The 270,970-nt window shown below is 45.6% G+C and overlaps 5 protein-coding genes and 4 non-coding genes across 23 annotated transcripts; 7 read left to right on the top strand and 2 right to left on the bottom strand.

Moving 5' to 3' along the window:
* The first annotated feature begins 121,951 nt into the window (after positions 1-121,951).
* LCTL (lactase like) lies at positions 121,952-138,006 on the top strand. Of its 2 annotated transcripts, XM_019968171.2 has the most exons (13): positions 121,952-122,189; positions 122,815-122,978; positions 123,560-123,647; positions 124,145-124,254; positions 125,860-125,988; positions 126,091-126,186; positions 127,549-127,603; positions 127,689-127,850; positions 133,427-133,701; positions 134,510-134,636; positions 134,812-135,011; positions 135,743-135,806; positions 137,891-138,006. In XM_019968171.2, exons 1-13 carry the CDS (start codon positions 122,036-122,038, stop codon positions 138,004-138,006), a joined length of 1,740 nt encoding a protein of 579 aa, XP_019823730.2. In that variant the 5' UTR covers positions 121,952-122,035. The 2 variants fall into 2 exon arrangements, with proteins under 2 accessions (XP_019823730.2, XP_070653046.1); XM_070796945.1 differs by lacking the exons at positions 121,952-122,189; positions 122,815-122,978; positions 123,560-123,647; ... (1 more) ...; positions 134,812-135,011; positions 135,743-135,806 and having other exon boundaries at positions 125,899-125,988.
* ZWILCH (zwilch kinetochore protein) lies at positions 137,634-180,098 on the bottom strand. Of its 5 annotated transcripts, none has more exons than XM_070796940.1 (19): positions 179,808-180,098; positions 175,324-175,375; positions 171,265-171,360; positions 167,312-167,430; positions 164,031-164,257; positions 163,446-163,516; positions 162,985-163,140; positions 161,613-161,684; positions 157,503-157,596; positions 156,926-156,975; positions 154,839-154,944; positions 154,232-154,311; positions 152,493-152,649; positions 151,961-151,989; positions 148,898-149,034; positions 147,903-147,998; positions 143,771-143,883; positions 139,402-139,516; positions 137,634-138,187 (listed from the first exon to the last, which is right to left on the bottom strand). In XM_070796940.1, exons 1-18 carry the CDS (start codon positions 179,963-179,965, stop codon positions 139,428-139,430), a joined length of 1,902 nt encoding a protein of 633 aa, XP_070653041.1. In that variant the 5' UTR covers positions 179,966-180,098; the 3' UTR covers positions 137,634-138,187; positions 139,402-139,427. The 5 variants fall into 5 exon arrangements, with proteins under 5 accessions (XP_070653041.1, XP_019823723.2, XP_070653044.1 ...); XM_019968164.2 differs by having other exon boundaries at positions 164,058-164,257; positions 179,808-180,097; XM_070796943.1 differs by lacking the exon at positions 179,808-180,098 and adding an exon at positions 179,598-179,794.
* A 207-nt stretch (positions 180,099-180,305) lies between these two features.
* Positions 180,306-185,017, top strand: RPL4 (ribosomal protein L4). The gene is made up of 10 exons (XM_019968172.2): positions 180,306-180,401; positions 181,771-181,942; positions 182,136-182,242; positions 182,570-182,708; positions 183,049-183,173; positions 183,442-183,571; positions 183,827-183,983; positions 184,296-184,379; positions 184,490-184,610; positions 184,693-185,017. The coding sequence occupies exons 1-10, from the start codon at positions 180,399-180,401 to the stop codon at positions 184,921-184,923; spliced, it is 1,269 nt and encodes a 422-aa protein (XP_019823731.1). The 5' UTR covers positions 180,306-180,398; the 3' UTR covers positions 184,924-185,017.
* On the top strand, positions 181,992-182,062 carry LOC139185492 (small nucleolar RNA SNORD18). Its single transcript, XR_011569075.1, has one exon. It is a non-coding gene; the product is annotated as a small nucleolar RNA SNORD18 (small nucleolar RNA).
* LOC139185493 (small nucleolar RNA SNORD16) lies at positions 182,411-182,508 on the top strand. Its single transcript, XR_011569076.1, has one exon. It is a non-coding gene; the product is annotated as a small nucleolar RNA SNORD16 (small nucleolar RNA).
* Positions 182,893-182,963, top strand: LOC139185491 (small nucleolar RNA SNORD18). Its single transcript, XR_011569074.1, has one exon. It is a non-coding gene; the product is annotated as a small nucleolar RNA SNORD18 (small nucleolar RNA).
* On the top strand, positions 183,631-183,700 carry LOC139185490 (small nucleolar RNA SNORD18). Its single transcript, XR_011569073.1, has one exon. It is a non-coding gene; the product is annotated as a small nucleolar RNA SNORD18 (small nucleolar RNA).
* A 1,260-nt stretch (positions 185,018-186,277) lies between the features above and the next one.
* SNAPC5 (small nuclear RNA activating complex polypeptide 5) lies at positions 186,278-229,737 on the top strand. Of its 9 annotated transcripts, none has more exons than XR_011568730.1 (5): positions 186,278-186,433; positions 187,631-187,720; positions 188,491-188,627; positions 211,233-211,950; positions 213,458-214,453. XR_011568730.1 is itself a non-coding variant. In XM_070796937.1 (4 exons), the coding sequence occupies exons 1-3, from the start codon at positions 186,344-186,346 to the stop codon at positions 188,608-188,610; spliced, it is 300 nt and encodes a 99-aa protein (XP_070653038.1). In that variant the 5' UTR covers positions 186,278-186,343; the 3' UTR covers positions 188,611-188,627; positions 229,316-229,737. The 9 variants fall into 9 exon arrangements, 7 of the variants coding, with proteins under 7 accessions (XP_070653038.1, XP_070653040.1, XP_070653039.1 ...); XR_002181523.2 differs by lacking the exon at positions 211,233-211,950 and adding an exon at positions 209,843-209,992; XM_070796937.1 differs by lacking the exons at positions 211,233-211,950; positions 213,458-214,453 and adding an exon at positions 229,316-229,737.
* Positions 191,261-266,288, bottom strand: MAP2K1 (mitogen-activated protein kinase kinase 1). 2 transcript variants are annotated; one of them, XM_019968156.2, is made up of 11 exons: positions 265,783-266,288; positions 229,325-229,535; positions 227,770-227,916; positions 220,475-220,552; positions 219,868-219,919; positions 199,265-199,389; positions 196,252-196,453; positions 195,188-195,252; positions 193,380-193,441; positions 192,935-192,980; positions 191,261-192,295 (listed from the first exon to the last, which is right to left on the bottom strand). In XM_019968156.2, exons 1-11 carry the CDS (start codon positions 265,860-265,862, stop codon positions 192,182-192,184), a joined length of 1,182 nt encoding a protein of 393 aa, XP_019823715.1. In that variant the 5' UTR covers positions 265,863-266,288; the 3' UTR covers positions 191,261-192,181. The 2 variants fall into 2 exon arrangements, with proteins under 2 accessions (XP_019823715.1, XP_019823716.1); XM_019968157.2 differs by lacking the exon at positions 265,783-266,288 and adding an exon at positions 255,492-255,547.
* Positions 266,289-270,970: the final 4,682 nt, after the last annotated feature.

The raw sequence follows: 270,970 nt of genomic DNA, 5'->3' as shown, positions 1-270,970 counted from the left end.
GCGCGGCGCCGATTGGCCCGGCCACGGGGCGGGCGCCGCCCTCTCCCGGGCGCGCGGCGGCACCGCCCCCGGCGTGGCGTCCCGCCCCTTTCCGGGCAAGAGCCCGGCCCCGCACTGAATGAAATAAATTCCGCTACTCTCATTGGCCCGGGGCTGGGCGCCATTCCCCCGCGGGGGCGAAGGGGGCGCCGGCGCGCGGGTCTCGCTCAGGGGTTCCCACGTGTGGGGCTGGCCTTGTGAGGCAGCCGCTGTGCAAGTCCCCGGGGCCGCCCCGACTTAAGTGTGCGCTGGGGGAAGGGCAGTGTTTGCTGGACGGGCTCAGCCTTTGCTGAGCTTTACCTGGACCAGGTACTGTTCAGTCTGCGCCCTCTGGGAGAGGCGGTTACTCTGGCGAATGGAGGGCTGGGCTTAGAAGCTTCCTCACCCGCATCCCCTTCTGCGTTAGCCAAGGCAGAATAGCTGTCTTGGCCTCATTTTCTGGTTTGAAAAACGGAGATGATGATGCCTGTCCTGCGTTCTGCACGGGACCATGAAGCCCCAATGAGATAAGTGCATGTAAAGTGTACAAATCGCAAGCAAACAGTGAATTTTCACAAGTGAACAAAACACCAGTGTAAGCAACACAGAGGACAACGGACCTTGAGGCCTCTTTTCAGTCACTTCTGGCCCCTGGGGAAACTAGTGCGTCTTAAAATAGGAGAAATTTAATGTAAAGTGTTTTATCAGGGTATCCTGGTTTGACTGTGGATTACAACAATAGCTTGCGCTTACTGTGGGCAAGGCCATGTTTCAGGCATTACAGAGATTTTAGTCATTCTCACAACAGCCCTGGTAGATACTATTACCTCCATTTCACAGGTAAGTAAACTGAAGAGCAGGAATTAATCATTGACATGAAGATAGTCTTCAAAGTGCTAAAATGCTACCACAGAAGCATCAGCCGGTATGTGTGCTCACCCTAACAGCAAGGAAGTGATGTGGGTCTGTATTGCCAGAGCATATCCTTGAGGACAGTGCTTTTCACACTGTGGCCTATTGGACCTGCTGAATCAAAGCATTGTGGGGTAAGGCCCCAGACTGCATTTAACAACACTTTGGGGGTAGGCATAGTTATTAACCATTAACTTATAGTTAAGGACACTGAGGCACAAAGACCTAAAGTAACTTGCACAAGCTCGTATTTAGTGGCACAGGCTGGATTTCAACCCAGCCAGTTTGGGGGAAGGGGTGTATGTGACTGGAAGCTGAAGGGAAAGGACAGCAAGCAGACAGATTACCCCTCAGGGCTTCCACAAATGCTCAACATCTACCCCTGGAGTCAAACCATGTCTCCTTCCCCCTCCATTCCCCAATTCCTCCCTGAGGTACCAGGACATTCCTTTCTGAAGGGTTCCTGGGGGAGCACCCTGAGGGATGTCAGGTCTGTGTTTGGGGCCTCAGACCAAGGAAAGACTGAAGCAGTAACCTCCCTGGGGAGGGCTGCCTTCTTCCCTGGGCAGTAATTTGGACAGAGTTTGCCTTCTGCTCACCCAGAGATGAGGCATTGGGGGTGGGGTGCCTTCAGGTGCCAGCTAGATGACACCTAAAGAGCACGGAAACTGTAGTGTGCCAGGCCTGAGTTCAGTACTGATCCTGCTTAACCTCCCTCGGCTCTATAAGCCTTGGGCTTCTCAACTGTAAGATGGGAATAGAAATCGTGCAACAGATGGTAACCAAAGTTCAGTGACATGAGGTCCCAGAGTCATGCCTCATTCCAGGAAGACCACATCTCCATAGCGATAATATCAGGAAGGGAAGGATGGTGACAGTCAGTGCCCTTGTCCTTAGATTTCCAGGGCCCGTCCAGCCTGGCCTGCGCCTGCCTCGTTGTGACCACTAGAGGCTGCATGTGGCAGTGCCCAGAGGTCAGGGCCTCCGAGCTTCAGCCTTAGGTGGTGGTGGTTTGGTTGCTAAGTCGTGTCCAACTCTGTGACCCCGTGGACTGTTGCAGCACACCAGGCTCCTCTGTCCTCCACTTGTCTCCAGAATTTGCTCAAATTCATGTCCATTGAGTTGGTGAAGCTATCTAACTATCTTGTCCTCTGTCACCCCCTTCTCCTTTTGCCTTCGAGCTTTCCCAGCATCAAGGTCTTCTTCAGTGAGCCAGCTCCTCCCGTCAGGTGGCCAAAGTATTGGAGCTTCAGCATCAGTCCTCCCAATGAATCTTCAGGGTTGATTTCCTTTAGGATTGACTGGTTTGATCTTGCTTTCTCAAGAGTCTTCTCCAGCAGCCTAAGGACACATTTCTAAACCGCCCCTCTGGAGAACAAGCTCAAATTTCCTGGGGGTGCGGGAGGGGAGAAATGTAGGGTCCTAGCTGCCGCTCCTCAGGTTTCCACAGTCAGGTTACTCACAAAGTTACTCACAAAGAAGTAACTCTGACCCCTCAGATTCAAATCTGCTCCTTCCCTGTTGTTCTAATATTCCCCCAAAGTACCCTGTGTTTTCTCACAGTTAATAAACTCATACAACCTGATGACAATTCTCCTCTGTCTCTGGAATGTAAGTGCCACATGGTTAGAGATGGGGAAACTGTCAGGCACAGGCCACCCACAGCCCCACTGGGCGAGTCAGAAACAGGCCATTTGATGCCCCTCTGTCTGTACCATCGGGCTTCCCTGGTGGCTCAGACGGTAAAGCATCTGCCTGCAATGTGGAAGACCCAGGTTCGATTGCTGGGTCGGGAAGATCCCCTGGAGAAGGAAATGGCAACCCACTCCAGTACTTTTGCTTGGAAAATTCCATGGATGGAGGAGCCTGGTAGGCCAGGGGGGTCACAAAGAGTCGGACACAACTGAACGGCTTCACTCTTACTCTCACTCTGTCTGTACCATCAGAGAAGCTAATTCACACAGGACAGCACTTACCCCATTTCTTCTCCCCAGTCCTTAGCATAACACCTGTCACATAGTGGGCATTTTATATCTGTGACATGCTTGGTTTAAAACCCCTTGCTTTACCAAGCTCCATGCTCATGATCATCTGGACCAAACACTTATTTACACTATCTCATCAAATCCCCCCAGATTTTGTTCCTGTTCTTACAAAATCATTTTTAAAGCAGACAGAGAGGTTAAGTAATTTGTCTTTGGTCACACAACCAACAAGTGACAGAAATGGGACTTGAACCCAGGGCTGCTTGAGTTGAGTGTGCTTCTTCTTAGTATCTGGCCCTAAAAAAGGAAACACGGTCTTTTGCCTTTGGGATGTTTCCATGCCTCTGCATGCTAAGTCACTTCTGTTGTGTCTGACTCTTTGCGACCCTATAGACCATAGCCCACCAGGCTCCTCTGTCCAAGGGATGCTCCAGGCAAGAATACTGGAGTGGGTTGTCATGCCTCCTCCAGGGGATCTTCCCAACCCAGGGATCGAACCTGCAACTTTTATGTCTTGTGCATTGGCAAGCGAGTTCTTTACCACTAGTGCCACCTGGGAAGCCCGGATGTTTCCAAATTAGCTAGGAATTCACAAGGCATGAAACAGCAAAAAGAATACAAGGCAGAACTTGGTGGTGGGAAGAGCCAGGCTCTAGAGGCTACTGCTTATGAACAGAGGTGTCAGAGACAGAGTCTGGCTGCCTCTTGCTATGGTGAGATGGACTGGCAGGGAGACTGAGTCATCCTAGCCCACTTCACAGAAAACTAATGGATAAATCAAGGCTTCCCTTATTAATTCTCAGGAAAACAACCATAGGCCCAACAACAACTGGCTAAGTGGTATCATCTGCCCCTTTAGAAGGTTAAATCTCGTTGGTCAACGTGGTCCCAAGTGGGAGAGCATGGGTACCCTTTGGGGATGGATAACCCTTCTGAGACTTTGACGAATGCTGCAGACCCTTTCTGTCTTGAAGAATGCACACAGGCATGTATTCACCCACATGACACATACTCATCTAGTTCCTACTGGGTGCCAGGCCATGTTCCTGGTGCTGGGGATACTGCAGTAAGCAAAACACAAAAATTCCTGAGCTCAAGGAGTCCAGTGGGAGGACAGATAGGCCATAAACAAAATAATCGTATCCAGCATCTTGGAAGATAAATGTGCCAGTGTTAAAAATAAGAAGAGACAAATGCCAGGAGAAAGTGGATGTGGTTCAGAGAAAGTGGTCAGGGGATACTTCTCTGGGAAGGTAACACTTGAGCAAGGTCTTGATGGTGACACTGTCTGACACTATCTGGGAGATGAATGTTGCTCAGAAAACAGCAAATGTGAAGGTCCTGAGGTGGGAGCGTGCCTTGCATATCCCAGGACCACCAAAGAGGTCATGAGATGAGACAAATACTGTAGGGGGTGGGGGGATGCAGATTATAGGGTACCTGGGCCATTGGTGGGTCTTTGGCTTGTCCTGTGAGCGGGGACCCCCTGGAGGTTCTGAGAGGAGGGCCATGATCTGCCTTCTGTTTGACTGGCTCCCCCTAGTTACATGGAGAACAGATGGCAGGGCAGAGATTGCAGCCTGGTTGGGAGACCATGGCCCAGGAGAGGCCATGCTGGCATGGGGAGAAGAGGTCAGATCCTGGACATATCTGAAGATAGAACCAGTGTGACTTGCTGTTACACAGACTTGAGAGTGTGAGAGAACATCTGAACAGTGTAGACCCCTTACTGACGTTTATTTACTTAATTTTAAAAATCAGTTCACCACTTTTATTCAGCCTTGTCACAAGCAGTAATAGCCATGGAGTCACAAATGTGCTAGTTAAATTTATGATTTTAAAATAAATACATAAAGGGACTTCCCTGGTGGTTCAGTGGCTAAGACGCCACGCTCCCAATGCAGAGGGCCTAGGTTTGATCCCTGGTCAGGGAACTAGGTCCCACATCCCACAACTGAGATTTCATATGCCACAACTAAAAACTGGGTCAGCCAAATTTAAATATAAATATATATAATGATAGGGGCTTCCCTGGTGTCTCAGTAGTAAAGAATCTACCTGCCAATGCAAGAGACAGGTTCGATTCCTCGTCTGGGAAGATTCCACATGCCACAGAGCAACTAAGTCCATGTACCACAACTACCCAGCCTGTGCTCCAGAGCCTGGGAGGCACAACTGCTGAGCCCATGTATCCTAGAGCCCATGTATTGGGAGCCTGTGGCTCCCAATAAGAGAAGCTACTGCAAGTCCATGCACCACAACTAGAGAAAAGCATGCACAGCCAAAAATAAATACAAATTTTAAATAATAATAATGAAACAAATATATAAAATCAGGAATCCCCGGGAGTCCAGTGGTAAGGGCTCCATGCTCTCATTGCCGAGGGCCCAGGTTCATTCCCTGGTTGGGGAACTAAGATCCCACAAGCTGCGCAGTGTGACCAAAAAAATTTTAAACATAAAGCGTTTCTTACAAAATAAATACGTATGTACATAATGCATTAAAAAATAGGTAGTTTATCTGTGTATCACCTGAATCATCCTAATAACCATCTGAATACATGCAATGTTGGGAATGCCGGTTTAACGAATGCCTAATATCACCTACTTCTAGGCTTTTTTGTTTGTTCACATCTTACTTTCTCTCAGAAGGACTTTTTCCGGTCCTGTCTACAATTATGGAACCTATTATTACCACAGCCTCTATGAATCAAAAGCCGACTTTACGGGGTAATGCCGTGCCGGCAGCACGGGGTAATGGTTCTTAACCATCATTTTGTTGAACCGAACAGACCTGGGTTCAAATCCTGTTCAGTTACCTCTCAGCTGTGTGACCATGGGCAACCTCCTTAACTTCCTAAAACAAACCCCAATTGGGTGCTATTATTATTCCCAGATTAGAGACCACAGACGGGGGGCCTGACACTTAACTGGTACTAATAATATTGGGAGGTTGTTTTGAAGATTCAAAGGCTTAGTCCAGTGTCTGGCACCTAATGGGTGCTCAGCTTGTGGGAGATGTTGTCTTCCCAGGTGGCGCGGTGGTAAAGAATTGCCTGCCAATGCAGAGATGCAAGAGATGCAGGTTTGATTCCTGGGCTGGAAGTATTCCGTGAAGAAGAAAACAGCAACCCACTCCAGTAAGCTTGCCTGGGAAATCCCATGGACAGAGCCTGGCAGGCTGCAGTCCACGGGGTCGCAAAGAGTCAGACATACTCTGGCGACTGAGCATGCACATTAGCTAAATAAGCAAGGAGTTAGTTGTTTTATTTAACCTCTGGGAGACTCAATTTCCTCATCGATAAAATGGGCCTGCTTAACTGCGGCAGGAATAAAGTCTTGGCACCCTGTGGGACTCAGCAGCTCCTGGGAACCTAGAGAAACTGCCCTTCCCAATGCTGCTGGTCACACCCCTTGTGCTGCCCTTAACCCTCCACTATCTAAATAGTCTAAACAGCTCAGAACAGGACAGGGAGGGGAGCCAGAGGAGATTCTAGAACCAGAAAAAGAGAGTGATTTGTCCAAGATCACAGGGCTGCTTGGAGGGAGTCAGAGGTTGACCTGAGGTTTTCTAGCTCCCAGGGCTCTTTGCCCCTTATCCCGGTGCCTAAGGCTTCTCACCCTAACTGTGCAGTGTATACAGAACAGGAGATAAAAGGGCAGCCTTGGGGTCAGACTGCCTGGTTTTAATCTTGGCTCTGGTGCTTACAGGGTGGCCTCGGTCACTTTACCTATCCTCTCCAAGTTTCAGTTTCTTCATCTGTAATATGGATTTAATAATAATAGTACCTGCCCTGTAGGGTCATTGTATTGACTGATATACATGCAAAGCATTTAGAGCTGCTACTGTTATTTTGCTCCTTCTGAGTGTCATAGGAGAGGGCTATGCCCTGAACATTATCAGGCTTCAGAAATACCAGGTGAATGAATGAACAGAGGCGTGAATAAGTGAAGTCTTATTCAGCAACAAGTCTGTTTGTTAAGAGGGCCAGAGGTAGTGACACAGAGACCTGGGTGAGGACTGTAGCTTCGCTGCAGTGAAACTGGATTGCCTTCATCCATCCTTCTCAAACTAGCTGAATCCCTCGAAGTCAAAGGATTTTTCTGAAGGGCTAATTTGACTCAAAGAGGTTGGAGAAATTTACTTTTACATTATATTTGCAATGTATCCCATTTTACTATTAAAGCTAACCTAGATGTATCAGGGAAGAGTATGCAAAATGAAGGGGCTTTTTTTTTTTCTTTGAACAGAGATGAGAGATTCCTAAAGAATGTCACAATCGCTGTGAGCAGCACCGGACTGTGACCCCAGACCTGACCCCCAGCCTGAGCCCAGGCCTCGTGGTGGAGGATGCTCACTCTCCTTAGCCTTCAGCCAAATACAGGAGCCCTCGTCTCAGAGACAACGCCTGGGAGCAGGGCTCATTTGAGTTCTTGACTATAATTCAGCTGCTTTTTTCTATAGGGCCCTTGCTATGGGTCAAAGGCCTTTAGTGCAAGGAGCCTGCCCCTCAGGGACTGGGAGATTACTGGATAGTCCTTGTTATTCAATCATTCCTCCACACCACAGCCAGAAAAAGGTTTCAAGCATTTCTCTCTCATCTTGAGGCTCCCAGACTGAGAACCCTTCAAGCCCCATGACCCAGGAGGGCAAAGAGTCACTTCCGAGCCCGATTAGGTGAACGTCCCCTCTCATCTCCCCTCCCATCACGTGGACCCTGAACAAGAGAAGGCCTGCGCCCCAGAACACCCCTAAAGTTCCCCTGTTTCCTGCCAACTGACACCCAGCCTTTGTACAGGCTGGTTCACCTGCCTGCAATGCTCTTCCTTCTTTTCTGCCAGTTTTTTCCTCTCTCTCCTGAGAGACAGGCCTGTGGCTGCCTCCCTTTCGCTATCCTGGCATCTGTACAGCCCTCCTTCCCAGGAACGCAAGCGATCGTCCCAATCTGAGAGCCCCCAAGAGCAGTGTGAATGCTCCTCCCCTTTGTACCCCTAGCCCAGCACCCAGGAGGTGCTCCCAAAATTGGGGAGAAGGAATTTAATGTAGATAAATATGGCCACTTTCAACTCCCCATGGAAGTTGTCCCAACTTCCCCTCCCTCACAGGCTTCCCTGGTGGCTCAGTGGTAAAGCATCTGCCTGCCAGTGCAGGAGACACAGGTTTGATCCCTGGGTTGGGTCAATCCCCTGGAGAAGGAAATGGCAACCCACTCCAGTATTCTTGCCTGGAAAATCCCACGGACAGAGGAGCCTGGCGGGCTACAGTCCATGGGGATGCAATGAGTTGAGTACGACTTAGCAACTAAACAACAACCCCTCCCTCACAGTGCCCGCACCTCTTGATGCTGTGATTCCATTTTATATGCAGACATACACATGTGCTTCCACATAGGGAAATAATGTATATATACAGTTATTTAATGCACAATTGGAAGAGTGGGAGTTATGCTCCATAAGGTGACTTTATAACAAAGAGATTGGAAACAAGGTTATCAATAAAGGATCTAGTTAAATCAATTACTGTATATCATCTAGCTATTGAAAAAGAATGAGGCAGCCCTCAGTAAGAAAAGATCGAGATATTAAGTAACTAAAAACAAACAACCCAATGAAAAAATAGTCAGAAGACCTAAATATACATTTCACTGAAGAAATCATCCAGATGGCCAACCGGCACAGGAAAAAATGCTCAACATTGTAAATTATTAGAGAAATGCAAATCACAACCACAAAGTCTGTATCAAAAAACCAATATCAATCAAATGGCTTTCATCAAAAAATCTATGAATAATAAATGTTCGGGAGAGTGTGGAGAAAAGGAATCCTGCACTGTGGGTGGAAACGTAAATGGGTACAGACACTATGAGAACAGTATGGAGGTTCCTTAAAAAACTAAAAGTAGAACTACTGTATAATCCAGCAATCCCATTCCTGGGCATATATTTGGAAAAGATGAAAACTCTAATTGGAAAAAACACATGCACCCCAGTGTTCATAGCAGTACTATTTACAATAGCCAAGACATGGAGGCAATCCAACTAGGGAGTAGCCTCTGCTTGCCGTAACGAAACGAGAGAAGAGCCCCCGCAGCAACAAAGACCCAAACAAATGACAATAAAAAAAAAGAAGAAGAGATAGAAGTAAGAACTGACCACGGTGGGAGACGGCATCCTGTCCTGTCCTGCTCTTGGCTTCCTGTCTGCACATCATCTCTTCCCAGCCAGACCGGGGCACGCTTGTTGCTTTTGTTTACTTCCCAGAGCAGTGTACAGAGGGTGTGTAATAAACATTTCTTGCCTCAGTCCCCACTAGCATCGCTGTGCTCTGGGAAGGGCTGGGGGACACAATGGTCAGCAACTTCCAAGACCCAGGACTCTGCACAGGGCTGCATTGTGACCTCCACAGTCCCTAGACACTTTTGTCTTCATGGGTACCTTCTTCCATAAAAAAAAATTATTTTACAAGTGCTTTGGCATATGTAATTGACACTACATTTGACAAATGTAATTCAGGCTGGATTCATCACTGTGTTTGTGGTTATTATTTCTTTTCTTCTGATTTCAAACAAAATGAAAACTAAAACATTTTCTAGGCCCCTTAAAATTACCATGGGCCCTAGGCACTATGTCTGCCATGCCTAATGGGTAAGTGGGCCCCAGGCCTGTGCCCTGGGCATGGCTGGTGTTCAGTAAACAGGCACTGCTTCCAGGAGCAGCCTGGCCAGGGAAATGCACGTGGCCTTTGGAACCCTAAAGGCTTGGGTGTGATCCCAGCTCCAGTCCCTACCCACTGAGGCTCTGAAGGCAATCACTAAGGTTTCCCAAGTTCAGTTTCCTTCCTGCTGAAATGCAATGTTGCCATGAGGATTAGAAATATAACAGAAGATGCTTCACAAATGCCCAATATTATTAGTTGATTTGTCTCCAGGAGGAAGTGGGTGCTCTGAAGGTAGCCCAGGGACAAGGTTGGCTTGGATGACACCAACCACAGTCAGAAGTCCTGGCCCCTTCAGGAGAGGCAGAAGGGAGGTGGTGGGAGGACATGCATTTACCTGGTTTTAATTATACTCCTAGTGTATAAACTCTTATATATGGATATAATCTTTTATATAAGTATATACATAGACTTTTAGACATAAAAGATTATATATAAGTATATATACTGAGTATAAATATATAAGACTATAAATATATATATCAAGTATATATACATTATATACTTATATACAGTATCTATGAAGCTATGTACTCAGTATATAACTGAAGCAGATAAAGATTAAAATTCAGAGCCAGGCCTCTGCTCAGGGGTTCTCAGCCTTGACTGTGCATTGGCATCACCGGGGAGCTTAAAAAATACTAAAGCTCAATCCCTACCCCAGACCAATCAAATCAGAATATCTAATGGGGGGCTGGGTATGTGGTTTTTTTTTAAGCTCTCCCAGGTGATTCTAATTTGAAGCAAGGCTGAGCATCCCAGCGGCCATTCCTGTGGATGGAAGGAGAAAGCTGTCTTATCCAGCAGACAACTTCTCACCCCTACAACATCTAAGACCATGAACTCTTAAGTGGCTGCCAGAGGTAGACTGAAAGTGGGGTAAAAGTAACTTGTAGGAGGCCCTTCCGAGGCCCTGCACCCATCAGAGTATTCTTTTTCTCTGGGCCAGCCTCCCAAATTGCATAGATTCAGGCAGCACCCAGCCTAGATCCACCCCTGTGGATGCCTCTTTCAGCTCAGAACCTTGCTGGGTCCTGAGACAAGGGACCAGAACATGCCCCCATCTGACAGGGCGGGTAACAAAGAAGACGGGGGACCTACCCCCACAAGCACTAGTAGGTTTCTCCAGGGTGGACTGCAGACCTGCTCCACTTGAGGCTCCTGCTGCTTAGTCAGTTCAGTCGTGTCCAACTCTGTGCAACCCCATGGACTGCAGCCCACAAGGCTCCTCTGTCCATGGAATTCTCCAGGCAAGATAGTGGATGGGTTAGCCATGCCTTCCTCCAGGGGATCTTCTCAACCCAGGGATTGAACCCGGGTCTCCTGCATTGCAGGCAGATTCTTTGCCACTGAGCCACCAGGGAAGTCCCCTCTACTTGAAGACCTGAGTGCTATTCATCTGCACTCCTGAGCCACTGGAGATCTACTGAATTGGCATCTCTGGATTAGGCCAGAGGCTGCATCTGTCACTCTCCAGAGGGAATTCTCACGCACAGGTACATTTCTGAGTCAAGAGAGGACCCATAGTCCATGTCTTGATTCAGGAGGAGGCTACACAGTGTACACATAGGTAAAAAATCTTCAAGGTTTACATTTAGTATGTGTACTTTATGTGCTCAACCTAAAAGCAAAAACAAAAAGAACCAACCAACCATGTGCCTGGAGCTTTAGGAAGGAGAATCAGGGGAGGCTGTCTGGAGAGGGGCTCTTTGAGCTAGGTCTAGAACAGGGAAAGAACGGGCAGCAGAGCAGAGGGAGTTGGGAGGTTCACTGGGGAAGAGACTCTTGCAGCCATAGCAGTGGGGGAGGCAGGTAAGAACAGGAAAATGGTTGTTTTTGAGGCTTTTTCAGGTAGCTGCCTCATCCCCACCCAGCAACAGGGTGTCCTCAGAGGCCCACAGGCTGCTGTGGTCAGCATAGGTAGCCCATGTAAACTCCCAACTTGCTTCCAAGAGCATCCAGGTCATTCTCCAACAAGACGGCATTGTTTGGGGTTCCAATGCAGGGCAAAAAAAAACAGAGAGCTCAATTGTCCCTGTCATAATGGGTATATAATTTATAATAATGTCAGCTATTAAAGGATTTTTAGTAATTAACTGACAGTGGTGTGCTATTTCACTGCATTTTTGCCTGCCATAATGATCTTGAACTTTACAAGACAGTTTTGAACTTGCTCAAAATAAGTCCCGAATACAAAGAAGGGCAGGGTCATCCCAAATAAGGGGTAAAAGATGTTGGACAAAATGGGGCTGTTCTCCTCCCAAAAAGAAGGTGAGCTGTGCAAAACCAGGAGGATCGCAGGCCCACTGTCTTCCCAGAGAGCTATACAACCAGTTAAACGCCTGGCCGGAGCAGTGAACAAAGCAAGTCAGCTGTTTCAGAACAGTGTATTAAGTTGCATTCTTTTTGATACACTTTGTTTGCATGATACACAGCTAAGAATATTTTTCGCAGGACTCCCATGGTCGTCCAGTGGTTAAGACTCCACAGTCCCAATGCAAGGGGCACAGATTCAATCCCTGGTCAGGAAACAAAAATACTGCATACTGCAGCCAATAAAAAATGTTTTTAATATTTTTTTTTTAGTTTTTTTAAAAAGAATATTTTTCTCTTCACCAGAGAAAAATACTTCTACTCTCATAATTCTCTTGGTATATTTTTTGCTCTTTCTGATTTTTAACAAAATAAAAGAAATATTTCTTTCTCCTCTTAATAACACAAGCCCAATGATAAATAGTAACAGAGAGCTGGAGAGGCATCAGGGAGTGGTGGGGTCTGTGGGAAACTGATGCACTCAGGCCCAGTGTGAATGAGGATCTGCTATTCTACTCCAGACAATCAAGACTGCAGGCTCCTGGCAGAGACTGTTAAGTGCCAATGGCAACCCCAATTCTTCCTCTTTGTTTTTAACAGCAGAAAGATGATTTATTTTCATCTGGGAAAATTTCATCCTGGGAGAGAAGGACTACTTTGGCTTGAGCACAGTCACATGACCATCTGTATCCTCACTTGCCCTTGGTATAGCCATGCAACTATCTGGACAATAAGTTGTAATTAGATGCATTGTGCAGGAATTCTGGGAAGGCTGCATAAACAGTTGGCTCATCTGGAGGCCCCCTATGTGACTGCAACTTGTTCTTCTCTGGCCTAGAATGTGAATGTGATGGCTGGAACCCTGGAAGCCATCATGGACTATGAAGCAGCCTTTGCAAATGGGAGCTGTGCGCTGAAGACAACAGAACAGGGAAGCCTAAGCCCCGATGGTTTTTTGAATCTACCTACCCAGGCCTGAGCTGCCAGTTTATCTCCTGGCTCCTTTTATATGAGAAAGAAACATGTATCTTATTTAAACTACTGTTTTTTTGACATTTTCTGTTATAATCTGCCCAACCTGATTCTAATTAATACAGCTGGGCTCACTATCACAATAGTTCAACTTTTCAAATTTAGCCAGATTATATGAACTTGTATGTGACATAGTTTGATGTCATACATGTTGGAAACTTTATATAATTATTTAAAATAATGAACATGCCAAACAAATTATGTCTGAACTGCATTCAACCCAAGCCCCACTCTGGACTATACCATTGATGATAGGTATTAAGACTTGATAAATAGTCATTTCTCTCTTTTCTGGGAAGATAGTTGGATTATGTGTCTCCACCCAATTGAACGCAAATGTGTCCATGTGACTTGCTTTGGCCAATAAAACATGACCAGAAGTGATGTGCGATACTTCTGGGCAGGTGATTTAAGAGCCAGTGTGTGATTTGCCATATTCACTTTTCCCTGCTGTCATTATGGAAACATATCAACGCGGAACTTGCTACAGCTGGACGGTTGAGTGACTTTGAAGAACAGAGCATCTGATAACTCATCGGGTAGTACCTAAACACGGTTATAGTAAAGCCACTGGGATTGGGGGGATATTTGTTACCACAGCATTGTCTAACTTATCCTGACTCATCTGCCCTGCGATGACCCTGGGCCCATACTGCTAACCCAGGGTAATTCCCCATCTCAAGGTCATCTGATTAGCAACCTTAATTCTACCAGCAACCTGAATTCCCCTCTGCCACGTGACCTAACACAGTCACAGGTTCCAGCGATTAGGATACACAGTTGAGGGTTCCAGAGGTTAGGACACAGACATCGTTGGTGGGGGGAGCGTTGCTCTGTCTCCCACCCCCTCTCCCACGCCAGGAGCAGTAATGTCAGCAGTATTTATCAAGCACTTACCACGCTCCTGCCAGCGTGCCCAGTGCTTCTTTTCCTGAACAATCTCATCCGTTCTTCACCACCCTAGGAGGATAGTTCTCCTGGTGTTCTCATTTCACAAAGAAGTTAAGCAATTCCCCACGTCTACCCAGAGAGTAAGGGCTGGATGTGGGAATTTGAACTCAAGGCTGTCCAACTGAAGCCAGGGCCCCCCCCGCATGCTGCATCCTGTGAAGCCACCAGGTCTGTTCAACTAGAAGTCAGCCCTCCTCTGTGCTTCCATGGCTGAGTGGCGGGTCTCTCTTGTTTAAATGATACTCTGCTGAAGTCTCAGTTTTGGGCAGGCCACCTCCCTACATCAGCTGTCAAAGTAATAAGAGCAGTTATTTAATGAAAATCTACCCTGTCCCAGACCCTTCGCATACAATGACTCTGACACCCTGGTCAGAGTTAAGGCTGCTAAGGCTGGTCTTGTTTCCACTTTCCAGAGAAGGAAACTGAGACAGGCGAGGGTCAGCCTCCGCGGTCATTCGTGTCAGCGCTGGAAGTTGAACACAGGCCCAACTCCAAGGCCAGTTCCTGCTTCTGTGGTTGTAAACACTTGCTGCCTTTGTAAGCATGGGAGAGATATAACATCTTATGGAAAAACCTGAATGAACTTGTCGACCAACCCAATAACTATCATGAGCTGAGTTGAAGCTGGCAGTGTAGTCCAGTGGTTAAATTTGGGGTGCTGGAGTCATGCTGCTGGGGTTCAAATCCCAGCCCGCTCACTTTCTTCCTGTGTGACTCATGCCTTGATTTCCTCAACCGTAAAGTGTATAATGATAGCACCTATCTCACGAGGGCTGTTGTGAAGATTAAATGACTTAATGCATCTCAAGTGCTTTGGACAGTCATTGTCCCATAGCAAGCAGTACGTAAGTGTAGCTTTAATTGTGGGGTGGCCTGGTCAGCTGAGTGTCATGCAGGACCCCTGCCCCAGTGTCTGGTCATGTCACCGGTCCTCTGCTCCAGTCTGGTTAGAAAGAAAGGCATCTTTTTCTGTGACACGTTATGACCCCAAACTAACTAAACAGAAGGTTCTCTGGAAGACCAAAAAAAGATAAATTTTGAGAAAATATTTTATAAACTGTAGAGAGAAGTGCCCGTGTTGGGTATCACTGACCGTAATGAAGTGCTTAACAATCAGGCTGGGAAACCATAGACCCACCAGAAGACCCAGTGTCGGCCTTCTCAACGTGGGGCCCCAGGGAACAGAGAGAGAGCAGGCAGCTGTCATATTTCCTCCTCCCCTCCCATCTCCGCACCCCAGCCCGCCCCCATCCATCCTGGGGCTGCAGGAATGCGATGGTATCTCAGCAAACAGACAGTCTGTTCCCACAGGAGATGGGGCCGCCCCCAGGAGGCCCCACTCTCCCAGCCACTGTAAACATAAGGGTCTGTCCTCTTTATCAGCTTGGCTCAGCAGCAGTGGAGACAGTCTGCCCGCTGGAGAGTCCCCGCGCAGTGATAAGCTGCTGGGCCCCTTGTTGGCGGCCCTCCTGGGGCTGTAGCTGGGCTGCCCCAGAATAGGAATCTTGGGGCTGGCCTGGCTTGGGGCCTAAACACCTCATCCTGGGGCTGGGAGGCTGGATGCCTGAGCTCTGAGGACGTTAGCCACTCAGATGAAGGAAGCAAAGGCCCAGAGTTGTCAAGGGGCCAGGCCACAGAGTCTGCAAAGCCCCCAGGAGCTGGCCAAGACTTCTGAACCTGTTAATTACATGGCTTTAAAAGATATCTTTATCCTCCTTCTCCCTCATCATCATCATATTTACAGACCATTCATATTGATGATCGTTTTACCCACAATATTTTCCCATCCACACTCCATTCAGTGAATTAATACACAGCAAGTGCTCAGCACTGGGCTTGGTAAGGACTCAGAGAAACTCACCCTGCAGAGGCATAATGTAGCAGTGTTCCTGTCGTCATTCTCGTGGTGCAGACAACCCCCAGTGCCTTAAGATAATAACAGCTAGCTTTTATCTGGTCACACCTGTTATGTCCTCGGTTTCTCCACTGACTGGATGTGGGGAATACTAGAGTGAACAGCATTCTCATTTGACGGAGGCAGGAACTGAAGGGCCCAGAGAGGTGAGGTGATTTGCCTAAGCTGCACAGCCAGCGTGTGGCGCAGCTGGGACCAAGCCCTCAGACTCAAAGTCGGACAAATCCCTTTCCATCCTAGCCATCGCCTGTGCTGTGCTGCTGCTCTCAGTTGCTCAGTCATGCCCGACTCTGTGGGATCCCATGGACTGTAGCCCGTCAGGCTCCTCTGTCCATGGGGGATTCTCCAGGCAGGAATACTGGAGTGGGTTGCCATGCCCTCCTCCAGGGGATCTTCCTGACCGAGGAATCTAACCTGAACCTGAGTGCTGCATTGCAGGCGGATTCTTTACCTTCTGAGCCACCAGGGCCCACAGCCAACTGCAGAGGAGCCTGCACTGGGTCTTGGGTCCCTGTCCTGGATCCTTTCTGGGGTCAGGCAGAGGCAGATCAAGATCCTGGGGGTGGGGATGGACTGACAGCTTCTCTACAGCACTCACAGCACTAGTGAGCAGCCGTGAATCCAACTCCAAAACAACCAGTGCGGCTGTGAACCCACAGGATGGGCACCCAGGTGGGAGCCCAAAACCCTGGGTTCCAGTCTCAACTCTGCAGTTTTCAGGGTGCTGACTTGGGTGGGGCTGGGCACTTCCCCTCTCTGGGCTTGGTCCCTAGATCTTTACTTCCTTATCCATAATATGGCATCTCCTCTGCCCCGGCTACCTCTTCCAAGAGTTGCTGGGTGAACTAAATGAAACAGTACGCATTAAAACCTCTGGTTTGGAGCTCCTGATTAAAATGCTTTCTCTTCCTGATCAGATGAATTTCAAGCCCCTGACCATCCTTTAGTGCCCAGTTCAGATGCCTCCTGTTCCTAGAATCCCTCTCTCTGGTCTTCCAGTTGGGCACAACCATAGCCTCCTTGGAGCTGTCCCTTCTCTCCTGGGGTATTCTCTCCCTTGCATGGGGTCAAAGTTTGGGACTGATTTCTCATGGGATCCCCAAATCCTAGTATGGAGTCCAGCACACATTAAGTGCTTGATAAAGTGAGTGAGTCAATGAGTGGACTACCAGAGAGTGGAATTGTCTCCCTTCTCTGTCTATGAGGCTCAGAGAGCATGTCTCCTCTTCCTCTTTGGGCAGCTCACAGTGGTAGAGACCCCTGAGAGGCAAATCTTCTTGAAAATTGTTTCCTTCTTTTGCCATCTCCTAGTCTCAGCTCCAGATCCTCGTGTGTTCCCTGGGGCTCCCAGGATTCTATCCTGACTCCTTCCCCTGGCTTTGAGGCCCTTCCCAACCTGTCCTCAGTCCACGCTCAAGCTCTTGTCTGGCTCATGGTCCCAGGAGTGCCCTCTGCCTGGACCTTGCTCTCTGTTACCAACACTCACAAAAACATCTCCACTTTCACTGAGTCTACAATGCAACCACCACTATCACCATCTCAGGGACTTCTGTTGCCTTCTCTCTTCTAAATGCACCTCCCCCCATGTCCCCACAGGTGCCTTCTCGTAGCCAAGGGACCTCCAGGTTTGCCTTTGATTCTCATGAATGGGTCCACCATCACCTCCCCCACATACCAGCTGGGCCCTGGAATCTCCCCTCCCCCATAACATAGACTGTGATTCTCAGGGTGGCAGAGGGAAAAGATGGACACTGAGCTGGAATTTGGGACATACAGAATGGCTCCCAAAATGTCTTAAGTTTTCTCCAGGCCACGTCTTCTCCCTCGTGCCCACTGGAGTATCCTACCCCCAGCATCCACAGGGCCCCCAGATCCCACATCACGAGGCACCCCTTTAGTCCACAGAGGCTATGGCCTCTCTGCCACCCACCCCTGAACACCTGCCTGTTACCACCCTTACTCATGAATGCTCACTGAGCGTCTTTGCACCAAGCATACCATTCCAGGTCCTGGGGAGGGACACACCAGGAGCTTTCATTCTGATGAAGGAAAGGATGGAAACAGACGATTAAACAAAAATGAGTAAAGCATAAGACTACTTTAAGTAAGTTTTGTTATAGATAAATTTACTGTCATTGAAAATAAGGGCTTAGGTTTAAAAGAAAAAAAAAAATGCCAGGATGGATTTGGGGAGTGTAGGGTGGAATTGCTGTTTAGTGGGATTATCAGGTAGACCTCCTTGAGAAGGTGACATTTGCTCAAAGAGTCAAAGGAGGCACGGCGGTGGACCTTAAGGATTCTGAGGAAGAACAGTCCAAGCAGAAGAAACAGCCAGGACAAAGGCCCCTGTTTGAGTCCATGTTGCCTCTTCTGTGCACCCACATTTTCATCTCTTTATTTGGCCCTGAGCAGAATTCAGGAGGGGCTTCCCTGGTGGCTCAGTGGTATAGATTCCACCTGCCAATACAGGAGATGCAGGTTCGATCCCTGGGTCAGGAAGATCCCCTGGAGTAGGAAATGGCAAGCCACTCTAGTATTCTTGCCTAAAAAATCCCATGGGCAGAGGAGCCTGTCAGACTACAGTCCTTGGGGTCGCAAAGAGCTGGACACAACTTAGAGACTAAACAACGACAGAGTTCAGGTGTGTTAGAGGAAGCTGCTCACCTGGTCACCTGTCCTGCTGCACCAGGAGCTCCCTGGGGCAGAAACCCTGTAACGGTCAAGTTCATAGTCACCTCAGACCCCACCCTGACATGTCCAGACACACACACACCCAGACCCACACCCTCATGCCCAGACATACACACCCAAACTTGTATATAGAGATCCACACACTATGGTCAATAGAGAGGCCTCAGTGATTGTCTATTGAGATGAACTGAGTGCAGAGTAAATAATAATTAAGTGCACCCAGCCCCATCTAGTTTACAAATGTCTCCCTTATGTCTGCTCTTTGAGCTTGAGAACTGGGTGGTTATTAAAGTGAGGCTCAGAGAGACCAAGGTGAACAGGCTGGTCACTGGTATTTGCAGTACTGGAACCCAGCTCTTCTGATTACCATGCAATACGTTTTCATTAAAAAAAAAAAAATTGATCAGACATGAACGTAGAACAAAATGTCTACAGAAGCAAGTGTCCCTCTTCTCCCCACGCTCCCCACCCTCCTGCGAGGCACTCAGCTTCCTCCCTAGAGGCAGAGTGCATGTCTCCGTTTACTTTCAATGGATACTCAGGCTCTCCTCTCTCTGTGAAGAGAATGTGCATTGCAGATACACCTGATGTTATGAAAACAGGCCAGGAGCCCCCACTCTGGAAGCAGCCTCTTTGCTCCTAGGTTGTCTGGAGCCAGACTTGGCATCCACTTGGTTTCCCAAAACCTACAAGTATCTTGGATCCATGACATGGTCACTAAATGTCTCACATCTTCACTCTTAGGGATGATCCACTCATCATGAGGAGCTCAAAGAGAGGAAATGGGGAACCAAGAAGAAGATGGAAGGAGTAGGGGAAACCAGGCACTGCAGGAAATCACACTGTGCTGGAGTTTCTTTAAAATGAGGCCCCCATTTAATGACCTCTGGATTCTTCCCCAGGGCTTTCAAAGTTGATGGACTGTGAATTCCCAGTGAAAAGCATGGGCTGGAGTCACTGGATGACCATCCATGCTGCACCTTAGCAAGTTGCCCCAAACACACTCAACTACAACTGTGGAGTCCAGTGTATGGGTCTCCTTTACCAGGAGCAGATGAAAATGAGTCAGTCATGGACCTGCTGCAAGGACCCTACAGACGAGGGGAGACACACACATGCATCCCAGTTGGACAGTGCTCCGGGACTCTTGAGAGATCAAAGGATGCTGCTCCTCCTGGAGGCGGAGAAGGAAAGAGAAGAAGGATTACACAGAACCCCCCAGCAGAGGAGCTGACATATGCAAAGAGCAAGGACACTTAAGAAATGCTAACAGGGTGCTTTCCTAGTGGTCCAGTGATTAAGAATCTGCCTTGCAATGCAAGGGACACCAGCTGTATCCCTGGTCTGGGAAGATCCCACATGCCTCGGAGCAACTAAGCCTGTAAGCTACAACTGCTGAGCCCATGCCCCTCAGGCACAGAAGCTCATACTCCTGAGCCCGTGCCCCTCAGCCACAGAAGCTCATACTCCTGAGCCCATGCCCCCCCCCCCCCCCCCAGCCACTGAAGCTCATACTCCTGAGCCCGTGCCCCTCAGCCACTGAAGCTCATGGGCCTGGTGTCTATGCTCTGCAACAAGAGAAGCCACCCCAATGAGAAGCCTGCACACTGCATCGAAGAGGAACCCCTGTTTGCCGCAACTAGAGAAAGCCCATGTACGAATGAAGTCCTAGCACAGCCAAAAAATAAAAGAAATAAATCTTTTTTTAAAAAAGAAAAGAAATGCCAAGGGGAATTTTGACTTTGGGTGGCAGAGATCAAACAGGAAGGGTCAGTGGGGGGTCAGAAGCGAAGGGCCTGGATGTTAAGGGGATGTGTTTGATTTTATCTAACTAAGTGGAGGTTTTCAAGAGGGTTATGGAAGGATCTGATTGTGTATTATCTGGATCTCTCACAGACCATGAGCAGCATAGAGGAGGGAGTGGAGGCCTCCAGGGCATGGGATATGAAGTTCTGACTTTAGTTGAGCAGAGAGAATGTATTTATGATGCTTTATTTCTTAAATAGGGTGATGGGGACACTGTTTCTACTTTTTTTTTTTAATATGTCTCAAATAATTCCTAATGAAAAAGGAAATTTTAAATAAAAAAGATAAAGTCGTGGACTTCACTTGTGGTCCAGTGGTTAATAACCCGCCTACCAATGCAAGGGACACAGGCTTAATAACTGGTCTGGGAAGATTCCACATGACATGGAGCACTAAGCTCCTATGCTACAACTACTGAGCCCACATGCCCCAAGTACTGAAAGCCTGCATGCTCCTGAGCCTGTGCTTTGGAACAAAAGAAGCCACTGGAATAAGAGGCCTGAGCATCAAAACCAAGAGTAGCCTCTGCTCACCACAACTAGAGAAGGCCCCGGCACAGCAATCAAGACCTGCCACAGCCAAAAATAAAATATTAGTTTTTTTAAATGTCCTGAATTATAAAAAAAATAAGACAAAGTCAGTGAATATAAGCTCCAAGAAGGTGCAGATAACAATAGCTAGTAATGAAGCTTGTTATGCACTTAATCAGAAAGCTTAATAGGCACTATTCCTAGAACTTTATAAGTATGCAGTCATATAATCGTCACAACCCCATGAAATGGGTGTTTTACTCCCAAATTACACATCGGGATAAGAAGTATAGAGAAGCTGAGTCTCTTGTGCAAAGTCACCTGGTCAGTAGGATAGAAAGCAGGGCTTCAGGGATCACATTTCACCAAGGCTTGTACTGCCACATGGCTCCTGCTCACTACCACGTCCCCAGCACCTGGCACAGACCAGGTCTATAGTAAACTTTCACTGAATGAATGCACCCCAGAGAGGCTCAGCAAGTTCCCATAGGCAACACGGCCCAGCCCTTTAATAGTATGCCCCCGTGGGGAGCCCTGTGGACCGGCTGCGACCTGGCCACACGCCTTCCTCCCTCTCCTGCTCATTCTGCCTCCAGGCCCAGCCGTCCTGGGTTAGTATGCCTACCGTAGCCTAAGCCTAACTCAGGCCAGCGGAGACAGGCGGCCACACTCGCCAGATCGGGGTGCAGAGAGGGATGCAAGGCCGGCAAGGGGCGAGGTTAGATGGAGCAGGACCTGGGTGCGGCGGGGCTAGGGCGGGGCCGACGCCAGGTGGAACATCTCCGGGAAAGCGCCGCCCTCCTGCTTTCTGCAGGGCCTCGCGGTCACTCCCTCGCTCCCTCGGAGAGATCCCCCTTTTTGGGGGGCCAGTTTTCAAACCCAAAATGGCTGTGCAAAGTTCTAGGCCGGGTGGACCAACAGGAGGTATCCAATAAACCTGTGCAGAGCGCCGGGTGCCCTGGCGACTGAGGCCCGAGTCGGGAGCCATGGTAGGCTTCTGAGCAGTAAAGGGGTCAGCAAACCTGAACCTGGATGATGAAAGGCCATGCATGTGCAGCAGGAAGCTGCCTCCACCGACCCATACCCCCGCCTTCCTAACCGTCCCTTGCCACACTTCCCTTGTTTACTCCTGACCTACTTGCTCATCTTGGAACACTTCATGCTCTTTCCCACCTCACAGCTTTTACCCTCGATGTTTCCTTTTCTGGAAAAGTAGGAGGAGAAGCAGCAAATGTTTGCAGCCCTTACTAAGGTGCCAGGCACTGTCTAAGCACTTCACATGTATTAACTCATTCAATCTTCTCCACAACCCTATAGATATTAATAGATACTTTTTTTTTTTTTTTTTTTTTGCTGCTCTGGGTCTTCCTCGCAGGGTTCCAGCTTCTCTAGCTGTGGCACACTGGCTCAGTAGTTGTGGTTTAGTTGCCCCAGAGCTTGTGGGATCTCAGTTCCCCATCCAGGGATTGAATCAGGGCCCCCTGCATTGGAAGGCAGATTCTTAACCACTGGACCACCAGGGAAGCCCCAATAAATACTATTATTATCCCAAGTGTGTCTTCCCACTGGATTGTTCACTACCTAAAGACATCAACTATGTCATGGTCATTGTAACAAAAATAATGCTAATAATAACTCACGTTTTTTGGAGCATTTATTAGGTGTCAGGCACTGTTCTGGAGAAGACAATGGCAACCCACTCCAGTACTCTTGCCTGGAAAATCCCATGGACAGAGGAGCCTGCAGTCCATGGGGTCGAGAAGAGTCGGACATGACTGAGCAACTTCACTTTCACTTTTCACTTTCATGCATTGGAGAAGGAAATGGCAACCCACTCCGGTATTCTTGCCTGGAGAATCCCAGGGACGGCGGAGCCTGGTGGGCTGCCGTCTAGGGGTCACACAGAGTCAGACACAACTGAAGCGACTTAGCAGCAGCAGCAGCAGCAGCAGGCACTGTTCTAAGCACTTTAGCTGTGTGAACTTATTTAATCCAACAGTCTTCTAAGGCATGTGCCACCCTCCCCATTTTACAAAGAAGGAAACTAAGGCAGCAAAAGGTTAAGTGTCTTGTCCACAGTTATGCACTTTGTATAAATTCAGAATTTCGATTCAGGTCCTTCAGACTCCAAAGCAAGTGCTCTTTTCCACATGCAGCAGCTGGCAGGCCTGTTCCCCACTGGGGTCCGGGGTAGAACTCTGGCCTCCCCATGAGCTGACTGGAATCTCTTCCCAATTACCCCCAGGCCTGCAGGGCCTCAGAGTTGGCACAGAGAGCACTGGTGGTCGTGAAGCCTGGCATATGGAGCCTGTACCTCTGAATCTGCTGGGGTTTCCAGTACAGGGGAGAGAGCTGGCAGGGCAGCAGTTTCCTGTTGCTCCCATCACAAATTGCTGCAAACTTAGTGGCTTTAAATGATGCAAGTTATTATGCTACAGTTCTGCAGGTTGGAAGTCTGACATGGGTCTCTAAAATCAAGGTATCATCAAGGCTGTGTTCCTCCTTAGCATGCTGGGGAAGAATTCACTTCCTCACCTTTCCTAGTTCCTAGAGGCCTCCTGTTTTCCTTGGCTGGTGGCCTCTTCATCTTCAAAGACAGCCACAGCAGATCCTGACATTCTGGTGTCGCTCCACTCTGACTCTGCTTCCTTCATTGTTTCTCTTCCTCTGACTCTCTTCTGCCTCCCTCCTCCCCTTATAAGGACTCCTGTGGCTACACTGCTGCTGCTGCTGCTGCTAAGTCACCTCAGTCATGTCCGACTCTGTGTAACCCCATAGACGGCAGCCCACCAGGCTCCCCCATCCCTGGGATTCTCCAGGCAAGAACACTGGAGTGGGTTGCCATTTCCTTTTCCAATGCATGAAAGTGAAAAGTGAAAGTGAAGTCGCTGTCGTGTCTGACTCATAGCGACCTCATGGACTGTAGCCTACCAGGCTCCTCTGTCCATGGGATTTTCCAGGCAGGAGTACTGGAGTGGGTTGCCATTTCCTTCTCCAATGCATGAAAGTGCAAGTGAAAGTGAAGTTGCTCAGTCGTGTCCGACCCTCAGCGACCCCATGGACTGCAGCCTTCCAGGCTCCTCTGTCCATGGGATTTTCCAGGCAGGAGTACTGGAGTGGGGTGCCATTGCCTTCCCATAAAATTATTGGAGCAGCCCTCAAAGCCTGCACAGTGGAACAGCCTGCCCCCCACCCCAGAGAAGTCCCTCACAGCTCACAAAGAGGAGAACACATGCGGGTCGGCTGAGGACTTGCAGTCGACTGGTTGACAAGAAGAGAGCAGCCCCTCAGAGCATTTCCACCTGTTATCCACAGCTCGCTAATCCCCAGTGGGAGGCCATGAGGCAATTCGCATCCCCACTGTAAAGTGTGGGAGAGTTCGGTCGCCAGCCCAGAGTCTCACATGCACCTCCCAGCTCGGGCTCTGAATCTGCGCTCATTCTCCAGGAACCTTGCTGCTCACAGTTGGGTGTTGGCCTCATCCTGGTGGCCAGGGTGCGGGCAATCACATAAATAAGACCTTTCTCCTCCACTGTGATGCTTTGTTGAGCGTAAATTACCTAGCACATGCCTTCTTTATTAAAATAACACAAATATTATTAGGTAAAATCATAAATAAAATTAAGGGAAAAAACCATTTGAATTTTTTAAAAAAAAGACGGACCTAAGAGAAACTGTGGGGTTTGCATGGGTCATGTCTGTGAAATCTTTTCTGCTCCCCTATCTCAAGGGGTATTTCAGAGAAGCAAGGTGCTAGATGTGCCAACACAACACTGTTTGCACATATATGTGCGTGCGTGTGCACACACACGCATACATTGCCACCTCCCAGAGACCAGGAAACACCTGTCGTCCTGCAGTCAGCTGGATTCTTCCTTTCTAATATGGATGCTTTTTATTTCTGTTTCTTGCCTGACGATACTAGCTAGAACCTCTAGGATGATAGTGAATAGAAATGGTGAGAGCAGACAAACTCATCCTGTTTTAGGGACCTTAGTGAGGAAGCATCCCATCTTTCACTATTAAGATGTTAGCTATATTTTTCATAGATGCCCTTTATCAGGACAAGAAGTTCCCATCTATTCCTAATTTATTTAGAGTTTTTATCGGGAATGGATGGCAGATTTAGCTAAATTATTTTTCTGCACTTCCTAAAATGAGCATGTGATTCTTCACTTGTAGTCTGTTAATGTGACGAATTACATTGATTTCTTAACAGTACACTAACCTTGCATTCCTGGGATAACCCCCACCCCCCTGCCACGACATAATGTATTATCCTTTTCATATGCTGCTACATTCAATTGCTAAAATTTTGCTATTAATTTTTACATCTATGTTCATGAGGAATATTTGTCTGTAATTTTCTTGTAATGTCTTTGGTTTTTGTAAGAGAGTAATAATAGTAGCCTAATAGAATGGGATAGGAAGTAAGCTCTCCTCTTCAGTTTTCTAGAATTTGTGTATAATTAAATGCTTTCTTCCTGAAATGTCTGGTAGAATTCTTTAGTGAAACCATCTGGGCCTAGAATTTTCTTTGTAAGAAGCTTTTTCACTACAAATTGTGTCTTTAATAGATCCTGGGTTATTAAGGTTGTCTATTTCTTCTTGAGTGAGTTTTGGAAGTTTGTGTCTTCCAAAAAAATTGTCCACTTCATCTAAGTTGTCAAGTGTATTGTCACATGTTGTACACATTAATAACATTCCCTATTATCCCTGTAATATCTGTAGAATTTGCGATACTTGTTTTTAGTATTGGTCATTTTTAATCTATTGCTTTTCCGTTTTTATTTCATTGGTTTTTGTTCTAATCATTATTTTCCTTCTTCTACTTACTTTGAGTTTCATTTGCTCTTCTCTTCTGATTCTTTAAGGTAAACACTGAAATAATAGATTTGGGATATTTTCTTCCTACTAGAGGCATTCTAGTGCTATAAAATGTCCTCTACATACTGCCTTAGATCCACCCCACAAACCTGGATACACTGTGCTTTCGTTTACATTCTGTTCAAAATAGTTTTTAATTTACCTTTGCTTTCTTCTTGGACCCACGGTTCATTTAGAAGTATATTACTTTGCTTCCAACACTTGGGGATTTTCCAGAGATCTTTCTTTGTTGATTTCTAATTGCAGTTAACCCTTGAACAATGCAAGGGTTAGGGAGTGACAATCCTCTACATAGTCAAAAATCTACATATTACTTTATAGCCAGCCCTCTGTATCCACAATTCTGCATCCGCAGATTCAACCAACCACAGACTGTGTAGCACCTTAGCACTGACCATTGAAAAAAATCCACTTATAAGTGGACCCGCACAATTCAAACCCCTGTCTTTCAAGGGTCAACTGTACTTCCACTGTAATCAGAGAACATACTTGGTATGATGAGTCATTTTAAATTCATTGAGACTTGTTTAAATGAGTAGTGTGTCTGGATAAATGTCCTGTATGTACTTCAAAAGAATTTATATTCTGCAGCTGCTGGATATATTGTTTTAGAAATTTTAATTAGGGCAAGTTAGTTTGTGTGTGTGTGTGCTGAGTGGCTAAGTCATGTCGGAATCTTTTTGCCCACATGGGCCATGGCCGCCAAGCTCCTCTATTCTTGGGATTTCCAGGCAGAAACACTGGAGTGGGTTGCCATTTCCTTCTCCAGGGGATCTTCCCAACCCAGGGATGAACCTGTGTCTCCTGCGTCTCCTGCATTGGCAGGCGGGTTCTTTACCACGGAGCCACCTAGGAAGCCCATTCAAGGTAGTTGGCAGTGCTGTTAAAAACTTCTATATCATTCTATATCACTGATTTTCTGTCAACTTGTTCTATGAATTATTGAAAGAGGAGTGTTGACATCTGCCTATAATTGTGGATTGTCTATATCTTCTTGCAGTTCTGCTCTTTGCTTCGTGTATTTTGAAATGTGGTTATTAGATGGATAAACATTTAAGACTGTTACATTACTGTGATGAATTGTCCTCTTTATCATTATGAAGTGAACTTCTTTATCCCTGGTATTTGTTTTGCTCTGATTTCTACTTTATTTGATATTAACATAGCCACTTCAATATTCTTTTGATTAATATTAGTATGGGGTGTATATATATATATGTTATTTCTTATTTTGCGGGAGGCCACATGACATGTAGGATCTTAGTTCCCTGACCAGGGATCAAATCCATGTCGCCTGCAGCGGAAGCTCAGAGTCTTAACCACTGGACCACCAGGGAAGTCCCAGTATATATTTTTCTATCCTTTTACTTTTAAGCTATTTTTTTCTTCATATTTAAAATGGGTTTCTTATAGGCAGCAGATGGTTGGGTCTTTCTTCTGTTATTTTTAAACAGTGATATTTTATGTTAAAGTTAAATAAAAAGTAATTTAGATAACAAACACAGGTTGGGGGGTTCTTTCTCTCTTATCCAATCTGACATTCTGGGTTCATTTGGGGTGTTCACATTTAATCACATTTAATGTGACTCTTAATAGGGTTGGTTTCAATCTATCATTTGGTACTTGCTCTCTAATTGTTCCGACTCTTATTTGTTCCCCCTTTCCCCCCTTTTCTGTTTTTTTTGTTATTAAATAGCTTTTTATGATTCCATCTTATTGCCTTTGCTAGCTTATTACCTATAACTCTTTGTGTGATGTTTTAGTGGTTTCTTTGGTGTGTAACTCTTTAATTTATCACAGTCTACCATCAAATAATACTGTACCACTTTAGAGTATACAAATCTTGTAACAGTATAATTACATGTCTCCTCTAAGCCTTTGTGTTATTGTTGCTAGATATTTTTTATTTAAATTTGCTATAAATTCAATAATACGTTATAATTATTTTTCCTCTTAATATTCAATTATGTTTTAAATATATTAAATAGTAATAATGATAGTTACCATTTCCAGTGTTATGTATCCTTTATGTAGATCTAGGTTTCCATCAGGCATCATTCTCCTTCTCTTGAAAGACTTTCTTTAAAAATTCTTGTAGGACAGATATACTGGTGATGAATTCTTTTTATTTTTATATATCTTTAAAAGTACTCATAAAGACTTTTGTGAAAAGTCTTTCTACCACTGTTTTTGAAAGATGTTTTTGCTAGGTAGTGGTTTTATTCTGTTGATACTTTGAAGATGTTCTACTGTTTTCTATCTTGTATTGTTTATAATTAAATAGCTGCTGTTATCCTTAGTTTTGTTTCTCTGTATGTAATATGTCTTTTTCTCCTCTGGCTGCTTATAAATTTTTCCCTTAATCACTAGTTTTAAGCAGTTTGGTTCTCATGTGCTTTGGTTTAGTTTTTTTTATGTTTCAATTGCTGGACTTTCTGGAACTTCTTGCATCTGTGCGTTTATGATTTTCATCATATTTGGAAATTCTTCAGGCATTATTTTTAAAAATCTTTTATCAGTTCATTCTCTCTTTTCCTTCAGAAATTTCAGTTGGGTATATACTTGGCTTCTTTAAATTGCCCCCACAGTTCACTGAAGTTCCATTTCTCGTTCTTAATTCTTCTTCTTGCTGTGTTTCAGTTTGGATAGTTTCCTTAACTATGTCTTCAAACTCACTATTCTTTTCCTCTATAACTTCCAGTCTCTCCTTAATCTTACCCAGTACTTTTCTCATTTCACACTTTGTGATTTTCATCTTTAGAAAGTTGATTTTTATGTCTCATATATCTCTAATTTACACGTTCAGTCCTTAGCTTCTTGAACTTACGGTCAGATCAGTCGCTCAGTCGTGTCCGACTCTTTGCGACCCCATGAATCGCAGCACGCCAGGCCTCCCTGTCCATCACCAACCCCCGGAGTTCACTCAGACTCACGTCCATCCAGTCAGTGATGCCATCCAGCCATCTCATCCTCTGTCGTCCCCTTCTCCTCTTGCCCCCAATCCCTCCCAGCATCAGAGTCTTTTCCAATGAGTCAACTCTTCGCATGAGGTGGCCAAAGTACTGGAGTTTCAGCTTTAGCATCATTCCTTCCAAAGAAATCCCAGGGCTGATCTCCTTCAGAATGGACTGGTTGGATCTCCTTGCAGTCCAAGGGACTCTCAAGAGTCTTCTCCAACACCACAGTTCAAAAGCATCAATTCTTCGGCGCTCAGCCTTCTTCACAGTCCAACTCTCACATCCATTCATGACCACAGGAAAAACCATAGCCTTGACTAGACGGACCTTTGTTGGCAAAGTGATGTCTCTGCTTTTGAATATGCTATCTAGATTGGTCATAACTTTCCTTCCAAGGAGTAAGCGTCTTTTAATTTCATGGCTGCAGTCACCATCTGTAGTGATTTTGGAGCCCAGAAAAATAAAGTCTGACACTGTTTCCACTGTTTCCCCATCTATTTCCCATGAAGTGGTGGGACCGGATGCCATGATCTTTGTTTTCTGAATGTTGAGCTTTAAGCCAACTTTTTCACTCTCCTCTTTCACTTTCATCAAGAGGCTTTTGAGTTCCTCTTCACTTTCTGCCATAAGGGTGGTGTCATCTGCATATCTGAGGTTATTGATATTTCTCCCGGCAATCTTGATTCCAGCTTGTGTTTCTTCCAGTCCAGCGTTTCTCATGATGTACTCTGCATATAAGTTAAATAAACAGGGTGACAATATACAGCCTTAATGAACTCCTTTTCCTATTTGGAACCAGTCTGTTGTTCCATGTCCAGTTCTAACTGTTGCTTCCTGACCTGCATACAAATTTCTCAAGAGGCAGGACAGGTGGTCTGGTATTCCCATCTCTTTCAGAACTTATGGTATATGGGTATAATACCTGTCTTTATACCTTTTCTCAATTATGCATTAATGACCCTCTCTTCATTGAGTTTTTAATTTTCCTTCTTTGTATGCCTGGTAATTTTGATGAAATATTAAGGATTGTGACTTTTATCTTTTGGGGTAAAATTCTTTTGTATTCCTAAAATTATTCTTGAAATTAGTTCTGGAACATGGTTAAGTTACTTGGAAAGAGTTTGATCCTTCTAGGTCTTGATTATAAGCTTCATTGCTGCTAAGTCTGCTAAGTCGCTTCAGTCGTGTCCGACTCTGTGCAACCCCGTAGATGGCAGCCCACCAGGCTCCCCCATCCCTGGGATTCTCTAGGCAAGAATAATGGAGTGGGTTGCCATTTCCTTCTCCAATGCATGAAAGTGAAATGTCAAAGTGAAGTTGCTCAGTCGTGTCCGACTCTTAGTGACCCCGTGGACTACAGCCTACCAGGCTCCTCCGTCCATGGGATTTTCCAGGCAAGAGTACTGGGGTGGGGTGCCATTGCCTTATCCAATAAGCTTCATTAGGCAGGACAAAAGGAGCATTTAGTCCAGGGTTAAGTGTCCCCACTACTGAGATAAGAACTTTCATAGCACTCTAGCAGATGCCAAGTTATGGACACCTTATGATCTTTTGGCTTCCCTGGTGGCTCAGACGGTAAAGCGTCTGCCTGCAATTTGGGAGACCTGGGTTCAATCACTGGGTCGGGAAGATCCCCTGGAGAAGGAAATGGCAACCCACTCCAGTACTCTTGCCTGGAAAATCCCATGGACAGACAAGCCTGGTAGGTTATGGTCCATGGAGTCGCAAAGAGTCGGACACGACTGAGCAACTTCACTTTCCTTTCCTTATGATCTTTTACACTCTGGCTTTTGGAAGCAAGCACTATCCTGAGCCCTGTGGAGCTCCAGGTACTGCTCTCTAACCCTTGGGGGTTCTTTGATGGCCTTGGGTAGCTTTCTCACATTGAATACTAGAGGAAACAGTGACTGTCTCTCCCTATGAAGCTCTCTCCTCTCTAATATTCTTCCCTGTGAATTCTAGCTACCTTGGCTTCTCTGGACTCTTAGTTGCATCTTCTCAAGATGACTGCTGGGCTCTGCATGAATCACTCTCCCTTTGCCGTGGATGGAACTGCTCTCCGGGAGTAAGCTGAGGCCATCATAGCTCATCTCGTTTGGTCTCCATCACTGTCCTCTACTGCCTTATAGCGAACATCTTGAGAATCACTGTTTTTGATACTTTGTCTGGTTCTTTGGTTGTTTTAGATGGCAGGGTAAATTAAGCTCCTGGATTTTTTTTTCAAGTGGAAGTGTCAATAATTGGAATTAGAAGTTGAGGACAAAAATATTACTATTTAAAATAGCATTTAAGGGAATTCCCTGGCGATCCAGTGGTTTGGACTCAGCACTCTCAGTGCTGAGGGCCCAGGTTCAATTCTTGGTTGGGGAACTAAAATCCCACAGGCCACATAGAGCAGCCAATAAATTAATAAAATGGGGTTTAAACATTCTCTGACATAAATCATACCAATGTTTTCTTAGGTTTGTGTCCCACAGCAATAGAAATAAAAACAAAAATAAATGAGACCTAATCAAACTTACCAGCTTTTGCACAGCAAAGAAAACCATAAACAAAATGAAAATACAACCACCAGAATGGGAGAAAATATTTGCAAATGATGCAACAGAAAAGCACTTAATCTCCAAAATATACAAATAGGTCATACAACTTAACAACAGAAAACCAAACAGCTCAACTGAAAAACGGGCACAAGACCTTAATAGACATTTCTCCAAAGGAGACATACAGATGGCAATAGGCACATGAAAAGATGCTCAACATCGCTAATTATTAGAGAAATGCAAATCAAAACTATGAGGTATCACCTCATACTAGGCAGAATGGCCATCATTAAAAAGTCTACTAATAACAAATGCTGGAGAAGATGTGGAGAAAAGGGAATTCTCCTACACCGTTTGTGGGAATGTAAGCTATGACAAACCTAGACAGTGCATTAAGAAGCAGAGATATTACTATGTTGACAAACATCTGTATAGTCAAAACTGCTGGTTTTTCCAGTAACCATGTACAGATGTGAGAGTTGGACCATAAAGAAGGCTGAGCACTGAAGAATTGATGCTTTTGAACTGTGGTGCTGGAGAAGGCTCTTGAGAGTCCCTTGGACTGCAAGGAGATCCAACCAGTCAACCCTAAAGGAAATCAACCCTGAATATACACTGGAAGGACTGATGCTAAAGCTGACGCTCCAATCCTTTGGCCACCTGATGCAAAGAGCCTACTCATTGGAAAAGACCCTGATGCTGGGAAAGACTGGGGGCAAGAGGAGAAGGGGATGACAGAGGATGAGATGGTTGGATGGCATCACTGACTCAATGGACATGAGTCTGAGCAAGCCCTGGGAGATAGTGAAGGACAGGGAAGCATGGCGTGCTGCAGTTCACAGGGTTGCAAAGAGTCAGACACAACTTAGCAACTGAACAACAAGTTAGTGCAGGCACTTTGGAAAACAGTATGGAGGTTCCTCAGAAAATTAAAAATAGAATTACCATATAATCCAGCAATTCTACTCCTTGGCATATATCCAGACAAAACTATAATTCAAAAAGATACAGGCACCCCTATGTTCATGCTAAGTCACTTCAGTCACGTCCAACCCTTTGCAACCCCATGGACTTTAGCCCACCAGATTCCTCTGTCCATAGGATTCTCCAGGCAAGAATACTGGAGTGTGTTGCCATTTCCTTCTCCAGGAGATCTCCCCAACCCAGGGATTGAACCCAGGTCTCTTAAGTCTCCTGCACTGGCAGGTGAGTTCTGCCCACTAGCACCACATGGGTACCCATAACCCAGTTCATAGCAACACTATTCACAATAGCCAAAACATGGAAGCAACCTAAATGCCCATCAGCAGAGGAATGGGCACAGCAGATGTGGTGCCTATATACAGTGGAATACTACTCAGCCATAAAAAAGAACAAAACAATGCCATTTGCTGCAACATGGATACATCTAGAGATTATCATACTAAGTGAAACTAGAGAGACAAAGACAAACAGCACATGACATCACTTAAATGTGGAATCCACAATATGGCACAGATGAAACTATCTACAAAGCAGAGACTGACACAGAGGACAGACTGGCAGCTGCCAAGGGGCAGGGGTGTTCGGGGAGGGGAGGACTGGGAGTTTGGCATTCCTGACGTAAACTATTATAAATAGGATGGATAAACAAGGTCCTACTGTGTAGCATAGGGAACTATATTTAATATCCTGTGATAAACCATAATGGAAAATAATACTTTAAAAATTATGTCTATATGTGTATAACTGAGTCAATATGCTATAGAGCAGAGATTGGCACAATATTATAAATCAATTGTTTCAATAAAAATTTTAATTAAATATGAAATACCATTTTAAAATATGAAAAATAGATAACTGACAAAAGCTGTGCAAGATCTGTACAGTGAAAAGTACAAAACGTTGCTAAGAGGAAATTAAATAGAATCCAGAAATATACCTACACATAAACAATTGGTTTTTGACAATTGTTTCAAGACAATTCAATGGGGAAACAAGAGTCTTTTCAACAAGTGTTACTTGAATAATTAGATGGTGGTGGTTTAGTCACTAAGTTGTGTCCGACTCTTGCCACCTGTAGCTGTACCCCGCCAGGCTCCTCTGTCCATGGGATTTTCCAGGCAAGAATACTGGAGTAGGTTGCCATTTCCTTCTCCAGGGGATCTTCCTGACCCAGGGATTGAACCAGTGTCTCCTGAACTTCAGATATATTCTTTACCACTGAGCCACCAGGTAAACCTGAATAATTGGTTATCTATATGCAAAAACAAAAACAGAACTTTAATCCATACCTTGCCTCATATATAAAAACAAACTCAAGAAGGACCTAAATGATAAACTTAATACTATAAAACTTAAGAAGAAAACACAGGAGAAAATCTTTGTGACCTTAGATTAGGCAAAGATTTCTTAATACTTGTCAAAAACACAATTGATACAAGAATAAATGGTAAGTTGAGCTTCATCAACATAAGAACTCCTGCTCTTTGAACTTCTGGAAAAGGCACTGGTAAGAGAATGAAAAGATAAGCCACAGCCTGGGAGAAAATACCTGCAAATCAGATATTTGATAAAGGATGTATACCCAGAACATATATAGAACTCTCAAAAGTCAACAGTGAGAACATAAACAACCCAATTTAAAAACAGGCAAACGTAGACTTCCCTGGTGGTACAGTAGTTTAGAATCCACCTGCCGATGCAGGGGGCGTGGGTTCAACCCCTGATCTGGGAAGACTCCACATAGTGAGGAGCAACTAAAGAGCTCTCGAGCCACAACTCCTGAAGCCCTCATGCCCTACAGCTTATGCTCCAAACCCAGAGAAGCCACAGCAATGAGAAGCCCACGCACTGCAATGAAGATCCAGTGCAACCAAAACTAAATAATTTTTTAAAAGGAAAAATAAATAAAACTAGGCAAATGATTTGAACTGACACTTCACCAAAGAAGACCTACAGATAGCAAATAAGCAAATGAAAAGATACTCTATATTAGTCAGTGGAGAAATATAAATTATAACCACAGTGAGATATCACTACACAGCTATTAGAAAGTCTAAAACAAAAAAGACCAATCATACCGAGTGTTGGCAAGGATATGGATTCTCCTGCACTGCTGGTTGCAGTGAAAATAGTACAGCCTCAGTGGAAAACAGTTTAGCAGTTACTTTAAAAAGTTAAACATACATCTACTATATGACTTAGCCTTCCATTCCTTGGGTATTTACCCAAGAGTAATGAAAGCTTCAGATCAGATCAGTCGCTCAGTCGTGTCCAACTCTTTGCAACCCCATGAATCGCAGCACGCCAGGCCTCCCTGTCCATCACCAACCCCCGGAGTTCACTCAGACTCACGTCCATCCAGTCAGTGATGCCATCCAGCCATCTCATCCTCTGTCGTCCCCTTCTCCTCTTGCCCCCAATCCCTCCCAGCATCAGAGTCTTTTCCAATGAGTCAGCTCTTCGTATGAGGTGGCCAAAGTACTGGAGTTTCAGCTTTAGCATCATTCCTTCCAAAGAAATCCCAGGGCTGATCTCCTTCAGAATGGACTGGTTGGATCTCCTTGCAGTCCAAGGGACTCTCAAGAGTCTTCTCCAACACCACAGTTCAAAAGCATCAATTCTTCGGCGCTCAGCCTTCTTCACAGTCCAACTCTCACATCCATACGTGACCACAGGAAAAACCATAGCCTGGACTAGACGGACCTTTGTTGGCAAAGTGATGTCTCTGCTTTTGAATATGTTATCTAGGTTGGTCATAACTTTCCTTCCAAGGAGTAAGCATCTTTTAATTTCATGGCTGCAGTCACCATCTGTAGTGATTTTGGAGCCCAGAAAAATAAAGTCTGACACTGTTTCCACTGTTTCCGCATCTATTTCCCATAAAGTGGTGGGACCGGATGCCATGATCTTCGTTTTCTGAATGTTGAGCTTTAAGCCAACTTTTTCACTCTCCTCTTTCACTTTCATCAAGAGGCTTTTGAGTTCCTCTTCACTTTCTGCCATAAGGGTGGTGTCATCTGCATATCTGAGGTTATTGATATTTCTCCCGGCAATCTTGATTCCAGCTTGTGCTTCTTCCAGTCCAGCGTTTCTCATGATGTACTCTGCATATAAGTTAAATAAACAGGGTGACAATATACAGCCTTGATGAACTCCTTTTCCTATTTGGAACCAGTCTGTTGTTCCATGTCCAGTTCTAACTGTTGCTTCCTGACCTGCATACAGATTTCTCAAGAGGCAGATCAGGTGGTCTGGTATTCCCATCTCTTTCAGAAGTTTCCACAGTTTATTGTGATCCACACAAAGGCTTTGGCATAGTCAATAAAGCAGAAATAGATGTTTTTCTGGAACTCTCTTGCTTTTTCCATGATCCAGCGGATGTTGGCAATTTGATCTCTGGTTCCTCTGCCTTTTCTAAAACCAGCTTGAACATCAGGAAGTTCACGGTTCACATATTGCTGAAGCCTGGCTTGGAGAATTTTGAGCATTACTTTACTAGCGTGTGAGATGAGTGCAATTGTGTGGTAATTTGAGCATTCTTTGGCATTGCCTTTCTTTGGGATTGGAATGAAAACTGACCTTTTCATTCAGTCCTGTGGCCACTGTTGAGTTTTCCAAATTTGCTGGCATATTGAGTGCAGCGCTTTCACAGCATCATCTTTCAGGATTTGGAATAGCTCAACTGGAATTCCATCACCTCCACTAGCTTTGTTCATACAAAGACTTGAACACAAATGTTCATAGCAGTTTTATTTATAAGACTGAAAACCTAGAAACAACCCAAATGCTCATCAGCAGATAGATTAACAAATTGTGAGATATCCATTCAATGGACACTCAACGATAAAAGGATTGAATAATTGATACATGCACAATACAGATGTGCTCAGTCACTCAGTTATGTCCGACTCTTTGTGACCCTACAGACTGTAGTTCACCAGACTCCTCGGTCCTTGGGATTCTCCAGGCAAGAATACTGGAGTGGGTTGCCATTTCCTCCTCCACAATATAGATGAGTCTCAAAATAATTGTGCTGAGTGAAAGAAGCCTTACACACAAGAATACATACTGTCTGACTCCATTTATACAAAATTCTTGAAAATGCAAACTGATGTATAGTGACCTGAAGCAGGTCAGTGGTTGCCTGGGGACTGAGGTGGGGGGTAGGGAGAGAGGGAAGGATTACAAAGTGGCAGGAGGAAACTTTTGGCAGTGACAGACATGTTCATTTTCTTGATTATGATGATGGTTTCATGACTGTAAACATATGTCAAAACTTATCACGTTGTACAATGTAAGTAGGTGCAATTTCGTGTACGTCAACCACATCTCAACAGAGCTGTTTTTAAAACATGAAAGAAAGAAACAGAGATAAGTGTGACCTGGCCTCTGCTTCCAGCACCCTGATGGGGAGGGGAAGGAGGGCTGTGCATTGTAACCTAATCAAAGCCTGAGGCTAGAGGGTGAAGCTGGAAGGGTGGAGTTTAAGCAGAGTGAGGACTGGAATCTGAGCTGGAGACGCGGAGCCTTCTGAGTTCCTAAAGTCAGCCTCCCACGTGAGAGGCTGGCTCTGCCTTATCTCTAATGCCTTCTCCCTCCAACATTCTTTCATCCTAAGAAATTTCCAGCCAAAAAAGACTTCCTGAAATTGGGCAGGGAAGCCTAAGGAGGCAAGAACAATAGCAGAGCCCCAACTATGGGGCCAGGCTCTTGCTGCACACTTTATCATGCTTAACCCTCCCATGGCCCCAGTATGAGCTAGTTCTCAGGGCCCATTTTACTAGTGAGAAACTGGGGGATGGAGGCTGAGAAAGGTGAAGACTACTGCTCCAAGAATAAGAGCTGACAGCACCCCCTCCTCCCAGCCACAGCATGCCCCTGATGTCTCTCTCTCTCTCATTCTCTCTCTCTCTCTCACACACACACACACACACACACACACACACACACACACACGGAGGGGTTGGAGGACCAGTAGTTGCAGGACACTTTAAAACCTTTTCTCAACGCCAGGCACTCTTATTCTGGAGAGCCCACCCTACTCCATATAAGGCACATTAAACCAGTGGATTCTGTAGTGATTATGATTTTTACTCTGATTATTCATCTTATTTGTAGTGTTTTTGTTGTGTCTGAAAGCCATGTTCTTTTTCCCAGTTTCTAACATTTTCTTAAGCTCTCAGTTTTAAGGGCAAAGTGGCCCTATTTATTGGTGGTGGGGGTGTGGGGGAATCTTTTCAGGGTGTGTGATAGCTTTGGGGGTGGTATCAGGTTGGGGGGAGCCTTTTCAGGGGGTGGTAGCTTTGGGGAGGTGAAGACCCAGGAAGGGGCCCTGGGCCCTGCTACAGACGCGCCTGGTCCCTGGGGGTAGGGGCGGGCAGTGCTGCCTGGAAGCCTGGTTTCACATGCAAGCTCTGGAGTCAGAGTTCTCTGCTGTACACCCTGACTCCACTGCTACTGCGTGACCTGGGGGGTGTCATCTTACCTCTCTGAGCCTCACCTTCTTCTTCTGTGAAGCTGGGATCTTAATACCTATCCAACAGGGTCAATGACTACAACATATCTTGTTGGATGTTATTCAAGGACCTCTACTGTGTGGAGACACATGAGGGCTTAACAACTAATGTCTGAACAGGAGCAGAAATCCTGTCCTGTGGGCCATTTCAGCACCTCTGGACTCCGGCTATTTTCCTCTGGAGTCATCTTACCTTATCAAGTCACAAGTCCCTGAGTCACCCCCAGCTCTGTGGCCAGCTCCCCGACATACTTCCTGTGGCCCTCCTCCACCCGCCCCATATTGTTCCTTACCCACCACATTCAGGGACGTTTTGTCTCCCTGGGCCTGGCGACTCTGAGCCGCTGGGAACAGGAACTGCTTAGAGGCCCCCGGTCATTCCCAGGAAGTTCACGTGGAATGCAAGTGGACGTGTCCAGCGGCAGGCCTGTCTGCCCAGCCCAGCCTCCAGCATCCAAGCCCCTGCCTCCCCCTCCCCCACCCATGCCTGAGGGTGGTAACAAGATCAAGGGACCCCAGCCAGGCCTTGGGCCTTCCTCTGTGCCTTTAGAGTCACAATGTCACCCACCATTCTTGCAGACTCCTGGATGTGCCCTTAAGGTTTCTGGATCTGGGGAGGTCCAGGGCCTGAGGGAGGGGCCAGGCAGCCTGAGCACAGGAGAGGGAAGGGGACCATATGTATTTGCAACACATATATAAGCACATCAATATTTTAACCACTGGAATAGCCATGCCCACACATACTGGCTGAAGGTCAGCCCTGAGGGTTCAGCCCCCTCTGCCTACTCAGGTGCCACCTCTCCCAGGAAGCCCTCTCTGACCCCTTCAGCCAGGATGAGGTGTTCTTTCCCGTGGCTGTGCTTAACCCTGTTATAGCACTTGTCACATCATTATCCCCAACACCTATTCCCTTATCTGTCCGACCCTTGAGATATTCAGGGGAGAGGGCCTCAGACTGTCTTTCTCAGCTTAATCTCAGTGAGAAGGGCTGCACTTTTATGTTAAATGAATAAAAGGCGTCAATGTGTCCACAACCATCAGAGTTGGGTTCACATCCCTGCCGCCCCCTCATAGTTAGGTGCTCTGTGGTGTTTGTAAACCACCTTGCAGCTCAGTTTCCTCCCCTGGCAAATGTGGTAAACAGTGGCTGCCTAAAGCATCAGTTGGAACCATCTGGGCAAAGTGTCTGTCTTTCTCTTTTCACTAACTCTTAGATGAAGCTTGAGTGACCACCTGTCATTGGCCCAGACAGAGGAGCAGCTTTGACTTTCTGGTTGGCAGTCTCCTGAGAGACCTCAGTTGAATTTGGCTGCTGCTCAATCCCTTTTCCCTCTGATAAATGCAAGACCCATCCCCCTTGTAAACTCCCAGGCCTTGAATTGCGCCACTGATGTATGTGCTGCCCTGTCATCAACAGGGAACAGCTTATATTTATAAAGAGCCTTGGAAGTCACAAATCTGATCTTCATCTCCACAAGCATTGGTAACATCAATCACGGAAGTCTTCCACTGAACAGATGAGAAAACCAAGGTTCCTAGCATCCCACAGTGTGAACTACGTGTAAATGACTACGGGTGCTCCAAGATCCTGCTTGGACTCACTGGCATTTTGACGCCAAAGTGTTAGTCACTCACGTCTGACTCTTTTGTGACCCCATGGGCTGTAGCCTGCCAGACTCCTCTGTCCATGGGATTCCCCAGGCAAGAATACTGGAGTGGGTAGCCATTCCCTTCTCCAGGGGATCTTCCTGACCCAGGGATCGAACCTGGGTCTCCTGCATTGCAGACAGATTCTTTACCATCTGAGCCACCAGGGAAGTCCAAAGTATTCTGACCCAAAGGAAAGCCCAAAGTATTGGGTTGGCCAAAAAGTTCATTCAGGTTTTTCCATAAGACGTTGCAGAAAAACCCAAACAAAACTTTTGGCTAACCCAATAAACAGAATGATTCGTTAATGGTGTGATTTGAGGCCAAGAAGGTGGGAGAGGAAATTGAGGGATAGCAAGGGGGCTTTTCCAGGCTTTTGAAACCCGATCCCACAGGTGGTCACCCCCTCTACCTACAGTTAGAGCTGGAAAAGCAAACACACATCTCGCCCTTGCTGCCTCCCTGGCCCTGGGAGGATGCAGGGAGAAACTTGGCCCTGGCTCTGTACCAAGCTGGCTCTCCATCCTTCGTTTTTATAAGTTCAGGCAGGAGAAGAGGCTGGGAGAAAAATCTGCTACTAATAAGGAAATCAATTAGTTGGTGTGCGCGTCACAAAAAACTTCAATAAAGATCTGCCTTTCAGGGATTTTTTCCTTACTCTTTTTTTTTTCCCCTAAAGAGACCTGGCTGAGGCCAGAATGTGTTTCCAGCACCCTCCCATCAGAGGGCGGCGACGCTGCTGCGTCTGGAGTTGATTACAGGAGGGATACACTTGCTGCCCAGCTGGCATTGTGGGCGCCTATGGGGTCCCCTCCTGTGCCTGGCCGGACCACACCCATGGGCGGTCAGGGAGGAGGGGCTGTCTGCTAATCAACTAGGCTGAGAAGAGGCTTCATGGTCCTCCAACACACACAATGACCCCCACACACACAATCCACATAAACACATAATCTCTCACAGTAACATACACACAGCCCAAATTGCACACAGACCCACATACCACAACCCACATACATGCACACATACAATTACACACATCCACTCACCCCCAAGCACATATCTACATATTCTCCATCACCCTTCTCCATATATGCTAGTGGTAAAGAACCCACCTGCCAATGCAGGAGACATAAGAGATGCGGGTTCGATCCCTGGATTGGAAAGATCCCGCAGAGAAAGAAATGGCAACCCCCTCCAGTATTCTTGTCTGGAAAATTCCATGGACAGAGAAGCCTGGCAGGCTATGGTCCATAGGGTCACAAAGAGTCAGACATGACTGAAGCAACTTAGATGATGATACATACAATCATGCACACACACTCTGATTGTCGACACCCACATATACAATCATCCACACACAATCCATCTACTTTCACATGTGCAGTTATTCCCACCTACTCACCATCCCCCACATCCAATCACACACTAACTACAGTCACTCATGTAGTCACACACACACACCTAATTGCCTACAATCATGCACACAATCACACGCATATACTTGATATGAGAATCCAAGAATATTTGAGCTAGGACTGAACTTGCAAGTTCTCATTTCCAACCTCCCCTCACATTACTAGTGGAGAAACTGAGGCCCAGAGAGAAAGCATGAATTGCACAAACGGTGCTTCTCTATCCTTCCCCACCTGGTGAAAGATGTCTTGGGATGAGAAATGTTGAGTAGGGATCCAAGGCTGAGAGAAGGCAGGAGAGAGAAACTCTTCAGGACCCCGGCCCCCAAAGAAGATGAGCCAAATCTTCTAATAAGGTAAAAAACAATCAGGAAGCACTCTACATCATTCCCCCAATCCCCACCCAGCCATGAGAAGACCATCGTCTAAGTGCAAAGACTGGGCTCACTGGGGAGACGAGTCAGGGTGCCTGAAACTTGGCTCTGCCATTCATTTGCTGGGTGACCTAGAGTAAGGTAATTCACCTCTCTGAACCTCAGTTTTCTCAGGTATAAAATGGGAATAAAACTGACCTCGTTGAGTTGGAGGGAGGGATAATGTTCATGTCTCCAGGGCACCTAGCTCTGTGTCTCGCAGGTAGCAGGCACAATCCATCCTGCCTCCTTTGCCTTCAGTCCCTCACTCAGGCTGCAGTTCTGCCATGTGATCTGGTGAGTCCCTTTCCTTTTTAGGCTCCGGCTTCCCCATCAAATGTTTCCCTGGTAGCTCAGAAGGTAAAGAATCTACCTGCAATGTGGGAGACCTAGGTTTGAACCCTGGGTCGGGAAGATTCCCCTGGAGAAAGGAATGGCTACCCACTCCAGTGTTCCTTTTCTGGGGAATCCCATGGACAGAGGAGCCTGGCAGGCTACAGTCCATGAGGTTGCAAAGAGTCGGACACAACTGAGTGACTTTCACTTTCACACTTTTTCCCCATCTAAAGGGATCTCTAAGGCCAAATAGTAATGAGTTCCTCTGCTAAACAGAGTGGACCTAGGTGGTAACCAAGGCAATGGTCTGGAACTTGCCCCTGAAACCCCAGGCCTTCAGGTTAGAGGGGAGCAGGGTTATTGCCCCTCAGAGCGAAGGCTCTGAGAGGAACTCAGCCTTTGTCAGACCCTGCCTGGTGAGGCTGGTATTTGAAATATTCTTCTGAACAGTTGAGAGACACTGGGAGGTCTCAGGGCAAGCCGGGAGGAGGGACCTGGTTGCCTAGGAAACCATGTGTTTTCACTTTTCTAAGAGAGGGGGTGCCTGAAGAGGAAGGCCTGGGGTGCACCCAGTGGAGGGGAATGGGGGCAAGCTGAGGGGGAAGGGAGGAAGCCAGTGAGAGGCTTGAGGGAAACAGTTACAATAGGCCCCAAATGCCTGTGGGCAAATGGCAGACCCAGAACCACCAAAATGCTTGCCAAAAATACAGAGTCCTAGGCCCTGCCCAGGACTCACTAAGCGGGAAGGCAGGAAGTTGGACAGGGAGATGAAAGTCTGCCTTATTTACCAGCTCCTGGCCTGGGAAATTAGGGAGAGTCAAATCAGGAAGAAGGACATCGAGGCTAAGCCTGGCCCTCTAGGACTTTGGTGTTCTCATGGCTAAGCCTGGCCCTCTAGGACTTCGGTGTTCTCATTCATAAAAATAGGGCAAGAGGTGGGAGGGACAAATAGAAGCCAAGGCCTCCCCACAACTCCTACTCTGGAGGCTCTGGCAGGAAGGCAGCAAGCAGCCTGGGCTTCTATGACAGGACGATCTGGGCTCCAATTCCAGATCTCCCAGTTACTGATGTGGTCGTGGCCGAGTCATTTGCCCGAGCTGCAGTTTGCTTGACTATAAGATGGGTATAAACCTATTATTATTGTCATTATTATTATCTTTTTTTTTTTTTTAGTGTGGTGAACTAACAGTCATGTAATATGAAACCCGCTCTTCTGTTCTTGCCTTGGGGTGTAAGACCTTCTCAGTCTGGCCCCTGTTCATCCTTTCATCACCACCTCCCCCAGTGCCCCTCCATCCTTCCATCGCTGGGCCTCCAGGCTTCGCCTGTGCTGGGCCCTCCACCTTCCTCCTCTTTTCTTCCTATTATCTACCCCAGACCAGTTCAAACCTCCCCTCCTGAGTAATCCCTGGCTTCACTCCTCCCCAGAACACCACAATGCCTGCTCTACCCCTGCCGGAGTTCCTCATCACTGCCTCTCAGCTCTTCATGCCCCACGGCATTAGCAGTGGGCAGAGGAGGGTCTGTTGTTGGCTGCACATAATCTGTACTCAGACTCACCCTCAGCTGTACCCTGCAGGACTGACCTCCCTTACAACTCCAGACAGCAGGTTAGATCACTTGCCCCCATCCCCAGCGTCTTTACCTGTGACCGCCTGGATTGCTAAAAAAAACAGACGCCTGCAGCAGGGAGGGGGCAGAGAGGTGCCTCCTTGTCCTTCTTTCGTGTATAAGATTCCAGTCCCACCACTACCTAGGGACAAAGGTGGTCTTGGGTGGCACCTTAGAGAGAGGAGGATTCCTGTAATCTAAGACAAAGAGGGCATTTTAAGCAGAAGGAGCAACCAGAGCAAGGGGGCAGGCGTGCTGAGAACAGGGACCCGCTAGGCGGGGACTCAGCTGTCTCTCTCCTCACTGCTGGAGGAACCCAGCCATTTTTGCTGCCGGGGCCTGGGCCCCGACAGACCACACTGGACGTTGGCACCCTGAGGGGCTCAGCCGGCCCTGCCTCTCTGCCGCGGGCACCGAGCCACTGAGAAACGAATGCCTCTCTAGACCCCGGATGGGGAAGGTCCTGACAGGCGTCGGGGAGCCGCTCTGGCCAGTTGTGTTCTTCTCTGGGCCCCAAGTATCTCTTCTATAAAATGGGGATGGGGCAATCTCCCAAAAAAAAACGCCCTTGCGGCTGTTCCAAGTTGGCCAGCTCCTCCCACATCAGCAGCCAAGGCGGGTGGGGGGCGGTTTAGGGCTCCCTGCCCTCTCAGAGGCCCCTCCACCCGCCAGCAGCCCCATCTCCCACACCCTCCCCAGACCCCAGGGGGACACGCGGGGAGGGGCGGGGAGAGGCGGGGGGAGAAGTGCAGCTCTGCTCTGCGGGACACCCCCACCCCAGCTTTGCCCTCAGGGAGCCCAGAGGGACCATCCCGCCAGTGTGGAGCCAGGAGCCGGAGCCGGTTAGGGGGGAAGGCTGGCCAGCCCGGGGCTGGCGGCAGGAGACAGCGCGGAGACAGGGCGCGATAAGGCGGCGGCTCAGCGGGTGGCCCCTCCCCAGCCCCACCGGGTCAAGAAAACCGAACTCCAGCATCCGGTGGCGGGCAGGCGCGGGGAGGGCCATCAGGGCGGAGGCTGGGGCGCGAACGATGAGCGTGGGACTCCTTCCCTGGGCTTACCCTGTTAGGACCCTGCCTCTGCCTCCCAGAGGCTGGGGTGCACCCCTGCCCAGTGGGGGTCCATCCCACTGGGACAGGCCTAGGACAGGGGTCTCAATCTTGGGGGCTCCGTGGTCCAGGAACTAGGGCAGGCAGGGGTTGCTAGGAACTTTGAACGAAGGGGCCTGAAGCCAGGACGCCCTAGCACCCCACTGCCAGCTGGCTGTCCTCCACTGGGGGAAAGAGGTGTTGAGCTCGAAAGAACAATTGCATTGGGGTGGTGGTCAGGAATAGAGGCTTCCTGCCCTGAGGGACTCCCCATCTTGAAAGGATACTTTGTGGGACCTCCCTGGAGCCCAATAGGGGTGCACTTTAAGACTCCGGAGGTTGGCAAAGGTCTGCTTACCAACACTGACTGACCACACACTGTACCCAACAATTTTTACTATTATTCTTTGAAACAGACTGAGAGACAGGCTTGAGGAAGGCCTCTGTTCCCTGCAAGGATCACACTCCGTCTTTCTACAACTTCTTGCTCAACAGGCCACCTGGCTCCGTATACTTCTTTTCATCCTGTTGTATGAGTTTTTCTTCACTAATACACATTCATGCAAATTTACTAGGCACTTACTCCATGCCAGGCACCGTGCCTGGCATTGCAGTTTCTGGAGGACACAGCAGAACTGGTCCCCACAGTATTTCACGTTCTAAAGAGAAAGACAGATGACAAATACAATTAAAAACTTATTTGCAGCTCTGAGGAGTGTTTTGCAGCGGGGTACAGTGCATATGAAACAAGAGAACTGCCCTACTTTGGACTGGGGTGCGGGGTTCAGGGACACTTCCTTTAGAAGGTAGTTTAGGTATATTTATTTGTTTATCCTGCTGGGTCAGGTCTTAGTTTCGGCACATGGGATCTTTGTTTTGTCATGAAGGCTCTTTTATTGCAGTACAACTTGTTGTGGGCACACAGACTCTCTAGTTGTGGCTCGTGGGTTTAGTTGCTCCATGGCATGTGGAATCTTAGTTCCCCAACCAGGGATCAAGCCTGTGTTCCCTGCATTGCAAGGCAGATTCTTAACCACTGGACCACCAGGGAAGTCCCCTTTAGAAGGCAGTTTGCCCAGAGATCTGAAGGCTGGGCAGACTAAGGAGAAAAGAATGAGGTACGGGCCATGAGGAGATCCCATGTGAAGATGCTGAAGCTGGGATAGAGCACCCCCAGAGGTCAGAGAAGCTTGAAACAGGCCCCCTTTTCAGAACAGGGGCCCCGAACAAGAATGGGCAGTGGGTAGAGTCCAAAAGGCATCAAAGACTGGTGGTCTATGGTAGGGATGGTGATGAGATGGCAGAGAACATGAGAAATCTGGGAGTGCCGTGACCTGGGTGTATTTAAGAGTCCTTTGGCCACTGTGTGGTGAATGGACTCGAAGGGGTTGGGATAGAGTGGGGGCCAGACAGGAGGCTGTTGCAGGTGCCCATGAAAGAGATGCCAGGGCCTCAGCTGGTCCATTTGGCTTCTGCCTCATCTCTCCATTGAACTGGTTTTGACAGGTTCATAGGTGACCTCTGTGTGGCCAAACCTCACATGATCCTCTCTGCTTGCCTTTCCCTTCCTGAATGCCCACTCTGTGTCCAGCATCATGCTGGCTTCAGGCTCACTTCCCTGCCTGCACGCCCCCCCCAACCCCCCACACACTGTCCAGACAGCTTCACCCATGGTCACAGACTCAACCACCCCTGTTCACAAATGACTCTCAACTCTTTTCACCCTCAGTCCAAATACCTTTGTCTCCTGCACAGTGGACATCCCACCTGGCTTTTCTTGGTTTCCCTGAAGGCATCCTGCCCCCAGAGGACCTATTTAGATCCTGCACACTCCACCCCCAGCCAGAAACTTGAGTCCGCCTTGACCTCTCCTGCTCTCTCTCACAATCACCTGACTCCACCCATCCCCCTCCCATCTCAAACTCATCAGCTCTTCTCCCTTCCCATACCAACTGCTTCTCTAAAACACATCTGTCTTCTGCTCTCCGCTCCGTGCTGGTTCTCTGGTTCCTGATCAGCCTCAGAACAAGCCCAGGTTTCCAGGCACAGCTTCCATGCCTTCTGAGGTCCAGGACTTACAGTCTCATCTCCCACCAGCCCTCCCCAGCCCTCACACTGCTATTCTCTAGACGCGTGTTTGCACAGGCTCTTTCTTCTGCCTAGTGATCGCCAGACTCTGCTCAGAGACCTCCTCCGGGAAGCCTCCCTTGACTCCTGGCTCTGCTTGCTCCCTGTATTTCTCCAGTTGGTGTTGGTGATAGATGGGAAAGACAGAACTTTGCCTTTTCTATATGGTCAGGACTACAGTCCATGGGATCACAAAGAATCAGACACAACTGAAGCAACTCCACACTCACACACGTCACACCATGCGACAGAGGGAGTCATGGCCACAGAAAGATGGGACATCAGGGACAGACAGAGAGTAACAGCACAGCCCTAGGCTAGACCAGCAGGGTGACTGCAGTGGAAGCCTGTTTAAAGATGGAGATATCACCACTGGCCAGACCCCTTCATGCCAGCCGGACTGGCTGACACAGAGGGGCTGCGGGAGGCCTCAGGAAGACATCCTGCAGTGCCTGTCCCTCATTCTGAAAATCCCCTTAGATCTCCTCTACCTTCTGATAAGCGTTGTCCTCTTATCTTTCCTGATCAACTGCAAATCCTCCAAGAAGGGATACATACATGAAACAGCCCTTTGCGCTAGATCCCCCTTAGAGATCAACCCCTGAGACACAGCATCCAAGCCTGATAAGCTGGTGAGCGGTCTAAGGCTGCGCCGCAGGAGGGTATCTATGTTTCATCCTCTGCGTACACAAAGCAGAACCCTGATGAACTGTGCATGCACAGACTCACGTTGGAGGGATTACCCAGTGGGCTATTTCCCAGAATGGGTGGCCTGCTTTACTCTGCAGATAGCTTGGCGGGTAAAGTTATTTGAGACTGGGAAAACTCAAGGTGCCTGACTCTCTGTGGTTGACAGAACACTTCTCAAACAGGACTGTGAGGGCATGTAGGGTCCTCAGAGCTCATCTGGCACAACCTGTCTTTGACTGATGGAGAAACTGAGGCCCAGAGTGGGTTAAGGGCTTGCTTAGGAGCAGGGTGATAGGCCAGACCTCAGGATCCTGGGTCCCCAGGACAGCATTTTCCCTAGAGCCTCAGCATCTGGGTGTGGAAACTTTCAGGATTAAGTGTGTTTTCAAAAGGCACCAGTGACTTTACAGTTGGTTAAGTTGTAGGGAGGGAAGACTAAAGACTTTAATAACTTTTGAAAGGGAGCTGCTGCTTAAAAAATGATACATTGGGCTTGGAGGGGGTGTACACAGATGCCCACAGACACTCAGAACTGCAGAAATTCCCTGATACTAGTTTAGAATCACTGAAATACACACATATATACAACTAATGTTTTCATTTAGCTGATTACTATACAAGGATCTTATAGTCACTGAAGACAAATTAGAAAATAGAAATCAGCAAGAATCAAGTGATGTCGTTCAGCCACAAGTCCACCTTGAACAACAAGAGGCCATATTGCCAAGCGGTCAGGGGTACAAGCACATGCATCCGCCTAGATCTGAATTCAGTCCTGGTTGTACGGCTTAGCCGCTCTGCGCCCTTCAGCAGGTTGCTTGACTTCTCTGAGCCCCAGTGTCCTCACTTACAAAATGGGCTCTATTCTAGAAGTGGGGCACTTAGCCTCATCCCTGACATATAACAACCGCTAAAGGCAGTTATGGCGATACTCAACTGGTGTGTGGTTTTCCAGACCATCCCCGTTTTTTTAAGACAAATGTTGAGAAAAAGAATTCATAGAATTGGACCAAGTAACCTTTGAGATCCTGTGCCACTCAGCTTCTATGATTCCAGCCAGCTGATGGGTTCTGGGGCAGAGGCCTTCTTGACTCTATGCCTCAGTTTCCCTGTCTGTATTCTAAGCTCAGGGCTGAAGCAGTTGCTTCAGAGTCATCTCTGTTGGCCGGCGAGGCTTGATGGCTTCCAGCATCAGCCGGGCAATCTCTGTGCCTGCTGCCCTCCCCCTCCTCTCCCTTCCACCCGAGATGTGCTTGATGGCCAGGAGGTCAGCTGGGCTTGCTGGTTACCCAGGCAGCTGAGTGCAGTCAGAATCTCTAGACCGGGGCAAGCCTTTCCCATCCCACTTCCCCAGGCGCCCATGAGCTTTTCTAGACTAAGGCAGCATTGTGCGCCACGGCAGCCCAGCCAAGCCAAATAAACGGGTGCACCCAGCCCTCCCAGCTGAACCACATCAAATACCAGCTGTAGGCCAATGACACCAAGATGCCGAGACACAGGCAGTGGGCAAGGCTCCAGGCCACAGACCCTTAAGGGGCTGAGGAAGGAGGTACATACATATCCATCAAAGCCTACCCCCAGTGCCCCCTCCTCTCTTCGTGGGACAAGTTTGCCACCACACCTAGCCTGCCCACAGGCTTTGTACTTCCTTCAGTCCAGGCTATGCGTTGCCCTGCCATTTGCCCTGTTTGTTGAGAGCTGGAACCAGCGTCACTGCCACCTTGCACCCTGCTCTAAGGTGTACCTTTGTGACCTCAGGCCAAGGTCAATGGATGGATGCATGGACCAATGAGTGAGTTCTCAGTGTTAAAACTTGAGAGATCCCACTGTATTCTCAGCAGTTTCTGAGAAAATGAGCATAACCTGATCCCTGATGTTACTGTAAAGCCCGTGCTGGCCAGGACCAGAGAGAGAAGAGAGGGAGAGACTGAGCAGAGGCACAGACCAACTCAGCAGCAGTGCTTTCCACCTGTTTCATTGCCAACCCCTGCCCTCTAGGTGACTCTGTAGGCAGTTTTTCCCATTCTCTTCCCACTAAAAAGCTCTAGTACCCCAGATATACTGTATGTCTAAGTACCATATGTATATCCATGATTCAAGATTCTTTTCATACCCTTTTCCTGAACCAGTTTTTGCCCCCTGGAGGGTAATATGGTCCCTATGGAAATGCCTGCTCTAGGGTGGGCAGTCATGTGTATTATTGCCTATAGCCTTCAAAACAGCCTGTGGGGCCCATACCACTGTGCCCATTGTACAGACTTGTAAACTGAGGCAAAGCACAGGTGTTCGTTGTGAGTGGCAGGGCTGGGGTGCACAGCCAGGACTCTCAGGACACAGATCCCTTGACTTTCTTGTTGCCTAGAAGGAGAAGACAGGCAGCTGCGTGCTGGTAGGAGCCCTGAGCTGGGAGCTAGGCCCTCCAGGCACTTCCTGCTCCTGGGCCTCAGTTTCCTCCCTCCTAAAGTAAGGAGGGGGGCCTCAGTATATCCTATGCATCCCTGAGTCTTCCAGTCTGAAAAGGAGGCTTTGGAAGCCAAGGACCCCGAGTGGCTTCCCCCATGCTGGGAGAGGGGCTATCCGCCAGGCCAGGCGGGTGCTGCCGGGGTCAGGTGGAGGGGGGTGATGGCTGAGCTGCTTGCCCCAGAGACGGAGCCGTCTGCTGTGCTCCCGGCTGGCGGCTTCCCAGGGTGCTCGGCTGGGAGTCTGACTGGCCCCGGCTTTCCCCAGGGCCTGATAAACCAGAAAAAAAGAAAGCACGCTGTGAAGGGAAGGAAGCACCAGCAGACAAAGGAGGGAAGGGCACACTGATTTCCATCGGCTCCAAACCCTCAGCCACCCCGGCGGGCTGGGCAGGGCAGGACGTGCAGACAGGAGGCCTGGGGAGCTGGCGGCAGGCTGCTGGGAGCCGGCTGCCCAGCGATCACTATGCCTGCCTGTCCGAGTGTCCAAGCTGGCTGGGGCAGGAACAGGCCCCAGTGCACGGGCCCTTCAGCTTCACTGGAGCTCCTCCACAATTATCCCAAGCTCAAGTGGTATCTTGGAGCCTCTGACAGGGCCAGAGTCCCACCACCAGCCAGAGGAAAGCCAGGCTGGGAGCTGGTTCTCTGCTCTAAGCTCCAGGTTCTCTCCCTCCCCATTCCTCACCCAAGTCTGCCAAAACCTGATGCTGTCATCTGAGGAGGCAGGGATCCTCTTAGAACACCGAAATCCAGTAGACCCAGCTCACCATGTACCAGGCCGATTTTCTATGTTCTCTGACTTGGTCTTCCCAGGCCCTCTGAGGTGGGCTGGGCTATACCGTTCCTCCTTTATTGATGAGGGAACTGAAACCTAGGAGGTTGAGTAACAAGCCCATGCTCCGAACACCTGGGCCTCTGCAAGGCCCTCAGGGAACCAGCTGTCCCCTTGTCCATGGCTCCAGGGCTCTGGAGTAGGGGTGGGAAGCCTCCTAGACTCCTGCCCCTGAGCTTTGCAGCCTTCTCGAAGGGCTCAAAGAGGAAGGGCTGAGAGATGGAGAAGAAGAGCTAGCTGCTGTTTTTTTCTAAAGTCAATAACCAGAAAAGATAGTCTAAAACCTGCCAACAAAAGGAGGAAAGGGGTGCAGCATGGCTCGGTTCTGGTCCTTCCTTGGGGAGCCAATGGGATGCATGACACCTGGGTGGACAGGCAATCTTCCTCTTACATCCAGCCGCTCCATCCACATGGCAGGGCAATGCAGCCCGAGCTTGCCGGGCGGGGGAGAAAAGGCGCAGAGAGAATCTGGCCGGAGGCTCTGGGCAGGACCAGACTCCGTCTTGAGACTCCAGCTCGGACGGCTGGGTTTAGTCTGAGGTTTCAGCCTGGGATAACGCTGACCACCGCTCGCACACTGACTGCGATCCCTGGGGACCTTCCTCGAGGACTCTGGCCTCTCTCAGCTGCACCCCAAAGTCAGAAATGAGGTGCCGAGATGAGTGAAATAAGGGAGAAAGGAGAGTCAACCGAAGGGGCATCAGCAAGCTAGTCAAACTGAGGGCAACTAGGCTCCGCCCTGTTGGGACTCTCAGAGGGCAGCTCAGGTTGGAAAGGGAATATTATCCACTTATTCTCATCACTTGGGGGCGAAGGCAAGTGCTAAGCCAGCTGCCAGGCAAGAGGCCATGACTTTACAGCTGTGCAGAGCTGGTTGCCTTGGCAGGAGTTGGAATACACAGGTAAGCCAAGGGGATGTGAGGTGGGACTCGAGAGGTGCCTGACGCCGTGTCCCCTGAGGCACTCCGTCTCACTCAGTGGTCCCTGGGCCAAGGGGACACAAGCAGGCCTGCCCTCTAGGAATTCACAGCTCCTCACCTACACTCTCCATCAGGAGGTGATGACAACCAGACCCACCATTCGCACAGCCTCTCCCATGCGCTGGGAGCCATCGGCAGCCTACGAGACAGACATCATCTCCATTTGACGAAGATGCACACCACTGAGGCTGGGGAGGTTACAAGCCTTCCCACACAGTCTCACTCCAAGCCTGAAGCCTTCCCGATGCTGCTGGTGGGGGTGGGGGCAGGGGAGTACTGGAGAGCCTTAGAGAAGGAGGTCTGCCTGGAGGAGGTGGTCCTGGGTCTGTTCCTTGGAGACCATGCACACCTCACCCCGACAGCTCTCTGTGCCCTGTGTCTTCCCACAATCATGCCACATGGAGTCCCTAGGAACATGGGATGAACCCCTAAAATATCACAGCTCATCAGGCTGGGAGGCCCACAGGGGCCGGCTGGCTCAAGTCCTCAGCCACCTTTCTGTGACAAAGCTGAGGTCCAGAGAGAACTTGGTGTGCCCAACCTCCCACAGCAGAGGGTGGAAGCCAGTGTGGCAACCCAGGGCTCCCTTCCATACAGGTAGCACAGGCCATGTTCCCCAGGGCCCTGTCTCCACTCTCAGGAGTAGAGTTCCTCAGTGCACCTCACATCCGTACCGTTTTTCCTTGTTCTGTGGCTGAATCTCCTTCCCTGGGAGGTGCTGGGCTCCAAGCAGAATGTTGCAGAGACACTCGGCATGGGCTGGGGTACGGGAGGGGCCACGAGTGAGAAGACGGCACTGGGGCAGGAAAAACTGACCCTGCTTGTTACAGCCGGGGAACAAGTGACAGGCTCCTTCCTCCTCCCTGCCACTCCAGTGCCCCCGCCAGAGCATCGGGCAGAGGACCCCTCACTCACCGGGGCCCTGGGGTCCTGAAAATGGGGTTGGTGACCTAAAGTGCCAGAGACAGGGGCTGAGGGAGAATCCAAAACACAAAACAAACACACAACCGCCCCCAAAGGAAAAGTCCAGAGTCTGAATTTTAAACAGGAAGAGCTAGGCGTCAGACTCAGAGGAAGATAACAGGGCCTGGCTGAGCAAAGGGACAACAGAGCAGAACCGAGGAAAGCTGGGGGAGGACGTTCCGGCCCCACGCTGTGCCTTCCCAGCTCTCCCTTGTCCCCAGGGTGCAGGGGGCTGGGGTCCCCCTCCACCCAGTGACAGGGCCCAGGCCCACCCGGGGCGCCTTGGGGGGCCTTCACGGAGAAGCAGTAGGGTGTGCAGTAAAGAATGTGGGGTGGGGACATGCAGACCAAGGCAGGAATCCTTGGGCAGGTGACTTTCTGAGCTTCCATTTCTCCTTTTGAGAAATGGGACTACGAATACCCACCTTGGAGATCTAGACTGGCGAAGACAGAAATGGCCAGGGCTATTTTTTTAATCACCCCAGAGATCCCAGGGCCCACAGCCCAACAACAAAGGACTCTCTCCTCTTTTGGAAGCATCAGGGCTCCTGGTCCTCACCTTCTACAGGTCCTGGCAACCTGGTATATCAAAGACAGACAGTACTTACGGGGCTAGACAGACAACCTCCAGCCCATTCATTTGCTGGAACTGCCATAATAAATAACCACAGACAGGATGGTTTAAAAAGCAGAAATTTGTTTAAGCCTCTCACACTTCTGGAGGCTAGAAGTCCAAGATCAAGATGTCACTGGGGCTGGTCTCTTCCTCTGAGACATCCCTCCTTGTCCTGCAGATGGCCTCCTTCTTCTTGCATCTTCTTGTGTCCTTCTACGGGGGTCTGTCCTACAGAATCTCTTCTCAGAAGGACACCAGTCACATCACATTAGGGCCCACTCTCATGGCCTTATTTTAGCCTAGTTACTTTTTTGAAAAAATATTTCTTATTTTTTAATTTGGTTGTGGTGGGTCTTAGTGGTAGCACTTGGGATCTTTAGTTATGGCATGCGGGATCTGGTTCCCTGACCAGGGATGGAACCGGCACCTGCATTGGCAGCACAGAGTCAGCTACTGGGCCACCAGGGAGGTCCCCCTAGTTACCTTTTAGGAGGCCCTATCTCCAATGCAGTCATATTCTGAGGCACTAGGGGTTAGGACTTCAATATATGAATGGGGGTGTTGAGCACAGTTAAGCCCATAACACTCACAACTTCCCATCTGCCAAGCCACCCCGTTTCGGGCTGCATCTCAGAACCCTCCACCTGGCCCTGGAAGGAGCTGTCACTGTCCTGAAGTCCAGCTGTTTCTCCAGAGAGGGTAAATGGTTATCCCAGGTGACACGGCGGAGAAAAGCATCCATACCACACAGGCTCCTGCAGGACACACCCAGGGAGAAGGCAATGGGGAGAGGACCATCCCTCAGCCGAGGGCACCCACCGGCGACGTCATCACACTGCTGTGTTCTGCCGGCTCAGAAAATTAGGGGAAGCAAGACTTTGGTGAGGGCAGGGAGGGGACCTACGTTGGCCTACATCTTCCCCGGGGAACCGGAAAGCAAACGGCTTGTGCTGATGTGCTCTTCCTGTGAGCGTGCACTGCTCAAAGTGCTTCACGTGGGTTGACTGGTTTAAGCTTCACAGCGGTCCTATGCAGTATGTGACAACTCTTACAAGCATCTGTAGGAAACAGGCCCAGAGAAGTTAAGTAACTGGCCTGCGGTCACACACTCAACAGTGAGTGTGCTCATGGAATTAGTCCCCGGCAGTCTGCCTGCAGGGACTGTGATGTCGGCGGCAAGGCTCTACCGCAGGGGAGATGGCGTGAAATGACCCTAGCTGGTCATCTGGCCTGGCACTTCCATCACTTGCTGGGGGCCTTGGGCCTCACTGTTGTCAGCTATCATAGGACAGGTGAGATCGGATGCCTTGAGGCCCAGGCAGACTACCCCCTTCCCTCTTCCCTGCCCCTTCGAGGCCATCCTCAGGTTCCGAAGAGTAGTCTTGGACCTCGCTGCCGTGGAACAAAGTCTCCTCTCAGGGACTCGTGGTCTAGATGGCAGAGCAGGGAGTGAGGCCAGCCGTAGCCACAGGCGCTGCCCCGCGCCCTCCATGCTGTGTGGCCCACACCCAGGAGCCCCCAGCAGGAGGGGCAGCACTCTATGGGCTCTGCAAAGTGGTAAGTCTCTGAGGAGAAAGCCATCCCCAGAGCATGGGGCAGAGGCCCCATGAGCTGGCAGAGGAGGGCTTGGGTGCAGCTTCTCCCCCGGGCACCGTCCAAGTGCCCCCCACAGCCAGCATTGTCGCCTCACCTCCAGAAGGCCTCCTAGGCCTCTGGCTCCATTCCCAGCCTCCCAGCCGGGGAAGATGCCTGGAGGTAGGAACCTCAGGGTGTTACCCTATCTGTCACTTAAACTGCTTAGACCTACAGTGGCTGCTTCACCAAACCACAGTTTCCCCTCACCACAGATCCTCCACGGCACTGAAGGAACCGGGCACTGTCCAGAAACCCTTGCTGTTAAGGTGAACTGTTACTGAATATTGGCACATGAAAAATAGAGAAAACTGTGTAAAGCAATATATAAATATTATTCTATAGTCTTCCGCATACGTATACATGTAGATATTTTGAGACATACATAGAAAAAAGGAGCTCTGCCAAAAGGTTAACTATGGGTTTCCTCCATCCCTTCCTTCTTCCTTTTCCTTCTTTTCTCTCTCTCTTTCTTCCTTTTTCTGCTTCTGTTTCCTTCAGTTCAGTTCAGTTGAGTCGCTCAGTCGTGTCTGACTCTTTGCAACCCCATGAATCGCAGCACACTAGGCCTCCCTGTCCATCACCAGCTCCTGAAGTTCACTCATCTCACGTCCATTGAGTCAGTGATGCCATCCAGCCATCTCATCCTCTGTCGTCCCCTTCTCCTCCTGCTCCCAATCCCTCCCAGCATCACAGTCTTTTCCAATGAGTCAACTCTTCGCATGAGGTGGCCAATGTACTGGACTTTCAGCTTTAGCATCAGTCCTTCCAGTGAACACCCAGGACTGATCTCCTTTAGGATGAACTGGTTGGATCTCCTTGCAGTCCAAGGGACTCTCAAGAGTCTTCTCCAACACCACAGTTTAAAAGCATCAATTCTTCGGCGCTCAGCCTTCTTCACAGTCCAACTCTCACACCCATACATGACCACTGGAAAAACCATAGCCTTGACTAGACGGACCTTTGTTGGCAAAGTAACGTCTCTGCTTTTTAATATACTATCTAGGTTGGTCATAACTTTGCTTCCAAGGAGTAAGCGTCTTTTAAATTCATGGCTGAAATCACCATCTGCAGTGATTTTGAAGCCCCCAAAAATAAAGTCTGACACTGTTTCCACTGTTTCCCCATCTATTTCCCATGAAGTTTCCTTACACTGTGGTAAAGTCTGTCTAAGGGGCAATAAAAAGACAACTTAATAACCAAATATGAACAACAATATTAAAAATATAGAGAGAGTTTGGGTACCTCCCATAATAACTTTGTTAGAGAAGGAAATGGCAACCCACTCTAGTATTCTTGCCTAGAGAATCCCATGGACAGAGGAGCCTGGCAGGCTAGAGTCCATGGGATCACAAAGAGCTGGACACGACTGAGCGACTATCACTCACTCGTAACTTTTCTCCTTAGATGATTGTAACTAGCCTCCACCCTCTGGTTTTGTTTTGCTTTGTATATTCTCTTTATGAACCTCACACATGCCCTTCACTTTATAATTTTCAAAAAAAAGTCACATCTGCTATGTCAGTCCTCAGGGGCCAGTGATGACCACTAATGCATTGTGAAGATGAGGAAACTGAGGCCCAGGAAGGGCTGTGATTTGGCCCGAAGTCACCCTGCAAGTAGGAGGCAGAGTGGGCTTCACCACTTGCTTTTAGATCCCTCTGGTCTAGGGGTGCCCTCGGGGACATGGGGTGCCTGCACCAGAGCTTTAGACGTCCCAGGGCTGAAAGCAAAAGGCACTGGTGTGGACTCCTCTGGACCCAGTCAATCACTCGCTTGCTCTGAAGCTCTCTGCCTCAGTCTCCCCACCTGCAGAAGCACAAGCCTGGCCTTCTCCCTCTCCGCCCCTCATCCTAAGGTGGATAGAGGGCCCCCTCCTGGCGTATAAGTCCAGGCCTGAGCCACCTTCTAGTCTCTGTCCTTTGTCTCAGGCCTGGCTTTAGAGCCATTCTCCACCTGCTCCTCTTCTGGTGCCCAATCACTCCCCCAGGGCTCCAGCTCCTTTGTGGATGTGCTCAGACAGTGCACTGACTGGACAGAAAGGTGGGGTGGGGAGTGACCCAGCACTGGCCCGGGCTCCAGGAGCCTTGGGCTGTGGCTCCCCCGTCCTGGTTCATGGGGTGACCCAGAGCTGCTAAGCAGTTCCCTTCTCTGGGCCCAGTTGCCTCCTCTGTAACACAGAGGATGAGAGACGCACCTCCACAGTCCTGCAGAGTGAGCACTAGCTGAGCACAGAGCTGGATGAACAGAGACTCAAGCCAAATCCAGGCAGCAGCAAGGCTGTACCATGGACACAGAGGCAGGTCTGGGCAGACCACCACCCGGGGCCTGGGAAAGAGCTCTTGCTCGGCACCTGGAGGCTTGCTCCACCGAGCAGCAGGTGACGGTACCACGCCACTTCTCTGGGCCTCGGGTTTCCTACTGTGTGAAGTGGGAAGTCACTGAGAGGGCCCGAAATGGCCAGTTTTTATAAAACAACCACCACAAGAACAACAGTTTCTCTGGCTCTGCTGCTGGCCTGGGGGATGGAGAGCCTAGCCAGGAATAACAGTGGGCTTACGTGGGTTTGAATCTCTGCTCCCCCAAACCTTGCTAAAGGCTGGGTGCTTTTGGTGAACAAGATCCACAGAGAGCAAGTTCCAAGCAGGGAGGGGCAGGGCCATGTGGGAGCCTAGAGCACCTGGCCCCAGGCCAGTTTGGCCCCCAGGGACCTGGGGCTGCCTGCTGGCTCCACCGACTGAGCAATGTGGCCATAGAATAATAAGGGTGGCGTTAATAACAACCACCACTTATGAATCACTCACCTTGTGCCAGGAATGTTAAGTGCTTTATTTGAATTAACTCATTTAAACTTCAGGCAGCCCTGTAAGGGAGGTTCTATTATTATCCCCTGGTTTGCCAATGAGGAAACCAAGGCACAGGGAGGTCAAGGCACACACCCAAGGTGAGACAGACAGCAAGGACAGAGCTGGGGTTTCAACCAGGTGACCTGGTGCCAGCATTAACTCTTTAACCACCGTGCTGTGCTGGCTCCCAGGAGAATGGTCCAGCATACATGGGACCCTTGATCCCAGCTGATAAGCCTTCCTGCTGCTCCTCTCCCTGTGTGTATGAAGCGCTCCCAGCCCCTGACTGGGACACAACAGAGCGGGGGATACATTAACAATACAAGGTCAGGGACTTCCCTGGTGGTCCAGTTGTTAGCACTCTGCACTTTCACAGCCATGGCCGGAGTTCAATCCCTGGTTAGGGAACTAAGATCTCAGAAGCTGTGTGGCATGCCCCTCCCACCAGCCCCCCAAAAAACAAATAGAATACAAGTTCAGCATCTCAGTGTGACCCCCACAAGAGGCCCCACAGTGTGGTGGAGCCATCTGTCTCCTCTCTACCCCTCTATGTGAAAGTGAAAAGTAAAAGTGAGAATCGCTCTGTCGTGTCTGACTTTTTGCAACCCCATGGACTATACAGTCTATGGAATTCTCCAGGCCAGAATACTGGAGTGGGTAGACTTTCCCTTCTCCAGGGAATCTTCCCAACCCAGGGATCGAACCCAGGTCTCCCACATTGCAGGCAGATTCTTTACCAGCTGAGCCACAAGGGAAACCCAAGAATACTGGAGTGGGTAGCCTATCCCTTCTCCAGGGGATCTTCCCGACCCAGGAATCGAACCAGGGTCTCCTACGTTGCAGGCAGATTCTTTACCAACTGAGCTATGAGGGGCTGCTGAATCAGGCAGTTGCCATGACACATGATACAAAGAGCATACATCATGTGACCCTGCTTGCTGCTGCTGCTGCTGCTGCTAAGTCGCTTCAGTCGTGTCCGACTCTGTATGACCCCATAGACGGAAGCCTACCAGGCTCCTCCGTCCCTGGGATTCTCCAGGCAAGAACACCGGAGTGGGTTGCATTTCCTTCTCCAATGCATGAAAGTGAAAAGTGAAAGTTAAGTCGCTCAGTCGTGTCTGACTCTCCGAGACCCCATGGACTGCAGCCTACCAGGCTCCTCCGTCCATGGAACTTTCCAGGCAAGAGTACTGGAGTGGGGTGCCATTGCCTTCTCCGAAATCAAATAAACCCACACTTAGAACAGGAAGAATGCTCCCAGAGGATGGCCACCATGGCCTCCTCTGGGTGGTAGAGTTTATAGTTTTCTCCTTAGACTTTTCTAAATGTATTACAATCCTTTGTACCATTTCTTCAAAAGGATTTAAAAAAAATTTTATAAAACATCTTAGAGCCAAAGCCAGGTTGGAATCCAGGTCTGCGGGGCTCCAAACCTTTACTTTTTCGACCTTTTCAGTCATATCTCACTGACATGCTGCCAGGAGGGCCTGGGCAGGGCACACCTTCAGGCTGAGGCTGGTGTGCTCCCAGGGAAGCGGCAGCTTCCGCCATCATCAACGCAAGGGTCAGCTGCCCTGCAGACTACCTTCCTTTGAGGGAAGGCAGTAGCTTACACATTCAACCTAAGCAGAATAATATGAGATACACTGAGATTATTTAGGCCATCAGCCCCCTCTGACGCCTTAAATCTCACCACTAACACTTACTGGTAATAAATAATAACAATAATAATTGAAGAAGGGAGTACTGGTGGCTTCTTTTTATCTCTATATACTAATATTTTGACCATGATCATATATTGCTTTACAGAAAGAAACTAATTTTCAAAATTATAAAATTAACAGAATTCCAAGCTTTCATTCTTACCCTGGGACATAAAGAGTTTCTTTCTTTCCACCTGCCATGTAAAGGCTCTGTGCTAAATGCTATACACACTATGTGTGTGTTAGTCGCTCAGTCATGTCCGACTCTTTGCAATCCCATGGACTGTAGCCTGCCAGGCCCCTCTGTCTGTGGAATTCTCCAGGCCAGAATACTGGAGTGGGTTGCCATTCGCTTCTCCAGGGGATCTTCCTGACACGGGGATGGAACCCAAGTCTCCCACACTGCAGGCAGATTCTTTACCATCTGAGCCACCAGGGAAGCCCACACACTATGGTCTTCATGATATCCTTGCAAGAAAGATGTCTCTATTTTGGAGTTGAGAAGCTAAGACTCTGAAAAGCAATAAGGCTAAGTGACTCACCCAAGGTTATACAGCCGGGAGGTCACCAGCCTAGATTCAAACTCAGGCCTGTCTGCTTCCCAAAGCAGGGGCTCTGTTCCTCTTTGCTTTCATATCACATCACCCATCACTGCTTTTTGAGAAGTCCTTGCCCCTCCTCCCTGACTTCCCTTCCAACCTGTGAATCCATCTCCCCCACCTCCAAGCCCCAGCCGATCACCATGAGAGGAACTGGTTAGCAACCTTTTACTAGGATCCTGCAAAATATTTGGGTCCAGCTGCCCACATTCATGCTGTAATTAGAAACAGAGGTCCATGGCTCAATGATGCCTGCCCCGGACCCAGGGCTAGCATCACATTCTCCAGTGCCTGCCAGGAATGCCCACCATGTAATTTCTGCCCTGTTGATGAAAGTTGTTCTTTGTCCTTCCCAAATCACACAAAAACCCCTTCCAAGGGGGCAAGGGTCCAGAGTTCGAGGCCAGCCTCCTGCAAATGGGAGGGATGGGCATCTGGGAAGGAGGCAGGGCTGGCAGCCCAGGACTGGGCTCGGCCCCTGGAACGGAGTGCATGGGCACAGAGCTGGCGCCCACACCTTTCCTCAGCTGGAAGCAGAGAAGACGGGGTCGGGGGGCCGAGGCCACACACCCTTCAAGACCGGGTGGGGCCTAGCTCTCCTGACCCCGGGACAGGCCCTCCGTCCCACCCCGCCTTGCGGGCAGGACTGGTGGGGATGGAGTCTTGAAGCCAGCTCTGCCACTCCCCTGCCCTGGGACCAAGAACAAACCTTTACCATCTGGGCCTTGGCTTGCTCATCTGATAAATGAGCACAAGGTGCCCACCTCCCCATGGGTCTGTGAGGACTGACTGAGAGTGTGTACCTCACAGATACAGCCCAGACCTGGTACCTAACACATCCATTTCCAGAGAAGGGGAACTTATATTTCATATGCTGAAGAACAGTGTGATTATTTTACAAAGAGAATGCATTCTGGGAGATTGTTGTTGTTCAGTAGCCAAGTCATGCCTGACTGCAATCCCATGGACTGCAACACGCCAGGCTTCCCTGTCCTTCACTACCTTCTGAAGTTTGCTCAAATTCATGTCCATTGAGTCGATGATGCCATCCCACGATCTCACTTTCTGCCCCTTCTCTCACCCTCAATATTTGTATAATTTTAAAACACTGAAAGTTTATCCTTTAATATCCCAGAGTGAGTCTGCAGCAGACCAACTCCTGGACCCCAGGCCTGGCTCTCTACACTCCCCCAGACCTCCCACCACAGGCTGACCCCTGGGAAAATGCCTCCCAGGGTCCCCCACCCTGGGCCAGTGCTGTCCCTGGCAAAGGGCTGGGGGCCACTTTTCCAGCAATGAGCCCAGCTCCACTGAGTGGGACGTAGTGGCAACAGCTGATAAGCTGGCCTGTTTAGTTCCGTCTACAGCTGGCCTGGGGGAAGGCCCAGGCAGCAGACATTTGGCTGCGCCCTCTTCCCCTTCCTGGGCCAGCTTGGTGCCCCTGGGACTGGGACAGCCCTTGTCAGGGGGTCCTGCAGTCACCATCCGCAGGCCCCCGGCTGGAATGAGCTGGGCATGGGGGAGGGGTGAGCACAGGCATGCGTGGTTGTTGGTTTAGATTATTTTATCTTTTGGTATAGGTATTACATTCCCACAGTTCAAAAGCTCCATAGGATTTCTAACCCTTTTCTCCAGCACCCCCTCCCCCAATGCTTTCCCCAAAAGACAACCGTTGTATATAAGCAAATATATGCATGTTCATCTCTGCCACACTGCCCCTTACATCCTCCCCGAGCACCCACCTGGGGGCCACAACCTCACTGCCTTCCAGCTCTGCCCACATGCGTTTGTCTGCTTGTGCACTCCCCTCTCCCGCACCTCTCCTTCACTCAGCTCATCCTCTCTCATCCTCCAGGTCTCAGCTTAAATGCCCTTCTCCTTTCGGAAGCCCTCCCTGATCCCAAGCTTCACTCACCCCCAACTCAGTGCTTCCATGACCCCCAAACTTTTCTGCTGGACAGCCTGGGATGGCCTCTTAATTATCTGTATCCCCACTAGATGGTAGGGTGGCCCACCAATCCAGCTCACCACGGACTTTCCCTGTTTGGGCACTGATAAACCCACATCCTAGGAAAGGGCTCTAGCAAAAAGGACAGCTGATCACCCTAGTAGATGCTGGGTTCCGTGAGGGCCTGGAAAAGCTCTGCCTTATTCACCCCATCTTCCCAGCACCCAGAGGCTCCATAAGTATTTGTGGCATTATAAAAACAATAGCCCACTATGTAGCAACTACTCTGTGCCAGGCACTGTTCTGAGCGCCTTATACATATAAACTCATTTACTCTCATAACCACCCAAGGAAGCCAACAAAGGTTCCAGGAGGTTAAGACACTTGCCCCAGGTCACAGGGCAAGTGAGGGGCAGAGCCAGGGATTCGAGGTCACTCTGGGTACGCTGCTATTCCTGGGTCTCTGAGCCTGACAGGTACAGGCTCCCGCAGAGGGGGAGCTTGCAGGAAGAAACCCCCCCAGCTCCCCAGTCCCGTGGTGGACAGCACTGCCGGGGACACAAGCTCGCGGGACCTGAGGAGAGGCCTCACTTTAGCCTTGCACTGCGGGAGCAGGGTCCTCCTGGGACCAACACGCCTGGCACCCCAGAGCTTTGCTGCAAAGTTGAGAATTCTCTCTGCTGCAGAAGAGGGGAAGGCTTGGAAAGAGAAAATTAGGGGAGCGATAATCATTGTTCCCATTTTGCAGGGGAGCTTACAGAGGGTTCATAACCTGGCTTCTGAAGGTCTAGGAGCTCTGCACAGCTGCCTCTTCAACAAAGGACCCCCTTTTGCTTAAAAAAAAAAAAAGAAAAGAAAATGCCTTTCCCACACACACAGCCTTTTCTCCACATGGAGTCCTGGGGCCTCAGCCTGGCCCGGTGCCCTCCTCAGTCTAGCTATGTATCTTTGGGCAGGTTCCTAGGCCTTGCTGAGTCTCTTTCCTTCTCTGTAAAGTGAGACTAATAGTAGTACCTTCTTCAGAGAATTGTTCGTGGATTAAATGAATTAATACATACGGAGTACTTATGATAGTCATATGATGTGAAAGTCGCTCAGTCGTGTCTGACCCTTTGTGACCCCATGGACTCTACAGTCCATGGGATTCTCCAGGCCAGAATACTGGAGTGGGTAGCCTTTCCCTTCTCCAGGGGATCTTCCCAACCTAGGGATCGAACTCAGGTCCCCCATATTGCAGGCGGATAACTGAGCCATAAGGGAAGCCCAAGAATAGTCATAGGGACAGAGTCTATACGGGCTTCCCAGGTGGCACTAGTGGTAAAGAATTAGCCTGCAAATGCGAGAGACATAATAGACATGGGTTCAATTCCTGGGCCAGGAAGATCCCCTGGAGGAGGAAATGGCAACCCGCTCCAGTAGGTGGGAGAATCCCATGCCGGGAGAATCCCATGGACAGAGTAACCTGGTGGGCTACAGTCCAGAGGGTCGCAAAGAGTCAGACACAACTGAAGCAATTTAGCATGCATGCACAGGGTGTATACAGAGTAAATGCTGGTAGACGTTGATTGATGGCATTATTTCAGGCTTATGGTGTCCTATCTTGCTGGAATGCCCTTCCCCACAACTTGGTGAAACAGTCTTCAAGGCTTTCCTGCACCTGTGGCTTCACACATGCCCCTAATGTGTCTGAGATTATGGGGTGCTCTGCACTTTAGAAGCTGTAGCTCCATCTATCATTCGTGGTGAAAGGACAAGGAGAACACAATCAACCCTTAACCTACTCAATTATAATAAAATGGGCATTGGGAACACAATGACAATGATTGTGGAGATCTGGCTAAGTGGCTTCTGTCAGGAGGTTGGGGTGGGGGGCACCTGAGCAGAGTCCAGAACAGTGTGTGATGATGAGAAGCATGGGATCAAGGGTTTGACTCGGTTTGGATCCCAGCTCCTGTGTAAACTTCCTGGGTGACTCTGGGCTCAAAGTCACCTGTTCCTCATCTGGAACATGGGGGAACAAGCACCATCCTCAGAATGCTGTTAGGAAGACACATTTCATGATTCAAACAAAGGCCCTTGAAACAACAGCTGTGAAACCTCATGCAGGGTACTAGCCAGCTAAGCATCATTGTCCTCATCTAAGATCTGCAGATAAGGAAATGGACTCAATAAACCTAGCTCACATCATGCTTTAGAGCAAAGTACCTCACCTGAAGCCTGGACAGTGGTAGGGGTTACAGACATGATACTTCCCTCTTCCCTGAGGAGAGCAACAAAAGTCAGTAGACCTGGGCCTTGGGTCACTCCTTAGTTGCTTTAGGCAAGTCACTCAATTTAACTGGGCTAGAAAAAGGAAGGAAGGAGAAGGAAAGAAATAAGTGAAGGATAGGAAAGAAGGGAGGGAGGGAAGGGAGAGAGAAAAAAAAGAAGGAAATGAAAGATGAAAAAGAAAGCAACATTACCACCCCTAGCCAACCACTGTGGGCTAGTGCAGGCTGAGCAGACCAAGAAAGAGAGTGCCAGATGGCTGGGTGGGCAAACAGTTAGTGGTCATCCACTCTGTGTATGCTTACCAGAGCTTCCCCAGGTGAAAATCCAATTCCATGTCCTCCCCTGGATCTTCCCAGCCTGCAAACCAGGGATAACAGTTCAAACTTTACTTGATAGAAATTTGCCACATTAAAATACAGGGGGAAAGAAAAACAAAGTTGGAGGCCTCATACATCTTGCTTTCAAAACATATTACAGAGTTACAGCAACCAAAACAGTATGGTAATGGCATACAGACAGATGTTTACACCAATAGAACAGAATAGAGAGCCCAGAAATAAACCCTTGTGTATGGTCAGATGATCTTCAACAAAGATGCCAAGACTACACAATGGGGAAAGGATAGTCTTTCCAACAGCTGGTGTTGGGGAAACTGGGTATCTACATGCAAAAGAATGAATTTAGATTCTTATCTAACACTATATACAAAAATCAACTCAAGATGGGTAAGACCTGAAACTATAAAACTACTCATAGAAAACTGGGAAGGAACTTTAAAACATTGGAGTTGGCAATAATTTCTCAGATATGACACTAAAAGCACAGGTAACCTAAGCAAAAAACACATGTGGGAAGACACCAAACCTTAACATTTTCACACAGCAAAGAAAACAGAGTGAAAAGGCAACACACAGAATGGCAGGAAGTATTTGCAAATCATATATATAATAAGGGGTTAGTATCCATAACAAACCAATAGCAAATAAATACATAAACAACCCAATGAAAAAATGGAAAAAGGACTTGAATAGACTCTTCTCCAAAGAAGATATATAGATGGTCAACGAGCATATGAAAAGATGCTCAATATCACAACCATCAGAGAAATGCAAATCAAAACACAACAAAATATCATCTCAGATCCATTAGGATGGTCACTATCAAAAAAAAAACAGAAAATAACAAGTGCTGACAAAGATGTGGAGAAATTGGAACTGTTGGTGGAATGTAAAATGATATAGCTGCTGTGGGAAATAGTATGATCTTTCCTCAAAAAAGTTAAAAATAGAATTAGCATGTACATGCGTGTGTACTCAGTCAATTTAGTCATGTCCAACTCTTTGCATCCCTATGGACCATAGCCTGCCAGGCTCCCCTCTCCATGGGATTCTCCAGGCAAGAATACTGGAGTGGATGATCCAGCAATTCTACTTCTTGGTATATGCCTTAGTCTACTTGGGTTGCTATAACAAAATGTCATAGACTGGGTGGCTCGTAGTTGTTCCTCATAGAAAATTGTTCCTCATAGTGCTGGAGGCTGGGGATCAAAGATCAAGCTATCAGCATGGTCAGGTTCTGGTGAGAGCCCTCTTCTGGGTTGCAGAGTGCTGATTTCTCACTGTGTCCTCACACAGCAGCAAGCTAGGGACCTCTCTGGCCTCTTCTTATAAGGATAAGGGCACTAATCCTATTCGTGAGGGCTCCACCCTCATGGCCTAATTACCACCCAAAGGCTCCATCTCCAAACACCATCACATTAGGATTAGAATTTCGACACAGGAATTTGGGAGTATAGGAACATTCAGCCCATAGAAGTATATATCAAAAGAATTGAAAACAGGATCTTGAAGAGATATTTGCATATCCATGTTGATTGTAGCATTATTCAGAAAACTGAAGAGGTGAAAGCAGCTTAAATTTCCTTTGAAGAACTAAACAAAATGTAGCCTATATACACAAAGGAATGTTATTTAGCCTTTAAAAAAAGAAAGAAATCTTGTCATAAGTTACAACATGGACAAACCCCAAGGATATTATGCTAAGTAAAGTAAGTCAGCCAGGAAAAGACAAATACTACATGATTCCATTTATATGAGGTTTCTAAAGTAGTCAAATTCACAGAGAAAGAAAGTACTATTAGACTGTGGTTTCCATAGGCTGAAGGAAGGGGGAGATGGGAATACGTTCAGTTGATATAGAGCCTCTGTTATGCAAGATGAAAAAGTTCTGCAGATCTGTTATATGATAGTTAACACTACTGCACTGTACACTTAAAAATGGTTAAGATGATAATTTTATGAAAAAAAAAAGGCACAAATCTTAAAAAAAAAAAAAATTGTAGTGGGGTTGGGTCCCATCATCCAAACCCAAATTCTGGTGTTTGTCCACATTTTCTCCTTGCAATCGCAGTACAAAAATACAACAGTATACTTCAGGAGAAAAGATACTCCGTTGTTTTATCCTTGCAAAAGCAATAATGCACAGTGTAGAAAAATGCAAACGAGACGTGCAAAAATAAAACCCCCTTCAGCACACCCCACTTTAGCAGTCAGCCAGGTCCTCCCAGCCCTTCGACACACTCACAGACACAGGCTGTTCCTTCTCACAAAAACTCAACCGGGGATCATATTGCCTTGCAAACTCTCTTGTTTTGTTGTGTGTGATCAAATCTGTTTGTCATTTTCCCAAACTCCAACAACACATGCTGCTGCAGCGAGCCAGAGGTTAGAGAGAGATGGGGACCTGAGAACACCCCCCCTCTCCTCCCACCACCAAGAAACCCAGAACAGGCTGGCAGGAGCCTCTCCACAGGCTCACCTGCAGGGAAGGAAGGGTTTATAAATCTCACATTCAGAATTTCTACAAATGAAGCCGAAAATGTCAAACTACACAAATGGGCAAACAGATTGGTGGTTCCCAGAAGTAGAGGGTGGGAGAAATGGGTGAAGCTGGTCAAAGGTATAAACTTCTACTTATGCTCTGGGAATATACAGCATGGTGACTACAGTTAACAAAGCTGTTTGGAAATATTCAAGGAGCAGGTCCTAAAAGTTCTCATCATGAGAAAAAAATATGTTAGGTGATGGATGTTAACTAAATGTATTGTGATGATCACATATATATGTATATGTGTGTGTATGTATAAATATATATAAAGTATTATTGTTGTTGTTTCACTAAGTTGTGTCCGACTCTTTGCGATCCCATGGACTGTAGCTTGCCAGGCTCCTCTATCTATGGGGTTTCCCAGGCAAAAATACTGGAGTGGGTGGCCATTTCCTAGTCTAGGGGATCTTTCCGACCCAGGGATTAAAACCATATCTCTTGCATCTCCTGCATTGGCGGGCAGATTCTTTACCATTAGCACCACTTGGGAGCTCAGCTGGTGAAGAATCTGCCTGCAATGCAGAAGACCCCGGTTGGATCCCTGGGTTGGGAAGATCCTCTGGAGAAGGGATAGGCTACCCACTCCAGTATTCTTGGGCTTCCCTGGTGGCTCAGCTGGTAAAGAATCCGCCTGCAATAGGGGAGACCTGGGTTCAATCCCTGGGTTGGGAAGATCCCCTGGAGAAGGGAAAGTCTACCAGTCCAGTATTCTCGCCTGGAGAATTCCATGGACTGCATAGTCCATGGGGTCACAAAGAGTTGGACACAACTGACCGACTTTCACTTTCATTCATTATATTGTACCCCTTAAATGTGTATAATATTATATCTCAATAAAACTGGAAAAAAAGAAAACTGGACAAAACCTCTTGCCCCCTTTCAGTATATATACCCACTTTTCTTTACGTTCAGGCAAACATAACCAACATTTATCCTAGTGAAGTCTTGGAGGCTTTCTCTCTCTCTCTCTCTCTCTCTCATACACACCACACACACACTTTCTTTAAACACAAAATGGGATCATACTTTACACACTACTACACAATTGCCTTTTTATACCTAACAGAACAGACAACCGTGCAAGTTACTGCACAGAGATTCAACAAGCTCCTTCTTAGAAGTCTACAGTATCCATTGGCATGGATGTAACCAAATTCATCCACTCATGCCCTAAGAGGCAGACATGGGGACTGTCACTGTGAAGAGCACTAGAGTAAAAAATAAATTATTTTTTTTTTATGGATATTATTTTTTATGGATAGTTCTGAAAATGGAATTGGTGGGGCAAAGGGCATGCCCATTTCTATTTTAATAGTTAGTGCCTGGTGAAAAATTGTATTTTGTTTATGGTTTTATTTGCATCTCCCCAACAAATGGGGAGGAGGTCTGCCTTTCTCATGATTGCATTTCCTCTTCTGTGAAGTAATTTCATCCATTTTTCTATTGTTTGTCTTTTCCCAATTAGTTTGTAGGAATTCTGCATGAGGGGTCTTGAAGGTATGAGAAAAGTGAAGCTCTTATCTATCTGTATGTAACAAACACTTCTCATCTATGATTGTCTCTAGACTTGTTTACAGGGCCTCTGACCATGGAGACATTTAAATACCTGATATGTTCTAATCTGTCTTTTCCTTTATGGTCCTGGTTTCCTGGCTTTCTTGAGAAGATCCTCCTTACTCTCAATATTGTATAAGACTTTCCCTAAACTTATATTTGTACTTCTAATTTTTCATATTTCAGTCACTTATCCAGATAGAGGCAAGTCTTTTTTTCACTTATCATGTGCATCATTAGTTTATGTTGATTATCTCACTCTTTTTAAATGCTGCATCGTATTCCACAAAGGATATAATGACATTTAACTTGGAGTATTTGGGGGTATTGAATTTAGTTCTAAATACTACTTAATAATAATAATAGCTACCAGTTACTGAGTGCTTATTATATGCCAGGCACAGACCTAAACACATTCCACATACTACCTCATTTAACCCTCACAACAGTTACAGGGTAAATTCTATCATCATTTTTTAATAAATGAGGAAATATATCTTGTCAAGATTACACAGCTAGGAAGTAAGTGGTGCTAGGATTCTAGCCCAATCCAAGTTTGAAGGACTTAAAAATCCCAAGCTCTTAACATACCGTGTGCACTTTCTCTAGTATTTACAAATGTGACCTGAAATACTCCATATTTTCATTTCTGTAAGGATGAAGAAAGGAGGGAAATAAACACTTCTTACGTTCTTCCTCTGCCCTCAAACCCTGTACTAGATGCTTTCACAGGCTGTCTCCTGGAATTCCTATGAAAGTCCTCTGAGTGGTGAGGTTATCCACCTCCCAGAAACAAAAAGGGAACTTCAGTGAGGTTAAGACACTTATTTGAGGTTTGTTGATGGGTTCACGGTGGCACCATGGTGAGTACGAACCCAGTTCCATGCAATTTGTGTATTCCAACTTTTCGCTCAGAAAGATACGTTCACTAGCTTTACAGATGGATGGACCCACCGTTTTCTGCTTTTGTCTTTTTCTTTCACTGCTGTTGAACTATTTCCTTGGGATACATTCCCAGAGTGAGATTACTGAGTCAAAGTGTATGAATACTTTTATGGCTTTCTGTCTATACTGCCAAATTGCTATTACAAAGGGCTGCACCCTTGTTTTCTGCCACCAACTCTACGGGAAGCTTTATGGCCTACAGATTCCAGTACTTAGGTGGGGAAGCTTCCCTTCCAAGGGGTGTCACACTTAACACAGTAAGCCCTGAGCAGAAGCGGTTTAGGGCGACCTGATGAATAAGCACTCTATCCCACCCCGCCCCTGCCCAGCCCTGATGTATAGTGGGTTTAGGGATTGACTGCTTTTGTTTTGTTTTGCATAACTTTGCCTCTCTTATGAAATCCTTTAAAACGTGACTAAAATGGGATTAACCATAGTTAGGCTTGCCTTTTAAGAAAAGGACAAATCTGACAAACACCCTTTTCTGATGCCGTGCCCCTTGGGGAAAGCGCTCCCGCAGCTTGGCCCCAGAAGGGGCCGCTCTGAGAGGGACATCGGGTAGGGGGCCACCCTGGGAGGGGGCATCTGGGTGGGTGGGTGGCTGTCCGGGACGGGAGGGGGCGGTCCGCGGAGCGGCAGGGGCGGGGGTCAGACTTGGGCCCCAGCTCGCTGGCGGGGGCAGCCGATGATAAGGCGGGAGCAGCCAGTCGCCACGGCGGCCCCGGCCTGGCGGGAAGGCGGGAAGGGGCCCGGCCGGGCAAGAGCAGATAACGCCCGGCGCTCGGGCCGCCGAGACTCGGAGACGCCGTGGCCGCGGGAGATAGAGGCGCCCGAGTTCGGGCGCGGCTCCCGGCTCCCAGTTCCCAGCTCCCGGCCGCCCCACACCGCTCCCCCCAACCCCCCAACACACACACCAGCCGGGGCAGGTCCGGGGGCGGTGGCGAGGCCCTGAGGGTCTCGGGACGTGCGAGACCCGGGACCGCCCCGCGACCTCAGCGCGCTCATTGCACCAGGCCGCCACCCGGTCCCATCAGCGCTGGGCCCCTGGCCCCTGTCCAGGTCGGCCCCGGTGACCCCCAGACAAAAAGTCTCCCCATTCCCTCCTCTGTCGACTCCCTCCTCTGTGAAAGGAGGGCACTCAGGAATCGTCATTACTGTCTCAACACAGGGCGTGCGGCAGGCTCTTTACAGTGTCCAAGGACTTCTCTCTGTTACCCAGCTTGGCTCTCCAAGAGCTCCAGAGGAGAGTGCTTGTTTATGGTGACACTGCCTGCTTCTCACAGATGGGGGTCAAGGAACTGGCCCTGAGCATCCCCACAGATGGGGATGCTCTTTGGGGCCCGAGAGAGCCACTCTTCCTTAACCCACAAAGAGGGGCCTTTCCCCTCTGGAGGCTGACAAGGAAATCTCCAACAGTGGCATTTGCATTTTGCCTTTTCAAATTCCTCAGATTCCCCACATAAAACTCAGTTGGCTGCCAGACAGCCAGGGAGGAGGAGGGCTGGGAGAGGCTGCATAGGGGCAGCCAGGAGCCATAAATTGGCCCCGGCTCTCCAGCAGAGAAACAACCCTGGAGGTGGGTGGAAATTCACGCACACAGGGAACCTCCCTTTAATCACCCCACTGCCAAAATTAAACATCTCCTGACAGCAGCCAGCCGGTCCGGACTTCTCCGCCTGGCATTCAAGGCCCTGCCCATTCTGGCGCTGACCCTCCTGTACCTGCTAGGCCTGCGTAGCACCCCGTCCACTGGATACAGTTTGCCTGTCATACGTCTCACCCTTTGGCTCCTTGGCAATCCTAAAGCCTTCTACTTTCTTCCCCACTTACCCCGAATAAGTATTTACCTCTTCTCGGTGACTTCCTAAAGGATTTTCAAGGGTTTGGTCTATTTTTTGTTTTGTTTCTTTCTTTGCATTGTTGTTCAGTGGCTTAGTCGTGTCTGACTCTTGGCGACCAGCACGCCAGGCTTCCCTTGTCCTTCACCATCTTCCAGTCTTTGCATTAAATGACCTCAAGAACCATGCCCTGAAGTAAGATTGGACTCCTCTTTATTATAGCCACCATTGATTGCATGCCGACTATATGCCAGGGCATTTCGTATAGTACCAAATCCTATCATCAACTCCAGTGGGTAAGAGATAGTCTCCCATTTTACAGATGAGGAAAACTGATCTTGGCAAGGTCCAGGATCACAGAGCCAGGAATACTGATTTGGCCTAACTTCATATTCAGGCAGAACGTGAGTAAAAGGCAACTGACCAGGAGACCTTGGTTCTTCTAGGCATTTTGTACTAACTCAGCTCTTGGGCAAGTCCTTCTCTTTCTCTGGGCCTCAGTCTACTGACAGCTGACAGTCCTGCTCCCCCCCGGGGGCAGTTGAGGGGCTCTGCAGAGAGCCAGGCATGAGGCTGGGCCTGCAGGAACCCTTCCTCCGGGGGAAACTGGAGGTTACAGTACCCTGCTTTTCTCCCCTAAGAGAAAACACTGACTCATGGAAATTGAGTATCTGCCCCTCTCCCAACCCAGGTAGGCCTCTCCTGAAAGTCAGTGGTCCATTTCCTTTTGGCGCATGGGCAGTACTGTCAGTCCCTGGAGCCCTCAGCTTTCATTCTTTGTTGCCTACCCCCAGCTCCTGCTGGTGCCTCCTCACCCCACTCCCAGGCTCTCAGGACCCCTCTCTCCTCCCACATTCAAACTTGCTGAAGAAAAAGCCACTCCATCAGTCTGTTACAGTTGTGTGTGAATGAGGTCAAGTTAGTAGCATGTTCTTCCCAAAATATGCTTGTTATCAGCCTGGGATTCTGGCAGTTACTAATTTGGGGTAATACGTCCCTCCCTCTCTCCAGGCAGGAAGGCTGGCCCTGTCCAGTGCATCTGGAGTTCCATATTTTTATATTTTTATTGGTTTTTCCCCCTGCCCTCCACATCCTGAGCTGGGGGAGAGGGTTTATAGGAGCCCACTAATTAACCAAGAACAGAAACCTTGTTTCATAAATAAAAGCTTAGATACACTGTAGGAATAGAAATCCAGCAAGTTCCCTGTAGAATGTTCAAACCTCAAAAAGAAATCCCCCCCTGCCCCAGGGTCTGGGCAGGTGAGCCCCTAGGGGCATGGAAGACCTTGGGGGGGGCAGGGGCACTGGCTGTCCCTCAGGAGAAGGGAGGTTCCTTGGGTTCTAAACTGAGCTCTTTTGCAGCCCGGCCTTCAGCTCATGGTGGCCCACTCTGTGCCCATTCCTGCCCCCGTTGTACCAGCCCTTCCCAACTCTGGGTCTCTCCACTGGGTCTCTGGGCAGAGGGGAGAAAAGAGTTAATGCAAGCTGTCCCCTGACCCAGGGTTAGTGGGCGTGGCTTCCAGTGTGGTCAGATGGGGTGGTAAGACCTTGGGCGAGTCCACTGTTGCTCTCCGGACTTTCCTCTGAGGAATGGAAGGTACAGGTGAAATGAGCCCTGAGGCCTCCCACTCTGAAGTCCTGCGCTACAGTTTATAAAGGAAGCTGTTCTGGAAGCTGAAGGAAGATCCCAGAGCTCACATGTAGGTGGCTGCAGGCTTAACCCTCAAATCTCTTCATATGTGGGCAGCTCTTCATCCTCATGACGACACACAACAACCTCTACTATTATACCAATTTCAGATGTGGGAATGGAGGCTTGGTGTTTGACCTGCCATCCAGACCCCATGAAGAAAGCCAGGCAGAAGGGACTTGCCCCTTTCTGCAAATGTTCGAAACTGAGGTCTAGAGAAATCCAGCAGCTGTTACAGTCCCGGGCCTTGCTCAACCAGGTAGCAACCCCTGTAAAGCAGAGAGTGCGGGCCAAGGGACCATGGAGACCTGCTTCCCTCCTGTTTCTCTGCAACCTGAAGCCAAAGGGAAGACAGCATGGTTGCTCTCACTCCCAAGGAGAGAAATCACATTAAAACCACCCCTGGACGAACACCTACCTCCTCTTCCCTGAGAGAGCAGTGGCCTCTGTGGAGCCATCTGGTGGTCAGGCCTCATCACTGCAGAAGCTACAGAGCCTGGGAGGCTAAGGGCCTTCTGGTCAGATTTCGCAGTTTCCAGAGACAATCTGCAAGAGAGGTTTAAACCTGGATCATAAAGCGACCTGAAGAATTCAGAGAGGCTGGTTTGACTGCTGGAGCAGCTTCCACTCCACAGGAAGTATTTCTTCCAAGAAACTGGAGAGCTGGGCTGCGTGCAGAAGCATCTTGCATTCCCTCCCCACCCAGCACCCCGGAGATAGCAGTGCCCATATCACAAGGGGAAACAGAGGCCTAGGAACCCAGCCCTTGATCACAATCATGCAGCAAATAAGGATGAGGACAGGCCCCAGGATTAGTTCAGTGCTTACTGTGTATATCAAAGCCTAGCCTGCTGTGTGATCTTGGACAAATTATATACCGTCTCTGAGCCTGTTTCATCTGTGCAGGTCAAACGACATAATGTATGCAAGTTGCTTTGCACAAAATAATGAGCTGTGCCTATCTTTACTGTTCTGATAGATATTTCCACTATTACTTCTCCTCACCTTCTCCTTGGTAAGGGGTCCTTGCAGCCCTGCTTCACAGAGGACACAAGACCTGAACATCTTGCCCTGGAATACATTAGTAAGTGGTTGATCAGAATTCCAAACAATGGCTGTTTCAGGAAATGCACAGTGAAGGCATACGGGGCACAGAGGTGTGATGCTAGAAGCCTATTTTTACTATCTTTATATAATTTTTAAAGGTTATGCTCCATTTACAAAATGCTGGCTATATTTGCCATGTTGTACAACATACCCTTGAGCCTGTCTTACACATAATATAGTTTGTACTCCTATTCCCCACCCCTATGTTGTGCCCCCAACCACTGATAACCATTGGTTTGTTCTCCATATCTGTGAGTTTGCTTTTTTGTTATATTCATTCGTCGTATTTTTTAGATTTCACATATCATATCATACAGTATTTGTCTTTCTCTGTCTGACTTATTTCACTTAGCATATTACCTTCTAGGTCTAACCATGTTGCTGCAAATATAAAACTTTCATTCTTTTTATGGCTGAGTAGTATTTCATTGTATATATGTACCACATCTTTTTTATCCATTACTCTGTTGACGGACCCTTAGGTTGCTTCCATACCTTGGCTGTTGTAAATAATGCTGCTATGAACATTGGCCCTGTGGATAAGGGCACAGCAACCCACTCCAGTATTCTTGCCTAGAGAATCCCATGGACAAAGGAGCCTATCAGGATACTGGGCTACAGTCCATAGAGGCGCAAAGAGTTGGACACGACTGAAGAGACTTAGAATGAACAAAAAAATGAATACTGGAGTACATGTATCTTTTCAAATGAGTGCTTTTGTTTTCATCAGATATATGTCCAAGAGTGAAATTGCTAGGTCATATAGTAGTTCTATTCTTAGTTTCTTTGAGAAACCTTATACTGTTTTCCATAATTGGAAGCCTATTTTTAGATGGTTCCAAAAAAGAAAATATAGGAGAAAAAGAATGATGAAGCAAAATGGGACAGAATATAAACAATTGATGAATCTGGCTGCAAGTTATACAGGAGTTCTCTGTTCTATTTTTGCAACTTTTTCATGAATTTGAAATTATATTCCCCAAAAGGTTTTAAAGGCCAGTTATTTCAAAATTCCACCTAGTCTCATCTACCACCCTCCTGGGAAGCAGATGAAAGTTCCAGCCTCTCAGCGATCCTTGCTTCTGACTGGTGGCCCCATGCCTGAGGCCTCGGGGGGGATAGGACTGCTGGTAACACCCTGCAATCCCTCCATAGGGAGTCAGAGGTGCCCCTGCCCAGTGGCTAGCATCACCCCAGGCCCCCAGGCCTTCTCAGGGCTTCTCCTCGGCCTCCCCATTTCCCAGCCCCGCCCTCCCCTACCTCGCTCCCGCCCAGGTCCCAGTCAGGCTGTGGTGCGAGGTCGAGGTGGGGTTTATTTATAAGTTCCCGCTGATTATGAATCACTGGAGGAACTGCCTGCAGACTGGAGACAAAAGTCTGGGGCCGCCTGGCCAGGAGGAAACACTCTTTACATTTGACTTTCCCCTTGGCACAGGCCACTCTGCGCCTGGCCTGGCCAGGATCTGCCAGCCCCTTCTGTTCTCAGAGGCAGAAGCGCATTTGCCGCCAAGTCTTGTCGGCCTGTCCGCCTTGCTGTGTAAACAGGACCCGGGGCTGGCGGCCCAGCCCCGCACTGGAAATGAGCCTGCCTTCCGCAGCCCAGCCACTTCCTCCTCACATCCGGAGACTCCTCAGAGTTCAGATGAGGGCTGGTGGGCAGGAGTGAGGAGAAGTTAGGGTTTTGCTCTGCTGGGGTCTTCATCAGCCTTGATGGAGGATCAGTGGACAAACGGAGGAGCAGAGGACTCTTAGGCTGCCGTCAAAGCCCAATATAAATGACCCCACCTCTGGGAAATCACCTCACTCAGGGTCTACCCCCCCATCATAGTTTGTAGTTTTGTTACCTTCAATTAATACATATTCAGCACCTACTATGGGACTTCCCAGGTGGCTCAGTGGGTAAAGAATCCACTAGCAATGCAGGAGATGCAAGAGATACAGGTTCTCCCCCTGGGTTGGGAAAGCATGGCAACTTATTCCAGTGCTCTTGCCTGGAGAATCCCATGGACAGAGGAGGACTACAGTCCATAGGACTGCAAAGAGTCAGACACAGCTGAAGTGACTGAGCATGCACACACATGTAGCAGGTTCTGTGCAAGGCGCCTGTTAGGGTTACATGGAGATATCCTATTCATGTCATCATTACTTCTTTTGATTCTTGAGGGCAGACGGAGTTCATGTCTGATTCATGATCCCCCTCATCCTACAAAGTGCCTTGCATGGTTCCTGAACACAACAGAGGCTCAAAATTTTTCATTGCATTGACCTAGATTAAACAGGGGCAGGCTTGTTTCTCTTTATGAATATCTGAACCAGGTTTTATATCTGAGTAACTTATAATGTAAGGGATTTGATTTCAGAAAGTACTAGAAACCCTCCTCCAAACCTCACTCAGAAACATCTTCCCCACTCCTCTGAGACGTCACCACCTTTGAGGCATGCTTCTCAGTTAAGCATACGTTCTCCACCTCCAGATGAAAGAAGGGAGTTCCCTCTGGATGGTTGACCTTATATCCCCATTTTACAGAGGAGCAAACTGCAGTTCAGAAAAGCAACGTACTTGATCAGGGCTGGTACAAAGGAGAGACAGGTTTTGATTGATTGTTTTGTTTGGCCAGGCGGCATGTGGGATCTTAGTTCCCCAACCAGGGATCAAACCGGTGCCCCCTCCACAGGAATCATGGACTCTTAGCCACTGGACCACCAGGCAATTCCCTAGAGATGGATTTTAAGCTCAGCTATCAGCAGCTAACGTCTAGGATTCTTCTCAAGTTCTCAAACTGTCTCCCTTTTATCTGATGCCATCTCTCAGCAGAAGAAAAAGAGAAGGGAGAAGTTCCCAGGGAGAGGGAAGCATGGAAGTCAACTTCAGAAGCTTGCTGGGCCAGCCATTCCAGGTTATGCCCACTGCAACCTTCCAGTTACAACATTCATTAATAAGCTTGTTCAACAGATGGCAAAACTGAGGCTTGGAGAGGCGTGATGGGCTCAAGGTCATCAAGCTAATGGTGGCAGCCAAGACCGTCGTCAGGGCCCCAGCACCTGTAGACAGCCCCAGGTTGGTGAGTTCCACAGAAAACCAGGTTATCAGCCCAAGTGAGGCTGTAGAACTGCAGGCAGAGGTTTCTAGGGTTTTAGGGTAGATGGGATGAAGGCCTTTCTGGAGGGTGCAGGAGAGGGACAAACATCTGCAGGGATTTTTATTCTGGTGGCTTCTATCTCACCTGCCTCAAGGCTTTTGCAAGAGTCCTGCACAGCTGTAAAAAGCAAGACTTTCTCCTTTTCTCTGTTGAGGACCTTCCCCCTCCCTTGCCTGGCTCTGGAAGTCTCCACAGAGGAGTCAGGGTTACTAGCAGAGACTAAAATCCCACTTGCCTACTAACTCAGGGGCTTCAAGTAAACCTGACCAAGTGTCAGTTTCCTCATTTGCTCATCTGCAAAATGGGGAGAATATTAGCAATTCAGAGCCTCTGTGAAATGACTGAAGACTTGAGATATCTTCATGAAGTGAAATGGGAGCAGAAAAGGTCTTTATGGTGGCTTGTACTGGTCTCATTATTTCATACAGAATGGTCCTTCCTCACCCCCCAAGATCCTCAGACTCCTGAGGGAGGAGAGGAAGGGGACAGAGCCACAGCATCCTGTTCTTCATCTGTGCCTTCTCTTCTCATTCCTCCCATCTGTCCCTGCCCATACATCGAGCAAACTGGGATGTACTCCGTCAATTCTGGCTGATGACTCAGAGTGATTAGACCTGGAGGCAGAGGAAGGGGTTGGGAGTTTTCCAAGTCCTCTGTGGCCAGAGAAGTCTGAGAGGTGAAACCCCTGAATGATGAGGTCTCCTAAAGCCACTTGCCTCAGCCAGTGAACAAGTTTTTTTTGTTGTTGTTTTTTGTTTTCACATCCACTGTCCCAATTAAATTTCACAGCCATCCTACGAATTAATCGCCCTCAGCCCCACTTGACAAATAAGAAAACCGAGGCTCAGAGAGCCCAAGCAACTTGCCCAAAGCCACTAGGCTAATGGGTGGTTTCCAACTGAGGGTCCAGGTCAGGGGTTCAGGGGTACTAGTTTCAGAATCTGAGGTCTTGGTGCCTAGGAAAGAACCAGATCTGAATCCTGGCTGAAACCATTTTGAACTGTGTGACCTGAAGCAAGGTCACTCACCTGAGGCTATATCTCTATAAATGAGGATGATGGCCTATTCAGTGTTGGGCAAGTAAATGAGATAATAGGTGCAGACCCTGCCTCCTGCCTTCTTACCAAGCACCCACTCTGGGCAGGCATCGTGCCAGACACTGGCATGCAGAGACTTGGGAGCCAGGGCAGTGGGCTTACATTTTCCAGCTGGGCCCCCTGTACCTGGAACAGAGGCAGTACTTGGCTACCACTGGGGCCAAATCAATGTTCACGGGTCATCTTCCTGCTGCCCCCAAGGCTGACACACTCTCCAGGATCTTGCTCATCAATGACCACTTCAGAGTCCCAATCCAAAGAGCATGCAAGGAGACTGGCGCCCGTTCCAGGTACAGGGGGCCCAGCTGGAAAATGTGAGCCCACTGCCCTGGCTCCCAAGTCTCTGCGTGCCGGTGTCTGGCACGGTGCCTGCCCAGAGTGGGTGCTTGGTAAACACGGATGAATGAATGGACGTTGTTTAGATGCCGAGAGGTCGGCGCTGCCGCCCGTTTGCTGTTCCAGGGGACAATGGGACAGCCTCTTTGGACTGGGGGTGCTGTCCCAGAATGTCTGAGGGGTGAGGTCACTAGGCTCGTGCGCACTGCTTACAGGAAGCATGCTAGCTCCAGCACGCCTGATGCCAGCCAGCAGACATTTCCTGCCTGGCAACAGTCCCCTCCCTCCTCCCCTTCCTCCTCCTGCCCACCTCGGGCCTGCGTGCCTGCAACCTGGACTTCTCTCCTTGCCTTGGGTCCCACCCTGGCATGGTCCGCTGGGGTTCTCACTGCCTTCCTCACCTCCTAAGGACCTGGGACCACCTTGTCCAGAGCAGTCAGAGAAGCCAGATGATGCACAAATGCTTTAGAAGAAAAACACCCCCAGCAGTCCCTCTGTGTGATTGGCATGGGGGAAACTGAGGCCCAGAGAGGTTACTGCCGTTTCCCAGGGTTGCACAGCAGTCCAGGCTAGGGACTCCCACCAAGAGCTGGGGTCAATTCCTGCTTCTCCAGTCTTTGGGCAAACCCTTGTCTAAGGCCCATTTTTCCTCCTCTGAAAAATGAGTAACCTTCTGCCCCTTCCAGGCTCTTGACTAGAAGTACATCCCTTCTGTGTGACCTGCCAAAGCCCTTCATCCCTTCTCTCCTGAGCTTTTCTTCAGTGACAGAGACTGGGGTTTTAGCTCAGGAATGTTAATAATCCCTCACTTGCATAAACAGTACAGTTTTAAAAATCACTTTTCACAGAAAGTACTTCAATTTTCCCTACATCCTATGTTACAGATGATGGAACTGAGGCCCAGAGGGGCTTGCCCCTGGAGCTGGCCAGTGGCGGAGCTGGAGTTCAAACCTGTGCCTGAGACAGGCTATGTCTGGTGCATCCTCCTTGCTCCCTTGGCCAGCCTCAGGGCCAGGCATGAATCAGATGCCCAGGAAACCTGTTTGTGGGGCCTGACATACTCATTTAAATGGGGCAGGGGGTGTCTCCTGGAGACCAGGCCACTCTTAAGGAATGGGCTGGACCTTCAGATCCACAGCAAACCAGGAGGCACTTCTGTCCACCCATGCAGCCTGGTGGTCACCAGAGCTAGGGAGTAATCCCCTCAGTTTCCCCATCTATAAAGTAGATACCTATGTCTTAGGGAAGGTATGAGGACCCCCTGGTGCCAAGTTGCTTCCCTCTACTGGCCCCAAGCAGGGTTCTGCCAGGCTCTGGGGAAAAGACTAGGAGCTGGCCCTGAGTCACTGAGGCAGGCTGGGATCCCCACGCCCCCATTTCTCAGCTTCAGTACAGCTTACATCAAAGCCAAGCTACTCACCCTGCCCGCCAACCCAAACCTGGCTGGCCAGAGCAGCAGCAGCCAAGAAAAAGGCCAGGCCTGACAGGAGCTATTTGCTCTCCAGCACTCCGTGATTGTGGTATAGTGACCGCGGTGGCCGGCAGAGTCAAAGGGGACACTGTTCTCTGAAGCCAGGACTCCCCCAGAGTGGGAGGAGGTGGCTACCCACAGCCTGAACTCAGGCTGGCTCCAGGCCTGCAACAGGCCTCCACGCTTTACACGTGTGACCTCATTTAATCCTTACAACAACCCTGCCAAAGTGGCTTGACTGTCTGCACTGACGAACAAGCAAACCGAAGTGCAGGGAGATGAAATGACTCATCTAAGTTCCTACAATAATGAGGGGCAGACCAGGTCCATCTGACACCACTAAGGGTAACGAATGACTCATCACCAAGATCCGGCCATTATCTGTTTCATGGTAAACCCCCACTGAGGGCTGGACTGGATTGACGTGAGCACCTACTGTGTGCCAGGCCAACTGCTTTTGGAGTGTCATTTGACCTAAAACTGAATAACTCAGAGAAGGAGGCATCACTAGCCCCATTGTACAGATGAGGAAACTGAGGCTCACTCAAGATCCACTTTAAACACCATAGGCCCAGGGTACTCTTTAGTAGTTGAGTGATCCCTTCACCTCCTCCTTCTGTGTTAGAAAGAGAGCAAAAGCTGGAAATTCACTAGTGGTCCAGTGGTTAGGACTCTATAGTTTCACTGCCAAGGGCCAGGGTTCGATCCCTGGTCAGGGAACTAAGATCCCACAGGTCAAATGGCATGACAAAAAGGAAAAAAAAAAGCAAAAGAGAAGGGCATGGGGTGATTTGGGGTAAGGAATTAAGAGGTACAAACTATTATGTATAAAATAAGCAACGAGGATGTATTGTAAAGCATAGGGAATATAGCCAACATTTTATAATAACTCAATGGACTATAACCTTTAGAAATTATAAATCACTTTATTACACACCTGTAACTTACATAAGTCACTGCGGATGGTGACTGTAGCCATGAAATTAGAAGATGAATACTTCTCGGCATGAAAACTATGACAAACCTAGACAGTGTGTTAAAAAGCAAAGACACTGTTTTGTCAACAAAGGTCCTTATAATAAAGGCTATGGTCTTTCCAATAGTCATGTACTATTGTGATAGCCGGACCATAAAGAAAGCAGAGTACCTAAGAACTGATGCTTTTGAACTGTGATGCTGGAGGACTCTTGAGAGTCCCTTGGAGACTTGATCAAGGAGACTTGATCTCACAAGGAAACTTGATCTCACAAGGAGATCAAATCAATCAACCTTAAAGGAAATCAACCTTAAATACTCATTGGAAGGACTGATGCTGAAACTAAAGCTCCAATACTTTGGCCACCTGATGTGAAGAGCGGACTCATTGGAAAAGAACCTGATGCTGAGAAAGATTGAAGGCAAAAGAAGAAAGTGGTGACAGAGGTTGAGATGGTTGGGTGGCATCACCAATGCAATGGACATGAACTTGGGTAAACGCCAGGAGATGGTGAGGGACAGGGAAGCCTGGCATGCTGCAGTCCACGGGGTCACAAAGAGTCAGACATGACTTGGTGACTGAACAGCTAATTATATAATATTGTACATCAACAGTACTTCAAAAAGAAAACGAATGAGAAAGAAAAGAAAGAGCAAAGGCACCCAACGGCATTATCCTCTCGACTCCCAAATAATGCCCTATGTGTGCTGCCCTTACTGCAGAGTGTGGCTGCATCAGGGCTCCTGATCCTTTTTGGGGTTGAGGATGACCTACCCCTGTCCTGTCCTGTCCTGTCCTTTCTCCTTGGCAAGATCATAAGTGTATAGTTCGATGAATTATCAAAATGAAAATACAACAATATAACCTCCAAAACCCTGCTTTTGAGAATAAGTATATTCACACAAGCAGTGCAGAAGCACTCGGGAAAGCCAGACAAAGGGCATCAGGATGAGACTCTGCATTGCTAAGCAGCTTCCCGGGGATGCTGGTGCTGCCCGCCTCCTAGTGCGAGTGTGTTTCTGACCCCAGAGCGTCAGCACTGCCTGGAGCTCAGGGGAAATGCAGAATCTCAGGGAAACCCCAGGCATATGGAGCATTGGTCAGTTGGGAACATTAAAATCTATCAAAATCCCACCTCCAGGAGTTCCCGTTTAATTTTCCTGGGGCAGGGTGCGGCTGGGCATCCATGTTTTTGACTGCTCCTCAGGTGCCACTGAGGCACAGTGAAGGCTGGCACTCTACAAGTGAAGGCCATGGAGTCCTCAGTGCCAGAAAGGACCTTACTCATTACCCTGTCCTACTACGGCCTTTTATGGAGGACCAGAAATGGATCCCAAATGGGACAGCAACCTGAGGTCAAATCATGTATGAACAGATCATCAAATATTAAACCAGGAAGTGATTTTTTTTTTGGCCATGCCAGGGATTGAACCTGGGCCCTTGGCAGTCAAAGCACAGAGTCCTAACTGCTGGACCACCAGGAAATTCCCAACAGGAAGTGATCTTGGGGTCCAACTGATTCAACCCTCCTTATTTTGCATCTAGACAAACTGAGGCTGAGGGAGGACAGGACAGCTGGGAGGAGCACTAAGGTCCAGGCTGGCTCTCCAACACAGCAAGCTGTCTCTCGGCTACCTTTATCTCCCTCCAAATGTCAGACCTAGCAAAGGACAAGCTCTCACTTCTCAATTGCAAGTGGGAAAACCCTTTCTCCCCTCAATCTCAAAATGTGGATTCAGGATCTTCTCAGACACTGGGATTATAGTATTAAAAATGCAGCTTGGCAAGACGCCAGTACTCCATGAAAGGGATGCCGATACCTGTTACTACACAGATGTTGGACCCAAACCAATAAAACATAAACAAATTCAGGAAAAAATATTTGCCAGTAATTAGAACGTGTCAAGGGGCAGTGGCTGGGAGGACCAAGTAGGGAAAACCACTATACTATTCAGGTATGACCTAAATCAAATCCCTTATGATTATACAGTGGAAGTGAGAAATAGATTTAAGGGCCTCGATCTGATAGATAGAGTGCCTGATGAACTATGAAATGAGGTTTGTGACATTCTACAGAAGACAGGGATCAAGACCATCCCCATGGAAAAGAAATGCAAAAAAGCAAAATGGCTGTCTGGGGAGGCCTTACAAATAGCTGTGAAAAACAGAGAAGCGAAAAGCAAAGGAGAAAATGAAAGATATAAACATCTGAAGGCAGAGTTCCAAAGAATAGCAAGAAGAGATAAGAAAGCCTTCTTCAGCGATCAATGCAAAGAAATAGAGGAAAACAACAGAATGGGAAAGACTAGAGATCTTTCAAGAAAACCAGAGGTACCAAAGGAACATTTCATGCAAAGATGGGCTCGATACAGGACAGAAATGGTATGGACCTAACAGAAGCAGAAGATATTAAGAAGAGATGGCAAGAATATACAGAAGAACTGTACAAAAAAGATCTTCACAACCCAGATAATCACGATGGTGTGATCACTGACCTAGAGCCAGACATCCTGGAATGTGAAGTCAAGTGGGCCTTAGAAAGCATCAATACGAACAAAGCTAGTGGAGGTGATGGAATTCCAGTTGAGCTATTCCAAATCCTGAAAGATGATGCTGTGAAAGTGCTGCACTCAATATGCCAGCAAATTTGGAAAACTCAGCAGTGGCCACAGGACTGGAAAAGGTCAGTTTTCATTCCAATCCCAAAGAAAGGCAATGCCAAAGAATGCTCAAACTACTGCACGTCTTACATGCTAGTAAAGTAATGCTCAAAATTCTGCAAGCCAGGCTTCAGCAATATGTGAACCGTGAACTTCCTGATGTTCAAGCTGGTTTTAGAAAAGGCAGAGGAACCAGAGATCAAATTGCCAACATCCGCTGGATCATCAAAAAAGCAAGAGAGTTCCAGAAAAACATCTATTTCTGCTTATTGACTATGCCAAAGCCTTTGACTGTGTGGATCACAATAAACTGTGGAAAATTCTGAAAGAGATGGGAATACTAGACCACCTGATCTGCCTCTTGAGAAATTTGTATGCAGGTCAGGAAGCAACAGTTAGAACTGGACATTGGAACAACAGACTGGTTCCAAATAGGAAAAGGAGTCCGTCAAGGCTGTATATTGTCACCCTGTTTATTGAACCTATATGCAGAGTACATCATGAGAAACGCTGGACTGAAAGAAACACAAGCTGGAATCAAGATTGCCGGGAGAACTATCAACAACCTCAGATATGCAGATGACACCACCCTTATGGCAGAAAGTGAAGAGGAACTAAAGAGCCTCTTGATGAAAGTGAAAGAGGAGAGTGAAAAAGTTGGCTTAAAGCTCAACATTCAGAAAACAAACATCATGGCATCCCGTCCCATCACTTCATGGGAAATAGATGGGGAAACAGTGGAAACAGTGTCAGACTTTATTTTTCTGGGCTCCAAAATCACTACAGATGGTGACTGCAGCCATGAAATTAAAAGATGCTTACTCCTTGGAAGGAAAGTTATGACCAACCTAGATAACGTATTCAAAAGCAGAGACATTACTTTGCCAACAAAGGTTCGTCTAGTCAAGGCTATGGTTTTTCCTGTGGTCATGTATGGATGTGAGAGTTGGACTGTGAAGAAGGGCTGAGTGCCGAAGAATTGATGCTTTTGAACTGTGGTGTTGGAGAAGACTCTTGCGAGTCCCTTGGACTGCAAGGAGATCCAACCAGTCCATTCTGAAGGAGATCAGCCCTGGGATTTCTTTGGAAGGAATGATGCTAAAGCTGAAACTCCAGTACTTTGGCCACCTCCTGCGAAGAGTGGACTCACTGGAAAAGACTCTGATGCTGGGAGGGATTGGGGGCAGGAGGAGAAGGGGACGACAGAGGATGAGATGGCTGGATGGCATCACTGACACTATGGACGTGAGTCTCTGAACTCTGGGAGTTGGTGATGGACAGGGAGGCCTGGTGTGCTGCGATTCATGGGGTTGCAAAGAGTCAGACACAACTGAGCGACTGATCTGATCTGATCTGATCTGATAACATGTCAAAGTTTCTTTTGATGATATCCTTCATATGTAAAGCACTTTTACAATCATTAAGAAACAGACAACTTAAAAGTGGGCAATGGATATCAGGGAAAGTATAAAAGGCCCATAAATATTAGAGGAGATGTGCAAATTCACTTACAGTTGAAAAAAGCAAATTTTAAACACTGGGATACAACTCTCAACAATCAGATAAATAAGGATTGGAAAGAGGTCCTGCCCATATTGTGGGGAAACAAGCAATTACACACACATTACATTTGTGAACACGTAAATGTACAAAAATTTCACTTTGTATATTCTTTACTCAGTAAATTCCACTTCTAGAGAGGTACCTTGCAGATAAATTCATACACCTGCACAAAGATTAGGTACAAAGTGTCATATCAGCAGTGTTTGCAAAAATGGAAAACTGGAAAGGGCCCAAATGTCCATTAATGTGGTCGTGCAAACAATGACAAAGTCTCACATGCTCACATGCTTGGAAGGGTCTACGTGTTGCAGAACAGTACATAGATTATTATTTTATTTATACAAAAAAATTCTACAAATGTTCATATGCATAGTTGACATATGCACAGAAATGTCTGGAATGATACTCTCAGCTGCTAGTGTTAGACAGTAAGAGGCAAGAGGACAGATTTCACTTAAAAAAAAAAAAATCTCCTATAATTCTGTGATGTTCACCCAAAAGCACCTACTACTTTGGTTATAAGTAATTTTCAATGCAATTGGGTTGTGCTTTCTATGAATTCAGGGGTTGCTAGAGGCAGTGCAGTTCTGGGGCTAGGGGGCACAACACATTGGAACTTCTCACAGGGACACAAGGAATCTCATTTTAATAGTCCACTGGCCACCAGTACAACAAAATATGTGCTCTGTTGCTGATAAAATTCATTGTTTAAATTAGATAATAAAACACTAATTATATTCCTTAGACATGTCTGTTTTGGGGGGATTTTTTTTTTTTTTTGCCACACTCATATATGTGACACATGGCATCTTAGTTCCCTGGCCAGGGGATCAAACCCAGTCCCCTTGCAGTGGAAGGGCTGAGTCTTATCCATTGAATCACCAGGGAAGTCTGCCTAGATATGTCTTTGTATCAGGCTATAGCTAAAAGTAACCATTAGCTCACTCCCAGAAGAAATTCAGGGGAGAAGACAAAGGGGAAGAAGCAGCAGATTTAGTGTTTAGTGGCTTATGATAACACGGAGCTACGTAAAAGCTCCATGGTGTCCACCCCGTGTCTTCCCGGGGTCCAGGGGCTGTGAAGGGCTCAGGGGTGGAGGAGGGTCCCAGCTAGAGTTTCTAGCAGGCATCAGGGAGTCCTGACTTATAGCCACAAACTGAGAAAGGAGGAGTGTCTGTAGCTCTTCCTCTTGCTGAGCAGGGGAAGCTCCTGCAGCAGGAAGGGCTGGGGACAGGAGCGGGAACACTTGCTCCTGTGGGTGGCCACGGAAAGTTGCCCATGGCCCCCAGCTTCCGAGCCCTAGATCCGATTTCACCATAGGATGAGTACCCCCTGGTCACGACCCCAGGGCAGAGCAGCCCCTTGAGGTCCCTCTGCCCTCTATCAAACCCTGCCTTCAAGACACAGCAGGTTATGCTTTCCACCAATGCACAGGGCTTCAGAGCCAGACGGAGCCTGGAGACCCCCTGGGCCAATCCCTTCATTCTACAGAGAGGAAAATAGGTCCATAGAGGACAAGGGATTTGCCCAGGGTCACCCAGAAAGTGGGTGGCAGAGCTGAAACTGGGCCTTTGAGTGAGAAAATATTACATACAGCCTCTCCCCACACTTTTCTGGATCATGCCTGGCTGCCCCCTCCCCATGGCCCCATCTGTCACTCAACAAATACTTACTGAATACTTGCTATTTGCCAGATAATGTTTGAGACCCTGAGGAGACGCAGTGGACAAAACAAACCAAACTCCTACTCAGGTGGAGCTGACATTCTCGTTTAATCCCAATACCTACCTGTTACATTTGAGAAGCAGACACATGCTGTTCTGCTGCAACCCAGAAGACCTAGTTAGGAAAAACCGTTCTGCCCATATCCATGCTGTGCGGGCCAGAGGGCCCTTTCCCTGGAAGAAAAGAAGCATCAGTTGAGAATGGCCCAAAAGGTTCCCCAGTGCCAGCCCTGCAGGGGTAATAGCCCCCAACCCATGAGACTCCTCTCCTTTGATTCTCAGAACCATCTGACCAAGCAGATACTCATATCCCCATTCTACAGGTGAGGAAACTGAGGCCAAAGAAGGTGAAGATGCTGGGCAAGTAAGCATCTGGACTGGGCTTTCTCCTTCCTCCAGATCAGGGTCTGGACACCCCATGGGCAGGGCAGGCTGGGCAAAGCAACAGGAACAGGGTGCGTCTTATGCAAGCTTCCACTTTTGGGGAAGAGAGTGGGGGGTTCCACTGGCTTTTTCTCAGGGTGCTCAGAAAAATTCACCTTGCCCGCCCTGTCTAGAGGATGCCCCAGGGACCAGCCCTGGTCCAGGAGTTAGCGCCCTGCCCTGGGACTCTGGTGCCCAGAGCAGAGTTTCTAACTGTGAGGGAGTACCAGCCTTTTTTGTGATACTTAATGGAAACCTTGAACCCTCTAAGAATGTATATATATATCCCCTACATATGAACCCTCAAGTTGCAAACTGTCAAAGGTGCAAGCGTGTATGGCATCCCCCGTATGTCAGCTGCTCTACTGTACTACTGTATTTTTCAAGGCACTGTACTGTCATACTAAAACTTTTATTTTTTATGTTTGTTTTTTATGTACATATTATTTGTGCAAAAAGCATTATAAACCTATTACAATTCTATACAATATTATACATCCGATTGTGCTAGTTGGATACCTAGGCTAATTTTGCTGGACTTACAAATTGGACTTATGAACACACTCTCAGAATAGAACTTGTTCTATGCAGGGGACTTACTGTATTCTATTTATCCCCTCATATCATTTTGCACACAAATTCCTTAAGCCCATCCTTCACCATGCCCGGCAGTGGTAGACCCTCCCAAGAAGCCTCCTTTAATGGGGTGAGGAATCACACTTTGGAGCTGAATTCAGTGGCCCCCAAGGATTCTCCCACTCCTTAGGAGAAGCGCTACTTGAGGGGCCTGCAGACCAGCCCAGGCGGTGCTTGAGTGCCCCCTGGGGGCAATTCATCCAAGCGTCCCAGGAAATACTGAGCCATCACTTCCCCTGGCATTTAATTAAGATTTAGTGGAGAAGAGTTGTTGTTTAAAAACCTGTTTTTAAATTCAAATTGTCAAAAATGGGAATTACAATGCTCTAAAATGGCTGTCACTCTGCTCTAAATTTTAGGAGAAAACCTTTCAAGCTATTTCAGTTTCCTGACAATAGGGTCTTATTTGCCCTGATGTCAGGGGAGTGACCATGTCATAGTGTTGACCCCTTTCTGCCAGGTCTTCTCAGCTATAAAATGGTCATCCTTGAGTTTAATCCCTGGGCTGGGAGGATTCCACACGCCACGGAGCAACTAGGCCCGCGCTCCACAAGAAGCCACCGTAATGAGAAGCCCGCACACCAGAACAAAGAGGAGCCCCCGCTCACAGCAACTAGAGAAAGTCTGCACAAGCAACGAAGACCCAGCCCAGCCAAAAAACAGATGCTCGGAACACTGCTTCCTTCCCCACAGGGCCGTTGCTCGGGTTAAACACACCGGAAGCACTCAGAACAGAGCCCGGAAGAGTCAGCACCCACAGATGAAATCCTTCCTTACTATTACTCCTGTCATTGCTACTATTATTGAAAGTCTTAGGTGTTAAAGTCTGAGAACCTCTGCAGTGCCTAGCGACTGCAGTAAACAAAATGTTTAGTTGTTTAGCAACCCCACTAAACAGAATGACTCTGCTTCACACCCCACACCCATCAGGAACCCAGACTCTACACATACTCTCAAGTACCCCAGCCACTCCCCAACTCCCTGACCCTGTGGGGCACCAGGACCCACATAGTGTCCCCAGCAGTTCAGAGGTGAGCCACAGCTGATCGCTACCCCCTCCATGTTTTTGGGGTCCCACCAAGTCTGAGGGGCCAAGTGCTGCTAGTTCAGGAAGCTGAGGGGTGCTGGGTAAGAGGGGCTGGGAGGAGGAGATACTCCACAGGAAGAGTACTTAGTAGTATGAGGGACCCTGAGAAGGGGCAAGACACCCTGGTGAGGAGCCAGGAGACCAGGCATCTAATGCCTGCTGGCTGATCATCACTTGTTGTGTTACCTTAGACAATCTATACTCCGTCTCTGGGCCTCAGTTTGCTTCATGCAGTGAGGCGGGTTGGACTCATGGGTTGAGTCAGAAAGGATGGGCCCTGTTGATCCATAAGCCCTTTAGCAGCTTCCCAGGACATCTTGGATCTCACCATTTGTTTCCATTGTTTTTCTTCCCTGTGGCCCTGGGGCTGGGGCCTGGGTGAGCAGCGAGGGAGGTTGTCTTCTGGACTCCTGGGAATTGACCCAGGACCACCAGTTGATCCATAGGACCACCTTCCATGGAGGCCAGGCTTGGCAGGCTCCAAGCATGGGGGCAGGAGGTACCAAAAACAAACTTTACTCTTACTCGGGGTGGAGAGGACTGAAGCTGGACTCACCCAGCAGTCTTATCCCCCCAAATCAACTTCCAAGGCCTGTCTGCCTGGCACCGTATCCCAAGCATAGAACACAGAAATGAAGGGCCTTTTCACCCTGTCCCCCTTACCCCCAACCTCCTGCCAGTAATATCAGGCTGAGGGAAGGGAAGGGAGGGAGAGGAAAGGAGTGAGAGCGGAGGGAAAAAGGCTGACAGCTCATCTCGCTTTACCCAGGATGCCCCCGTTTTAGAACCAAGAGTCCTTCATCCCAGTGACCACCCCCTGCAGTCTGGGCAAACCAGGACTGCCCTTCCCTTTCAGGGCAGCCAGCTGGCCCTTCTTCCCTGGCTTGATCAGGACTTCCAGAGCAGAGCTGGGCCACCAACCCCCAGGGTCCAGGGGATGCAGTTAACTAGTGACATCAGAGCAGTGTGTGACCTGTTCTATTAGAAAGAGAATAAAGGCCACGCTGACCCTCAAGGACCCTCAGAACATGCTGCCTTACCTTGTCAGCGGAGCAGCGCATGCTGGTGGTCAATTCCCAGGAGTCCAGAGGACAACCTCCCTCGCTGCTCACCCAGGCCCCAGCCCCAGGGCCACAGGGAAGAAAAACAATGGAAACAAATGGTGAGATCCAAGATGTCTTGGGAAGCTGCTAAGCACCCAGGCACTAAGGGGAACCCCTCCAGCAAGGGGATTCCTAGGGGAGCATGTCAGACAGACAGAGCTGTGAGCACCTCACAGAAGTTTCTGGGCCCCAGCAAACTCTCAGAATCAGCAGAATGTTTCTCCAGCCCCAACAGAGGCACTAAAGTCAGGAGATTGCTGCTTGATGGAAGTGAGATCACCCCTTGCGGAAAAAGGGAAGAACTCAAACCACCTGAGAACCAATTTTTACCACTCCCCTCCCCTACATCTGCTCCCCATGGATGGCTTCCAATGGAGAGTAAGTAGAATCAGAGAAAAAACCATTTCTATCTCTTGTTCACTGAATCGCTAGCCTGAGACTTACTCCAGCCACATTGCCCAACTCACACCTTGAAATCCTCCCTTCCAGTCCCCAAACTCCATCAAACAAAGCCTCGAAGGAAGGATAGAAAAACTGAGAAAGTACATTTGCATCACTGTCCAGGGATTGGAATACCCACTCGGGCACTGATCAGCCAAGAGCCTGTGTCAGGCTCAGCAAGCTTCTGAGTTACAAACGTGCTAATTCCCATAGACTGACCCTCCTCCAAACCCATTTCCTCCTTCCACCAGGCCCTCGTACCTGAGCAGGCTGCACCCTGAGCAGCTGGTCACCCAGGTGCCCTCTTGCTCTATGGTCTTTCTGTATCCCCACAGGGCTCATGAAACAGTGACCTCTGATAGAACACAATCCCGGCTTTCAGGGGGGCCCACTCAGCCCTGATTAAATCCTGCTGAAAGCTCTGGCTGGCCCAGGCCAGGCCCCGCACCCCACACACACCTGTCAGGAATGAATGACCCTTTATACCAGACCTGTCCTGGAGAGCCCCGCCATTGACCCTGCACCCCAGACGGCTCCCAGTGCCACCCTCAGTCTCAGAGTCCCCCTTCACACACTCACACACATTTTGAGTGTCTCTGAGTGGAAGGGGCTGGTGTTTGAAGCCGCAGAGAGGTAGGCGGGGCTGCCCACACAGTCAAAAGACATGGACAGGCAGGGATGCCCTCAGGTGAGGTCAGGCCTCCAGGTGGCGGGAATCTAACATCTGCCAGCACTTCTCGAGGGATGTCCTCCAGAGCCAACCAGAGCCTGGGTATTCAAGGAGAAACAGGCTTATTCTTCCCTTTTATTTTTTTAACTTTTAATTTTATATTGGAATATATCCAATTAACAAAGTTTCAGGTGGACAGCAAGGGGACTCAGCCATACATATACATGTATCCACTCTCCCCCAAACTCCTCTCCCATCCAGGATGCCACATAACATTGAGCAGAGTTCCCTGTGCTATACAGTAGGGCTTTGTTGGTTATCCATTTTAAATGGAGCAATGTGTACATGTTGACCACAGAAACAGGCTTTTTCAGTGGGGCACTCACCTGTGAAGAGTGTCCAGAGTGATCCAGAGCCAGGACAGGGAGGGGACATGAGAGAGAAAAGAATGGATAGAGGTGCTGACAAGAGCAGGAAAGAGCTCAGACACTCTTCTAGAACCATTTCCTGCCGCCCATCACAGGGAGTTGCTGCCCTCAGCCGGGACTCCAAAGGGAGGCAGAGCTTGGTTCCAAGCTGGGTTCTGCCAAGAGCCCACAGCCCTGTTCTCCTGGTCATGAATGGCCCACAGAAACTCTGCCCCTAGTGAAGCCACTTGGCTCTCTTCCGGGGACCCACATCATAGCTTCTCCTTTTTGACCCTCTCACACAAAGTGCTGACCATCCCCCACTTGCTGGATGAGTCTCGGTTGTCCCTCCCAGGGCGCAGGACTCAGATGCACATGGAGCTTCCAACAAGCATGATTCCCCTTGGCAAATGTGACACTTCCCTCTTCTCTGAGAAATCAGTGCCAAAAAGAAGCAGCTCCGTAAGTTTAACCTCCAATAGGGCCTTCTATTACCCTTACCTTGTAGTTACTTATGCAGTTTTCAGGGTTAAGTTAGGCCTGAGCTGTCCAACATGGGGGCCACCTGCCATGTGCGGCTACTGAGAATGTAAAATGTGACCAGTCCGAACTGAGAGGTGCTGTTAGTGTAAAATGTATATGAGATCCCAAAGATATGGTAGGGAAAAAAGAATATAAAATATCTCATTAATGGGTTAAAGAAAATACATTTTTAAAGTTAATTCTACCTGCTTCATTTTACTTTTATAATTTGGCCATAAAGCAGTTAAAATGATACCTGTGGCTTAAACTATATATTTTTATTGGACAGGAGTTGGCTCAAGTATTCCCTCTCCTGGTAGGCTGTGAGCGCTCTGAGGGTGTCGAGGGCAGTTTGAGTGGGAGTAAAGTCTGAGACAGATCACGGAAGGTCTTGAACTCCAGGCAGAGGGGCAGCCCTGAGTCTGGGAAGCAGTTCTTGTAAGATCAGGTCCTTACACTTGACACCCAGGACTGTGCGCTCCCAGACCAACCCTGGCCCCAGGAGGGAGAGCAGGAGGTGGGATCTGAAAGGAGAGTGTTGTTCAAGTGGGACGAGGAGAACGGGGCCTCCAGGTGGAGGGAGCTGGCTGAGCAGACTCAGGAGCAGCAGAGTCAGGCCTTGTTTGGGAGGGCACCAGAGAGGAGAGGCAGAAAAAAGGGTTAAGAAAAGGAGACCAGCCCCAAAACAGAGAACAGTGAGAAGAGCAACTCTCTTCAAAAGAAGTTTCTTTAGAGGCAGGAGTCCTGCTCATTTGAGCCCCACTGCCCCACTCTGTGGTGGGTTTTTGGAGAAAACCTCCTGACCTTCTTCCTCCCAGAAGGAAGGCCCCCGGCGACACTGCCGGCCGCCCCCACAGCAGCCCAGTCTCCCCTGCCTCCCCCCAGATCCACAGCCCCTGACCCCACCGAGCTGGCCCCATCTGCACTGCCCTACAGGCAGGCTTGGAACCGGTGAAGGACAGAAGAGGGGCAGCCTTGGCGGTCAAACTTTGCCCCCGCTTCCTACCCCAAGACGGATCCTGGACTTGTCAGGGTCAGACCCTTGAGAAGGTGTGTTTTTCATTTAAAAAGCAGCTGGGTCTTCAAAAGGCTGGACTTGCCAGGCAACAGGACCCAGGTCCTGTCTGTTGCACTTCTATTCTGGAGACAAGCATGCAGGCAGTGAGGGAGAGTTCTTAGCATCATGGCCACTGGCCTCCAGGAGGCAAGGCCTCCAAAGGGACCTTTTTTTGTTATCAGAGGATTTAGAGGAGTGGGGTCCGGGGAGTATTGGCAAACTACAACTTAAGACTCATACTACGTGTTTGTACAGCCAATGAGCTAAGAATGATTTACATTTTAAATGGCTGGGGAAAAGAAATCAAAAGATGAATAATTTTATGACGTGAAAATTCTATCAAATTCAAATGTCAGTGTCCCTAAATAAAGTTTTATCGGGGCATAGCCATGCTCATTCATTTATGAATTGTCTGTGGCTGCTTTTATGACAGAGTTAAGAAGTTAGGACAGATGTGTGGCCCACAAAGTCTAAAATATTATTTATGGAAAATATTTGCCAACCCAAAAGTTACTGATTTTTAAATATTTATCTATTTGTGTCCAATCGCAGTTGCAGCACACAGGCTTAGCTGCCCCAAGACACGTGGGATCTTTTCTCTCCAACCAGGGATAGAACCCACGTCCCCTGCATTAGAAGGCAGATTCTTAACTACTGGACCAATAGGGAAGCCTCAAAAGTTACTGGTTTTGCCGACCTGCTGTAAATCTGGGTCCCAGGTCCTGGGTTGGAATCTAGTCCACCATTTCCTAACTGGGTAGCTTTGGAGATAATATTAGTCAACCTTGAAGGGTTGCTGAAGGTGAGATAATGCCTGTACATGCTTGAAAAATGTTAGTGTTTATCCCTACTACAATTATTATCTCTTGTAAGTGGAAGAGCCTGGAGACCCATAGATCTCCATCACCAGCCCAGAGGTTGAGCTCCATCAGATATGCTAATACTTCGCCTAACCAGAACTAACTTCATGCTCTGCACCCTAAACCTACTCTTCCTCTTGAGCCTCCCATCTTGGCTGGTTATGTCAGGGAGATGTGGGGACAGCTGGCAAGTGCTGCTCACCACGTCTCCCAAACACCAGCAAGTCTTGGGTGGCAGCTCGCAAGTGTAAGCAGGTGAACCAGGCAGGACTGAGCTGCTGGACAGTGATATGTGAGCATCACCCTTGTGCCAGGCAGCCCTGATGATCCTTAGGTGGCCAGTGGTGTTATCGCCATTTCACAGAAGAGGAAAAGAAGGCCCAGAGAAGCCAAGTAACTTGCCTAAAGTCCAATAGCTACAAAATGGCAGGACTGGGAAAGATATAATACATTTCACATAATTTGAAATTCCAAATGTATAAAAGAGTGCAATAAAAAGTCAGCCTCCCAGCCCTGGCTCCCAGCCACCTAGTTCTCTGTCCTGGAAGCCTCTGGCCTTGTATGTGCATATTCAAAGATCTCCTGTGCATATCCAAGCAAATATGAAAAAATACATATACACACATTTAGATATATACAGGTAGCTATCCTTCGCTATCTGTTTTTGTTCTTTACTCAAATGGTAGTCAACTATATACATTGATCTGTGTCTTGTTTTTATCACTTACAATATAGTTTAGAGATCTTACCATATTAATACATAAGAAAGTAAATTCATTCTTTCCCACATAGTATTCCATTGCATAAATATATCATGATTTATTTACCCAAGCCTATATTGATGGACATTTGAGTCCATCGAATTGGGTCCATTCCAATCTTTTACCATTACGAAAATAATACTGCAGGACTTCCCTGTGAAAAAGTGGTTGGGAGTCCGCCTGCCAGTTCAGGGGACATGGGTTTGATCCCTGGTCTGGAAGAATCCCACATGCCTCGTAGCAACTAGGCCTGCGTGCTACAACTACTGAAGCCAGCACTCTAGGGCCCACGCTCCGCAACAAGAAGCCACGGCAATGAGATGCCTGCGCACCGCAACCAAGAGTAGCCCCACTCACCACGATTAGAAAAGCCCGCGTGCAGCAGTGAAGACCCAGCACAGACCTAAATAAATTGCTTTTAAAAAGAATAATGCTGCCATGAATAGCTGCATATATTTGTTGCTTCACACATGTGCAAGTATATCTGTAGGATAAGTTCCTACAAGTAGAATTGCTGTGTTTGTAGTTTTGAAAGATAGGGCCAAACAATCTATGATAGAGATTGATCCAGTTTACAGTCCAACCTGTAACACTTGATCACAGAGTCAGGATTTGAACTCGAGGCCATCTGGCTCCAATGCCGGGCTTGTTCTGCGGCACCATGACCATCACTGCCGCCTTAGTTCTTGCTAATAAGTTAGGCCGCCTCCAAGCCGGGCCCTCCTGCTTAGTCAGCTGGAAGGCCTGCCTCCTCCTCTCGGAGAGCCCAGTCCTGCCTCACCTTCCCCATGCGCGAAGGTGAATTCTGCTTTGCCTAAAATCCTGTCTATTCATTGTTGGTTCTACCTTGTTTCCAAGCACTAGCTTGGAAGCATCAGTCTCCAAGTTAACAGCTCTCTCCTTGTTTCCTGGGGGCTACCCTTTCCCAGTCTGCCTGGTAGCCAGGTGGGACCACAGGACTGAGATCTGGCTTCACAGGTGTAAGCACTTGTGATGGGCCTGGCTTTCATCTGCCCTTAACAGGGAAGGGTACATCTTCTACCCTTCCCACTGCTGAGACATGATGAACAGTCAACTTCAGCTTCGAGATGGAGGCTGGGCCTTGAGAACGATAGAACCACAAACTAAAAGGAGCCTCAGGTGGCCTCTGCAAAGAGCCTGGCAGGGACACTGGAAACAGAAGCCCTAACAGCACTGCCTACCCTGCCCCAGCCAGCCAGTGAGTGGGAATACGGCAGGAAGTGAGACCCAGTGTCTTTGAGTTAAAAGTTTCTTGGGAGTTGACTTGGAGCTCAGCGACTGAAATGTCATTCTCCTGGGTTCCTACAACTACACACACACAATCCAGCCCCTTACCCCCCAATCCCACCCCCACCACACACAGACACACGTGTGCTCACTCCTGGCAGCTCTCTGCTAGGAAAAAATGCAGCCTTTTCCCTTCCATCCATAATCATGCACTTTTCAGACAGGCTGCATTCCTCCTCCCTGAAGTCAGCAGCTTCTCGCTCTGGCCCATCACAGAGAACCTACGCATACTCAATGATCATTCTACTGGGTTAGTTCTCTACTATCTAGGCTGTAGGAAAAGCAGCAGAGAAATGGTCCTCCACAAGATAATCAGCACACACACAAAGTACGCATGTGTTAATACATATTTCCCCTTTATCTATAACCACGAATATTCACTATGGACTGCGCATTTAGCTGGGTCTTACAGGACCCACAAACAGGAAGCAGCAGCAGCCCCTGCTCTCGTGACAGGAGGCCAGTATTGGTGACATCACGTCATTCAGAGCTCAGATCTGTGCATCACCCGTCCATGACTCACAAGCCAAGATCCCCACCTGCCAAGGCCACCTGTCCAATCCCTCGGCAAGTTCTCCTGTGTCTTAGGTTCCCAAAGCTATCTCATATGATCTCACAGGAAAGAAAAGCTAATAAACATCAGTTTTATACCCTCTCTTTTCTTTCCTACTGTAGCTTTATAGTAAGTTTTGAAAACAGGTAGTACAAATCTTCCAGCTTTGTCCTTTTTCAAAATTGCTTTTGCTTTTCTAGTTCTTTTTTTTTTTTCTGTATAAATTTTAGAATCAACATCTTCATTTCTATGGAAAATGTCCTGCTGGATTGTAGTTTTCAGCCTATATGTCTGGCAACTAGTATTTCATGGTTTTTGGTGCTGTTGTAGAGAATGCTTTTTAAAAATTTACTTAAATTTCCAAATGTTATTGCTAGTATACAGTATTAGGATAATTTTTTTTTTTGGTACAGTGATCCTATATCCTGTGATCTTACATGTTAGTACTAGTAGCTTTTCTGTAGATTCGGTGGGAATTTTCTATATAGACAATCTTATCATATGTGAATATTGCTATTTTTCCCTTTCCAATCCATGGGTCAGTAGTCACATATCGATGTGAGAGTTGGACTATTAAGAAAGCTGAGTGCTGAAGAATTGATGCTTTTGAACTGTGGTATTGGAGAAGACTCTTGAGAGTCCCTTGGACTGCAAGGAGATCCAACCAGTCAATCCTAAAGGAAATCAGTCCTGAATATTCATTGGAAGGACTGATGCTGACACTGAAACTTTGGTCACCTGATGTGAAGAACTGACTCATTGGAAAAGACTCTGATGCTGAAGAAAGACTGAAGGCAGGAGGAGAAGGGGACGACAGAGGATGAGCTGGTTGGATGGCATCTCCGACACAATGGATGTGAGTTTGAGCAAGCTCTGGGCGTTGGTGATGGACAGGGAAGCCTGGCATGCTACAGTCCATGGGGTTGCAAAGAGTCAGACACAACTGAGTGACTGAACTGAACTGAATACCTTCATTTGGCCTTACAAGAACCTAAGCAGAGAACTCAACCATCCCCACCTGGATTCTTGACCTACAGAACTGTGAGCTAATCCATGTGGATTCAGCTGCTAAATCTGTGATCATTTACTACACAGCCACGGAAAACTGATTCAGCCCTGGTCCACAACACACAGAGCCCACAAGGACCAGCCCCCAAGTGCCACACCATCCATGGAGCATACGAGGTTTACACTCCATGCAAGCCACAACCACCCAGTCCACTGTGGGTCCGTCCCATCCACAGGCGCCTCAAAGTGCCCTCAACACTCACTGTGGAAAGTGTTCTGAGAAGCCTGTTGGAGACAGAGGGTATTTCCTGCTGCCAGGCCCTCTCCCAGCTGGGTCAAAGGTGGCCACCTTCAGCCAAACACTCAAGCTCCCCCTCTTCAGGGCACCCCTGGGAAGTGGCTGCCTCACCCCAAACTGCATTTCCCAGCTCTCCTTGCATCTAGTATGGCCCTATGGTTGGTTCTTGCTGGTGGAATGTGAACGGAAGTGGTGGGCCCCTTCCTGGCCACAGATGTTAAGAAGGTGTGTCCTCTCTTTCCCTATCCATCCACTGAATACAGGGGACAATAAGGCACTTAGAAGCTCCTGGAGCCACAGGCTAGGAGGAGGCTTGGTCACCATGGAGAAGAACCACGAGCCAACCAGAACACCTGCATTTTACCATTATGAGAATGAAAGTGAAAGTGAAGTCGCTCAGTCGTGTCTGACTCTCTGGGACCCCATGGACTGTAGCCTACCAGGCTCCTCCCTCCATGGGATTCTCCAGGCAAGAGTACTGGAGTGGGTTGCCATTGCCTTCTCCAGGGGTTCTTCCCAACCCAGGGATTGAACCCTGGTCTCCCGCATTCCAGGCAGATGCTTTAACCTCTGAGCCACCATAGTCATTGTTATTGGGTTAATTCACTTAAGGCTTCCCTCTTAGCTCAGCTGGTAAAGAATCCGCCTGCAGTGCAGGAGACCCCAGTTGGATTCTTGGGTCGGGAAGATCCACAGAAGAAGGGATAGGCTACCCACTCCTGTATTCTTTGGCTTCCCTTGTGACTCAGCTGGTAAAGATTCCACCTGCAGTGCCAGAGACCTGGGTTCAATACCTGGGTTGGGAAGATCCCCTGGAGAAGGGAAAAGCTGCCCACTCCAGTATTCTGGCCTGGAGAATTCCATGGACTGTATAGTCCATGGGGTCGCAAAGAGTCAGACACGACTGAGTGACTTTCACTTCACTTAATTCATTTAAATGGGGGTGGGGTGTTGGGGGGTGTTCTGTGCTACATTAGTTAGTGTTGTTACCTTGATATACCAGCCCTTGTTCTCCTGGCCCCTCCCCTCAGGCCAACCACAGAGAGACACTGGGGGGACCTCAGGTCTGATGAATCCCCTGGAAAAGGTAAGCTTCCCTCCTCCCCTGACTGGGGAAAACCAGGGACCCCGTAGCTGTCCACATCTGCCCAGTGGCATCCTGCACATGCTCAGTTCTGGGCTGGAGCTGGGCTTGGCACAGTCTCTGATCCTTCCTTCCTCGCACCCCCACACCCAGCCATCTCCCATGTGCACCTGGGCAGATCTCAGACTATCTCACTCGGAAGCCAGCAACAGCCTCATACTTTCCCTCTCTGCAGCCTTCAGTGGCTCCCCATTGCCTTCCAAATAAAGCCCATGTTCCCACTCAGTCCAGGCCCCTCTTCCATCAGAGCCCCTGGGGGCTTCAGTGGTGCCCTATGCCTCACCGTTTCCCCACAGACCTCCCCACACAGGTGAAAGGTGTAAATAAAACACCTATCACAAAGGCGCATTATTATCATCGATGATGATCGTGATCAGCTGAAGCAATCTTCTCTCCCTCCTCATCTAAGTCCTAGCTATCCTTCTAGACAACCTATTTCCCACCTCCTCTGGGGACCTCTGAGGGTTAACTTTATGTATAAATGTGATACGGCTAAAGGATGCCCAGATTGCTCATGAAATATTATTTCAGGGTGTTTCCAGAAGAGGTTAGCTTTGGAATTGGAGACTGAGTGGAGAATATGCCTCACCAATCCAGTGAGCATCATCTAACCCATTAAGGGGCAAAATAGGAAAACAAACAAACAACAACAGATGTGGGGAAAGGTGACTTTTCCCTCTATTTAAGCTGGGACATCCATCTCCGCCTGCCCTTGGACACAGATGCTCCTGGTTCTCAGGCTTCAGGGTTTGGACTGGAACGTCACTGCTGGATTTCCTGGGCCTCTGACTTGCAGGTGGCAGATTGTGGGACCTCTCAGCCTCCACAATTGCATCAGGCAAGAAGGAAATGGCAACCCACTCCAGTATTCTTGCCTGGAAAATCCCATGGACAGAGGAGCCTGCTAGGCTACAGTCCATGTGGTTACAAACAGTTGGACACAACTGAGCGACTTCACTTAATCCCTTGTAATAAATCTTTCTGTGTATCTATCTGTATATTCTATTGGTTCTACTTCTCTGGAGAACCCTGACTAATATAGACCCTCCCAGATGCTCCCAGCAGACATGAGCCCCCCACCCCTTTCCTCTGACTTGGGTCACACAATTCACCAACACTGCTCATTACCAGGTGTCACAGCTTGGGTTCTTGGAGAAGACTCTAAGATGGAGTTTGAGGTGTTTATTAAGGAGGGCCCTGGGATCAACACCTGTGGAAGGGAGAGGAAGAAACAAGAGTGGGTAGAGGAGAAGTTGAGCTGTGGTGCAGGGCCAACGCCATGGGCCTCTGGAGCATATGTGCCCTTGAGAGGTGTCCTGAGTAGGGCTGAGGTAGGCCCTTCATAGTGCTGCCTCAGTAAGTCAGGCGATGCGGGAAGGAGTATAACCTTAGTGAAGCATCTCTTGGCAGCTGGAGCCATCCCAGAAGACCTGACAGAGTTCCCAACAGCTGGGGCAACGAGTCCTTCAGAAGGAGGATCTGGTGCTGCAGTGCCCTGACCCCACGATTTGACTCATGGCTCTCACCTCCCCCACCTGCTCCAAGCACAGTCCCTGGAGAGAAGGAAACCTAGAGACTGAGCCAACCCTGTATCCTTTGCTTCCCTTCTCCCACCCTCAACAACCTCCAAGTGCCGCCTACAGACCCCAGGGCTAGCTGAGTTCAGAGGCTGTCTATAAACTGGGGAGGCTGGGGGTCAGGGTTCCCTGCATGACCTCCTAATGCCGGCCCTCAGGGAGCAGATACTGCTTCCAGGACGGGTTCTATAGAGTTGTGGGTATGTGTGTGTGTTGTCACACTGAAGGGGTGTGGGGCACTATTAGTGGGGCAGGGGCATGGTCCTGCAACAGCAAATTGTCCCAGGTCCCCAGTCGGTTGAAAACCTGTCTCTAAATCTCCTAGTTGAGAACCTAACTCTGTTTTACATATAAACACACAGTGTTGTACAGCTTTGAAAAGCACACACTGAGTTTTCTAGGAATACACAACTACTACATAAATCAAGGGAACATGCATACTTTGTGTAGTTTGGAGTTTTATCAAGAAATATTCCTCTTTCAGGAAATCATGTCAGGTATTTGACTCACCAGAACAACACCCCTCTATCCACCAGTATTTCCCCTGTCACGTTCTTAATGCTACTGTTTATAGCGAAAGCCAGGGGTAATTAAACATGCCAAGGTCTTCCTAGTGTAGTGATGCTTCAACATTACAGATTGAAATACATTTTATTTTATTCTCAATAGCTTTTAATTTCTCCCTTATTTTACAATTAGAGCAGTATATATATATATATATATTTTTTTTTTTTTTTTTTTAATTATGTGTCTGGATTGGTTGTAATATCTGTGAATGTCTTTTCAGGATGATAAAAAGGGTGTCCACAGTATTTTATTTCAGAAGGAGGGTGATGGGTCTGACAAGTTAAGAACCTCAAACCTGGGTGGGTGCCCTCCTCTTGGGCCTGACCTATCTCCCAAACTCACCGCATCACCAACCACCACCACCAGCATGGAGAGGTGGGCCTCGGGCCCCGTGGCGGGAGGTTGCCCTCTGCAGGCTGTCAGCCTTTCTTTGAGGAAAGCTGGGCCGAAAGAAGCCCTGGATTTGATGATTCGGTCTGGGACAGAGGATTCGTATCTTGCCATGTCTGTTTCCAAAACACCCTCCAGATTCACCACCTTTGATTCTGAGCCCTCTTACCATACTAAGGACCTGGGTGGAGGTGCAGGAGGGGATGGGGGCGGGGTGAGGTGGAGCTGGCCCCATCCCCCTTCATGGGAACTTAATGGACGTTGGAGCCCAGCGGTAGGCCTCTCCCAGCCTGGCCTCCTTGATGGGGGACAATGTCCAGGTTTCATTTTCACTCCTCAAGGCCATTTCAAGGCCATTATCTCTTGCAAGTCCTCCCTGGATACTTTGGCCAGTGATGCTGGGCCCAGGCTAGGCAGGCATCTCCCCAGGCAGAGGCAGAGAGGTCAGCCCCCCACCTAACTGAGCTGACAGCATCAGTGTGTGTGTCTAGGGGGGTTCTGAGTATATCTGAAGAACCAGGAAGGTGCCCCACTGGAGTGGGGCTACCAGGAAAACACAGAGTACCCAGTTCATTTCTATTTCAGATAAACAGCAAATAATATTTTAGAATAAATATGTCCTATGCAATCCTTGGAACTTACTTACACTAAAAAAGTATAAGTTGCTTGTATGAAATTGAAATATACCTGGGTGTTCTGAGTTTTTATCTGCTAATTCTGGTAACCCTCCTTAGAACACAAGTCCATGTGTCTGTGTGTGACAAAACATTGTTAGCACAACTGAGTATGGGGACACTGAGTGTGTGTCCAGGGCCCGTGCTCAAACCCTAAAGTCACCAGGAGAAGGCACATTTGGGAAATGATACTGCAGTGAAGGCCAGGCCTTAGGTGTGTGCCTGTCTGTGAAAGGGGACGGGTCAGTGGATCCAGCCCCAGATCCTGGGCCTGTAACCCAGAGATTTTCAGCCCTAGTGGGGCTCCAGGGTCCTCTAGGGTTCAGATTCCCAGAGCTACCCCTCTGCGCACACACACACACACCCACCCCCAGAGGCTGGCTCCTTCAGCTGAGGCTGGAACCTGGCTCCTGTTTCTCACGCATCCTCCACGATTGAAGGGTGGTGCCAGTTTTGTCATCAGAGCCAGTTAAGGCCTGGATCTGGGCCTGGAGGAGCGGGAAACGGGCAGGGGACTTCCTCAAAGGTGAGTGGTGGGCTCAAACCCCAGTGGTTATACTGGCTGGGGCCCGGCTTACCTGCTGAAGTTGGTAGTCCAGCCTCCTGGACAAAAGTCATGCTCCGCCCTCCCGGGGGTCTCCTGCCTCCCTGTGGAGAGGAAGATGCTAGTATGAATGACTCTGTTCTGATGAAGAAACTGAGGTCACAAGACAGGGCCAGGATGGGAATCCAGCATACCTGAGTCAAGCTGATGGAAGGACCAGGCTCCAGCCTGATGCCCACCAGTTCCAGCCTGGGTCCTCCTCATTCCCTTTCCCCCTGCCCCTCAGGCTGACCGGGTCTGATGTCAAGCAACCTGCTGTGCTGTCCCCTCTCAGCCCTTGAGTTCCAAATCCCTGACCACCCCTCTTGTCCCCCTCCCCTCTGTGCTGGGTAATGTTCTGCATACTGGCCGTCCCTGCTCTGACCTGACGGTACCATGTCAGGATTACTGTCCACGGCTCCTACTTCAGCTGAGGGCTTTAAGGGTCCAGACCCAGCACCCTTCACTGCTGGGTCCCTTGGCACAGTGTTCTGAGAGGGTTTGAGGAATGAATGGGGAGAACCAGTCTCATCAAATGGCCACCAGAACGGACTTCTCCAACAGTCCTCAGGTGCCTGAATATTATGAAGCACAGGAGCTGCGCACACCACCTTCCAAGAACTTAGGACTGCCAGCTGTAGGATGCAAATGCCTTCTGGTTAGAAACAAGCGGAGACAATCACGTATCAGTAAGCGCCTACACAGGCACACAGAACAAGGCATTGTGCTGCGCAAACAACTGTGTAGACAACCTCGAACTCCCATTTATCCAGTGACCTCACTGGTAGTCATTCGAAAGTCCTCAACGTTCAATAGAATGGATATTTGAATATCTTAGGATCACATAGAATTCAGAGGCCTTAGGGTTAAGTCAAAAATTCTATTTATATAGGAAGTACCTACATACAAACTTTCAAATTGTGAACTTTCAAAGATGTGAGCTACCCAGACATCACTGGATCTCTTTTTTCTAGACGGTAGATAGAGTAGGATCCAGCAAGAAATAAGAACCTGTGCCTTCAACATCAGGCATGAGTGAGATCGCAGCTCGCCCTCTGTCTCCTGTTGCTGACGATCCTTCAGCTCTACCGTCTCCCACCTCCTCTCCCGTCTCCAGTCAGTAACTCTTCTTGCCCGTTCATTTGATGCCAGCCCCTGTAGGCCAGCTCTTGTACTGTACTTCTGTACATTTCAAATTACTATACTGTCAGATGAAAAATATTTTCTTTACTCTTTTGTTTGTTTTTTATGTATTATGTGTGTCAAAAGGGCCTTCCCAGGTGGTGCTAATGGTAAAGAATCCATCTCCTGCCAATGCAGGAGATGCAAGAGACTTAGGTTCGATTCCTGGGTAGGGAAAATCCCCCAGGGAAGAAAATGGCAACCCACTCCAGTTTCTTGCCTGAAAAATCCCAGGGACAGAGGAGCCTGGCGGGCTTCAGTCCATGAAGTCACAGAGAGTTGGACGCGACTGAGCACACATATTATAAACCTATAACAGTGTGGTACTGTACAGCTGATTGTGTTGGTTGGGTACCTAGGCTAACTTTGTTGGACTTACGAACAAATTAGACTTATGAATGTGCTCTTGGAATGGAACTTGTTCATATGCGGGGACTTACTGTATAATGTCATTAGTTTCCTACTGCTGCTCTAGCAAATTATCACAAACTTAGTGGCTGAAAATTACACTGATTTATTATCTTGCAGTCCTGGGTAACAGAATTCCCCAGTGGGTCTCACAGGGCTAAAATCAAGGTGTCGCAGAGCTGCGTTTCTGCTGAAGGCTCTAGCAGAGAATCTGCTTCCATACCTCCTCCAGCTTCTAGACACCACTCTCATTTCTTGGCTCATGGCTCCCTGCCAGCCAGCAATCACATCATTCCAACCTCTGCTTCTGTTACCCTCAACTCTATCTCTGACTTTCCTGCCTCCCTCTTTCTCTTATGAGGATCTGTGATTATACTGGAGCCACCTGGATAATGCAGACTAATCTGCCATCTCAAGATCCTTAACTCAATCATGTCTGTGAAGTCCCTTTTGTCACGTAAGTTACATATTCACAGATTCTGGAGATTAGGATATGGACATCTTTGGCAGGGGGTGGTATTATTGTGCCCACCACACCCAGTTTAAGAGTCAAAATGCAATCAGGCTATCAGCCTGAGAGGGGTACTGCACCAGAAGAACTAGGAGGTATGTGAGAAATTTGGCACCAGGGATACGGGCTACATGACCACGACACTGATATTTTTGTCGTAAGAAGTAATCTGGGGACTTCCCTGGTGGTCCAGTGGCTAAGACTCCATGCTCCCAATGCAGGAGGCCAGGTTCACTTCCTGGTCAGGGAAGTAGATCCCACATCCTGCAACTAAGATTTCACATGCTAAAACTGAATATCCCACAAGCCACAACTAAAAATCCTGCCTGCTGCAATAAAGATCTGGCATAGCCAAATAAAAATTTTTTTAAAAAAAGAAGTAATTTTTACACGTTTGGTATTTATAATGCTTGTAATCTATTAGATAATTTGATCTTCTAGAATGACAGCCTTTTAACAAATAATTGAAAGTGTAAAATTGAGTAATTTAAACTGAGGGTTTTAGGTTGAACTCTTATCAAGTTTATATACAAAACTAGAACCCGTAAGAGAACTTCAAATTCACCATAATTTTGAAAGTGAAAGTGTTGGTTGCTCAGTCGTGTCCAACTCTTTGTGACCCCATGGAATGTAGCCCGCCAGGGTCCTCTGTCCATGGGATTCTCCAGGCAAGAATACTGAAGTGGGTTGCCATTCCCTTCTCCAGGGGATCTTCACTACCCAGGGATTGAACCTGGGTCTCCTGCATTGCAGGCAGATTCTTTACCATCTGAGCCACCAGGGAAGCCATTTTTACTGTTATTTAATTTAAATGTTTTATGAGTTTAACTTAATTGGTTCTAAGGATTACCTAGTAGGAAGGAAGCTCTTCTTGGTTAAGTTAGGAACAGAGTACTAAAATAGGAAGTCTCATTTTTAGACAAAGTTTAAAATATTTTAAGATATTTTAGTTTATAGACTGGACCAAACGTTATTCCAAGACCTCTCAAAGGAGGTTGTTAAAATTTGCTGCATATAAAGAGAAAAACAAGGTTTGCAAGCTGGATTTAAAGTCTAGAAGCAAACCCCTAGTTTCACTCACCCCTTGGCCCAGAGAGGAGAGGTGTTGTGCTGGGGCAGCCACCACAGCCTGAGGAAAGACTAGAGTGAGATCCCAGTGAGCTGCAGAGACCAAGTCTCATCAGAAGGTGCTGGATGGATGCCTCTGGCTGCGATTTTTAAAGTCATATTGCTACTGTTGTTTTGAACTTTTTTTTTGTCAGAAAAATCAAATAAGTATATTTTTAGATATAATTTTTTCAGTATAAAAAGGGTACAGTTTTAGGATCAAAAAATTAAGTAGAAAAACTATCATGTCAGAATTGAATTAGAGAGGACAGATTTGGATGACTCAGACCCACCTTGCTGATAAAGACAACTTAAAAAAAACTGGCCATAATATTTTAAATAATCTTAAAAGCATCAAAAAGCTAACCATATATGAAGAAATTGCCCAGCTAGAGAGCCCAGAGTTGGGAGGCCCCCCTGCCATGGTAGAGTTCTCTGATCAGGGAAGAAGCTGAGAAGCTGTACGTGATCTCTGAGATCCTTGAGGTGGGAGTCAGGGAACAGAACTTAGGGCAGAGAACTGGGACTGGGAAATTAAAACACTTCGATTTAAGAGTGAGGGTAGAGGGGCTTCCCTGGTGGCTCAGTGGTAAAGAATCTGCCTGCCAATGCAGGAGACACGGGTCAATCTCTGATCAGAAAGATCCCACATGCCGCAGAACAACTAAGCCCATACGCCACAGCGATTGAGCCTGTGCTCTAGAGCCCGGGAGCCACAACCACTGAGCCCACGCGCCACAACTCCTGAGGCCGTGTGCCCTCGAGCCCGTGCTCCACACCAGAGAAGCCACCACAATGAGAAGCCCAAGCACCGCAACTAAAGAGTAGCCCCTGCTCGCCGAAGCTGGAGAAAAGCCCACACAGAAACAAAGACCCAGCTCAGCCAAAACTAAAAGTAAAAAAAAAATTTTTTTTAAACCAATATCAAAGATTAGTTGATTCAAAATTTGATAAACAGTAACTATTAAAAAAAAAAAAGAGTAATGGTGGAAATACCCTGGCTGTCCGTCCAGTGGGCTAAAGGTCCAGGTTCAATCCCTGGTTGGAGAATTCAGATTCAACAAGCCACACAGCATGGTCAAAAAGAAGAAGAAGAAGAAAAGTGTAAGGGTGAACCAGAAACAAATTGGTCTTCACAGGCTGGCTTTGATATCTGGGTAAGCCATGAGGTCTTCAGCCTTGAAACTGGACTAAGGTGATCATGGGATGCCCTAGACACAGCAGAAGCTAACTAAAATCCTAATTGAAGGACGATGACATCATTTTAGGCCTCAGGTAAATTTTTTTTTTTTTGGCCCTATATAGAGGCTTGTGGGATTTTAGTACCCTGAATAGGGATTGAACCTGGGCCCTTGGCAATGAGAATGCAGAGTCCTAACCAATGGACCACCAGGCAATTCCCTCAAGTAACTTCTAAAGGTTACCTTTCAAACATCAATCCTACTATCGAAGAAAACTAGGCAGGAAAGGTGAGAAGACAACACAACCAATGACCAAATGAAACAGTAGATACTGAGACACGGTGACTGCAGCCATGAAACTAAGAGACGCTTGCTCCTTGGAAGGAAAGTTATGACCACCTAGACAGCATATTAAAAAGCAGAGACATTACTTTGTCAACAAAGGTCCATCTAGTCAAGGCTATGGTTTTTCCAGTGGTCATGTATGGATGTGAGAGTTGGATCATAAAGAAAGCTGAGTGCTGAAGAGCTGATATTTTCAAACTCTGGTGCTGGAGAACACTCTTGAGAGTCCCTTGGACAGCAATGAGATCAACCCAGTCCATCCTAAAGGAAATCAGTCCTGAATATTCATTGGAAGGACTGATGCTGAAGCTCCAATATTTTGGCCACCTGATGCGAAGAACTGACTCATTGGAAAATACCCTGATGCTGGGAAAGATTGAAGGCAGGAGGAGAAGGGGACGACAGAAGATGAGATGGTTGGATGGCATCACTGACTCAATGGACATGAGTTTGAGTCAACTTCGGGAGACAGTGAAGGACAGGGAAGGACTGCATTCCATGGGATTGCAAAGCCTGAACTTAGCACTGGAACAACAACAACAACACAACATGATCAGATCACACTATCAAACAAAAGCGCTTGCTGTTTTTCATCAATGGAATCATGCAGTGCGTACGTGTATGTTCATAGGAGAAGGGCTAGAAGAGGGCTGCACGTTGGCCTCCTGCTTGTCACATCCCCTCCATTCACAACTCACACCCTAGGTGACCCTAGGAAGTCCTGATTACACTTGCCTTCCTCTTTAAAACTTTGTTCCTGCGGTTCCCTCCTTCGGGGATCCCACACCCAAAGATGGATGCTTGCTGTGGCCTTTCCTACAGGAAGGCTTCCCTACTCCCTCCAGCTAGAATACAGCCTTTTCTCCTTTTTCATCTTCCTCTCTTAGAACCCTTCTTATCCCCCTGCCTCGTGTTTTGGGTGGTTGTGTTCCTGCCTTTCTCCTCCTTGGGGGCTGGGCCTGAGGTGGCTGCTGTTTTCACCCTACATATCCTCTGCTCAGTACTGAGCACTTTGGAGGACGACCACTGAGGGACAGGGGACAGGCTTGCTAAGGCTCTTGAGCACGTTTGTCAAGGTCCTGCCTTTGTCACCTTGACCTGGGTTCTGAGGTAAGGAAACCTGTAGGTCCTTCACTTCTGCCCAAGCTCTCGCATGTGGCCCCAGGAAGACACATTCCACTAGTCCTTGCACATTCAGCATGCTTGCACACATCTAGGAGTGTGTATTGCTCAGTGGCTGGGGAAAGCAGGCAGCTTGTGAGACCCCAAAGAGCCTATGGTCCAAGAACCACCCCAGTTCTTGGGAAGAAAGAAGGAGTATTCCCTTAAGATGTAGAATTTTTGTGTTGGTTCTACTTCCAACCAGTTATGGGCCATGAACTTGTCTGATGGTTCTCAAACTTGGTTATATCTTAGAATCACCTGGGCTCTACTCAGAGAGATTCAGACTTAGTTTTTTTAAAAAACTCAGGTTTTAAACCCATTTGACAGGTGGGAGACTGAGGCTTAAGGAGGTGAGTAAGATAGCCCAATGCTTAACAAGCCTGGGTGTGCCTAGAAATCACCTGGGAACTTTTATTTATTTCTTTGTTTTAAAATATTTATTTAGCTGTGCCAGGTCTCAGTTGCAGCTCTTGGGACCTTTAGTTGCAGACTATGCAATCCAGTTCCCTGACCAGGGATTGAATCCAGAGCCCCTGCATTGGGAGTGCAGAATCTTAGCCATTGAACCTTTATGGAAGACCTGAGTTTTTTTTAAAAATTAAGTCTGAATCTCTCTGAGTAGAGCCCAGGTGATTCTAAGATATAACCAAGTTTGAGAACCATCGGACAAGTTCATGGCCCATAACTGGTTGGAAGTAGAACCAACACAAAAATTCTACATCTTAAGGGAATACTCCTTCTTTCTTCCCAAGAACTGGGGTGGTTCTTGGACCATAGGCTCTTTGGGGTCTCACAAGCTGCAAGGAAGTGCAGGGCATGTGGGCTCCACAGACAGGCTTGGCTTCCATAAGGCCAACATGCTCCCTCCATGTCCTCCCCTGACTCCAGAACTCGGGTCCAGACAGCCAAAGCCCAGGGGACAGTGGGTGACTCAGACACTTCCTGTTTTCTTGGCTACAATGACAAGGGGGTGGAAGCAGCCCGGGCTGGGGTTCATGGCCTAAGACTGGGGTCTTGGAGAGAGGAGGAGGTGGGAGTGAGCGTCCCTTTCCCTGAGATGTGGAGGGGCTGAGCTGAGCAGAGCCACATGGGGTGAAGAGGAGGCAGTTCATTAGGTGGCCAGATTAGCAAAGGGAGGGAGGGTTGGGGCCGGCTTTCCTTAAAATGTGAAGATTTTATGAGTCCTCGGAGGTTGAAAGAGAGCCCTGTGGTTCTGTCTGAATGATTGGTTCAGGCAAGCTGGGAGACTGAATAGGTCAGGAGATGTCCACACACGGAGGCCAAGGACCCGGGTTGTCCTGGCCCTGCCCTGCCATGAATTACTGTGTGACCCCCAGCACAGCCCTAGGCATTCCAAGCCCCTGCTTCCTCTTCTATGAAATGCAGAGGGGCTGAACTCTGAGAAATACTGAGATTCTAAGAAAAACCCTAAACTCTGTCAGCCATCAGAACACTGTATATTCTCCAGGGCACTTTTTATTTGCATAATTTTGATTTCAAGTCAGACAATAACCCTGTGAAGTAGGTGGGGAAAGTATTATGATTACCTGGTAGCTATAGATGATCAAGAAGACCAAGGAATATGTGGCCAAGGGTGTATGGCAATGGGGACTTGAATGCTTCTGGTGGCCCAACTGGATCACTCGCTTCCTTAGAGGACAGCAATTTGGGGGTCCCTGGTGGCTCAAACGGTAAATAATCTGCCTCAGTGCAGGATACCTGGGTTCAGTCTCTGCATCAGGAAGATCCCCTGGAGAAGGGAATGGCTACCCACTCCAGTATTCTTGCCTAAAGAATTTCATAGACCGAGGAGCCTGGTGGGCTATAATCCATGGGGTTGCAAAGAATCAGACATGACTGAGCAACTAACACACATGAAAAACTGGACATATTTGAATCATGGCTTCAATCATCTCCCTGCTGGGATCACTCTTAGAAAGTGACCTTAAATTCAGGAAAAGTTGATTGGTTAGGAAGATATTCACTAAACTGGATTTTATATTAATGAGAAGTTAAACATAGCCCAGACATCCAGCAATAGAAAACTGGAGACTGTAAAAAGTGCATTATTAGCTACCTTTGTCTGAGTAGCAAGTTACCCTCAAACTCTGTGGCTTAACTAATGAGAATTTGTAATCTCAGTTTCTGTGGTTCAGGAATCCAGGAACTTGGCTAGATGCCTCTGGGTCAGGGTCTCTCAGAGGGCTGCGATCTAGGAGTGGACTGGGGCTGCAGTCATCCCAAAACTTGACTGTGAGAGCATCCACTTCCAAGTTCACTCACCTGGCTGTTCACAATCTCAGGTCTTTGCTGGCTCATCAGTTTCTCATCTTGTGGGCTCCTCCATGGCATAGCTCACATGGCTGCTGGCTTTCCTGAGGGCAAGTGAGTGACCTGGAAGGCAATCAGTCCTCCTGTGACTTGACCCTGGGAGTGACCTCTCCTCACTTCTGCCGTATTCTGTTCCTTAGAAGTGGGTCACTAGGTCTAGACCAGGTTCAAGGGGAAAAGATTACACAAGCATCCTGAGAATACCCAGGAACTATAGGGAAAGGAAGAATTCTCCTGACCCTCTTAGGGTCCCTGAATGAGTCGGAAAATTAAACTGACAATAACAGGAGAAAAGCATGCCCGTAGAGTTAGACTTTTATGTGACATGAGCCTGTACAAGGAAATGAAGACCTGAAAAAAAAGCCCTGAGTGCTTTTATGTTGGGTTTCATGAAGAGTGGGCAGTTGTATAGGGATGCTGAAACCGTTTACCTCAGATTGGGACTGGAACTGGGACTTGAACTCATGTGCTGGGACCCAAACCCAGCCAAAACTCTGCTTAGGACTTGAACCCATACGGTTAGGACTCAAACCCAGCTGAAACCCTGCTTGGGATGCAAACCCATGTGACTGGGACTTAAACCCAGCCAAAACCCAGACAACAGAGGATGAGATGGTTGGATGGCATCACTAACTCAATGGATATGAGTTTGAGTAAACTCTGGGAGTTGGTGATGGACAGGGAAGCCTGGCATGTTGCAGTCCATGGAGTTGCAAAGAATTGGATGCGACTGAGTGACTGAACTGAACTGAACTCCCCAAAATTGTTTGAATAATCCTCCCACTCGTTAGCATATGAAATTACCCAGCTTACAAAAACTAACTACACCATATTTGTGGCCTCAGTTGCCCTCTACGATGGCCCACAGTCTATCTGGGCAGAGTGCTTCTCGCTGAATCTGAATAAATCCACTTCTTACCTATCACTTTGTCTCTCACTGAATTCTTTCTGCAATCAGACATCTAGAACCTGAGCTTCTGTAGGTCCTGAAACCAGGTACCATTAGTACCTGGTTCAGTTCAGTTCAGTCGCTCAGTCATGTCTGACTCTTTTCGACCCCATGAATCGCAGCATGCCAGGCCTCCCTGTCCATCACCAACTCCTGGAGTTCACCCAAAGTCACGTGCATCGAGTCAGTGATGGCATCCAGCCATCTCATCCTCTGTTGTCCCCTTCTCCTCCTGACCCCAATCCCTCCCAGCATCAGTACCTGGTTAGTTAGTTTAGTCGCTCAGTCATGTCCAACTCTTTGCGACCCCATGAATTGCAGCACACCAGGCCTCCCTGTCCATCACCAACTCTCGGAGTTCGCTCATGTCCATCAAGTCAGTGATGCCATCCAGCCATCTCATCCTCTGTCGTCCCCTTCTCCTCCTGCCCCCAATCCCTCCCAGCATCAGAGTCTTTTCCAGTGAGTCAACTCTTCGCATGAGATGGCCAAAGTACTGGAGTTTCAGCTTTAGTATCATTCCTTCCAAAGAAATCCCAGGGCTGATCTCCTGGTTAGTTAGTGTTAATTCCTCAGTTGCGTCCGACTCTTTGTGACACCATGGAGTAGCTGCTTGCTCCTTGGAAGGAAAGCTATGACCAACCTAGAGAGCATGTTAAAAAGCAGAGACATTACTTTGCCTACAAAGATTTGTCTAGTCAAAGCTATGGTTTTTCCAGTAGTCATGTATGGATGTGAGAGTTGGACTATAAAGAAAGCTGAGCGCCAAAGAATGATGCTTTTGAACTGTAGTGTTGGAGAAGACTCTTGAGAGTCCCTTGGACTGCAAAGAGAGCCAACCAGTCCATCCTAAAGGAAATCAGTCCTGAATATTCGTTGGAAGGACTGATGTTGAAGCTGAAACTCCAATTACTTTGGCCACGTGATGCGAAGAACTGACTCATTTGTAAAGACCCTGATGCTGGAAGGAGGAGAAGGGGATGACAGAGGATAAGATGGTTGGATGGTATCACCAATTCGATGGACATGAGTTTGAATAAGCTCTGGGAGTTGGTGATGGACAGGGAAGCCTGGCGTGCTGCAGTCCATGAGGTAGCAAACAGTCGGACTTAACAGAGCGACTGAACTGAACTGAACTGAGCAGTAAGATGTTATAAATTCTCCCACCGGGGTAGCCTCATGGGTGTGTTTCAGGCCAATCCGAAACACTTCTAATCTTACTGCATATTCCTGGGTTTATCGAAGCCCTAGGCTCTGGGGTTGGGGGTGATTCTGAGAGCAGCAATGTTTTGGGGAGGATTTGGTATATAGGGGGTGGTAAGGATTGGGGAGACAGAAGTAGTGTCCCAGAGAAAAAAGGGAAGGCTGTTGACACAGTGGAAAAACACCTGAAAGTTGGAGTCTTAGACCCTGGTCATGCCGGTCATTTGAGTATGACTCTTTCAAGCCTCAGTTTTCTCATCTATAGAATGGGATGCAAGTGAGTAATGTAGCCCTTCCTCATTTAATAGGAGATAGATTATGCACAGAAATGTATTTTTGTAAACTGTAAAGTTGTGGATCAGTGATGGTTTCTTCAGGAACTAACTAGAGCAAATACACCCACCCCTCTTGCCACTGAGCTCCCAACAGGAGTTAAGTCCTTCCCCAACCATGAGCAAAATGCAGGGTTGGGTCCCCACATACTGAGCCACAGTTTCATCTCATCTCTGACTGGTTGTGTTAGGTAAATGTTGGTGTTGAGTATACTTCAGTTAAAAAGAATGAGGTTATCTCTAAAGAAAGACAACTTGGCAACATCTATTGAAAGCACAATTGACTCAACAATTCCATGTTTAGGAATAGATATACACATACAGTGGAGAAGGCGATGGCACCCCACTCCAGTGCTCTTGCCTGGAAAATCCCATGGACGGAGGAGCCTGGTGGGCCGCAGTCCATGGGGTCGCGAAGAGTCGGACACGACTGAAGCGACTTAGCAGCAGCAGCAGCACACACACGTGGGTATGAAATTACATGAACAGAAATATTCATTGCAGCATTCTTTGTGAGAGCAAAGCATCGGAAAGAAAAAAAGTGTCCCTCCACAGGGGACTGGTAAGATCAATCATGGACCATCCATACAATGGAGTGCTGGGAAGGCATTAAAATGAATGAGGCAGTGCTGGGTGCACTGATCCAGAAAGGTCTCCAACACACATTATAAAATTAAAAAAAAAAAAAATTTGCCAAACACTTACCAGTTTAGCTCCACTAATGTAGAACATCAAACAAAGCAACTTGCATATCCCCAATTTGCATGAAAAGAGGGAGGAAATGCAGGGAGGGACAGTGGCCAGTTGTCAGAAGTGGCCACCTAGGAGAGGGATGGTGGGAGAAAGGGACAAGGAAAAGGACTTTACCCTTTTTTACTCCATATATTTCAGAGATGGTTGCCATTTCTTTGAAATGTGAATATATTCATGTATTTTCTGTATGATTTTGTAAACTTAAAAACACATATATATTTAAATAAATATATATTTATATAATATACAGATTACATATGTTTATATGTTTATAGGACTTCCCTGGTGGCTTAGATAGTAAAGAATCTGCCTGCAATGCAGGAAACCCAGGTTCGATTTCTGGGCTGGGAAGATCCTCTGGAGAAGGGAATGGCAACTCACTCCAGTATTCTTGCCTGAAGAATTCCGTGAGCCTAGGAGCCTGGTGGGCAACAGTCCCTGGGGTCACAAAAAGTCAGACACAACTCAGCTACTAACACACATATATGTTTACATGGGGTTCCCAAGTGGCGCTAGTGGTAAAGAATCTGCCTGTCAATGTAGGAGACAAAAGACAGGGCTTGGATCCCTGGGTCGGGAAGATCCCCTGGAGGAGGCATGGCAACCCACTCCAATATTCTTGTCTGGAAAATCCCATGGACAGAGGAGCCTGGTGGGCTACAATCCGTGGGGTCGAAAAGAGTTGGGGGTCAAAAAGAGTCACTGAAGTGACTTAGCATGCACGGATATATTTTTATGTAAGCCTTAGAATCTTTCACTATCTTTGACAGTTTGGATCCCTGGCTGTTTCAGAAAGCTTCTGCTCCCATCTCTGGTATCCGTGGGTACTTCCTCCTGAGGAGGGAGACACCACCATGGTTCAGCGAGACCGCCTATGGAGAAGGACCCAGGCTCCCCTCTTCCAAGACGGCGCCTTATCCCAGGCGATATGCTCTGTGTAGTGCCAAGGCCTGTCAGACCGGGACCCCAGCCCCTGCCTCAGGTCTGCTCCCTGCCCTTGGAAAACTCTCGAGCTTATTCTCACACCTTCTGTGTGAGGATGAGGGAAAACAAAGCAGCCAAGAAAACCTTCATTCCTTAAATAGTAGTCAATGCTAGATAAAAACAGCAAAGACTCGAGGCTAGTAAAGAGGCAGACTCTAATCATTCTCCTAAACAGAGATGAAATGAGGTCCGCCTGTTTTGTTTTGTTGGGCGGGGAGGGGGAGGTTTTTTTTTTTTTTAATTTCCTTTTTTGGCCACACCGCAAGGCATGCTAGTTTTCCCCACCAGGGATGGAACTGTGCCCCCCGCATTGGAGGCAGGGAGTCTTAACCACTGGACCACTGGGAAGTTCCTGTCTTGCATGGTCTGGAAGACAGACCCAAAGAATGTTCTGAGGAAAGAAAAACTGAAGAGGTTTCTCCCACACTTTCACTGAGACTTCCCCCACCCTCTCCATCCCATATTCTCACCCATGCTGCCTTCCATGATCTGGAATCTGAAGGCTTGTCTGGGGGTCTTCAGCAGCCGGTCAGGGGCTCCCCACATGTGAAGATGAGGGAGAAAATGCAAGGCGGGACCTGGGAAATCAACGGCAGAGGAGCCCAGAGCAAAGAGCTCCGGTGGGAAAGCGCTGGCTGGCTGGGCAGCCTGGTTCCGGATGCATCACCATCATGGGTGCTTGTTCACAGGTGCCAGCTTCCAGCCATCCAAGACCGCTATTCAGACTGCTATCCCCTCCCCAACTTCTGCCCTGCAGGGTTCCTGGGCGGCAAGGCCATTGGTGAGGGGGCTCCTTTGGTTTGGAATGGATGGTTTCACTGCCAATGCCAGTGTCTGGACAAGAAAAGAATTCTTCCTGTGTGTGTGTGTGTGTGTGTGTGTGTGTGTGTGCGCGCGCGCACATGCATACTCTACACACAGTTTCATACTCTGTGGATAGAGTGTCAATTCATTCCAGATTTACTGGAACAGCCTCAATTCCACATATTTGGCCACCACAGACCGTTGAAATATCTTGAAAATTCCACTATGATTATTTATGCAGAAATCCTTCAGTCTCGTTCCAAAAAAAGGATTTGAGAACCAGCTTGTAGAGTTGTATATACCTCAGCAGGATTTAAAAATAACAGACAAGGAAATCGGGAGAAGGGAGAACAAGATGACACAGAAACGCATAACTCATGTCCTGTGTACATGCTGGAGTCAGGCCACAAACGTATCTCAGAATTTCCAAGCAGCCAGAAGTAAGAGGGAAAGAAGATGACATGGATTCCTGCTTCTGAGACCCATGGGAATTTCCCCCAAAGTCCTCAAAAAGATGCAGTGTGACTCAGAGTTAGAAAGAAACAAATTCTCGTTCCGTATCTTAACAGCGGTTTGGTTACACGTGACTGCATTTGTCAAAACTCACAGAATAATGCATTTAAGATTTGTGCATTTCACTGCAAATTTTACCTCAAAAAGAAAAGAACCATAACGTGGTTAATGATATGCCTGCTGCAGGGTTTAAGGATGAAGTGACCTGATGCGCTCAGCTTACTTTTGAAATGCATCCGAAAGGTAAGTTGAATTGCTGGGTGGAGAGAGGGAAAGGGAGATGGACGTGCGATAAAGCAAGGACAATCTCAGCAGCGGGCACAGGGTCTAGGCAATAGAATTCTTTCCACTTTTCTGTGTGTTTGCACATTTTTATTAATAAAAGGTAGGGAGGGGCTCAGAGAAATGAAGTGGGCCTTAGAAGTGACCATCAACACTCATAATATAAAAGACCCTGGATTTTGTTAGCCAGAGTTAGCAGCAGCCTCAGAATCCCCTGACCCCTTAGACAACTTGCCCTCAGGCGGTGACTGGGGTTCTGGGGTGCAAAGTTTTGGCTTCAACAGACAGAAAGGCCTGACTCCTGCAGAGCCCACAACCCGGAGGGATTTTGGCATCTCCCAGACAAAGCTCTCAGATCATGGAAAGCCCTTGTCAGACCATCAGGGAGCATCTCCCCTCTGAGGCTCTGTGCCTCACCAAAGGGCCCTTGTGAGTGGTCAAGGTGGACTTCAGCCTTCATGATATGATGGCATCGATGACAGATGTGGTTTGGTGATTTTGTTTTTATTTCATTTTATTTCATTTTGTTCCACACCACAAGGCTTGTGTGATCTCAGTTCCAGGACAGGGGATTGAACCTGGGCCACGGCAGTGAAAGAGCCAAATCCTAAACACTAGTGTGTGTTAGTTGCTCAGTTGTGTCTGACTCTTCGTGGTGCATGGACTGCAGCCTGCCAGGCCCCTCTGTCCATGGGATTCTCCAGACAAGAATACTGGAGTGGGTTGCCATTCGCTTCTCCAGGGGAATCTTCCCAACCCAGGGATCGAACCCCGGCCTCTTGCACTGCAGGCAGATTCTTTACATCTGAGCCAGCAGGGAGCTCCCATGGAGATGGTTTTTTGAGGCTTTTACCTACACCTATCATTTCATTTAATGCTTAAAGACTTTATGAAGCAGGTACTATTGTCATCCCCATTTGTATATGAAAAATGGCTCTGAGAAATTCAGTAACCTGTATGGAACACTCAGCTGGCAGATGCTGAGCAGGGATTCAAAGATATATTTGACTGTAGTGTCTCTGATCCTAACCAATACCCTCTTCTGCTCTATAGGCCACTCTTCCTCCAGCAGTTTGTCACAGAGGGCTTGTGTGCTCCTTCCTCAGAAGAAAGCTCAGGAGAAAGTCTGACTTGGGCGCAGAAAACCAAGCACCTCATTCCTGTCCCTGTACTTCCCGGATCAACTCCCCACCCCATGATGGACTTCCTTCTCCAACGCTCCCTGCAGACAGATAAACACACATATACACATAGACAGACCACACCAACCAATCCCCTGATGGGCTCAACCAAGCCCATTCTCATCCCTGCAAATTGCCCCTCCACCTCAGCCCAGTTCCTGCAGAGACAAGACAACCTGAAAACAGCCTGTCACCCCTTTAATGAACTCCAGAGCTGAAGAAGACTCGAGACAGCTGGTAGCCAGATAGAGGGTGGATGGGACCTAGAGACCCCTTTCTTCCCCAGAGAGAGAAGGATTGACTCCTAGGGCCAGGAAAGAGAATGACTGGGCCCTGGTTGTCATCAGGGTGCACCCTTAAATAGTAGCTCTTGTTCTAAGTAGGGAGCCTCAGTCATTGTTAGCGGATCCCACAGCCACTTCCTGGTGGCATGGAGGAATCTGGTTTCCTAAATCCCCGGTGTCCTTCCCACACCTGCCCTTTGATTCCCTCTGAAGGATCCTGAGGTATAGAGAGGGTTGAGCTGAGCCTCTTCCATCCCCACACCCACTTTGACCCTGTGCCTGAGACCCATCAGTGCTCCCTAGCATGGAAGACCAGACATTTTGCTTCTACCACATCCCTTCCTGAAAGACATGGAGCTTAGATCCTAGCCTGGGCCCTATGGAGGCTCTTGGCAGAGGGCACCCCACCTCTGCAACCCCTTGCAGGGAGGAAGGAAGGGGAAGCTACAGAGGCCCACCCATCCACCAACACACCTCACCTTCAGCCAGGCCTGGCCTTCAGGGCCTTCAGAATACTCCCCACCCCACCTCTACCCCCCCACACACGCCTGAGGAAGGGGTTCTATCATAGTTGCTCCAAGCCTCTGGCAGGGCCCGAGCAGCCCCAGATGGGATGGGGTTGGGGGCAGAAAGGGCGGTGGTGGTCACCCAGCCCTGAGGCCCAAGTCCTTCCAGCTTGAAGCCTGTGGGGAGAATGGAGGTCAGACAGTGGAGACTGGGTCTGCAGACACACCCCAAGCAGCCACGGCCGTGCCAGGATGGCCAGCCCCTCCCCCAACACAAACATGAGGCCCCTGGCTCTCAGAGAAGGGGGAGCATTTTTCAGAGATGACATCAGGTCTTAAAGTTTTATGTTTCCTGCCAACCTCAGCCTGGAGAGCAGGGTCCCCGGGGCCCACAGGCCTGGAGAGGCAGGCAGTGGCATCAGTGCACACAGCGTACCCCCTATTTCAGACCCTCACAGATCCTCACATGGCCGTGGGGATGAGGTCCAACGACCTGCTTGCCTGAGGACACAGTTCTGCCTGGTCAGTGCAGGACAGATGTGAGGGGAGAGAAGGTACCAGGCTACCAGGTCCCCAAACACCCCTCAGAGCCTTTGCTCATACTGTTACCTCTGTCAGTCCCACACCCTCCCTGCTCCACACCATCCAGCAAGTGCCTCCACATCCTTCAAGTATCTTGTCCAGTGTCCCTTCCGGTGAAGCTAGCCCCACCTCCCTGAGCCTCTACAGTTCTGTCCATCCTTCCACTAGAGCCCTGACCACTAGTACAGCTTTCCTTCTCCATCTTGCCCCCTTTCCCACAAGACCCTGAATCCCCGGGGGGGCTCAGACAAAGTCCCATTTCACTCTGGCAGAAAGAAATTAATCAACCACAAAGGCGTAGGAACTTCCCAGTTATGGAGCCACAGGGGGGATTAGCTGAAGGCACGGAGGCTAGTGGTTCAGTGATATGCAGGGAGTTGGGGCGAGGGAGTGGGTAGTGAGAGCAAAAGATGGGAACACCTAGTGAAGGAAACATGGGGCAGGGCTTGGCAGCCTGGGTTGGGAGCAGGAGGTGCTGGGACCCCAGGGAGGCGGGTAACTTTTTGGTTTTTTTTTTTGTTTGTTTTGTTTAATAGCTATTTATTTGGCTGTGTTCCTTGGAAGGAAAGTTATGACCAACCTAGACAGCATATTAAAAAGCAGAGACATTACTTTGCCAACAAAGGTCCGTCTAGTCAAGGCTATGGTTTTTCCTGTGGTCATGTATGGATTTGAGAGTTGGACTATAAAGAAAGCTGAGGGCAGAAGAATTGATGATTTTAAACTGTGGTGTTGGAGAAGACTCTTGAGAGTCCCTTGGACTGCAAGGAGATCCAACCAGTTCATTCTAAAGGAGATCAATCCTGGGTGTTCATTGGAGGGACTGATGTTGAAGCTGAAACTCCAATACTTTGGCCACCTGATGTGGACAGCTGACTCATTTGAAAAACCCTGATGCTGGGAAAGATTGAGGGCAGGAAGAGAAGGGGATGACAGAGGATGAGATGGTTCTCTGGCATCACCAACACAATGGATATGGGTTTGGGTGGACTCCGGGAGTTGGTGATGGACAGGGAGACCTGGTGTGTTGCGGTTCATGGGGTCGCAAAGAGTCGGACACGACTGAGTGACTGAACTGAACTGAATTTGGCTGTGTTGGGTTGTGGCATGCAACTCTTAGTTGTGATATGTAGGATATAGTTCCCTGACCAAGAACTGAAGCTGGGCCCCCTATATTGGGGTCATAGAGTCTTAGCCAATGGATCACCAGGGAAGTCTCACCTTTTTTTTTGTTTTTTTTGGTATTTTTTATTTTTTTGCCCACCCCAAGAGGCTTACAGGATCTTAGTTCCCCGACCAGGGATCAACCCATGGCAGTGAAAGTCTCTAACCACGGGACCGCCAGAGAATTTCTCGGAAGTCGTGACTGAATGAGTGAGTGAGTAAAGGAATGAATGAGGGATCCAAAGAGAGGAAGAATAAGTGGGATAACCAAACTTACCTTCTACAGTGAACTCTGTCTGGCTGGGGAGGGGTGGAGACAGAGACAGATGCTCTCACATGATGCTCCCTACCCAGCCACCTGGAGTTTCACAGGTTAAGGTGGGCTGGAGGTGATGCATCAGGTCCAGAAGGGACCAGGGGACTGGGTGGCCTCCCCTTTACCCTGGGAGGGGGCTGACTGGATGCCCCGGGCCCAGGGCCAAGCTGCTGGGCTGCTGACTCAGGCCCTGCTGGCCAGCTCAGCATTCCTGCCCTCCCGACTGAATTGGGGCTATTGAAGCTCTTTGTAGGGGGGTTAGGCCACTGGTCACACCCCCAACCCAGAGCCTTCGCTGCACTGAGGGCTCTGCTGTCAGGAAAGGCGGCACACAGGCACTAGGGGGGTCAGTTGGAGAGTGCCCTGGACACCAGCTGCTACTCTGGGGGTGTCTGGGACCGAGGACAATCCAGGTAAGCTGACTAGGCTGGGTCAGAGAGGGGAGTCCAGGGGAAGGGAATTGCCTTGACCCTTAGGACTGAAGACCCTGGGATGGCGACGCTTCTCATGACCCCCGGCTCGGGGAGGGGTCTGTCTCTCTGCATAGGCTGCCTTGTGTACATGGGGTGCTGCAGGGGTTCTGTGGGTTGTTCTGCCTCCTCCATCAGACTAGAGCATCCCTAAGCCAGAGTGGTTTTCCCATTGGGTTGAAGCCATCACAGGGTATAGGTTGGGTCTCCCCCATCAGGCACGGACACAGGGTGGTTTGAAGCCTTGCCCATCAGACCCAGAGCTTCCCAAGCTCAGTCTTTGTCCTCCTGAGTATCTAACTTGAGGATTGTATCTGGAGCCCAGTCTCAGCCTGTGCTGGTGTGTCCCAGCAAAACCACAGAGAACCTGCCCCCCAAAGACCCAATGCTTCATTAGATACAGTGCCCCCTCCCTGTCCCACCTCCTCCTCTCTGGTCTTTGCCCTTAAGCCAGGATCTGCATCCCCTACCCTGAGTCCTGGCTGCAAGGGCTGACAGCTGTCAGATGTGCTTTTTCAGGTATGGGGGAGGGCCAGGTGCCATGAAGCCAGTGCGGGTTGTTACTCTTTGCTGGGTCCTACTGCTGGTGTCCAGGCTGGGGGCCACCAGGAAGGAATCCCCAGAAGAGGCCTCCTTCTACTATGGAAACTTCCCACTTGGTATGTCCACCCTCCAGTTGCTCTGTCCGTCTGTCCATCTGTCTGTCAGCTTGCCCACGCTGGCTGACCTGTCCAGGAGTTTCAGTGTTTCAGCTTCCTTATAGGTAGGATGGTGAAAATAACTCCATGTAGTTGTTCTGAAATAAAAGTTCCTAACAGATTTTTAAAATTTTTATTGGAGTGTAGTTGCTTTTCAGTCTTATGTTAGTTTCTGCTGTATAGCAAAATGAATTAGTTATATGTATACATATATCCCTTCTTTTTTGGATTTCCTTCCCATTTAGGTCACCACAGAGCACTGAGTAGAGCTCCTTGTGCTATACTGAAGTTTCTCATCAGTTATGTGTTTTATATATGGTGTTTACAGTGCCTAACATATGTTTTTTAAGTTACTATATAGACAGTAAATGCCAATCGGAGCTAAAATAGTGCAGATAATGCTTTTAACGCATAATGTCTCTCCCCTCCCCCTGCCACACATGCTCCCACCCCTGCCCCTAGGGACATAGGGCAGGCTGCCAGGGAGAGGGCTTGTCCTGTGGTCCTGGAGGCACAGCCCAGGATCCCAGTCCCGGATGGGGAGTGGGAGAGGGCTCAGGGCCCAGCTTGGGGTCTCCCCCTGCAGGCTTCTCCTGGGGTGTGGGCAGTTCTGCCTTCCAGACTGAGGGCGCCTGGGACCAGCATGGCAAAGGGCCCAGCATCTGGGACACCTTCACGCACAGCGGGAAGGGGAATGTGCTCGGGGATGAGACAGCAGACGTGGCCTGCAACAGCTACTACAAGGTCCAAGTGAGTGATGGGTGTGCGTGCGCATGTGTGACTGAGCATCACCTAGCGAGAGCTGGGAGGTGACATACTGGGGGAGCCCAGGTGACAATGTCAACTAGCTGCTCTGTGAACGCCCTCAACCCTGATGCAGCTGGGCAGGGAGGGGCTGGTAGTGACTGGGGCTTGGGGAGCGGGTGCCAGGATATGGGAAGGTATGTGGATGTAGAAGGAAAAGAAAGCAGGCTCCACCTGAGCCAGGGCCTTAGTCCAAGGGATGGGCAGCTGAAGGGCCGAGGCCTTGACCCCAGGGTCTACCGGCCATCGTGGCCCCTGTATAGGAGTCGGCCCCATGGAGACGGTGGGACCAGCTCATCCTCTCTCCCTCTGCCCAGCACCCACTTCCCTCTCTGGACTGGGGGTCCAGAACCTCGGTGGAATTCTCAGAGCACCCCCATATCCTGTCTTTTACTCTACTCCTGGCATAGGCCCAGGAGGAGGCAGGGGGAGGTGGCATCACCCCCGCTGCGTAGATGGGAGCGTGGCCAGGAGGTGCCCTGGCAGGGCCCGGCTGACCCAGCCCGCACCCACCCGCGTGTGCACAGGAGGACGTCGCTCTGCTGAGGGAGCTGCGTGTCAGCCACTACCGCTTCTCCCTGTCCTGGCCCCGGCTCCTGCCCACGGGCGTCCGAGGTGAGCTACGGCCACCCTATCCCTGCCCCAGAGTGGCCTCTTTTGGTCACGTTGGCTTGGTGGGGACACCACAAGTCCTGGGTGGGGAGAACAGCCCACAGGCACAGCTTCCCCAGCAGCGTCTCTCACGGGTTCCGAAGGTAGCTGGGCTCAGAAGTCCTCAACCTTTTTGTCAGCAGGGACTGGTTTTGTGGAAGAAGAATTTTCCACAGATGGTTTTGTTTTGGGGATGGTTCTGGGATGGTGCACGCACACTACATTTACTGTGCGCTTTCCATTTCTATTACATCAGCTCCATCTCAGATCGTCAGGCATTAGAGCCTCGAGGTTGGGGACCCCTGGCTGGACTCCCAGGAGTAGCTATTCCACCATCTGAGACCCAAGTGCTGGTGGACTGCGTGTGCCTCAGGCCTGCTGAAAGCTCCAGGGTCCCGGCATAGTGCACTGCAGAAGGCCAGCATCCTTTCTCATCACGTCCCCTTTTATTTCCCCTTCAGCTGACGGGGTGAACAGGAAGGGAATCCAATTCTACAGTGACTTCATCGATGCCCTTGTGAAGAGCAACATAACCCCCATCGTGACCTTGCACCACTGGGATCTCCCACAGGTGAGGCTGTGCAGGTTCAGAGGCCCAAGGGGAAGCTCCGCTCAGCAGGAGGGAGCATGCTCTGGGCACTTGGGATGGCCAAGGTGGGGGCAAAGCCTGGAGTCTGGGCTCTGGCTCAGGATAGGAAGATGGCAGGAAGTGAAGAAGAAATCTCTCAACTCACCCATGGCAGGGAGGTCACACTGATTTAACTGATGTTTGTAATAAGTGGTAAGGGCAGATTCTGATGTTTCGCAAAACATTTAACCTAGAAGCAACAACTCAAACTTACAAAGAAAGAAGTCTCTTTGAGTAAGAGTTCATGGAATCAACAAGTTTGTTTAGCCTTTCTTTCCCTAGTTTGTTAGAATTAGCACTGTTTGTGCTCGTACATGAGCACCCTTGGGACTTTCCTGGCGGTCCAGTGGTTAAGACTCAGTGCTCCCAATGCAGGAGGCACAGGTATGATTACTGGTCAGGGAATTAAGATCCCACATGCCAAAAAATATATAAATTAATAAAAAATTTTACAAAAGATGAGCACCCCCACCCTCCCAAGTGATCTCTGTAAGAACCTCACTGTTAGACATCACCATTCAAGAGTTTTTTTGTTTATTCAACAAAGCTCCTCAGAGCCCAGCTGGCAGAGGAGTCGTTTCTGTACCTTCTTGTGACACACGGTGGTGGGAGGTCAGAGGGCAAGACATTGGCTTCAGGGAGGTGTGATGGAGAAGATGGAGTTCCATCGACACTTTGGTGGGTTGGGTGTGAGGTGGGAGGAAGGCCTCTGAGCTGAGGCTGGGATTGTAGAGCAGGCTTTGGGGAGGTGAACTGGAAACCACCTTCCAACTTCTTCCCTGGTTAATTGCTGTCACTGCCCCTTTGGCATTCCCGCAAACCCTCCAAGACGAGTTCAGTAGGCAATCCTGATGGAGCAATAAATCTTGGGGAAATCTTGCATGATGAACAGATGCCCTTGGGTGGGAGAGAGCCCTTCCCTGAAGGAAGCAGAACTGCTCTCATGACAGAGGCTTCTGGGAGGTTTCTGAGACCTGCATGGCCCTCAAAATTCTAACCAGAGTTCCCACTCCCAGCATTGTGTCTTATTTCTTCTTATAATCAAGATTCTTTTCTCATGATCAGACCTCTTTCCTCTGGCAGTTTTTCTTAAATACTCATTCTATACAGTTCTTTTTAAGCATGAGAATCTCAAACTTTCTCTGCTTCCTCCCTCTTGTTTGTATAAGGTATAATATGTCTCCATATTTCTCTACAGTTAAACACTGCCACTATCTCCCCATCTTTTTTCCTCTCTTTATTGGAGTGTAAGTGCTTTACAAAGCTGTGCTGTGTACGTTTCTGCTGTAAATGAAGTGAATCAGCTATATATATACACATATGTTCCCTCTCTCTTGGACCGCCCTCCCACCTGACCCATTCCACCCCCCTAAATCTTCAAGTTTTAATGCCTGAGACCCTGCATCTTTGCTCCCCTTTCCTCTAAACATCCTCTGTAGCTCCAATCAGCCAAGTTTCTTCCACAAACTTGGCCCATTGACCCCAAAAGTCTTTTCTGGAGACGGACCCCTGGGGCACCTGCTTCTCTCTCCGCCCCTCTGTTTGCAGCTGCTCCAGGCCAAGTACGGCGGGTGGCAGAACGTGAGCATGGCCAACTACTTCAGTGATTATGCCAACCTGTGCTTTGAGGCTTTTGGGGACCGTGTGAAACACTGGGTTACTTTCAGTGATCCTCGGGTAAGCAGACCCCCGCTCCAGGTGGGAAAACCCACTTTCCAGCCAAGAGCGCACCCTGTCACTTCTCACAGGTCCTGTGGTTCTCACTTGTCATCCCTGCAGACAATGGCAGAAGAGGGCTACGAGACGGGCCACCATGCACCTGGCCTGAAGCTCCAGGGCACGGGCCTGTACAAGGCGGCACATCACGTCATTAAGGTGAGGTGGGTCCTTCTGGGAGTGAAGGCCAGGGTCAAAGTGGAGTGGTGAGCGCCAGTGACAGCTAAGCCTGCCCCGGGGGCCCGAGTCTGAGCCCAGTCCTCTGCCGCCTCCACCTTCGCACCTGTGCACCATTCCCTTCCCTTCCATCTGTGAGCATCTACAAGGGAGGGTCCCATCCAGCGCTCTGCTGGACACTGCGACCAGATGCCAGGATGGCTCCCTAGAGCTGGCAATCTGGCCAAGGGGCTGGAGCACATGAGTGTGAAAACTTGTCACCTACAGGTCTAAACTGCCTTGTGGGGCATGGTGACAGGAGGAAAAGGGGATGACAGTGAGCTAGGGGAGAAAATCTTCAGTGCATGAGCAGAAATAAGAGGAGGTTGGTGAAGGACAGCAGTAGGAAGGGGTTAGGAGTGCTTGTCTGATAGCACGGACTTCAAAGGATCTGGAGTTTTTGGAGGAGGAAGGAGAAATCATTTGGAAGCAACAACAAAGAGCAAGGCAGACACTCTCCTAAGGTATGTGGGGTGTGAGGGGAAAACAATGGCATCTGCTGGAAAGAGCTGCAGTGGCTGCAGTGGTCTGTAGGGGCAGCCAGGCTCAGTCAGGGCAAAAACTGAGGAGGATACAGAGGACAGGCTGAATTATAAACTACCAGAAAGGTCTGAGAAGCGGGGAAAGAAGTGGGTCCCATTCCAGGACATATATGATGATGACTGGGGAATGGATGCCAGGCATGATGGGGTGGCCCCCAGTGGTCTCTCAACAGAAGGTGGACAATCTGATCAAGCGGGCAGGCAAGGGACCACTGGGGACACACCGGACCCTCAAATCCATGTCAGCAAGAGACCTTTCTCATTCTTTCCCTACTTAGCTTAGGATTTCTTTAACTGTGAATATTTAAAGGGCAGAGCTCTGAAGACATCAGCGGGTCCCTGGGGGAGAATGTGGAGAGAAGGCTGGTTGGCACATTTTGCATTCTATTTCTCAAGACTGTTTCAGATGGTTGGTGTTTCCCTAATTCCCTGAGCACGTGTGCTGAAAGCAATGCCTAGTGACAGCGTAGGACAACCAGGGACAAAACAGACACGTGAGCAAAAATCTTAGAAACAATAAATAACGCGAAGCGGTGCCTTACGTGTCCATGCCAGATTTAGACCAAGTTTCCTCCATAGTACAAAGAAAATGGAAGTCAGAGGAAGGGAGACTATGGATTGGGCTAATCACTGCTGGACTCATGAAAAGGATAAAACTTAAAGTGATCTCCAGAGTTAGAAAGGAGAGAAAGCCCCCCTTGGGTTGTAAGGGAGGAGAGAAATGGAGCAGGTGGGCACCCCGACGGACTCCTCTCTCTTCCAGGCCCACGCCCAGGCCTGGCATGCCTACAACGACACATGGCGCAGCCAGCAGCAAGGTGAGTCCCGCACCGAGGGCCCCGAGGACAGAGTGACCAGGGAGCGGTGTCATTCTGCCTGCCACCCCCTTCTCTTTCTTTTAAGGTCTGGTGGGGATCTCATTAAACTGCGACTGGGGGGAGCCTGTGGACCTTAGTAACCCCAAGGACATAGAGGCTGCCGAGAGATACCTACAGTTCTGCCTGGGCTGGTTTGCCAACCCCATTTACGCTGGAGACTACCCCCAAGTCATGAAGGACCATATCGGTGAGCCATGTCACCTTTTCAGGCTCCAGGTAGCACAGCAACAGTACGGAGCTCGAGCGAGAGGATGGAAAGTCAGGGGGAGAGAAGGATACGCGGGGTGGTTTGGGTGAAGCACTCAAGGGATAACCCAGCCCCCAAAGAACTGAGATCTGGTTATTTGACCTGGGAGGGTGAGGGACATCCAAACAGGTTTCTGACCTGGAAAACGAGACTATCAGAATCCAGGGGGAAAGTAGCTGCAGTTCTCGAAGCAGCTCTCTTCTGTGCTCCGTTGTCCTGTCTCCTCCTCCCCACTCCACTCCACCCAGATGCAGCCAAGTAGGGGTGAGGAGTCAAAGACATGGCATTGGGTGGGCTCAGTCCTATCGCTGGTTCTTTTTATCCTTTGAGGAATACTTTCCAAGTTCTGGTGTCCACAGCGTCAGAGAAGAGAATAAAGACAATGCTATAATTTCAGTGTTTTTAACTGCCATTTCATAGAAAACTGCAAATGAAATGGATTGAAAAGTAGAGGATTTATCATCTTACCTGAGATCCAGAAAAGGGTGATCCACAAGTAGTTAACTCAGCATTCTGGGATGTCTTTGGGAACCCAGATTCATCTCTCCACTCTGGCACTTTTAGCTAATTCATCGTCTACTTTCCAAGGCCACAAGGTGGCTACAGGAGCTCCAGGCACCACATCTTTGTACATCAACACTCTGAAGCAGAAAAAAAGGGAATAGTACTATCATCTGTTTTTAAGAACAAGGAAAATCTTCCTAAGAAAGAGCTTCTACTTCCAGCTGACTTCCCTTTGAGCCTCAGTTCAGTTCAGTTCAGTCGCTCAGTCGTGTCTGACTCTTTGCAACCCCATGGACTGTGGCACGCCAGGCCTCCCTGTCCATCATCACTCCCGGAGTCCATTCAAACTCATGTCCACTGAGTCGGTGATGCCATCCAACCATCTCATCCTCTGTTGTCCCCTTCTCCTCCTGCCTTCAATCTTTCCCAGCATCAGGGTCTTTTCAAATGAGTCAGTTCTTTGCATCAGGTGGCCAAATTATTGGAGTTTCAGCTTCAATATCAGTCCTTCCAATGAATATTCAGGACTGGTTTCCTTTAGGATGGACTGGTTGGATCTCCTTGCAATCCAAGGGACTCTCAAGAGTCTTCTCCAACACCACAGTTCAAAAGCATCAATTCTTTGGTGCTCAGCTTTCTTAATAGTTCAAATCTCATATACATATATGACTACTGGAAAAACCATAGCCTTGACTAGACGGACCTTTGTTGGCAAAGTAATGTCTCTGCTTTTTAATATGCTATCTAGGTTGGTCATAACTTTCCTTCCAAGGAGTAAGCATCTTTTAATTTCATGGCTGCAGTCACCATCTGCAGTGATTTTGGAGCCCCCCAAAATAAAGTCTGCCACTATTCCCACTGTTTCCCCATCTATTTCCCATGAAGTGATGGGACCAGATGCCATGATCTTAGTTTTCCGAATGTTGAGCTTTAACCCAACTTTTTCACTCTCCTCTTTCACTTTCATCAAGAGGCTCTTTAGTTCTTCTTCACTTTCTGCCATAAGAATGGTGTCATCTGCATATCTGAGGTTATTGATATTTCTCCTGGCAATCTTGATTCCAGCTTGTGCCTCATCCAGCCCAGCATTTCTCATGATGTACTCTGCATATACGTTAAATAAGCAGGGTGACAATATACAGCCTTGACATACTCCTTTCCCAATTTGGAACCAGTGTGTCCAGTTCTAACTGTTGCTTCCTGACCTGCATACAGATTTCTCAAGAGGCAGGTCAGGTGGTCTGGTATTCCCATCTCTTTCAGAATTTTCCACAGTTTATTGTGATCCACACAGTCAAAGGCTTTGGCATGGTCAATAAAGTAGAAATAGATGTTTTTCTGGAACTCTCTTGCTTTTTTGATGATCCAGCAGATGTTGGCAATTTGATCTCTGCTTCCTCTGCCTTTTCTAAAACCAGCTTGAACATCTGGAAGTTCACAGTTCATGTATTGTTGAAGCCTGGCTTGGAGAATTTTGAACATTACTTTACAAGTGTGTGAGATGAGTGCAATTGTGCGGTAGTTTGAGCATTCTTTAGCATAGCCTTTCTTTGGGATTGGAATGAAAACTGACATTTTCCAGTCCTGTGGCCACTGCTGAGTTTTCCAAATTTACTGGCATATTGAGTGCAGCACTTTCACAGCATCATCTTTGGGGATTTGAAATAGCTCAACTGGAATTCCATCACCTCCATTAGCTTTGTTCATAGTGATGCTTCCTAAGGCCCACTTGACTTCACATTCCAGAATGTCCGGCTCTAGGTCAGTGATCACACCATCCTGAGTATCTGGGTCGTGAAGATCTGTTTTGTACAGTTCTTTGTCCCCTTTGTGCCTCAGGGAACAGAACTGTCACTAGCCCCAAGGTGCCCTAGACCACCAGGACCAGAGCCTCAGAGGCTGGGGGTGGGAGGAGGGGACTATGACTTACAGAAAGGATATAGCCCTTGGAAAGAGGGTGAGAAGGAGAACACGGAAGCAGACCAGCATGGGACTGGATAGGTAACCAGCAGTGTCCAGCCAATCTAAAACATGTAACTGTGATTTGGTTTCAGCCTCCCTAGGAAAAGGCAAGGATGACAGTGAAATAGATTAAAATCTCATGCATCAACATTATTTTAATGTTTGACTAAGAATGTTTATATCAACGTATCAAAAATTTCCCCTTCTAAAGGGGAAATTTATCAGACCACTTATCAGACTTCTCTAGAAGAGTTGGCAGCAAGTTCTAATTCCAACTCGGTCACTAACCAGTGAGTGATTCTGGGCAAGGTGCTTCACCTCTTCCTGTCTCAGTCTTTATCATCTAAAAATGAAGGGATTAGTGTCTATAAATTGTTAATGTGACCACATTGAGAATGCAGGTTTTGCTTCCATTGTTGTTATTCTATTGAAGTGGTGAGTGAGACTGGTAACATTTTTTGCTAGGCTAATGAGTAAAAAATTGGATATAACAAGACTTTTCAATATTAGAAAAGATTAAGGAATATATAGTAATGTACTTGCTATCTTTAACTTCAAGGGTCCTAAAATAAATTGTTTGAGGAAACTGGATCTCAAAGATTATAGGTGGGGAATTTTGAAGTGTGTACCTATTCCAGTGGAGATCAAAGAGGCCCTGTGTGCTGACTGACATGACGGCGGTGGATTGAGCAAATCTTTTTGAAAGGGCTGTATTCTCTTGGAAATTATGACTGGAGGAACTAAGGTGATTGCCAGTGGAAAGAACCAGAACATGCGGAATTCCTTTCAAATGTATTGACTTAAATAATTTTGCCTATTTTACACATTAAAAAAAAAAAAAAACTTTACAGTTAAAAAAAGTGAAGGGATTAGAGAAAATAATCTCTGAAAATCTTTTGACAACAACCAGTTCTGTGACACATCTGTGCATATACACTCAAAATCTTGAGAAAATCATTCCTGAAGATGTGTAAGAAAAAAGCCCTCATATGGGACAGTGCCCACATGGAACATTCCTACACACACACCCCATCATTCACACGCTGGGTTTGTGCTCTCAGGACCCTCAGAAGCCACTGCAGGCGCCACAGGACTGTACGAAAGAGCCAAACTGATTACGTATCTTAGAGAAGTTCTTGGGCTTAAGGTCAATAAACCTAGACCCCACCAACTCCAACTCTGATAATTCAAGTAAGAACAGGGCTCAATTTTCCCTTTTTACAATGTGGAAAGAAGGATCTTCTAAGTAGTTTTTTCTTTTTTTCTTCCAGCATTATTGACTATAGTTGACAAAACAGTTAATATTTTCTTTAGTAGTGAAAGCACTCTGCCTGAAGTCTCATTCGCAAATTACTTGCAGGCATCTCTGGAGCATTCATTCACAATAAATACATGAAGAACGGTAATTCTAGACCAGTGCTGTGCAACAGAACCTTTGGTGATCATGGAAATGTTCTACACGTCCTATACCTGTGCTGCTCAAAGTGAGCCTGTAGCCAGTTGTGTCTATTTAAATTCCAATCAAACAAAATTAAAAGTTCAATCCTTCAGTGTGACTGAGTTGAAGACGCAGTCACATTAGCCATATTCCAATAGCCACATATGGTGAGCGGTTATTGTAGTAGACACCACAGTGACGATTCCTAAGGTTTTTCTCTTAAGTTCCTAAATATAACTGAAAATAATAATGTTTAATATTTAAATGGATTTAATAATACAATCTTTTCACTCATTTAATCTAAACCAGTAACCTCTTTGGAAACATTTTTATCACTGCATTTTTAGTTACCAACTCATATAAAAATGTTACTTTCCTTTATACATTGACTTAAACTTTTTTTGAGTAGTTTATACAAGGACATGTTTCAAAGTGTATCTTTTAAACGTCTAGTTGTAGTTCCCAAAAAACACATAATGAAACAGAATGATGTAAAAACATAGATGATGGTGAGGGTCATGACCGGGAGGATGACAGCCGTTTACTGAGCTTTCTATGAATAAAGTCTTAACCTGAGCACTCATTTTATATGTTTTGGAGGCAGCAAATTTCTGACCTTAATTTATGTCTTTCTTTAAGCCTCAAACAATGGAACTTGTCTCTAAAACATTTTTTGAAGATAATGGTGAACCTACCCTTAGGATGGCGCGAACATTAATGTTAGTATAGAAAATTAAAAAAAAAATTTTTTTAAGTATAAAAAAGTGAAAAAGGTTAAGCTTCCTCCCCTCCCCTACCTCACTGTTCCTATCCTCCCCAGAAGGAAGTACACTTTCAGAGATGGACTGTGCACGCATAAGCAAAAAACACTGCTGCTAGGTGTGTGTACATGCTCACACATTCACAGTGCTCTGCGTCTTTGTCCCATCTTGGCACTCTTCTATGCTGGCACATGAAACACCGCCTCATTCATTCTAATGGCTGCAGAGTGGCACTGATGTAACACATCCCATCACTTACTTACTAATTAGTCTCTCCTGACAGACCTTCAGGTTGCTTCCAATCTTTTGCTAATGAAGATCCTTGTACATACATCCTTTTACATGAGTAGTGTAGGATAAGTAGATTTAGAATCGGTCAGTGAAAGGACATACGCTTTTACAATTTTGAAAGTGAGGACACTGCCCAACACAGAGGTGGTACCAGCTGACACCACCACAGGTCTGAACATGACTGTCTCTCCCCCACTGGCCTCCACTACCACTGGCCTCCAGTTTCCTTCCAAGAGGCAAACAAAATTACCAATTTTTGATGTAAGGAATAACCTAGTTCTACTTTTTTTCCAGATAGCTGCACAACTTTCCATATACCACTTACTGAGTAATCTGTGAAAATATTACTTTTAAGCAAGCTGAACTGAAAAATTTTTGGCTAGCATTCCAATGAAGAAATTGCAGTTAGAAAGGCTAAGATTATAATTTCCATGCTGATGCATTCCAAAGCCTAGGATCTGGATATTGGCTTTCATGTCAACACACCAGTATCATCATGGTATGACAACAGAATGTGAGAAAATAAAACTTGGTTAAGTTCTACTTTTTTGTCTCATTAGGAAGAAAGAGTGCAGAGCAAGGTCTGGAAATGTCAAGGCTGCCAGTGTTCTCACTCCAGGAGAAGAGCTACATTAAAGGCACATCTGACTTCTTGGGCTTAGGCCATTTTACGACTCGGTTCATCACGGAAAGGAGCTATCCTTCTGGCCAGGGGCCCAGCTACCAGAATGATCGTGACTTAGTAGAACTGGTTGACCCAAACTGGCTTGATCTGGGATCTAAATGGCTATATTCTGTGCCATGGGGATTTCGGAGGCTTCTCAACTTTGCTCAGGTGACTACATTAAGCTGAAGGACATTTTTTACCTGAATTCATGTTTTTACAGCATAAGCTCAGGTGCCTACATTTTAAAGTTAATTAAAAAACCCAGTTACACTTCAGAAGCTACTAGATACAGGCCTTAAAGAAAGACTAATGTGGACTTTCTTGGTGATCCAATGGTTAAGACTCTCAACTTCCATTGCAGGGGGCACATGTTCAATCCTTGGTCAGGGAATTAAGATCCCACATGGTACACAGCATGGCCAAAAAAAAGATGAATGTTTACTAATAATCATATATAGAGATCATATACATGGTTGTTATATCTTATATAAATTCATATAATATGCATATATATCATATATAACAATATATGATTACATGTGATACAGATACTATATACATTTATAAATAAACTTCAAAAATCTCATACTTTTCTGCTCTTCTCACCTATAATGGAATACATAGACAAAAACAAGACCTGAAGCATATTTTCTCTAAAATGATGGCTTGTCAAGAAATGAATTCTTCTGAGACTTCCCTGGTAGTTCAGTGGTTAAGACTCCATGCTTCCAGTCCAGGGATGCAGGGGGCACAGGTGCAATTCCTGGTCAGGGAACTAAGATCCCATTTGCTTCATGGTACAGCCAAAAATAAATATACATACATACATACATATAAAATTTTTTTCTATATGAACTTGCCTTCTGCCTACATTCATCTCTAAATAAACATGCTAACTGGCATCTACTAAATGCCAATTAGAATGCCCAATTAGAATATGGCAGGCTTCAATATGTGTTGCCATGATTCCTTTCAGACTCAATACGGCAATCCACTCATATATGTGACAGAAAATGGAGCGTCTCAAAGATTACACTGTACCCAACTGTGTGATGAGTGGAGAATTCAATATCTTAAAGGATACACAAATGAAATGCTAAAAGGTAAGATACAAACTGTCTTCACATATCTTTTTATTCAACTTGGGCAAAATTTGATAACACGATTGATTAAAACTGTTTCTAAATCTCATAAATGAAAATATTTAAGCTTATCTTCACAATACTGTTTTTCAAAGAAAATAAAACATATTCAAAATGGAATAAAATGTCTTTGCAGCTATCAAAGATGGTGCTAATGTAAAAGGGTATACTTCCTGGTCTCTGTTGGATAAGTTTGAATGGGAGAGAGGATACTCAGATAGATATGGATTCTACTATATTGATTTCAACAAGAAAAATAGGCCGCGCTATCCAAAGGCTTCAGTTGAATATTACAAGAGGATCATCATTGCCAATGGGTTTCCCAATCAGAGAGAGGTAGGAATAATTCTCAATGTTATTCTTTCTGGATTTTAGAACTAGGTAACTGGAGTACAGAGTTTAGCAAGCACCTCACAGGGGTATCTGGGAACAGAGCCCGGTGTTTTTTCCCCTCCTTGCTTATTTGCTTGGAATTGGGGTAAGAACAATGCAATTCTAGCACACAGAGCATTAAGAGCAGACTAGGGCTATTAAAATTTTTCATTTCTTTTCCCACCAAATGGCACAGCAATACAAGTGCACTATTTCCAAAATGAGATTAAAATAGTAAAAAATATTCTGTAAAACCTCCCATTTTCTATAAGCTACACGTTTTTCTATTAGCTCTCTATTCTCTATGCTGTTGCACCCAATGGCAGGGAATGTAAGTTGTAATTTAGAGTGTCTCAATTCTTTTGAAAAAATCTCACTTGTTCATCAACACTCTTTTAGGGTGAGCCTGGTTGGACTATAAATAGAAGCAGTGACTGATGGTTATCAGGTATTCACTATTCTTGCATTAGTAGGAAAGATAGTCATGCATTATTAGAAAAAGATAGCTAGATTATAAGAATCAAAACTGCTCTTTAGCTCCCTCACAATGATGCACAGGCGTTCAATAAATATTAACTGATTTAAACTATAAGCAGATTCTTGGAAAAATCTTTACCCCACACTATTCCAAAAATGATTTCAAAGAGTACAAACATAGCCTAAGACAACTTACTTACCAAGTGGGTTTTTATTAGGTGGAAACTTGGTACTTCAAAGCCTTGGAAATTTGCTCTATCAACAACCAGATGCTTGCTGCAGGTGAGTTTAATTCTTTGATAATTAAACCATGTAATTAACATATGTAGTAGTATTACCAAAATCTCAAAATGTGGACGCACCTTAAGTCAATCTTCCGAAACCACATGATTAGAAATGGACTTTTTTCCCTTTACTTTGAAGCAATGTCAAATTTCTATCAGCATTTAAAATGTTTTCTAAAAATCTACCACGAAAAAGAAATATTTTATCTACTCTAGTTTGATTCTGAATGATAGTGTATATTTATAAATCTACTATTGTTATTGTGGGCTGTTGGAAGGAGGGAGAAATTCAACCATTCTACCAAATGGAATGAAGAAAAATCCACAAACACATTACATTATATTCACTCACTCAGCAAGTAATTATTAAAGTCACTATTGGCTCAATGGTGTTTTAAGCCCTGGGGGCATAGCAATAAACAAAACAAGGTCCTTGCTTTCACAGAAGGCATTTCTAATGCAATGGGATCTAAAAGGGTCAGAGATGTAGCATAAGCAGGATAGTAAACATGCATCAAGAAATGCCAGTGCATATCATCTTTTTCTCTGTAGTTTGTCTTTACATATAAGGGGCTTCCTTTGTAGCTCAGTCAGTCTGCCTGAAATGGAGGAGACCCAGGTTTGATTCCTGGATCCGGAAGATCCCCTGGAGAAGGAAATGGCAACCCACTCCAGTACTATGGCCTGGGAATCCCATGGACAGAGGAGCCTGGCGGGCTACAGTCCATGGGGTCACAAGAGTCAGAGATGACTTAGCAACTAAACCACCATACATAAGGGCAACGAGAGAAATACACTTTCTGTTTTAACAATTTTTTTTTTTTTTTACTGTTATGCACATTTAACAAATTCATCTTTAATGTGGTATCAGAGGTGGAAAATGCTAGCTCAAATCCTACCAACTCAGCTATTTTTACAGGCCAATCTACCACTGTCCCCTCCCCCCTCATCTAAATATTCAAGCAATATTAAAGATGTATATTCCATTAAATTAAAGTAATACAGAAACATGATGTAGAATTTACTACTGAGCCCACAAGCTCAATGAGAATAGGGTCTGTGCCTTATTTATCTCAGTAACCAAGGGTACCCGGCACAAAACCTAAAAGCAGGCATTTCATAAATGTCTACCACAATATTAATGCACATGAAATAATGCTTATCATTTAACTCTTAAAATTACTTAGCTATGGTAAGAATTACCATAAAAATTTTCAATATAGAAATTCCTACACCTCTTAAAATATACAATCACACCTTTCAGTTCAGTTGCTCAGTCGCGTCCGACTCTGCAACCCCATGAATTGCAGCACGCCAGGCCTCCCTGTAGGAGAAGGCAATGGCACCCCACTCCAGTACTCTTGCCTGGAAAATCCCATGGACAGAGGACCCTGGTGGGCTGCAGTCCATGGGGTTTCGAAGAGTCGGACACGACTGAGCGACTTCACTTTCACTTTTCACTTTCATGCACTGGAGGAGGAAATGGCAACCCACTCCAGTGTTCTTGCCTGGAGAATCCCAGGGACAGGGGAGCCTGGTGGGCTGCCGTCTATGGGGTCGCACAGAGTTGGACACGACTGAAGCGACTTAGCAGCAGCAGCAGCAGGCCTCCCTGTACATCACCAACTCCCGCAGTTCACTCAAACTCACATCACACCTTTGAAAGGCTCCAAATATTTTTCAAGAAATTTTTTTTTCCCCTAAATCCCTCCAATGAGTCCACGGCCATACCACCCTGAACATACCCAATACCATCTCAATCACCCAGTGAGAATTATAGAAGCTGAGGAATATGGCTGCTAATATTCTGAGTAAGCACAAGCACTGACATACATATAGACTTTATTATAGTACTGAAGAACCAAAAGTCAGCATTCTTTATCCATATTTTCTAAAGTATCTCACGAAGCCCTTACACAATTTTTTATAACATTTAATATACCAGGTTCTCTTTTTTATAGCAAATGAGAATTAGCAAGTGTGATGGTGCCATGTTGCAACTTTTTCTGGACAGCTGAAACTTTCAGGATGAAGCTGCAGTCGCCTTCTCATCTGCCATTTGGTCTCTCCCCCCCACTGCAGAGCCTTTGCTAAGTTACATGCAGATCGTGACGGAGATCGTGGTACCCACAGTCTGCACCCTCTGTATACTAATCGCTGCAGTTCTCCTGATGCTTCTCCTGCGGAGTCTGAGCTGAGACGCGGTCACCTGTTCTGCAGCTGCATCTTTCAGAGAGAACCATCAGGATCTTCCTCAGCTTCTTTCTCCTTTTTCTCCTTTAAAGGCTCAGGCATATATCTGTTTTCAGGTTTTGTGATAATTACCTTCCAATTACCTCTGTCCATTTTTTTTGGGGGGGGGGGGGGATGCAGTTTGAGCTAGGATTTAAGAATTAGAAAATTAAAAGAAAGTGTAAACAAAATAAAAATCACCTGTAATCTCACGCTTCTCAAAGTCAATGTTAGTATTTTGCTGTATATCATGCACTGATTTTTATTTTGCAGAAAGGGATACTGCACAAACGGTTTTATGATTTATCTCATTTTAAAATCTGTCCTGGGGACTCCCCTGGTGGTCCAGTGGTTAACACTTCCACTTTCCACTGCAGGGGGTGCAAGTTTGATCTCTGGGGGGAAGCTAAGATCCCACATGCCTTGTGGCCAAAAAAACTCAAAAACATAAAAAATAAAAATGAAAAGTAAAATCTGTCTGGAAATATTATTTTAATGCAGAAATGATTACCACATTAGGACTGTGCTACATACGACAAAGTCAGTCCTTTAGATAACAACGCTTTCAGGCAGTCATGCAAAAGCACTAGATGTGGACCAAGTAAATGAGGATGTATACTTTGCTAAGAGAAATTTTCTTCTGCTAAATGAGTATCCTTTACTCACTGAAATACCTCAAAGAAATATTATATACTTAATTCATGTATCTTCTCTGTAACTGGATAGTTTTTTAAAAGTCCATTTTATTCTTAACTATGCTAAAATTAATATCCATTTATTGGGTATAAAACACAGCTTAAGAAAGAATGTTAAGGAAAACTCATTCACTATCTATTTAGTATTGGTGAAACACAAAACAGTAAGATCATAGAAAGGGTTATTCCATTCATTCTTTTGGTTAATACTATCTCAAGTTAAACCTTTTAAAAAGGTACTTACATCTGGGGCTTAGTCCTACATTTGGGATGAGTTACAACTGTTTTTCACAAAACTTTGCTTTCAATGTCAAATCAACATGCCTGTTTAGGGTTTTTCTGTTCCATCAATGGTTTTGAAACCAAACTCTCTACTATATATACAGATTTCAGATGCAGAGACATTATCACTCATAAAATTGTTTTTTCATTTCTCCGGTTTTAGGATTAAACTGTCAGTTGACTATGACAGCTTCTTTCAACTACAGAAGGTAGGAAAGAAATTAGACTTGCACAGCTAACACCCGGTAAGCCTTTTATGTGATTACTAATAATTCATATTTCAAATGTATTAAATCAGCATTTATGTCATAGAAAAAAAGAAAAAGCATAAGGTTCTTAGGACATTATGAAGTATTTTCAGAGAATAAAGAATGAACACACTACCTTACGGAGGGCCCCAGCAGCACACCTCACTTGAAATGCACCTGGCTGCAGGTAACCATGTTAGTAAAGGATATCCTTTCTTCCAAGCTACCGCTTAATGTTAATTCAGAAAAATCTATAACCAGAGAGAGAGAGAGAGAGATCAAAATCAATTACCAGTCAGCTTTTCTACTAAGTTACTGCTGAATTTTACAATAATCAAGAGGTGGTCTGAATGATGTGTCTTCTACCTGAAGAGAACCAGTTAAGACAAAAATCAGCAAAGACAATTTCTTTAAATAGTTAACCTTCTTGATGCACTGAAAACAATGACTAAACAAACTAAGAGGGCTTCCCTGGTGGCTTAGTGGTAAAGAATCCACCTGCCAATGCAGGAGACATGGGTTTAATTCCTGGTCCAGGAAGATGCCACATGCTGTGGAGTAACTTAGTCTCCGAGACACAAGTACTGAGCCTGTGCTCTAGAGCCCGGGAGCCACAAGAGAAGCCATGACAATGAGAAACCCACACACCACAACCAGAGAAAAGCCCCCTCTCACTGCAATTAGAGGAAAAAAGCTTGAGAAGCAGTGAAGACCCAGCATAGCCAAAAATAAAAAATAAAAATTAATTAAAAAAAAAAAACTAAGATAAACTAGATTCTTAAAAATCGTATTGTACACAACATTGTAAACACAAAATGGTAAAGCAATTTTATAAACACATTGTAAAGCAATTATATTCCAATAAAAAATTTTTTTAATTATATATTTTGGGGACTTTCCTGGCAGTCCAGTGGTTAGGACTCCATGCTTCCACTGCAGGCTGCCCAGATATGATCCTTGGAAAGGGACTAAAATCCCACAAAATGTGTGGTGTAGTAAAAAAAAAAAAAAAAAGATATATTTTAAATATGGGAACCTACTGCTTTAATTTTTGTGCCTCTTTCGCTACAGTTAAACAACTGTCTTTTTCTAATCGTAATATATATTTCAGAAAACATTTTCTACTTAGGATTTATAGTCTTAGAGCTAGAAATACATCCATTTTTTTTTCTCCTGAAGACTGTTGTATTTCAAAAATAAATGATACAATTAACATTTAGACGAGACCATGTCCACTTCCTTGTGGGTCAACATTTTGGTTTCCATATTCCCACCATTACCAGCAACCATCTGCCGAGCACCCCCTGGGTGGGTAGCACTCTACTGGACACTTTTTCTCCCCCATTAACTCCAAGTCATTATTCTCTCTTCCCAGGGCAGCTAAAAGTACACTTCTCTCTCTTCAGTCTTCTGCTTTTGATGTAAATTGTTTTATTCAAGAGCATCATACCATTAGGTATCTTGAAAAGCTAGTATTTGACCTAAGTGCTCAGTCCAATGAAACAGAAAGTCTAATTTTGTAAATGTCTATGATCTTTGGCCAAAAGTAAATGATTTACTGGGCTTTAATATTTACAACTGAAGCTTTGTGTGAATAATCTATGACTTTTACAAATGAGGTCCTCCTTTAACAGTGGGTCTTCCTTTGGGCCAAAGGTCATTGAATAATTTCTAGACAAACATATCAATAATACATGATGGGTAGAAGAGGTAATAAGGTTCAAGTCAAATGGAGTTTGAGTGTGTTTCCAAGCACACAAATATATGATTTCATAAAAATTCCTTATTTTCATAAAAGAAGTCACTGGACCAATACATTAGCAAATAGATTTAACTCTACCGTTCAAAATATCTTGCATTCTTTTTTGAAGCATCAAATACTCTAGAAGATAGGTTCTGTATACTTCACTTACTCAGCATCATTGGAAAAAGTGTTTAATCTTATTTAAAAGGTGTTTAATCTTATATTAATCTCCTAACAAAGGTTTAATCTTCAGGTAATAAATTTTAAAATGGCATTTTTGAAAAATATATCACATTTATTCATGTATTTTAAACTTTTAAAATCATAAAATAAAATCATAAATAAAATTATAAATAAAATCATAAATCACCTTTAAGTAAAAAAAAAAACTGAAACAACAAATGTAGATAAAATGTTTAAATTGATGATCTTTAACCTTTGTAGAATGGCACCCCACTCCAGTACTTTTGCCTAGAAAATCCCATGGACGGAGGAGCCTGGTAGGCTGCAGTTCATGGGGTCGCTAAAGTCGGACACGACTGAGCGACTTCACTTTCACTTTTCATTTTCATGCATTGGAGAAGGAAATGGCAACCCACTCCAGTGTTCTTGCCTGGAGAATCCCAGGGACGGGAAGCCTGGTTGGTTGGCTGCCGTCTATGGGGTCGCACAGAGTCGGACACGACTGAAGCGACACAGCAGCAGCAGCAACCTTTGTGGCACAATGAAATCACCTGGAGAACTTTAAAAATTCTGATGTCCAACGATTGATTCACTTGGGTTTTAGGGCTTTAAAGGCCCCCCCTCCAGTATTCTTGCTTATAGCATCCCAGGGATGGGGGAGCCTGGTGGGCTGCCGTCTATGCGGTAGCACAGAGTCAGATACGACTGAAGCAACTTAGCAGCAGCAGCAGATTCTAATGATCAAAGCTGAGACCCACCCCTGCCTCATCATTCCACACCTCAGGGTTAAGTTTAATCGTCTCTTTTCAGAGGTTCTTCTATGCTCCGGTTTTATATTTTTGCTACTGTAAATAATACCACAATTAGTAATCTGGTCAAAATTTTATTTTGGTGGATACCACCCTCCACAGAAACCATACAACTCGACACTCCATCCAGCAGTGTGTAAGATTTCCCCAAATTCTGGCCAGCACGGTGACAACAAACCGGTTGATCTTTGCTAATCTGACATGTGAAAGTATCTACATAACATAAATTTGCATTTCTCTTATTACATGTGAGGTTGAGCATCTTTTATTTTTAAGATTACACTTGAATTTCCTTTTTGGCAGTGGTGGTGGTTTTAGTCACTAAGTCAAGTCTGACTCTTGAGACCCCATGGACTGTTAGCCTGCCAGGCTCCTCCGTCCACGCGACTTTCCAAGCAAGAACACTGGAGTGGGTTGCCACAGTTCATATTACTTGCTCATTTTTCTTTTTAGTGATTTGAAAGTTCTTTATATACTGGGGAATGTCACCCCTTTTCTGAACATGAGCTGCAAATTTGTTTTCCTAGTTTATCATTTGTCTGTTGTTTAACCTCTGGCATTTTTTGCCAGGCAGAAATTTACTTTTATATAGTTCATTTTTAATCTTTTATAGGCTCCAGCTTTTATATCACACTTAGAAAAGATAGCACAATTTTAACTGATGGTTCTTAGGAAATTTCAGTTTCTTTAGGACTTTTACAGTTCAGCCATGTGAATCACAATGTTTCTATTCTACTTTAGAGAAGTTTCCATTACATCTGAATCAAAACATATTGGGTGTGTAGGGGGGAGAGTAAACAATTTCTGGAAATAATTTTGCAACATATCAATCACTACAATACAACTATTTGTGTTCCCAGCCTTTCAAATTCTTCTTGAATTCTGTCATAAAACGATCAGATTTTATTTTGGATATATCTGCAATATTTAAATCAGCCATTTAAGACTTATAAAAATAAGACATGACAGCCTCACAAAATCCATGTGCACAGAGACAACAGTTTTACAGGTACTTATTGAAGGAGGGAGACTCAGCGGGGCAGCTAATCATACCAGGCACAAAAAGACATCTTTCATGGACACACACCATCTTGGATACAATACTAGAAATCTCAACCCTTATTTCAGAAACAGAGATGGTATTAGGGCAGAAATGTCATCACTGTTTTAAATAGTACACACAAGTGTGAAGTATGAGCTAGCATTTTCATTTTTTTTTCCTCAAGGCATTTCCATTTCATAACCTATTTTCACATCTATGTCCCTATTGCTTGGCCTCTTTTAATAAAATTTCCTCCAGGCAGGAAAATGAGAAAAAGCACTCTTTCATAATTTTTTTTTTCCAGAATAAATAGGTTTATATCTAGAGTTCAAGAAAATTATTTAAAACTAGGCTGCTGCTGCTGCTAAGTCGCTTCAGTCGTGTCTGACTCTGTGCGACCCCAAAGACGGCAGCCCACCAGGCTCCCTTGTCCCTGGGATTCTCCAGGCAAGAACACCGTAGTGGGTTGCCATTTCCTTCTCCAGTGCATGAAAGTGAAAAGTGAAAGTGAAGTCGCTCAGTCGTGTCCGACTCTTTGCAACCCCATGGACTGCAGCCCACCAGGCTCCTCCGTCCATGGGATTTTCCAGGCAAGAGTACTGGAGTGGGGTGCCATTGCCTTCTCCGTTAAAACTAGGCACAAGGGCTCTAATAATAATCTCTATTAGTAAATTTAGTTTATTTCCTATTGGAATAATTTACATGAATAGACCGCAAACCACTTTACCAGGTCTATGAAAATTCAGATGGTCTATAGGTGGGCTGTCACTCAGCTGCCACACTGTTTTCACCTTCTTTTGACCACTATTTATTTCCACTCTCCATTTCTGTGGCTTCTCACTAAGGAAAGAAAAAAATATCAAAGAAAAAACAATCCAGTTCCTTCTCGGTACAGTCGAAGTCCTTCTGCGATAAACACTGAGGAAGAAGAGGTGGAGAGGTCACAATTTCCACCCTTAGAAGCACAGTCAAAAGAGGGAGAGAAACAAGAATATAAACGATAACAATATGGTGCAGCCATTATTAAAAACAGTACGGAGGTTCCTTAAAAAATACTAAAAACAGTTACCAGATGATCCAGCAATTCCACTCCTGGGCATATACCCAGAGAAGACAAAAACTCTAACTTGAAAGGATATGTGCACCCCAATGTTCGGAGCAGCACTATTTATGATAGCCAAGCAACCTAAATGTCCATCAGCAGATAATGGATAAAGAAGATGTGGTGCACACGCGCACACACACAGACTGCTCCTCAGCCATAGAGGAGAATCAAACGCCATCTGCAGCGTTATGGATGGACCTAGAGATTATCATACTGAGTGAAGCAAGTCAGACAAAGACAAATACATGATATCACTTAACTGTGGAATCTAAGTAACAATACAAATGAACTGATTTACCAAACAGAAATAAACACACAGACATAGAAAACAAACTTATGGTTACCAAAGGAGGAAGGCGTGTGGGAGGGATAAATTGGGAGTACAGAATTAACAGATACTATATATAAAAGAAATGTAGGCCACTATATCTAAAAGAAATAAATAGCAAGGATTTACTATATAGCACAGGGAACTATATTCAATATCATATAATAACCTATAATTAAAAAAGAATCTGAAAAAAATACATATGTATAACTGAATTACTCTGCTAATATACCTGCAACTAATACAATACAGTTTATCAACTATATTCAATAAAAATAAATAATAATAATTCTGAAAAATGTTGTAATACAGAAATATCAGATACAAGAGGGGGCCATAATCGTGAGGTAATTTGACTTAGACTGGGACTGCAGAGTTGAAAAGGAATCCTCAGAGATGGTGACCTTTGAGCTGAGCTTGTAACGGAATTAGAAGAAGCAGTTAATTAAACAGAAAAGATCCAGGATGAAGAACAGACACAGGTGGAGGCACTGCCAGGTAAGCACGTGTGGTGCCTGAGGAAACGCAAGGACACAGGGCCTCTGACTCGAAGAGACACGACACACACAAGGTGTGGAGGCACCTGGGCCAGAAAGGCAGAGGACGGGCTCAGACCACACCAAGATGAAACACTATCCTAAAGGCAAGGAAGCCACTTAACCAGAGGGAAGTCATGGTGGGATCTGAACTTCAGGAAGATCACTTTGGTGGTGGCAAAGGAAGGAAGAGAAGGAAGTTAATGGAGGCAAACAGAGCAGCTAGGAAAAAGGATTTTACTGTACTTAGTCCAGGGATGAAATGAGCAGATGTGAAATATTCAACACATGCAAAGGTGCAGAGAAAGGAACAGATTTAAGAGCTTCCAAGGAGGTCAGGACTTGGGAATCATTTCAAGGAGGGAGAAAGTGACAGCAATGAGTGGAAGATACGTCCGAGGTTTATGTTGTGGGCATTGGATGAAGATTAATGATGGCTACTTGAGAGGAAATACAGGAGGAGGAAAAGTGTTGGGAAGGGGAGTGAAGAGTTGGGATTTAGAGTCTGAATCACCTACAGGACATTGAAGTTGAGGATTCATGTCTAATAGATACCTAGAAACATGGGGGTAAAACTCAGGAGAAGCTGGAGACAAAGGTTATGAATTATCATTAGCCCAGAGGAACTGAAGATTGGGGTGTGAACACCATCACCTAGTGAAGACAGAAAGTAAGAAAAGAGGGCAGATGGTGGAGTTCTGGTGGATACTCGCATATGAATAAAGCAAAGGAAGAAGAATTTGAAAAGAGGACCATTCTCAGTCTTAGAGGTGGGCCAGAGAGGTAAAGTTAAAATTAAGACGGATGCTGCAGAGCAGCTAAGCCCATGCACCACAGCTACTGAAGCCTGAGAGACCTAGAGCCTGTGTTCCGCAACAAGAGTAGCCACGGCAATGAGAAGCCTGTGTGCCACAGCAGAGTAGCCCCCTGCTCACTGCAACGAGAGAAATCCCAAGCACAGTAACAAGAACCCAGGGCAACCAAAAATAAAGAAATTTAAAAAATTAAGACAGAATGTGAGGTCAAGAAAACAAAGGGGATGGGTTCAAGAAAGCAGTAGTGTCAAATGCCACAGAGCACTACAAATGCTTACAGAAGGAAAAAGAACTGGTGGGCTAGCTAGTTACCTAAGGGGACAAAAACACTCTTCTCCTGGAAAGCATTGTCTGGATTTGCCCATTAGAAGGCCACTGGCAACTTCTGATTAACAATTTCAGGGAAGGGATGAGGTTTGGCTAAGAGGCAAATATACAGAGGAAGGGTATAAAGAGAGCAGTTTTAGTATGAAAGAAATTTCAAGTCTACTGTACACTGAGAGAAGAGTCAGGAAGACCATTTTTTGAGGCAACCTCAGTGTCTGCATGGATGGCCAGTCTTAGCCTCAGTTCCATCCCTCTGAAATCCCCAATACTAAATCCTTCCCTCACTCCCACAGCCACGCCTTTGACTTGTCATCAGTTCAGTTCAGTCGCTCAGTCCGACTCTTTGCAACCCCATGGACTGCAGCATGCCAGGCTTCCCTGTCCATCACCAACTCCTGGAGTTTACTCAAACTCATGTCCATCAAGTCAGAGATGCCATCCAATCACCTCATCCTATGTCATCCCCTTCTCCCACCTTCAATCTTTCTCAGCATCAGGGTCTTTTCCAATGAATCAGTTCTTCACATCAAGTGGCCAAAGTATTGGAGTTTCAGCTTCAGCATCAGTCCTTCCAATAAATATTCAGGACTGATTTCCTTTAGGATGGACTGGTTGGATCTCCTTGCAGTCCAAGGGACTCTCAAGAATCTTCTCCAATACCACAGTTCAAAAGCATCAATTCTTCAGTGCTCAGCTTTCTTTATAGTCCAACTCTCACATCCATACATGACTACTGGAAAAAAACAATAGCTTTGACTAGACGGACCTTTGTTGGCAAAGTAATGTCTCTGCTATTTAATATGCTGTCTAGGTTGGTCATAGCTTTTCTTCCAAGGAGCAAGTGTCTTAATTTCATGGCTGTAGTCACCATCTACAGTGATTTTGGAGCCCCCCGCCAAAAAAGTCTCTATTTCCATTGTTTCCCCATCTATTTGCCATGAAGTGATGGGAGTGGATGCCATGATCTTGGTTTTCTGAATGTTGAGTTTTAAGCCAACTTTTTCACTCTCCTCTTTCATCAAGAGGCTCTCTAGTTCTTCCCTTTCTGCCATAAGGGTGGTGTCATCTGCATGTTACTGGTATTTCTCCCGGCAATCTCAGCCCAGCATTTCTCATGATGTACTCTGCATATAAGTTAAATAAGCAGGGTGACAATATACAGCCTCGATGTACTCCTTTTCCTATTTGGAACCAGTCTGTTGTTCCATGTCCACTTTTAACTGTTGCTTCTTGACCTGCATACAGATTTCTCAGGAGGCAGGTCAGCTGGCCTGGTATTCCCATCCCTTTCAGAATTTTCCACAGTTTGTTGTGATCCACACAAAGGCTTTGACATAGTCAATAAAGCAGACGTAGATGTTTTTCTGGAACTCTCTTGCTTTTTCAATGATCCAATGGATGTTGGCAATTTGATCTCTGGTTCCTCTGCCTTTTCTAAAACTTGTCATCACCTGATCCCTTTCTTCCCAATCTGTCACTTCCCTTCTGGCTAAAGTTTCTGCCCTATTCTGTGAAAAAATTACAAATTCAGAGAAAAATGAACATAGCAGACCAACAGTCTACAGAGAGCAGATCAAAGGCCTGGGAGAAGGGAGAGGGAGGACTCTATCAGACTATGTTCAGAGAATGGGAATCAGATGCTTCTGGTTTCAGAGAAGAAGCAGGCCTGGGTCATGAGGTGCCATGGAACAGATACTGAAATTGGAATCATGGTTGGTGAAGTATAATTTAATGGTTAAATTGCTTACTTTTGATATAAGTCTTTAACAGCAGTTGGTCTGACTGGCAGCTGAAAAATGTGCTGCTCATCAAGAGGATTTTGTTCATAGTATTTTATGCAGGATCTAAAGAGAAAAAAAAATTCACTTTTAAAAAATGAATAGTGGACATACTGCTCATAAATATAAAATACATTTTAGTTGAGCTCAAGTAAAGGTGTAAGTGGGGAGAAAGGTATTGGAAAGACAAAGAAAGGCAAAAGAGAGACAAAGATACAGCTTCCACTGTTTTCCCAGTATGGGGAATTAAAGAGTTAACTCACCCATACTACTGATCTTTAATGGGAAGAAACACCCCCCAAACAAACAAAAAAACCTAGTAACAATTTCAAACTTTTCCCTTTACAACTAAGGCAAATTCTAATTCTGGAAAAGGCAATGGTACATTTTCTTTCACAGGGAAAAAGAATCCCAGTTCTTCCACTCAATGGTATACTTATTTCCAGTTTGAAGACTCAAAAAATACAAATAAGACATCCAGGATCCATGTGTAAAGATTATTCCAAACTATTTTTAGCCAAACTGATAGACCCTCTAAAATTTCAGCAACACTATTGACATAGGTCTGATGAAATCTGATTCCATTCAGTCACCATATAGACGGCGGGCAATGATTAGCTTGACTCAAATTTATAGGGATATGAAGAAAACAGAAGGAACTAGTATTTATTAAGTACCTAAGTGTCAAGTACTTTATATATATTACGCTGTTCTTATAGATGAAAAACAAGATGCAGTGAAAGGAAACTTCCTTAGAAAGGAAGTGCCAGATCCAAGTGTGCAGCTCGATTCCTCCTGAATCCAAAGTCTTTCCTTCTCATGGCAGTGACTTAGAACCTTTCTGTTACTATGAAGAGAAGGTACACAGATTCTACCCTAACTGATAATAAAAAGGGCACTTATTTTGGCTGCAACTATTTCAGAAGAGAGTACATTTTTATGAAGTAAACAACAGAAATACTTACTGTGTTAAAGAAAAGAGGAGTTCATGTTGAGGTTTAATGAAAAGCATGCAACTGACTACTATTTCAAGAATATGGTGGAGTTTTTGAACACGATGAACCTGCTCCTGTGTATCTACTGATGGAGAAATGAAATATTCCTGGAATAAAAGAAAATGGACATGGGAAATAAGGAGTTAAAGAACAAGCGGCATCTCCGGAAAGAATTAACTATGCCTACTACACCTGAGTGGGGATGTTTGATTAACAGGTGGGGACTTGGGGTTAGGGAGAAGAAGCCACTAGGTAGCTTTCCTCCTCTCAATACTATTCTTTAAACTAAACTCTTAAGTAAGTCTTCTCTAAGAATGTTCTAAGCAAACCATTATGCATATTCTTTGGTAAAGGCAAATCACAGAACTGCTTCACCGAGGAGGTCCAAGTAGGTAACTGGTACCACCCACCAAACTCTCCAGATGGAAAGAATGGCAAACCCACAAGATAATTCTTAACTTCAATAAGCTTGCCAGGCTGATGGGCATATTCACTTCTAAAAATAGATAGTAAACCTGTAGTACCAAGAAATAAATCAAGTGCATTGGTAAGCTTCTACTAACATATATTACTGGTAAATTGGTATGACCTTTTGGAAAAGAAAGTTGGCAAGGTTATGTGAAGCATCATAAAATGCTCAGACCTATTTCTGAGAATTAATCCTAAGGAAATAATCCATGGTAAGTGGAATTCTACAATGCTAAGATTCTTACCCCCTGGAATATACATCTTACATAATCCCTTCTCCTCAAGTGAGGCCAGGATGGTAGGCTGTTACTCCCATGATTAGGTTACTGATTGACTTTGAATTAATCAAAAGGGAGATAATCTCCTGGTCATTACTTGTGTCAGTGAGCTCTAAGCATCAGAGATGCTCTCCCGCTGGCTTTGAAGAAACAAACTGTGGCACTGTGGAGACGGCCACATGGAAGAACCCCCAAGTGACCTCGAGGACATGGAGATGGTCCTGGGCCAACAGCTAGTAAGAAAATGGGAACCTTCATCAAAGGGTCATGAATCAATGAATTCTGTCAACAATGCGAGGGAATTTGAAAGCGGATCTTTCCCTAATCAAGTCTCCAGATGATACCTTGATTTCAGCCTTGTGAAACTGAGCAGAGCACCCAGCTAAAATGCTGACCCAGATTATTCCAAAATGTGAAAATAACACGAGTAGGAAAACAGTCAAGTCCCAGGAAGGGAAGACCCAAAACAGTCCCACTCACCACTGGCTACAAATTACGACATTCCTTGCAGCTGCCACCCAACATTCCCAGTGGTCCCCTGACCACTCTGGAAGTGGACCACCTAGATCTTTTTTTTTTTTTAAAACAAAGAACAGATCCAGACTGTTCTTCCCCTTCGCTTCTCTCTGCTCATGCTACAACCCAGGCTGGTCTACCTCTGCCTGTCCCCAAGACCCCGCAGAGGTGACAAAGCCTGAAGTTCCTGACTACTTGGGAGGCAGTACAGCCTCAGGTCTATAATCACAAGGAATTGAATTCTGCTATCAATAATAACTCATATGAGCAGGAAATGATCTTCCCTTACAGGCAGGCTCCAGACAGGAACACAGCCTGCCAACACCCTGATTTTAGCCTAGTGAGACCCAGACTGGACTTCTGAACTATACAACTATAAAGTAATGCATTTGTGTGTGTGGCTTTGAGACACTAAGTGTGTGGGGGTAATTTATTATAGCAACAATAGAAAACTAATATTGCTGCAAACCACCAGCATCTGAATCATCTGGAGATGAGACGGTTTGTTTAGAAAAATATATTCCAAGGAGTTCCCTGGTTGCCTAGTGGTTAGCATTATGGGCTTTCATTGCCACGGCCAGGGTTCAATTCTTGGTCAAGGAAATGAGCCACGCACAAGCCATGTGGTACAGCCAAACAATAACAACAACAACACATATTCCAGAGCCCTTGACCTACTGAGTCAGGGGTCTAGGAATCAGCATTTTAACAAGTCTTCTGGGAGATTCTCAAAGTCTAAGAAATATTGTGTCAAAAATCTGAAATCAAACCATATTTGAAAAAACAGGCATATTAAATGACTTGAGGGGAATTCATAAAAATAAGGGTACTCACATTTGAGTGATGAGATTAAGGGTATAATTGCATTATATTTTTATTTTCAAAAAGTTATTACTTTCCTAAGCTTAAGAAAATGTATTAAAAAGTTTCCACTAAAAATGTACACCTTTAATAAAATGTTTAAACTTGGAATATCAAAAATTAACCTCAATAGAATCCAGTTGAGTGTTACATTGCATAATAGATGAAGCTGGAGTTATCCTATCTTGTATTTTTATGAGACCAGATATCATTTGAAGATCTATTTTCTAAAAGAATCGTCCAACAAATGTCAAAGGTCATTATGGATGTTCTTTAATCTCCTTAAGTTTCTAATTCAAGATATTAGGGAAATACAAAAGCTCATAATCATGACCCTGAAACACAGAAATATTTTTTGAATCAATATGTTAAAGAGCATAGCAAATTCTTTGAAAAGTAATCTTTTACGTGTAAAAGAAATGGGTCAAGATACTTCTCTAGTGGTCTGGTGGCTAAGACTCCACACTTCCAATGCAGGGGGCCTGGGTTCGATCCATGCTCAGTGAACTAGATCCCAGGCCCAACTAAGACCAGGCCCAACCAAATAAATACATAAATAAAAACAAAGAAGAAATAAAGAAATGGGTCAAAAGAATATAAAGCGAATATTCCTCTGTAGGGCTTATCAAACACAGAAAGGCATTCTCTAACCACTTTAGATAAATGAAGAATTGTGGAAGTACACTGGCTTACGCAGGATACAACCTTATGTCAGGCAGTATCATACGTTTACAGAGAATGAGAGGTGACATTAGATGGGCTACTTTTTTGTTTGTTTTACTAGACAGTGTAATTGCCTGTCTTAATTTATCTGTTTCCTAGGACATAAGCTGGCACAGAATAGGCACTTAATAACTGTGTGGCAGAATGACCAAATAAAAGAAAAATCAACTTGAGAATAAAAACTCACCAAATGATTCAAAGATGCAAGTTCCTGACCTATCAAGAAAAAAACGAAGAGATGCCAATAAGCTTTAGGTTTTATCTACTACAAATCAAACAAGCTAAGAAAAACATTTCATAGTTCATATATAAAAGAAATGCTCAAGCTAAACAGTTTCTCACAAAATGCTGAATTTTCTTGTATATTACATCATAAATACTTATTCTAAAAATGATCACAGTTTGCCCCTAATAGAAACAAGGTGATGAGTATTAAAACAGCATGTCATTTTAAAAAAGGGTTTTATTTACATTTACCCTAAAGAATCTCAAAACATTTGAAATAAAGACAAACAAAACCTATAGTTATCTTTAATCTAATCTATTTATTAAACAAAAAAATAAGGCTCAGAAAATGAAAGTGCCTGTCTCATAGTGAACCAGAGGCAAAGCCAGGACCACAAACAATTAGGGTCAAGTACAAAGATAAAATCTGAGCATACCTATGGCTGACAACTATGATGTTGCTTTTACTTTTTTGAGTTGGGAAAGGGACTTACCTATGAAAAAACAGATATAATCTTTCTTCAGTTTATCCAAACCAATTTCCAAAAGCATCTGAACCGGAACAGTCCCACTGAGAGAAACCGTGTCCATGGTTCCATAGTAAGACTGATGAATGAGCTTACTCAGTAAACTGTTACTCCCACTATGAAGCTAGAGATTGGGAAAAGTTTATAAAGCCACAATTAAAACTATAAAAAGTCCAGTAAGTGAAAGAGAAGCAAACTGCATTAACTAAAAAATTATAAACTTAAATTTTTTCATCTCCTGACATTATAAATTATTTGAATGAAAGCCTCTAAGTTACAAACCTATCTGTTTCTAAAATGCCATTCCCAAAACCTCCTTATTGGCTATAATAGCCAACAGACTAACTCAATCATTTGGAGAATAAAAAAAGCTGTGAACTTACTAGATCTAACATGTGTTCTAAATGCTAAACAATTAAATTTAAACATACCTAAAATATTTGACATTTGACATTTTCTCATTTACTGTCCTTCTGTTAACTCAAATTTCCAACACAATCCTTTGCATTTTTCTTTTTTAATACTATTTTCACTTTGCACTTGTTGTACATGGTAGGATATACTTGTAAATATCTCACAAACAGAAGCTCTTAAGAAAAATTCAATGGGCAAGACTAAAATGCACAGAATGATCAAATAGAGGGAGGGTTTGCAAGCTTCTGCTCTAGAGTGTATCTCTGTTCACACCTAGGAAGTTTCTATCTTGTTATGAATTGGCAGTTGCATTATTTAAAATAATTCTACTAAATGAGGAATCTTTTTGTTTCTAGCTTTTAACTTAGATTTTTTCTTCATTATAAAACTATAAATTCATCATGGAAAATCCATAAAATACAGAAATGTATAATGCAGTTGGAGAAATTTATTTGTAACCCTACCACCAGAAGGGATTGGCGTATTTTAGCATATTTGTTCACAGGTTTTTCTCTCCAAGATTTCTATCTTTCACTGAACATTGTAAGCATTTCTCCACACACCACTGTAAGCATTTCTGCACATCATCTGTAGCAACTATTAACATGTTCCATTATGTGGCTGTTTCATGATTTACTTAGACATTCATTAATAGGTCATTTACAATTTTTGCTACTGTAAATGAGGCTATAACGAGCATCCCACTACAATCTTTTTTTAAAAAGGCTTATTTCTTTTGGCCATGGTGAGTCTTCACTGGCGCACATGGGCTCTCTGCTGCAGCAAGCGGGGGCCGCTCTTCACTGCGGTGCCACGGCGTGGCTTCCCTTGTTGCTGAGTACAGGTTCTAGGCTCACGGGCTTCAGCAGTTGCAGCGCGCAGGCTTAGCTGGCTCCACTGCATGTGGGATCTTCCGAGACCAGGGAAGCCCCTAATACATAAACTCTTGACACATACTTCTGCATATGGCCTTAGGATGAATTCATTTTGAGGATCTCAGTACATTATCATAATTGCTTTATAGTGTTCCAATCTGTACTCTCATCAGTAGTATATGAGAAGGACTGTTCACAGCAACAGCAATGACAATAGAGGTAGCTTATAAATGCTGTGCACTTAACTATGAACTAGGTCCTAAGTGCTTCACATGAATTAAGGACCCTGGCCAAGTGTATACAGGTAAGAGAGTTGCAAAACAGAAATTCAAACTCAGGCAGTCTGCTGCAGAGCCTGTGCCCGTCATCAGTCTGCTCTGCTGCTGAAAAGGAGCACACACACACTACTGAACCTACCCATGGCTGAATAGCACCACGCTGCAGACTCTGGATGACCAACGAGAAACACTTCACCAAGTCTTGATAAGAAATCACACCTTTAAAGCAAGTTAGTCTAACATTATTCTCATAGTTATTTCTGCAGATCAAACACGTCATTCATTTTAAGGATACACAATGAAGAGGGAAGACAAGTATCTGAACTTTAGGGATGGTGAAAAGGGAGAGAAATTAAAGTCCCCCTCCCCCTCCAAAGGCAGCATTTTTAAAGAAAGAAATTAAACTCGTTGCCATAAAATAATATATTCAGTCAAATATTATGGAATATCTTTTCCTTTTCTTAATAATTATAATTTCATTAAGATATGTTTTGGTTAATACAAATACAGCATAGAACCCACCTAAATCTTCAGGCAGGAGTAAAGAACAGGTTCTATGAATTGCCTGGTCTTAGTATAATTCTCGAGCAAAATATGCCAATGCGTTATTAGAACTGAGTTTGATAAAACAGAAACCAGATGTCCATACAAGGCTAGCAATATACATTATTATTTTCAAAAGACTTAAAAGTAAACCTAAGAAATAACAGGGAAAATTTTATTTCACAATGCTGATGGACACCTACTACTGCTCATTTTGCACCACAGCTGCTCAGCAAAATCGAGATCACCCCGTACTGTGAGAAGACACTCAATAGACCCATCAACTGCAGCAGCGTCATGCTTCACTATCTGGAAAAGAAGTGAGTGCCAGAAAACACTCAGTTTATTTTTTAAAAAGCACAATAGTTTAAGACCAGTAAACTTGCAAATGTTGCTCTGAGAAAAGGTGGGATCATGAACACATATAAGAGGCATGAATGTATCTTCTACAACTTCATCCATTAATGAGGAGATACAAGTAAACAGACAGTGAAAAACAGAACCCCTAAAATTGCTTTCAAACTCTGATGCCTAAAAGCAAGCATTTGGTTTTCCTCCCCTGGAAAAATATTTAATTACCTAGGTCTCCATTTTCCTACTTGTCAAATGACAACAGGTTTAGCACAATTTAATAATGCCACTGATGGCACAGTAATGTACTATCTCATAGCCTATTAACATGCTATAATAATATCAGATCAGATCAGATCAGATCAGTCGCTCAGTCGTGTCCGACTCTTTGCAACCACATGAATCGCAGCACGCCAGGCCTCCCTGTCCATCACTAACTCCCGGAGTTCACTCAGACTCATGTCCATCCAGTCAGTGATGCCATCCAGCCATCTCGTCCTCTGTTGTCCGCTTCTCCTCCTGCCCCCAATCCCTCCCAGCATCAGAGTCTTTTCCAGTGAGTCAACTCTTCGCATGAGGTGGCCAAAGTACTGGAGTTTCAGCTTTAGCATCATTCCTTCCAAAGAAATCCCAGGGCTGATCTTCAGAATGGACTGGTTGGATCTCCTTGCAGTCCAAGGGACTCGCAAGAGTCTTCTCCAACACCACAGTTCAAAAGCATCAATTCTTCGGCACTCAGCCTTCTTCACAGTCCAACTCTCACATCCATACATGACCTCTGGAAAAACCATAGCCTTGACTAGACGGATCTTTGTTGGCAAAGTGATGTCTCTGCTTTTTAATATGCTATCTAGGTTGTTCATAACTTTCTGTCCAAGGAGTAAGCGTCTTTTAATTTCATGGCTGCAGTCGCCATCTGCAGTTATTTTGGAGCCCCCAAAAATAAAGTCTGACACTGTTTCCACTGTTTCCCCATCTATTTCCCATGAAGTGGTGGGACCGGATGCCATGATCTTCGTTTTCTGAATGTTGAGCTTTAAGCCAACTTTTTCACTCTCCACTTTTAATAAGAGGCTTTTGAGTTTCTCTTCACTTTCTGCCATAAGGGTGGTGTCATCTGCATATATGAGGTTAATGATATTTCTCCCGGCAATCTTGATTCCAGCTTGTGCTTCTTCCAGTCCAGCGTTTCTCATGATGTACTCTGCATATAAGTTAAACAGGGTGACAATATACAGCCTTGACGAACTCCTTTTCCTATTTGGAACCGTCTGTTTGTTGTTCCATGTCCAGTTCTAAGTGTTGCTTCCTGACTTGCATACAGATTTCTCAAGAGGCAGATCAGGTGGTCTGGTATTCCCATCTCTTTCAGAATTTTCCACAGTTTATTGTGATCCACACAGTCAAAGGCTTTGGCATAGTCAATAAAGCAGAAGTAGATGTTTTTCTGGAACTCTCTTGCTTTTTCCATGATCCAGCGGATTTGGCCATTTGATCTCTGCTTCCTCTGCCTTTTCTAAAACCAGCTTGAACATCTGGAAGTTTGTAGTTCACGTATTGCTGAAGAAGAAGTTCACGTATTCCTGGCTTGGAGAATTTTGAGCATTACTTTACTAGCGTGTGAGATGAGTGCAATTGTGCGGTAGTTTGAGCATTCTTTGGCGTTGCCTTATCACCTCATAGTATATTAACATAGTCATTTCCATTTTTCTGCAGTTAAACAATTAATAATAAATACGTCCTAGTTCTCTTTAAACATATCCATCAGTTTTTAAGGAAAGTAATCACTAGTGCTGACATCAAAGACCAACAAAAAACTACCCTCAAAACGCCACCTTGGCTGTAGCAGACCCATTTGCAATCGTATGATGTGAAAGACAACAGTACAACCCAATTTTACAAGCTCTTTCAGTGTACTTTTCCGATAACAATCACTTACCTCGGTGTCTTTTTTTGTAGAATCACCAAATTCATTCAGCTTACTTAACTCTAGAAAGTGGCAAAAGCTTATTAAACTCTGGATTTTATTCTCCTTCTTTCCCAATTATTTCCACTCTAATCCTGTTTTCAAATGGCAAATGAGGAGAGTAGAATGATGACCAGGTATTTTAGCAATTATTTAACTCTCCAATGGAGGTTGACTAGATGCCCACTAGGCAGGGGTGTAAGGATGGACTGAGATACAGTGAAAGCCCCTGGCACACATGTCAAGCACATGGTAGGCGCTCTAAGGTCACTGTTTCGTCCCTCTTCTTCCACAATCTCAAATATGACTGCAGTATATAAAATGTAAATTAAATACATATTATTAATTCTTAAAATCACTGAGATTTTTATCATTAGCAATTCAGAATGAAAGCTGCCCCTCTCACCATGACAGACCTACAGCTTTAGGTATAGCTAACAAAAAAAAAATACTAAGCCTAAAAAAAAATTTACATTTAAATATAGCAAGCATAAATTCCCAATTAAGAAAAAATAAACAAAAGCCAAGTGTGAGTCACGAAAACAAACACCATTCAGAAATTCCTGCACAAGTTCAACAGCAGATTTTGCTTCCAGAGGCTCAGGCCATTCAGTTACACCAGTCCTCAAACCATCAGCCAAAACCTGTGGGAGATTTAAAAACAAACAAAAAAACCCCAAAACTTGTTAGCAAAATACAAAGTTATCAGTAAGATGTATTATCAATATTAATAACATTAGTATCTTTTTTCTTAGCTGCACCACCCACCTTGTGGGATTTTAGTTCCTGCACCAAGAATCAAACCCAGGCCCTCAGCAGTGAGAGCATGGAGTCCTTACCACTGGACCTCCAGGGCATTCCTAACACCTATTTTTCCTGAATGTTTAATGAGACGCCAGGAACTATTCTAAATGTTTCATATGCAGTATGTTATTTAATCCTCACAAAAATCCAGTGAGGCAGATACCACTATCACTCACATTTTACTGAGCCCAAAAGAGGTTAATTAACTTGCTTAAGCTCACACAGTTGGTAACTGGCAATGCCAGGACATATATCCAGCAGTCTGATGCCAAAGATGGTATTCTGAACTTTAATTATGTGTGCTACAGAGACTGAACAGAAGTTTACATAAAAATAACATGAATATGTATGCCTATACGTAGGGTATCTAAACTGAAGTAAGGAAAGAGGTTGAGGTCAAAAGAGGCTGGAATAGCCAGAGGAACAATGAGAAACACTGGCTTGACTCATATGGGGGAACCATCCCAGGCAATACGATGGAGAGGATGAGCTGTTTCCACTAGGGTGGAATAAACCCCCAGGCAACAGCAGGAAATAAGATGACTAGGAGTAGGGATTAAACAGGAAGAGTGATCTTAAATAATTTTTTTATTTCATTTGGAAGACAACAGCCACTGTTGATTTTCTGGCAGGAAAATGACATGATCAAGCAGGTGAGAATTCCCCCATCACAAATACTCAGGATAGAGTCTAAGGAAAAAAAGAAGTACAATGTTTCTCAATAGAAGTAAGATCATCCTCCACCCCCAGGGAGTTTTCAGGAAAATGTGAAGGTAAATTCTGGTGTCACAGTGACTGTGGGCATTTAGTTTGGTAGGGGCCAAAGCTGCAGTCCATGGGGTCGCTAAGAGTCAGATACAACTGAGAGACTTCTTTCACTTTTCACTTTCATGCACTGGAGAAGGAAATGGCAACCCACTCCAGTGTTCTTGCCTGGAGAATCCCAGGGATGGAGGAGCCTGGTGGGCTGCCATCTATGGGGTTGCACAGAGTTGGACATGACAAGTGACTTAGCAGCAGCAGCAGCAAGGATGCTACAGGTGGCACTAGTGGTTAAGAACCCGCCTGCTAAAACAGGAGACAAAGGAGACTGCTGTTCGATTCCTGGGTTGAGAAGATCTCCTGGAGGATGGCATGGCAACCCACTCCTGTATTCTTGCCCAGAGAATCCTGTGGACAGAGGAGCCTGGAGGGCTATGTTCCATAGGGTCACAAAGAGTCAGACATGACTGAAGCAACCTGGCACGCATGCAAGGAGGCTACATATCTTCCAGCATGTAGAATGGTCCCAAACCACAAAGCATGATTCTGCCCAAGATGCCAAGAGTGTGTGTCCCTGTGGAGAAACAGTGAAAGATCATTAGAGTGGTCCAGAAGGGAAGTGATAGGGGCTTTATGTAAGATAGGCACAGTGAAAGAAACCTCAAAGGGAAAAAAAAAAGTATACTTCAGAGAAAGAGACAGACAGATAGGCAGAAATATATGAGGAATAGAAGAAAAGAAAAAAAAATCCTACCTATTTATAAAAATACAGGGGATTGAACTTGGAGAAATTATGGCAACGTGCACATCGAAGAGTCTGTGAATTTCTAAGGGAGATTACATTAATTACACAGCTTGGACTTTCAAGTCAGATAGACATATGTTTGAATGAGTTTTAAGCCAGCTCTTCTATTTACCAGTTGCTGACACCTCAGGCAACATACCAGAACCATCTAGCACCACATACTGGGCACACAGCAGAATGGCAGCTTCCAGCTGTGGCAGTAACTCGATCTTACTGAAGTAACAGATAAGGTTGCCAGCCTGTGAACGGAAGGAATGGTGAAACTGCAGACAGAAATCAGGGGCTTATTAAAGTGATCCAGTCTGGAGATTTGATTCAAGTTTCATTTTGGACAAACTGAATTGGAGGGAAGAACGCTCTACTAGACTGGGAACTGAACTGATGAAAGTGGGAAAGATTGGAAGTGGAAGCAGCTTACAGACAGGAGTCTGGAGTTCCCTTATAAAGGCATTCATCAAATCACGAAATGGATAAGCCCTCTGCTGGGGTGGAGAGAGGAGGGCAGAGATAGGAGGTTACAAGTATGATAGAAGCCCACGGGAAGGGTCCTGAAAGAGAAGCTCTCAAGGAAGAAGAAAGATGAGAAAGGTAGAAAAGGTATCAAGTTTTTCACAAACAGGGAAATAATGAGAGGAGGTAAAAGTATGAAAAATGCCTGGTACTGTGGTAGAAGTGGAAGACACCATGAGGTACCTGGCACTCACGTCTAGTAGGGGAGGCAGAGGAGTAGAGAAATTACTGTTTGATAAACCCTCTGACAAGGGGTGTGCGTAAAGTTCTACGGCAGCACAACCTATTCTGGGGAATCAGTAAATCGTCTCAGGTGAAGATGTCACAGATAACCCGGCAAAGAGGTGGGAAAAGGGCACACTGGGCAGATGGAGACACACACTCCAGAACGCGATGGCGTGATGGCCTTGGAGCTACCATAAGCAGGGAGCTCAATGCAGCAGAGGAGGATGTGAGATCAAGCTAAAGAAATAAGTAGGAGCCAATTAGAACATGAAAACATGTGCAATGTCATTAGCCATCAGAGAAACGCAAATCATAACTATAATGTGGGACTTCCCTGGCGGTCCAGTGGCTAAGACTGCACTTCCACTGCAAAGGGTGTGGGTTTGACCCCTGGTCAGGGAACTAAGCTCCCAAATGCCTCACAAAGCAGCCAAAAAACAAGAAAACACCACCATAATGAGATATCACTTCATCCCCACTAGGATGGCTATAACATCAATAAAAAATATAGTATCAAGCATATGGAGGCAAGGATATGGAGAAACTGGAGCCCTCATACGCTGCTATGGGAATGTAAAATGATGCAGCCACTCAGTCTGGCAGCTCCTCAAAAAGTTAAACACAAAAAGTTAAAAGTTAAAAGGTAGTTAAAGAGCTACCATGTGACCCAGCAACCCCACCTAAGAGTCTCTATGTCACATAAAAACTTAAATACTATTCATGGCAGCATTATTCATGAATAGCCAAAAAGTAAGAACAACTGAAATACCCATTAACTGACAAATGGATAAACACAAACACACTACACCTCTACACTGGTGTTACTCAGTAATAAAAAGGAAGGAAGTGCTACAGAAGGTGAATCAGTGGCTGGCAGGTTTCTGTTAATGGGTATGGGATTTCTTTTTGGGGTGACGAAAATATCCTAAAATTAAGTACGGTCATGGCTGTACAAACTCTGTCAGTACACTAAAAACTACTGAATTCTATACTTAAAACAAAAGTATTTTATGGGCTATAATTTATATCAATAAAGCTCTTTAAAAAAGAAAAGAAAAAAGTAACTATAGTCAGTGACTGGATATAACTGTCTTTGTATGCCAACTTAAGACATACAGAATTTCCTCTGCATTAAAATGAATCCCCCTTGCCCGCCCCTTTGGAATTGAATCTGTAGAGCGGAGCTAAAATTACTGAAACACAAAATTTTTGAAACACATGCTCATTAATCTTCAGGATCAAATTCCAGTTATTAACAAGCAGATTATATACACATTTGGAATAAACTGGCAGCTGACTCACCTGGAAAGTAGGGAATCCATCATATGAATAAAATCCAAATACTTCAGTAGAAAAGGTGAAAGAACTGTTATTAACTACTAACTCACTGATAAATGTTCCCTTTAATTGCAAGGACAACTGCCCCAACTGCCAAGCACGTAACATTTGGAACAAATTTTGAAGAACACAAAATTAAATAACAATGATACTAGCAAAAATTTTTATGGAAATATGAGATCTAATGCAGGTAACAAATTCCAGAAGGATACTCACAAGGAGAAATTTCAGTTCTCTGTGAAGCTGACTCAAAGGACCTCTGGGCTCTCCCGATTCCACCTTGATATTCTAAAAAGTTCCCAGAGTCAGTTTTCACTGGTAATCCCATCTTTTCTCCATCAGGGTCACAGTTACTTGCATTTCAAACTACCCACACATTTAAAAATATTTCATAAAACACTAGTGAATTGAAAAATTAGGTCAACACTTCCATTTGGTATGCCTTCCCCAGAAATATAGACTCTGCCCATCCCAATACAGAAACCTCAATTCAGGCCACCACAACCCCTCTCAATACAACTGTAGCTACACAGAACACACACTCTCCTGCTTGTGTCACTGAATTTCCAAAAGGACAAGAAGTAGAAATATAAACACACTTCAAGACTCGATGACAGGGTAGGAGGTGACAGGGAAGTTCAGAAGCTGGGGGACATATGTATACCTGTGGCTGATTCATGTTGACATATGGCAGAAACCAATACAATATTGTAAAGCAATTATCCTCCAATTAAAAATAAATTAAAAAAAAAAAGACTCAATGACAAACTTAGCATTACCACACACCAAAAACAACTCTCCCTCCCCTCAGTAAAACAAACAAACAAAAAAAGCTGAAGCGGGGTGAGGAGGTTTGAAAGAAATTAGTAAACGCCATTGTATGTCAGCACCTACTGCAGGAAAAGAAAAGTGTTAAGAATGTAATTGTATAATTATTCACCAGCCCACCACCCTGGGAAAAACCACTCTTAACACTACCCAGGACTTTGTGTACATATTTTTTAAAACCATAGTTGAGATCCCACTGTACATAAATTTTGTACTTTTGGGGCTTTTTTTTTTGCTTAATAATAAGCATTTTCTTTCATTATTAAAGATATTTTAAATCATAATTTTAAAATATGTATATAATATTTCATCAGGAAATCTATTTATTTTTCTAAACATCATTCAGGTTTTGTTTTTAATATTTTCAAAACACAGCTGTATGACTGCACTGAATATCTTTGCCCATGTATTTTTGTTACCAATTCTGAATAATTTCTTAAGACAGATCCTAGAAATGTAAATATAGGGTGCAAGGGCTGAACAGAACAACGATTGTTGATGTGTTCTCAACATCTGCATTCTTTAAGAACAGCAGGGATAATGAGCCACTGTGATGATTCCATTTGGGTCCCCACTGAAAATTCTTAAGTTACATAATTACAGCACTGTAGATAACTGACGGATCAGACCACCTGGCAAAACCTTCACTGGCTGTGCTGGCGAGACTTCAGGCTGAACCTTTCAGAGCTGTCCAGGAACTAGCAAGTTCAAAGTAAACCCACAGTGAGTAAACTCAACAGAAAGCAGGGCTGGCTCCTACCAGAGTTGCAGTGGAAGAAAGCGGAGGGGTCTGAAGGATCTCATCCACAGGACTCCAGGAAATATCCAAAGTGATCGTGGTTTGTGAGGCAGCAACTGTATCATCCAAGGCAGTGGACTTAAAGAGCTCGTACTGGGCAAAGCCGCTGGCTGTTAACTGTAAAGAGACATTCAGCAGACCATCAGCGGCGCCTTCACAAGGCCAAAGGCCCATTATCAAAACGACTGATTCTTTTCCCCAAGAAGAAAAAGTGCTGTGCCAAATGGAAAAACGAGACAATTCTTTTTCATCACAAAGATTAGCTAAAAGGCATATATTTTTAGTCATTAGCTGATATGAAAATAAACATTTTGATACTATAGAAAAATATCTAGTCCTATTAGGAATGAAAAAAATCCTTTACTCTAGGAAGGCAGATTGACAGCAGTCAGAAGAAAATAATATGAAAGAGAAATACTTACAGTAGACAAGTGATGTCTTTTCTTGTGTGACTTTTTTAGGTCTTCAAGATTTACAGAATAATTTTTATCCACTGTAGGACATGATAAAAAAAAAAACTTTATAGGTACAGTTCAAAATTACATCATTAGAGCTAGAAAATTACAATCTAATTCACAATATTAATAACTATCAAAATTAATTTTAAACCACAGATGAAATGTTTTTAAAACAAGGGAAGTGGAACAAAGGTCAGTACTGCTACCAAAAGTATAATTAAATGCCTATTATGACACTGGAATTATATTATCATTATATTCAGCTTTTTTATCTTCCAATGAAAATTTTAAAAAATACACACATGTAAATGAAATGAAACCCAAATAAAATAGCCATAAACTCCTATTTAGACTCTTGGAAATCTGTCTCTGAAATGTCTCCCACATGCTGCAGGTTACACACTAGAGCACACTCGTGGTGGCTGACACAAGCTACATTGTGTGCACTTCGTGCTCAAGTTTTAGTAAAACCTATGAAACAGCAATTACACAAATAAATACAGTGGTACACAAATAACAGTGATTACACAAACAAATAAATACACACACCTCCACAAAAGAGGAGTGAGCTCTCACCTTTACAGGTGACCATGTACAAGACAATTCCTGTGATGTTGCTACTGGTTGAGATAAGCTCAGCTCCCAGCCAACTGATACCTTCAGGATCTGAACCATCACACCTTACCCAGAGAGGAGGAAGGGCAGTAACTGGCCGATTAATCTTCAGATGGGTCATATTAGGATTGTGAGCCATGGTATAAAATCCAATTAACTGCCTTGCAAGCAAGAGTAGGAAGAATAAATTAGACGTAGAGATTTTTGATCAGTCAAAAGTTTTCTTTTCCAAAGATACCATGAACAATAGCTACGATGCTGACTCTGATCCCACTTCTGATCACCATCTAACATTCTGTACCAATTCCCAAATGGGGTTTTTTCCTTACACTAAGCAATTCTCTGACACTAGCAATTCTACAATTCAACTCAGTTCTGACACTATCTACCCAAAGACAGCATCAGCAACCACAGGTTAAAGGCTCAGTCCTACAAGACTGCCTCACCTCCAACTTGTATTGCCAGTTCCAAGTCCAAGTTGTCATCTATGTGTCTATAGATCACAGGTTCTGACAACCCCCTCCCTAAATTCAATTAATTTGCTCCCAGAACTCAAGAGAAATATTTTACTTGCTAGATTACTAGTTTATTACACAAGGGTAGAACTCAGGAACAGCCAGCCAGACAGAAGGGAAGCAAAGGAAAATGTATGGGGCAAAGGGCACAGAGCTTCCATGCCCTCTCCCAGCAAGCTGCTCTCCCCGTACCTCCATGTGTTCACCGACCCAGAAGCTCTCCAAGCCCTCTCCTTTGGGTTTTAAAGGAGGTTTCATTACATAGTCACAATGGTGACTGACTGAACTTAGGGAGGGGTTGAGTCCCAACCCCTCACCAGGTGACTAAACTTAAACTCTGGCCCCTCTCCCTTTCAGAGGTTGGGTGGGACTCAAACTTCCAACCCTCTACTCACAGGCTTGGTTCCCCAGGCAACCAGCCCCTATCCATAATTTACTGGGGGGGAGGGGCGGGAGGTCCAAAAGCCACTTCATTAGCATTAAAAAAGACACCTTTATTCTTCTCAATCCCTAGGAAATTCCAAAGGTTTTTAGGAGCTGGGTTCCAGGAACAGTGGACCAAGACTAAATATGCTTCTTCTTATACATCACACTATCACAGTGTCCCAGAAACAAAAATTTGGAAATAAAGTGGCAAAATACATAAATGTTTCACCCGGAGAAGAAGTGAGAGCCAGGCACACCAGACAGATCAAGATCCACACACCAAAAACTGACAAAGTATAGCTACTACAAGCAGAGAGTTCAGTATGGTGGGGCTACAGGGTCAATGGGAGTGGAAGCAGGCTCTGAGATTAAGCAAAAGAAATAACAGAATATGTCAATTACTTCTCAATAAAGTTAGGGGTGGGAGAAGGAAGAAGTCAATAAATACATAAAGAGATGCTTGAGGTCATTAGTCACCGAACACAAAAATTTGAATATAGTCTGTGAATCAGATAGTATTATTTTAACAATGTTAAATTCCCAGATTTTGATGACTTGTGGTTATACAAGAGAAGGTACTAGGTTTTAGGAAATACATCGTGAGGTATTCAAGGGTAAAAGAGCACAGTGTCTCCAACATACTGTCAATATTTCATTACAAAAATGTGTGTGTGTGGTTATATAGATGAGGTGTGGACAGGAATAAGAGGAGGAGCAGAGGGGAGGAGGAATAAGCCATAGAATCACAAAGCAGAGGCAGCAAAATGTAAATTTTGGTGAAACCTGGTTAAGCGTCCACAGAAGTTCTTGTACTGTTCTTTTACACTTCTCTGTAAATTTCAGAGTGCATCAGAATTAAAAGTTACCCAAAAATACAGCTTACAAATTTTCAGAGATGAAAACTAAATTTATTACCAACATATGTTCAGAAAAGGCATTTCTAAGGGACTGTACTTCAGAAAAGAAATATAATAATCCCAGAAGGAAGGTCTGAAATGCAAGAAGAAATGGAGAGCAAAGAAATGATAAGCATATGGATGACTCCAAACAAACACTGGCTAGAGGAAACAACGTGAATAAAAAATTCTCAAGTTGTGGGAGAGGAAAGAAAAAATAGGACTTAAAATCAAGAAGCCATTAAAGAGTGCTCAACTACAAAAGATTTTAAAAGTTTCTACACAGCAAAACAAAACAAAAAACCCTCTCTGAAGGAAAGTCACTTTGAATACTACTATAGTCCTTATTCTCCAGTATTTTTTTTTTAAAGATTTTTTAACGTAGACCATTTTTAAAGTCCTTACTGAATTTGTTACAACATTGCTTCTGCTTTATGCTTTGTCTTTTTGGCCAGGAGGGATGTGGGGTCTTAGCTCCCCGACCAGGGATCGAACCCGCACCCCCACTGCGTTGGAAGGCGAAGTCCTAACCTCTGGACCACCAGGGAAGACCCCTTATTCTCTAGTATTATATATATGACCAGATCCTCCAGGACTCCCTGATAGCAAATACTTTTGGCTTTGGAGTTGAGGGAGACCAGGCAGACGGAAAGTCATATGGTAGGAGCGGGGAGGGTAGCTAAGCAGACAGAGGCAGTAGGGATTCCAACAGGGGCACTTCTGGCATGCGGGTGGGATAATTCGTCATTGGACAGGAGAGCCCCAGGCATTGCATAACATTTACCATCCACGGCTCAGGCCAACAGCGCCCCTGAGTCATCGTGACGATCACAAAGTACCCTGCGTGTTTCCAAATCCCTGCTGGGCCCTGGACTGGAGGCTGAAGGTTCCTTTGTGTCCTATGTGTCACTCAGAAGGAATCTGGATTTTATCACGAGGCAAAAGGACCATGGAAGGCTTTTTAAACATGGAAGCAACACAATCAGGCTTTCATAAAACCACTCTGGCAGGAGTGAGGAAAAAAGATTGGCAAGGAACCAGATTAGAAGTAAGGAAAACAATTACGAAGCAACAACATTAAACAGTAGAAGGAGATGGAGAAAAGGCAGATCACCGTAATCATCTTAGTCACACTTGAGTTACCCATGGGACAGTCAAGTATTTAGAACTATCCTAAGTATTAAGTATATCCATCAAGCAGGTGGGGAAGGAGAAAGAGAGGGATCTGGGCTAAATACCTATGCTTTTCCCAATGTTTATAACAATTTCTTGTTGTTTAGTTGCTAAATTATGTTCGACTCTTTTGCGACTCAATGGACTGTAGCCTGCCTGGTGAGTTTACATCCTACCCTTCACCACTATGGTAAGAAAAACTTACCTGGCTCTCCCAATTGGTAAAGCAAGCAGGCCAACATTTTCACCAGTAGAGAGATCAGAAATAGCAGTGTCTTCAGACTGTAGCTCTTCAATAGGACTTGGTTCTTCCTTTTCTAAAGGCTTTAAAAACATTTAATTATTTAACCAGGTAAGAGAACACTATGGTAAAGTCAACTCTTCACTATGCTAGAACAATGTACTGATTTCCAGACCCTGAAGTGCAAAATGATTGGGTTAGGACAGGAATCATAGCTAGAAACCAATGGGGTACTAATAAATCTCACCATTCATCAGAAGTATTTCCACTGTCCAATAAGAAGATATTGATCTACGTTGCTACTGATAAAGGAAGTATATGACACCATCAGAAAAGGAAGTGCTCTACCATGTACAAAATTATATACAAAACACCAAGGGAAACCCATGGGAGACTCCCTGATTTTGTCATTCCCCAAACTTGAAGGTTCATAGCCCTTTCTACTCATTTTCTAAGTCTCCAGGATTTGTTACAGCAGCTGACATTAATTACCTCATTATTACAGAAATATAGGGTATATGGTTCCAGACTATATTGATTTGCTATATTATAGTAATTCTATGCTATATTATATTACACTATAATACTGGTACTAATACTATAATTCTAATATTGTTCCAATTTCACTATACTATAATATTAATTGCATACTATAACACTAGTACTGATACCATACTATACTAGTAATTCAGTTCAGTTGCTCAGTCGTGTCCGACTCTTTGCGGCCCTGTGGACTGCAGCACGCCAGGCCTCCCTGCCCTAGTAGTAGTATATACTAAACTATACTATGCAATACAGTTGTCTCTTGAACAACACAAGTTTGGACTAGGCAGGTGCATTTACATGTGGACTTTTTTAATGCAGTACTACACAGTCCGTGATTGGTTGAATCTGTGGATGTAGAGCCACAGATACAGAGGGCCGACTGTAAAGTTACACTAGGATTTTCAACAACACAGATGGTGGGGCATCCCAAAACCTGTGTTGTTCAGGAGTCAATGGTATATTATATTAAGGAAGAAACCTATCTTTTAGAAAGATATTCAAATAGAATTCTTAAAATTAAAACAACAGCAACAACTTTGGTTAGTTTTCAGGAAGACACATCCTAAGGGTTTCCAGCAGCCAGCAGAGCCCTGCAGCCTGTGCAAGCCAAGTCACTGTGTCTCGGGCTCAGTGTGACAGTCTCTAGGTCCATCCACGTTGTTGCAAAGCATTATTTCATTCTTTTTAATGCACAGCCCTTACTTCTTAAGTCTACTCCTCTTAGGACTCTCAGCTCTCATTTGTGTTTCTCATATCCACGTGTTTAAGTAGTGAAATAGCTCAGTACTGCCAATAATAACAAAAATTAAACGAAATAACATTTCCTGAGCATGTACTATGTACCAGCTACTGTTCCAAGCTTTCTTTTATTCTTCATAAAAACCCTGAGAAAGATCCTATTAATAACCCTCTTTTATGGACTGAAAACTGAGCTAGTGGCTGTCTGAATAGCTTATATAGAATAAGCAGCTGAGCGGCAAAACCCACATTTGAATCTAGGTAAAGTGAAAGTCGCTCAGTTGTGTCCAACTCTTTGCAATCCCATGGACTATACAGTACACGGAATTCTATAGGCCAGAATACTGGAGTGGATAGCCTTTCCCTTCTCCAGGGGATCTACCTAAGCTAGGGATCGAACCCAGGTCTCCCACATTGCAGGCGAATTCTTTACCAGCTGAGCCACAGGGGAAGTCCAAGAATACTGTAGTGGGTAGCCTATTCCTTCTCCAGAAGATCTTCCTGACCCAAGAATGGAACTGGGGTCTCCTGCGTTACAGGTGGATTCTTTACCAACTGAGCCATCAAGGAAGCCCCTGAATCTAGGTAGTCTGACTTCAAAACTCAAGTTCTTGTCCACTAAGGTCTTCTAGCAGTGAATACTTAATAGTTATCTGACCTAGATGTATCCTCAACTTTGAATTTCTTCTGCCAGATTCTAGATTTTATTCCCTTCTAGGCCTGTGTTTCCAAATAGTTCCTAGAAGTATCCAAGAAATGTCATTTTCCCTTCCATTCTACTTTTCAGTATTATCCATCTAAAACTCATGCTGTAAGCTCTATTGACCTTTGCAGAAATGAAGGCCATTTTACTTGTTTTCCATCCAAGAATGCCAGGACCTCACTGAACTCCAGGTAAGTCCTCACAACTCCAAGCTGTTTTCTCACTAGTATCTCAACCAATTTCCACAAATTCCTCTGTTCCTCTACCTTTCCCTAGAAACTCATTTTCACCTTTCAGCTTTTGCTCTACACACATTTTCTCTCTCCTCATAAGTCTAAATTCAGCCACATAATTCACTTATAATTATTTTCCAAGCATCTGTCCACCATAGATAAGCATCACTAATACAAAACAAATAAAGCAGTCCCCTCCTCAGAAAGGAGTTTTCGTGTAGTATGTAAAACAGAGTGCTCTCTGTTCATGCATCCCAATCCCCATCCAGACAGCATGCAGGTCCTAAAGCAAACAGAGGCATTCCTTCTAAAGGAATGTCCACTTTCCCCTGTTGTATCCTGTTTCTATCTACTTCAAGAAACGACAGACCCAAAGAATGGGTCCTGGCCCCAAAGTAACTGTAAAATGACAGCATTATCAGCACTCAACCAAAACCACTGCTACTGCTCGGCCAGAACGGTTCCCCTATTTAAAACACAAAGGTGTAAGGATGTAATTATAAAGTGATGAAAAAAATAAGAAGGTCCCTCTTGTTAGATTTAACAAGAGAAAAGTAAAGTAGAAATTCATGAGTCAGAGTGACTTATGCTGTGTCTAACAGTAGCCACCCACCAGTCACATGTAGCTTTTGAACACCTGAAATGTGGCCAGACCAAATTGAGACTTAAGTGTTAAATCCATATCAAATTTTGAAGATGCAGTATGGAAAAAAAGAGCTTAAAATCTCATTTTTATTTTTACATTAATTATTGAAATGTTTAACATTAGATTAAAAAAAAACTATAAACATAATTTCAGACCTGGCAATCCTATTCCTAGCTATTTACAGTAAAGAAAACTTGTGCTCACATAGGACTTTGTACAAAAATGATCATATTACTTGTTTATTTAGCTCTCTGGATCAGGGATGGATCAGCAACTAAAAGAACCACTAAACACATACAACTTGCTGCTAAGTCACTTCAGTCGTGTCCGACTCTGCGCGATCCCATAGACGGCAGCCCACCAGGCCCCGCCGTCCCTGGGATTCTCCAGGCAAGAACACTGGAGTGGGTTGCCATTTCCTCCTCCAATGCATGAAAGTGAAAAGTGAAAGTGAAGTCGCTCAGTCTTGTCCGACTCTTAGCGACCCCATGGACTGCAGCCTACCAGGCTCCTCTGTCCATGGGGTTTTCCAGGCAAGAGTACTGGAGTGGGTGCCATTGCCTTCTCCCATACAACTTGAATGAGTCTCAAAGGCATTATTACACTGAGATACGCCAGACTCAAAAGTTTATACACTTTTGTATGATTCCATTCATGACACTCTTAAAAAGACCACGCTACAGTGAGGGAGAAGGAATGATTGTAAAGGGATAGCACAAGGGAGTTTTCGGGGTGATGGAGCCGTTTTGTGTTCTGATTATGGTGATGACTACCAGACTGTATAAGTGTGTTAAAATTCACACAACTAAACAAAAGAAAAAGTAAATTTTGCAGTATGAAATTTAATTTCACCTTTTTGTTTTGAGGCTACTAGAAAGCTTTTAAATACATATGTGGTTCACATTATCTATTGGACAGCACTCTACTTATCACTAAAAGATGTTAGAATCCACACTAATATGCTGACATGAAAATGTGTACATTTGAGATTATCCCTCAGAAACCAAACCTGGCTGTTAAGAATTAGCCACAAAGCCCAAGCACTACTTACCACTTTTTCCACAATAAATATGGTTTCATTTTCATGTAGAATATTTTTCAAAGGGTTTGGTTGGCCTTTGCTGATCAACTGCACTTGAATATCAGCCTATTAAAAACAGATTAAGGTCCAGCAATGTTACAGATACACATATATATGTACAAATATTTAAACACATAAACACCAGTTCTATGCAAGTAACTGAAAAAGAGAATGTGAACAAGACTAATGTTTTAAAAATACAATTTCATTTCTTCTTTGCCCATGTTGTTTTTCATGTTGAGAAAATCTAGCTGGGGAATTCCCTAGAAGTCCAGTGGTTAGGACTCCAAGCTTTCACTGCAGAGGGCATAGGTTCAATCCCAGGTTGGAGAACTAAGATCCTTGCAAGCCTAGAGTGGTCAAAACAACAAAATCTAGCTCTTATATTTTGTATCTGTATGCTTCAAGGCCCACCTAGAGAGCACCCTGCCTTGTAAGGCCTTTTGATTAGGATCACACTGACATCCTCTTCCCCTAATCATCCTGGATTTACTGTTAGGAACCATAAAATTAGCTCTTTACTAAACATTATTTTTTGATTGTTCCATGAAATTTAGAACTTTTTCACTTTATAGGTACTGTGTATTTCTTCATTCCAATTACAATAAACATTTATTGTAGAAAAGTTTGAAAACAGATAGCTAACAGATAAAACTCATCTATATTCTACTAACCAGAGTTGTTGTTCAGTCCCTGAGTTGTGCCCAACTCTTTGCCACCCCACAAACTGCAGCACACCAGGCTCCTCTGTCCTCCATGATCTCCCAGAGTTTGCTCAAATTCATGTCCACTAGGTCGATGATGCTATCCAACCATCTCATCCTCTGCTGCTCCCTTCTCCTTTTGCCTTCAATCTTTCCCAGCGAGTCAGCTCTTCACATCAGGTGGCCAAAGTACTGGAACTTTAGCTTCAGCAACAGTCTTTCCAATGAATATTCAAGGTTGAGGTCCTTTTTCTTGAGGCTTGATCTCCTTGTAGCCCAAGAGTCTTCTTCAGCACAGTTTGGAAGCATCAATTTTTTGGTGCTCAAGTCTTCTTTATGGTCCAACTCTCATATCCATACATGACTACTGGAAAATTCGTAAGTTTGACTATGTGGATCTTTGTCAGCAAAGTGACATGTCTGCTTTTTAATACACCGTCTAGGTTTGTCATAGCTTTCCTTCCAAGGAGCAAGCATCTTTTAATTTCATGGCTACAGTCACAGTCCTTGGTGATTTTGTAACCCCCAAAAATAAAATCTGTCACTGCTTCCACTTTTCCCCCTTCTACTTAACATGAAGTGATGGGACCGGATGACATCATCTCAGACTTTTTATTTTTTGGCTGTGCCGGGTCTTGGTTGTGGCATGCAGGATCTTTGACCTTTAGTTATGGCATGTGGGACCTAGTTCCCTGACCAGGGATTGAACCCAGCTCCCATGCATTGGGAGCACTGACGGCTAGGGAAGTCCCTTAGATTTTTGAATGTTGAGCTTCAAGCCAGCTTTTCCACTCTCCTCTTCACTGTCATCAAGAGGTTCTTTAGTTCCTCTGTTTTCAGGCATTAGAGTGGTATCATCTGCACATCTGAGGTTGCTGATATTTCTCTCAGCAATCTTGATCCCAGCTTGTGATTTCATCCAGCCTGTCATCTCGCATGATGTACTCTGCATAGAAGTTAAACAAGCAGGGTGACAGGATACAGTCTTAATGTACCCCTTTCCCAATTCTGAACCAGTCAGTTGTTCCATGTCTTGTTCTAACTATGGCTTCTTGACCCACATAGCCAGAGTAGTCACTACTATTATTAGTCTTATTGGTGTATATTTTGCCTAATCTTTTCCCAGACATATAAATAAACCTACTTAAATAGAAATATATTATTTTGATAATGCAATAATTTTTGCTTACTAAATAAATAGAATATTCTAACAGTTTTATATCATGAACTTCTTTCCATGCCATTAAACTTTTTTAGGCTGTCTAGTACCATGGAGCTACCATCACATAATTAATTCTGTATTATTCAACATTTGTGCATTTTCAAATTATATGCTATAATAAACAACTGATAAGGAATATTCTTTAATTACTACCTCCTCGGCACCCCACAACATGTGGAGCTCCTCCAACCAGGGATGAACCCATGCCCCCTGCAGTGGGAGCTCGGAGTCTTAACCACTGGACCAACAGGGAACTTCCCCTTTAATTAATTTCTTAAGATGAGTATCGAAAACCACACTGATACTGTCAAATTGCCTTTCAAATGTCATATTCACATATTCACATTCTCATTTTACGTCAACACACTATTTACATTCTTTTTACCATTTCAACTAGCAAAAAATAGTATCTTGTTATTTTATAAATTTCATTTATTTGATCACTAATGATGGTGAACAGCCGCTAATATGCTTATTATTGACAATTATCTCATTACTCGAACCTATTTAATTTCTTAGTTTGGAAATTGAAGCATTTAGACACCAAGTACAGAGAGCAAAGGATGCTTTGTTACTCTGATCTACTGAACTCTTTTGGTTTAATAATTTTTGGCTGCACTAGGTCTTCAGTGCTGCGCGTGGGCTTCTCACTGCAGTGGCTTCTCCCAGTGCAGAGCACAGGCTCTAGGAGGCTCGGGCTCAGCAGTTGTGGCCTGCAGGTCTAACTGCTCCAGGGCATGTATGATCTTCTCAGGTCAGGAATCAAACCCGTGATCCCTACACTGGCAGATGGATTTTCAACCACTGAACTACCTACCAGGGGAGCCTCATATCTACTTCATTCTTGATCAAATACTGTTGTGGATTGAAATGTTGTTGTTCAGTCACTAAGTTGTGTCCAACGGACTCTTTGCAACCCCATGGACTGCAGCATGCCAGGCTTCCCTGTCCTTCACTATCTCCTGGAGTTTGTTCAAACTCATGTCCATTGAGTCAGTGATGCCACCCAGCCTTCTCCTCCTGCCCTCAGTCTTTTCCAGCATCAGGGTTTTTTTCCAGTGAGACGGCTCTTTGCATTATGTGGCCAAAGTACTGGACTTTCAGCTTCAACATCAATCCTTCCAATGAATATTTAGGACTGATTTCCTTTAGGATTAACAGGTTTGATCTCCTTGCAGTCCAAGGGACTCTCAACAGTCTTCTCCAACACTTATTTTTATCCTCTACCTATTCATCTATTATGATTATCTTTATTCCTTATTGGTTTTAAGAGCTTTTCATATATTTCATATACATGGATATTAACCCTATCATTTATGACACTGATGTCATAAATGATATCCTCAGCTAGTCTTTTAGACATAATTTATTTTAGTTTGTTAACTGTTTTAGAGGATTAAGTTCTATGGGAAGTTTTACCTATGGAACACTGGCATGTTAGATGCTTAATTCACGAATGTTTATAGCAGCTTTATTCAAAACTATTAAAAACTAGAAACAATCCAGTCTGAATGGTTAATGGATAACCAAACTGCATTCATACAATGGACTATTACTCAACAATAAAAAGGGATGAACTACTGATACACACAACAACACAGTCAAATCACAAATGCATTATACTCAGGACTCCAGCAGCTAAAAGTCTGCACTTCTAATGCAAGGGGTGAAGGTTCAGTTCCTGGTTGGGGAACTAAGATCCCACATGCCATGTGGCATGGCCATTGGAAAAAAAAAAAAAAACAGAAAACAAATGCATTATACTTATTGAGAAAAGCCAGACAGAAAAGGTATAAACCATATGGCTTTATTTATATGAGATTCGGAAAAGGCCACACAAAAAAACAGATGTAAAACAGATCAGTAGTTGCCAGGGAACGGGGGAAAGGGTTGAATATAAAGGAACATGAGATTTTTTGGAGATTATAGGAATGTTCTTGATTACGGAGGTGGTAATACAACTAAATACATTTGTAAAAATTCATAGAACTGTACTCTAAAAGGGTGAAATTTAATGTATGTAAATTAACTTTGATAAACTCAACTTTTAAAAACAATTTTAGGATGACTGACTTGTTTAAAAACCAAATAAATTGTTCATACCTCATAGATGAATGGGTCTTTACGGATTCCTTTTTTATTTTCATCAAATTCCCTAAAATGCAGAAACACATGTGAAAAATAAAGCTACAGTATTTTGTCATTTAAACTCTGGAGTTATTGAGAGAAATTAAAAATTCAGAATACTCATGACAGCACTAAGGCACAGTTGGGAAAAGAGAAGCAGAAAAATAGCGTTAGGTTAATAAGAAAAGAGATGTGGTAAAGATTAATAGACAGCTGCCCCTTGGGACTTCCCTGGCGGTCCAGCGGTTAAAACTATGTCCTTTCAATGCAGGGGGCACAGGTTTGATCCCTGGTTGGAGAACTAAGATCCCACATGTCCTTAAGTACAGCCAGAGAAAAAAGATAGAGAGCTGCCCCAAACTGGGTACAACTGCTTCTCAGAGGCAGCAGGAAAGTAGGTCACCCATCTCTATTCGTATAACTTTTAAAACACAGTACCAATTACTATTAAAATGTAATTTACGACATGACTTTTGGGAAGCAAAAATAACTGAAATCAGTGGGTTATTATGGAGAAGTTATTTAAGGGTCCCAGGCCTTGAGTTTCTATTGCTATCCTCCCTGTTTTCATGAGTTGACACCAAAAAATTAGTAAACTGGATAACGCTAAAACATTTTAAAAATGGAAGCACAAAATGTTAAGATACATCCTAATTATCATTTTATTGAAGAAAGTTGATCCTAGGGCTTCCCTGGTGGCTCAGTGGTAAAGAATCCACCTGCAAATGCAGGGGACGTGGATTCAATCTCTGATCTGGGAAGATCACACATGCCTTGGGACAACTAAGCCCATGCACTACAGCCATTGAACCTGGGCTCTAGAGCCCAGGAACTGACACTACTGAAGCACACGCGCCCTAGAGCCTGTGCTCTGCAGCAAGAGAAGTCACCACAGCGAGAAGCCTTCGCACGCAACCAGAGAAGTCCTGCTCACTGTATCTAGAGAAAAACCCCAGCAGCAACGAAGACCCAGCACAGCCAAAAATAAATATGTAAAATTACATATATTAAAAAAGTTGATCCCAAAGCATGTAAACTATAAAGATACTAAAAATGCACATCAGCTTGATCTACATTCTAAGAGAAAAGAATCTTTAGAGTCCTAAAGGAACCCACAGAATAGTTTCAGGATGCCATTATTTGATTCACTCTGTAACTCATCAAAATAAAAATGAGGCCTGTGACTGATTCACTGTGGCCATTTTGGACAAGGCTGTGACTTTCCCCCCTATATTTATTTATTTGGCTGTATCAGGTCTTAGTTGCAGCACACAGGATCTTTGTTGAGTCACATGAGATTTTTCACTGGGTCATGTGGGCTCTCTAGTTGTGACTCTCTGGGTCTGGAGTACGTGGGCTCAGTAGGTGTGCGGCTCGAGAGACATGTGGGATCATAGTTCCCCCACCAGGGATTGAGTCTATGTCCCCTGCATTGCAAGGTGGATTCTTAACCACTGGACCACCATGGTAAGTCCCTGAGAAAAGTTTATCTCTATGCATGCGTAACTCAAGGATCATTCAACCATCATTCAATAATCATTTCACCAGTATGTGTTTTATGGGCAGGCACTCTGTGAACAAAAAAGTGTTGCCTGTCTTTCTGATACACCACCAATACTGCCTGCCATCAGCCACTGCAGCTACCTTGGTGCACCCTGAGGAGAATTCAGGACTAGACAGTTAACATACACACCAAAGGAGTAATTTCAATGAGCCCAGACTCCCACACCTTCCCCAAAGTGGAAAAGCACTATAATCATTAACCTGAGATGTCTGTTCTTGGGATTAGTAGTCAACTTTTGATGTTCAACTACATTTTTGTTTGTTATTTCCCCCAGCAAAACTCTTATGTATTCTGGCTCCTTCCTTACCTTTTAGGAACACTTCTTTAGAGCTATCTGAAGCTGATTGCCAGGCTATACTACTCAGTAAGGCCCCTGAATAACAGTAATTCTAGGTTGTGCATTTTTTAAGTCAACAATTCTTACTAAATGTCTAAGATATAAAACAAATGCATAGTTCCTGGCTCACAGTCTTGACTGCAGCCAACAACTGCAATACAGGGTGATGAGCCTCAAAGAGGGGATGCAGGATGCTGTGGTGGCACACAGGAAGGGACTTTGCTAGAGGGCTTAATCTGTATCCTGAAAGCTAAGAGGAGCTCACTACAAGATTTTAAATGAGAAAATCTCCCTGACCTCCTGATGTGGAGAGATAAACTTGGAGGCCAGAAAATAACTGAATAACTTGTAGTACTTAAAAAAGTGATGATGGTAAACAAAGCAGTCAGGATGGAGGGAAAACAAAGGCAGCTGGTGACTGACTAGATGGGATGGAGGTGGCGGAAAATAGAACCAAATGACAGTCTTGGACTTGGAACTCTTAACTCAGAGACAGAATTCAGGAAACTGTCACACTGCAGGGAACAGATGGATTCAGTTTCGCAGATAATGAGTTTGAGGTCTCATTTGGAAATTTCCAGTAGGCAGGTGGCTACACAAGTAATATGAGAGACTGAAGAGAAGACACACAGACAATTGATGCTTCAAAGTGGAGAGAAATACTAACACTTATGAAAGAATTACCAAAGAGTCTAAATAAAATTTATCAACAAGGGACTGGTTAAATAAACATAAAATAGCCAAACAATGAAATATTATAGAGCCATTAAAAACAGATCAACAGGCTGTCATACTGAAAGCTATCCAACATATTGTTGCTGCTGCTGCTACTAAGTCGCTTCAGTCGTGTCCGACTCTGTGCGACCCCATAGACGGCAGCCCACCAGGCTCCCCCGTCCCTGGGATTCTCCAGGCAAGAATACTGGAGTCGGTTGCCATTTCCTCCTCCAATGCATGAAAGTGAAAAGTGAAAGTGAAGTCGCTCAGTTGCCTCCCACTCTTAGTGACCTCATGGACTACAGCCTACCAGGCTCCTCTGTCCATGGGATTCTCCAGGCAAAAGTACTGGAGTGGGTTGCCATTGCCTTAAAAGAAAAAGCTAGTGAGGGACCGCCCTGGTGATCCAGTGGCTAAGACTCCCAGATCCCACTGCAGGGGGTGCCTGGTTTCAAACCGGTCAGGGAACTAGATCCCACAAGCCGCAACTAAAGATCCCACACGTGGCAATGAAGATCTCAGGGGCTGCAACTAAGATTTGGCGCAGCCAAATAAACAAATATAAATAAATGCTAAAAAAGAAGCTAGTGATCTTTCTACAATGTTGAAAAAACTGATAAGCATTACCACTTTTATAAGCAGGATAAAAAGCAATGAAGACAAATAATGAAAAAGTATGATATTTAGAAAAAGGGGTTCGATTACAGCAGTTGGTTATCAAAGTGTGATGTCAGGCCAGCAGTATCTGCTTCACCTGAAACTGATTAGAAAGGGACACTCTTTAGCCCTACCCAGAACCTGCTGTTGTTCAGTCCCTCAGTCTTGTATCTCTGTGACACCATGGACTAAAGCACACAGGCTTCCCTGTCCTTCACATCTCCCAGAGTTTGCTCAGATTCATGTCCACTGAGTCGGAGATGCTATCTAACCATCTCATCCCACTCCACCCAGGCCCACTAAATCAAAAATTCTGGAAGTGGGCCTGGCAATCTGTTTTGGCAACTTGCCAGGTGATTCTGATTCTCGCTCAAGTTTGAGAACTATTGGATTAGATTTTTGTGTCGGATACAAAACTGGATGGAATCCACTTTATTACTAGTACTTCACTATATGAGGATTCCCTGTTGGCTCAGATGGTAGAGTCTGCCTGCAACTCGGGAGAGCCGGGTTGGATCCCTGGGTCGGGAAGATGCCCTAGAGTAGGAAATGACAACCCATTCCAATATTCTTGCCTAGAATATTCCATGGATGGGGTAGCCTGGTGGGCTACAGTCCATAGGGTCGCAAAGACTCGGACACGACTGAGCGACTTCACTTTCACTATACGAATAAAACGAAGTCCTAGGGTACTGTAAAACAAGTGTCTTGAAGAGCAGACACACCATCACGTTATCGCTATAACTGTTGCTCAAAAAATTATCTTGAATAAACTATAAAACACGTTTCACACCAGCAAGGCGAACGATATCAACATCTAGTTTCCTGTAACCTGTTCGATGCCTCTAACATATCACAAGTTGTGTGTGCATTATCAGATTGAATAATACACCTCTCGTAAAATTCGTCACCATCCACCGCCGGCGACAAAGCACACGTTTTCTTCTATACGAGACTATAAGCAAGAAGGCCTACCGGGCCGACCTCACAATGGGGCAGAAAACCGGCCTCTCTGCTGCTCCCAGATCCCGGGAAAGCGGACTCAATTTACAAATTCGCGCCGGTGGAAAGTGGGAAGGCGCTAATCCCCAAGGCTGCGGCAAGAGGCTTGGGGCGGGGATCGAGATACCCCAGGGGAGAAGTGCTGTGGCCAAAGCCAAGCCAAAACTAGGGGCTACAACTCACTGCAGAAGACCAGCGTAAAATTCCTCAGCAGCTCGGTTAGCCCCCGACCACATCGCGCCCCAGTTTGACCGAACACCCGAAACCGCCAAGCTGAAATGCGCGCCGGGCGCTGACGTACGGGGTCGTGACTTCCTTGCCGGGACTACTTTTACCCCCATCCAACAGGCTCCATTCTGCAGTTAAACTATTGTTTTATAGCACAGAGCGGTTTCTCTGGTTCCAATAGTTTCCCCTTTCCGTAAGAAAAAGTTAAAATAAATTATACTGGTTGAGGGGAAAAGACGCTCGTCTCGCGAGAGTTGGCCACGGCCTCTCATGGATTACTCCGCGAAAAGGAGTCCCTGGGTTCTAAGAGCCCTTTTTAGCTTTGGAAGTCAATAAATACCGTAATTTGACATATATGAAGAAATAATATGCTATTTTTATTGTTTTAACGTGATGGAGAGATATTTTATGTCCTTGAGTTGGTTCTGAGGCGGGGCAGGCTGGGGGAAGAGCTGAAGGTTACATATGGGGTGGGAGTGCTAGGCACTTCCTTTTCCTGTGGGAGCCGCCGGGTTGAGAGGAGCGTGGCCTTCTCCTCTCCCCGCCATGGTGAGCAGAACTCTTCTCCGGTGGACCTGCTTCTATTTTCGGGGCTTGGCAGGAATGGGCTTGGGTGTTCAGAGCATGAAGTCTTCAGGAGGGGGAGCAAGGAGAAGGAGATGGGGACCAAAGGCGTGTGTTTGTGGCTGGGACGTGGGTAGTAATGCTCTACGGCAGCCATCTTAGAGGCAACGTGTGCGGGCCGGCGCCGGGCGCGTCTGGAATAACACGGAGGAACCCCAGATAGTTCTTGGAGCCAGAGGGACCTTTGAGATTCTAGCTTCTCTTGGATCTTAGAAAGTATGGGTTCCGCTGAAGACTTCCGCTCTGAAGATTCTCAGAGCGTTAGACTAAGGCTAGGTGAGTCAATTTGGGGTCTTGTGTCTCCATACCCTATTTAGTGAGAAAGTTTTAAGAGAGATTTTGTTTAAAAAAGTTTTATTTCACTTATTTCTTATTATTGTGTGCTTATCTTAGCAATTGCCTCTGAAAGCATTCTGATCTTGCATTAGATTTTAATTGTTTTGTAGCTTCTGCATAAATAACGTTTGTAAAAGCACCATGTGCCTTGGGTAGTTCAGTGAACACAATATGGAAACAGCACTATTTTGCTGCTTTGTTTGTAATTGGGTTCTCAAGATGCATTGTAATGTTGGATGGTACTGTTGTCGAGGGAATTGGAGAGGAGGCGGTAATTGGACTTTATAAGCCGTGATCAGAGACACCTGAAGGAGGCTAGGTGAGGAAGGGTATGTTTAGGTAGAATACTTGTTAAATCTGAGGAAGGAGAGGGATGGCCCTGAGTGTAGGCCTGAGAATCTGGAAGAGAGTGTGGTCTGTGGGCAGCGAGGTTGAGCAGGTTTTGTAGGTCATGCTTAGGACCTTTTATTTTCAGGGGGTAAGTTTCTGGAGAAAATTGAGCAAGAACAAGGCCGTTTTTTAGTAGTAAGTTTTGGAAGATGTGTTTGGAATGGGATGACAGGGAAGGATGGATGTTTGAAGTGGAGCCCTGGTAGATCTGGTCACATATGGGCTGAGAGAGTTTGGATGATGACATTAAACTGCATTTTCAAACCTTGCACTATGGTTTTTATTATCTTGCTCTTTAAGGCCCGATTTGAAAGTTTAATAATAAAGCAATCTCTTTGAAAATGATGGAAATTCTGTGGCAGAACTTGAGAAATTTAGGTATTTTTCAAATACTTACTGATAATAGACCTGATGGTGTGTTGATAACTTAGTCTTTGTTTTTGGCTTAAGCAATATCTACCTCATCAAATTCTAGACCTTTCTGTAAATGAGCCTTTAATGCTTTGGTTGGTGCTTGAGTGCTTTTGATGATGTTTCTCAATATAAATATTTTTGATTTTTTTTTCAGGCGTGTGCTCGTCCACTGATATCAGTGTACTCCGAAAAGGGGGAGTCCTCTGGCAAAAATGTCACTTTGCCTGCTGTGTTCAAGGCTCCCATTCGACCCGATATTGTTAACTTTGTTCACACCAACTTGCGCAAAAACAACAGACAGCCCTATGCTGTCAGTGAATTAGCAGGTATGGATTTAGCTGTTTTCCTGGGTTGACTTTTTAAGGGGTACTTCATAGCAGTGATGAAATCCCACTCCATTGGTCCGTGTTTCTGAACAACATGATTTCCCTGGATGTTCTGATGCTGTTTGCTGCTGTACACAGTAGTCACAGAATGATGTGTTAAGGAGCTAAAGCTTGTGTTTCTGAACAATTTCAGGTCATCAAACCAGTGCTGAGTCTTGGGGTACCGGCAGAGCTGTGGCTCGAATTCCCAGGGTTCGAGGTGGCGGGACTCACCGTTCCGGTCAGGGCGCTTTTGGAAACGTATCCTTTGTTGCACCACCTAGACTGTCAGCTGTGGCATTTGGCAGACTGAACCTGGCTTATTCATTTTAGTGATTTGAAAATGTTGTGCTCAAGATGCTGGTGTCCAGATGGAACACTCCTCAGGCAGGTTTGCTGTTGGGAGGTGGGCTGCAGCGCAGGCTTCCTTGCCATGATGTCGTAATTTGCGTCCGACTCTGTTCCCAGCGACAGTTGCCTGCTGTCAGTAGGCTGGTGCAGAAGGGTGACGAAAATTTTACTGAGCAAGGCACAACCTGTTTGTAGTTGCTAAACTTGGAGAAATGTGATTCTTAACTGGGAAAATAGATGTGTCGTGGGGGCCGCATGTTTGCGCCAACTAAGACCTGGCGACGTTGGCACCGCAGAGTGAATACGACGCAGAAGCGATACGCCATCTGCTCTGCACTGGCTGCCTCAGCCTTACCGGCGCTGGTCATGTCTAAAGGTTTGTGATACTTTATTGTCTAGGAATCCTGTAAACCTTTCTTACATCTGAACCTGATAGCCTGTGTGAATTCTCTCCATCCTAGAGTGTCTGACTGCATTTCCCTCTACTAAATGCTAGTTATAACCACCTCAGTCTAACAACTCAGTGAATACTATGTAATGAGGTAATTTTACAACGTTTTTCGAAGTGATGAGATTCCACTCATTGGTCCGTGTTTCTGAAACACATGATCTTTGTGGTAGTTCTGATTTGGCAAATGTGCCACTTTGATTTGTGGGTTTGATTAAATTTTTCAAAGGTGCAGGGTAACCAGGTCGGTGTTAATTGGCTTTGTCAGGTCATCGTATAGAGGAAGTTCCTGAACTTCCTTTGGTGGTGGAAGATAAAGTTGAAGGCTACAAGAAGACCAAGGAGGCTGTGTTGCTTCTGAAGAAACTTAAGGCCTGGAATGATATCAAAAAGGTGGGTTTTGTGGTTCTTCACACAAGTTTGTTGCCAGATTTTACATTTCAAAAGGTTACTGAAAGACAGTATAAGTAAACCTTAGTGGATATGAGAGCAAGGACTCTGGAACCATATTCCCTGAGTTTGGAAGCTCATTGCTATGTTAAATTTAGGCAAGTCATTTGTGCCTCCAATTTCCTCATCTGTAAAACTGAAGTTTTTTAAACTATGAAGATTGAATACAGGGATCAAATCTCAATCAGAATATCAAACTTTACTTCGTTAGGTCTATGCCTCTCAGCGAATGAGAGCTGGCAAAGGCAAGATGAGAAACCGTCGCCGTATCCAGCGCAGGGGACCCTGCATCATCTATAATGAGGACAATGGTATCATCAAGGCCTTCAGAAACATCCCTGGTAATAATTGTAATGCTTACATGTTTTAATTACCTGTGTTATGCAAGCTTACCCAGCTTTTATTATGATGAGATTCCACTTCATGGTCCGTGTTTCTGAAACACATGATTTTGTGGAACTTCTGATTCGTGGCTGAATAAGTATACCATTGATGTTTACATTCATGATTAAAATACTTCTTAGGTGCTATAAAGATGATCTGCATTTCACTTACTGAAATACAGGATCCCTGATTCTCCTTTTTCCTTTACAAAGGAATTACTCTGCTTAATGTAAGCAAGCTGAACATTTTGAAACTTGCTCCTGGTGGTCACGTGGGACGTTTCTGCATTTGGACTGAAAGTGCTTTCCGAAAGTTAGATGAGCTATATGGCACTTGGCGTAAAGCAGCCTCCCTCAAGAGTAACTACAAGTGAGTATAGTTTGTATGCTGGACATAGATGTTTATGCTGTTGTTCAGTCACAAAGTCGTGTCTTACTCTTGGCACTTGAGACAGCAAGGACTTCACCACATATATGCTGTGGATATTGTTCAAAATGGATTTGCATGTTTTTTAAATAATGTGTTGCCATTTCCTCCTTGTATACAGATGCGATATGTGGAAATAGATTCTGGGGAAGGGATAGTATAGTGGAAATTCTGATTGGGTTCTGTAGAGCTTAAATGATTAATCTTTTGTTAAGAAATAGGAATTAAGCCTCTGTTAAATGTTTTTTCTTTCAGCCTCCCTATGCACAAGATGCTCAATACAGACCTTAGCAGAATCTTGAAAAGCCCAGAAATCCAAAGAGCACTCCGAGCACCACGGTAAAGTTTTGATATTCACAGTAGTTCTTGTTCAGCTTCACACTATCAGTTATTTCAGAAATATGGATAATGTATAAACTATTAATAATAGAGTATTTGCTTTTTTATAGCAAGAAGATTCATCGCAGAGTCCTGAAGAAGAATCCACTGAAAAACCTGAGAATCATGTTGAAGCTTAATCCATATGCAAAGACCATGCGCAGGAACACCATTCTTCGACAGGCCAGGAATGTAAGCAATAATGCGGGTTTTGCTGGACCTGTTGATTTTTAGAAAGATTTGATTCTTAGATTTTTTTCCTAATTTGTTGCAGCACAAAATCCGCATGGATAAGGCAGCAGCAGCACTAGAAGCCAAATCAGATCAGAAAGGGGTTCAGGGCAAGAAGCCTGTGGTGGGAAACAAAGAAAAGAAGGCTGTTGGCGATAAGAAGCTGAAGAAGCCTGTGGTGGGAAAAAAGGCTGCAGGGACCAAGAAACCAGCAGCTGAAAAGAAGCCCACAGAAAAGAAACCCACCTCAGAGGAAAAGAAGGCTGCTGCGTAAACTTAAATTTGTTTATTCCATAAATGCCGAATCATTTGGGACAGCTGATTTTGAATAAAGAAAGGTTTAAACAAAGAGGCAATGAGAAACATGACTTGGATGTGGTGTGTGAGTTGTGGGGTTTTTTTAACTGATAATTTCGATTTAAGTCTGGTATAAAATGGAGCCTTGGGTTTAGTATAAATCCAAGGTGAATGAGAAGTGAGATGTTCCGTAAATTCAGGCATAAAATCCATTTTTAAGACTTATCTCAGAAATACACAGAAAATAATTATTTAGCTTCCCCCCAAAACCACTTTGGAAAATGGGCCATGTTCCATAAAGATTTGACATTTTCCATAACCACAAGAGGGCAGATTCAGAGAACATTTTTTAAAGAATAGCAATAAGAAATTGATTTTCCTTTCAGAAGTGTTAATAGTCTTCTGTGATACAATTGGTGGAAGAGATGCTTGGCAACGTTTTAATATTTGGACCCTTTGGTATAAAAAGGGATTCCCTGGTGGCTCAGACAGTAAAGCATCTGCCTGCAATGCAGGAGACCCGGGTTCAATTCCTGGGTTGGGAAGATCCCCTGGAGAAGGAAATGGCAAGCCACTCTTGCCTAGAAAATTCCATGGATGGAGGAGCCTGGTGGTCTACAGTCCATGGGGTTGGCAGAGAGTTGGACAAGACTGAGCAACTTCACTTTTGGTATAAAAAGTGCCAAGTGGTTTTTTTTTCCACAGTCACTTGTGTATTTCAGGTTTAGTATACTTTCTGCAGAGGATGGATGTACCCAAACGTCTTTCCAAAGCTTTTAACTCGGGTCGCGGTCTTAACACCTTGGAAGTGACCTGTGCTTCCCTACTCAGGGTCTTGTTTTGCATCTCGTTTTGCCCTGTTGGCAGTCTATCCTCCAATTTATAGGTAAAAGGATCTCTGTTCCTTAGCATAAAAAAGCACTATCCAGCTTAAAATAGTTAACTTTCTTGCCCTCTAATTTGCACAGTCCTACTTGGAAACCCCTTTCCTGTAACCAGGAATCTCTGCCTGCCTGAGCCTTCAACTCAGTAGGGCTCTTGTACTGATGTCCTGTTTGCTGGTGACTGAAGTTTGGAGGAGCTAAAGTAGCCTCCACCGATGAAAGAACAGCACTGTTCAGCTGAATTACTTGATACTCGGTATCCGACCATTTGTATCCCCAGGTCCTTTACATCGCCAACACCCTTTCCTTTAGGGAGTTCTCATCCCCGGAGTTTGAGGTTTTAGATCTACAACCAAGTTTGGATATACAGGAGTTGACGTCCACGAAGGGGAAACGAGCGCAGGCGCCGGTAGGAAGAGGCGTGCCGCCAGCCCCTCCCAGTCCGCTTTTCCCCTTCCGGTAGCGCGGAGGTGGCGTCATCATCGAGCGACCCGGCGGGCGTGAAGGGTCGAGATGTTGAGCCGGCTGCAGGAGCTGCGCAAGGAGGAGGAGACACTGCTCCGCTTGAAAGCGGCTCTTCACGACCAGCTGAACCGGCTCAAGGTGACCCCGCGCCCCCCATTTCTCCATTCAGTTGTTCCCGCGCCCCAGGCCGCCGGGCTCTACGTGGAGCCCAGGCGTCTGCGGCCGATTAGCTTTTCCTCACCTGGCCGTCGCGCCCGGACCTAGGGGCGTAGACAGGCATCGAGGGCGGCTGGATTTGAGATTATGGGTCCACCCCTCTAAGAATATTGATCCTGTAGGTTTAGGCTGAGGCTCATTCATCTGAGTGTGGCGAATACACTGCTACCCCCACCGGACCACTACAGCCCCGTAAACGTGGGCGGCCCGCACCACGCGCTGAGGAAAGGCGATCTTCCGAAGCTCGCCTAGACGGCCCCTGCCTCCCCTCCCGAGCCCCTGCAGCATTTACTAGCCTCTCTTTACTACCTCGTATGGTCGCTCGATACAGCTCTGGTCTCACAAAGGCAGCCCACTCGCGGATGTTCCATTGTGCAAAAGAGGACAGCAAGGCCCTGCCAGAAGAGACCCTACCGCAGTACTGGGTTTGCCAAAAAGTTCCTTCGGGGTTTTCTGTAAGATGCTACAGATGAACGATGAACGTAAGATGTAAGATGAACGAACTTTTTGACCAAGCCAAATAGTTCCCGGTAGCTTTTCTCCCCGGATCTGTTACCGACGCAGCTGCTTTGTTGAATTTAGATTGAGACCCACTAGAGCCATTTCCCAGACCTGTGCGGAGGAAACCCCGTTTAGTGAGATGTTCCTCCTAATCCCTGCTGGGCACTTTCGGGTTATGAAGGCCCTTTGTAAACTGAGACCTATGAAAATAGCGTGCTTTCCCTCAGGACACAGGCAGTGCCTGCACACGTCTAATCTGTGCGTGCCAACGATGGCTAGGAAACGCTGCCATTTTCCATTCTTCCTGCCTTTGCTATCTCATTACGGGGTAATGAGGGCATGCTTGTGTTTTCCTCCCCTGAGCTGCTAGGTCTGGGCGAGTGGAAGTCTCGCCTCAGCTGGAACACTTGTTCACCCTAGGAGAAAGAGGCAGGAAGCTTTCTATGCTGTTTCCTTTAGAGGCCCAGAAGGCTTGAGGAGCCCCATCCCTTCCCTCTAGAGCTTCACAGAGGTTACATTGTTTTCAGTTCTGATGCCTACTCCGAGCATGCTCAGTACATTTCACCCACATCAGTAGCCCGGTGACAGAGTAAAGAAAGTGTCCTCCACTCTTTCTAGGTTGAAGAGCTGGCCCTCCAGTCGATGATTAGTTCTAGAAGAGAAGGTGAGATGCTGCCTTCTCAGCCTGCACCGGAACCATCACATGATGTAAGCTTAATCCGTGTGGGCCTGGGGAGAGAATGCAGTCCATTCTGCTCTTAGGCTGCTGAGGGATCAGAAATTGTAGATTACCTTATCAAGCCCAAAGAACTCTGGGGAGTGCTAATAAGAACCTTCTGGTTTAATTAACTGGCTAGTGTATATTACTCTCTTAAACAGGGAACATCTACCAGCTGGGTACACTTTGGTTGGCTGTACTATTGTATCGCTTCCACCTTCCTACTCGTCCATTCTCTCTAGTCACTCCAGTGAACTGGGGAGAGTGTGAAGATCTTTGCAGGAGTATGTCAAAATTCCTGCTGCTCTGTGAATAAGTAAGCTTAGGATTTGATAATAGACTGTAGCTTCAACCACAAAGCCTAGAACTAGAGTTCTAGTCCTCCTTATATCCTCTGACCAAGTGCCCTCAGGAAAATCATCTTCTAGATAAACCATATTTGAACGTTCTCCCAGCTGTGTGTTACGCATTTAAAACCATTTAAAAGCAGCACATCTAAGCCAGTATATAATTCTTATGTAAGAACCATGTGTGTAAATCAGGTAATCTATCAAATCTAGGGCATTTACTGTGCTCTCATTTTGGCAGTGGAGGTTGCGGGGAGGGGGTCAGGGTAGAATTTGGAGAAATAGGAAAGTGGCCACACTTCTTAGTGATAGTATTGGGATTGAATATACAATTGAGATTTTATTATAAAACATTAAGAACTTCTTTTCAGGCTAATGTTCTTCCTACTAATCCATAATGTCCTTGACTAAAGCAGATGTTGGTGCATGTAGACAATGAAGCATCAATCAACCAAACTGCACTGGAGTTGAGCACAAGGAGCCATGTGCAAGAAGAGGAGGAGGAGGAGGAAGAGGAGGAGGAAGATTCCTGAAGGGGAGAAGAGCCCGGGTTAGTCACGCAAGTTAATTTCTAAGTCTCAGAGACTTTCTCTCTTCAAAGAATTCTCATGGGCCCTATAGCCTGCTTTAAAAGGAAGCAAGAACTTTAGGAGAATGTGTAGTTGTAAAAATAGTTCCATCAATAACTCAGGTTTCAGAGTGCTTTAACAAAAGTTGGTGACATATAGAAAAGCAGAGATGCAGTGTTTCAGCATTGAGCAGTACGGGTGGTGCTGTGTTTATAGGCTGGTCAGATTAAATAATTGTGTTCTAAACAAAAAACTTCCTCTGAAATGCTATTGAGAAGGTCTGGCATCTGCAAAAAGGGCAGAGTTTAAATACAAGCCAGCCTTGCAGCCAACAATGCCTCTATTAAGAAAACCAATTAAACACTGTTTGCATGCCACTGAACCCTTGTGAGCAGAGCGAGGCTACAGTCTGGGAGAGAGATGACAAAGAGGAGGGCAGAGGGCCTCTTGAGAGTACAGCTGCTGCCACCTCTCAGTGACGTCGTAAACTGACTGCTAACATGCCGTGGGTGGCTGCCGTCGCACCTCGGTTGAGACATCATTATGGTAAAAATGTGCTTAGAAATAAGTCACACATAAATAGCTGTCATGCAGTTTGCTGCTTTCCAGACAACAACAGACCAAAGGATCAGTTCCTCTGGGGTGAACGATACAGTAGCATGGTTTAAACCCATTTCTAGACTTAGGAATTGTGCTATTGAAGAAGGATCACGAGGCTTGGGAGATTGGATTTTGTAATACAAAACTGACAGTTAACAGAATGAGAGACACTTCATATGTTAAGCTGACACTCATTTTTGCATATTGTCCCTTTTCCAGTGAATATACAAATATGTAGTTGCTTGATTTTATAAAAGTAATTTGCCCTGCCCAGAAATAGAAAAGCCAAACAAAACACAACCTCCTCAAGCACAGCTTCTTACATAAGTGTTCCAGGAGAGAGCATGGCCTTATTTGTTAATCGATGTTTCATTAAAGTTATGTTGAGCTACTCTTACATGAAGTAGCCAGAAGCTTAAATGAGCATGTCTCTTGGAAAACACAGTGTGAATCTCATTTTGCAACAAAAAGCATCGAGGTATCCATTTTGGGGCCTAATGGAAGACACAAGCATGGGTTTTTAAGAGTTGGAAAGTTGGGTATGAATCCAGCTTGATGACCGGTGGGCTGCCTGTGTTTCACCTTTTTGGGGGTCCTCGCTCGCGTGTCTGTGAACCGAGAGCACTCACACGTGCTCTAGCAGTTTCAGGTGTCCTCCTGAGATGCTGATGAGGCATCACTTAAAATCCAACTATTGGTAATTCCCTGGCGGGCCAGTGATGCGGATTCCCGTGCTTTCACTGCTGAGACCCTGGTTCAGCCCCTGGCTGGGGAAGATTGCGAGAGCCATAGCCAAAAAATTAAAATATCCAAGTATTATATCTCTCAGTAAGGGAGTTTGAAAAAGGAGTTTGGCCTGGGGAGCTCTAAAAATATAGCATGAGCGATGTAGGCACCATCATTCTTGAGAATGAGATCATTCTTAGTGAAAATTACTAGGAAGAAATCTTCTTGACTGTCAAAGTGAAGTACCTTTGGATGTGAATACAGATTTAAAACAGCACTCAAAAGACACGGAGCCTGAAAGTGTTCACATCCAGGTTTTAGACTCCAGGTCACACCACTCCTTAGTTTACACACTTCAGTGAGACATTCTCAGAGGTGGTGACATCCTCTCTGTTAGGAAAAGACCCTGGGTGCGAGGAGGGTGTGGCTCTTAAACCTCATCTGAATGTTTGTATGTTGAAAACATGTGCGTTAGACTGTTGACTTAGAGAACAGATGTTAGCCTCTTGGGGGAAAAATGATTGGCTGAGGCAGCCTTGTAGCTGTAGTAGTGACCAGTATTTAAAATCCTGGCTGTATCTCAGGCTCTCGTAGATCTGCAATGGAACTACCTACTTAGGAGATTTCCTGTTTTTAATTTGAAAATGAAATAAGTGTTTAAACATATTTATTTATTTATTTTGGTTTTCTATCACCTGCTCTCTCAAATGAGGGAAGAGGCGCTGACTAGGCAGCCTCATATATATGACCTAAATCTCAAAAGTTACTTTTCAAAGAAAGAAAGGTGACCAGTTAGGACATGCTTTGTGGGTTTTTTGCAGTTTCACTGCCAGCCCACAGGCACGGAAGTCAGTCCAGGCACCCTTCTCCTCTGCAGGAACCTGTGTCAGGTGTACCCACTGAGCGGGGAGCCATCGCTCAGTGGAGTAAGCAGCGCGGCGCAGCCCCGGTAGAGGCCCCAGTGCCAGCTGCGCCAGTCCTGCCCCCTCTCCTGCTTTCCTCTCGGATGAAGAGATGGAAGAAATCAATGGGATCTGTTCACAGGCCCACAGGAAAGGTGGCTGGACGATAAGGGTGCTTGCTGAGAAGAACTGGACAAAGTCCAAAGATTAGAATTCCAGGAAGCCACACTGGTTCAAAGCACTGAACTTGTCCTTAGTGTGGTATTTCCACCTTGCAGCCTCCTTCCTGTCTTTGCGTTTCCCCTCTCATTAATGCCTGGCTGCTAAATCATTTGATGATTTATCCACTGCAGACACTGAAAATGCCACCACAAAAGCAGAAACTGTTTTCATCCTTTGAATTTGATAGTATATTTATTAGAGTAAGAGATTAGGCTTGTTAAACATCTGGATTAAAATGGTAAAAGGATTTTCATACAGTTGTTAGGCACTATACACACTGTTGTTTACAATAGCATCAGTACTTGGTGAAAGGTAGATCTCATTTATTTTAATGCCTTGATCCATTTGTAACATTCAGAGTAACTCCACCATTTTAGAAACACTAATCCAAACTTAAAGAGACATAGCACTAAATATCCACACGGTAGATTTAAAAATAAATACAGAAATACAACCAGAAGTCTACAAATCATCACAGTAGACAGACTGGTGAAGCCCCAGCTATCATGGCAGTGAAGGGCTCTGGCTAGATTTTGATGAAAATTTGCTGAATTCTACATCAAAAGCAAGAACATAATAAAATAACATGATACACACTTTCTGATGCTCATTTTTATAGCAGCAAAGCATGCTTCACATGCACTGCCTGTGAAGGATCTTACAAGGCTCCTTCCTACTCAGTTAGAAGGTATGCCTGGCAAGAATGAAGTACCACCAAGTGTCAAAGAATCCCGAAAATAGAGGCGACCAGCCAGTTCATGGTGTGGGAAAGCAGTGCAGTTTTCAGTAAGAATGACTACCCACAGTCACCAGAGTTTCACTGTAATTCTACATTGCACATGTCTTCATCATCAATATACACAAAAATAGCCCCAAGCACAAAGCCAATCCACTTAGGGGAATAACAATAGTAATAAGAGTAAAGATGATAATATTGAAAATGACACAAATAGAATTTTGGCACATGCTGTGTTCTTCATCCTTTGTCATAGGTGAAATGCACGTCTGAACAGAGACAGGCATGGGAAGGCTGCCCGGAAGCAACAGTGCATGCCCCTGGGCAGGGACTGCTGCTTCCCAACCACTTAGACGCCAGCCGCATGGGTGGGTGTGCTGGGCTGGTTAAGGCCGATGGTGGAGCAGAGCCAACCTGCAAAATCCACTTCCTCAGCATCAGATCTCTTGATAAAAGCATGAACCTGTGTGTGAGGAAATGGACAGAAAGTGTGCTTAAAAGCCAAGAAAGAAAATTTAAGAGTCCTGGGTCTGGAGGCTGTGCTGCTTTTGGAAGGAGCTCCAGGAGCCTACCCTAGTCCAACTGCCTGCCTAGAGCTCCGGCTCTGCTGGTCTTACCCCTTCCCTGAGCCTGCTCTCCGTGAAATGGAGACAGCAGCTCTGCCTTGCAGCTGTTGAAGGACCAAGAGAATTGATGGACTAGAAAGCGCATGTTACAGTGACCAGGTCTACACAGCACGTGAGTGCCGACACTTAGAGGATTCCCACTCCTCTGCTACCACACAGGAGACAGTTACTTGGTGAGGGTGCTGAATACAAAATAAGCCAGTCAGTACTGCAGAAAGGCCCTGTCCCCCTGTGGGGCGAGCTGGCCCTTTCTTTCCCTGGATCCCCTCTGGCTGCAGGGTTATCCCTGCTTTTCCATTAAACTGATGGGAAGACCGAGGAGATGTGTCTGGGGTCCTGCAGGCCCCAGATCAGCTGGGCCACAGCAGTCAAGGCAGAGTAGGGTGTGGGCTCAGCAAACACTGGACGGGTGACCGACAGGACAGCAAATGAAACGCAGCAAACGACAGTGTAAGGACTTGAAATAAACCACTTACCATGAGTTGCTTCAAATCTGCTCTCTCTGCGGGGTTTTTTATTAAGCTTAAAGGAAGAAAGACAGTGTGAGCTGTTGCTGCTGCTGGTTCTAACTCAGATTACTTAATGTGTGCATGCCTGTCCTCCCCACACCCACGGGCTCTAAGGAAGAGTGCCTAAGCCTTACCCACCTTCCTGTTCTTAGCAGAGTGTCATGCCCACAGTAGGTTAATAAACACTTGCTGAATTAAATTAAGGCCAAAAGGCAATAGGGCAGTCCCTTTACAGCAGGTGTTGAGCGCAGCAGCTGTTCTGCCCCCTGCTACAGTCAGACATGTCACCCGAGTCCTAGTGCTCTGGAAGAAGGGCAGCAGCTAAAGGGTGAAAGGCAAAGCTGTGCTCCCCAAGAGGGATGGGGAGCCTGACAAAACCAGAGTACTTTCAGAGAACGAGGAGGTGACTTACCATTTATTCACAAAATCTTGAAATTCCAGACTGAATACTCCACTGGGCAGTTTTGGAGGAGGCTGCAAGTACACGCAAAGACCTAAGAAGTGTCCTGCTCTACCCACCTCTCCCTCCTCCACTCCCACCTCTGGGCAGTGCCGCCCTTACCCAGTCCAGGAAAGGCAGAGCTGAGAGGCGTGGCTACTGCTTACCCTGTTGGAGCGGTCAGTCTCAAACCAGGCAGAACTGGGGCCAGGTCAGTGTTCTGACTACTCACCAGTCTAAACCTGACTAAAAGTGAGTGGCTGAATAAATCATTTCCTCTCTGAGCCTCAGCTGACCCTTTTTAGCTCTGAGGCTCCACCACCGTACATCTGGGAGTATGGCAGGGAAACAGCCAGTAACTACTAGGAGCAGCAGCGAGGAGGATGTGCAAACCACCAGCACAGCCCAGCCTGACAGCACCTGTGGGTATCACAGAAGGCTGACCATGAAATGTTTACCCCTTCTGAGCGCTGAAGGAGTGCAGAAAGGTTAGTAAAATATTAACTGGCAGAGAGCTGGGTCTGGAAGAATGCTGGGTCCCAGCAGGAAAGGATGACTTTCCTGATATAAATACAACACAGTCTACCTTCCTTGCATCCTTATGTAGCTTAGATCAGACCCTCCCCTTCCCTTCTCTGTCCCACAGTGCTTAGCACAAAGCTAAGTGAAGAGCTGAAATGAGCCCAGTAGCCTGTGGACCAGTGGCAGTGATTTTTCTAAACTGCTGTGAGCCAGGATTTTCCCTGTTGAATTTGTAATGACCAAGGGGACCTTTTGACCCTTTGGGGGTCTAGTTTTAGAGAGAAATGAGAAAGCATGAAAAGTTATTCCACTAGTCTTGAAGAGAATGGGGCAATGCCCACTACCACGCTCCTCAGCGGAGTGGGGGCCTCCAGCTGCCTCCCAAACAGGCCAGAGCTCGTCCCTTCTCTTCCTCTACCCGTGCTGTTCCTGATGCCAGCATGCATCAGGTGCCTTACCATCTGAAATTCTGTCCTACCCTCCAGCTCCTCCAGCCCTGCCCCACCCTCTGAGCAACCACGGTGCTAGTCCAGAGCTTCTAATTCCCCCAGGCCCATACTGATGAATACTTGTCAGTCTTGTCCTTCCTCAGTCCCTTTTACATTTAAATATACTGGCATATATACTTCACAGATAATATATCTTCTTTGTATTAAAGTTAGCTAGCAGTAATGTAATGACCTGTAATTCCATCACTGTGAGATAACCAGTCATATTACTTTCCAGACTTTATGTACACATGATATGCATATTTTAAAAAGAATCAGTCATAGTATACATACTCTTTTACAACCAACTTTTCCCATACAATTTATAGTGAATATTTTCCATATCTTTCTACACTGTCACCCGTTATGCTCATTGCTTTATATAGAGACAATGCATGTGTTTGCCTTGCTTCCCCTACCCAACCTAACAGTCTTTAAGACCTGAGACTTGTTTTTCCATCTCTGCCTGGATCCCGACCTCATTCCTACCACCACCCCAAAGTGCTTATTAGCACATAGTAAGTGCACAAGAAATGCTTGGTGGAAAAAAAGAAATGCCTGGTCAATGAAGGATGAGAAAGCATTCAATGGGCAGGTGGAGGCTCCTGAATCAGAGAGGATGAGGGACTCTGAGCTATGTGAAGATGCTCCTGGGGAAGGGACAGCCCATGCTGTGGGAACAATTCAGAGGTTTCCCAGACAGGTCAATTGTGAGTTTTTTCCTTAAAAGCAAATAAATTCCAAGGTCACAGAAGCCATGCAGTACCTTACCTCATTGACTATGTAATCCAACAACTCAAAAATTGCCATTGGAGGTCGGCTGTCCATTCCATAAGCTGCAAATTTTATGAAAAGAAAAAAGAAAACACTTCTCAGAAACACGTTAACTGCCAGTTTGAGGCTAGGGTTAGGCATGGACCTTAGGGACTAGAACAAAGTCGTGGAAGATAGAGACAGAAGAGCCACAGATAAAGCCTGAACACAGAGGGGGCCAAAGCCACAGCTGGCCAGGGTCTGAGGCTGGGTTCTGCCACACCCAAGACTTGTGACCAGCCCCTCTGGCGACCCACCACCAGCTACCCTTGCCCGCTTACACGCCCTCGTGTGGGCCTCAGACACCAATGTCCTGGCAGGGACAATGTCAGAAGGTAACGGCAGGGCCAGGATCTTCCAAGTACTGGGTGTACTTTACAGTCAGAGAGGCGGGCAGTGCTACACAGAGCTTACCTCCTCAGAGTCAGACTTGGCCACTTACAAGTGTATGGCAAGTCAAGCACCCTGTGCCTCAATTTCCTCATAGCTAAAATGGAAATTATAGTAGTGCTCACACATAACTGCTATCAGACGATGCTAGGCAAATCTATGGAGACAGAATAGACTGGTGATGACTAGGGTGTCAGGTAGGGGAGCTGTGACTGACTGCTAATGGAAATGGCTTCTTGTGGAGGTGATGGAAATGTTCTTGAATTACAAAGTGGTGATGACTGCATGATACGGAGAAGTATACTAAAAACCACTGAACTGTACACTTTAAAATGTGCATTTATGTTATGTGAATTTTACCTCAATTAAAAAATCTACCTAAAAAAAGTTATGATTTTTTAAATTAGATAATACATATAAAATACTATGCACAGTGCCAGGAACACAGTGGGCACTTAACAAATGGTAGGAAGGAAGACGTTGGTAATGATGATAATCTCCTACACTGGAACCCCATGCTCTGCTTCCGCCTTGCCCCAGCCTGGCAGCCAGAGACAGGAATCAGCCTTCCAGAAACCCCTGATGGAAAGGACCACCCACAGTCCAAGCTGGGGCCACACTGGGCCACTCACAGCTGAGGGGCCTCCCGGGGGTCCTTGGCCTGGGCGGGGTCTCAGCCGCATCTCCCTCCACCTGGCACCCAAACATCAGCTCCAGCTCCTTGGCATCTGGAGGAGGGATGGGATACCTCCCGACAGCCATCTCAACCAGAGAGAGCCCCATGCTCCAGATGTCCGACTGCACGGAGTAATGGGTCCCCTGGAGTCGCTCTGGCTGCAGGAGAGACAGACACAGTTATCACCTGTGAGCTAGCCCGGCCCATGCAGAGAGGGATGGGTGAGTCCTCATGAATGCCTGGGACTTCCTGCCCCGCTGAGGCCTGTCTGCAGTGCAGGAGTGCTGGGCTCCCCTGCCTGGTCCCAGCCCTGGCTCTACTGATGCATTTTATCTCCTGCCCCTTAGCAGAGCTCACATCCTGTTTCAGGACCTCCACTAACCTCTTTAATTTGGCTTCCCTTCTACCCCCAAATAATCTGTTTACCAAATCCTAGCTGGCCTTCGTGGCTCTGACCCCTAACTGATGTCTTCCCCCAACCTACCCTGAACTAACAGCATCCAATCCAGCTGGACCCTGGCTGAGCCTCAGCTGTGGTTCCAGCTCTGCCCATCCTGGTCTTGCATGTGCAGGACAGCCTATCCAAAGCACAGCATGAGAGACTCATCTTGAGTCCTGAATCCAAAATATGAAGTTTCTGGAACATGGGTCACAAATGAGGTATCAGTGGGTAGAAAGAACACCAGCCTTGCAAGTAAGAAGAGCTGAATTCTAAGACCAGCTCTGCCACTAACTCACTGTTCTGGACAACATGGAAAACTAGAAAAGGCAAAGGATCTGGGGTCAGGAGATCTGGGTTCAAGTCCCAAGCTGGGACTTAAAAGCTAGGTGATCCTGAGCCTCAGTTTCCTCAGCTTTAAAATGGGGCTAATGATAGTAACAACAAAACAAAATACCTACTCTGCTACCTAGGGCACTGAGAAGGTCAAACCAAATGAAAATGTATGTTAGATGTTGCAAAATGTTATGCAAATATGAGTTGTTATTGGTGGAAATAGTGGGAGAGAAGTACATAGTGCTTATTTTTATTGAGCATTAATTGAAATAAAACACGTATTTTAAGAACCCTATCAAAAAATCTTTATTCTGACCATCATACACTTATGTGGTTAGTCGCTCAGTCATGTCCGACTCCTGGCTCCTCTGTCCATGGGGATTCTCCAGGCAAGAATACTGGAGTGGGTTGCCATGCCCTCCTCCAGGGGATCTTCCTAACCCAGGGATCGAACCCAGGTCTCCCACATTGCAGGTGGATTCTTTACCATCTGAGCCACCAGGGAAGCCCTCATACACTCATACAGGCATCAAAATCATTTCTCCCATAGAGTTTTTCACCAACTCCAACACTGAACTATTTTGGAACTGACTACATAACCACAAAACCCAAACCACTAAACCCAGGATCAGTATAAGTTCCAGGGCCTATTAACTGATTTTAAACCCAAAGAGTTAGCAGTTGAGTAGCCCAGGGTGCTAGCTGCTCAGTTTTTAGACATTCAGGAAAGAAGCTGAAGGGCCCATGGGTTTCATGTCTTTCAGCCACTGGAATGGGGGGATGCAGGTGTGGGTCAGCGCCCGGTGAGTCATGTTGCCACTGGCTGGCATCACTTGTAGGCAGGGGACAGGCAAGCAGGAAGAGGACGGGAGCAGGACCTGCCACACGGGGGCCAGGAGCAGCTGCCAAACTTTACTGAAGAGCAAGTGAGGGCCTGCGGTGCAAGGTGGACTCACTGGCCAGGAGCCTGGCTTTCAACCCTGGCTCTGCAACAGGAAGTGCATGGGTCACCGCACCTCCCTGAGTCTACATTTCCTCATCTCTAAAATGGGACAACCATACGGTTCAAACGGGATCGTCACTGCAGGATGTGAAAGTGCTCGAAAGACTGCACACAAAACACAATATGCTAAGACGCCCTGAGCCCCTGTGCCAACCCCTCCTTTCACTTCCGAGGACCCCCCACTCACTCCAAGTAAGGCTCCTCTACTCGGCCCCAGTCGGCCCTCACCCAAAGCCACGTTTCCCCTTTCTGAATCGTTCTGAGGAGCGTTAGCCATGTTCCCGCCCATTCGTCGACCACACATTCACCCACTTGGTGACGCATTCCCTGAGCACCGACCACGGCCCAGGCCCCAAACTGGACCCTCAGGACAACGGAGCCACCCGCAGGCTTATCCCTGCCCCTCAGGGAGCTGGCTGGGTTGGGGAAGCAAGGGAACAGAGCCATGCTGCTGAGGGCGCGGGTGGGGGTGGGTGGGGGAGCCAGAGCAGCTGGAAACAGGAGGGGGGACTCAGGGACCTCAGGCTGTCGGCTGAACCAGATGCCAGGGGACCAGGAAGTTGTGCTGTGGTGGGAGAGGGGCAGATAACTGGGAGACAGGCAGCAAGGCGGGAGAGAAGAGACTGCACAGGGAAAGACAACTCTGAAGAGACTCACAGGACAGGAGTCGGGGTCAGTAGGTGCTGAAAGGACGGGGAGATTGGGCAGAGAGGCTGAAAGCTGATGCTCAGATTTCTACCCCGGGAGACTAAGGAAACAGTGATGCTGTTTACTGCTAATGGAAAAGGCAGGGCAACCTGGGGTGGGGGCATTTCTGGGCATGCCATTCTGAGGGTCTAAAGACAGCAGGCAGAGGTCCTGAGGGTGGCTGGAGCTCCATGTCTACAGAATGAAAGCCAAGCTCTGGAAACATCCAAGCACTGGTTTGAGCTGAAGCTGTGATCCACTGTCTCTTCCAGTGAGTCAAGGTCCCAGTGCCCCAACTATGCTCCAAGGCTTGTGAAAGGCCGAGCCCATCTCCCCTGAGACTGTGATCTCCTCAGGGAGGGACCACAAGGCTCATCCCTCATTTCTTTCCCCGCCATCCCCATCACCCAAGCACAAGGGTCTGGCTCCACATGGGAAGACACCCACTTGGCTCCTATTCCTGATGAGACAAGAACCTCGAGAAATGGAACGAGGTGCTCATACCGACATGTAGGACCTGGTGCCCACGAAGGAGTTGGCCATGGAGTCGATGAGCTGCCCGCTGACCCCAAAGTCACAGAGCTTGATCTCTCCACGGCTGTTCACTAGGATGTTGGACGGCTTGACATCTGTAGGGGAAAGAAAACAGAGAAGTAGAGAACTGACACAGGTAGACTGGGAAGCGCTGCCCAGACAGACTAGCCCTGACCACGAATGCCCTCATCACAGAGCCAGTCCTTGGCTTATGGACACGGGACACCATGGCCCCTATTCCCCCTGGTTCAGAACTGTCAGCAGAGGAGTGACAAGCTGCTACAGAAGCAAGACAGAAAGCCAATGTTTTCCACTCAGAATCCAGTCTTGGCCAGATGACCCACAGGAAGGAGTCAGTTACCATGAGTAATCAAGACTGAAAGGTCTGTTGCTTCAGCCACCTCTGCTGGCAAGACACAACGCCTATCACCGGATCACAAGGGAGGAAGGAGTAGTAAGACCTGTATGCTTGCTGAGGCTACAGAAAAAAGACTAAAGGAGGGTGGGATGGAGGCAGTACTCCTATTCTTGACCCAACAAGCACAGAAGATGGGGGTTTTAAAAATGTGTGTGCCAGGGGATGGGAGCCAACCTTCAATTCTCTTTCACTGAAGTCACTTCTCTAAGAGCCTGCACAGTTGCGTCTACCTGTTGGTTAAGTAGAGTCTCTCGTTGTCGGGGTCAGAGAACTAGGGAGGCCTGAAAGCTGCTCTTCGGGGTCAGGACAGCGTCCCCAGCACGGGCCCCATTCCCTTCGCTGCACTCGAGCCAGCCCCACGGCCACCCTGGCACCCACCACCAGTATTAGTCCGCTGGCCCTTCCCTTTGCCAAGAAGTAAATTTCTCAACATCTTCCTTTTACCATCTCCTCTGATTCAAACAACTGTCCCATGAAGCAGTCAGAGCAGAGGCTGGGACTTGGTAAAGGGGCCCCAGGCACCAGGTTTGTGGACAGACATTGGCAATCAAGGAGACCTACTCGAGAGTAGGCCAAACCCCAGAGCAAAATCATAAACCCTGATAGGGAATCTTTGACAGGCGTATACAAACACAGGACATCTGGAGAACCAGAGGGAAAAGTGAAACCCTCGTAATCCCAACCTACCAAAGCTACTATTAAGATTTTATTACGTTCTCCTTCAATACTCAAAAGAATGCATTTATTTATTCTTACACAGATTCTAACAGATCCATTTAAGTATCTTTCCAAGGGTAAACAAGCAAACAAAAAAATCCCTCTCTCATACCCCAGGAAGTCCTTCACCTGCCCACCTCCACCTAGCCCCTCATCATCCCCAGCCATGCCAGCTCCAGCCTCTCTCTGCCCACCACCGGCTTCACCAGGGCAGGGACGCTGGCAGTTTGCCTCACCCCTTTAACTGCAGATGCAGGACAATACAGGAAGCACTCCTTGATGCCTGTGACTGAATGGGGCTAAACTCCTGGGGACACACACACCTCACACCATGGGTATTGTCTAAGACCCAACCATCCACGTGTCACAGGACACAGCAGCACAGAATTCGAGATCTTTCCAAACCTACTGGCACACCCCCATATCTCCCATATAGACACAAGTGTCAGAAGTAGCCTGAGAAGGCATCTGGTTCCTCCCCTTCATGGTGGAGACGAAAAGCCTAAGGCCCAAAGGGGTCCAGGGACTTGACTGAGGTCACACAGCAAAAACTGGATAAAGTGGGAACCAGAATTCAGACCTTGTGATGCCTGGACCTGTCTTCTCCCCACTCACCCTGTTGCCACATCACTCATACCCTGAGTGACTGACCACAAAGCCCGGAGCGCCCTCACCTTCCAATGTTCCCATGGCCCGTTCAGAAATGACCTATTAGGTCTTCTTATAAAAGCACAAGAGCAGCAGTAGCTACAGAGACAGGAGACCTGTATCCGAGTCCTGGCCCTGCCACACGTTCCACATGCAGCCTTGACGAGCCCTTGGCTTCTGTAGTCTGTGGCCTGCGGATCGGTAAAATGGTGGTAACCATCACAGCTCTCGTAGTCTCACCAGATGGAGACCAGAACCCATTGGATGAACTGTGGGCATTTACAGAGCACACACGTGACAGGATCACAAAGAAGGATTCTTTCACGGTTGCACCCCACGACCGGCAGTTCACGGCTCCAAACACCCGCTCCCTCACTTGCCCCTGCTGCTCAGACACCACTCCCCAGGCCACAGCTGCTGCTCAGGAGAGGCTGCACTGCCTCTGTGGCTGATTTCTGTTCACATGGCAAGCCAGCCTCCTTTTTTGCAAACTTATATAATGCCACTTTCCTCCCTCTCTGGCTGTCAGCTCCTGCTTCCCCCACTCGCCCCAGGGAACACTGCCTGGGAGACTGAGACACCCATGCAGATGGAGGGGGGACGGTGTTTCCCTGCTTGGACCACATTCATCCTGGAAGCCAAATGCACACACAGGGCCCCTCAAGGTGACCCTGAAGGCCTGACAAGAAGCTGTTTGGAGACATCCTAACTTCTTCCACTCCAGCACATGTGGCTGGAGCACATGGTCCTCCCTGGCACCCCAGCGAAGTCAGGCTCTTTTCTGGGGACAGAAAAGAGGTCAGATAAGGCCTGAGAGGCTGTTTCCTCCCACTAGCAGCCTCCTGGATTTGCTTCCCACAGTCCCCGCCCCTCCTTCCTCTGCTCCTGTCCCCAGCAGCTTCCTCTTCCAGCCGGTCTTACACAGTACCTACTGGCGCGCCTCCAGTGAGACTGCCCCTGCACAAAGCCTGCAGCGGCTCCCATCTGCCTCCCAGCACAGGCCAGGCCCCTCGGCCTGCACTTCCAAGTCCTGCTCACTTCTCCACCTTCTTGCCGCAGCACATCTCCATGTCCGGCTCGCCTGCCTAACTGATCCCTGTACCTAAAACATCCTCCTTTCCCACCTGCCCTCTCACTTCTTCCTCTGGTAGAAGCCTGGTTCTTCTGAGGGCCTTTCCCAGCGTGGAATACTGCCCTGCTCTGGAGCCCGGGGAGGTTTTAGTCAGGCTTCTTCCCTCATCTTCCCTTGCAGCCGCCTCAAACACTGTTCATGTTACAGGCCCAGGTGGTCCCTCTCTACTTCCCGAGGCCTCTCCAGGCCTTGGGTTCTCTTTCCAACCCTCCAATATCAGGAGAGTGAAGCTGGAAGGAGCCCCAGAAGATGATGGGCCATGCTGCATTTCACAGGACGTATCCACTAGCCTTTAAGCTCCCAAGCTGACAAGCTTCCCTAGGAAACCTATAAGATGCTAAGGTCTGAAACCCAGATCCTGCCCAGCCTCTGCAACAATGAAAAAGGATAAACCCCTCTTCTTCATAAACGAATAAGGTGTTATGAAAAAACTAAGTGGAAGAAAGAATTTTCTTTTCTGATATTTTCTGCACCAGAAATAACCACTGTTCAAAGCTTGATTTCCCCCCCATAAGCACATGACTTCAACTTGACTTCTGAGCATTTTCTACCCCTCTGTGGATTAAAGAATTCACTTGTTTATTCTTTATAAACACTAATAAAGTGCCTGCACTGAGCTGTGATTAGAAAGGACCAGTCCCTGTTCAGGCTGCCACCACCACAGGAGACGGAACTCAAGAAATAAGAACCAGCCAACATAGGAAGACATCATAACAGCTCTGGTTCACTGAACACCTACTATGCCAGGCCTTTTAAATACACTGTCATCTTTAACCCTCACAACCGTGCTGTGAAGTAAGCATTATTAACCCCTGTGCACACTGCAGCCATGAAATTAAAAGACGCTTACTCCTTGGAAGAAAGTTATGACCAACCTAGACAGCATACTGAAAAGCAGAGACATTACTTTGCCAACAAAGGTCTGTGTAGTCAAGGCTATGGTTTTTCCAGTGGTCATGTATGGATGTGAAAGTTGGACTATAAAGAAAGCTGAGCGCCGAAGAATTGATGCTTTTGAACTGTAGTGTTGGAGAAGACTCTTAAGAGTCCCTTGGACTGCAAGGAGACCCAACCAGTCCATCCTAAAGGAGATCAGTCCTGGGTATTCATTGGAAGGATTGATGTTGAAGCTGAAACTCCAATACTTTGGCCACCTGATGTGAAGAGCTGACTCATTTGAAAAGACCCTGATGCTGGGAAAGATAGAGGGCAGGAGAAGGGGACGACAGAGGATGAGATGGTTGGATGGCATCACTGACTCAATGGACATGGGTTTGGGTGAATTCCCGGAGATGGTGATGGATAGGGAGGCATGGTGTGCTGCAATTTATGGGGTCACAAAGATTCAGACACAACTGAGCAACTGAACTGAACAGAAAAGAAACACCGAGGCCCAGAGTCCAAGAGTTTACCTGTCAAGGGGGTAACCAATAAAACAAGCTTTATCTGGGAACAGGAGCTGACTTGGGGTAGGTTGAAATCCTTAAAGTTTGATTGTGAGAAATTATAATTCTGTGCTCTGGATTAGTGAGCAAGCACTTCCTTCTCAGCTTCAGCTCATTACCCTCCTGGGCAAGTTTAACTGCAGGAGACGTGCTGACAGTGGGAACTAGAGCCTCCTGATTAACAAGTGAGTTCACACAATAAGCCATTGGAGCACGTGTGCCAGGTCCTAACCAGCAGCTATTTTTATCTCTCTGCTTTCAAGAGTTTTGCAACCAAGTCCAGCAACTGCATTTTAATTTTTACTTCCCTCCCATGATTTATTAGTTCTGAATTGCTTTCATTCTTTACCTTTGTGTGCCCCTCTCTGCAAATGCAGTGCTCATCCCTGACCCAAAAGGCACGCAAATGCTGACAATTAACACAAGATGATGTCGCATTAAGCCATGATTTGGTTTTCATCAGCACACGCCATTCCAAGAAATGGTCAGAATCTGAAATCAGATAGTAATAATAGCCTCAACAGAAGGTAAACGGGTTAAACCAGAGAGAGAGGGAGAGAAGGGAGAGAGAGAGAGAAAGAAAAAGGGGGAAAGGGAGTAGTCAAGGCATGAGTTTATGGATCCTGGACTCCCTGATCCCTCATTCCAAATAACCCCATAATAACATATGGCAGAGCAGCCCCATATTATAGATATGAAAATTAAGGTTCAAGTAGAAGCCACTTGCTAAAGACCACAGAGTAACCTTCCCATTAAAAGAACCTGCTTTAGGTAGGGACTTCACTGGCAGTCTAGTGGTTAAGACTCCATCATGCTTCCAATGCAGGGGGCACAGGTTTGACCCCTGGTTGGGAAATTAAGATCCCACATGCTTCATGGCATGGCCAAAAAAATATACTGCCTTAGAGCAGTATAGTTTGCCTTCCAGATTAAGTGACCTCCGAAGACAAGCAGATATGCAATCTATCACAAAGCCAATCAACCACCACCGGTGGACAGGAAAATAATGCTGGCTACTTGGACATTATCATCTGTACTTCAAGAAAGAGGAATCAGCAAAAAACCTGGTTTGACCTGCTGAAAGTTAATTTTGCTCAGCAGGAGGAAAGAGGGGAAAAAAAGATGCCAAAAGGAAGGGCAGAGTTAGACTGGAAATCTGTTCAGTTTTAAATGGGAAGTGGGAGAGAATTTCTAATAATATCACCATAGTTATGGGGACCCAAGCTGCACCCAAGTAACGCATTACCCTTGATGCCTGGGTCACAGTCAGCATGATTCACTAGTAAAGTCCAGGTCACTCATCAGCCATTCCTAGCTTAGCCTGAGACAGGCCCTGAAGGAAAACACCGAGGACAGTCTGTTTGCCAGGTGAGGACAAACCTAAGCTAAACGGAGCTGGCATTCCGTGTGTTGTCTCCTGAGAAGAGAAGGACCCACCCCAACACATACACTAACTTTGGGAAAAGTGTGCCTCCCTGACTCCAGCCAGCTGCTTCGGATGGAGACTGACCATCAGACCTCTGTCCCCACGCCACAAGGCAGGCCCCTGATGCAGGCTGGGCCACCAACCTCCTTGTGACCCGGCAGGTTCTGGGTACAAGACCAGTATTAGTTCAATTAGAGCGTTCTTCGGGATTTTCTGTCAGAGGCTGGGAAAAGCTCTTGCCTCCCTGATAATGATACTAAAGCCAGAGGCAATGGTTCCCATGTGGTAGATACAGCTGGCCTGAGAGAAAATAGCCAACTTGGGAAGAGAAACAAATGAGCGAGAATTAACAGGTTCCAGGACACCACCCCACCCCACCCCCAACCCCCACCTCCATGGATACCAAAATCTGCAGATGCTCAAGACCCTTATATAAAATGATGGAGTATTTGCACATTTGCACCTACACACATCCTCTTGTATACTTTAAATCACTTCTAGATTATAGGGATTGCATTGAATCTATAAATTGCTTTGGGTAGTATACTCATTTTCACTATATTGATTCTTCCAATCCATGAACATGGTATATTTCTCCATCTATTAGTGTCCTCTTTGATTTCTTTCACCAGTGTTTTATAGTTTTCCATATATAGGTCTTTAGTTTCTTTAGGTAGATATATTCCTAAGTATTTTATTCTTTCCGTTGCAATGGTGAATGGAATTGTTTCCTTAATTTCTCTTTCTGTTTTCTCATTATTAGTGTATAGGAATGCAAGGGATTTCTGTGTGTTGATTTTATATCCTGCAACTTTGCTATAGTCATTGATTAGTTCTAGTAATTTTCTGGTGGAGACTTTAGGGTTTTCTATGTAGAGGATCATGTCATCTGCAAATAGTGAGAGTTTTACTTCTTCTTTTCCAATTTGGATTCCTTTTATTTCTTTTTCTGCTCTGATTGCTGTGGCCAAAACTTCCAAAACTATGTTGAATAGTAATGGTGAAAGTGGGTACCCTTGTCTTGTTCCTGACTTTAGAGGAAATGCTTTCAATTTTTCACCATTGAGGATAATGTTTGCTGTGGGTTTGTCATATATAGCTTTTATTATGTTGAGGTATGTTCCTTCTATTCCCGCTTTCTGGAGAGTTTTTATCATAAATGGGTGTTGAATTTTGTCAAAGGCTTTCTCTGCATCTATTGAGATAATCATATGGTTTTTATTTTTCAATTTGTTAATGTGGTGTATTACATTGATTGATTTGCGGATCACTTCTAGATTATAATACTTAATACAATGTAAACAGTTACAAACACAATGAAAATGCAATGTAAATCAAATTTTGCTTTGGGGAACTTTTTCCCAAATATTTTCCATCTGTAGGTTGGCTGAATCCAAGGTATACGCAGGTATAGAGAACCGACTGCACATCTTAACTGAAGTATAACAGCTAATGGCATTTGAGTCCCTGGACACAATCTTCCCTAAGGCCAGGCTACATTCTTACTCTTCCTGGGGTTTGGTTGGCTAAGCCAAACAAACAAACAACCTCTTTTACTGCTTGAGCTAATCTGTGTTCATTAACAACCAAAAATCGTAACATCCACTGACTCTTACTATCAACTGGCGTCAAAAATTACCATAAGTAGGCATGTACTGTGGTATGGAAATGGGAGCACCAGCTTTGGAGTCAGGCAGATCTGGATTTGAATCCTAGCTCTACCAGCATAGGCTGTGTGAGCCCGGCCATAATCACGAGCCTCCTGTAGCCGGATTCCTTGGCTGTCAGGTGAGAGCAGTAATTCCTCCTTGATGGCAGGTACTAAGGACTCCATAAGTAAGAAGAACTACATATGAGAAATAGAATTTAGATTTCAACAGCTCTGAAGCTTGTTATTTGTCATCTAAGTCTGAAGCTTGGGGCCGGGGAATAAAAGCTAACATTTGTTTGAGAAAAAAACACAAGCAATATAAACAATCAGATCCTGTTCGGTCTGGCTCCTACCTATGTCCCCACCCACCCCACCTCCCCAACCACTGTCAGTGCCAAGAGGATCCATGCTGTTCCCCAGGAGTCCCTGAATGTTTCTGTCTGAATCATTTGCTCTGGCTGGTCTCTAATCCAGATACCCTCTGTATTTATATGACCTACCATCCTTCTAGTCTTTTTTGTTTGTTGGAGGGAAGGAAGGAGAAGGTGACCCAAAAGTGTCCTCTTGATTACCTCCCTTCCCTATAGCAGGGAGCGCCACAGACTATCTGCACCAGGTGAGTTCTGCTAGGATACTCAGGGACTTGGCAGTGGGGCTAAGAGGGTGGGGTTGGGCCTGCACTGTGTCTGAACAGATTTGATGCTTACTGGGGTGGAGGTGGGAGGAGCTGGGGTGGGGGTGGCAGGCCCTTCCTCCTGCCCCTGGACAAAGTAGCAGAGAAAGCCAAGCTGCAGACCATGCAAGACAAGGCAGCCAAAAGTGGACAGAAGCTGCTCGGGATCCCACTTATCTTCCACCCCTGTCCTGACCCTTCCTGAGCACTGGCAACATCTGGGCTGTTGCCAATGCTCAGGGAAGTCCCCCAGCCCCTTACAAGGAAGTCCTCTCTTCTGTTTACACTGACTCAAGTTGGTTTCTGTTACCTGTTTGTTTTCGGCTGACTGACTGGCCGTGCTGGGTCTTCGCTGCTGTGCACGGGCTTTCTCTAGTTGTGGCGAGCAGGGTGCACTGCATCAGTTTCACACTGTGGTGGCTTCTCCTGCTGCAGAGCACACGCTCTAGAGCGCATGGCCTTCAGAGCTGTGGCACCCAGGCTCTAGAGCACAGGCCCAGCTGCTCCACAGCACATGGGATCCTCCTAGACCAGGGACTGAACCCGTGTAACATACACTTACAGGCAGATTCTCAACCACTGGACCACCAGGGAAGCCCAGTTTCTGTTACATGTAAAAAAAAAAAATCCTCCGAGAGGCTCCCACCTGCCCTGGGAAGCCTCACCTGACCACTGCACACCCACAAGGCTGCCTTCTCCCGGAAGCTCTTATCATGTATGCCACTTGTCACAGCAGTACTTTTGCCTCCTTCTTTCCATTTTTCCCTCTTAAAAATCCAAACATTCACAAAAGTGGAGTATAAACATGTACCAACATCAGCGTCAACAATTATCTACTCATTGCCAGCCTTGTTTCAACCAAGACTTTTTCTTGGTGGAAAAAGAAAAGACCACTCTGTTTCTAATGAATCTGGTGCTGTTAAGCCTAATATTGGTTCCCGCCCTCTAGCTGAGATTCTCCACTGGATTTTCCACTGTCACTGCAGCGCTGGGCACTGTGAGCAAAGTGGCTTCCACCTTGCTAAGGTACTGGTTAATAAAAGCTACCCCTTCTTTGGTCACTAAACTTGCAAGGTAGACCAGCTCTCCTGGGCCCACAGACTCCTCAGGAAGCCATCTGCACCTGAGGAGAGCAGCAGTGCCCTGGCCCTGACGTCCCTAGAAACAGGGCTTTATCATGAGAAGGAGCAGGACACAGCTCTGCGGGGATCGCCTCTCAGCCTGGTTTTTCCTAAAGGGAACAGGCCCAGCCTCGGGGTCCCCTCCACCCCCCGCCTTAGGGAGCGCCCAGGGGCAAAGCTAGGGGCTTCCTTCCTGTGCCCACCCCACCCCCCTCCTCCCACACCCAGCCTCTGCTCTCAGAGGCTTTCCAGGGTCATCTCTCCCAGCCTGTGTCCTCCTCGCCCTTCACTCAATGACTACTGTGACTCAGACCCACCTTCTTCTAGAACCATGGTGGCAGCCTCCTCGCTGACCTCGCTCCCCTCCCTGTCACCTGAGCTGCAGCAGCCAGAGGCCTCTTCCTCCAAGGACAGCTTGCCTCCCTTCCCTGTGCAGGAGCACCCCTCAGCTCCCCACTGCCCAGGATAAAAATCCAGTCCCTGCACACAGCGGGGACGACCCTCCTCAACTGCTTCAACTAATTCTCACTTAACTCCCACCACTTACCACCAGGAATCCTTCATTCTAAATATTCTAAATGACTTGCTGTTTCCTGCAAGGACATTATCTGTGTTTCCTGGCCGCTGTGTCATCGTGATTCATGTGTTTCCCTACCTAGAATCCCTCGTGCTAACACTGCAACCTGCGTAACTTCTCCCCATGTTTCCAAGCTCAGCCCAAATACCACCTCCTCCACGATGCTTCCCTAAAGGGATCTGAGGAAGCACTTTCCTCCTCCAACGGCCCATCTGCCTCACTTGAGATGCTAAGAAACAAACTCGTCTGGAGACATAATCCATCGCTGTGGGTCTAGCACTGAGGTAATTCTAGAGAACGTGACTCACATTTCGAACCAGAGACCACATGCTGGATTCCAGCTACTAATCAGCCACTGTGTTTCTTTCCATCTGCAAGGTGGGGGGGTCCAGACACAGTCCAAAGGGATCGGTTCTCCTGTAAGCTAACTGCCCCCTTGAGGCTGTCGCCACCTGGCAGGAGATGAGCCTGGCGGGCAGAGGAAGCTGAGGTGCAGCCAGGGTGCCCCCCGGACACCATGAGCCGCCCACGGGTTGAGGCTCTGCTGGCATCCCCCTGCCACACACGGGCGGGGACTGTGCTCAGGACATAGCGCTGTGCGCAGCTGCAGGGCCACCCTCACAGGCCTCAGGGAAGCCTGGCAAGACGCCAGGAAAACTCTGGCAGGGATGACAGTGCCTTGCAGGGGTCACAGAAGCAGCCACTCAGAAACCCGTTATATGTGAATCTGCCACCAACAGCTTGTACAACAACAAACTTGGGCCACTTAAAATCTTGATTGTCGGTGCCAACAGCAAGTCTGACTGGAGTAAGAGGAGGACTTCAGAGGTTGAAATCCTGATGGCTGTGAGAACCCTGTTCCTCTGAGGCTGCTGCTGGGGTCCCTTGAGGTAACTTGAAGACTCTCCGCTATCCCCAGGGCTAGGATCCAAAACCACTCTCAGTCTCTGTAGAATGCTGAAATCTCATCCTGACTCGAGAGCTCCCTGTTTTCACAGAATGCTTTATCCTGGGCAATAAGGAACTCTCTGGGAGGGTACTCTGAGCAGGAGGGCCCCAAGGTATAAGCGACTCTAATGCTCTGCAGAGAACCTCACAGCTGACTCTAATCACAATCTGGCTGGGCGTTCCCTCAAAAATCTAAGCCCCAGCTACTGGGTATAAAGATCAGGCAGGTTACATGCTGCTCCATCTGACAGAAGGAAAAGAAAACCCAGCTGAGGCTTAATTTAACTCTGTTATCAGCATCTATTGATCTTCACTGGCCAGCAACTCCAAAGCAGACATTATTCACGGGCTCCACAGTATGAACTCTGCATTGGTCTAAATCCTATAATCTTTCTTCAGGGTCTTAATCAGAACAAGATCTTGACAATGAGAGAGGGCTAAGCAGCTTGATGGGCTGGTGATGCAAGTCACTGCTTTCAATAGCATGAAACACAGCTGTATGCGAGCCCTGAGCCCCCCATCCCACACACACACCCCTTAACTCATAGGCTAACCACTTGGGTCAGCTTCGGATGAACTGGATCTCTGACTTCCTGCCACCGTAAGTAGAAAGGCTACACAGAAACCAGTGGAGTTAACTAACCCCTCTCAGAGCGCTAGGGTCTCCTCCCCAAGCCATACACCCTGTTTTCAGTGAAGAACTTAATCATCTTACAGCTGACTTCCGTGCTTCAATTCTAAAGCTTCCTCAGCTGAGGAATTCCTCTTTCCCTTAACTCAGTGGTCAGGAAGCTTTTACTGTCAAAGGACCAGAGAGCAAATATTTTAAGGCTTTGAGGGCCACACAATCTCTTTCACAAGCAACTATTCAGCTCTGCCATTACAGTACAAAAGCAGCCACAGACAACACGTAAGCTGGGCTGTGTTCCAGTAAAATGTCTTCATGGACACTGAAATTTGAATTTCACACAATGATCACATGTCACAAAATTCTGAAAAACAAATCTTAGTTTGCAGGCCATACAAAAACAGGCAGCAGGCTGCGAGCTGCCAATCTGCCCACCCCTGCCTTCAATGCTTAATTATTGTTTTGATCCTGTGTTAGCAGTTTTCTGTCTTGCTGACCCAATGCTTAATATTATTTACAGTGGAACAACTCTTTTCACCCTTTTTTGCTTTCAGAATCTGTTCCTCCCATCTTCTAGTTACAGAACTCCTCTTTTTCATTTGGGATATATTCCCCCACAACAGTGTGTGTTCCTGCTGGGGTGCCAATGAAGAGGCCCCATCTATCCTGCCCCAAGACACGTTCATAAGCTAGTCTCCTGGACATAAGAAGTGGCCCAGGACTCGAGGGGCTCTCCAGGCAGAGCCGACCAATGATTCAAGCGCTGACCTAGATGCTGAGGTCAGTGCTTGAATGAGGCAGAGCTTCCTCAGGGACATGGAGCACTAAGGACCAGAAGTGTTGGGCTAGTGAGGTCCCTGTGGCCCCAGGGCTGAGAACCTGACTGAAAAGGAAGCCCAGGCACAGAAGGAGAAGTCAAGCCAAGCGGCAACCAAAGTCCTGAGACTATCATTTCAACTCCACACCCATCCCTGCCTTCGGACCTCCTGGTAACTCCAGCCAATAAGTTCCCTCTTTTGATCAAATAATCTTGAGTTAGGTTTCTAATACTGTCAAAGAATCCCAACTAATTACATCACATCAGATTCTATTTGACAGTTGGTGGTGGGGTGATCCACGCACAAAGCAACGGCGCTGGCTGTGTTCCGCCGCCCACTGGGAGCACTCACAGACATGACTCTTCCCCGTCAGACACTAAGCCCCCAGAGGACACGAGTCACTTACAAGCCATCTTCTGCCCTCCTCAGCGGTTCACCCAGTCCCTTGCATTTGGTAGGTGTCCAATGAATATTTTACAATACAAATTGCTCTTCTTGGAAGTGCCTACAGGGGCAAGTAAACATGGAGGAATACGTGCATGCACCGACACAAGACTGTCACCCAAAGAGTTCAGAGAAAAGGTACACTCCCAGAGGAACCACAGATCTAATCCCCACCTCCTCATTAACCACCCATAAACCACACACACCAGGCCGAACCACACAGACTCCTGCTCCCTTTGAACACTCAGGCAAACAGAATACAATGTCTGCCCAGCACGCAGACAAATCACAGTGGGCCACGTCACTGTGGATGAAATCCAGACAGCTGGCCAGGACTTCAGACTTGGGGAGTATTGGTTGTACTTGTCCTACCTAAGAAGTCCCGTTCCACGATACAGAGACCAAGAACTTCAGGAATGAGGGTGAGCATCTGCTGATATCTAGGTTCCCATCCAGAAACACAGGAAAGCCAGCCCCAGGCACACCCAAGGCAGTGCAGCTCACTAGGTCCAGGACACATACACCCACTCCGAGAAAGAAAACTGAAACTTTCAAGAGGTCGCGACCCAGCTGCAAAAACAGGGCCTCAGCAGTAGGTGAAAACAGTTGTTCACCCAAACACCATTACTATACTTCCTCTCACTTAAAAAGTAATTTGGAAGTGCAGGTATGCCTAAGTTTGTATCACCGGCATATTCCCACCCCCTAAAAAAGAAGTCTGAATCAAAGTGATAAAATTTTTGCTTGCCTTCCTGAAGATTCTGTGAGAAATTATATTTGACAAATCTTCCAGCCAATGTTTTAAAAAGCAAAAGTGCCCCCAGAACAACTTGTGCTGTAAGTTACTTTTGTACCGTAGTTTTTATTTAGAGCAAGGCACACCTAGAAATCACCTTCAACCTAACAATGTTGGGGGCTTCTCTGGCGGCCCAGGGCTTAATGCTCTCTCTGTGCTTTCACTGCCCAGGGAGAGGGTTCAATCCCTGGGCAGGGAACTAAGATCCCACATGCTGTGTGGCGTGGCCCCCCCAAAAAAAAAAAAATCCTGCACGTGGATGTGCCAGCCCGTACCCCACATTCAGTAGGGAGGGCCGCTTGATGCCTGCCTGACAGTTGTGGCAGCGTGTGCGTCAGAGGCAGTGACGGCGGACCCCTCTGGGGGGTGACTGAGCCGGCAGCGCACCCCCAGTGAGGCTAAGAAGGGCCAACTGGCCCAGCAGCAGGCACCCTGTGGGAGCCGTGGACTCAGGCTGCTGCTTTTCTGCCTGAGTGACCCAGGCTCCCAGACCAGAGCAGTCCTTCCTGGTCCCAGCCCCAACACAGTCTGGGGTTCAGGTTTTTGAAGGCCTATCTACACTTTTCTGGGGCCTCCCCGGTACACTAGTGGTAAAGCCAACATTCTTCTTAAAAAGAAAAAAAATTACACCAGAGATTTAAAAAAAAAAAAAAAGTAAAGAATTTTTTTTAAATGTGAGGCAAACAAAAAGCCTTTTTAATCTTCCCCATTTTTCCTCAAGGACAGAATGAGAAGAAACGGAGCTTAAATTTCAGTGCAAAAGAATACATGTAAAGCAGAAGAGGAACTTACTGAACTTACTAGCAGTGAGAAAGCCTAAAGACAGAGGCAGAGAGACTCTCTCATTCTCACTCTAATTCAGCTTCCAGGAATCGTCCACTCATCGTGCTTCCTGATAAGGAATCAAGTTGTGCAAGAGGAGGTCCATTTCCAGGTTGGCCTTACAGTGAATTCTTTCAGGATTCTTTCTGGACAAGACCCACAAACAACACGAGTCTGAAATGCAGAGCGGCCAGGCCCGGCTGCCTGCATACACACTCTGCTCACCAGAGCAGAAGTCCTTCTAGTGACTCCTCCTCGTCGGCTGGGCAAGGAGTGAGCTCTCCATGAAGACATCTGTCCGGAATCCCGCCTGGCTCACAAAGCAGCTCTTTATGCCAAAAAGCAATAAATGGTGGAGCCAGAAAAGAAATTGCTGGGAAAGTGAGGGCAGCACCAGGAGGAAGGGCAAAGCAAGCTGATTATTCCAGGAACAAGCTGAAACCTTCCTCTCTTCGGAAGGGAAATAAAGTGAGTGTTCCTCCAACAATGCAGAGCATGGCACAGAGAAGCCACATGACAGAGAACACCAGGACTAGACTTAGGACTGTATTAAAAACAGAAGATGTGGGTTCCTGGCCCAGCTTCACTGTCTCTCATGCCCCTTTGAAGTTCACCCTCACTCTAGCCCCTTAGACCCTCAGGCAACCTGTGTTACTACGGATTAATTCTGATGTTCTAGTAGAACCATGCAGGATGGGCTCTTCTATAAGGCTCCTTTCACTCATCATGATGTTTTTGAGATTTGTCCAAGTTGCGTGTATCAGCAATTTGCTCGCTTTTATTGTTGAGCTGTCTTCCGTTGTTTGAATATGTCAGAATTTGTTTACTTGCTCATCTGGTGATAAATATTTTGGTTGTTTAGCTTGGTACTATCATTAATAAAGATGCTTATGAACATGTGTGCCCAAGTCTCTGTGCAAACAAACGTTTTCATTTTTCTTAGGTCAATACTGAGAAATGGAGTAAATGGTTTAATTTTTTTTTTTAAAAAACTAGCAAACTGTTTCCAAAGTAATTGTCCCTTTCCCTGGCTGTGTTTAAGAATCCCTCTTTATATCTCTCTTGATAAAGAGATAGTTTTCAGCAACTTGACTATTTTTTGTTTGTTTTACAGCTTTACCGATATATAATTTTACCCTTTTTTAAAACAAAAATTACTTATTTAGTTGTGGCATGCAGGATCTTCAGTTGTGGCATGTGGGATCTAGTTACCTGACTTGGGATCAAACCTGGGCCCCCTGCATTGGGAGCATGAAGTTTTAGCCACTGGACCAAAAGGGAAGTCCCAATTGGTATATAATTTTCATACAATAAACTCCATATATTGATAGTTAAAGTGTATCACTTGATGAGTATATATATGACCATGCCCACAATCATGATTATAAACACATCTCTTACCCTCCCCCCAATTTTCTCACACTCCTTTGTAATTCTTCCCTTCCACCCCTTCCTTCATTCACCAGGCAAGCACTGATGCGTATTTTGTTGCTACGGATTAGTCTGCAATTTCTAGAATTATGTAATAGATTCACACAGCATGTAACAAAGCTCTTTTTTGTCTGACTTTCACTTAGCATACTCTTTTAAGATTCTTCCATACTGCTGAACTTTTCTATGCTTTATTCTTCTTATTGCTAAGCAGTATACTATTGTATGGATATACCACAATCTGTTTATGCGTTCAACTGCTGATGGACATTTAGGTTGTCTCTACTTTTGGCTATTACAAATAAAACTATTATGAGCATCCAGGTAGAAGGGCCTTATTGAACCTATGCTTTCTTTTTTTCTTTAGGGAAAATTCTAGGAATGAATTCATTGAATATATCATAGATACATGCTTCATACTTTAAAACACTGATAAACTGCACCATTTCAGATTCCTATCAGCAGTGACTGAGAGTTTCAATTGCTCCACATCCTGAATAACATAGTCTCTACAGACATTCTAGTCGGTGTGTAGCAGTAACTCATTGTGGCTGTAACTTACATTTCCTTCATGACTAATGATGTTAAATATCTTCTCATTTGCTTATTTGCCATTCATATATCTTCTTTTGTAAAGTGACTCTTCAAATCTTTTACCCATTTTTAAAACACTTATTTTATTTACTTATTTGGCTGTGCCAGGTCTTAGATGTGACATGTGGGATCTAGTTTCCTGACCAGGGATCAAACCTGGGAGTTTGCATTGAGACTGCAGAGTCTTAGCCGCTGGAACACCAAGGAAGACCCTACCCACCTTTTTTAAATTGCATTGTTTATCTTTTTATTAGGTTTTAAGAGGTCTTTAAATATTCTCAATAAAGTCCTTTGATGGATATATATTTTGCCCATATTTTCTCTTAGTCTGTGGCTTGCCTTTTCATTTTTGTCACAGCATCTTTTGAAAATCAAATGTTATTAATTTAGATGAAGCACAATTTATTGATTTTTGCCTTACAGTTGGTGCTTTCTGTGTCCCATTTTCTCTTTTAAAATTTGTTTATTCGTTCATTCATTTTTGGCTGCACTGGGTCTTCGTTGCTGTGTATGGGCTTTCTCTAATTTCGATGAGCACAGGTTACTTTTTGTTGGGGTTCTCGGGCTTCTCGTTGTGGCGGCTTCTCTTGTTCCGGAGCACAGGCCCTGGGTGCATGGGCTTCAGTACTTGCAGCACGAAGGCTCAGTAGTTGTGGGGCATGGCTTAGTTTCCCAGTGGCATGTGGGCTCTTCCCAGATCAGGGATTGAACTCGTGTCCCCTGCATTGGTAGACAGACTCTCAACCACTGGACAACCAGGGAAGCCCCTGTGTCCCATTTTAAAACTCTCTGCTAAAACAGAGGTCACTAAAATAGTCTTCTGTGTCTTCTTTTAGAAGTTTTAGACTTTTAACCCATACAGTTAGACCTATGATCCACTGAGAGCTAATTATTGTATATGGTGTGAGGAAATGATAGACGTTCATTTTTGTGCATATGGATATCCAATTGTTCAGCATCATTTGTTGAAAAATTCTTCTTCTTCTATTGAACTACTTTGTCAAAACTCAACTGACTATGTATGTGTGCATCTGTTTCTGAACTCTTCATTCTGTTCTATTTGATCTATTATGCTTAGCTTCACACCAATACAAACACTCTACTGACTACTGTAGCTTTATAATAAACCTTAAAGTCCAGTAGTCTTAGTCTCCCAACTATGTTTTACCTTTTTAAGGTTGTTTTGGCTATTCTAGGTCCTTTGCATTTACATTTAAATTTTAGATACAATTTATCAACTCTACAAAGGCTACTGGGATTTTTAATGGGATGTGTTTGAAACTACAGATCCAGTAAAGCAAATCTGACATCTTAAGAATACTGACGGTGGTGGTTGCATAACAATGTGAATGTACTTAATATCATTGAACTGTACATTTTATTTCTTTTTTTATTCTACTTGAACTGTACATTTTGAGATGGTAAAAATGATCAATTTTGTGTTATATATATTGTACATTTTAAATTTTTAATTAAAAAAAAAAACACTTATTCTAAAATTTAGAATGTATTATAGTACATACTGGAGAAGGCAATGGCACCCCACTCCAGTACTCTTGCCTGGAAAATCCCATGGATGGAGGAGGCTGGTAGGCTGCAGTCCATGGGGTCGCAAAGAGTTGGACACGACTGAGCGACTTCACTTTCATTTTTCACTTTCATGCATTGGAGAAGGAAATGGCAACCCACTCCAGTGTTCTTGCCTGGAGAATCCCAGGGACGGGGGAGTCTGGTGGGCTGCCGTCTATGGGGTTGCACAGAGTTGGACACAACTGAAGCGACTCAGCAACAGCAGCAGCACAGTACATAGAGCTTCCCTAGTGGCTCAGATGGTAAAAGAATTTGCCTGCAATGCAGGAGACCCAGGTTCAATCCCTGGGTCAGGAAGATCCCCTGAAGGAAATGGCAACCCACTCCAGTATTCTTGCCTGGAGAATTCCATGGACAGAGGAGCCAAAAGGCTACAGTCCATGGGGTCACTAAGAGTCAGATTCGACTGAGTGACTAACACTGGGAATACAGAATGATTCGTAAGCTGGGCAGTAAATCCCACCAGTCCACTCCTCTCTTCCTCTGCCATCCCCTCCTAGACCTGTGCTAAGGCACATTGTAGCTAAAGGGACATGACCAGAGAACTATGTTTTCCATTTGTCTTTCCTCTGGCTTCTTCATCTTTTTTTAAAAAAATAAACTTCATTAAGACATAAAGGGCTTTATATACTATTAAGTGTTTCCCAGGTGGCGCTAGTGGTAAGGAACTCTCCTGCCAATGCAGGAGACGGAAGAGATGTGGGTTTGACAGAAGATCCCCTGGAGGAGGAAATGGCAACCCACTCTAGTATTCTTGCCTGGAGAATCCCATGGACAAAGAAACCAGGCAAGCTACAGTCCACAGGATCGCAGCGTCAGACACAACTGAATCGACTTAGCACACACACACACACTATAAAATACAACCACTTTATCAGAAAGTTTAACTTTTGATAAATGCATATACCCACATATCTACCACAACAATCTAGATATAATACTTCAACACCCCTAGAGAGTTTCCTAAGGCCTCACTGATGTTAATCTCTCCGAAAGCCCTCAGGCAACCACCAATCTACTTTCAGTCCCTAAAGATCTGTGTTTTCTCTATAATTTTACATACATGGAAATAGTCTATACTATTTTGTGTCAGGCTTCTTCCATCTAACATTAAGTGTTTTTGATGGTCATCAAAACTACATGTGTATATTGGGAGGGAGGAGGGAGGAGGGTTCAGGATGGGGAACACATGTATACCTGTGGCGGATTCATTTTGATATTTGGCAAAACTAATACAATTATGTAAAGTTTAAAAAAAAAAAAAAACTACATGTGTCAGATTTCTCTGGTGGTACAGCGAAATAAGAATAAGACAAGATGCAAGGTAAGAACCCGCCTGCCAGTGCAGGGGACATGCGTTTGACCCTGGTCTGGGAGGAGCCCACATTCCTCAGGGCCGCTGAGCCTGTGTGCCACACCTCCTGTGCCCACATGCCTAGAGCCTGTGCTCCTCTGCAAGAGAGGCCACCATAGTGAGAGGCCATGCACAGCAATGAAGAGCAGCCCCTGCTCCCCATAACTGAAGAAAGTCCCCAACAGCAATGAAGACCTAGAGCAGCCATATATAAATTAATTTTTAAAAACTATGTGTGTCAAGTCTGTTCTTTTTATTGCTGAATAACATTCTATTGTATGGATATACCATAATTTGCTTATCTCTTAGCCTGCTGAAGAATATTTTAGTTATTTCTACTATGAATATAGCTGCTTTAAATATCTGCATATGAGTCTATCTACATGTTTTCGTTTATCTTGAATACCTAAGAATGGTACGGTTATATGATAAGTGTATGTATACTTTTATAAAACCCAGAGTTTCTTTAGAGTCAAACTCATACCCAGTCAGTCATGGCTTTGGGCCTATGCACAGTCTAGTCCAGTGGGCAGCCAAGGACACTGAGGGCTGGGTAACTAAGTTCCAGCTGGGGATCTGGTCTGTGCGTACTGGGTGACTATGTCTTTCACAGTCTCAGGTAACAGGCAACAGTTCAGTTCAGTCACTCAGTCGTGTCCGACTCTTTGCAACCCCATGAACTGCAGCACACCAGGCCTCTCTGTCCATCACCAACACCCGGAGCTTACTCAAACTCATGTCCCTGGAGTCAGTGATGCCATCCAACCATCTCATCCTCTGTCATCCCCTTCTCCCGCCTTCAATCTTTCCCAACAACGGGTCTTTTCAAATGAATCCATTCTTAACATCAGGTGGCCAAAGTACTGGAGTTTCAGTTTCAGCATCAGTCCTTTCAATGAATATTCAGGACTGACCTCCTTTAGGATGGACTGGTTGGATCTCCTTGCAGTCCAAGAGACTCTCAAGAGTCTTCTCCCACACCACAGTTCAAAAGCATCAATTTTTCGGCACTCAGCTTTCTTTATAGTTCAACTCTCACATCCAAACATGACTACTGGAAAAACCATAGCTTTGACTAGACGGACTTTTTGTTGGCAAATTAATGTCTCTGCTTTTTAATACGCTGGCATATGTATACTGGCATAATATTCAGGCATACCACAAAGCAAAAAGAGGGTGGTTCTTACTTCTCCAGACAACAAACTAAACAAAGAGTCGTAGTAAAAATAAAAAATACCAGCAAATGCCTTTTATACCAAAACAAAACATAAAAGAGGATGCAACAACTTTTAGATTTCAGCTAAAATCCAAAACATCACAACTAGCAAATAATTTCTTACCTCTGTGCATAATCTTGTGCTTCTCCCTCAGGTATGTCAGGCCTTTTATTACCTAGGTGAGAGGAAATGTAAAAAGAGGGAAACTGAAATCGTGGTGTTTAGAAAATATTCAACCTATTTTAAAATTATCTAGAAAATACTTCTTCTAACAACACAAATTTGCCTTCTTCCCTTATTTTTCTTCTCTCTTTTGATTTTTTTCATCTGTCTTATTAAGAAACCATCTTTTTACATGGTATATAGCATATGATTTTTAAGCAAAATTGGTAATTGCAAGTTTAGACAACTTACATTTTAAAAAACACTTTGCCTGAATTCATTTTTTTAATCTGCAATCTAAAAAGAAGCTTTCTGATGCCAAAAATGAGAATTCTTTTGGATACCCTGTCCTATTTTTCAAGATAGATTTTAACATACAGAAAGTTACTTTGCTAGTTTTAGTGAAAGGGAGAGGATATTGTATCTAGAATCCAGATAAGAGAAAATTCTAGTGAAAAACCTAACTTTTCTTAGAAAACCTCCCTTTGTCAACTTCCCACCTTCCTCCTTGTCCCTTTCCTATTTATCAATGAGAGAAGTTGGAAGAAAAGCTTCTCAATATACTCACAGCAATGCTAACTTTTCCTAAAATTTGTTCAGGAATTCTTCCAGCTTTCTTCAGAACTTGATCCAAGGAACCCCCATCCTAAGAACAAGAATACCAGAGCCTGTTTAGTGCAGTGTTTCTCACTACTCTTTCAAGAATTAAACTTCAGGACCAAAATCAATCTCACACATGACAGATCTTCCTAGAAGGGTACCCTCTGGTGTGCTCCAGATATCAAGTAAGATATGAATGTGAAACATTGTGGGATCTAGCAAATGATTAATAACTCAAATCCTATGAATAACCATCCCATAAATTACTAATTCAGCGGTTCACTCTGCTGAACTGACAGAGTAGAGCCTAGGAGTGCTCTAGAGGCGCACTATCTGAATCTGCATTCCCAACTCGCACTTACTATCTAGTGGACACTGACTAAGTTACTCAACTTGTACAGTGGGAATGACAATAATTAAATAAGGCTACTGTAATACTCACAGAGCTACTGTAAGCATTAAACAGGCTCATACATCCAAAGCCCTTGGAATAGTATTTAGCCCACAGTAAGTTCTCAATAAATGTTTGCCATTCTGTCACCATTATGTAAGTCAAAACTTGCATTTGGTATTATCCTAACGAATTATACTTCACAAAATCCAAAGAAAAATACCATAGAAAGTAATTATTCATTCCACAAATCCTACAAAGCACCATGCACTGTTTGAGGTTCTGTGGGGGATAAAGATACAAAAAAGACCAAGCTTTTGTCCTCAATAAATTTATAAACTAGTAGGAGAATATACCACTCCACAAAACACAACGAAACAGAATAAATGTATATAGTAAAAGTGCTGCACACACCCAGAGAAGAAGGGAGAATTCTGACTTCACTCAGAAGATAGCATTTGAGCTGAAATCTTACTCAAGGAATGAGTATGATTTCCATACCTGCAAAAGGAGAGGAGCAAGGGGAGAAAAGAATACGGTGGAGGAGTGGAATTCTAACCACTGGATCACCAGGGGACTCCCAAGAACAGGGCATTTCAACGAGATCATAAGCAGAGAAACACTAAATTGCTTAGTACTCCTGGGATGCAGCCAATTATCAGTCACAATATAAAATTACCCCAGAAGCAGAGATGATTCCTACAAACTCAGACTGATTTTCTAAAGTATCCTGTCTACCCTGGGCAGCTACCATCATCAACTATCACCTGTTAATCACCTCTGCATAAGGCAGAGGGATATGTGAGGAACTACAAATGAAGAAACTATAAGGACAGGAAATAACACCCTCTGGTTGGGAAGACAGAACACATCATAAAGTTGTGAGGCACCGTGAATCCTCCTCTGAAACAGGGCAGGGAACAAACAGTTAAATGAAGAGAAAAGACATCACTACAGGTATTCAGAGGGAGCGATCCCTGGACAAAGCGGCCAGCAGAAGCGTTCACAACAAGGGGACACGGAACCTGAGCCTTTGAGGAGGGCGAGATCTGGGTAGGATAAGTAGAGAGACATTCCCACAGAGATCCCGCTTCCAACACCACCCAGTCTCTATGATGCAGCCAAGAAACAGAAGGTTGGAGAGCAATGCATGACGTAATAAACAAAAGGAGGACACAGCATAATCTCATTTTTATAAAACTAAAGTGTGCATATACTCACACAAAATCAGAGTATCAAAAATGTTACCAAAATGCTCCAGTCTATATAGTAAGATCAGGGATTTCTGTCGTGCAATAGTTTCTTCTCTATGCTTTTCTATGACTTACAAATTTTCTACAATAAATAAATGTTTTACCTTTTAAAAGTAAAAAAAAAAACTGACCTCATTTATGAAAGTGGAGAATTAAACCTATAAATCAATTAACAGATACTTACTGAGCATCCAGTTTGTGCAAAATTTGTTAGGAAGTTACAACACTGCTTTCTTTCTAAAGGAAGTGAGAAAACAAGTAAGACTCGTTCAGGGATACAGAGCTTTTGAAAAATGTTACCTAGGGACTTCCCTGGTGGTCTAAGTGGTTAAGAATTTGCCTGCCAATGCAGGGGACATGGGTTCAATCCCTGGTCAGGGAACTAAGACACCACATGCTACAGGGCAACTAAGCCTGAACACCAGCGACTAAAGCCCACATGTCCTAGAGCCTATGCTCTGCAATAAGAGAAGCCGCTGCAATGAGATGCCCACACACCATAACTAGAGTGAGTCCATGCTTGGCAATGAAGACCCAGGGCAGCCAAAAATAAAAAAATAAGTAAATAAAAATCATTTTTTAAAGTTACCTAAAATAATGCTAACCACAGATTATCAACTTAATATTCTACGCTTACAGAAAGGACAGTTTGGACCAATGACTTTCTATCATAGATCAGCTACGGATCATGGATGTTAATGAAAAAGAAGACAGTGCAGGTGTGCAGGCGTGTAGGCATATGCATACTAACAGCCTGAATACGTTAGACTTCTCATCACAACAAACTCCCAGGCACAACTACCTAACGATGGGTCAGACAACCAAGGAGCACAGGGGAAGATTTCAAAATTCAACCGAAAATTCAACTGTGCTATGAGATGGGAATTATTAATCTAGAGCCAAAGAGAACTTCTCCGTAAAGACACATTTTCCAAGAGCCCTCGGGAGAGCCCTACCCTGGCTGTGACCCAGGCGGGTGCCTGAGTCACCCTTTGAGCCTGGCTGCCTTCACAATGCCACAAGCCCCTGGTGGCCAAATCAGACCAGCACCACAGCCCAGGTAAACACACCCAAGTCAGCAGGCTCCAAGAAAGGCCACAGCACCTCTCAATTTCCCTTACTGACAGGCACAGGGACTCCAGTGCAGAAAGTTTCTGGCTATTTCTATTTTGCTTTCAACTGAATGTGATTTCAGACCCTTTGTTTGAACGACTTTGCCTAATTATTAGGGAAGACTGTATACTTAAAGCTAGGGAACAGAGCAACTCTGCCCAAATTTGTGATGCAAACAAGGCAGAAAACGCTCTCAGGTTCCACTGCCAGGTCAGAAGGCAGCCCAGTGAAGTACCTTGGTATAGTAAACATTTCTGTTAACAAGGAAGAAATGCTGGCTCTCCTCCCTTTAGCCTCCTTCTATACTACAAGCAGAGTTACAGTATGGGCAAGGGGAGGAGCAGGATTTAAGAGGCACAAACCACAGTCAGGCTCACCCAGTGCTGCCTGCGACTCACCTCCCAACGTTTCAATTCTACTGCAGTTGCCAAGGACCTGCCTTCGCTGACTAAAGCTGCTGAAAACTGGGCTTATTTTTAGAAGCCGATTATTAACTAAGTCAGTGGTGCTTTTGTGAAGGTTTTCTATAGAAGAGACAAATGCTTTATGGAAAAAAAAAGAGAGCTTGAAACATCAACCCTGAGTTCCCAGCTCTCTGGTTGCTCAGCTACCCCTGAGCAGGAGTCTCCTTCCCCAAAGATAAGAACATTCCTGTTCTGATCAGGCAGCATCCAGGTACCCCTTGGGTCTCAAAATCCAGACTGGGCAGTACAAACACAGCTTTTTTCTAGAAAAGGTCAGCCCTAGCCAAGTGCATTGAGAAGATAGGGCTCAGTGCATGCTAATGACAAATTTAAAGTGCATCCCAATAATTTATGTATCTGAGCAATACATAAATGGACAGGTGTGATAAAAGCAAACACGGGAAGATGTTAATGGTAGAATTGAGGTGGTGGGTTTAGACAGCACATTACACAATTCCTGCAACTTTCTGTACTTCTGAAATTTTTTATAGTAAAGCATTGGGGGAAAATGCCAGTGACAAAGAACATCATGCAAACACTGTGATACAGAGAGGGCCAGAGAGCCTGGGAAGGTAGGATATGGCTAATGAACAGAGCTCTACATGACAGCACCTTTCAAATGGGGAAGCTGAGACAAAGCAGAAATCCCCAAAGAGAAGTGGCAGGCAGCCATTAGAAAACTGTCCTGGCAAAGCAGCCGGTGCAGGAGCTCTTCTGCAGGAGGCCTGTGCAGGGACCAAGGAAGGGGTGAGCGTGCCCAGCCGAGAGCAGACAGCTACCCTGGGGCATGGCTGCTTAGACTTCAGGCCACAACTGCTTCCTTCCAGGGTCCCGTCCCTGGCAGCTCTGAGCCTCTCCACTAGTACTGAAGCAGTTTCAGCTGGGCCTAGGTACCCCCAGAAACAGGAGGCCCTAACTCTCTCTTGAGCCCCAGGCCTGACCACGCGCCCCCCCATCCTGGCCTGCCTCATCAGTTGGTCAACACATATCACCTAATAGGTGTCCTACACTGTGCTTGGCCCCAGAAAGCTTTTGACGGCCAGTTTCCCAGGCTCACCTTTCCCAGGTAATTACCTCCTCAGGTAATTCCAGAGACACCTTGTTTTGAGGACTTAAGTGAGAAGATCTCACTCACCCCAGAGAGCCAAATCCATGGGGGAAAACAACCAACCTGCAGCTACTAGCAATGGGCTAAGAGAATGGGTGCCAACCCCCGTGACATCCTGTGTCATCTCGTCCTCTGGGAGGGAAAGGCTGAACGTGGGCAAGGAGCATGAGGCTGTGATCAGTATCTCTGAATCCAGACTGAAGAAAGAAGGGTTCCAGTATGAGGAAGTCTCAACACAGGTTAATTTAAGACAAACAGAAAGACTGAACACCATGTGGCAAGATGCCACATACGGCTTCCAGCCGGATCTGGATAAATGAAGAGGCCACTGACTATCAATGTTTAGGGCCTGATCCTAACCTCTGAAGCAAGCACCCTGGAGGTCAACCATGCTCAAACCTACAAACCACCTCCTGGCTCCTCTATTAAAGGAAGAATAACCTCCAGTTTTGTGCTACCCTCTAATAAAGGGGTTGGAGGTTACTCAGGAAAGAATTTCTGATGGTTCAGAAGACAGTAGACATGAGGAGACACATATCTGGTGATCAAAGAGCCCCCATGTCCACAGCGACACCCTCACCATGACACTGCTCTCAATGTCCCCATCCCTGCAGCAGCTCATGTGGCACTTTGTACTAATAGGCACTAAAATAAGTGCATGTGAAGCTGATTCCATAATGATTAACTAATGTAGTGAACTGACTGGCTATGAGGGCCAAAAACCACAGCAACTCAAAAGGTTAGCATGGGGAGGGGTCCCTAGAAAAGATCCAGTCCAAACATTTTTCTGCAGAGATGAGAAAATCCTGAGAGGGTACATGACTTACATAGCGTAATGGAGGCAATATGAAATTTAAAGGAGGTGGATCTGGTTAGTGACATCAGTTAAGAGTTCAGCTCTGACACTTACTGGTTATAAAACTTAGACTAATTACTAAACCTCTCAAGGCCTTACTCTCTCCATCTACCAGCTTGGGGTAGGGGTGGGGGTCAATCCATGTCATATGACAGGGCTGATATGATTAACAAGTCACATAACATGAAAAGGACTCAAGTGGCAGAAGATGCGAAAGCTAGTTACCATTGTGTCGAGCCATGCCGCCACCCATTCTCTGTTATTTTAGCAAGACCCAAGCGGGAAAAAGGTTGCTCAGGCCTTTCCTGTTTTACCACTAGTTGATCACCATCACCTCCACCCTCTCACCCTTCTAGTTTTCAAGGACCTCCATTGCCATTTACACATTTTCATCCAACTCTTGGGCTAAAGCTGGAAAACCAACCATCATCAGCACAAAGAGCACAAGAAACCCCAGGGACGAGCAGCAGCCCCGCCCCTCTGCCCTTCCCCACCCCACCAGGCTGAGAATAATCGGCACCCCAGGCCTGGGTTGAGACCAAGCCAGAAACGCTCACATGCTTCCCAGAAAGACTGCTTCACTCTCGTGGAAGCAAGAAGGAATGAGAGCTTTCTCAGGGACCTTCAGGTGCACCAAAGACATATTTCAGAACCTACGTTCCATATGGTACTGCAGAGACAGTCAGCACATGCCTGAAACCCGGTGAATGGCATTTCTTAATCATTAAAATGAAAAGATGTTCAATTTAACAGGGGCATCGGCAAGGGACAAACATCCTGGGAGGGTTCTCCTCGAGTTTATTAAGACCAGGCCTTGGGGCTCTCATTACAGAGCTGAAGACAGGTCTAGAGAATCAGGAAGGAAGCAGAGAAGTTGCTGAAGGACACAAGGCTGGGACTGAAAGCAGAGCACCCATGAAGCAGGGAGACTCGGTCACGTTAGCCTTGGTCTCTGAATTGTCAGCTCCAGTGAGGATAAAGCAAAAGCTAAAGTCTACAAAAGGTGTACTCTGAGTCAGATAGTGTGGTAGAAGACTTACATCTTTTATTTTAATCCTCACCACAACAAGGCAGGTATAATAGTGCCCATTTTACAGATGAGGAAACGGAGAATCAGAAAGATAAAAAACTTTCCAAGGACACGACAAGAAAGTGACATCTATAAACAAATAATTATTGAGCACCTGCTGTGGCTTTGGAGAAACAATGGCAAACAGAACAAAGTGTCTGCTTGGATTTTTGTGAAGAAGGGAATTATGAATCAACATCTCAGATACTAAAGTGCCCTGTGCCATGCTGCCTACTGGGGACAGAAAAGATTAACAACCTTGAAGCCAGCCTCTCTCCCTTTGAACTTCTGGCCATCAAGGATAGAAAGAGATCCCCAATCCCTATCCAGTAAACTCAACAAAGTACACTGGAGTAAGCCAGCCTTGGTTCACATTTTACTAATTCTACTTACCAGTTGCCTGACCTTGATTAAGTTATTCCATTTCTCTGTGCCTCAGTTTCCTCACTTGTAAAATGCAGATAATGTACCCAACTCAATAAGGTGTTTGTAGAAATATAATATTAATTTGCTTAGGGTGGTGCTTAATATGATATATACCCAATAGCTATTAGTTCATCAGTATTAATTTTGCTAACCCTGCTCTTATAGCAAGTTATAAACTCTCTGAAAGCAGGGACTCACCCACTTTCACTCATCTTCATAACCCCTGAACCATGTACCTAGTACACAGCATGGCATGTAATATATGGGTTTAAACTACATTAACCAGGCTTGACCCACATCAAAATCTTGGGATCAAGAAAACTGAGAGATGTGCTGCAGGTACAACCTAGGGACACCTGGTTGCTGCCACCTCTCTGAAGAGACAGGGAACTTAGGAAGGAGGCCTGTCATTTTCTTGGTTAATCCAACTTCTACAGTCAGGTTTCCTAAATGCCCCAGATAGTGATCTGGATCCAGGGAGGAACAAGGAAGCAATCGGTCAGGTCACATCTCAGAGCAAAGGTCAGACTGGAGCCCCCAGCTTTCCAGGCCGCTCTTCAGAGGCTGCCAGGCTGCCACACACCATGTGCTCCATGCAGATGCTGATCTCGCCGTCGCTGTAGAATGCCCCGTAGAAGCCCACGATATAAGGCGAGTTGCACTCATGGAGAACCTGCAGCTCCCTTATGATCTGGTTCCGGATGGCAGGTTTGATCTCCAGGTGAATTAGCTGGGGAAAGAAAGTGGAAGGAAGAGAAGCTTTAAACATATATGAATGGATGGAGGGGTGGAGGGGTGGGTGGGTGGATAGACAGAAGTTTTCTGAAATGCTTAAGCTCCTAAAGGTGGGAAGAGAGGAAACAGGCAAGTTTCAACAAACAGGTTACTGGCCAGCTAGAGTGCTGAGTGCCAACATAACCAAGGCAGGTGTTGGCACTGGAGGAGCTGTACCCAGGGGAGGGACAGCTGTGCCTCCACTCCCAGGAGCCAAGACTGAGGAAGAGGGGCCCTTTTGTTCCCAAGAACAAAAGGACCTGGGAAGCTGAGAGATGAGGGGAAGTGGCCTTAGAGACTTGGTTGATACCCAAGGGCTGCAGGACCAGAAGGGGATGAGGAACTGGGTCTGCCAGTCTAAGCTGCCCAGGAGACTTCCTCTTGACCTTAGGAGCCTGATGTGGTTGAGATTTAGCCAAGGCCTGGGGGGCCTCCTTATCTTCGCCCCACCATGCTGTCCCTTGTTTCAGCTGAGGAGACAGGTGACAAAAACATGAAATGGTTACCGAATAAGGCTGAGCTTCTAAAAAGAGCCACGGACAATGAGTGTCAGAAGACATGGAAGCAGCGGTTAGCAGCGTGGGCGCTAGTGAAAGCTAGACAGGAGGTGGGCCTTGAAGATGGGAAATGTTTGAAAAGATGGAAGGAACAGCATGAGCAAAAATATGTGGACAGAAATGAACATGGTGTGCTGCAAAACATGGAAGAGTCCAAATCTGCTGTCCAGAAAGAGGAGGACTCAGGGTCACCAGGGAGGCACGTCCAGCTCAAGGACTGCACGCCAGGGTGCGGAGCCAGGACGCCGTAGTGCAGGGAGACGAAGGGGAAGCATGGCAGGGGTGGAGCTCGGAGAAGCAACACGAAGTCAGTGTTTTGTGTGTCCCTGCTAAGTTGCTTCAGGCGTGTCCGACTCTGTGTGACCCCATAGACCGCAGCCCACCAGGCTCCGCCGTCCCTGGGATTCTCCAGGCAAGAACACTGGAATGGGTTGCCATTTCCTTCTCCAATGTGTGTCCCTGGGGCTGGGTAAATGAAAGCAGCCCCTGCTCTTGAAAAATGGCAAATGACCATCTCAGCTTTCTTTCCAGAGCACCCAGAAAGCTAACAAAGGGTTCCTTGCTATTATTTTCCAGTCTGGGGAGTGGGATAAATACACTAACACATCATGAGTGTGTTTATCTGTAATCTAACAGATAACACGAATTCAAACTTCAAATAGCACAAAAGTGTACTGAATGAAAAGTCAATTTTCTTTCCACCCTTGTCTCCAGGCCCCCAGGTCTTCTAAGAGATAATCCAATTACCTGTCTACCAAGGCAAGCTTGATTCAGTCCTTTTTTTTTTTTTTTTTAAAGTGCCCTCACCTTTCTGGCCATAACAAGTCCGGACGGCTTGTGGGAGACCTTGAACACCACACCTCCATTGCCGGCACCCAGCTCACTGATCTTCTCAAAGTCATCATCCTTCAGTTCCCCCACCTTCTGCTTCTGGGTCAGAAAGGCCTCGAGGCGCTTCCGCTGCTGTTCATCGAGCTCCAGCTCCTCCAGCTTCTTCTGCAAGGCCTCCAGGTTGGTCCTGTCCCAAAGTGGGGAGCACAGGTCAACACCGGCATCAGAGAAGCCCACCCAAAGGAGCGCTCCTGCTGTGGAGAGCTCCAGCGCTGGGGCCAGAGAGCGAGCTGACGGAGGCGGCTCGGGGAGGGTCTCACCTGCTGTGGCTCTGCCCCCTGCACTCTACCACCCCTCACGGCGCACCACAGACACACTTCCCCTCTCAAGGTCTGGTCTCCTCGTTTGTAAAATAAGGGAATGAGTTCTCTCTCAGTGGGCTCTGGGCCTACGAAAGGAACCACAGAATCTACTAAAATCCAGAGTGAGCCACCTTACTCTGCCTTAAAACCCCAGTTTCAAAAAGTCCCACGAGTGTTGGTTTTACGACACCATAAACAAAGTACAATCTATTTCCTAAAATCACTAAATTGAAACCAAAGCACATCGTCGAAACAGGCTCTAACCTGAATCACAACAGAAACCCTCCTTCTCCATGTGATCAGATCAGGAACAAGGTGAATCAAAACACAGCAAACAGGATATACCTAAAATTTTTACTTTTGCAACAAACATGAAGTGCATTCATTCACCCACCTTCTTTGAGTAAGAGCCCCACATACAGTGCCTATCATTTCCAAATTCTTTCAGGTGGAGCAAAGATGTCAACGGAATAATCTCCATAAAACTTTAAGAGTTGGATGACTTTCTCCCATTTTAATGCTCACCTAATTTGACAGTAATTTTTTTTTTTTACTGACTTGGACTTACTGAGTCTTTGCACAGCTCTTAACCAGTATTCACAGAGGGAGAAAAAAGAAAACCACTTCGTTTGCAATCATATTTCATCAGTTTATCTTATATTTAAATACATACATTACTTAATTACAATTCCAGGTGTAACTGTACAAATGACTTTGGGGACAAATCATCTCTTAGTAAGCACGTAATCCAACCAGTGGGTGCCAGAGTGAGTGGGTGTGGCAGAGAGCAGCCCGCTAGTGCGTTTTACATAAAGCACTGAAAAGCGCTCATTACCTCCCGGGAGCCTGTGAAGAGAAGGGTGGTAAGGAGCGCTTCTACCATGTTTCATTTTTGTCCTTAGTCTAGACAAACAACACGGGTGGCAAGACAGGCCGGCATTACGCATCAGGAAGCTGGTGACCTCCCCTCGACAGGCACCATTTCGGAGCTTGAAGGGTAACAGCAAGCACCGTCTTCCACTCTTCGTTCACATTATACTCCAAACCTTAAGAAGGAGATGGAGACCCTATGCCTCCCCAGTGTATGGGAGGATCCAATACTGCCTTACAAATAACATGGTACACGGGGCCAGAGAGGACACGGGGCTGATTTTCCCCATCTTCCTCACTGGGTAACTCTGCGGGGAAAGAAGGCTGGGGCCATCAACTGAACTGTCCCCTAAAAATTCGTAAGTTGAAACCTTAACCCCCAGTGTTTGCTGCTGCTAAGTCGCTTCAGTTGTGTCCGACTCTGTTTGACCCCATAGACAGCAGCCCACTAGACTCCTCTGTCCCTGGGATTCTCCAGGCAAGAATACTGGAGTGGGTTGCCATTTCCTTTTGCAATGCATGAAAGTGAAAAGGGAAGTCGCCCAGTCGTGCCCGACTCTTAGCGACCCCATGGACTGCAGCCCACCAGGTCTCCTCCGTCCATGGGACTTTCCAGGCAAGAGTACCGGAGTGGGGTGCCATTGCCTTCTCCAAGGTCATATGGGTAGAGCCCTATTCAGATAGGACTGATAGTCTTGTAAAAGAGGTGGCCTATCCCCTACACACTCCAAGGAAAGGCTGTGTGAAGATACAGCAAGACAGCAGTCTCTACAAGCCAGAAAGAGAGGTCTCGCCAAAACCCAACCATGCTGGCAAGTCAACCAGTCCTCATCTCGGACTTCAAGCCTCCAGAACTAGGAGAAAAGTAATTTCTGTTATGTAAACCACCCAGCCTATGGTATTTTGTGATGTAGCCCCCGCAGACCGAGACAGTTGGTCAATATCGTCATCCTGAAAGGCTCAGCTCAGCCTCATGCTCCCCTCAGGCCTTCAGGTAGGGCGCTGGAACCATGGCTGCTGGGAGTGCACAGCTCACACCCTCTGGTTTCCCTTCTCTAAGGTCTCTCCACAAAGGAGCCCATTGATGACAACATTTAGAAACACACGTCAAATGCAGACAGACCTCACAGCTAAAACCTGGATGAGGTTACAGCTGCCTAGAGGGTCAGTAGTCTGACTGGAAATGCAGACTCAAAAAGCTCTCTAGAACACACACACACAGGGACGTCCCTGGTGGTCCAGTGGTTGACTCTCTGCGCCTCCAATGCAGGGGGCACAGGTTCAATCCCTGGTTGGGGAACTAAGATCCCATATGCCATACAGTGCGGCCAAAAAAAAGAACATACACACACATACACACCCCCACACTGAGCATATATGAGGGAGAGAAGAAAGGGGGGCTAGATGAAAAGATCATCACTCTCCTTAATAACACCGTATTCTCTTTTGAGTGTTTTACACATATTAATGCATTTAATCCACACCCCTACAATTACAACAGAGAGTGAACTCAAGCACAGACAGGGGAAGTAACTCTTCAAAGGTTGTAATCTAGTAAATGGCAGAGCCAGGAGTCAAACCTGGGCAGAGAGAATCTCTAACCTTAATCATGATGCTGTATTACCTCTTCAAAAAGTTCCATACTTTCAAGGGTGGTGACTTGCAAACATGGGTGAGATCCTAGGGTGGCGCACTTAACACACCAGGGCTCAATCAGACGAAAAAATGGTATAAATGGTGTCCCTACATGAAGAGCACTTTGCCTCAGATGCCACCCCGTCTCCCTCGTAAGTCAATCTGAACAACTGCCTTGTGAGAAACACTGGCCACAAGAAGCCACGCCCATTTGGGGGCTGAGGAGGGGGAGGGGGAAGGTGGGAGGGACGCTGACTCTGCTCATTTTCTGACTCGGCAGAAATAAGGAATTCTCCCATTTTGAGGAAGAAAAACTAAATCTGGGCTTTGTGCCACCTTCCTCCCTGCCCTCCCTCCTGTGCTTCACGGTCCTTCCGCCTACTCCATCAGCTAAGGACCCAGCTTCTGATTTGTGCTTTCAGAGGGTGGAGCCACGGAGCAAGGAGACATGGCAAAAACTACAAGCTACGGTGGCAAGACTTTCCTGACGACTGGGGGTGGACCGGTGTCACCAAATTAATGAGTCACAGTAATCAGAAATCCTGGATGCTTATCCCGAACTGGGCATCAACTAGCTGGGTGACCATGAACAAGTCATTTAACTTGACAGTCTGTTTTCTCTCCTATAAAACAGAGTGTGAAGATGCTTACTTCACCAGGACAGGATCAAAACAGAAAACTAATGGGACAAAATACAGGCATTTTGACACATTTCAACACAAATGTTGGGGCAGGTGGGAGTGGGTTGGAGGATAAGGAGAAGCCACAGCATCAACAGCAGGCTCCAAAAACTACTGTCTTTTGTCCTTCCTGTAATTTAATTTCCTGTAATTTAAAAATTATTAAAAAGCCTCTAAATGTGTTTTAAAAACTATTTCAGAGAATGAAAGACAAAAGATTGTATCTGAAGGTGAAAGGAAAGTCCTGGCCACAAAACGACTTTCACGACTCATTAAAGAGAAATCAATCAGTAAGATATCAGCATTCAGTACTGCTTCCTCTCACACAGGGAACAGATAATGTTCAACAGGCTCATCTGTGCCCTCCCAAGATGAAATGCTTCACACAGAGGAAATAGGAAGAGAGGGGCCCCTCACCTCCAGCCACCCGACAAATCTCCAACACTCAGAGGATGAGAACCAGCCTCTCTCACAATCTTTGGTTTTCACTGAAATCAGCAATATCAGGACTAGGGATTAAGAAAAGAACCTGGAGCCTAGCAGGTTCCATCTCTGACACACCCGGCCCTCTTCAGGGAGCAGCTGCGATAGCTCCGACCCCCAGCACGCACACTGCCTACGGCAGAAAGGGAACAACACACTGCAACGTGAACTCTGCACCAGGGCTGTCAGTAAACACGAGTTCATCCAGACACACGAGCACAGGCTTGAAATGGGAACACAGAAGAAAAACAAGGGACTTGGAGAAAAACATGGGTTGTCATTCATGTTCTGAAAACACCAGGGAGGCACAATGAAGTGGGTGGGGATGAGCCTACAGAACATCTCCTTCCCTCTCAACTCACCCATCTGCTAAGCCTCATTACACGGCCACAGCTGGAACCTTTCATTCCTGGCTCGATGTTCACATCAAGCAGCAGCACACAAGGCAGCACATGGAGAGACCTGAAAGACCACCTTATGCAACCCATTCCACAAGTGAGGAGACGGAGGTGCACAGAGGGCGAGGTCCCACAGCTTACGGGCGGCAGGTCTCCCAACTCCTAAAACATTGCCACCTTCAACTTTGATGGTCATTACAACGGGAAGCTGACCTGAAAGGTGGAGGGAGGCAATGTCCAGACCAAGGAATGGGGTCATCAGACTGACACACACCAAACAGAAATGAGCCACAAATGCACGCCAAACACCAGCCCGTTGTCTGTCACCAACCTGAGCACGGCGGCGGCAGGTGGCAGGCCCCACCCCCACCAGGAGGAAGCACAGAGGGAAGAGCAGGGGGTGACCCCCACTCACTGTGCTGGGAGGGGAGGGGGAGCCCCGGTGCACGTGGGTCTCCTCACCAGAGAGCCCAGGGAGTGATGAACTTCTCCTCCTCCTGGGGAATTCGGCCAGTAGGGCCGGAGGAAAGAAAGGCAGAAAGGGAACAACCCCCAGAGACTAAGGATGCGCCCCTGACCTACATCCTATGCACTCCCCATCCGAGAGGTCTTGGGAGCTGCCTCCTTTTCTGGTATCCTTGATTTCCACACCCACTAAAAAAAAAAAAGGATATGGGGAGTAGGTTGGAGAGAGTGGTCTAGATGTCTCAAAGGAAGTCTATCAACATGATAGCCAGCTGAGGAGGTGCAGAATAAGGCAGAGGGCGTATTTGGACTGAGGGGCTGAGGAGCTTCAACCAGGGAGGTGAGGGGAAAGGGGTAGAGCTGGCACCAAGGGTCTCTACATGGCCAAACCACAGACAGCAGGAGATGCAGGGGGCTACAAAGGCAAGGAGAGAGGAAAAGGGGCCTGGATGAGGAAGGCCAAGGGGCCAAAGGCACAGCTCACAACCTCCAGACTCCAACCTGGACTAGCCCACCTGTGTTAGCGCAGCCCACCCATGTGTGCCGACCATGGCCAGCCCCGGACAACATGGTGGGGAGAAGCTTATAGCCCCCCACCTCCATCCTGCAGGCGCTCTGGGAAGGGCTGGTTAACTAATGGGGGAGTAAAATTCTAGGAGTACATATACAGGCTCTGTGAAAGAGACCAGATACAAAAGAATACACACTATGTCATTCCATCTATAAAGAATTCAAAACTAAACTACACTATTATAAACAGTGATGCAAACTATAATACAGAATATTATATAAACAACAGTAGGATAAACAACAAGGCCCTACTGTGTAGCACAGGGAACTATATTCAATATCTTGTGATAAACCACAGTTGAAAAGAATATGAAAAAGAAGATATATATAATTGAATCACTTTGCTGTATAGAAGAAATTAACATAACACTGTAAATCAACTATACTTCAATTTCTTAAAAATCCAAAAATAAAAACAAAGTTAAAAAGTGATTACCCTTTGGTGGGGGAGGGTAGTGACTAGGAAGGGACATATGATGGTTAATTCCATGTGTCAGCATTGCTGGGTCTCAGTGCCAATGTATTTCATCAAACATTATTCTGGATGTTTCTGGATTTTTGGGGTGTTGGGGGGGAAATGAGATGAACATTTAAATTGGTAAACTTTTAGTAAAGCAGATTACCTTCCATAATGTGAACGGGCCTTACCAGCAGTAGAATTCTTCTTCCAGCGGACTGCCTTTGGACTTATAGTGCAACTCTTTCATGGGTCTCCAGCCTGCCAGCCTACCCTGAAGCTTTTGGCCTTAACAGGCTTCCACAATCACAAAAGTGAATTCCTCTAAAAGTTCCAGTCAGTTCTGTCTCCTCTCTCTTTCTCAATCTCAGTATCTCTTGATAATCAGATTAATCTGCCTTGAAAGCTCCGTTCTGATTTCCTTTTATTCTTTTTTTCCCTCTTTGTGTTTCAGCTTGGATAGTTTTTATGAACCCTTCTTTTAGGTCACTGATTCTTTCCTCAGTTCTGTCCAGTTTGCCAATAAGCCTGTTGACCTCTGATGTCATATTATAGGTTTGTTTCATCTCCCCAGGTCTTCGGTAAGAATGCACGCCATTTGACACTACAAAGCCCTCGGTGAATAGTGAAAGGAATACAGACAAAGAAGGGCAAATTAAGACAATGATGTGATGGTAAATAAAAGGTGATTTCACAGATTAAGTGAAAGTGCAATATAAAAAGTACTGGAATCACCAAAAATGATAAACAAATATTTCATATTGCTATGGTATTGTCAGTAATTGTTGGTTAATAAGAATAATGTGTGATTTGACAGTACCTACTACTGATTTATTGCATACCTGCTGTGTGCCAGGTATTCTGCTAAACATGGATAAGCACCTAAATTCCTGCCACCATGGCACAACTGCCACTGTCAGCCCCACTGTACTGATGAAATCCCTGTGTTTTCCCGTTTTCATGCAATAAGTAATAGCGTAGAAAAGTGCACAACGTTGTTAAACACCACCTTTACTGCCTTTACCAGCTTCACCACCACTCCCAAAGACTTCAGAGCAAAGACGATCCTTCAGGTTCCCTAAGCCTCACAAAGAGCCTAGGACACAGACGGCTCTGCAGTTCGGAATATGCTGAGCAATCAAGATGATTTTTGTAGGATTCTAGAAGAACATAAAATTTAGATAGCAAAAAAGGAGAAAGGGCGTTCCAGCAGGGTCTACAATATAGACTGTGGTACAGAACTGGGAGTAAGAACATTAAGAGCAAAGAACACTGGGAGAATCAAGTTTAAAAGTAAAAAAATCAGAAAATGAGAGTCGGGACAGATGTTTATCACTGATTTCACTTTAAATCAAATAGCTTCCAAGCCAATAAGCAAATATTTTTAAAAGTCAAGAGAATGAGTTTGAGTAAAAGAAATAAATAATCATCACATATTCCTATCCTTCAAAAAAACAACCCAACTTCATCCTTGGAATCAAACTGCCTTCTGAAATCATATAAAGAACCTTCCCATGGCATGTTTCTGCAGACAGGCATGCTGAAACACACACACACACACAGGAACCTCTGGAGTGACAGGATCACCCACTCACACTCTTCTTAAATAGTGAACAACATCCTGAATCAGACAGGGCGTGTCAAATTGTTGCTTGAAAGAACTGACAGCCTATGGTTCCTTCTGCCCCAGTGGACAAAATGTGTTCATATTAGCCACACTTGAGTTAATTTCTGAAGGACCAGTCTTCTGTAGTGGTACCAAAAGGAAAGAAAAAAGTGATTGAGTTTGGAGGGAGAGGAAAAAAGATCAGAAGACAGAGGACAAAAAGGTATGCATCACCTTTACTTAATAGGGACAAAAGAGGGATGTAAGAGTCTGACAAAGAACGAACATTTAGATGCAGTTAAGAGATGAGCTCCTAAATGCTAGTCATGGTATACTCATTAACTCACCTAATCCTCACAACAACATTTAAAAATGGGTATGTTGTTCCTGTTTTACAGACATGGAAATGGAGGCCAGAAGTAGTTAAGTGACTTAACCAAAGCTAGGGTTGGAATTCCAAAGTTTGATCTTTCCCCCACACCAGCTAAAGAGCTCATGTCCTTCAAACAAATCTCTAACTTAGCTCATCCCTAACACCAGGTATTTACCCATTAGTGACTTTGAAGTAAGAAGTGTGTTTGGCTAAGAGGTAAAATCCCTGAGAGGGCAGCAAATTACATCTACCCCAAAAGAAACTTCTCTCAGAGGAACATCCGAGGCTGACATACAATTTGGTTGGGGAGGGAAGGGAAGAGATAGGATGCTGACCGGGTGTCCACATGGGGTGAGCAGTAAACGTTCTGGCGGCCCTGAGAGGGCGGCAGGGAAGGGGCAGAAAGTGATGAAAGAAAGCACCAAGGCTGACCTAGGTAGAAAATCCAATAAACTGGTGGTCACCATCAGAAAAACAAAGGCAGCCGCGGAATGGGACTCGCTGACTGTTCTTGAAAGGACAAATCGGTGAAAGCGGCCTTAATACAATGCTGCATGTGATCCCACCCACTGGCGAGCCTGACAGACTACAGTCCATGAGGTCGCAAAGGAGTCAGACATGACTTAGCGACTAAACAATTCCCTGCTCTAGAGAAAGACATTTTAGCAACTCCCTGCATAATAATGGCCCACGGTGTTCTGTGAACGACAGGTGCAGGTTGCTCTTTAAGGAGAAAGGATCCAACCACAACCTTAGACCTCATAACCCAAAATGGTGAGGACAGCTGAGTCCCCGGGGCAAAAAAAAATCAATAGCTAGTGCCCAGAAGCAGGAAGATGTAGTCAAAAAAAAAACAAAAACAAAACAACAAAAACAAAAAACAAAACACAGCACTCAAAACACATCTCCAATTCTAGATCACGTTGAGAAATTTTCATTTCTCCAGACCCATTTCTCCCCTTAAATACACAAACAACATGTTTGTTACAGCAACATCCTTCTCCTTGCTCAAAGTACAGACAAGAGAGGTCAGCAAACCTCACCTTTGAGCACATACCACCTCTGGGGGAAATCTCACTGCCTGGGCCCCTCTAGCAATCTCAGGGAAGCCTGATCTCAGGACCAGGGCTAGAAGGCCATACACGTGCTCACGGAGGCACTCAAGTTCCTAAACTATTAGTCAGGCTCTCCACTTAAGAGTGACTGGTCTGGCAGAGTCAAAACCTAGCTGGTAGAAGTAACATCATAGACCAGAGAGAATGAAATTTAATGAAAACCCAAACTGACAGTGTTCGTTTCTGTCGTCTCAAAGAAGGTGAAGGGTGAGGAAATAAGTGTGCTCGTAACAAATTCCCTCACAGTGGAGGATACCTGAGGCCCGGAAGCCTGGCCCATAGTTGAGAAGGGGCTGCTCCTGAGCTCTGGCATAGGCAGAAGCAGGCCTGGGCAGCACACAGGGGTGGAGCTGGAGAGATGGATTAGATCGCAGAATAAAATGGGAGAGACTTCTATGGGGAGTGGCTGTGAAGCAGCAAAAGATGAAGAAAAGGATACAACATGGCAGAGTGGCAGAGGTCATCTAAACCTAAGACCACCAAAGTTTATGTTGTCTTTATTGCTACAAGACATTCTCCCCACCCCAGACCTTCAGTCTACTCTGCCATGCACACAAACAGCCTTGTGTATATTTTGTTCTTACTGTTGTTTGATGGAAACAAAGGAAAGAGGGCCAAATTCCAAGTTGGTTCAGCACAGAGCAAAGAGAAGAGAAAAAACGCAGAAGGGAAATGTGAGTCCCAAAGAAACAGAAGTGACCAAGAGAATCTAAATCTCCAGGACTGCCCAATCTAGAGGAGGGCAGGGTGTAAGGAATGGGAGTAGATATCTAGGTTACAGCTGTGCTGTCTATAGCCGTGAAAATGCAACACAGATTCATTATGGAGCATCCATGGTGTGATAGGCACTATCTACGCTAGAGGTTAGGGAGGTACAGTGGTGGAAGACAATGTCCTGCCTCACCAGGCTCTGTGTGTGTGTGTGTGTGTGTGTGTGTGTGTGTGTGTGTAAACAGGGAGACAGAGATATAGAGATGACAGAGAGACAGACAGATATCACAGTGCAAGCCAAACACTGGGAAGGGTACTAACATGTACATCAACGACTGCAGGGTAAAGGAGACCATAATGCTGAAACTGAGGTGGGCACAGCGGGACATGGGAACAGAAAAAAGACAACTCCATCTAAGATGAGGAAGGGAAAGCAAAAGTCAGAAAGTGTAATGCCCACTGAAGACAGAACTGAAGGGTATCAGTTTCTGCAGCAGAGGGAAAAGCACTCCATGCAGGCTCGGGCATCAGCATGAACAGAAGAGCGCTGCAAGTTACAAGCCGTCCCAAGTGATCAGAGAGCAGGTGCGCCCAGGAGAGAGCCCAGACGAAACTGGAGGCTGAGCTGGGGCGAGACTGTGAAGGAGACAGCACATCACGCTAAGGGACTAGGTCTGGGAGGAAATGGGGAGACGCCGGCCAAAGGCTACAGACTTGGGGTTAGAAGACAAACAGGTTCTGCATGTCTAATGCTCAGTACAGTGATTCTAGTCAACAATACTATATTATATATTTCAAAGTTGCTAAGAGACTAGATCTTAAATGTTCTCACCACACATACACACAAAAAGAAACGATAATTATGTGACAAGACAAAGGTATTCACTAATGCTATGGTGGCAATCATACTGCAATACATATCAAATCAGTACAATGTATACCTTAAACTTATGCAATGTTATAGGTCAATTATATTTCAATAAAACATAAAAACTCTAAGTTAAAAAATTTTTAAGACGTGGCCCTAGCACACCAGCCTAAAATGCCTGAGGATGTTGTTTATGGTTTAGCAATAAACAGCAGCCTGGCATCTTAGTTTCTAAAAATGCCATCAGAATACTTATTTTACTACTTAAACATTTTTTTTTTCAGCATACATTGGTTCTATATTATACGTCTTACCTTCCATCACCAGATTTGTGACCTGCTGTCATTCAGCGATCCTGGTTTCTAAAGACTCCACTTTCTCCGCAGATCCACTACCTGGTGAAGCAATGCTCATTTTTGCTGTACAGCTCCAGAGAGCCTTTTGTCCCCCACCTCTCTGGTATTTTTTTATTGACTGTATATTTTCTGGCACATAGGCAATCTGAAAATGATAGGCCATTCTGAACTGTACACTTATTTTAAATTTGTATATTTGTATCAAATGAAAATGTTCACTTTTAGAGGGTTGTTAACAGCAATTGGAGAACAACTTCTGAGTATCTTCAGTTTCCTGGAAGGACACTGGATTCTCCATTAGACAAGCCGCAATATCCTTCACATCATGCCTCTCACGTTGCACGCCTTCTGCGTATATGCAAGTGTTTCTCAAAATATTTAAGATACATTCAAGATATCACAATTTGACCAGAATGCAATTTAAGTATGCACTTTTGGGGTCAAATCACCAATAATGCACTCATGCAAAGCAGACATTTAAAGAAGTAAAGAATTCTAGTTTGATGAAACGATCGACAAGGGGTTAATATATAAAATATACAAACATCTCATATGACTCAACATCAAAAAAACAAACCACCCAATCAAAAAACAGGCAAAAGACCTAAACAGACATTTCCTGAAAGAAGACGCAGAAATAGCCAAAAGGCACATGAGAGATGCTCAATATCGCCAACAGTTGAAATGCAGATCAAAACCACAATGAGACATCACCTCACACTGGTCAGAATAGCTATGAACAGAAGTCTCTAAATAATAAACGCTGGAGAGGCTGTGGAGAAAAGGGAACCCTACTACACCGCGGGCGGGAACAGAAACCGGTGCAGCCACTATGGAAAACAGTATGGAGGTTCCTTAAAAACAAAAAACAAAGCTACCTTATGGTCCAGCAATTCCACTTCTGGGTATACATCTGGGAAAAAGAAAACTCTAATTTGAAAAGATACCCGCACTTCAACGTTCACAGCAGCACTATTCATAATAGCCAAGACAAGGGCCCAGCAACAGGCGACTGGCTTGAGAACACGTGGTACGCGTACACAGTGGACGATCACTGCACCGTAAAACAGAATGAAGCACTGCCATGCGCAGCGAGGCGGACGGTCCCAGAGAACATAATTCTTAGTGAAACAAACCAGACCAGAGGAAGACAAATATTATATGATACCACTTATATGTGGAATCTAAAAATTTATACAAATGAATCTATATACAAAGCAGAAACTGATTCACAGATACAGAGCGAGGGGGACAAATTAGGAGAGATGAACAGAAATACATAAAATAGAAAAGCAACAGGACTTACTATATATAGGACAGGAAATTATACCCAATATCTTGTAAAAACTTATAATGGAATATAATTGCCAAAAAACCAAGTCACCGCACTGTATACTTCAAACTAACACAATATTGTAAGTCAACTATACATCAACCTAAAAGAAATTCTAGTTTGCAATCATAACAGAAATAGAGTCAAGAACTGCACAACTCAGAAGACACTGGTTTCCTTGAGAGGATGTAGAAACCTGAAGTCTAAAAACAGCTGAGTTCAACTTTCCAATTCCTTGGAAACCCACTGGGGAATTCTCTTTTAGATAATTAACTCTCGTTATCTGTTCCAAAGACTGGCTCAAAGAAGCCTTTGATAGTACCGTCAAATCGAGTCCATCGTGCATACCAGCTCATTTTAAGGACAGAAGCGTTTCTCTCCTGTCAAACCACAGTCCTGGAGTCAATTCCTAAACCCAACACTGATTCATATTATTGCTATCTATGCAATACATTAATAAATGATGGTTGCTTTTCCAGCTATGCTTGAAGCTCACCAAATTCAGTTTGGCTATCTCATTTCATATATGCATTACTGAATGCCTGAGGGCTTTTTTATTTGCAGAATTGCACCCTCTGTCAATACTTTACCTCCAATGTATAACCACAATCTTAACAAAAGACACTAAAATTGTGGAAATAACCCTGAATTTGAAATCAAGAGGTCTACAGCCTCCATCAACTCTGCTGGTAACTGATCATCTAACCTTGAACAAGCTCTCTCACATGTATTAAATGGAAGCATACTCTTGTCCTGTGTTACCAAAGACTGTTATGAACATAGTGAGAATGTGCTCTGAAACAAACAGCTGGCCACATTAAAAGAGATGCTTTTCTAAAATAAATAAGAATACCTTTCCTCTAACTTATTCTTGCTTACAAAAAGAGTGTGATTGTGGGTGACACCTCACATTAATTGTGAATCCTCAAAAAGCATTAAAGAATACATGAATGACCAAAATTAGAAAACAAAATCTACCTAGACAGCACATTCAGTCAGTTCAGTAGCTAGTCGTGTCCGACTCTTTGCAACCCCATGGACTGCAGCACGCAAGGCCTCCCTGTCCTTCATCTCCCGGAGAATGCTCAAACTCATGTCCATCAAGACAGAGATGCCATCCAACCATCTCATCCTCTGTTGTCCCCTTCTCCTCCTGCCTTCAATCTTTCCCAGCATCAGGGTCTTTTCTAATGAGTCAGTTCTTCGCATCAAGTGGCCAAAGTATTGGAGTTTCAACTTCAGCAACAGTCTTTCCAATGAATATTCAGGACCGATCTCCTTTAGGATTGACTGGTTTGGTCTCCTTGCAGTCCAAGGGACTCTCAAGAGTCCTCTCCAACACCACAGTTCAACAGCATCAATTCTTCAGCACTCAACTTTCTTTATGGTCCAACTCTCACATCCATACATGATTACTGGAAAAACCATAGCTTTGACTAGACAGACATCTGTTGGCAAAGTAATATCTCTCCTTTTTAATATGCTGTCTAGGTTTGTCATAGCTTTTATCCCAGGGAGCAAACATCCTTTAATTTCATGGCTGCAGTCACCATCTGCAGTGATTTCAGAGTCTGAGAAAATAAAGTCTGTCACTATTTCCATTGCTTCCCCATCTATTTGCCTTGAAGTGATGGGACCTGATGCCATGATCTTAGTTTTTTGAATGTTGAGTTTTAAGCCAGCTTTTTCACTCTGCTCTTTTCACTTTCATCAAGAGGCTTTCTCTTTGCTTTCTGCCATGAGTGGTGTCATCTGCATATCTGAGGTTACTGATATTTCTCCCAACAATCTTGATTCCAGCTTGTGTTTCATCCAACATGGAATTTTACATGATGTACTCTGCATATATGTTAAATAAGCAGGGTAACATTATACAACCTTGATGTACTCCCTTCCCAATTTGGAATCAGTCTGTTGTTCCATGTCCGGTTCTAACTATTGCTTCTTGACCTGCATACAGATTTCCCAGGAGGCAGGTAAGGTGGTCTGGTATTCCCATCTGTTTCAGAATTTTCCACAGTTTTTCGTGATCCATACAGTCAAAGGCTTTAGCACAGTCAATAAAGCAGATGTTTTTCTGGAACTCTCTTGCTTTTTCGATTATCCAACAGATATTTGATCTCTGGTTCCTCTGCCTTTTCTAAATCCAGCTTGAACATCTGGAAGTTCTTGGTTCATGTAGTGTTGAAGCCTCCCTTGGAGAATTTTGAGAATGAATGACCAAGATTACAAAACAAAATCTACTAAGACAGTACTCCACTGCATATTAAACTTGAGTTATTAGATGTAGAGAAAAACAAGACAGCAAAACCAGCCTTATGAAGCATTCTTTGGACCTTGATCGCTTTGGGTTAAAATTCTGCAGTTTCTGCCTGGCATACAAAAGAGAAGCATGCTCTTACTGCAGCAGATAAAAAAGGTTTGTCCACAGGCTCTTCCTCTTCACTTCTCCCCACCCACTTCCTTTTCTTCCAAAGGAGAAAGGCTCTCATTTACTCACTGGTTTGCCACATCCTGCCTCAGAAGCTACTTCCTAGGAGCTGCCTGGGCTATTCTGAGAGGAGTTTTAACTCCTCAGGCCCTCAGGCCCGAAGATACTTATGGCATCCCTGCCCATTATCTATCATTTACAGTCTAGTAACTAGACTCTACTTGATCAGATAATTAATACTTCCAACTTTTCTTCATACTGGTTTGGGACTAAGCACTTTACCTACCACAGAGTCAGGCAGGGGCCATATCTCTTGGCCCTATCTGGGGGCTCCAACTAGCCCAGCTTTGTTTAGTAGTAAAAAAAGAACAAAGAGTAGAAATGATCCAAGCATCAGTATCAAGAATCTCAATGCACATAACAGTGCATTTGATATCAGAGAAAACCCACTGAAGCCAACCTCCCGTCCCACATGACCTTGGTAAGCTAACACTGACATTCACGCACGCATTTCATGTTTAGAGACTATCTACTATACGTCGGGCCTGGGCTAAAGATGGGGCATCGAGACTGAAGTCCTGATCTCCAGAAGTTCACAGGGCAGGCGGTGAAACACAACACATGCGTGTGAAGATCACCACATTCCCCCGCCCCGCCAAGAGGTCTGTCTCCTGAGTAGTTCATAGACAGTTCCACTGGAGCTTTTCCAAGGAAGACCATGCAAAGGTTCATGGTCAAGATAATTTCTGACATCAAACTTCCAGGAGAGGTAGGCTCCCAAACACTGGCAACAAACTTGGATGAGAGGTTAAGCAACGAGCCCAATCGACACAGGGGTGCAGGAGTGGAGCCAGGACTGCAAACTCAGCTGTCTGCCTCCAGAGATCACTCCTACACCACCAAACAAGAGCACCCACTAGGAGTCAGAGCAGAGTTTGTATCTATGGGGGGAGCTAGTCATGGTGTTGAAAGTGGAGCAGGGCATCATTAGCTCCTTTTTTTCCCTTAATTAAAGAGACTTGAGCTCCTCTTAGTAAAGAAAGAACAGAAAAATATAGACATTTTTAATTAAGAAATGAATCAACACTGACCACCTACTACATGTGAAACCTACGCCGAGAACTATCATCTGCTGTTACAGAGGGACGTCCTGCCTCGTACACCACCCAGTGCAGCTCGACGGGCCCCTTCGGCTGGCCAGGCACGTGAGTCGCTCCCAACGGTTCCCCCTCAGACAAGGAACAGGCCCACCCCTAACGAGGGGTGACCAGAGACCAGCTGACAACGTACTAACTGCTGAGCTCCCAAGCATCCGCAAGTCCCCTAGTAGGAGAATGTAGAACATGGAAGCTTCCACCACAAACGAAAAGCATTATTTCTTTTCACACGCCAGACTTGCACCTACCGTTACATTTCACTAATCTTCAGCAGTCTAAACACCTGACTTGGATTCTGTGTCTGTCTGCCATATTTGAAACACCAAAGTTGAATGACTTCTAGAGCCAAATTAACAATAGTTTTTTCTCTCCCTCCACATATACTTCCCTCTTTTTCTTTTTTCCCAGAAAGTTGAATCCTATTAGCAGCTAACTCTACAGAAATCTGTCAAGATTTCAGTGGCCATTACCAAAGAAATGTCAAGAACAACTGTGAGGGTTCACAGGAAATGAACTCACTCTGCGCCGGAGGCCTTTAACAACGAGCAACTGGTCATTTTCCCTCACTTTAAACTGAACATATAGACTCTGACCTACTTGTAAGACAGATCGAAGGGCAGGCTTTGGGACAGGGCAGAACCCAGCCCCGCTCTAAAAAGCAGAGGCCTCCGATCTCGTTTCAGGTCTTCACCAGCTGTACCACACCAAGTAAGCTTCCTAGCCTCTCTGGACCTCAGTCTCTTCATGATACATCCAGGAGACTGAACTCTCAAAATCTTTTCCACATCTAATACATAAGGACAGACAGGTGGCTGTGCTTGGAGGAGAAAGAATGAGAGGTGCTGGAGGTGAAAAGGATGATTAATATAACATGACGCTATCCTGGGTCCAGAAATAGCCTGGCTTAGTGCTGCATTCACCTTATCAGCCTAGATTTATTAGGGGGGCGGGAGGGCTGGAGGGTGGGAATCACAGCCACCTACAGTGAAATTAAACCCTTTCCCAAATGAATTCTGCTGAAGTGTGATTTATCCAGAATGTTAGAGAACTTAGCAGTATGAAACCATGTTACCGAAATTATATTACTGCACAAACTTAACTGTTCCCCAATGCGATCTGCAGAGAGGATGCAAAGCTGACAATCCTATGTCTGTGGCCATCTGTCCTATCCCAGTCCCTGGAGAGGCGTGGGGGGAGAGTGTGAAAAGCCACAGGTGCCACCAGTGTCACATATCCATCAAAGAGCCCAGCATTTGCTGGGGATAAGTGTTCAGCTCAGCATGCAAAAGAGGCTTGCCAATCCATCCGGCCCCAAACACTCCCTGCACCTTCCTCTGTGCCAGGCATGCGACTCAGGGAACACCACAGAATGTCACTGCCGGTTTCTTCACCAGGCTTCGTACTGACTAAAAAGGCACTTAGCTGCCTGCAAGACACACACATGGCCCTTAACCAGGACCAGCTTCCTCATCTACCTGGTAGAGATAACACACTGCACCTGCCACATGTGGTTGAGTAAAGAAATAAATAGATGTAAAAACAATAAGCAGCACACAGAGCCTCGCAGAACAAATGCTATGATTACCACCGACACTGTGACCCTCTTGCACCAAGATATTATAAACTGAAAACAGCCAATCACAAATTGGAGTCAAAGTCAGACTTCACAAGGATTAGCCAAGCCTCAACCTTGGGAAAGGAGTGTCTTCTGCCCTCTGCTATCTCAAGGCTTGAGTCATTCAACAGAACGGTACCAAACCAGACTCTAGGAAACAGGATGTGCACTGGAAATAATGATGACTAAGACCCAGTTCCAGACTTCCTTAAGTCCAGTCCAACTAGACTGAGTTACCCAAACAACTGACATGTGATGGGATATGTAGTGCATGCTCTGGACGATGACCACTACCTGGAGTGGGTGGAAGACAAGTCTGTGATGGATTTACAGGAGAGCTGACCTACAAATTGAGCAAGATTAGGATGTCAAGCCTTCCTCAGTGATCAATGCAAAGAAATAAGAGGAAAACAACAGAATGGGAAAGACTAGAGATCTCTTCAAGAAAATTAGAGACACCAAGAGAACATTTCATGCAAAGATAGGCACAATAAAGGACAGAAATGGTATGGACCTAATAGAAGCAGAAGATATTAAGAAGAGGTGACAAGAATATACAGAAGAACTCTACAAAAAAGATCTTCATGACTCAGATAACCATGATGGTATGATCACTTACCTAGAGCCAGACATCCTGGAGTGCAAAGTCAAATGGGCCTTAGGAAGCATCACTACAAAGCTAGTGGAAATGATGGAATTCCAGTTGAGCTATTTCAAATCCTAAAAGATGATGCTGTGAAAAAGCTGCACTCAATATGCCAGTAAGTGTGGAAAACTCAGCAGTGGCCACAGGACTGGAAAAGGCCAGTTTTCATTCCAGTCCCAAAGGAAGGCAGTTCCAAAGAATGTTCAAACTACTGTATAATTGCAACTCATCTCACATGCTAGTAAAGTAATGCTCAAAATTCTCCAAGCCAGGCTTCAACTGTAATGAGCTGAGAACTGCCAGATGTTCAAGCTGGATTTAGAAAAGGCAGAGGCACCAGAGATCAAATTGCTAACATCCGCTGGATCATAGAAAAAACAAGAGAATTCCAGAATAACATATACTTCTGCTTCACTGACTACACTCAAGTCTTTGACTGTGTGGATCACAACAAACTGTGGAAAATTCTTAAAGAGATGGGAATAGCAGACCACCTGACCTGCCTCCTGAGAAATCTGTATGCAGGTCAAGAAGCAATAGTTAGAACTGGACATGGAACAACAGACTTGTTCCAAATAGGGAAAGGAGTATGTCAAGGCTGTGTATTGTCACCCTGCTTATTTAACTTATATGCAGAGTACACCATGCAAAATGCTGGGCTGGATGAAGCACAAGCTGGAATCAAGATTGTTGGGAGAAATATCAGTAGCCTCAGATATGCAGATGACACCATCCTTATGGCAGAAAGCGAAGAGGAACTAAAGAGCCTTTTGATGAAAGTGAAAGAGTAGGGTCAAAAAACTGGCTTAAAACTCAACATTCAAAAAACTAGGATCATGGCATCAGGTCCCATCACTTCATGGCAAATAGACAGAGAAACAATGGAAACAGTGACAGACTTTATTTTCTTGGGCTCCAATATCACTGCAGATGGTGACTGCAGCCATGAAATTAAAAGATCCTCGCTCCTTGGAAGAAAATCTATGACAAACCTAAACAGCATATTAAAAAGCAGAGACATTACTTTGCCAACAAAGGTCCATATAGTCAAAGCTATGTTTTTTTTCCAGTAGTCATGTATGGATGTGAGAGTTGGGCCATAAAGAAGGCTGAGCGCTGAAGAATTGATGCTTTCGTTCTGTGATGTTGGAGAAGACTCTTGAGAGTCCCTTGGACTGCAAGGAGATCAAACCAGTCAATCCTAAAGGAAATCAATCCTGAATATTCATTGGAAGGACTGATGCTGAAACCCCAATCCTTTGGCCACCTGATACAAAGAGCTGATTCACTAGAAAAGACCCTGATGCTGGGAAAGATTGAAGGCAGGAGAAGGGGACAACAGAGGATAAGTAGGTTGGATGACATCACTGACTTGATGGACATGAGTTTGAGCAGACTCTGGGAGATGGTGAAGGACAGGGTGGCCTGGAATGCTGCAGTCCATGGGGTCCTCAAAGAGTCGGACACGACCGAGCGACTTAACGGCAACAAGGATTTCAACATGTACTAAAGGTGGAGAAGGCAATCCCAATAGAAGACATAGTATGAGCAGAGGCCAGGGCCCATTGAGGAAGACCTCTAGAAGAAACATGAAGGAGAAGCTGAACCCAAGACCTACCTGGAACTGACCCTCAACATCTGGTTTGAGCCCCAGGAAGAAAGGGAAGCCATACCTTCCCTGTATGACAGTGACTACCCCTCCCTATTCCTACACACACGCACACACGCTCCCCAGGAAATCCTCTTTAAACTCTTGGAGATGAAAGCTGAGCTTCCCGGTGGTGCCTGCCAGGCAGACGGCCGCCTCGAGACGCTGGGAGGAGTCTATATTAGGATGCACTGTGGCAGTTGTTTCCCAGGCACCTTGTGCAGCCTCCTCTTTCACTGAAAATAATTCTTTTCCTTCCTGCACATCCCCAGATATTGCAAGTATGCCCGGTGTTGTCTCTATTCTAAGTCTGTGTGGATAAAGAACAGCTGAAGAGTCTCATCACTGGAAGTTCTTTGGGAGGTGAGAATTTTCTCTCCTTCTCACCTGATAGAAAATAAGGCACCCTGGGACAGGAATCTAGTCCTGGTCCTCCTCATGAGCCCAGTTAATCATCAAAAAGCAGTTTACACACACCAAGTATCTATGAATCCTTTCTGCTGGGTAGGGATTACTGTGCCCATTTTACAGATTCAAGGATATGAAAAAACTTGCACAAGATCACTGAAAATAGAGGCGGAGTCAAGATTCAAACTCAAGTGTGCTGGTTCCAAGGCCTCTCCCCTGAGCCTCACTGTCTCCAGGCTATGTTCACTCAGAAGTCACACTCGTAATTCAAAGCAGAACCTGCTGTGTGACAAGGTCAACTTCTATTAAGGTTTTCTTCTAGTCCTAGATTATCTATGCCAAAATTAAGACTGCAAAAAAGATCTCCAAGATTCCTTTCAACAATAAAGTTTAACCTACTTATGATCTACTTAGAACTTGAAAACGGGCCCAGGGGTGACCTGTAGGGTCATGTGGAGCTCATTACCTAAACCCAGAAAGGTAAGAAGGCATTACCACCAACCTCACCTTGCAGGAAAGCAGGCACAGAATGGTCATGTGGCGAGTTAATAGTTGTAGAAAAGGAATTCAGATCTCACACTGTTGCTCTACATAAGGTACTATTATTCAAAAGTACTGCAGCCTGAAAATTCTGAAGACTTTCAAATCCCTCCGAAAAAGGGGTCGGTCTCTAGATTCAAATGAAACACCTGGGGTGGGGGAGCAGAAACATTTGTTCAAAAATCTGATCAGGAAGCTGGGTTCTTCACTGCAGTAACACCAAAGACAAGTACCACTCAGAGGTGAATGTCTTCCTCAGACCATCCTGCTTTTGGGTCTGTTGCCTCCAAAACTCTTATAATCCCATCCCCAACTTTCTAGAAATTAGATCCTACTCTCAACAATCCAGTGAAGACCTCTGGATGCTCTGCACCCACCCACCCATCCCCTGCTCTCAGACAGAAAGGCCAGGTGTCAGAGCCCCCCAAGATTCCATGCTACCATCTCCACCGCCTTTCAGGTGCTCTCTGCTCCGCCTCTGTGCTCTCAGGGAAGACAGGCACTCTCCCAGACACCTTGGTATCAGTCAAATCGGTTTTCTTTGCTGTTTTTTTATGTGCTGGGTCTTCTTTGCTGCACAGGCTTTCCTCTAGTTGTGGTGAGCAGGGGCTACTCTTCACTGTCCTTTGTGGGTTTCTCACTGTGGTGGCTCCTCTTGTTGGGGAGCACGGGCTTCAGCAGTTGTGGCACGAAGGCTCTGTCGTCATGGTTCCCAGGCTCTGGAGGCAGGCTCAATACTGTAGTGCACAGGCTTAGCTGTTCCACAGCATGTGGGATCTTCCCAGATCAGGGATCGAACTGGTATCTCCTGCACTGGCAGGCAGGTTCTCTACCACTGAGTCACCACAGAAGCTCCTCAAATTTGCTTTTAATCTCTCTGAGCATACTCATTTACGTGATTTTAACATTTCCTTTGGGAAAAGCCCCAAACTTTAATTTCTCTGTTTCTGAAAGACAATTTTCTAAGCTATGAGTCTGTTAGACTGAAATCAAACATCACATTTAGGCTTCCTAAAAATACTACCCCAGTACAATGCCTTGGTTTTTCTCACAGGTTCATCCCCCAAGCACACACATACATTTTAGACTGTCATTTAAACACTGGAGTATATAATTTAAACGTCTTTAACAGCATGTACTAAAAGAACATTTCCATGTGATTCTTCACTTTATTTCAAAGCTATGATCCAAACTGAAGCTTTTATTGAATTTAGGACTAAATAGGTATATATATATATGGGTGGCAAATACTGACAATAAAAATCAGAAAATCTAAAACACATTCAACTTGGCCATAACACTGGCATCTTTTCTAATTTTCAGCAAACTTTCTTTTTGTCCATCTCTCAGCCAAGTACCTGATACATATTAGGTATGTACTAAATATCAGTTAAATGAATGTTAATACATCTTAATCTTCTAAACACACAAGTTAGAAATCTGTTGTTGTAATTCTGGGCATAATCTAAATCTATTTGACCCTAACACAAATGCCATTGGAATAAACAGCAAATAACAAGCAGCTGCTGGCATTCAAAGTATATATACCTCTGTCATTTGAACTGTTTTGAAGCTGGCCTTATTTGGAAGACAAATGGTTGGCAGCTGCAAGTTCAATTACGAAGTGCTTAGTAGGAAAGCAGAGAAAGAACCAGAAGGAATCAAAGTGCTATTTCATACATTTAGCATGGAATTCCTTTCCAAAAAACATCTTTCATTTCCCTGGGGGAAATTAACCACGAAATGTTCTTTGAACTCATGGAAACTCAGGACTGTACTTCAGGAGGAAGAATCTAGTTTGAAGGCCAGGCAAAGCTGAGAGAGTAGGAGTCACTGCTTTTGCACATCTCTATTCTGCTAATTTTTTTTAAGGAAGGGGGTGGAACATAGGAAAAGCTACCAGGCAACCAGCCCAAAGGCCTGGAGACACTGAACAAGTTAGTACCTTTGTCCTTCATTTTTTCCTTTGCAAAATAAAGGGGCAAAAATAAATAAGAGTTAAATTGGATAACTGCTAGATACTAACAGATTTTCTGCAACAATGAAAATGTAATCTGTGCTGCCCAGTACAGTAACCACTAGCCACATGTGGCACTGTGTCCTCTGTGTGGCTAGTATAAATTAGGAACCAATTCTTAACTTTTAACTCATTAACATTTAAATAGTTACATATGGCTAGTGGCTACAGTTCTGGCAAGAGTAGCTGGAAGATGACCTCTAGTATTTTATGTGATCTTTGGAGGGCTATGTGGGAAGAGCTTGAGTGTTAGAGCAAGACAGACCTGGGTTCCAAACTTAGCTCCACCATTAACTAGTTAGGCAAACATGCAAATTCCTGAACTTCATTTTCCTTATCTGTATAACAGAATATTATGACCTTTCTTGCAGAGTTTTAGTGCAAGTTTAAGATAATGGATGAAACAGATCAGGAAGTTCCTCAATCAGTGGTAGTTATTTTTTCAGTTATGATGTCCTTCAGGGATAAAGTTTTATGTCTTTTGCCTTTATCCTATCTTTTGCCTTTCCTGATCTAGGACCCATACTTGATTACTTGTACCTGGGCCCTACAGATGCAGCTCTTGTTTTTCAAGAAAGCCACTTGCTCAGGAATTGTTACGGATCCTCAGCAAGGGGTGAGCCTCCAGTAACCCAAGCCTTCTGTGTCTCCGGAACCGCTGATTTCCGCTTACCCTGTGTCCCCTCCACCTCGCATGCCACCTCACATTTCAGGAATTCACAAAACCCTTCCCCCCGATTGCCCATCAAACTGAAACTTTGTTCAGTGCAACCAAAACACCTGTTGGTGGTTTTCTGGTACTTTCCTCGCTAACTCTCCCCTTGACTTCCCCTAATAAATATTTTATAACTTCTTTTTTATTTGTAAATGCTTCAGGACTGCCTTTTTACAAGCTGCATGTATGGCTAACCTTGCACTAATTTAGTAACCAAAATAAAATAAGGCAAACAAACAAAAAAAAGACTATATTTTAGAAGTGTTCCAGTAAAATAATATAAGTGTTGCACTCTCTATCTAAACTAATATAATGTGTTATGAGCCTGGTCCAATGTTCCACTGGTGCTTCTTTTGGTGAATAGAACTCTTCTGTGGCTCCAATGTCCAAGTTTTATCAGTGGACACAAATGGATGCCTACGATAAGCAGGATGTATTTTCCACTGTTAATAATTACTGGAATGTTAAACTACCCTCTTCTTGTTTTTCTAGCATCCCATAGACTCAGAGAGAGAGGGAAAGAGACAGAGGAGCTGAAATACAGGCTAGCACTTTGGTAGGGTTTCAATCTGAATTTGAGTAAGCCATTAGACAAAAGGTTTATAGTTAGCTTAGAAATCCTGCTAACTTCTGAGGCCTCCCCAACAAGGACATCCTTGAAGGATTATTTACTGAAGGAAGATATGAAATCAAATAGGGCAAATAATTTCAACTCGGAACTCTCAAATGTGGTGAGGGTCTAATCTAATTTAAAAAAACAATAACCTGAAAATTAAAGTTCTAACTCAATAAAGAAACATAATGAACCTGGATCCAGTCAACATGTAAGTACAACAATGCGATTGATTAGTCATGTCTTCTCCTTACAACTCCCCAAATTTCAAGATTTAACCAGACTCTGGAACCTATGCAGATCATTCACTCAACTCAGTTGTTCTACTTTGTCTGAAAAGTAAATGTGCTTAAGAGCATCTGAAATTCTGAACCTTTCTTGGGTAACAGTTTAAACTCAAAATAGGTCAATTCTAGGAAGGCATTCATTTCACAGGGACTTCTGTCTGTGGTTATTCTGAAAACCACTGCTTTAAAAACTGACATTATGAAGCTTAAAAATAGGCCCTCCTACTAAGGATCCTGGACAAAAATAAAATAGCCTTTCCTCCCTCCATTTCCTCATTCCCTTTTTCCTCAAACACCTTAGGTGAGCGGTGATATTGAGAGATATCCTTTTCCAGAGTTTCAGATTATTACCTAAAAAGAGGTTTATAAAAATTTTTAAGAAGACTGGGTAAAATTACCAAAATTCAGTTTTGGGTAAACTTAGAAATTTTTCAGACCAAGTAAGCATACCAAATGAAAATATATCTGAGTTGGGATAAAATTTCAGGTACCTTCTTTAACTCCAGCTGTGTGAAGTCCCAGCAAGTTCCTTCCCCTCTCTAGGTCTGGTTTCCTTATACTGCAAAAGGAGGCACAGGGCTAGAGGATCTGTAAGAACCCTGCCAGCCCTAACAAGCGCTGCTTCTATAAAGCTGGACAGCTGCTTCCTATTTTCACAACTCTTTGGAAAGAGCAGAAAAGCCCCTAGCCCCGAAGGTTCCTGGGAAGCCTCATTAGTTTCAAATGTTCCCCTGGGACACAAGAACTGCTATTGAGAGCAAAGCAAGTTGAGATGGCTATAAAATAGAAATGGTGTTGAGAGGGAAGAATTGAGTTACGTTTTGCAGATGACACTAATAAATCTAGAAATACTGATATTCAATCAAAAGTTACTAGATATAATAAATGAATTTAACAAAGCTTCAGGATATAAACAATTCATACAAATCAAATCACAGTCAAGATGGAATACACAAATTAAAAAATGTTCCATCACAACAGCATCAAAATGTTAGGTATTTGAAATATGAACTCAGGACACAAGAGAATTATTCAAAAGAAACTATAACACCATAATAGAAAGAGAGGGGGAGACACTAATAAATGGAAATATACACCATGGCAATTTTTAAAGTTATCTTTAACCCTACCCAATTTAAGATAACAAAAAATGACTCAAAAGTATGTAAGAGCTAAAAAGAAATTTTAGAAATAGATTTTAAAAATACCATAAAGACCACATAAAATAAACCTGAAAATACAAGAGATAAAAATCCTATTTAATAAACTCCATGAAGATATTAGACCTCATTGTGTAGAAAAATTAACATAGACCCATACCTCACCCCAAACACATTAATTCCAGATGGGACCATATAAGGGAGAGAAAAGGCTAGAAGAAAATGAAGCCACATACTCCTGCTAGTTATGAAATAATGCTACATGTATGAATACAAAAGAAAAGTAGGTTGTACCATACAAAAGACATGCTTTGGAAAATAAAAAATATACGTATTTTTCCCTAAGTAATACAATATAAAAGGGAAACATCACAGTGGGATGATGTAGTAGCCACATAATTTATAAAACTGAAAAAATACGAAGCACACTGACCTATCGCTTCAACAAACCAAAAGACAAGTAATGTCTACTGGCTAATAAAAGACACAAACTAACAATAAATAAATAAAACAAAGCACAACAAAACTGTTAGACATATCTATTAAAAAATGGTCCGAGAAGAAAAAAGCTTGCACGAAACTTTTCAAAGTGTTCAGTTTGTGCCACAAAGCCTTCCCACCTACCTCTCCAGCTTCATCTCCTGCGACCTGCAGCTATGCATCCAGCACACTGAGCTCGCTGCCGGCTCCTCTACACATCCCAAGCTTTCCCACTTATGTGAAGCTGCTCATCCTGAGCTCTCTTCCTGCCAGGCCCCCTCCCTCCCCCATTCCCATGGAAATCCTAGCCATCCTTCAAGACCCAGCTCAAATGTCATCTCCTCTGTGAAGGCCCTCCTAATCTTCCCCACTGGATGTGCGTTCTTCCTGCTCTCAATGAGCATCGACAGTACTTTCTTTGTACCTCTTTCTCTTGGGGCACTTTTCTTACTCTACCCATCTGTTTCCTCCTTCTTGTGAACTTGCAACCTCTCCATACATGAGATTTTAAGATCCGTGGAGGCAAAAAGAATCTTACTCACCTGTCTACACCATCCAGCAGAATCCATGCATTCAAAATGCATTCATTAAATATTAGTTTAGACTGAAAATAATCCCATTTCAAAAATACAGCCTGACAAACAAAGCAAAGCAGACTGAGAGGGAGCCCTATTGAACTATCAAAAAAAAAAAAATCATTAAATTTAAAAAAAAAAAAAAAACCCAACTTCCTAAAGCTTGAGGAACTAGTTGAAATATACACTGTAAATTGGTTCTGTCTTTTTATGGAACACACTCAGTAATACATAACTAAATGGGTAACGTGGTTCACTGCCTCTGATTTGGTGTATGAATTAGTTTAAAAGAACAAAACAAATTAGTTCAAGATACTTATAAGAGTATCAGTAAATAATAAAACTTTGGAAGCCATATAAATAATCAACAAGTGTCACTTGTGAAGCCAGGTCCTATCAAATTCTACTCTTTAGCCAAAAATAAATGACAAGCATGAGAATTATGTCTGTGAGTAAAAATGGGGTAGGAGGGGAACCCATCAACTGATTACAGTTATCTATGTATGTATATAACGGAATAACCAAAAGTTAAACTGGAAAATTTAATGTCTGCAGGTTCTTTCCTTAAAAAGGTACTGATATATTCAATTTTCTTTTAAAGTTGTACATGAGCAAGCAAATATTCAAAAAAGAGTTGGGTTCAGGGGGAAGAAATCACTCTATTTGATTTTTCTTCAACCCCCATGCAACATCTTCTTATCTGACTCCCTTGCTGACATCAAAGCAGGATACCCCTGGGGGCTCCCCCAAGAAATCAGAGGCAGGATCAGCATTTTTATTTTTATTTTTTTTAGGATCAGCATTTTTAGCAGTAGGCCCTGCACCAGGATTCAGAGAACACCTGCTCTTTTAAAAACAAAAAAACGCAATTCATTCTGGAAGGTTGTTAATTTAGCAAACAGGTATGTGAGCCTTCAAACAGCTCTCGTGGGTTTTCAGACAAAAGAGACAGGATACAGGACACAAAGTAAAAATATAATCAAGTGGCAGAAAGAGACTAGGATGATTTTTTCAAAACTGGCAGCTTCAAGAAAGGACTAAGAGAAACAAAACTGAGACTCTAAGCTTTCTTCTCAAGCTTACCTCATCTTCTTCCCAGTCTGTGGGTTCTCCACGTTTTTTCAATATGTTGGAAAGATTCTCCATTGCTTGACCTGTGCTTCCTATGGATGTGGTAGAAACAATTACCAATTCATACCAATGGAAGCTTGCATGGAAGAGTTTTTTGTTGTTGTTGGTTAGTTTGTTTAACGTTATTTTGGTTTTGTCCAATTTACCAATAATGATTTACTATACTAAGCGAATGGAGTGATGTAGACCCAGGGGTCCAAAAAGGCATGGTCCCAAGTAATCAAATTAATGGAGGAAAAAAAGACACAAGGAACATTTAGTGAAAAAGAAAGCATATGACTTCAAAATGATACAGAATTTAATGTGATGTTTATTATACAATACAGGCCAGATAGTACAATGGTAAGGAATTCATCTGCAATGCAGCAGATGCAGGATACTCGGGTTTGATCCCTGGGTCAGGGAAGACCCCCCTGGAGGAGGAAATAGCAAACCACTTCACTATTCTTGCCTGGAAAAAACCCCATGGACAGAGAAGCCTGACAGGCTACAATCCATGAGGCCTAAAAGATTAGGACACGACTGAGCGACGAAGCGCACACACAAACACACAGGCCAGAGTACAAAGGGGGAGAAAGAAAATGTAAGTTAATGTTAAAAAGGACGTAAGATTTAGGATGAATTTTAATCTCTGGGTACTTTTTAAAAATTTATTATTAATTTTTTCAAACATAAGAACTATGGAAAGAAGGGAAGAGTCAAACTCATACACTAACCAACTAAACAACTGTGAACAATTTTGCCCCATTTGCTTTATCTACTATGTGAGTGTGATTTTTTTTCCTGAACCATTTCAAAGTTTCACTCATCAACTATGAACAACAACAGTCTCCTACATAATCATACCATTATTACATCTAAAAAATTAACCATAATTCTCTAAATTTCCCTAGTTGTTCCAAGAAATCATTTTTACAGCTATTACATTTTTTGATTCAGTACCCAACCAAGGTTCATTACATTTGACTGGCATGTCTCCTTAGTCTCTTATTCTCAAACAGCACCCTCCCTTACTTTTCCCGCATGACATTGACTAAAGGGACCGGGTCGGTTGTCTTAGAGAATATTCCACATCCTGAATTTGTCTGTTTCCTCCTGGTGTCATTTCACTTGCTTCTCTGTCCCTGTATGTGCTGTAAACAGAAAGTCAGATCTCAAGGCTTGATTAGATGCAGGTTTGGGTAAGACTTCAAAGAACAGGCAGCATATAAAATGTATAAATTAACATGATGTATCAACATTTGCAATTTGGTATTAAGAAAAAAAGGTAACAGTCAACTGAGAAGGAAGAAACCAAAGCCAGCACCACTAATTACACTTCCCATGTAGACAGCTTCCAACAATCATAAAATACTTTTATAACGTTATTTTGGATGATGCTCACCTGCCCTCCTTCCCTCACAGGTTTGTTATATTATCATCCTTACTTTACTAATGAGGGAAGCTAAGACTCAGTGAAGTTAAATAACATACAAAAAAAAATTTTTTTTAATAAATAAACGACATGCCAAAGATCAGCAATATAGAAGTAGCATAACTAAGTCTCAAACTCGGGTCCTAGAATAGCATGGAGTTACTCAGAAAAGGCTACATGGGAGATGAACTCTATTCTAGGTCTTGAAAGATGGGAGCATTCTTTCATTCCAGGCCCTGGACTAGATGTGAGGGAAATATCAGTACACAAGATAGTCATGGTTCCTTTGCTCATAGTGATAGGTCCTCCCCTCACCTAAAGTGTGGTGGCAAATACAAGACAAAAATAAAATCACACAGGAAAGTGGAGGAGGGCATTCCAGACAAAGGAAACCATGTGAGCAAGACCAGACAGAGGTAAAAAGCAGGGGCTATGGAAGGACAATAAAGGGATCAGCCAGAGAAAAATCAATCTAGAGATGGGAAGCTCTGCTGAAGTATTCTCTCCCTGTTTTCAAAAGATGCATAAATAAGTGAAAGTAGAATGCTGTACATGCTTATGTTCAAACAAGGACCTTACACATCTCCCTGCCCCAGACTAAGCCATCTTTATGAACCTTTTGCTCTTTCTATATCTGGTGCAACAGCAGAGACATTCTTCCCAAGGACACAAGGTTCAGCTGCCCCTACTTTTTACCTGAAGCTGTTCTCAAAAGACTGCACCAGTACTAGTTATTGCTGCAACAAACCAGTAGAAGCACCTAAATTCAGAACTACAAAGTCAGTTAAAACCACTTCAAAAGCTTCTAGTTATCGTAATGCACATCCCAGGTAAGGTCGTAAGTGAAAGACGCTCAGTCGTGTCAAACTCTTTGCGACCCCATGGACTATACAGTCCATGGAATTCTCCAGGCCAGAATACCAGAGAGGGCACCCTTTCCCTTCTCCAGGGGATATTCCCAACCCACGCATTGAAGGCAGGTTCTTTACCAGCTGAGCCACAAGGGAAGCCCATACTGGAGTGGGTAGCCATTCCCTTCTCCATGGGATCTTCTCAACCCAGGGATCGAACCCAGATCTCCCACATTGCAGGTGGATTCTTTACCAGCTGAGCCACAAGGGAAGCCCAAGAATACTGGAGCGGGTAGCCTATCCCTTCTCCAGCGGATCTTCCTGACCCAGGAATCCAATCAGGATCTCCTGCATTGCAGGCGGATTCTTTACCAACTGAGCCATCAGGGAAGCGCCTAAGGCCGTAAGAGAACCCCCAAAAGCACAACAACCCATTTCAATCTCTCTGCCCCCTTCCTTAAGGGCTTTCACACTAACAGATGTGTGTTCCCACAAACCTGCAGAAAGTGCTGATGCAAATCAAAAAGCTGTGGATGCCACCAAGGCCAAGCAATGTGCCTTGTTTATTCAGCACCTTGTGGTCTTCAAAGCATTTCCGTATGTGTTATCTTGTTTAATCTTCACGATACTCCTTCAAGGTAGGAACGATTCAATCATGTAGTCAACAGATATCTACTGAGTATCTGCTATGGGCCAGACACTGATCTACTCACTGACCAAGGAACAAACCAACCCCCCACCTTCATGAAGCATACATTTTAGGGCAGGGGGAGGTGGAGATAAATATTTATAGACAATGCAACACTGATTAGCGGTAAGTGCTGCAAAGAAAAATAGGGCAAATAAGGGAGTCAAGCATGACAGGGAGTGCTACAAATAGAGTGATCCAAGACGGCCTGTGTGAAGAAACATTTGAGCAGAGTTCCAAAGGAAGTAAGGGAGCAAGTCATGTGGGTATTGGGCAGAAGAGAATTCCAGGTAGAGAGAACAGCAAAAGTTCTGAGCCTGGAATGCAGCCAACCAACACTGTGGAACAGCAAAGGGAACACAGCATGGCTGGAGCCAAGAGTGAAGGGGACGATGGGGAAAACTAAGAACCTGATCAGGCAGTGCCTCGTCGGCCACTAAGACAGAGATTTTATAAACCACTCTCATCCTCACTCTGCAGATAAGGAAACTAAAAGTCAGAAAGTACAAAAGACTTGCCTAAGGTAAAAGAAAAAGTGAAGTCTTGGGGAGCACCCTGCATTGCAACTTCGAACTCTACTCAGCGCTCCAGCTTCTCCTTGGGAGGGTTAAAAGTACTCTTTAAAACACAAAGAAAGAATAGACTCTATATGATTTCAATTCCCCTAGACCATGAAATTTTTGCACCTTGTTTTATGTCCCTGGATATGTTTCAATGTCTCCTAGTTTACAGTCTATGGGAACTTGAATAGATTTTGTATCCTACTGTTACGTGAACTTTATGAATTTTAATTAGGCTGAATTGGTTCATGGTGCCTTCCAGATCCACTTTATCCTTCTACTTTTCTGTATATTCATTCTATTAATTTTTGAGAGTTTGATATTGAAACTCCCAACTAAAAATCTTAATTTATCTACTTAAAAAAACAACTGTAATATATAGTGGAACTACATATAACTTGTTCTGTATTTTCCAAGTCTCCTGTGTGTTTTTGTACTTTCACAATTTCAAAAATAAAAAGGAAACAGAAAAAAAAAATAAAGCACAAAGAAAGAGTAAGCGAATGCCTTATCATGGAAGGAGAGGCAAAGTACCCTCACACTCAGCAATCCCATTTCTGAGTACATTCCACAGGGAACTCTTATAAGAGTCCAAAAGGAGGTGCAGATTTAAGGACAGTGATGGCTTCACTGTGTGAAGCAGCAAGGGGTTAGAAACGACAAAACTGTCTTCTTATTCTAGGGGAATGATAAGTAAAATGTGGTACATGCACATGATAGACTGCTCTGCAACCAAGGAAACAATTAACTAGATACACGTCTAACACTATGAACAGAGCTCAGAAATACAGCACTTGTTTGAAAAAGAAAAACCTGAAATAAAAGTTAAGGGTGGTCATTGCTTCCGTTCAAATACTGCTGCTTCTTTTCCTTCCAAGAAGGCCCCTGTCCCCTGTGAAGGTCACCATGGCCATGTGATTTGCTTTACAAAAACGGGAGCAAAAGTGCCACTTCTAGGCAGAAACTTTAAAAGCCAGCATGTGGTTCTCAAGACTCCCTTCTCATTAAGCGTATTTCAGACATGGTGCCTCAGTCAGCCGGAGGCCCTGATTGGAATCCAATCAAAAGAGTCTCCCATTAACCTGAAAGCATGTTAAACTACTGAGATTTTCTAGTCTATCCCAACTGATGCAGATTTATAGCACAATAGGATTTTCAATAAAAAATGAAAATATTTAAAGTGTACAACATGATGATTCACTATATACACATAGTGAAATGATTATTTCAGTCAAGCTAATTAATATACACATCTCCTCACACATTTACCATGTGGGGTGTGTGTGTGACAAGAGCACCTGAAATCTACTCTCCCAGCAAATGTCCAGTATTCAACGCGGTATTATTAACTATAGTCATCACACTAAGCATTAGATCTCTAGATGTATTCACCCTATTAACTACAACTTTGTATCCTTTGACAAATATCCTCCCATTTTCCCCACCTCCCCACCCCGGGTAACCACCTATCTACTCTATGCTTTCATGTATTCCTTTTTTTTAGATTCTATATAAAATCTGAAATCATGCAGTATTTTTCTTTCTGTGTCTAGCTTATTTCATTTAGCATTCTGTCCTCCAGGTCCATCCATGGTGTTGCAAATGGCAGGATTTCCTTCAAGGCTGAATAATAGCACAATAGTATACAGCACCCTAAGCACACAAAACAACACTATCTCCCTCCCAAAAGTACACATATACCCAACGAATAGGTAGAATTATAGGACCATATATTAAATATCCAGAGTGGGTGAGATGGTGTCTTGGGAAGAGAAGAAAGTGGGGAGGAGGGAATGAAAATAAAGGGAGAAATAACCAAAAAAAAAAGAAAAGCTATTAAAAGACTTGATAAACAGACTATGCAAATATTAGAAATTTCCCTAATTTTCTCCACAAACATTTGTGCACTGATTACTTTCCAGGTACTATTCCAGGCACTACTTATTGAACAGCAAATATAAAAAGGGCGATCCGATCTTACAGGTTATAAGGTGTACAGAAGACAGAAATATTAAAATACCCCAGTAAAAGATTATGGACAGTGAATGAGTGCCATTAAAAAAGTCAGGTGACATGAGAAAGAGGGACCCACTTTAGATTAGGTGGTCTGTGAACATCTCTGAGGAAATGACAGTTACTCAGAGAGGTGAAGACTGCTTCCTTCGCAGCTTGGGAAGAGAAAGGGAGGATTCATGTCAGGCCAACGGAACAGCATGTGCGAGGGTCTGGAGGGAGCATGGACCATCCCATGGAGGAAGTGAAAGAAGACCAGCGTAACGGAAGAAAGGAGCAGCAGGAAGTGTGGTTAAAGAGATGGGGCAGGGAAGGGGGGATACAGCAGACGTACAGCCCAATATAAAGAATTTCAATTTTATTTTATTCTAACTGCAATGAAACTATGAAAACTTTTTTTGGGTGTGGGGAGCGGTGCTGAGTTGTGAAGTTTGTGGGATCTTAGTTCCCTGACGAGGGATTGAACCCAGGCCCTCAGCAGTGGAAACAGGAAGTCCTAATCGCTGGACCACTAGGGAATTCCCAGAGAAAACATTTTAAACAGGGAAATGACATGATCTTGTTTCCAACTTATTTCACTCTAACATTCAGCACCCTTGCAATATACTCATATATTTTTGCAAACTTGCAAAAGAAATATTTTTGCAGTCTTTTTCTTCAAGGACCCCCAGAAGCTGCATAGAATCCAGGTCTCATATAACATAACTTTGTCTGAATGGGGTAAGTGCTCCATTAGAGAGCAGTCCCAAGTGCCAGGGAGTCACAGACAAACAACCTTGCCAATTTAGTACCAAGAGTTCTTTAATGTCAATGGACTTTTTTCTTTTTACACTTTATGAAAATGTGCCAAATCATGGCCTGATCTACTGAGAGAAACATGAATACATCAGCTTTGCTTGAAAAACGGGAAAGATGTATTAACAGATGTGTACAGCTTTCCCCCATGAAGGCAAGGGGCAGGGGAACAGTCCCCGTTTGTCTCAGGCAGCCTACACAGAGATGCCTCCTACTGTAACACAGCCATGAGTCACGGAGGTAGATGCACACGGCACAGAAAACTGAGTAAGGGGGTTGGTTATCCAGAAGCTATGGCGCCTCATCTACCACCACGACTGCAAATTACCTTCAGGCTTCCCTCAGCATTCTCTACCCAGTAACAAAGGTACCAGCAGCCAACACTGACGGGAGAGCTACTACTATTAGCCCACTTAGTCTTCACAACTCTAAACAGATCTATCATTAGACCCATTTTCACAAACAAAAAAGCTAAACCTAAGCCCTAGAGAGACCTGACCCAGATCAAAAAACCACAAACTTAGCCTGACTCCAGAGTCCAACCTTTTACCCACTGTTTAGAATCTCCCAGTCCCACCAAATATATCTGCCACCAACTTCAGCATAGTTTTTTTCCGTTTTTTCTTCCCTCTCCCCTTTGTAAGAACACAGTCACAATTGTAAGAACTTTGTAAGTTCCTTGTGAGTTCTTACAGTCACTTTGTAAGAACACTGGGTCACAACAACAGAATGACTACAGGTACTTCCACTCACTGCTGCTGCTGCGGCTTAGTCGCTTCAGTTGTGTCCGACTCTTTGAGACGCTATGGACTGTAGCCCACCAGGCTCCTCTGTCCATGGGATTCCCAGGCAAGAGTACTGGAGTGAGCTGCCTTGCCCCCCTCCAGAGGATCTTCCCGACCCAAAGGATCAAACCTGCATCTCTTGTCTCCTGCATTGGCAGGTGGGTTCTTTACCATTAGTGCCACTTGGGAAACCCCACTTTCACTCACTACCTTCCTCCAAAACGAATGGGAGCACGATGGTCAGGACACAACATTCAGTCAGAATCCACTGTGGTCAAAATTTGTCCTGTCCTGCCCCGCTCTGGTGGTGGTGGTGGAGGTGGGGGTGATTTCAGACTATTTTTAGGGGATAAAATTCCGTACACTAAACGTGCATCAATGTTTGCAAAGTTATCCACTAACCTGGGCAAGTTAATATCATGCAAAACAGATACTTCAGTATCGAAAGGAGTTTGTCTGAGGAATGTGGTTGAGCTCACATCACAGGTCTGTTCACCACTGGCCTTGTGATCATTATAGGGGTGGACAGAGCCACCAAGCCAACAAGTCCCCAGGCTATTAACATCGAGAGAGACAAACAGAGGTTACAGAAATCACCAAAGGGCAGAAGGTCGAGGCCTAATCTGTTCTTTTCATCAGGTGGTTTCCTAAAGTTTCCAAGGGTGCAGGTAAGAGATTAAGAACTCTTAATCTTTTCTGTTTATTTCTCCAGCTCGCCAGATCTTTCTCCTTCACACAGTCCTGTCCCTTACCTAGGATACAAAAGAGCTGGCAACTCAGAAACGTCCATCAAACAGACTCATCACTGTTTAAAGAAGTAAACTGCTGGTTTGTGATGAACACTGGAAGTTGCAGAGATGGAACACCTTGTGTGTGATTTCCAAGAACATGGTGTGATGTCTCAGGTCCAAAATTGGGCTCATGGCCAATTAAAGCAGCCCAGGAGAGACACCTATGAGAAGAGATCTGGTGAATGAATGAAAAGTCAGATGAAGAAAAGAAAAGCAGCTCCCTTCAAAACAAGAGTCTCCAGGAAGAAGGCCAAGGAATGGGAGCTCCCAAAGTCGACAAGTAAAAAGCCTCGGGGGTGTTGGTGTACACACGTACTCGCTGGCCAGGCAGCGGCCGCGACTAGCCACTCCCAGCCCACAGGTGTCAAGCACGAAGGTGAGGACTGCTTGCCGGTCCCAACTCCACATTATACATCCTGAGTTGATCTCAAGACGCAGATGCGATCTTAATTTTTCCAAAACATTGGCTCCCTTCTCCCAGTTACACACCAGAATCCCAGAGAATCTAGGAGAAAGAGCTGGGGACAGGCGGGCGATAAACCAGTTTTTATTTTTTAGGGAGAGGGAAAATAACCAGAGGTCAGGGATGACTGAAAGGGTCGGTAAAGGGGTGGGGATGGGGCATCGCTACTCGTTGGGTGCACGGACTGGTCTGAGTCAGGAGCACAATCAGTGCTTAGTCACTGATACCTCGGCGGCCGGGAGTTCCTCGCGCCCGGCGGCCCGAGACGTACGTGATGACCCGAGCAGAGCCCCGCGCGAGGCGCACACCCGACTGGCTTCTGCACCCCGGCCCGGGCCTCCCCAGCCCGCCCCCCACCCCAAGACTTACTCCGCCGAGCTGGTCCCGTTAACCGCGGAGCCGTCCGGGGCCGGGTTCAGCTGGATGGGCGTCGGCTTCTTCTTGGGCATTTTGGACCCAGGAAAGGCGCTCCCAACTCTGAGGGCGGCCCCTCTAGCTTCCTCCCTCTGAGCTGCCCCGCGCCGGTCTCGCGGGGCCAAGTCTGGGCCGCAAGCCCGAAGGCTGCCTTCGGGGGGCGCGCCCTGCGCGGTCCCGTCAGGGCCAAAGGGCCAGTGGCGGTCTGGGGGAACCCCCGGCCCACTTGCTCAGTGCACAGGGAACCGAAGGGCTTCCCCGCCGGCGCAGCTCGGCAGCCCGGGATTCCCTCCCACTCTCCCTCAGTCAACCGGTCCCGGGCGCGCGCACCACAACGCTGATCCAGCCACAGCCCGGGAAAGTGCGCCGCCGCCACTGCCGCGTTCCAAGCGGCTCAGCGCAGCAGTCCCAGAGACGGACTGGAGGGCGGGGGAGAGTTGGGGGAGGGCTGGGGACAGGGGAAGCCTCGCCCCCCCAATTCCAGGAGGCTGCGTTTTCCACACGCCCACCTGGCTCCGCCCCAATTGCCTCTCTGACAGCCAATGAGAGCACGCCTCGGCGGCAGATGACGCGGAAATACGTCACGGGGCGCGGCGCGCGGCCCTGGGGGCGGGGTCCGGCCCTGGCTCCACAGCGCCCTCTGCCGCCTAGAGACTCCCAGGTGGACCTACCGGGAAAGGTTGTGCATCCTGGCTCCCATAGCTAGTCGAGGTGAGCTTGATCCGGTAGGTCGCCACGCGGTCTCCTCCTCTACGGTGCCTGTAGCCCCAGGGCCGAGTCACATTGATGGAGCTAAAGTAATAAAATGAATAAAGAAAAAGACCCCTTCCTGTTTCTAGAGGCAGCGTTGGGGAATAGACAACTTGTCAAGAGACTCCTTGTGTGTAGCAAATTGGCAAGTAGAAAGTTACATGTAAAGTGGTAATACACAGTATTAGTCTGCTGACAAGGGTACAGGGAAATGAGTATTCAGTCCGGATGAGACTTTAAATTGGGGCATTTCTGAGAGCAGATTGGGAATATATCTTAAAAACCTTTTGAAAAAAGTCCTTTCAACAGATAATTCCGGTTCTATAAAACTTGAAGAAAAAAGATGTGAATAAAGAGCTTAATGAAATGAAGATGACTTGTATGATTCAAAATACACATTCAGTTCACCTCTTCCTCTTTCCCTTTCTATTCAGTCCTAAAGGCATTAGGTGTGCAAAACCAGGTAAGCATCTACACCCCATGGTCCAGAGCAGCCTGTCAGCCACCTAGCCATTTGCAATATGTAGAGGGTAAAGTTTGCTTTTCACTTTTTAGCCATTTATGCTGTTTGAATTTTTTATTATGTATATAATTTATTCAATGTAAAACATATTTTATAAATTGTTTAAAGATTAAAATGAGAATGTAAAATTGTGAAGATATTTTGGAAAACAGTCTGCCAGTTCCTCAGTTAAATATAGTTACCATGCTGCTGCTGCTGAGTCACTTCAGTCGTGTCCGACTCTGTGCGACCCCATAGACAGCAGCCCACCAGGCTCCCCCGTCCCTGGGATTCTCCAGGCAAGAACACTGGAGTGGGTTGCCATTTCCTTCTCCAATGCATGAAAGTGAAAAGTCAAAGTGAAGTGGCTCAGTCGTGTCCGACCTTCAGCGACCCCATGGACTGCAGCCTACCAGGCTCCTCCGTCCATGGGATTTTCCAGGCAAGAGTACTGGAGTGGGGTGCCATTGCCTTCTCTGATATGACCCAGCAATTCCACTCCTATGTGCTCAAGAGAAGTGAAAATATAATATCCATACGAAACTTGTACACAAATTTTTATGCAAATGTGTGGCAGTATTATTCATAATAGTCAAAAAATGGAGACAACCCAAATGTCCATCAACAGATAAATAAAATGTGGCACATCCATGCAATGGAATATAATTTGACCATAAAAAGGAATGAAGTGCTGATCTGTGCTATAGCATTCATGAACTTTGGAAACATCATGCCAAGTGAAAGAAGCCAACTACAAAACCCCACACATTTTGTAATTTCATTTATGTGAAATGTCCAGAATAAGCAACTTTATAGAGACAGAAAGTAGATTAATGATTGTTTAGGATTTGGTGGGAAAGCTGAGCAAGAAACAGTAGAATGACTGCTAAAGGGTAAAAGGTCTCCAGAAACTAAGATCTTGGCATCCAGTCCCATCACTTCATGACAAATAGATGAGCAAAAAGTAGAAACAGTGACAGATTTTATTTTAGCCTACCAAAGTGGATGGGGACTGTAGCCATAAAATTAAAGGATACTAGCTCCTTGGAAGAAAAGCTATGACAAACCTGGATAGCATATTAAAAAGCAGAGACATCATTTTGTCAATAAAGGTTCATATAGTTAAAGCTTTGGTTTTTCCAGTAGTCAGGTACAGATGTGAGATTCAGACTGTAAGGAAGGCTGAATTCCAAAGACTTGATGCTTTTGAACTGTGGTGTTGGAGAAGACTCTTGAGAGTCCCTTGGACTGCAAGGAGATCAAACCAGTCAGTCCTAAAGGAAATCAGTCCTGAATATTCATCAGAAGGACTGATGCTGGAGCTCCAATACTTTGGTCACCTGATACAAAGAGCCAACTCATTGGAAAACATCCTGATGGGAAAGATTGAGGACAGGAGGAGAAGGGGGCAGCAGAGGATGAAATGGTTAGATAACATCATTGACTCAATGGACTTGAATTTGAGCAAGCTCTGGGAGATAGTGAAGGACAGAAGAGTCTGGCATGCTGCATTCCATGGGGTCACAAAGAGTCAGACGACTTTGCAACTGAACAACACCAACACCATGCAATGATATAAATGAATCTCATTAACATCCTGTTGGGTAAAAGAAACTAGACAGGAGAAATATATATGTATTTATGTATATACCATATATATATATTATACATATATTTACTCAAAACTAACAAATCTAGTCTGTGGAGGCAGAAGTTGGGATAGAGGCATCCTTGAGGAGGAGAGGAATCAAAAGGTGAGTTGAAGGAGGCTTTTAAGGTGCTGGTAACGTTTGCTTTCTTGCTCTGGGTAGAGATCACAGGAAAGTGTGTTCCACGTATGATTTTTATTATCTTTCAATAAAACTGTGTGTGTTCTGGACCTATGTTACCCCTCAATAAAACAATTACTAGAGGAAAAAAAAGAAATTTACCCAACACCACTAATTATCAAGGAAATGGAAATCAAAACCACAATGAGATATCACCTAATACCTGTTAGAATGGCTATCATAAAAAAAAAAAAAAAAAAAAAACAGATAAGTATTGGCAGGGTGTGGAGAAAAGGGAACCCCTGGGCTTTTTGGTGGGAACCCAAATTGATACATCAAAAACCCCCATAAAATTAGTGGAGTTTCTAAAAAGAAATGAAATTAAAAATAGATCTACCAAATGATCCAACAATTCCATTCTTGGGTATGTATCCAAAGGAACTGAGATCAGGATCTCACAGAGATCTCTGCACTCCATATTCAACACAGCCTTATTCACAGTAGTTAAGATACGGAAACAGCCTAAGTGTCCATCAACAGATGAACAGAGGAAGAAGACCTGGAATGGAATATTACTCAGCCATGAGATACAAGGAAATCCCGCCATTTGCAGTGATGTGGATGGACCTTACTCTAAATGAGATAAGTCAGACAGAGAAAAACAAATACTGTATGATCTCACTTGTATGTGAAATCTATAAAAGCCAAACTCAGGGAAACAGTAGAGTAGAGGTTACAAAAAACTTTGGGAGAAGAAATGAGGAGATATTGGTCAAAGGGTACAAACTTCAGTTATAAAATCCACGAGTTCTGAGAGCCTGATATACAGTATGGTATAGCTAATAATACTGTAGTATATAACTGAATGTTGCTCAGAGTAAATTTTAAATGTTCTTACACAAAACAGAAATGGTCATTATGGGACAACAAGGAAGGCTTAGTTAACGCTATGGTATAATCATTTTACAATATATAGCTTTGTCAAATCAACATTTTGTACACAAATTTACACAATGTTATACGTCAATTCAGTTCAGTCGCTCAGTCATGTCCAACCGACTCTGTGACCCCATGGATTGCAGCACACGAGGCTTCCCTGTCCATTGCCAACACCCGGAGCTTGCTCAAACTTATGTCCATGGAGTCAGTGATGACATCCAACCATCTCATCCTCTGTCATCCCTTTCTCCTCCTGTCTTAGGTCAATTACATCTCCATAAAACATGGGAGAAAAAGAAATCACAAGAAGACTTTTTTTCCCTGTCAGAAAATAGGTCAGACCAGCTGAAATGTATTTTTATTTTTTCTATTTTGGTTTTTAGACTGAAAGAAAATATAGGCCTTTCTCACATTAAAACATATAGGCCTTCTGAGTATTTTGTGGGTTTAAAAAATTTTATGTAACTAATGCCAGCTTAATATGGGGGGAAAAACTAGAATAGTATAAAAAGATAATAAGAACCATTCATGAAACACTGCCATTTACATTATGGAGTCCTGTGTTCGTACTAGCCATGCTCACACAGTTAATATTTTAGGATCAGTGAAGTTTATGATATTATCAGCCTATGAGTTTTATTTTAGCAGCAAGTCCATATTTGCTTCTTACAAATTAAGACCTTTTATTCTCTTATTATGACAAATTCAACTGGGAAATTCAAAATAAAAAAAGTCAAGTTATGGTAAACAAAAGTTAATCCATATGAGGAAATTCCACCTTACGTTTTCCTTTTTTTTTTTTTGCCATACCCCAAGTAGCATGTGGGATCTTAGCTCCCGCACCAGAGATCAGACCCACACCCCCTGCAGTGGAAGCTTGGCGTCTTAACCACTGTACCGCCAGGGAATTTCCTTCTTCATTTTTATACCACATTTTCCTACTCTCTAGTCATGAGAGAACTCTGGCTCTTTATTAAAGGCTTTTACTGTCATTAAAACTCCCTTTGCCTATAATTCATTCTGCCAGGTGGGGCTGACTTTTGTAATGTTTAAATAAACAGCTAAGGAATATAATCCATTGTCTAGATTTTGAAGCTCCTGTGAGTTTGGCAGCTGTTCCTATTGAGTAACTGAGTGAAGGGTCACAGTGGACAGGGTAACACCACCCTCCCCTCCCCCTTCA

The sequence above is a fragment of the Bos indicus genome, chromosome 10 (assembly GCF_029378745.1).
Source record: "Bos indicus isolate NIAB-ARS_2022 breed Sahiwal x Tharparkar chromosome 10, NIAB-ARS_B.indTharparkar_mat_pri_1.0, whole genome shotgun sequence".
In the NCBI taxonomy this organism is placed as follows: Eukaryota; Metazoa; Chordata; class Mammalia; order Artiodactyla; family Bovidae; genus Bos; species Bos indicus.
The sequence above is the reverse complement of the archived record's forward strand: the minus strand, read 5'-3'. Positions and strand labels throughout refer to the sequence as shown.

Bases quoted from the DNA above. Each gene is read 5' to 3' on its own strand.
- MAP2K1 (XM_019968156.2), bottom strand. From the start codon at position 265,862: ATGCCCAAGAAGAAGCCGACGCCCATCCAGCTGAACCCGGCCCCGGAC. The intron at 229,536-265,782 runs GTAAGTCTTGGG...ACTTTGGGACAG, and splicing joins AACGGGACCAGCTCGGCGGA to GACCAACCTGGAGGCCTTGC. The intron at 192,981-193,379 runs GTAAGTCACCTC...TCTTCCTTTAAG, and splicing joins CAAGATTTTGTGAATAAATG to CTTAATAAAAAACCCCGCAG.
- LCTL (XM_019968171.2), top strand. From the start codon at position 122,036: ATGTGCTTTTTCAGGTATGGGGGAGGGCCAGGTGCCATGAAGCCAGTG. The intron at 123,648-124,144 runs GTGAGCTACGGC...TTTCCCCTTCAG, and splicing joins CCTGCCCACGGGCGTCCGAG to CTGACGGGGTGAACAGGAAG. The intron at 127,604-127,688 runs GTGAGTCCCGCA...CTTTCTTTTAAG, and splicing joins ATGGCGCAGCCAGCAGCAAG to GTCTGGTGGGGATCTCATTA.
- RPL4 (XM_019968172.2), top strand. The intron at 183,572-183,826 runs GTAATAATTGTA...TCCTTTACAAAG, and splicing joins GGCCTTCAGAAACATCCCTG to GAATTACTCTGCTTAATGTA. The intron at 184,611-184,692 runs GTAAGCAATAAT...AATTTGTTGCAG, and splicing joins TTCTTCGACAGGCCAGGAAT to CACAAAATCCGCATGGATAA.
- ZWILCH (XM_070796940.1), bottom strand. From the start codon at position 179,965: ATGGGGGTAAAAGTAGTCCCGGCAAGGAAGTCACGACCCCGTACGTCA. The intron at 175,376-179,807 runs GTGAGTTGTAGC...TCTGCATTTTAG, and splicing joins TTTTACGCTGGTCTTCTGCA to GGAATTTGATGAAAATAAAA. The intron at 163,141-163,445 runs GTAAGTATTTCT...GTCTCTTTACAG, and splicing joins AAAGACATCACTTGTCTACT to TTAACAGCCAGCGGCTTTGC.
- SNAPC5 (XM_070796937.1), top strand. From the start codon at position 186,344: ATGTTGAGCCGGCTGCAGGAGCTGCGCAAGGAGGAGGAGACACTGCTC. The intron at 186,434-187,630 runs GTGACCCCGCGC...CACTCTTTCTAG, and splicing joins ACCAGCTGAACCGGCTCAAG to GTTGAAGAGCTGGCCCTCCA. The intron at 187,721-188,490 runs GTAAGCTTAATC...CCTTGACTAAAG, and splicing joins CACCGGAACCATCACATGAT to CAGATGTTGGTGCATGTAGA.